We start from the raw sequence: 246,726 nt of genomic DNA, 5'->3' as shown, positions 1-246,726 counted from the left end.
TGGGCACGTTGTATTGAGCCATTTAATGAGTTATAGAATTAGTTGTGGATTTACCACAAAAAAGGGCAAAAGAAAACCAACACTATTATAGTATTGTAAAGCCAAGAAGGAAGGAAAAGCACCCGAAGCTCACCTCTATGCCGCTCCGCCGCAGCTCAGCGGCAAAGAGGCAAAGAGGCAAAGAGGCAAAGAGGCAAAGAGGCAAAGAGGCAAAGAGGCAAAGAGGCAAAGAGGCAAAGAGGCAAAGAGGCAAAGAGGCAAAGAGGCAAAGAGGCACTTCAAGGTACTTCGCCTGGTGCGCACGCGCTGGTGCACGCGCATGCTCACTTTTAACTTCTTCACGCCCTATGTGGGCGGAGCTGCACAATTAGAGCCGTATTACAGCAAAAAAGACTTGTAGGTCGATGAAAGTTTTACTTTGGAGCTGGAATCCACAGGAGAAGTGGGCGAGGCAAAGAGGTACTTCAAGGTACTTCGCCTGGCAGTGATAAAGAAAAGCGAGGATTGAATGAGTAGACTTCAAGAACAAAGCACAATTATCACCATATTGAGGTAAAATCAAAGCTCCAGTTGGAAACCCAAGATCACTGAAACGTCAAAGTTATCAAAGCTTCCAAAGTCATCCACTGCCCACTCTTCCTCTCTACAGCAGCCTGCTGGAAGAAATAGCCTGCAATATGAAGGAAGATTGTCGAAGGCTCTGGACAGGAAAGGCTCAACGTCTCGAATGACTGGATATGTGGTACAGCCGTCCGAACCAGGGAACGTTCTAAAGATGGAAGCTAGTAGAGGAATGTAGCAAAGATGTAGCTATGACTGAAGTCCCTCAAGTCAATGCAACCCAATTAGAAAGCCTTCTCTCTCTCCGGTCAGCCACAGACCCAAGAGCAAGTAATTTATGAAGAATGTATCCAGTCAGCTCGAGCCCTCAGTGCTGTTTTTAAATTTAGTATGAACAACTCTGAGAGTGATAGTTCCTACATCTCTCAGCTCAAGCCATCATGGGTGAGAGACTTAAAAGTACTAATATCAGCAATGATGTGTAGCATTAGTAATCACATAGCAGTGGTAGAGGCCTCATGCACTAGCTTGTCTTCATATAAGGATTTCCAACTATAAGCAATTTGCAACCCAGAGACAATGTGAAAATGCTGAAGGTCAAGTCTATCTTTACAGAGAGGCAGCACCTGGATTTAGTGGCCTGTTTGTGTATCCATCAAATTTGGAATCAAAAGAGAACCCTAAGAATCACAAGGAAAATAGCCAAATTTACTGTGGAAATCTTCGACTTAATTCCAGTAGTATCTGTCATGAAAACGAACAAGGCTGCTGTGGAATGAGCTGAATGTAAACAGCGGTGGATGACCTCAAGGCCCAAACCACACATTAATGATTGTCTAGGAAGGAACTATGGAGTGATAACCTGTATCCCCACGAGCAGCTCTTAATGAAGTATAACTTTGTAGAATGGCGAAACAAGCACAATTGAGGGGGTTCAGCACAATCATTAACCTGATTGAGGGCAAGAGGAATATAGTCTCCTCAACAACCCGTAGTCGAGAGAATTTGAAAACTGTGAGAGTCTGATCAATAAAGGCTGTAAGTGGCTAAGTATTACATTTGGCAAGGGGACAATTTTGAAGACGGATTTAAAAATAGTTAAGAGAATTAGATAAGAGGAGGAGCAACTCAAAGTGATATTAAGAATGGGGTGGAGCTTCAAGTTTGATCCAGTTTATAAGAAAAGGTGAGTCACTAGTAAACTTTTTTTGTTGAATCAGAATAATTTTAAAGAACAACCATAATTACTATATAGGCACCTGGGATGCTAGCAGTCAACATGTGAGCAAGTGGGCTAAGTCCAGGTCTAGAGGCCCTGGCCCCATCAACGTTGTGGCGTCAGGATAGATTTCAAGATTATGAACTCCAAAAAGGTCAAACCACGCAGGGAACAAGTGGTTATTAAAAGGGGGTGCGTTATCCAGAACTGTTTTAATAGTCAACATGAATCCAAATATGTAAAGTCACAGACGTTGATCTAGCTAATCTAGCATTACAACACAGAAATTCAAATCAGCACTTGTTACACCAGAAGAATCAAAACAAGATGTGACAGTGACCTCATATTTAATTATTATGCCGTCTATTAATAACATGTGACTTGTAAGCTCTGAGCCAACAAAAGCCAACAAAAGTCGACAAAGTGCTACCATTTCACATCACTGGCAGAAATTCAAACTAATTTCCTGCAATGTGGCAGCCATCAACTACGAATTGGGTTACCCAGACTTCCTAGCATTCATCCTTAAATATATTATCCTCCAGGAGATCTGGATGTTGGAAGCATGGGAGCTGGGCGGCTACCTAAGCTGCTGACGAAGGGGAAGAAGGGAGGAATTCTGGCGGCCTCCAGATTTCTTGTGGGACAGAAGTGTGTCAGAGTTCAGACATGTCATCTAAAGTCAAAACATGTAATGGCACTAGTCGTGTTTCCAAACAGCAACATGCATAGAATGTTACATGTCTATGCCAACTGTACGTGTTTCAGAGATTTCTCCACATTTATGACACAACTCATGGAGGAGGCCATCCCATCATTGCACACAAAGACATCAACACCACAGAGTCCTAGTTAGTTGGCATAGGGCAAAACACATAACGAATGCCAGCAGAACCAGAATGCAATGCAAGACAAATACACAGACAGGTTGAAGTAATCACGACACACCCAGTGTGGATTTGTCCTTATCAGCACTATTAATAGAATATTGTTGGAAGACTGACAGGGAGATCCTTCAAAACCATGTGCCACTTTTCCCAAATATCACACACGACAACATTGCAAAGAACTGGCCACATGTCTGCAGCAGGCTATATATTACTGATGGCACAACCTACTGCCCATACCATCCATCTGTAATTTTAATGGGTCTACATTGAGCAGCCGAGTTGTAGCAGCTCAATCTATCCACGGTGAAGCCATGACCTGTCTGAACCATCTAGGCCACCTCTACATATGTTGCAGTCTTTGAAAAGCATGAGCACAACTATACATGATGCACTCCTTGAAAAGGCCACATCTATGGCCCATGAGCAGATCCAGTCCCGACCCACTGGGTCAGCTGCTACCGTGGCAGAGGTAATATTCCCTAACTCTCAGGTAGTGCCAGAATTCTGGCATACAAATGAAGATGGGAATTGCAGCAGGAGCTTGTCTTCTGTCTCCATGTATGTGTCGACCGGTTTTGGTGGGCTATCTAACTATTGCCACCTTCTTCAGGACTGTCTTCTTAAAAGGTTGTAAGGAGTATCTACTTGTGAGGAATGGCTGCATTTACACTGCCATTCTAACTACGTATCCAAAGTACAAATGTCAAGATGGAATGGTCTCACCTCAGTTAGGTGTTTAGAGACATTCAGACTTCCCAGATCAAACGTGTGGCAAAGGATTAAGGTAAGGGTTGAAGTGAATATGCAGGTCGTACAAGGAATTTGTACTGTGAACCTTCAATGACGGCAGAACACATATATTCCTTACAACCGCGTCGTAACTCGACATAACCGTAACAGGTCAACACATACGTGGAGACAGCAGCCAACGTCCTGATGCATTTCCCATTAGAAACAAGGGCAGACTTAAAAACCAGAATGTCTATGCCCCTGGTTAAAGTCTTCGCAGCATGTTTTTTAGCTCTTGAATTAGAGCATAAGTTTTAACAAGGGACACATTCACCCTCAGTAGTAGCCAATAAACAATATTTGCCAAAATGCTGTTCAAGAATCATCTGCAGCTGACATTTGTAACTTTCCATAGGAGTGAGGTCTTATTCTGTTCTTCCTGTCTGTATCACAACTACTTATAAATAAACTTAACTTGGGCTAACAGAAAAGGATTCAGAATCATTCAGAATCAAGACAACAGAACAAACAAGTAATTGATCTTTCTTTGCTTACTCTATCCACTATTAGATAGGCGGCACACCAGCGCCAACTAGCGATAGGATTTTAGACAGAACTAGACATAGAACTCTCTCTATCCCTCTTTTCTTTGTCCTAAATTGTCTCTCTGATTTATGGCAATACTTTCTAAGCACTTAGAACTAATCTATGGCACGAGATACAAGACAGATTACAACCAGCTTCTTCTGCTCTTCTCACACTCTGAGACAATTTCAGATAATTCAGGAGTTTTATAGATACTCAGATGAACCATTAAATTGTCAGGGTGATTTGCCCTCTCAACAGATTTAGCCTGCACCCTGGAATATACGGTGATAACTGTTTTACACTTTGTAATGAAACACACGTCATCTGTTACTCTTTGATCCAGTTTTCCTTCCACCAAATATTTGCATCAGTTAGCATTCATTTTCTGCACGTCTCTCTGTCCATTATAGTTCCCAATAAAGATTGTCGCTGTCATGGGCTTAATGGACCTAGGGTTGAACAAAATGCTATTACCAGTGGTCAGGAGAAATAGATGCTCCTGTGGGACTTTGCCAGATAGTGTACAGCGGCTGCACATGGTGTTTTTTTAATCTCATTCCGTGGGCCGTGGATGTTCTCCTCCACACTTGGAAGATACTGTTTTGGTGGTTGTCTGTGAATAGTTTGGCAAAGGTGATCAGTGCCACTTTGAGCATTGGCCGTCCATATTGGTTGATTATGGATAGGTGTGTCTCTGGCCATGTAGTGTAGCATGAGGAAGAATTGAAGTAGATTGCCAATCATGAATGGAGTAACTTGGCTTTGGGATTGGTGCTCCCGGATGAGGTAGTCATTTAGAATGCTAATTGATCTCTTGATGGTACTCATGGTGTGCATGGGCATTGTTGTATGACTTTTTGTCTCCTGCTGTGGGGTTTCCTGTGGCAAAGTAATCTATATCTTCAGCACGCATCTTTGACACATGTGAGGGGAAGATAAAGGTAAGGTTACCTGACCGCACAGGAATTGTCTGCCGTACATACTTTGATAAAGTACCCAGCCTAGTTCTTGGGACAAAGGGTCAGGTGCCACCCCATGGTACAGTACAATGACCCCCCTGAATGGGGGGTATTGGGATCCCCTGTTCACCTTAACTTAGGCCCTTCTGAACATGAAAGACCTCCCTTCTGGACATACTACAGCGTTGGAAATAAAGTAGGCATAGTCAAGAATTTGAAGCTCCTACTAGTCAGGCCCAGAGTCCCAGAGAGAAAGTACATTCACCCATATCAACAGAATTCAGTTTCACAACAAAAAAAACATCATCAAATCCTTGCTAACAGCCCTGTGATAGAGAAAACCCTACTGCAAAAGTTCAGAGAGGTTCCCCCAAGACTTAAGTTCCCATGGTGATACAAAGTTGACAATTTGTTGTTTACCGGCACCATTTCCACTCGAAGGTGAACCAATGTTACCATGTCAGAGTTTCCACTAGCACATTTTTTTACTTTGCAAATTCACTAATGGCCAGCATTCCTTTCACATGCAAATGATTTAGACCATTGGGCCTCATTACAAGTCCGGCGGTAACTCCGGCGGTGCTACCAGCGGGTTGCCGCCAGACTTGCAATATTTACCGGCGACTGGCTTGCCGGAAACACAGGGGGATTACGACCCGGCGTTCCGGGAAGTCAGGCGCTGGTTAATGTTAATTCCCATTCCCATTTGAGTCTCATAGGACTCAGTGGTAATGCAGACGACGGAAGAACCGGCACTGTTAATAATGGTGCCAGTGCTTCTGTGAAACTCTGCCCGCAGGTGCCATTCCGCCTGCCAGGTCTGACTCTGGCGGGCGGGACTATGCCGGTCCAGTAACAGCAGTGCCTGTAGGCTTACCAGCACCGTTGTTACTGGACGGCCATGGTCATAATAAGGCCCCATGTTTAATGATTTGCCTTCATCACTCTCACACACTGAGCAGGCAGGAGAGTTGTGCCCTTCTCAGGTAATCGTCTCCAGCAACAAGGGAGGGACACTGACTTCCAAAGTGATTGATAGAGCAAAAAAAGGCCTGGCCCAGCCCTAAAAGCCACTTCAGGCAATACAATTAGTAGCCCGGATCATCTGTTGTCTATTGTTAGTCAGCTATACACTGATAACAAGGCGGCTCTGCATTGGGGTGCAGGTGGCGAGACAATGGATGAGTTTGAAGTTTTAAGAGGAATGAGGCAGGGATGTGTCCTTGCCCTGCTTCCCTTCAACATTTATATCAATTAAATTATTGGGGAGCTTATTCTAAGTAGTCTTGATCCCCCCAAGTTGGTTAAAGAAAGATGTCCAGGGTTATTTTTCACAGACAATGCCATTTTTCGCTCGCCACTACCCCTATGGGACTGAAGCATCCCTTTACTGCTTGGTGTGATCAACTAGGTCTTGAATTAAACAGAAGCAAGACAAAGGTAATGGATTTCAGACCAAACCACACACAAACTTGCAGGTCGATTATGAATGTAGGTGGTCAAAGACTAAAGCGGGTTAGATACTATGATTATTTGGGGATCCCATTCCAGGAGGATGGCCGTTGGCAAGACAATTGACAAAAGCATGTGTTTCCATGGAAATAAACTTTGGGGGAGTTAGGAAGTTTCCAACTAGACACGGTAATGGTAATGAAACCCTGGCTTTGGAGATTTATAATATCCAAGCTATTTCGTCTGCTTTTTATGGTGCCAACATGTGGGGTTATACAGCTTGCCAATTCATGTCAATAAGTCAGAACACATTTTTGTAAATGTTGCTGAGGTTACCAAATAGCTTCGCAAATAACCTCATCCATATTGGATCTAGCTTTGGTCAGGCCAGTGATGCTCTGGGTAAGGACCTGGGCAACCCCAGAATTATCCAAGTTTAAGGAGGTACTCTTGCATGCCTTGGCCACTGAGCGGGGGCTTTCCCTCTCGTGGGTAACATATGTTAAGAAGTGCCTACTTGCCCTGATTTGGAGGGTCTGTGGAAAAACTTGACATCTATTAATAGGTGAAGCATGCTTTTGGTGTGCAAGGGCGCGAAACAGTTATCCTGGCAAGGGCTGGAGGATGCTGCACCTGATTGAGAACAGGCTCTATGTATTTATTGAATAAACAAATCTGGGGTTTTGAACCATACCTTCATATGATTGCTCTCCCTTTGGCTCGTTCTCTGTTTCTCCAATTTAGCACATATATCCTGGGTGTTGCCAAGTTTGAAAGTAGTTGGTCTCTTTCTAATTCTCCTTGGTGTCCTATGTCTGGTCTAGACGGTTACATAACTAAAAGGGTCAAGTACTTTTTTCTGTTGTTCAAGCTTTTTAATGTTTGCTCAACGTCCAATTTAAATGTTGCCTATTTTACTAGCAAATGTTTACATGGAGCATGGTTGATTCACAATCGATCCATTTTATTCTGATCTTAACATTGATTTTAATTGTTTTATTCCCAGTGATTTGTTGATGTATTATATATTTAATTGTTTTAATTTGATTGGTTGTAGGTCTGATGGTTTTAATTTGTTTTGCACTCTTTGTATTATTATATTAAGGATTAACTTTGAATAAAGCTGGATTGACTGACAGGCAATTAGTAGCAGCCTATCACAATTCCCACCAAGTGGAGGTGTTGGGCTCAAACTCTACCTACTACACAACTAAGGTGGAGGAGAAACAGTGCTCTAAAGGCATACCTCCTTTCATTAGTAATTATATGCTGGCATACCTTCCTCATAGCTGATCCACTGTTTCTTGATAAATACATGCTTTTGCTGTTTGGTTCAACCCAGGCACCATTTTGAACTATGTGAGGGAGTTCAAAATGGTCCCAATAATTACTAATGGGAGGAGTTATTTAGGATTGGTGATTACAAAGAATTACGTACGAGAAGTGTGTGAGTACTATTTTCTAGTGTTTCAGCGATATGTGAATGGGAAACCAAAACATAATCTCAACCTTAGAGTGACAGCTGTATGTGTATCACAGTATTAAGAAAAGTAAAAAGGTAAGGATACATATATTGTTAATACCAGCACCAGTTGGTGATATAATATGGACTCAGATTATAGTTTGTGCAATAACATTTTGTTCGAGATATTTGGAATAATTTAAATGTTCATGCAATGAGAATAGTGAAAGGTGGAAGTAGCAGATTCTAATTTTGAGAAAATACACAGATATTTAACACTACAGGTAGTCTGTTTTACTTCTCCACTAATTGACTCAGAGGTCAACACAAAAGAGTGGGAAATAAAAGGGACCTGGGGTTTAGTATATTTAAATAAATGCAATTCAGGCAAACACATAGGTATGATACTATTTTGTGTTTGTTCCACCTCTTTTTCTTTTGTTATTATTTGTCTCCTAAACCTATTTTTGTTTGATTTAGAAACTTGATGGTGGGACTGGAAGGGGGTGGTCTGGCCCCTGCAAGACTCTGAAAGGGCCAGATCCCAGTCGCAGCAGCAGAAGAGGAGGGAGAGTCAGCAAGGGAGGGGGCACGGGAAGGAAGAGGAGAAAAGAAAGCTTTTGAGAAGTTTGCAGAACTTAAGAAGTTCTGGCGGAAGTCTGAGGCGTGAAAGGATACTGTTCCAGAGGGAGGAACCAGCCGAAGAAAGGGATCTACCTCCCACTCTCTGCTTTGAGAAGCCTTTGACCTGCAGAGAGTTGGAGCCATTGGACCAAAGGACTCTGGCCGGGAGGTGTTTAGGGAGGGAAAGCTGAATTTAATATGCAAATTAGATCCAATTGTTAGGGAAGTGTGAAACTTAAAGGCATGGGGCCTCATTCCGAGTATGGCGCTAAGGGATAGCGGCCACCGCTAACGAGAGCGGTGGCGGTAATCCCTTACCGCCATACTCCGAGTTCCCTTAGCGCCATGGTGCTTTTAACACCTGCTTTTAGCAGGCGTTAAATACCATGGCGCTAAGGGACCTTGATGTTAATTACGCCACCGTAATTTACGGTGGCGTAATTGACGCCTTCCCCACTCCCATTATGCCCTATGGGGCAGGAATGGGAATGGGGAAGGGTAAATGGGGATTGGGGAATTACCGCCCCGCCAACCTTGGAATGGGGCGGTAATTCCGCCAACCACCAAGGCGCTGCCGGTCCGGGTACGGCGTCAACCAAGGCGTTAATAGCGCCATTGGTTAGCGCCGTACTCGGAATGAGGCCCATGGTCTAGTAAAAATGTTTATTGTCCCTACGGGTCGGCCATGTTTTTTTAAGCCTAAGTGGCTCGATTTTAGAAAACTTTCCTAGGGACCTTACCTGAGTTTTCGTCCATTAAACGCACGCGAAAACAAGCACCAGGGAGCCGCCATTTTCTGATAATCCTATCATTTCTCCCATCGCCCTGGCTGACCTGCTTTTGCGGCACTAAATCAAATCCCCCGCCCCTGAGCCTGTCATCAGCAGACTCGTACCGCCCATTTCCCAACGCCAAAGCATGTCTTGTGTCAACATTCGCTGCGCTTCAGCTAATGACGTGTCGCCATGGAAATGGCAGGACGCCTCTTTCCTCAATAAGTATAAACAGACTGTTTCACAAAACACAGCAGCAGATTTTCGATTCCATTCCTCTCTCTGTGTTACTTTGAGTATTCTGTGACTCGTTTCAGTGCTCTGGCCAGCTACCTTCGCCGCTTGTAGCCCGTGTGAACAGATACCAGTACCACCGCTATAAATTATTTTAGTTTGTTTAACACACAATGGCTACAATAATGCCCTACATGTACGAGCCCGAGTATACCGAGGAGGAACTACTGGAAAGGGAAGCACGCGAAAACGATGGGGATTCGGACGGCAGTTGGCAGGACGAATCAACAGATGAAGAGCCTGGGCCTAGTCGCATGGACGGCGTCTCCACCTGGTGCACATGCAATCGGTGCAAGCTAATGCCAACTGAGGACGAGAACTGCTGCTGCCGAGAAAACTCGGGATGCCTGGCCTACATTTCGGAAGGTGAGCCACGACCGCAATGCATCACCGAGCTGCCAGGCTTCAGGGCAGCCTGCCTCACACGGGCCGTGTTGAGAATAATGATGGTGCTTATGCACGAACTTCGCGCAACTGTTCGTCCTCGTAATCCGAGTAACGAGTAAGTATACTCTGCTTGTCATGCCACTCCTATTTCATGTTCTTCTACTATATCCAAAATTACATCTACATATCATTGTAACGCATGTAAGTCGTTCAATAGTGTGCATTGTCTAGATAGCATTTGTCCGTGCAGAATGCCTTTTAGTTACAAGAATTGTCATTGACAACAAACGTTTATTAAACTTATCTTGGTCATTTAAAAACAGTTTGTTTCATTCCTTTTCACAGGTGGTACAGGCTGGTGGCCTATCGTTCCTTTACATGGTGGCTCCAAGGGAGGCTTGGACACCGCGTTCGAATAGTGATACCCGCCTGTGCCGTTCGTGCCATTAGAGAAACGTTCCCGAGTGACAGCGGTCAGTACAAGGGATTTTCTCTCGCTGTGCTGCAACCTGACCTGTATAATCTTTAAAGTCTTGTATTTTTGTGTCATGAAAATAAGATACAAAATAAAACACCACATATATTTTAACAACAGTTGTTTCGATTTTTTAAATGAATCAAGTGTGTCTCCATTCAAGGATGGACGTCAGACATCTGTGCTCCGAATGGGTGAAGGTCTGGTCGCTGTGAAGCAGGGTGGTCACTATCAATCTAAGCTAACATAACATATTCTCGATAATGCATGCACTAAATAACACCTGTTCAAAGTCTTTCAGTAGGTTATGTCTCTATAAAAGTCACACATATATCTATACTAACAATTACCATTGGATTATACAGGCCTTAGGGTCTTGACCACTATAATACACCGGTTGAAGTGTGGGTCTGTGTCACAAGAATCTCGGGTATGTGGCATTTGTTATTGATAAGCAACGATATACTATCATTGATATAAAGGCGATATACTATATATTGATATAAAGGCGGTTCGCGCCAGTGGATGAGTGCTGGCATGGGTGGCTGTCAGGGGCGCGAAAGGCCAAGGTGCCAAAGTACATGTACACTTCAAAAGGTATCCCACGCCAAGGGGCCATCGGTCACATGGCCTCCTCAGACCCCGTGTCTCCAGCCAGGCCTCCCCTTGAAGCAGGCCGCCCCCCTGCAATCCACATAAGTGTGTCTCCATTCAGCAGTCTTCCTGTGCCTTATCTGCACGCCCCAGGCCCATCCATCCCACCCCCCTCTATCAAAGGCGGTTCGCGCCAGTGGATGAGTGCTGGCATGGGTGGCTGTCAGGGGCGCGAAAGGCCAAGGTGCCAAAGTACATGTACACTTCAAAAGGTATCCCACGCCAAGGGGCCATCGGTCACATGGCCTCCTCAGACCCCGTGTCTCCAGCCAGGCCTCCCCTTGAAGCAGGCCGCCCCCCTGCAATCCACATAAGTGTGTCTCCATTCAGCAGTCTTCCTGTGCCTTATCTGCACGCCTCAGGCCCATCCATCCCACCCACTCTCTATCAAAGGCGGTTCGCGCCAGTGGATGCGCGCTGTCAGGGGCGCGAAAGGCCAAGGTGCCAAACTACATGTACACTTCACAAGGTATCCCACGCCAAGGGGCCATCGGTCACATGGCCTCCTCAGACCCTGTGTCTCCAGCCAGCACTCCCCTTGAAGCAGGCCGCCCCCCTAAGACCACGACATACATACGTCATTCATTCACAAACACACCCCTGTTTCTAATACTTTATAAACCACTTGATATGTCTCATGAGAACATCTTTGTGCTTTGCGAGTCAACTCCTGAACGTGTTACCTGGCAACCACTGAGACCTATGCTAATCTGCTCGTCGTCGTGCTATCCGTGAACTTCTGTGACCGCTTAGAGCAAACCCATCAGTGTGCTACCTGTGGCCACCCACCTATTCTCCTGCAACATACTGCTCTGCTTGCTGAATCCAACTGTTTGTTGGTCAAGTTAAGGCCATGTATCCTAGTCATATTTCGCAGATTTTTAAATTTCTATCTATTTGCGAGTTGAGTACACAATAGTGCTATGTTCATTGGTCTCATTGCTATTGACTTGAGTTTCCATTGCTATGCTATCAATAGATCTATTTATTTTCATCTGCGTCTATTGTCATCGAATTGCATCCTTCGGGGTCCAGTCTATAATGTAAGCATGTTTCCTTCTCGTGCAATACAGAACATCCAAGGGATGAGTCACATGTTCAGATTTTAGTCACATCATTTATACATTTCTGCAACTTATGCAAATACTAAGCCGCACATAATGAACTGGTATAGTTCCTGCGACCAAAACAAACCTTGCATTGATCATTGTATGACTCATTTACTTTTGTATCAAATCTTTATTCTTGAAGATTGTTTAATAATGTCGATATATACTTTTCAGATTTATCTACAATGCCTGCCTGTTCGATTAGCGGTTGCCCTTCGAAGACCCATGCAAAATCTGAAGGCACTAAAATGCATGTATTCCCGAAAACTGTTGATCGAATAAGAGAATGGGTCAGACATTGCGGATATCCACTGGATGAGCTGGAAAGTAGAGTCCACCAAGTCTTACAGGACAAGAGGGGTGATCGATACCGCATCTGCAGCTGGCACTTTTCCTTGGACATGTACACAACATCTTGGGTAACAAAGAAGAATAAACGGCAAACGACACGGAAATTGCTCGAAAACGCTATTCCCACTCTATTCGTCCACATTCCGCCACCGGTGAGTCAAGTGTTAGCTTTAGGCCTTGCGGTAGTGTGTAGGTATCCGAACGGATTAATTGATATCGTAGGTGTTCTATCCCTTGTAATAATTTCGATATTGATATGAGTGTATAGTTTTTTGAATAATGACATTCATATTCTTTTTCGATTTCATAACCCACAAACGCAATGTATATATATGGGAACAGGGAACTGTGCTGTATTGAGCATTTTTAAAGTATTCTGTCGCCTTACATGGCTATTTTTAATATTGGCATTTCATTATCAATCATTAATTTACCTTTACAACTTCTTGACTATCCCTTGAATCTGAAGCAAGAACATTCTACGTCCTTGACGTGGTCGCAGTTATCAACCACTTCTAGCGCGTATCAGGTAATCTTACTAGGCTAATCCGCTAAAGACTTGTTTTATGCATGTCAAGTAATAGTTTTATTTTTTTGTGTAATTATTTTACCGAATGTTTGGTTAGTGCTTTCCAATTGATATACACCTTAGTTATCGTCCACGGGTGTTTGTTTTCAGTTATAATTAGTGTTATCCATACTAATGCAAGTGCTGTCTTTCAGGGAGATGCTGAAGCGTCCGCCACATCTACAACATTTCTAGATGTTCTTCACCAGCAGGAGGTATGGATACTGACAGCTCCATCGAGCGTCATCATCAGAGCTGGAATTCTTGTCGTTTGATTGTTCTACACAATGTTTCATTCGTGGTTAGCCGTTGATATGTACCTGTGCTGTCGACCCCAGGTGTGTGTTATGTTTTCACTATTGTAATCCTCACTAATGCAAGTACTATGTTTCAGGCAGTTGATGGAGCGTCAACCCCTGCACTTGATGCAGAGCCTGACATTCAAGTAATTCCAGGGGAAGTGTAAGTGGGACCATGCGTATACGAATCGGCACAACAACTTTCGGAAGTGCGCACCACATTTGCAACATCCATAGATATTCTTCAGCAGCACGGGGTATGGATAATGACAGCTCCATCATGCGTGATCATATAACGTGATTCCATTTGCTATACTTTCTTCCCTATTAACAAAAGTGCTGTGTTTCAGGGAGACGACGAAGCTTCCACTACAATCACAACATCCAATTTAGATGATGCAGATGTAAATAAATCGGAGAAAGAAGTCGATGAAATGTGATCATATTTAGATTGTCCTTGATTCTTTTGGACAATGCATCATTTGCGGTTATCTCTTTATATGTACCTGTGCGTTCGACCCCAAGTGTGTGTTATGTTTCCAATATTGAAAACCATGCTAATCCAAGTACTGTGTTTCAGGGAGACGACGGAGCTTCCACCACAATCACAACATCTCATTTAGATGATGCAGATGTAAAGGAATCAGAGAAATAAGTCGATGAAATGTGATCATATTTAGATTTTCCTTGATTCTTTTAGACAATGCATCATTTGTGGTTATCTCTTTATATGTACGTGTGCCGTCGACCCCAAGTGTGTGTTGTGTTCCCAATATTGAAAAGCATACTAATGCAAGTACTGTGTTTCAGTGAGATGCGGATGCCTCCTCTCCAATACAACCATTCATGGCAGTCCATGCAGAGCCAGAGGTATGGATACTGACAGCTCCATCGAAATAGATCATCACTGGTCGAATACTTGTTGTTTGATTGTTGCACACAATGTTTAAATCGTGTTTGGCCATTGAGATGTACCCGTGTGTTCGTCCTCACGTGTGTTTTATGCTAACAATATTTTGATACATAGTAATGAAAGTACTATGTTTCAGGGAGACGATGGAGCCTCATTCCATGCTGTCTATGCGGATACAGAAAATATAGTCGTTGCAGCGTAAGAGGAAGGGAGGACATGCGGAAACAAATTGGAGCTACAGCATGCAGATGTTGAAGGTCGAGTCAAAAAAGTTGCAAAGAAAAAAAAACAAAAAATGGTTAGTTACAAACAGTTCATAACTTTAAAAAAATGTTTGTGCTGGGGACTATTTTATGTTTTTTTCCAGTCAATTGTACTACACTTGTGTTTAAACTGAACATCCCTTTTCCAATTTCTCCTCCAGTTACCCGTGGGTGTCAGAACTATACACACACAGACAGTGAAGCGAATGAGAGATGTGGCTTGCCAGACCGTGTACACTATGGAGGAACTATTAATTGAGGAGAGGCGTGTTCAGGCTAGAGATGCTCATGTCCAATGGCCAGAACATGAATTAACTGTGTTTGGAGACTACAGCAAAGTTGCATTGGACCATAGCTACAGTACGACTGCACCACCACAAGAAGATGTTATTGAATGTATTGAAGATAGCTCTGAAGTAGTTGCAGATCAATTCACACAATCTACACCCGCCAAAAATTTGCCACCAAAAATCCTGTCGACATTGTTGTGTTCTCCCATCAATGTTGAAGTAATAGATGTCGAAATGACAGAGAATGAACCAGCCACAGCATCCATAGACGAATCAGAACTTGATATCAGCGATATTACTTTCCAATGTGTTGAAATCTTACCAACGTCACAGGCCGAAACAACGTTGACGCAGGATGACAGTCTAATGAAAGAGAGCAAATACATTGTATTCGACAGTTGTTTGATGGAAATTATAAGTATGCTGAAATGTGTGCATTCCATTACAGGGAAAGTATGTGGGAAGCCATTGATTAATGTGACTTGTCAAATAAAAGGCAGTAACGTCAAAATAAATGCCACCTGTAGATTAAATCATAGGTTCTCATGGTCTGCACAAACGATGCTGGGGAAACTGCCAGCAGGCAATCTACTGTGTGCAGCTGCATCACTTTTTAGTGGCTCCAGTTTTAGAAAGTTAGAGGCTTTCTTTCAGTTTGTGGGACTCCATTTCATTTCTAAAGCGCTGTACTACATATACCAACGTGATTATCTGTTTCCGGTCATTAGTGATGCTTGGAAAATTGAACAATTGTCTCTAGCAAGTACATTCGAAGGCAAACGATTCAGGCTAGCCGGCGAAGGACAGTGCGACAGCCCTGGATTTTCTGCACCTACCACTTTCAGGACATGGATAGTAAGAAAATTGTGAGTTCAGTGGTCGTGCAGGTAACACAATGTACATCGTCAGTGGCCATGGAGAAACTAGGATTTATAAAATCAGTGGAATATCTACAATCAAGGGGAATGCACATCGACCTCATAGCCACGGATAGACACGTTTCAATTGCCAAGACAATGAGAGAGCAGTTCCCACATATTAAACATCAATTTGACGTATGGCATCTTGCTAAATCAATCAATAAGAAAATCTCGGCTGCAGGGAAAAAAAAAGGTTTTGAAAGTATTTTGCAGTGTTCCCATTCGATCACCAACCATCTTTGGTGGAGCTCAAAAACTTGTGAAGGGTCAGTGGAAATACTACTTGAAAAATGGCGGTCACTGATGCACCACTGTACCAACGTTCACCGCTGGACAACAAATCAACATTTCCACCAATGTGAACATGGCCCTTTGTCCCCAGAGGAGGCACGGAAGAAGAAGTGGTTGATTCCATCTTCACCGACACACATAGCCATTGAGAAGATTGCTTTCGACAAAACTCTATCAAGAGATTTGAGAGGACTGACAGAATTCTGTCACACAGGAGATTTGGAGGTGTTCCACAATATGTGCCTAAAGTACAGGCCAAAGCGCTTGCATTTTAGCTTTCGCGGCATGAAACATCGCACTCTACTAGCGGTCTTGGCCCATAACAGCAATGTCGGACGTGAACAATCTAGGACTAGGGGTAAAGTAAGGATGCCTCGCTACACTAAGGTGTTTTCAAAACAAAGTCAGCAATGGGTGATCAAACCAGTCTATGATGAAATGCAGTTCGACTTTGTGAAAGGCCTTATTGTTGCTGTGTTAGAGAAGCACAGATATGGAATTTTGGACGTTTCTGTGCAGAGAAGTGATCCATTGCCACCGAACAGTGCGACTGTGCCATGCCCACCCGAAGCACAGCTGATTGTGAAGTACAAATCCCGGTTTAAATAATTGCAATACGATTGTCTTTTTGTAAATAAATGTTATTGTACAGTGTACCTTTAACCCTAACCCCTACCTTCACCATCATGGGTGGCGAACAAGCTGGGTGTCATCTTTGAATTCTCTCTATTCACCTCATATATGTGTATGTATATATTTTTCTCATGTCTCATCTCATGTAAATGTAAATGTAAACGGAGGGGAGGCTTGCGTATTGCAAATAATAAAACAAACAAACAAACAATAAATCTCACTTTTAACTCAACTCCTGTGGTACTTTATACTTTCCCTGACCTTCCGCCAAAAATTAAATGTCTCAATTTGGGCTGCAAAGCTCGCAGACAACGGGGACAAAATTGGGGCACTTAGAACGCGCCAGCCAAGCGGGTTGTGGCATTTGGGAGAGAAGCCAGTTCGCATTTGCACATTGAGGCGCACTACATAGACGGATTCTAAACTTCAAGTTCTCACAGATGCCTATACTACGTGATGTTGCAAATAAAGAATGCGAAGGACAGCGGCTTTGATTTTCAGCTCGCGCCCAGATGAGGCCCACAAGTCGCACTGGAAGTATAAGGATCTATTGTTTTTTGACCTTGAGACAGGACCATGCCAAAAGAACTACATTTGAAGGGGGTGCGCAATAACGTAAGAGACGATAAGGCAGAAAATTCAGAAACTAGACCGAGTTTCATTTTAGTTCAGTATACGAAAAATCGTTGTCAAGAGCACAGTCCGTTTTACAGACTGCATTACGAAGAGACACAATGGAAATTTCAAATATAATATAAGTAAATATTTACACGCTTTTATACCGGAATGAAGATTTAATGAATGTATGCATGAATAAATGAATGAATGAAGAGCTAGGAAAAGCAAGGAAAATGTGTTCGTAGTGGGCACATGGGCATGCAGGTCCACTGGTCTCACCGATCTCGGTCCTTGGCCCAGCCACTTTTCCCTGCACTGCCTACCTGCACTACTGGACTGTCTCTGTATCCTTCAGCCCCTTCTCCCAGCATTTACCTTGCACTGGCCACCAGCTGGCCCTATTATTTAATTTGTATTCAACTAACCATGTACAGCACTTTCTTCCCCCCTCCCCCCTTCCCCATGCGCGATCAGAAAGACACCTGGCCTAGTAGGATCGTTGTCTGTCTGCCCTTGTTCCCCACCTGCCTCGTCGCGCCTAGAAACACTTGAGTATAGGCGCGTTACAAATGCCATATGATATATCATATCATTCCTCACGCATGTAGACTAACTGTCCTTTATCATTGTGTGTTGGCCTCGATTTATTTCGTTACTTTTCGCATTGATTTTAGAGCCGAGCATACTCCATTGAACTATCCTTGCAAGCAAATAGTTTCTGATCGTCTGTAATAAATAAAATAAGTAATATTAATGAAGATCGGCTGGCGAGACTAATTATAATTTTTTTGTTTTCACAACAGGTATTTGCTCCCCTTCTGCTACTGCCATCGGTTTGAGACACCAGCAGATGGCTTTTACAGTAGACACCTGCAGCTTTGTGTAAAGAACTGGAGCACACTGACAATTTTATGGGACGATCGTCAAGGGCCCACATGCCCTTACGCTGTACTAGTGGCTAGAAGCAACATATCAACCTTTACAATGGACTAGTGCCTAGTTGATGGAACAGCCTTGCGGTTCACCGTGCTTCCAAAGTGCTTCTTTTAACGAAAAGCAACACCCTGTGTACCATGGCGGATACAGATAAAAGAAAATAAATGGCTTTCGGAGTTCATATGGCAATTGCTGAATATTCTCTAGACATTTAATGTAAAATAAATGTACTTTACCAAATGTACCGTGTTGCTGTTTGATTTTAAAGTACAGTTTCATATTCCGAATTGTGGCGCGCTGTGTTGTGAGATGGTCTGTGTTGGTTTCCGGGTTCTGTGTGGAGTCGCGTAGAAGACGACTGGGCACGTTTGCCTACGCAGCACAGTAACGTCACGGAGAGAGGCGGGGAATATGAATGTTTTGATAATGTCAGGCTCAGGGGCGGGGGAATTGATTTAGTGCCGCAAAAGCAGGTCAGCCAGGGCGATGGGGGAAATGATAGGATTATCAGAAAATGGCGGCTCCCTGGTGCTTGTTTTCGTGTGCGTTTAATGGACGAAAACTCGGGTAAGGTCCATAGGAAAGTTTTCTAAAATCGAGCCACTTAGGCTTAAAAAAACATGGCCGACCCGTAGGGACAATGAAAAATGTTACTAGACCATGCCTTTAAGTAAGCCTTGAAGCTCACGAGGGGCCACATGAATTGATGTGACACCTTAGCGAAACACGTGTTGGCAGGTACATAGGTACGATATCTGGCAGGGATTTAGACAAGATATATAATGACTGAACAAATGCACTGTACATAAATGCATTTGCTAAGTATTTATTGTTAGCCAGGAACTGAGATATGATATACATTTGCTAAATCAGTGGATGAATTTGTGGTATTGCAAAAGAATATAAGATGAAGTTGTTTAAATAAATTTGACAAATGGAATGGAATTTATGTAGATGATTTATATGTTCCGGCAAAGGTTACACAGGAAATAGGGGGAATTTCAAGAGTATATAATAAGAAACTAATTGAGCGCACTTTGAGATGAGCTGAAGTTGAATTTAAGTTCATAACGATGGTAGTAAGAGGTAGCAACAGTGAAGGAAGTGAGTAGCAGGCAGAGAGGTAAAATCAAAGGGTGGAGGTAGGAAGGCAGAATGTGTGAGGCAAGGGATAACAGAGTGTTGTGAGGAAAACAGCATGGCCTCCAATGTAGAACAGGGCCAGAAGACATTGGGCCTCATTACACGGATGGCGGTAAATCCTTACCACCTTATTACGAGGTCCCTTTGCGGGTTGGGGGATTTAACGCCTGCTTTTTGCAGGCGTTAAAATCCAACCCGCAAAGGGACCTCGGAGCTAATTACGGCACCGCAAAATTGCGGTGCCGTAATTAGCGCCTTCCCCATTCCCATAGATCCCTATGGGGCAGAAATGGGAATGGGGAAGGGCAATGGTGGAAGGGGGATTTACCGCCCCTCCAACCTTGGAATGGGGCGGTAAATCCCCTTTCCACCAAGGCGGTGCCGGTATTTTACCGGCATGAGCCATGGCGCTAATAGCGCCATGGCTCACCGCCTACCGTGTAACGAGGCCCATTGTGCCTATGAGAAAAAAAAGTGTGACGTCGGGCAAAAGCAGGCACCATTCCTAATTCCCTAAGAACACTAAGCGGGGCCAGGAGAGGGAGAGTTACAGAGGGTCTAGGGAGTCCCCCTAAGGAGTTAGATAGCCAAGGCCTTGGGGAAGCCACACTTAGGGCGTCATTACGAGGTGGGCGGTAAGGGATTACCGGCACCGGTAAGGGCACCAGTGCCGGTAATGCCTTACCGCCCTACTACGAGTTCCCTTTGCGGGTCCCTACGTAACGCCTGGTTTTTGCAGGCATTAAGGATGGGACCCGCAAAGGGACTCTAGAGCTAATAACGGTACCGCAATTTGCGGTACCGTTATTAGCGCCTTCCCCATTCCCATTGTGCCCTATGGGGGCTCAAATGGGAATGGAGAATGGCCCTGGCGAATGGGGAATTACCGGTCCCTCCGACCTCGGAATGGACCGGTAATTGCTCCGTTCACCAGGGCGGAGTCGGAAGGGTTTTGGAGGCAGCCATGGAGCTAATAGCTAATAGCTCCATGGCTACCTCCAACCTCGTAATGAGACCCTTTGGCCCTCATTACGAGTTCGGCGGTAGCCATGCCGCTATTGGCTGCATTGGCTGCCGCCGAAATCGCGTCCGGGTCCGGGTCCTCAGAATGAGGAATAACCGGGCCATTCCGAGTTCGGAAGGCCCGGTAATTCCTCCCTCCAAGGACCCGGACCCGGTCCTTCCCTATTCCCATTTCAGCCCCCATAGGGCTGAATGGGAATGGGAGAGGGAGCAAACAACAGGCCATTACGAGTTGGCCCGTTGTTTGCTCCCTCTTCCCCTCGCGGGACCCGGTAAGCATGCCTGGTTTGACCAGGCGTTGCTTCCTGGGTCCCGCGAGGGGACCTCGTAATGAGGCGGTACGGGGTAAACGGCGCCGGCACCTTTTACGGGCCGTTTACCCCATACCGCCAGGGTCGTAATGAGGCCCTTAGTCTTGAAAAGAAGAAAAGACAGTAGGGGGTCACCTGGTACTAGTTACTAACCTCCCGTTACGGATGCCTGGGTTAGGGAGGTGGGAAAGACCAGGGAAGTTAGGAGAGACAGGGCCGGTCCCAGTGCTAAGCCCCACTCCCTGAGAACATGGCAAACCCTAAAGATTCCTTTTTAGGAACATACAGCCATTCCAGCTGCTGTATTAAGTTCAATGAACACCTTTTGACTATCAGACAGCATGAGCATGGTTATTTCTGGTGGACACACCGTCACCAGAAAGAGAGGGTTGAATGGCCAGCAAGAGAAATAGACAAGTATGAGGAACTTCAGTGAAGTATCATTCAAGAGTGGGACGGTGTGAAAGATCAGGAGAGAACACAAGGGGAACATTAGGATATGTTGGGGAGGTATGAAATGGGGGGGCATTAAGACACATCTGGGAGTGGAGGGCAGTTCCTTGCAGTGGATAAAAGAAGGGGACACTCTAAGTGATCAGAGAGTCACTAGGCATTAAGACTCACTGAGTATTAGGCGAGTTGAAGGACTGATCTCCAGGTAAAGGAAGAAAAACATCAGTAGCAGGAAGAAAGTAAGATTCAGAAGAGCAAGAGGGAAGAATATTAAGATGAGGATAGGTGAAGTCTGTGGAAGACACTGATAAGTGCCCAATGGGGTACAGATGGTGAAGAGCTGGAGCAGCTGCAGTAAAGGAACACAAAAGCAGAAGAAGAACTTGGGAGGCAGAAGGAGTAAGGGGGCAGGCCCATAATTAGGAGAGAGGTGTGATAAGCCCAAGAACCTAGGAACCTGGCCTACTGGTGTGGAGGTCACTTGGGGAAGATTAGTCCAGTATAGTTAGCAACCCTCCCAATCTATGGTCCTTTCTGAGCCCACCTCTGAGATGCCAAAGAAAGCAACAGCCTGCAGTATCCGCTTTTACATCATGGAATTGATCTAAGTATGGAGATATACGTAATGTGATTTGCTTTTGAAGACCTTCATGAGCCATCTAAGGATTTGAGGTTACTAGTTGTGGACTAAGCCAGAGACTAAATGGCAAAAGAAGTGTTCATGAATGCATGAAAACCTACACAGCTGAGATTTACATGAGGTGCCAAAAGAGCTCAAAACTGGGGTCAAAACGACAACCCAAGTCTGGGGCAATAAAAAAGCATCCTATAGACAGTATAAGATCAAGGGGACAGACTTCCTTTTATTTATGATAGAATTAAGGTCTGGGAGACTTTAGGAGTAGAGCAGGCTGTGGAGAAAAAGCATCTCCACCGTTTAGTTAATTTGCAGTTGTATCAGAACATTTGTTTGAGATATTCTTTGGTAAAGATCCCAACATTTGTGGTAAAGTTTACATTTTTCCCATTTGTTATTTTGACCAGAAACTGTAAGTTCCCTAATAAATATGTACTTTACTGAAGTCTTGGGTCATGTCTGGTCAACTGATCCCCTCTCAGTTATGTGACAGATTATGTCAGAAGTGGGATCATTGGGTGCTGACATAAGGCAAGGATCTGCCACAACATCATTTCTATTTATTTATTGGGAATTTATAATGCGCCTATACACAAGGTGTTTCAAGGCACAACAAGACAGGAGCGGAGGGATGAGGAAAAACAAAAAAAGTCCTATTAAGCCTTGTGATATTCAGATCGTGCAAGTGCAGTAAAAGAGAAGTGCGGGGTGGCAAGGGGGAAATACCAGTCAAGGCGGAAGGGCCCATAAGTTAAGCAAGTGCAGGGGGGGTGCAGGTGGACAGTGCCAGGGGAATGCAGAGACTATAGGGGAGAGAGGATCCATGTGCTAAGTGTCAGGGGTGGGACTGGAAGGGCTAAAGGGGTGCAGGCCCAGCCAGGCAAGTGCAGGGGGAGAGATCCCATAGGGCAAGTACAGGTTGGGGGGGCAGGCGAGACCAGGTACAGGGGTAGACTGGTCGAGGAGGGTCTGGTGGCCTGTAGGAATCTGGAGGAAACCAGGCATCCAGTCAAGAGGCTGAGGGGGAGAGCGAAGGAGGAAGGAAAAAGGATGGTCTTGAGAAGCTTCCAGAACTTAAGAAGATCCGGCTCAAGTCTGAGAGGGGCAGGGAGTCCATTCCAGAGGGAGGCACCTGCAGAGGAGAGAGATATACCCTGCACGCTCTGCTTGGTAAAGCGTCTGATCTGCAGAAAGTTGGAGCTAGAAGACCAAAGGGCTCTAGAATGGAAGTATTTAGGGAGCAAGAGTTGGATGAAGCGGGGTCCTAGGCCCCAGAAAGCCTTGTGGATGATGAATATGGTCTTGAACTTGATCCTTGCAGCAACCAGGAGCCAGTGGAGAGATTTTAGGGCTGGAGAGATGCGGTCCCTGGGCTTGACACCAAGGATAAGTCTTGCAGTCCTATTCTGGATTAGTTGAAGGGGGCGAAGGGAGGATTTAGGCACATTGAGGAAGAGGCTGTTGCAGTAGTCCAGCATGAAGAGGACCAGAGCCCTGGAGACATTGAGTTTCTGGGGGAAGCTGAGAAAAGGGGGAATGCCTCTGAGGAGGTTCAGTTGAAAGTGGGCCTTCTTGGCAAGGTCTGTGATGTGAGGAGAGAAGGAGAGAGAGGAGTCAAAGGTGACACCAAGGTTTTTTGCCTCACAGGAGGGTGAGGAGAGGGGGCCTATGGAGGGCAGTCAGATTGTAGGAGGGAAGGAGGGACTAGGGTTCCCAATAAGAAGGATCTAATTTGTTAGCAGTGCACCATGCCTGAATAGCAGACAGACAGTTAGGAATGAGAGAGGAAGAGGAGGAGGCAGAGGATTGAAGCTTGAAGGAGAGCTGCGTGTCATCCACATAACACTAGAGGTTAGGAGAGAAAGCAGACATCTAATGGGCTAGAGGGGCAAGGAAGATGTTGAAATGTCAAGGCAAGAGAATAGAGCCCTGAGGGACACCACAGGTGGAGAGTGAGATGGAGGAGAGAAAAGGGCCCAGTTGAAGCTGGGAAGGTCGGTCAGAAAGGAAGGTCACCCAGCCCAAAGTAATAGTACCCTCATGCCCAGCCCTACTGAGAGGTTCTGGCTCCAAATCCAAAGTGGGGACCTAGTAGCTTCCCAGCCGTTGAAGCTGAGTTAGTAACCAACCATAACGACACTGAAAGTCCCAAAAACAGACATGTTAAGTGAGTTTTTCTCTACTGCTGGACTCTTGGTAATGAGAGTGGCAAAACAACATCGTCAGGATAAATAAGGAAAAGGCAATGTTGATTCTGTTGAGAGGCAGATGAAAATGCCATCCATAGCTTCTGCTCCACCCTCAGCCCAATACTGCACATTGGAGAAATGTTATTAAGACAACCGTACCATCCTTATCCCAGGAGGTTAGAGCAGGAGGGCGACATGATATAAGCTAAAGATGGCAAGAGTACCCAAACTAATGTTGTGACAATACAGGTGCATGCATTAGACCCAAAGCAAATGCGCTTGGACTATGAAGAAAACGCACACTAGGTAATATATGCATTTTTTACATAAAGAATATTAACATATAATCCGTAAAACCTGAAGAATACTAACATAAGCAATGTATAAGCTGATTGCAACATGAACGACACGCGAATATAGCTCACTAACATAGAAATGCACCAATAATGGGCAGCCATCTTTTCCAAAATGGAAGTCGCAACTTGCTTCTAATTAAACAAAAGACCTCAAGGCTTCATGAGAACTCAAGATGCTGAAATCACAGAAATACAGATCCGTGTACAACTCAGGCAGTAGCTGGAAACCATAGCCAAGGTTACCATGAAACAAGGGAGGGTCATAACGTTTCAGAGACGGTATGAGATAGCAATTCCCATGACACTGAAGGATACTCCCAGAATAATTAAAGTTGAAACAAGCTCAACCGTCTACTGTTAGCCAGGTGCACACAAACTATAAGCCAACAAAACAGAAAAACCCAATAGTGTTCCCAGTGGTAAAAGAAACCATAACGCTCACATTAACATTAGCTGAAATCCTAATACATGCAGGGTAAAATAATTCCAACCATGGTCCCATCACACGTGATCCATAATTGGCAAACACTGTCTATTCCTTAGAAACCAACACAGATAGGACACCTGCTGTGTTCCCTACACACACTCCCAGACACGAGACATCGCATAAGGCCAAGTACAAAGAAATCACCCTGGCTCATGGCCGAGGAATAAGGGATGGCATTTTTTTTTATTGAATGGAAAGCAGCCCATGCAACTGTCTCCCCCTACTCGTGTCTGGCTCATGTCTTGATGACCTGTTAATCTAAATGTAGCCAATCCCCTTGACCAATCCCTTGTCCAAATAGGTTTTGTACTGAGAGATTATGGTGTGGTGTGAGGAATGATGAGATTTGAGTATTTAATCCATTGTTTGTATTTAATTAATCGAGAGCTCCAAGATTCTGATGCCCTGCTTTATTTCTGATGTCAATAAAGCCAAGTTTTGCCTTGCACGCTGTCTTCTTCGGTTATCTAGTCTGGCTTTGACTGTACACATTTCCTGTGGGTAATCTGGGACTTTCCTGGGCCGTTTTAACAGATGATAGCAGAGGTGATAGTTTACTAGGTGTCGTGGGAGTGTTGAGGGATCCCTGCTGCATCCATGAAGACTGTAGAGGTGACCTGTGGAGAACGGGATAGCGCATAACACAGGGATGTTGACAGCAGCCCCTTTTGGAGAAAGTACTGTCCGGTCACCACAGGCCACCCCGTGGGGCATGAAGGGTTATGAGGCTGACTGGGGAGAAACAACGCCAAAGACCTTCGGCAAATCATGGATGTTAGTATGACATCGGCCTAGCAAAATGGGGGGAGGGGATTGTTTGTATATTGGGGCATTGTGATGAAATTAAAAGATAAATGATAAAGAGATAGCTTCTGACAAGGGTCAGGAAAGATCACGTGGTAAGCCTCATCACAGGTCAATAATAACTAATACCTCACATGGAGTTTGGGAAGATGGCCATAGTGTATTTATTTGTGCAGTAATTGCTTGCGCCAACCTTATGTTGTGAGAAAATTCAGGCTTTGTAGAAGTGGTTTTGTGTATATTGTGGAAGACGCAAAGTAGTAGTGTGGATGAAGGAGTGTGGGTGGGTGTGGGAGCAGCGAGGTGGGTCTGCAGAGAGCATGAGTGATAGTTGTGGCGTCACTCAGAAGGATTGTAAGGCACATTGAGGTGGGGTGTTAGGAGCATGAGTGGTGTTATTGTGGTGCTGCTCTGAAGGATTGTGTAACCAAGGGGAGTGGCCTCAGAGAGAGATGCAGAGGTTTTAATTGGAGAAGTATTATTGGGGAAGGTTGTGAAAGAGAGGTGAAAGAGGGTGAGTGAGAATCGAAATAAAGATTGGTAAGTATGGGTAAGTTACAGTGTGACGTATCACTATGGGGGATACTCCCACCATTCACCTGTGCAAAGCATTACCCCGGTACAAGGCCAAAATCCTTAAATACCATGCACATTGGGTTCGGGACACGGCAGACAAAATGTTTATGCCCTGGTCACAAGAAGGCACTCATTAGAGGGCAGTACTCCAACACATGTCCACCTATTTGCATTCAACGTATAAGGGAAAACAGTTACATAATAGACTAGCCATTCTGGAACTATGGAACATGTATGGGGAGGAGGTAGATAGCCACCTGTGAAGGAATGGATGCTTAATTAGCATCACAGAGGGGGTATAGCACCCACGACTACTCCTCATCCACCCCAGAACAGGGATCCATCTTTAGAAGCAAACACTAAAAGCAGCTGCATGGTATGCTAATCCCACATATACACCCCCACGTACAGTAGTGTAGCTATTATAAGTACAGAAAAAATAAATAAACAACTACCAGTGTCCACGCACATGGAATATGACGGGAGCTGTGACTAACAAGCAAAACTGACAGAAGCTGAGGAGGAGGTTCAGAGAGAGAGAGGCAGGCAGGGTAACAGGGAGGAGACAACGATTGTACCAAATGAATGGGTAGTGGGACAGATAATGCTCAAATTAGATGGAAAGGACATGGATGATTAAAAAAAAAGAAAAAGGGAAGTTAGAGAAAGACAGGAGCAAGAAGGAGAGAAAAGAGCACTGGAGGAGAGATAAAGAGAGCAGAAAAGGAAGGAGGAAGAGACAGAAAGATAGAATGGAGTAGAAAGGGAGAGGGAAAAGAAGCGGGAGGTAGAAAGAGAAAGAGAGAAGAGCCGAGAAAATAATGGAAACATGAAAAATTAAGAAGTGACGAGAGGGAAAGAGAAAGGAAAAAAGGGGAAGAAAGGGAAAGGCAAAAACGAGATGCAGAAAGACGTAGGGAAAGGCGACAAAAAGAAGTTGATGATATTATTAGGGGGCATACACTCCCAGACAGAGAATGAGACAGGAAGCAGAAACAGAGAGAGGAGAGAGTAGATTAAAGAGACGCTGCAACCAAGTTGATGAGATTCTTAAAAAACATATTCTTTGTCATGGAGAGGAGGAAGGGGCTCTATGAAGGAGGATTGGCAATCTGTACTCGAGCATGAAGGATGGCACCAGCAGCATAAAGCAGAGTAGAGGTGGTGCTCCACAAGAGGGAGGAAGGAACATTTTGGAGGATGTGATGAGTGGATCATATAGGACAAGTCCCATTGGAAGACTACAATTCAAAGATAGAGAGGATGACTAAGGTGATGACAGTGAATATATTATGCGAGAAGACGAAGAGAGAGAGGAAGAAAGTGGAGAGGAGGAGACTTCCTGGGCACCTTCTACATGCATTTGGATAGGGAAGGAGATAGCATGGTTAGATTTGGAAGAAGCAGTGAGAAGGCCGGAGCCCGTTGAATATCCCAGATGCCCGAAGGTGCGATAAAATAGTTTAGAGGAAAGAACACTGTACGTGTATAGGCTGAGGAATTTACCTGGTCCAAAGCGAGTTAGTATGACAGATGCAGTGACCAAGTCAAGGGGCTCAACTGCACTCAGACAGGATGCAAAATTAACACCACTGCCCTTATTGGAGAAAGGGAGAGGACTGCTACAGTATATACCCTAGCCACATTTATGACATGGGACATAAATAATTTAATTAGCAAATTGCCATCATTCACATCAGGGGCGGGCAAATGGATCTATGAATTAGAGAGAATGACAGCTGGGATGACCTTAGCAGTAGGCGACATAAAGAACCTGCTTGCTGCAATATTAGGGGAGCTATCAGATGACATTTGGAAATGAGCAGGATATCCCGGGGAGGACAGCACTAAACACTAACCATGACAGAGCACCTTTTAATAATTGCTGAGCTGACATATGGAGAGCACCCAGGGTACAGTATCTAGACTCGTCAAACATGAGCACCATTGTAACCCGCAAAAGGAGAGCAGATGAGGACCCGACTGCTTATATCCAGGACATTCAAGATAAATAGCTGCTAGAAACTAGTGAACCATGGGACAAAAATATAACTATTATTCATCACATTTTATGTCAGGGACCTCGAGAGGAAGTGCAAAGATAATTGAGAAAGATTGTGGGAATGGAAGTAAAGCCATGGGCAGAGATTCTGTTGACTATTGTTTGATTCAAGAGGGGGATGATATACTCCCCACAATATATCACAGAGCCTCCCGGATATTATGCCCAAGATCACACGCAGTATATGGCACAATTGCTATAAATACAACAGATGCAACAAGGGATGCCACCCCAAACACAGAAAACACTGATGCACACAAATGCAGATGCAGGTACCAGCACAACAGAACGTAGTGACATTGTGGAACGCAAACATATTGCTGCAGGCACGTACACCTAGTATAGGGGGTGTGACAGTAGTGGGAGGGAATCATTTCACTGGAATAGGACTGGGCATGTATCCGCAATAGGACAGCCTACAGAAAGACTTGATGTGTTCCATCCTTTCGAACACACCAAACTCATAAGAAGATCTGAGGGTCGGAGTGACCATAGGTGCCAAAACATTTTCCTTCCTAGTGGATACAGGGCAAATTGATCATCTGTCTGAGAAGGGAAGTTCCCAAAGTCAGGCATTGGCATGAATGCAAGGATTTTCTGTGGCGACAAACACGGTTCCTTTTACTGACAAATTAACCATTACCATAGGTGAACACAAGATGTCTATGCCATTATTATATTCCCGTAAGACACCAGTTAACATGGAAGAGACTTGAAGAGTAAATTAAACATGATGATATCATTTACAGACCACAAAATAATATGTTTTACCCCAGGGATCCATTATGTGAATGCACAGGAATTCATAACAGAATTTTATGGCCAGGAAGAACCAAGAGGAGGGCCACAAAACCTGGAAGTATTCATTTAAGGGGTACACATATTACTAGCATGGCTCCCAAGAATACAGGACAGACTATTGCGTTTACCCACAGAATTTTTGTTTCGGCCAGAAGTACCCACGGACGTGGAGGAAGGGCAGATAATTGCAGTTGAGTTAGAAGCAGCAATAGTGAGGAAAGACAGAGTAATTTTGCACGGAGTTGATGGTGAGGGGGTAAACTGGAGAACAGTGATAGCTCTTGATGCAGGACATATGTTGACTGACTTAACCAATGAAAGCTTGTTTACAGATGATGACTCAGATGATGAAATGATGTTTAATACAAGTGTTACATATCAGTTAGAAATTGAGAAAAGGGAGATACCGCAGAGAATGTCACTAGTAAAGAAAGTACAACCTTTTCTCCAGGAAGATTTGGCACACATACCAAGCACATTGTGGACCAGTAGTCCATATGACGTTGGTCTACTGAAAGGGGTGGGGGCAATTAAAATAAAATTGAAGATGGAGTTATTTTACCCCAAATAAGACAATATCCCATGCTAAAGCAATCTGATGAGGGTATCTATGAAACTAATGCTGCCTTGATACGACAAGGGATACCAGTGCCTTCAGAATTCCCATGTAACACAGCTGTGTACCCGATCAAAATGGCAACGGGGGGTTGAAGCGCTTTATGCAGGACTTATGCCCTCTGAATAATATTGTTGAGGGAGTATTCCCATTGGCTACGAAGCCAGCCACAATATTATGTGACATCCTGTCCAAAGCTAAATGTTTTACAGTGATTGATTTAAAGAATGTTCTCTTTTCAATCCCCTTACATGAAGAGTCACATTATTTGACCGTGTGCACTTACCGCAGAAATGTATTTAAACATACTCGGTTACCCCAGGAGTACTGTGAATCGGTTATATGTGATTTTATCATTCCACAAATATCAACAATAAAAAATTGTGGTGAAATAAGAGGTATAATTTTCAGAGCGTCCCTATGCTTGCGTCGGAGTAGGAAATTACATTGTGGAATAAAGAAATACTGTTGCCATCAGCAAGGAAGGAACCTGAGTCATGTTTACCAATTCTAGTATTCTTCATGAAATATAACACATGTATTGGCAAAAGGCATACAAATTAGAAATTAAAAAAAAAATAGCAGAATTAAAAGCTCTGTCAGAAGGGGAATCCTCAAATGGAACTGGATTTAAACTAATATGCATAAAAATGCCATTTCACATTGCAGCATATTGCGTTTATCTTAAAATATTAAAATGTACCTGTTAATAGTTCTCACAAAATTAAGCAAACACAATTGATAAGGAATAAAATAATACAATATCAAACTTACCAAACTTCACGTTGTAAATATCCGTCCATGTGTTGCACCATTTTGAAAATATATGTTTTTTTCTGATTTCCAAGAAGAAATCCACAAATCCAAGACAATATCCTGTAAAATCGATCCAAAATCCTGAATAAATGAGCATCCAGAAATAATCCATCAATCCAAACAAAGTATTCAGTGAAAGCATTACAAAATCCAATGAATCCAATAGAAAACAATCCCGAATGTGATAAAATCCAAGTTACAAAATGTAATCCAACGATTCAAATACAGTGTGCCCGAAAAAACATTTTCAAATCAGAGAATCTGAAGAAAAAACATCCAATAATTTGAAATAATCCAAGTTTCCAAAAGTAATTCAGTGATCAAAACAAAGTATCCAGAGAAAACATTCCAAAATCCCAAAAGATGTAATCCAGCAACCCAAAAACAGTGGGGGTCATTCCGAGTAGGGCGGTAAGGGTTAACGGTCACCGTTAACGAGACCGGTGCCGTTAAACCCTTACAGCCCTATTCCGAGTTCCCTTTGCGGGTTGGTACTTAACGCCTGCTTTTTGCAGGCGTTAAAAAACCAACCCGCAAAGGGACCTAGGAGCTAATTACGGCACCGTAATTTACGGTGCCGTAATTATCGCCTTCCCCATTCCCATTGAGCCCTATAGAGCAAAAATGGGAATGGGGAAGGGCCCTTGGTGAATGGGGAATTATTGACCCCGCCAACCTTGGAATGGGGTGGTAATTCCGCCATTCACCGTGGCGGAGTCGGAAAGATAACGGCGTCAACCAAGGCGCTAATGGCGCCTTGGTTAACGCCAGGGTCGGAATGAGGCCCAGTGTCCTGAAAAAGCATTCCAAAATCCAAAGATCCAAGACGAAAAACATCAAAAAATGTGAAACAATCCAAGTTCCAAAAAGTAATCCTAAAAAATCCAGCGATCCAAACACTGTATCCCTTAAAAAATATTCTTAAAAACCAAAGAATCATGGAAAAGTGTTATCAGTCAGAGGTCGGCTATGCTTCACAAGGTGAAGGCAGGCACACATGCGACTACCTGTCTAAAGAACAAAGTGGCTCGATATCCCTTCTGATGTGGACTATGGCGCTTTGCAGCCCCGTTCCTCAGGCAATGGAGATTGCAATGGAAACAGGCTGTTGCAGCTGTCTCTCATACCAACGTGAACCACAATCCCCATCATGCCTGGGTCACGTGTCAGGAGCAATCAATGGCTGTATAGAGATTCGTTTCATTCAGGTTTAAAGACACATGCGTATTGTGAGACGCTGCTTCCAATTGAATTTCTTTCCGGTATTCTGAAGTTTTGCCTTCGATCCGTTCTTCAATTCCTGGTGTACCGAACTCTGCTTTCGTTTCCAAAGACTGCCCTGTGTTTCGTTCTGACCTGCTGATTATCCGTGTACCGTCCCATTTCCTGTTTCCTCTGACTGCTTTGAGAATTCCCTTCTGCCCTCTTGATTTTCTGTGTACCAACACTTTTCCTGTTACACGGACCGTCATTTGCTCTTGCCTTTGCAACTTGTTGATTTCCCGGGCACCGACTCCCTGCCTGTCCACGGACTGATATTTGCTTACGGACAACTTCATTGCCTGCTTTACGGACTAGGTAAAATCACGTTCTATCGTGTCCTTCCTACGCTGAGACACAGTAATTCGCGGGGAATCTTCCCTTAGCCCTGATTAAAGCACAACACTACACGCCACCCCACGTACTGAACTACTCCACAGATCTTTCTTGGTGGCTATTGGGGATACCTTAAGAAATGCCTTCCTCTTCATCCCAACTCTAGTGTTTCTGCTCTACTGGAGGACCATTGGACTCTTGTGCACATTTGGATGCTCTGCTGTGCGTGCACCATCTCGGCACTAGCGCACTCCTCGTGCCACCCGGTTATAGCTTCCCTACTAACTTCCCTTGTTTATTGTTTTGTCCTTTCGTTGTTGGATTGTACAAACTCTTCAACTCCCCGGACCGATTGGTAAGAATTCTTGTGCTTATTCTTGGTTATTTGATCCATGGTTACTTTGGCTACATTCTTCTTCCTGTTTCTTTTAGAGAACCGAAGGGGCTGTCTTCTCCAATAGAGTAAAGGGATAGATGTCACGGGTATATTACCAATATACCCTTTAGTAATAGCGATCTCACATTTCTGGTCATTAACCTGTTCATCCTTTCTTTACAGCTGGGTTTGTGGCGGTGTGTGCTCCCCGCTCTTTTAGGTGATAGGTACCTTTGTCTATTTGGTGATCAGCAAAGGGGCACATCATAGAGAGGAGGTTCGGGTGTAGGCCTTAACCTGGGCTCTACTACAAGTCAGGACAAGAATCCAATCCGATTCCTGTAACACCCATCTTCTTGCCGGTGAGTGACAAAAAGAAGCCATCCGACTTAGTGTAAGAAATCAGGTTCAATAAGAAAATCAAAGGCCTTGATGAACGGGAACGTGTTCATCTGGAACAGTCTCCGGAAACATTGACGATTGAAAATGGCAGACGCAGGAAACTTGAGAAAAAAAAAGCGTGAAAGCCTCCAGTGGATTTAAAAGGCACTACATTAAATAATACTCGCTCATCAGCCTATAGTGGTTGCAACTGAGAACTACAGTAATAGTAATCACATAATTATAAGAACTTTAAAATATAGGGCATTTAAATACACATTACACGGTAGTGGCCGTGTAGCTATGGTTAAGTTGCTGTTTCCATAGGAAGAGCACTTTTTGGGCGGCGTATAACTCCGCTCCCCCTGAATCCTCACCAAACTTTGCAAAAAAAGTATATGGGCCACTCTGAATTTCTTTGCAAAGTTTGGTGAGGTTTGGTCCAGGGGGGGAACAGTTATAGGGGGGCCCCAAAACATCATTTTTTCCCATAGACATAATGGGAAGAAACTTTGCGCATGCCTACAGCCCAAACCGCTGGACGGATTTTCACCAAATTTGCAGCAGGAGCAGCGGCTCGGTCCCGAAAGCGTGATTTTGTTAATTTGGTGTAAATCCGTCCAGTAGTTTTTTTAAATGACCAAAACATAAAGCAAAAAAATTAGTGATATCTATGTCCGCACCGCAGACATACTTCCCTGTTCGCTCTGCGGACAAGATACCGATTGGCTAAGGGGCTGCCGTCATGACCGCGGACATGCAATGTCTCTGCCGATTGGCTGCAGTGAGACGAGTTCAGCGTCAGATTGTTTGGATGCGCCCGACATCTTGGATATGCCGACAGCGCAGCGGCCACCAGCGGCAACACGCTATTTCAAAAACTATTTTGCTGTGTCAGAGTGCTTGGGGAGGGTCAGACAGTAAGAGATGGGTGAAAAACTGTACTTGTTCAGGCGGTAGGTGTTAATAATATATTCCAAATGCCCGCCTTGTTTGGGATGTTTATAGTACAGAAAATGAGGGGTCTCATAAGGGTAGTATTTCAGTCCATGCTGTGCGCAGGCAACTTGAAACTGTTCTAAGGACACGCATGGTCTTAGCGAACATTGAAATTGAGTACATGCTGTAATTTAATTAGTTTTTCCCTACGAGTGTGCTATTCATTTATACGCCGCCATGGGTGTGACATGCTGCGGTGGTTGTGGCCAGGGCGTAGAGTCATGTGTGACTTGCTGCGGTGGTTGTGGCTAGGGTGTAGAGTCTTGGATGCATGGCCGTAGGCCGTAGGCTGAAGGCCATACTTCCAAGACTGTACGCCCTGGCCGCTACCACCGCAGCATGTCACAGCAATGGATACACCTGTAGTATTGCTTATCGATCAGATGGTTGTGGGGAGTGTGTAGAGTCTTGGGCACTGGAGGTATAAGTCACTGCACACCTATATATTGTAATATCTAGGGACATACAGCTAGGAGTGTAGACTCTGGCCACAACCACTGAAGCATACCACACTTAGATACACCCGTACTACCGCACATCACTCAGGTGGTTTTGGGGAGGGCCTGCAGTCTTGGATGCATGTTGGTTGTGGGCAGGTTTCCTGCCACCAAATTCATATGGTAAAGTGGAAGTTGGTGCTCAATGTACGGCGAGCAATGCCTGCGTCTGTGTTGTAATGTTTTCAGATTAATATTCAAGTCGGACTGGCGTCCTATGTTTTGAAATCTGAGGCGGCCACCTGGAGTCTTTGATGGGGATTTTCATATGTTGTTGCAAAGTGAGAATGTATGTGCCTTCTGAATGAAGGTCAGTTCATTTGCTTTTTTGGTTGCAAGCTCAGTAGGCCCACGCATTCAAGTGAATTCATAAGGGGCTATTGTTTTTTGACCTTGAGCCAAAGTGAAACTTTAAAAGCTACGCAAGGAATCAAAGTTTGAAAAAAAATACTATTTGATAAGGTTATAGTTTAAAAACGCTTGTAAGGAACATGAAATAGTTCACAAATATTCTTTGATGCGAACAGTTTGCTGTGTGACTTTGCCAAAAATAATGGAGGCTGTGAAGATGATGTAAGTTTAATGTTGACGACTGTACACTAATTGTGACAATGTAACTGAAGTATTATATTTTTGCGGAGTTGTAATTTTCCTCCAATAGCAGAGAGTGTACATTGTTCGCGTTTGCAAGCTAAGACTAGAGTCACTGCTGGTGAACGTTATTTCCTTTTCTTTGAAATGTTATGCTTGCCCACGTAGCTTTATGTATCAGTTGGCACGTTCTTTTGGTCTTGTGTAACATTACGACATGTAATTTTTTCTTGCTTGTCCATTCATGCTGCATCCATAACTGAATTACCATGTCACTGTGTAGTTGTCTTTTTTTTTAACCCTTACGGCGAGTGCTGTTTATCTGCGTTTGTAGGGTGTCATTATATGTCCCCATGGTGAACTCTAATACTTCTTTAAAATGTCATGTTTAGCCACTTATATTTGTGTAGTATTTTCCACAATCTTTGTGTCTGTTTTGGAAATTTTTCTAAAGGTTGGGTATTGACACAGATTTTCTCTTACGTTTTCCGCTTAGCCACATTTTTCCGTACTGTGCGTGCCACGGTTTTCAGATGCCGAGTGACGGCTTCTTTCCACGCCAGATGCAATTGCTGGTGACCGGGTGCCTGTCCATTATGATGTTATGGGATGACAGTACAGGGCCGCTCTGTCCCTCTGCTGAACTAGCAACAAGGAGCGACTTATTATCATTTATGGTGGTGTAAAGCAACGCCGTGTTGGAAATACCTGTGCAAAGAAATGGAGTGCTTCAACAGAAACGCATACTTTGCATATGCGAAATTAACTGCATGTGTCTCTCCATGAACATTTTCAATGTTGGCCCTTGGAGTCATTGCTACAAATTATTTGCAAATGCAATTAGTCCGTTCATCTCTGACAGTTGTTTGTTAAATAAAAGTACTTTCCATATTCTAAAATGTTACCGTTTTCTTTTAAAACCATGTGTATCATTTCGAAATGTAATGTACCACGTTATACGTCGCTGTATGTTTATTTACAAGTTCTGCGTCACGGTACATACTGTTTCTTTTTCCTTGCTGTCATGGAAAGTGAAGATGGACTATGTATGGAACAACCACCTTTCCTTTCGATGGTGGCCATCTTGAAAAAGTATTTTGTTTAACAGAAATCCCTTTTTTCCATAGCACACGCTAATGCTTTGCACATCTATACTATTATTGTCAAATCTTATTGCGTCTATGTCCTGTACTATGAAAGGTGGTTCTTAACGCACCATTTACTTTGTTAACGGGTGGCTTTCTTTTTTGGTAGGACAGCTAATAAGGCCATTTGTGAACGGAAATTAGGAAAGACATATCAAACAGTGATATGGGGAGTGGGTGGCCGGTGCCAAAATATTGTGCGTTTGTTATTTCTAAGGTTGGGGCAGTGTTTGTCATGCTCATTCATTACAGTAGTGCTATTGTTTCTTGGGGAGGGTGGATGGCCTTAGCTGATGTAATTTTCAGATAACTAAAACTTTTGCTGAAAGTATGCAATGTGCATTACATTGTTAATGGATAACGACCAATACGTGTTGGCGCTGTGCAAGGCACATGCTGCAGGTGGACGTTCCTATATCAATATGAAATCTGTTTCCACATTGTCCACGACACAAACATCTTACTGTTAAGTGTTTATGGATTCTGGGACACGTTACCTTGCTGTACACCAGCATATTGTCAAGTGGTATTCTCCACAAGGTGTTTAAATAAGTCAGGAACTGCTTTACATTATGGTTACGTGGCACGACTGTAAACCGATCATCTTTAGAAAAAAAACTTTGCAAGAGGGACGGTATGGTTAAGTTGCTCTGCTGAAAACCTGTGAAATTCAGCAAAATAAAACTTTGTTAAAGGGACGTTATAGTTAAGTTGCCCTGCCAAAAACCTGTGCATTTCACTAAAAAAACTTTCCAAACGTGCCATTATGGTTCAAAGTAAAACCGAAAACCCCCTGAAATTCGCCAGTTATGGTAGGCTAAGCGACCATAACTGCCCGCACCACTGTCCTCTGCTAACACTGACAACCAGGACATGAAAGATGGCATCACAAATGTCATTAATGACATCACTGATGACATCACATGTTATGGTAAACTAAGCAACGATAACTCGCGCCACCACCATGCACTGCATAGACTAACACCCAGGAAATCAAAGATGACATCACAAATGTCATTGATGACATCACATGTGCATTTCGTTTTCATGCACAGCCTCCACAAGGGATTGTCATTACAATATTGGCAGAAGCGTATCACAGATCATTGAAGACCATTCATATGCCAAAAAGTTCCTTAAGCGATGCATTGCAAAAAAATTCCATTGCATTACGAGTTCTTTCATTACATGAACGCGCTCATGAAGAAACGTAGGCATTGTCTGCAGCATGTGCTATCGAGGTGCAATATTCAAAATCTTCCCATGTTGGATACTAAATTGTTAAATGCTTCCATTACAGAAGTCTGCATTCTGTGAAACATAAATATCTGCAAATGCTTCCCTTACTGCATAATTGTACTATTACACACAAAACATAGAGACCACAATGCATACAAATAGAAGCATATACAGAGAACGTAAAGTAAGCAAAAAGAAACTGCAGTATTACCAGAAAGTGTTCATAACAGAACTAATTAACTTCATGCACAGAAAAGATTCTTGTGTTTCAGGATTCCTTCTTCTCCCATGCATATGTATCATATGATGTAACTGTACCCTAAGGAAAGTATTGTAAGACCATATGAGAAGGGTAAGGTCTCCAAATATAGTACTTTTTACTTTTTTAATTCCTGACTGACAGTGAAGAAAGCCACCTGGCTTAGATATGTCAGTGAACAAAAAAAGAGGGAGCTAGACATGTGATGTCATCAGTGATGTCATCAATGACATTTGTGATGCCATCTTTCATGTCCTGGGTGTTAGTGTTAGCAGAGGACAATGGTGCGGGCAGTTATGGTTGCTTAGCCTACCACAACTGGTGAATTTCAGGGGGTTTCGGTTTTACTTTGAACCATAATGGCACGTTTGAAAAGTTTTTTTTAGTGAAGTGCACAGGTTTTTGTTCGGGCAACTTAACCATAACGTCCCCTTAACAAAGTTTTTTTTTTAGTGAATATAAATATATATGATTACATACTCAATTACATTATTTTTCGATATTATAGTATTTCGTTGAATATTCACCACTGATTATTACATCTTTATTTTTTCTGGCACTATTATCACTGGTTAACTGTGAATCACCATTGGTATTTAACCAAGTGTTGCAGATGGACTTAGGGATTGTAGAGCATGATAGTGCAGTCCTCCAATATGTGCATGACATTTTGGTTTGTAGCATCATGGAAGAAGAGTGCAGGAGAGACTCTCTAAAACTGATGACAGTATTGGCAGAGAAAGGGTACAAAGTTGATAAGGAGAAAATGCAATCTTGCCAAGAAGAATTCCTATATATAAGCCAGCCAATATCAAAATAAGGGAGGAAGGTGACACCTGAAAGAGAATAAGCAATCATGAGGACATCTTGGCCAGGAACAGTGAAGGAATTGCAGCAATGTATAGACCTTTGCAATTAATGCAGGGTTTTTCACAACAGCACTTATGTCAGGCCCCTTTTAAAAGGACTTAAGGAAGAACATAAAGACAGTGGTGACATAACCTGGGCAAGCAAGGTGATAGATGCCTTTGACAAACTGAAGCTAGAAATCTGCACAGCCCCTATATTAGGAATCCCTGATTATAATGAATAATTCTTTTTATTTTCCCATTCAAATGGAGTAGTGATGACGGCTGTCCTCGCACAGAAAACTACCATCGACACAAACCATTCACATTCTACAGTGGGAAACTAGATCCAGTGATGAGAGGTCACTACCCATGCGAGAAAGCATTGTTGGCAACAGCCTTTGCAATTGAGAAGTCTGCCAGCATAACTATAGGCTGCACAGTTACATTATATGTTGAACATGCCATATTTACCCTCCTAGAAAATCCCAAAAGTGCTTTGACCACACAGAGAGCATCCGGTTATGAAGTGATTATATCAAACTCATTGATTAAAATTGTCAGGCGACGATTGGTAAATCCAGCCAGGCTTGTAGCTGAACCAGTGAACGAGGGAGATTATGTGCATGATTGCACTAAATACACTGAATATTATGACAAAATACCCTAGGTCAAGGTAAATGCCCTTGGAGGGGGGATAATTATTTTCCTTGAAAAGTCATCATCAATAGAACAGAGCACTGGCGAATGGTACAGTGGAACAGTAGTGGTGATGGTAGGAGAGAATGACAGCTTTGAGACACTGACAAGTGTGAGATTGCCGGCGCATTTCTCAGCAGAAGCAGCAGAATTGGTAGCACTGATTTTAGCGCTGGAAGCACATGAAGATGAGGCAGTAACGGTGTATTCCGACTCTGTTTACGTGACATCAACAGTACATGAAGGAATGCAATGGAAAAGGAGGGGCTTCCTGCGTGCTAACGGCACATGAGTGCAGCATGCACAATTATTAGACAGGCTCATAGACACCTTTCAACTCCCACCGGCCATCTCCATGGTGAAGTGTTTGCAGCACACACGAGAGGTGCAGATTTGATTTCTCACTTCAACAAGGCCACTGATTTAAAAGCAAAAAGAGCAGCATATTTTCCAGAATATCTGCACGCAAGATGAGAAAGGAAGGCTTTAATGCGCTACCCATTGTACAAATTACTGGATTACAGGGGAGGGTACCACTCAAAGAGCTGGAGTTATGGAAAGGAAGAGGGTGTTCATTGTCCCCCACAGATTCAATGTGGAGGCAGGACACCACCTTGAAACCTGTATTGTCCCATCCCTAGTGCAGCTTACAGTAGCGCTAGACCAATTACACTATCCAGCACACACATCAAGAGAGTGTCTTGCAGCTCTGATTTCAGAGGACTGGTTTGTTCCCAATTTGGCAGAACACGTTGATAACGTTGATATAAATTGTTTAACATGCCAGAAAATGTACGGCTGGGCATACTCTGCAGAAAGTGAGAGGAGCAATAGCCCGTCCTACTGGACCATTTCAGCACATGCATATTGTCTACGTGGATATGCTCCAAATTTGTAATGGCTACTGATATATGCTAGTTGTTGTATGGCCTTTTTTCTGATGGATCAAAGCCGGTCCATGCACACATCCAGTTGCCACATATGCTGTGAAATTCCTTATATGTGAGGTGTTTCCAATGTGGGGAGTGTGCGAAGTGCTCAGGTCTGACAATGGATCACATTTTACAAATTAGGTATTTGAGCACATCGCTATTCTTTTGGGCATAAGGCATAAATGCTCATCTGTTACCACCTACATGCAAACGGTCTTTGCAAGTACCTCAATGGTTTCCTAAAGCAGCACATTTCCAAACTAAAAGAGACCTTGAAAAAAGGTTGGCTACTTTGCCTTCCTCCTTTAGCCCTTGTTTGCATTATGCAATCAGCCCATCACATGACTCCTCATGAGCTGGTGACGGCACACCAAATGCACACGCGCCTTGCTCCCACTTAAGCTCAAACTGATGCAGAGAATGCTGCTGCTGTGTTAGGGAACAAAACGCATGATTATTTGGCAGCTATGACGGAATATCTTAAATGTATGTCTCAACAGGTACAGACGTGGCAGGAGGGTTCGACGAAGATTGATGAAGCACATGAACAAATTGATCCACACTTTTTGTTGAGACCATTAGCCTTATTTCCAAGGGACAAGATATTGTGCTGGAACTTTACACAGAAGTGGCACAACCCACCCTTCGAGGGACTGTTCGTAGTGGAGGCTGTCGCTCACTCTGCAGTCCAAGGAAGGCACACCTGGATCCATCTTGGCAACATAAAACTCTACAGAGCAGAGACCCCCCCCCTGTACACCAACAATGTGTATAACAATGAAGAAGACATGAGAAGACCCCAAACAAGGTCAATGACGAGGCCAATCAGTAGCAAGGAGAATAAAGGAACATATAAGCATTCCATAAATACAGGAACAGTTAGTCCAACCTCTTTAAAGAGGACATCTCAAAATAACATGTGACACTTTTAAAGTACGGGAGAACATCTAATGTTCCCATAGCCTATGCTAGGTTAAAGATTTAAACTCTGATTGAAAAACATATTTACTTCTTTCACTTGCAGTAGTGCATACCCCTGCAGTGGCATAATCATCACGGACATTGCCCACACGTGGTGGTCCGGCCCGGGGTGTGGCGTGCCCTGTGCTTTGTTAAGGAGCTTAGGGGGGCCCACAGCATGGCTTGCAGGGGAGCTGCCAACATTTTGTGCTACGCCATTGGGCACCACTAGGGGTAGTGGGCAGTGCGCGCCTTGAAGTCTGACAGTAAGTCCCTGGATGAGAAGCAACTTGTGGGTGTTTTCACTTTTAAATAACTGTGCGGTGCTATGAATGTATGTGTGCAGCAATGATATTACATTAAATGCTGTTTTTCCTTAACGGTCCTCTGGCACCCAGTATTAAGCTTAGATAATAAAAACTATTGGGGGTCTTAGGTATATTGAAAGAAACATTCACAGGTATTATACTCCAACAAAATATAACATTATCAGGTGCACTCCCCTCTGTGCATGCAAACCAGTCCAATACGTCTCGTCTATTGTAGTGGTAGCTGAATCATATGTACATTTATAACCAGATAATTTTGTTGATACTAAATCCTGGTGAATGATTTAATTTTCAGGCCTTGTGCAGCATTTTTCTCCCCAGGTCAGTGCTTTTTTGGCTTGTTTAACACAGCAACACCATAGATAACACGTGCTTCTGTGTCCATTGATCTATAGATGTTTCATACACTAGCTGTAGCCTGCATTACAGGTTTCGGTTACCCTGTTAAGAAATACTGTATTATGTATGTTTTACATATAAACCCTACATCGAATCTGGACAATGGAATTCCCCAAATGTGCAATCGTGGACAAATCATGCCTCCCTGTGCATTGGTTCTTATATTCAGCTGAAATGAAAGTACCTGGAAACACGGGTGCTAGATGTAGCTATAACATCTGAAAGTCATTTGCCATCACTTCGTGTGATGCCACTTGGGGCATGGTCAAATTACATCACGTCCTGTGATGTCATCAGGGAGTCAAGGGTCATGTGATGTCACTTCCACTACTACTGGCATTTTGGTGAAATGACGTCCATGATCCTAACCATAGCACTCCAGAGAAAAGAGCAAAAAGAAGTGTGAAAGACGACTCAATGCACCTGACCAAATATATTGATGATTCAGCCGGATTATGGTAGCGCTCTCCTCAATGGACTCTCCAAAAACACCCTTGCCGCCCCCCCAAAAGCCATACACAACACTGCAGTGAGACTGTTCCACCACCTATTCAAATACTCTCACATCACCATAGCTCTCGTCCAGCTGCTGTGACTCACTGTACCTCAGAGAATTGCCATTAAAGGACTCTGCATTGTGTTCAAAGCCATTCACTTAAAGCCCCATCTTACCTGCATGGCAAACTGAAACCCATCACCCACATAAACACCAGAAAAGCAGCCAGAAACTGCTACACATTTCACTCTTCAAACTAGCATGCACACAAAAGCACACATTTACCCAATGGGCAAACCACTTTACATTTGTCCTGCACCCTCCATCACCACTCTCCATTTTCCCACCCCTAATTCAGTCCCTCCATCTCCCCTGCTATCATCTGTCCATTTTAATCTTCCTATGCTATCCTGAAAACATGTTGTAACTTCTGCTTCACTTCCAACCTCTTGCAATGTTCTACCTTGGAAGGCACTTCAGGAACCTCTGGGCAGGGCCAGTGCTGAACACAAATTCAAATACAAAAACATATGTGAACTGCACTATTAGTGGAAAGAGTGTTGTCTGGTTGACACTCGAGAACCACACTCAACTTTGGGAGCCTCTGAGTTTCCCCTGCTGAGGTAAGGTAGAAGATGAGGTGGGTATTGATGGTCAACAGATACCTCCTCCAGTTAAATTACCCCTATAACTGTCACTTCTGAGCATCATGCATTCCAACGGTTTCCTTCTACATCAGTGAATTTATTGGAATGGAATTTACTTTGAAAAATGGGTGTCATTATTTATTATTTATTTTTGTTGGTATTCATTTGAATGTCTCGATACTTAGGGAATTAGAATTTCTGGTTGTGTTGCAAGAGTCCTAAAATTCAAAAAAGGAGCTGCAGAATGACACTCCCTTTTTGCAACAGGGATTGTTTGACTGAGTTATTTTGCAATTATGGTCCTCGCATGCAAACAAAGATGAACAAATGTTGAATGAGGATCTCGTTCAGATTACTCTGAACCCAGACAAACCTCTTCTATGCAACCCACAGTACCCCATTTATAAATAAGTGGAAGAGGGAATAAAACCTGTCATTTAGTAATTGTTTAAGCAAGGAATTGTTGTTCCTACCTGTAGCCTTTGTAATACTCATATTTTATCTGTGAAGAAACCTGGGAAAGGAAAACATAAATTGCAAGACATCTTGGCTGTTAATGCAGCAGTTCTGCCTTCCTTTCCTGTCCTTCCTAATCTTGCAAAAAACAATAGGGATTTGCCCTGTTCACATAGGTGGCTGGGGTAAGCTATAATAATGTATTTACGAAATAATCCCCACTGTGTTCGATTATTCAAGATTGAAGAAAAAGAAACATTATTTCAATATTTGCGTGTGTCTGTGAGGCGATCACGCTGGGTTACACCATAACAAGAAGATACTGAACATTAAATTACTAAAAAGTAAACAAAAAGTAATAATGAATATGAAAACATTTGAAATCAATGTTTGGACACATTTTATATTATATACAATATTAGTCAGTGGTTTATTCTCTCACTGCTGCAGATTTTGGAACAAATACAATATTTAGACATGAAAGTTAGTTTATAAAATTTGTAAAAAAAATATTCAAAGAAGAAGACAACAGAAGTCGAGTTAGTGCATTAAACTAAAATCAAACTGAGAAAACATAAATTCAAGCACACTTTCAAAGGCATAAGTGTCGAAAACTGTGTGCAAATAGACAGTTGTACAGTTGTATTAAACATACATATCAACATGGGTAAAGAATACAATCAATTCTAAATTAAAGAAAAGTTCATATATTAAAAAACAACACTCAATGAGTTACACCTGAGTTATTCAGAATAAATAGAAGTCTATTTCATGTAGCATAAGTAATGTGGCACAGTCCTTCGATGGTATACATCATGTCTTTAGGGACAATTGTGTAGTCAGAGAGTATGTATCATCCCTTTGTAGGTTGGTGTCATAAGTACACTCTGAAGTTCTGTAAGAGAGTATGTGTCATCCCTATGTAGGTTGGTGTCATAGCTCCACTCTGAAGTTTGCCTGTATCCACTCTGGGGTCTGCCAACCTGGAAGAGCTTATCACGACTTGGTTTGAGGAATCCAAAGGTGTTTCAGCGGTATCCTGCCACAGGTTTCGGCAGATGACAAGTCATCAATAAAATGCCTTCCTCAGAACAGATGAAGACACCCTAGGGGGAAGCAGACAACGGAAGACAATTACCTAATGTGGGTGACTACCTGAGCGGTGCACCCTATAGAGTTTCTGCTACCTATTTCATGAACATTCCCAGGACATACTCACCCTTTACTGGGCATGAGGGAAAGATTCCTATATCACATCTCCAAGTGGTGTGGACGGCATCTTCTGATTATAGCCATCCCTTTTAAATGAAATTTCTGAAAGAAAATGAGGGAGAATGTCCTACCAGGCTTTTCTCCTAATGAGCTAAAGTACTATGTGTCTTAAAGTGACCAGACAATCTCCACGTTACATGTATGGAAAAAAAGATATACCATTTTATTGAAAGAGCAGAAATACCTTGTATTTCAATGTGTCTGTTGCAGAGTGATTTTGTGCGTGGCAGTAGCACATCAAGTATTTCATAATTCTGCTAGGTATGGCGGTTTGGTTCCCGCTCTGTGTAGCTTTAAGGAGAGAAACAGAGGTGAGACAGGACAGATGTGTTAATCCATGTCTCTAACGATATTTTATATTGTGTGCTGGCGGGTGAGCGTGTGTAAGCTTACCTGTTTAACAAGCTTGAGCGCAATGCGGATTCGGACGTCGCTGGCTATGTCTCTTAAGGAAAGAACAGGAATGTTGGTGAGGCCGTCGTTATGACAACCTAGTAAGCGTTGTTGATTGTGGGATGTCTTAACCCACATTTGCTCTGCCATGCGGCATCACTGTGTTCTGATGGTGCCAGAAACATCCAAATGGCCGCAAAACCCTTGTATACGCCAGAACCTCTGGAAATCGCGCTTTGCAAAGCACAAAAAGATGGCTGCCCAGTCTGCCATGCATGTTGTCAGTGGTGGAACAGAGATCTCACTTCTGAAATATGTCACTGGGCTCCACAACAATTGAAAATGGAGTACAGAAGGAAAAGGCAGTGCGTTGCTAACTGAAACCCCAAAATCTTGCTGTAAATCACTTTTTCTGTGTTGCTGAAACTGCAGAATGTTGGTACAAAACACCCTCAAACATCCAAAATTCTTGGTACAAGAAACCATTGTGAATTTACAATGTCCTGAAAAGCTGAAAGCATCAAGGGATTTCCACAGCAAAAGTGGCTTTGTGGATCGGTCAAAATCTCAGCGCAGTACCCTCGGCCGCCTGAATGACAGTTGTAACCCATCTTGTAATTGTTTTGATTCCATGGTTTAAAATCTTGAAGAAGTATTTAGCTGTGATTTGATCTCACAAGTTTGTTGTGTGCTAAGGGAAAATTCAACAGAATTAACATTTAAATTTAAGCCTGGCTAAAGCTACCACACTGGAATAACAGCTTTCCTCACAGAGGCAAGGCCTCCCCCTCCAGCTCCCTCCACCAGGAAATCACACCTAAATGATAATTATAGGGTGGGGGAAGAACCTGGTCTGCACTGGGGTAGGAACAATGAACAGCTACAAAGCAGGAAAGGCTAGGTGTGAAGACCGTCATAAAATGGCCTCTGCCAAGAGAACAGGGAGGAGACTTCTCCTGAGCTGAAGGGAGACAAAAAGAGGCAGAGACAAACAGCCATCTGTGGCTGGACATTCACAAAGAACATTTTGTTTAAAAACATATAACTTGCCACTCAAAATGGTCAAAAACACAAAAATAACAGAATTGTAAATCTAATTTTTGGCTGCACATTTCAAGAGGCAGCAAAATCGTGTCACATAATTTGGAGGGAAACGGCAGAAAATGTGATTTTGCACCATATGTATTTCTGCTAGAAGTATGAACCTTTATGCACTTATGCCCATGTTATACACACACACTTGTAGAAATGTGCTGATAAATGGGACATTGTGTTCCTGATGAAAAGGGTGAAATTCTGGGAAAAGCAGACACAAGATCCCACAGCTATGGGGTTTGGAGGAGTAGCTGCTGTACAAAATATTTAATCTATATATGTGGTTGTTATAGAGGTTGCACATGTATAAATATGTATTGTGTCAAAAGTAGATTTTGTGTTTAAGAGGCTAGGGGTGGACTCTAAGCCTCATAAACCCACACCATAAAGGTGACATCCTGTTTTTCTCCTCCTATCAAGGCAGAGAGGAGATTCTGACCATTCCCTGTCAAGGGGGCGAGCTTAGGATAAACCAGCACACACACCCCCTTTGTGATAGGATAAATAGAGACTTCAGAGGGCAGAAAAACACACAGACATATTCACCCACTATCCGAATGCTGGCAGAGCACCCTGCTGCATAACTTTCCATTTTCCTTGCTCCAGACTCCAGAAACTTTGCAAAGCAGAATCCATTGCATAGCTGAACCACTTTCAGCTAGGCCTCAATTTCCAGAACCAGAACCAACCCCACAGACCTAAGGGGAACTAAAATACAGTCGGGCTGCGCTGTACTGCTTGCCTGCTGAAATAATTATCATCAGAACCAAAAAGGGCAGATCCAATCCAGTCCTGTGCCATGCTGTGACCAGAGTGCATTGCAGATCAGATCCCGTCGTGTGCCGTGCAGTGTCCAGAGCGCATTGACGCTGCCCAAATCCGATGTGCCCAGCAGTCTGTCCTGACCAGAATCCCTGACCTGAATCCCTGACCAGAATCCCTGACCAGAATCCTGACGGTTCTGTTTGAAACATATCTAGTGAGTATCTATAGATAGAACTGTGTCACTAGAATATGTACCTTGCTTAGTTCAATCCCTATCTTAAGTCCATGCTATCTTGCCTTCAGAACCTGAATTGTTAGAAATATGTTTGAATTGCCTGAACTCTCTATCCAATCTCTCCTATCTTCCTCCTGTGCTAGTTTTGTTAAAACTATCTCGGCACTGATCTTTTTTCATCTGAAGAAGGCGGGACCACTGCAGGCAGTGGCCCTGATCAAGTGGCTGTGTTCCTGTGTGGTACTCGTTGTCTTCATAGTTATCCTCTAGTGTAAGAAATCCTTTTTGTCATTTTAAAAGCACATTCCAGTTGTTCATTCTTGCGCCTATCTCAAAAAAACAACCTCCACTAAAATGGCCTTAACTTCCTCAGTTATTGTGCTAGAAACTAAATTTCAACTTCTGCTTGTAGCTACCATCCACAGCTATAAATCACATCCCACATCCCAAATCCTTACAGTTATCCTGTTATCACGATTATCGCACAGTGAAAGGTTTGCCGCAAATTTCGTTTTAGGGGGATTCTTACACGTGTAAAACAGCTTATGATTGCTCCCGACCTTAATTTTAAGATTTCAACTTGTTTCTTGGTATCGAATCATTGCTAGTGTTTGTGTGCAATGTGCAACCATCCAAAGTGGCTCCCATAAGAATTATAACCATTTCAGCAATTTAAACTATATTTAGTCTTTTTGCCCAATCCATTTTCAAAATAATTATTGGGGGGTTGAGGGGTGTGCAGGGGGAACTAGTAACCACAGTGCCATTTGATCTGCACACACACACACACACAAAAGTATCATTTCTGTGCTGAATTATTTTGCTCACTATTACTCCTTGTGTATTAAAGAGATTATTCTGTGTTACATCGCCTCATTGGTGATTATTGTATACCCATTAAAACATAGTGTGATACATTGTAAATACATAAATAAATATGTTTACTTTGCAAACCAGCCTGATTCCTGGTTCAGTGTGACCGGGGGGGTTCCAGGAGAGGGGCGTGATATGAGTGGTACATCGTACAGAATAAAGAACTTTTAGACAAAAATAAATAAGGATTTCAGTTGTGCATTACACGCTAGACATTCACTTGGGTGTGTCCGGATGGAAATCACTTACAGCTTGGGGGCTCATCACGAGATCCTGAATTAGACATACCACTTGTGAAAGTCTAACACAGCGTGCTAACTGACGGGGTACATACACCTTGTTGGGCTACCATACTGTGCTACAGTGTAAAAACACCCTTCAATAGAAATAGTCAAAGGAGTTGGGCCTGTTTTGCAAAGTAAAAGTAACCCTGAGATAAGTCAAAATGAAATTAATATTTCCGGAATGGCGACGCCAGTGGAAATGAATATGGCAAAAGAACACCTTCTGCACAAATTGTTTGTCTGTGGTGAATGGGATGAGCAGGATGAGAATGTTTGGCTGCAGGAAATCAAACAACAAGCCACTGCCACAGAATGAGATACATGGCAGGACCAAGGTCCATTACACCAGGCACTTAGTGAACTGTATATGGCCCTAAGGGTAAAAGAAGAGCAATGTAAAATTGCCAAAATAGCGGCGTACCTGTACCTCCACATTGGAGAAATACAGAAAAATATGCCGAAAACCTGGACCTGGCAAAAAGGCAAGTAAAATCCCTAGAGAAGTCCCAAACTGATCTGGACTTTGCAGAGCAAAGGCTACAAAAGAGCCAAGAATCAGAGAGTGAAACCAGACAGTACCTGACAAAAGTAAATTAAGATCTGGATCTCCTGCCGCAAGGGAAGGTAGAGCAAGACACCGAATTACTGACACTGCAAAAAGAGTGTCAAGAAAGGTTGGATTCTCTACTACACAGCCAACAAAAGCTGGAACAGCAATTAAATTATAATAGGGCCTGCGCAGGGCAGATAATCGCCCTGGAAAATCAGATTGATGAAATAAAGGAGGAAAATAATAAATTAATTGTGAACGAGCTCCACACTCAAACAGTTTGATGAGGAGTGCCAGAAATGATGTGCCATTAGAAAACAAAGGGACGACCTGGCTGTACAGGGCGGTACTTTAATTCAGGAAAGGGACGCCTTAGGCCAGGAAGTCAATGAGGCTCTCTGTGAAATAAATGACATGGTCCATACACAGATAGCTATGCAGGAACAACTGATAGAGACCAGTAAGGCCTTAATAGAAGAACAAAAGGGTCAGATTCTTGCATGCCATCTGGGAGTAGGGGCTGAGAGAGAGGAGGTCAGATGGGAGAGTGAAACCCCTGAGCATAACCTCAGGAACCCTGGCACCAGAGACTTTAATCTCTTAAATTCCATGGACTCTGCCACCCCTACGTCCACTGGCTCACATGAACCAAGGGCCACGGGGGTAGTAGACTTCAACCCAATGGGGAATATGGGGATAATGGGTCAGCGCCTCCCAGAAATGGATGTGCGGGCATCTATGTACAGGTTCCCAAGTGCTAGGGCCATCTTCTCTGAACAGGGAGACTCCAGTGAGGGGAGAATCAGAGAAATGGATCCTCAAAAATATAACTCATCAAGAGATCAGGCAGTGAAATTTGGTGGGAAATTCCATGAGAGTAGGTCCACCAAGAGCATAATAAAAACCTCTTCCCAGCTAGGACAGTGGGGGGGGGGGTACTCAACCAATCCGGGGAGCAAGGAAGAGTCAGAAGACTTTTGTGAGCGCCACAGGACCCAAGGAACTAGGTCCCCACATTCTGCCAGCCATTCCCAAGCTCGCAGAATCCAGGAGAGTCTAGACGACCTGACAGCCACCTCCTGTAGCAGGGCCTCTGAGTCAGAGGATGAGTGGACCAGGGTGACAAGAACTAAAAAGGCTTACAAAGGTAAGAGGGCTTTACTCAAGGATCCCCTGAAACAAATAAAAGCTATTAGGAGGGTCATCACGCCCTACCACAAAAATGCCAAATATTTGGTTTGGGAGCACCTTGAATTATTTGAGCAGATGATGGAAACTTTCCATCTGAAGGACAGCCAAAGCTGTATTGAGTATATAAAGTGGACATTTTCTCCTGAGTACTCCAGCTTCTTTGCGGGGCTGGAGGATCAGAATCATTCCAGATGGTCCACCTATAGGGCAGCCATCCTGAAACACTTTTCCATTCATAGGAACCCTCAAGAGGCTTGCAAGGCAGCCTACAACTTACAATGTGGGGAAGACCAGGCCCCACAAGAATTTGTTCAGGAATTGAAAAACACCTTTGAGCAGACCACTAGAAGGGTGCGCACTGACACTAAGGAATTTGTGAACACCTTCTTTCATGCTCTCCCTAAGTATATTATGACCCAGCTAGTGAGGGACTTTCATGGGAAAAGATCACTAGACTGGGTCGTTGAACAAGCCACGCTCATCTATAAAGTACAGAAGCCGCTGGAAAGCAAAAATCTTAACAAGAGCCCCAAACCAACCAACCAACACCCCTGCTGCTGCTAAGGTGGTGGAGGTGAAGGTTGCCCCCATTTTAGATCTGGAGATGGGGGGCTTAAGAACCTTCCAGCGCAGAATCCAACCAACCCCAAACCCAGAAGGCCCTCGGGCCAATCCCAAACGGGGAGCGAGGGAGGTAATCCCACAAATCAGACCCCTAAATCCCCTGATTACATCAGCCCATGCTACAAGGGAAATAGACCCATCCTGGGCTATGTGTGGACTCCTCCAGCCCAAGGGGGGATCCAACCAGACAGCAGGAAACCCAGGAACTTCCCTCCTCGCTGTCATGATCTCTGCTTCCAAAAGATCAGGACTTGCCCGACTCCCTTGGAAGCAGACCCATAACCCCGGTTCCGAGTGCCAGCCAGTCCCAATTGGGACCTTTTGGACCCTGTCCTGGCGCCAGTGGCACCAGGCTCATAAAGATGCCCAGTCCCAGCGCTGGAAGCGCTGGGCTCATAATGCTTGGGTGGACTTACCTGCAGCAGACCATGCTGCTTACTTACCTGCCAGTTGAACCCCTGATCCTCTTCTGTTTGGGACTACTTTTCCTGTTGGGTGGGGCAGGAGCCACTCCCTAGGTTCAGAACACTGGAACTCTTCTGGAAAGCAGGAACTCTTTTCTTACCTAGGCGTGGCTGTGGAAGGAGACACCTAAGCACTACAGGAGGCTATTTAAACCACACCCGATGGATGAATCTTGCTTTGCGTTATTCTGCATTCTCTGCAGCAGAACGCTCATCGTGTCTTCTGCTTCTGATCCTGGGCCTAAGAGAACAAAGGCTTACCATCCTGGAATCCAGTCTTCAGCAGCACCTGTAAAGACAAAGAAAGAACAGGTTAGCACTACGGTCTTCAGTGGCAGCGCATCTCTTACCTGGTCCATCGGCTGTCACCAACGCCTCGCGCTGCATTCCGGCATCTGAAAGACAAAGGCTTACCTATTCTTCGCATGCTCCGGAGGTCTTCGCACTGCATTCCGGCATCTGAAAGACAAAAGCTTACCAGCTCTTCGCACGCTCCGGAGGCCTTCGCCGCTGCATCCCGCATCTGAAAGACAAAAGAAGGTGCGTTTAAAGACATTGGGCAACTTTATTACTCACGTGCCATTACTCCTTCCCACGCCGAATCCAGTGGGTATTCCAGCACCCTTCAGCTTCTCTAAAGCTCCGAACTTGTACCTGCAAGATAAAAAGGGACAGTTAGTGCGCATCGTGAAGCAGGCTACAAGCGCTTACTTACGTGCTTCCAGGCGCTTCTATTCCTCACGCGGGTTCGATCCTCAACTCTCATCAGCCCGCCATCCGCCATCGCCGGAACCCTGAAAAACAAGAGATATCATTACAAAAAACTTTTAAGACATTTGAAGTGCCCAGAACTTACCGTTCGTGCAGTTAACGACGGACAGCAGTCCTCTGAGGTCAAGAGGCCTGCACCCTTATCCAGTGAAGAAACTGGTTACGGCACCCTGCCCCGAGGCAGATGGAGAGCTCGGCGTTCACTTACCTAAGGTGAGGGTGTTAACCTTTGGGGTTCTACAGGAGAAGAGAAAGGGAAGAGGAGAGAGGCACCCAATAACCCCAGTTCATTAATCCCATATTTTCTATCTACAGACATCTTACTCTTCGAGTCAGACATACAGTGCACAGAGGTCCAGCCCAAAGAGCCAACCGTGTGTTACACATCACCTTTGAAGATACAGCATTCACCCAGTCAAGACCGGCGCCTCTGCGGGAATCAGGTGAGCGTTACAGAACGCAAAGCCTATCGCAAAACTCCCACCCAGGCGCTATGGAAACCTCGGATACCGACCAGCTAGCCCAGTTACTTGGGGAACTAAGAGCAGAAGTGCATGCAGCCCGTCAGGAAACGAATGCTCTAAGAAGGGAACTGATTATTTCCAAGGAGCGAACAGACGATCTCGCTAGACAATTGCTACAGTAACAAGCCGGACAAACTCCGTTACCCGCATCAGGGGCAAATCTTCCTTCAACATCCTCTACGAACCCAGTGCAGATCAACCTACCTGGGAATGTACCTCTGGCTCCGCCCGAACGATTTTCTGGTGACCCAAAGAGGTTTGCAGTATTTATTAATCAGTGCGGTTGCACTTCTTATGCCGGCCAGCAGCCTTTCCAACTGATCAAGCTAAGGTAGCTTTTGTGCTTTCGTACCTTAGTGGCAATGCGGCAGACTGGTCGATCCCTCTAGTTAATCAAGATGATCCGGTTCTCCATGATTTTCAAGCTTTTCAGCTCAGTATGGAAAAACTGTTTGCAAGACATTCACAGGGGCAGGCCTTGGACAATGAGCTCCTTTCATTGCGACAGGGTAATCAAGACCTTTTGGCTTATATTGCGTCTTTCAACAGACTGATAGTGGAAACTCGATGGCCTCAGGACAAAAGGATTACGCTGTTTTATAGAGGTCTACGTGGAGAGCTCAAAGATGTGTTAGCCCAAGTAGTGAATCCCCCGCAAGACTGTTCGGACTATATTGACTTAGTCGTTCAAATTGACCACAGACTGCAGAACAGGAAGGCCGATTGTTCCAAGTTTGATGCTCGAGTATTTTCCAAACTACCAACTCCTACCAAAGGAGTAGACTCCGGGGAACCCATGCAAATAGGGGGCCTGAAAGGACCACTAACACAAAAGGAGCGGGAAAGGAGAAAACAGCTGCAATTATGCCTCTATTGCGGAAACTCAGGGCACTTTCTTCGAGACTGTCCGGTGAAACCAGCCAAGAAGGCAGTAAGAGCTGCAGTTACCAGGGTCACAAACTGTGAGCAGGGAAACAACCTCGCCCGACAAGAATAGAGGTCCTCTTGCCGAGCGTTAAAACCAGTTCCGTGACCTCGCATTTCGTGATACCTGTGGTCCTCATTAGCACTGAACATCCGGATCGATTACATGCGATTGAAGCTTACGTCGACAGCGGTGCCATCGGCAATTATGTGGATCATGAAATGGTTTTGAGGATGAATCTGACTCTTTGTCCAAAGGCTGTAAAGGACGTCATTACTACGGTGGATGGTACGGAGATAGCCTCCGGACCAGTAACGCATACCACCCAAGAAGTGACGCTAGTAAGTCAAGATGGACACCATGAGAAGATCGTGTTCGATGTGATCAAGGCCCCTCAGTTCCAGATTATTCTAGGAATTCCTTGGTTAGAGAAGCACAATCCTCAGATCGATTGGCGAGCAAGAACGGTTCAGTTTCCAGAATGTGTCTCTACTTGTCACCCTCGACCTGGTGTTGCACTGGCAGCAATTTCCTCGGAGGCTCCCCAGTTACCTCCTGAATACCTAGAATTCCAAGATGTTTTCCGGAAGGATCAGGCTAACTCTCTACCTCCTCATAGGTCTTATGACTGCCAGATAGACCTGATACCTGGATCTACTCCTCCTTGTAGTAGAATTTATGCCCTCACCGAGCCTGAGAATCTTCACCTCCGACAATACCTGGATCAATACCTAGCGAATGGGTTTATTCGTCCTTCCAAGTCCCCTGCTTCCTCAGCTTTGTTCTTCGTTCCAAAAAAAGAAGGGGACCTTAGAACTTGTATAGATTATCGCGCCCTGAACCAGATCACCGTTAAGAATAGATATCCGTTACCTTTGATCCCTGAACTCCTGGACCAAGTCAGAAAAGCATGCATATATACAAAGCTGGATCTTAGAGGAGCCTACCACTTGGTACGAGTAAAAGAGGGCGATGAATGGAAGACGGCCTTCCGCACCAAGTATGGGCTATTTGAATATCAGGTCATGCCCTTCGGACTTTGCAATGCCCCGGCCGCCTTTCAATATTTTATGAACGATGTCCTCAGAGAGCTCATAGATGTGTGTGTTGTTGTTTACATTGACAACATCCTCGTTTATTCTTCATCGGAAACTGAACATCGGAAACACGTGAAAATGGTCCTCGAGAGATTGCGTCAACACAAACTTTTCGCTAAGTTGGAAAAATGTGTTTTCAACGTGACTGAAGCTGAATTCTTGGGATTCATATTATCACCTAGCGGAGTGCGTATGGATTCAAAGAAGGTCGATGCAATTCTCAAATGGCCATCGCCATCCTCCGTAAAAGGTGTTCAAAGCATGTTAGGCTTCGCTAACTTTTACCGCAGGTTTATCCCCGAATTCTCTCGAATAGTCCAGCCCATCACCGCCTTGTTAAAGAAAAACAAACGTTTTGAATGGTCTACCGAGGCGGAACAAGCTTTCCAGAATTTGAAGACTAGATTTATCTCTGCACCGATCTTAAAACATCCTCGCCCAGAACTCCCCTACATCGTTGAAACTGATGCTTCGAGCCTTGCCATGGGGGCAGTTCTATCACAAAAGGATCCAGTAACCAATCAGTTGCATCCCGTGGCATTTTGGTCCCGCAAATTCTCGCCTCCTGAAATCAATTACACTATTACTGATAAGGAACTTCTAGCTATCAAGTCCGCCTTTAAGGCTTGGCGGCATTATCTTCTGGGGGCCCGACACACCGTTACTGTGATTACAGATCACCGAAACCTACAATATTTGAAAACCGCAAAAGTTCAATCCTCTAGGCAACTCCGTTGGGCACTATTCTTTGCCGAGTTTGACTTCATAATTACCTATCGACCTGGTACAAAAAACGGTAAAGCTGATGCCCTTTCTCGGATGGGAGTGGAAGAACATTTGATCAATCCTAAACCTGTACCTATCATTCCCGAACAAAGAATTCTGGGTGTAATCGCCACACAATCCATAGAGGAAGTTAAGGATAAAGCCAGGCTACTGGTAACTCCAGCAGACATACAGAATTGGCATCTGCAGGGAAAGGACTTTACGGTGAAGGACAACCTATTATATTTCCAAGAACGGTTATACCTGCCCAGCACAGATTTACAGAAAAAGGTAATCTCCTGTTATCACGATTCTTTAATGGAAGGACATCCCGGTATGACCAAGACCTCGGAAAAGATCAAGCGCTACTTCTGGTGGCCGTCTTGGAAAAAATATATCAGAGACTTTATAATGTCCTGTGGAGTATGCGCCCAAAACAAGAGTCAAAAGGAAAAACCAGCCGGCCTCTTACGCCCTATTGACATCCCGCCTCGCCCTTGGCATACGCTTTCTATGGACTTCATCACCGATCTACCTCCATGCTCCGGATACAATACGATCCTAGTAATCGTGGACCTATTCTCCAAGATGGCGCATTTCATTCCACTCAAAGGCTTACCAACAGCGGCAACTCTGGCCCGAGAATTTCTCGAAAACATCGTCCGACTGCACGCCTTGAGTTCTAATTTCGGATCGAGGTAGTCAATTTATTTCTCGAAGTTGCTGTCGGTCGGCTCAAATTGATGTGAGACTTTCGACAAGCCACCACCCTCAAACCGACGGACAAACCGAGAGGACCAATCAAACTCTGGAACAGTATTTGCACTGCATGCTACAACAAACTGAAAAAACTTGGAAAGATATCCTTTGGATAGCCGAATACGCCTACAATAACTCTGTCCACTCGGGAACTGGGAAGACCCCGTTTTTTCTTTTATACGGTAGTCACCCTCGAACCTCGGAGTTGGATCCACTCCAAGATCTTGGAACACCAGCAGTAGACCACCTGCATTCTACAATCACCCAAGCCTTTAAGGAAGCCGTTTCTCACCTTCAAAGGGCTAAAGAACAATACAAGAAAGGAGCAGACCAACATCGGAAGGAAGCCCCCCAATATCAAGTAGGAGATCAAGTCTGGTTATCCACCAAATATCTACCTCTAAAAGGAGCACGCACATTCAACCCAAGATACCTTGGTCCCTATTCCATCACTACCATAGTAAATCCAGTAGCGGTCAAGTTGGACTTGCCCCCTCACATGAAGATACATCCGGTCTTCCACGTCTCTCTATTAAAACCCGTGCAACCTCAAACCCGACTAACTACATCTCCAAAACCTATTCTAGTTGATGGAGAACTCGAGTTTGAAGTCAAAAGCATCCTGGATTCCAAGATCTCCAAATCTAAACTATTTTACCTGATTGACTGGAAAGGCTACGGTCCCCAAGAAAGATCCTGGGAACCTGCAGAATATGTCCACGCGCCTCGTCTAATCAAAAGATTTCATCGAACATTTCCTAACAAGCCCAAACCCCCGGAGAAGCCCGGTTTGGGAGGGGCCTTGAGGGGGGGTGCTGTCATGATCTCTGCTTCCAAAAGATCAGGACTTGCCCGACTCCCTTGGAAGCAGACCCATAACCCCGGTTCCGAGTGCCAGCCAGTCCCAATTGGGACCTTTTGGACCCTGTCCTGGCGCCAGTGGCACCAGGCTCCTAAAGATGCCCAGTCCCAGCGCTGGAAGCGCCGGGCTCATAATGCTTGGGCGGACTTACCTGCAGCAGACCATGCTGCTTACTTACCTGCCAGTTGAACCCCTGATCCTCTTCTGTTTGGGACTACTTTTCCTGTTGGGTGGGGCAGGAGCCACTTCCTAGGTTCAGAACACTGGAACTCTTCTGGAAAGCAGGAACTCTTTTCTTACCTAGGCGTGGCTGTGGAAGGAGACACCTAAGCACTACAGGAGGCTATTTAAACCACACCCGATGGATGAATCTTGCTTTGCGTTATTCTGCATTCTCTGCAGCAGAACGCTCATCGTGTCTTCTGCTTCTGATCCTGGGCCTAAGGGAACAAAGGCTTACCATCCTGGAATCCAGTCTTCAGCAGCACCTGTAAAGACAAAGAAAGAACAGGTTAGCACTACGGTCTTCAGTGGCAGCGCATCTCTTACCTGGTCCATCGGCTGTCACCAACGCATCGCGCTGCATTCCGGCATCTGAAAGACAAAGGCTTACCTACTCTTTGCATGCTCCGGAGGTCTTCGCACTGCATTCCGGCATCTGAAAGACAAAAGCTTACCAGCTCTTCGCACGCTCCGGAGGCCTTCGGCGCTGCATCCCGCATCTGAAAGACAAAAGAAGGTGCGTTTAAAGACATTGGGCAACTTTATTATTCATGTGCCATTACTCCTTCCCACGCCGAATCCAGTGGGTATTCCAGCACCCTTCAGCTTCTCTAAAGCTCCGAACTTGTACCTGCAAGATAAAAGGGACAGTTAGTGCGCATCGTGAAGCAGGCTACAAGCGCTTACTTACGTGCTTCCAGGCGCTTCTATTCCTCACGCGGGTTTGATCCTCAACTCTCATCAGCCCGCCATCTGCCATCGCCGGAACCCTGCAAAACAAGAGATATCATTACAAAAGACTTTTAAGACGTTTGAAGTGCCCAGAACTTACCGTTCGTGCAGTTAACGACAGACAGCAGTCCTCTGAGGTCAAGAGGCCTGCACCCTTATCCAGTGAAGAAACTGGTTACGGCACCCTGCCCCGAGGCAGATGGAGAGCTCGGCGTTCACTTACCTAAGGTGAGGGTCTTAACCTTTGGGGTTCTACAGGAGAAGAGAAAGGGAAGAGGAGAGAGGCACCCAATAACCCCAGTTCATTAATCCCATATTTTCTATCTGCAGACATCTTACTCTTCGAGTCAGACATACAGTGCACAGAGGTCCAGCCCAAAGAGCCAACCGTGTGTTACACATCACCTTTGAAGATACGGCATTCACCCAGTCAAGACCGGTGCCTCTGCGGGAATCAGGTGAGCGTTACACTCACTTTCCCCAGGAGGGCATTAATCCCCCATATGCCGGACCAAACTTCTTTCCCCGGTACCTGCCAAACTTCAAACCCCAAAACAACCCTTCTTTCTTTCCCCACTTTCCTGAGCCCAGACAGCCCAATCCGGTAGAGGGGAGGCCAAGGGTGGAGGGGTACCCAAACTTTCCTAACCAGGGGTATTTTGCAAGAAGGGATATTTACCCTTCCCGGGATCAACCCAGGGTAGACCTGAGTACCCCGTACCAGCCAGAGCGGTGTCCCAACTAGAGCGCCAGGTCCTGAACATGGCACAGGATCTGGGACGCATGCTGAGGGCTCAACAGAACCCTCAGATGAGCATGGCGGCTCAGAATGCCTTGGTTCCAGGGTCTGCTGCTCCAGAACAATGACGGGGAAGAACCCCAACAACCCGGCGGTTCCCAGGGAGGAGGCACAAGGGGAATGGGGGTGTAAAGCCTTGGAGGAAGCTTCCTTCCCCACTTGTGAAAACCCCTGGAAACCCAGGAACCGGAACTAAAATCTCCTGCCCCCGAAAGTCTGCAACCCAAGGAACAGAGGGGGGGTAGGAGAAATAAAGGCCCATTTTGTGGAGCAAGTGCAAATCTTCCAGTTTGAAGGAGAGCGGTCCTCAGATGATTATGGGAAAAGGATCTTCTCCTTCAGGGATGGGGGAACTCCTCCCAAAGAAAAATGGGTCCCAAAGGATCCAAATCCAGACTGGGTAGATGTGGGGACCGAGTTATAACTGCCCATCATCAGTACCCAGAATGACCAGCACGAAGCTCCCCTGTTTCAAACCCATGCTGGTGACTGCCTCCAAAAAGGGGGAGGGGGGCAGCCCAGAATCAGAACCAGGGGAACCCAAAAATTCCCCCATATCTAGCTATCACCTTTTTCTTACAGGTTCCCAAGATCCCAAACAAAACCCAGCCCAAATCACCTCTCTTTAAGTATCCAAAGCATAGAAATGAACCTAGCAGTTGGCCAAAAATGTGCATTATCTTTTCCCCCTTGAGGAAAAGGAGGGAAGATTTTATGCCCCGGTCCAAATACAGGGGCAATGTACAATTTTGGCACTGGTGGACACTGGATCCCAAGCTACCCTTCTGTCAAAAAGGGCCTTTGATCAACTGAATTCAGGAAGGGAGGAGAAATACCAAATCCTCTCTCCCCTCTTCCTGGACAACTTCAGAAGTTTGACGGGAAGGAAATTCCCGTCAAGGGGACTGCGGATTTAGACATTAAAATTGGGCGACACAAGGTCAAGCACCCGGTCATAGTTGTGACTCCAGAGGGCACACCTTGTTTACTAGGGAATGACATCCTGCGTAGGTTGTCTCCCCTCATAGATTGTGTAAACAAGGTCCTCTGGACCCAGACTAGCCGACCAATAACATTGAAACATAGTGTCAACCATGTTAGTTTAAATGTCACATGCCACATGGTTGAACACAAACCTGGCCAAATTGAATTCCACTTCCAGAATAATCGAATCCCAGACGCGACAGTAATTGCAGTAGGACAACAAACTGGTGATGGGGAGTCCTCTCTATTTCTGAAAATCAACCTTCCTTCCAGTCTAAGGTGGCATTCCACACTGGAAGGAAACACTCTGAAATTCTATACAAATTCACAATCAGAAAATCCCATTCCTATAGTCCAAAAAAATGAGAAATCAGCTCAAAGTTTGGCTGATATTCAGAAAATTGGAGAGCAGTTGTTCATCCCTATTCAGTTAAATGAGGGGAAGAACTCTGTTCTCGCCCCGAGTTTGTGTGAACAACGGTAAGAGTTTCATCAGAGAGGCCATGTTCCGCAAATTCCCACATTTAAACGGTTAGACAATTGGGAAAGAGGACCTCAGAGTGTTGATGAAATGTGCAATAATGTTCCGAATCCAAGACGGTTTGTTGGTGAGGAAATCCATATCAGGCCATGACCAGTGGGTGGTCCCTACCTCATTCCAAAGCCTGATGCTAAGTCATGCACATGATGCGGCCACAGATGGTCATCAGGGTTTCATACGACACTAGAAATCTTGCGAGAGGTTGCATAGTGGCCACACATGGGGCAGGACATCGACAATACTTGAAGGGGTGTCTTGTGTGTGCACAATTTCAGCCAACATCACTCACACACCGTGCTCCCCTCCAAAAGAGGGGGTTGACACTGCCTTGGTCAGATTTACAAGTCAATTTCATCGGGCCCATGATTCGCTCCTCTAGGGGGAACAAGTACATGTTGACAGTAACATGCTTTTTTACTAAATGGGTGGAATGTCTCCTGGCCCCAAATTGCAAGGCAGAAACAGCAGCTGCCCTGATGATCAATCACATCTTCTCGCATTTTGCACTACCCCAAAGGATTGAGTCAGACTGAGGTAGCTACTTCACTAGCGAAGTGATGACAAAGATGTGGGAGATACTTGGGGTCAAAAGGAAACTACATATTGCCTACCGGCAGCCTCTAGTGGTGGAATTGAGAGATACAACAAGACTATTGTGAGCATATTAAAAAGGTTTGTGGCAGATTCTGGGACATTCGACTACCCCTTATCCTGATGGCCATCAGATCTACCCCTTCTTCTGCAACAAAAATGTTTCCATTTGAGCTGATGACTGGACGAAGGATGGTGCTACCCCAGCATCTGCTCTACAGAACCCAAGAGAAGACCTTGATAAATGCCTCCATAACTCATGAGTATGTTGAGAATCTGAGAAGACACCTTCAACATGATTTTGCCTATTCTCAGTGGAATCTAGAAAGATCTGCAGATAGTATGAAGACCCACTATAATCTTAAGACAACTAAAAAAAGAATACCAAGTAGGAGACCGGGTCTACTTGTACAATTTCCAAAGGAACCAAGCCAAACAGAGCAAATTCCTCCCTAGTTGGCGGGTCCTTTTTAAATTGTAGACAGAATCTCACCAGTCGCCTACAAAATCCGTATCCCCAAGGGCAGTTTGGCAGAAGGGGAAGACAAGTGGGTCCACATCAACCAGCTGAAGTGTTGCCATCCCAGGCATACTTTGCAGCAAATAGAGGGCCAACCGGAAACCCAGAGGGGGACATTCCGGATCCCTAGAAAAATTCCAACTGCTAAAACCATTCCACCTGTCAAAATAATTAGGAATTACAGGCGGGGAATATTGTAAATTGTATTCAATGTATGCATCTGCCCCACTACATGAATAGTAGTGGGGAACATTTCCATAACCATGATCTGTTCTGTCTCATAGCACTGAAACCAAAGATTCTAAGTACCAAGGAGGACCACTCAGGGACCGGGAGGAAAGACCTAGGGGCCCGGAGTATCGCTCCATACTCCCATCCAGAACCAGGAGGAAAGACCCAAGGGGCCTGGAGTATTGCTCCATTATCCCATCCAGAACCGGCAAGGAGAAGCAGACGACTTTCTCCACCTGGACCAAAGAAAGAAAGAACATCCCAATTTCCTGACTTCCCCTCGACGGGCGGTCAACCTCAAGTCGTGAGGGGGGCTCTGTGGGATGTCTTAACCCACTTTTGCTCTGCCATGAGGCATTACTGTGTTCTGATGGTGCCAGAAACAACCAAATGGACGCAAAACTCTTGTGCGTGCCAAAACCTCTGGAAATCGCGCTTTGCAAAGCACAAAAAGATGGCTGCCTAGTCTGCCATGCATGTTGTCAGTGGTGGAACAGAGATCTCACTTCTGAAATATGTCACTGGGCTCCACAACAATTGAAAATGGAGTACAGAAGGAAAAGGCAGTGCGTTGCTAACTAAAACCCCAAAATCTTGCTGTAAATCACTTTTTCTGTGTTGCTGAAACTGCAGAATGTTGGTAGAAAACACCCTCAAACATCCAAAATTCTTGCTGGGTGCTACAATTCACTTAGTACAAGAAACCATTGTGAATTTACAATGTCTGGAAAAGCTGAAAGCCTCAAGGGATTTCCACAGCAAAAGTGGCTCTGTGGATCGGTCAAACTCTGGGCGCAGTACCCTTGGCCGCCTGAATGACAGTTGTCAGGGGCCTGCAGGATTAAAATTTTAAACATGTATAAACTAAAATCAAATGTTTGCCAGCTAAGAGGCCTGTTATTGAGAGTACCCCATCTTGTAATTGTTTTGATTCCATGGTTTAAAATCTTGAAGAAGTATTTAGCTGTGATTTGATCCCACAAGTTTGTTGTATGCTAAGGGAAAATTCAACAGAATTAACATTTAACTTTAAGCCTGGCTAAAGCAACTAAACTGGAATAACAGCTTTCCTCACAAAGGCAAGCCCCCCACCCCCCTCCAGCTCTCTCCACCAGGAAATCACACCTAAATGATAATTATAGGGTGGGGGAAGAACCTGGTCTACAGTGGGGAAGGAAACAATGAACAGCTATGAAACAGGAAAGGCTAGTTGTGAAGACCATTGTAAAATGGCCTCTGCCAAGAGAACAGGGAGGAGACTTCTCCTGAACTGAAGGGAGACAAAAAGAGGCAGAGACAAACATCCATCTGTGGCTGGACATTCGCAAAGAACATTTTGTTTAAATACATATAACTTGCCACTTAAAATTGTCAAAAACACAAAAATAACAGAATTGTAAATCTAATTTTTGGCTGCATATTTCAAGAGGCAGCAAAATCGTGTGACATAATTTGGAGGGAAACGGCAGAAAATGTGATTTTACACCAAATGTATTTCTGCTAGAAGTATGAAACTTTATGTACTTATGCCCATGTTATACGCGCACACTTGTAGAAATTTGCTGATAAATGGGACATTGTGTTCCTGATGTAAAGGGTGAAAATCTGGGAAAAGCAGACACAAGATCCCACAGCTACGGGGTTTGGAGGAGTAGCTGCTGTACAAAATATGTAATCTATATATGTGGTTGTTATAGAGGTTGCATATGTATAAATATGTATTGTGTCAAAAGTAGATTTTGTGTTTAAGAGGCTAGGAGTGAACTCTAAGCCTCATAAACTCACACCATAAAGGTGACACCCTGTTTTTCTCCTCCTATCAAGGCAGAGAGGAGATTCTGACCAATCCCTGTCAAGGGGGCGAGCTTAGGATAAACCAGCACACACACCCCCTTTGTGATAGGATAAATAGAGACTGCAGAGGGCAGAAAACCACACATACAGATTCACCCACTATCCGAATGCTGGCAGAGCACCCTGCTGCAGAACCTTCCATTTTCCTTGCTCCAGACTCCAGAAACTTGGCAAAGCAGAACCCATTGCATAGCTGAACCAGAACCAACCCCACAGACCTAAGGCGAGTTAAAATACAGCTGGGCTGCGCTGTACTGCTTGCCTGCTGAAATAATTATCATCAGAACCAAAACGGGCAGGTCCAATTCAGTCCCGTGCTGTGCTGTGACCAGAGTGCATTGCAGATCAGATCCCGTCCTGTGCCGTGCGGTTTCCAGAGCGCCTTGACGCTGCCCAAATCCGATGTGCCCAGCAGTCTGTCCTGACCAGAATCCCTGACCAGAATCCTGACGGTTCTGTTTGAAACATATCTAGTGAGTATCTATAGATAGAACTGTGTCACTAGCATATGTACCTTGCTTAGTCCAATCCCCATCTTAAATCCATCCTATCTTGTCTTCAGAACCTGCATTGTTAGAAATATTTTTGAATTGCCTGAACTCTCTATCCAATCCCTCCTATCTTCCTCCTGTGCTAGTTTTGTTGAAACTATATCTGCGCTGATCTTTTCTCATATGAAGAAGGAGGGACCACTGCAGGCAGTCTCCCTGATCAAGTGGCTTTGTTCCTGTGTGGTATTCGTTGTCTTCATAGTTATCCTCTAGTGCAAGAAATCCTTTTTGTCATTTTAAAAGCACATTCCCGTTGTTCATTCTTGCGCCTATCTCGAAAAAACGACCTCCACTAAAATGTTCATAACTTCCTAACTTGCTAGAAACAAAATTTAAACTTTTCTTGTAGCTAACATCCACAGCTTTAAATCACATCTAATACCGCATCCCAAATCCTTCCAGTTATCCTGTTATCGCGATTATCACACAGTGAAATGTTTGCCGCAAATTTCGTTTTAGGGAAATTCTTACACGTGTTAAACAGCTTATGATTGCTCCCAACCTTAATTTTAAGATTTCAACTTGTTTCTTGGTATTGAATCATTGCTAGTGTTTGTGTGCAACCATCCCAAGCGGCTCCCATAAGAATTATAACCATTTCAGCAATTTAAACCATATTTGGTGTTTTTGCCCAATCCATTTTCAAGATAACTTTAAAAGCCATTCAGACAGCTTGACAGTCAATTCTGTTTTCTCTTGTGTTTGCTGGGGGAAGTGGGATTGTTATTTTGTTTGAATTCTGCCATTCCTGAATACCTACTCTCTCCTCCTATCTCTTTACGTTGCCTATTGGGGGGTTGAGGGGTGTGCAGGGGGAACTAGTAACCACAGTGCCATTTGATCTGCATACACACACACACACACACACAAAAGTATAATTTCTGTGCTGAATTATTTTGCTCACTATTACTCCTTGTTTATTAAAGAGATTATCCCGTGTTACATCACCCCATTGGTGATTATTGTATACCCATTAAAACATAGTGTGATTAAATTGTAAATACATAAATAAATATTTTAACTTTTAAAACCAGCCTGATTCCTGGTTCAGTGTGACCGGGGGTACCAGGAGAGGGGCGTGATATGAGTGGTACATCGTTCAGAATAAAGAACTTTTAGACAAAAATAAATAAGGATTTCAGTTGTGCATTACACGGTATGCGTTGACTTGGGTGTGTGCCGGATTGAAATCACTTACATGATAGGACACATACTCTCAGCTAACGTGTTGATGTGAAGTGGTGACGTGGGATCCTGGTATGAGTGTATGCATTGTCATGGAAACCTCTGCAGACGCAAGGTTCAATGAGGAGGAAAGTGAGAAGTTTAATGTGCATATGATCCTCACTGGGTTTGCCAAATCTATGGCTGTATAGGTCGACACCCAAGTGTGAAGGGGTGATAAAAATATCACGTACATTTGTAGAAAGGACGGCATTTGGTATTCCACAAGTGATTCTGCTTACTAGGAGATCGCCATTGAGCATGGCACGGTGCAGGAAGCTAAGTCCTAGAGGAGTTCACGATAATTCAAACAAATATGTGAATGTGAACGATGTACTGTGTGCCATTGGGAGTGATCTAGTGAATATTCTAAGGCTCATCTGATGCACAAAATGTGCGGGCGAGGCCAAAGATGTCACAGCTTCACCAGACATTATATAGTCTCTCTCCTGTTAACAGGGTAAAAGAGATCATGGCAGTGGATCAAATTCTTCGTTAAGGCCATGTAAGTGAGTGTCTAGTCGATGAATCCAATGGGCTTCTTTGACTAGTAGGCTCCTCGTGGGATTTAGTGCTTCTTTGACTGTGTCAAGGACCCTCCACATTATGTCATTGGGAGAGTATTGATACTGTGATGATGGACATGCATGGAGGGACAGGGCCTCTGTATCCTTGTCCCTTATTGCTTTATCATGTATGTTATGTCTTGTTTTCCACGCAGGAGTTCACGTGGGACTCCTGGTGGTGAGGCTCTTCCTCTTTTTGGTTGTGGGGAACTGGTCCTTAGATACCCTTATGGCATCCTGGCATCCATGGGTAGGGGTACAACCCTGTATTCCTAGTGTATGTTTTTGGGCACTTGTGTGTGGCGCACAGAGCAGGGCATGGGCTGGTGGCAGCTCCATGCTGAATTTGACAGGTGCTCTGAGTTTCTTCCATTTTGGGATACCCAGGCCCTGCCATTGGAATCAGTTCATTCCTGGTAGGAGACAAGATGTGCCCTGTGGCCTCTTGCTATCTATCACCTGTTACCTTTTTATTCCCAAAGTCATGGCAAGCCCTGACTCTGTCCCTTCCCCCTGACCGACTGTTGGATGGAAGTTCCATATATGGTATTGTGGCCAGACTGGCTGGAGCCTTCCCAAACAGATGAGCCATATGAAAGGCCTTTTTAGCGCAGACTTCGAGATGGGTGCGAGTTTAAGCAGAGCCAAAACACAAGGGATGATGGATTCCTGGGTGAATGGCGTGTGTGACGAATACACATTTTATGTTATGGGTGTCTAGTATCTGGTGTTTGACACAATGACTGAGACAGCCATGCCCAAAACTGGTATGAATGCAGTGTGGACAGTCTCCTGCCCCACATCTGTCCAATAACAGACCGGCCCAGCTGCCATATTCAAGCAGATGCTCACACCGCCGCTTTGCCTGGGAAACTTTATTATGCTTGGGAAAGGTGTTACAATGCAAGTAATTTCTTTACGGGAGAGTAGAGGAAGAAGGCCCATGGACAAAAAACATTTTTTTTTTAACTTTGCACAGCTAATTTGAGTAGAACGTACTCAAAATGGCTTTGTGTGGTAAAATGCAAAAGTGCATGTGAGGAAAAACAAAACATGGTACGAACATATCCATAGGTGCCATGCCGTCTTGGACACATCATAAAAGTAACAGAAACATGAAAAAGGGTTGCAAAGTACTCCTCCCGCACTAGATGGTGATGTGTGAAGCTTAAAAACATCAGGGTATCCTGCAAAGGCAGCAAGTCCACCCTACACTAGTAGTATTAGTGACTGACCAGTGCTCCCCAAACAGATGAGCCATATGAAAGCCCTTTGTAGCGCAGACTTCGAGATGGGTGCGAGTTTAAGCAGAGCCGAAACACAAGGGATGATGGATTCCTCCATCTTGGTTTTCTGTGGGTTTACCTTTACTTCTTGACTCCAACACTTCTTGCAAAAGAAAAGGTCTTTGGGTATGTTGTCAGAAAGCAAAAGTGACTAGTCGCCTCCATTTTGTGCAGCATTTTAGTGTTTTCTGGTAAATTTGAATTCAGGCGTGCTTTACATGTGTGCATCCTCTTGCCTCCCTTGGCTGTTAGTCCACCTGGTAAGTTTGCCTTTGTATTGTGCAGCCTCTCCAAATGTCCCTCATTTCATCCACCTCAATGGCACTCATTTCCATCTATTCTAACTGTTACTCTATCACCTATCCCTCTCTTACAAAGTCTGGAAGGAAAAAGTAAAAAATTATCTCTTGGCCTCTAATCTTGGCCTACCTATTGCTGACCCCTACGTTAGTGCTACTTCCTGATAGACCTGCACCGATATCGTCTTCTCTGTCCCCTCCAGAATTATGGACCTTCCTCTTCACCCATTAATGGATGGACTAGATGGGAAGTCCTATTGGCGCACTTTTCATCCTCTAGGTACATCATTAATGTCCATCACAATGGCACTGTCATGGCCCAAGGCTCTCAACCCAATCTTTATCTCTTAGATCGGTGCATGCAGGTCCTCATCAACTTCCTACCTTCTCCTGCTACCCCTCCTTCCTTTCTATCTCCACCTCTTTCTCCACCTCTGATGCATGTACCACTTACCTGTACCCCTTCTCAGAAACTCTTTAAAAAAGGTAGTGACCAGCTACACTTAGCCACTCTGAATGCTCGATCTGTTGTCAAACATTTTTGTGATATCCGCCTCCTTCTTGAAGGCTTTGATCTCAACGTCTTCGCTCTCACCGAGACGTGGTTCAATGCAAGCTCAGTCACTGCTTTCGACTCCCTTCTCCCCGACTGCTGCAAGAACCTCTCCAAACCTCGCCCAAAAGACCAGTGGTGGAGTAGCATTGATCTTCCCTGAGTGGGTCCCTACCTCTGTCAAATTCCGCCCTTGAAGTCTGCAAGCTTGGTGTCTCTCTGACTCTCTCTCACCATTGCCACCATCTACAAGCCCCCTGGCCATGTGTCCGTCTTCCTTTCGTAATAGGCGGACTTCACCTCCTCTCTTCTGACCTAGATCTCTAAACTCCTCTGCCTTGCAATTGAACATGCAACTTGACTCCACCGCTCCTGCCTCTTCACTCTTCCATGATCTCTGTACCTCACTCTCTCTCCCTCCCTATTCTCCCCTCCGGCCCTACCCCCTCTGCCGGACACACTCTTGATGCCTTCATCCCCACTGATCTCCCGTTCTCCAACCCTACCACTACCCCTCTGTTAGGGAGAATTCTCAGAAATGTGCCAACTCCTCTCTACCTTAGCGACCCCAAGCAGCTTTGCTGGATTTTAGGACTTTTCATTTGTAACCTGGAGAGAGTGAGACCCTTTTTTCCCCACGCTCATGTATTTTTACTGTGATTTGAACTCCGTTTCTTTTTAAGTATGGAGTCTGACAAACTCTGTAGGCATCAGCTTTACATTGTGTCACACAGCACCGTCAGTGCAGTGGCACAGGGAAGTCTTACAGATTCCCCAAAGGTTTAAATACCTTCTCTTGGATAAACTACTGTTTCCAGGAGCAGTCAAGTGAAATTGACTTTACTTAAAATTGTAACTTTCTAGACCCAGCACACTATCTTCGAGTAGGTGCTGCAGGGGTTACTTAGTGTCCCCTTTGTCTAGTTTCTCATGTAACATTTTTTATGTTGCCTGTTCCTCGATGAATGGCTGGTAGCAGTGGTTTACTTTTAACTACCGTGGTATGCTTTTACCACGGGCTGCATTCGCAGCTGCAATAGAGCACACAAGGGTGCCATTTTTGTTAAAATGGCCCAGTCTTTTTTCACCATTTCTTTGTGGAAAGGTCCTTGATATTTACTCTGCGCCCCAAACCATGTCTGGCCCCTGTGTTCGTTTTGTCTTTGGCGGGATTCACGAGTGAAGCCCGCCTCAGGCTCCAGGGTGCCTGGCAGGGGCAGGAAGCAAGGCATGTGCCCGAAACTCCCTGTGCTTAGTCTTCTAGGAGACGGGAATGGACTATTAGGTGATTGGCCGGCTGGCTGCCCGGCAAGAACAGCCACCCTGCTGGGTGACTGACAGCTAGGCTGGAATGAATGAATGGGAGAAACCTGCATAAAGGGTGAGGCTTTTGGCTTGGAAGGCAGAGTCGACCACTGGACGAAGGAATCCGAAGAAGAACTTGGAAGAGATGCCTGCTGCAACTCCTGAACCGTTGGTTTGCCAGCTGAAGCCCTGCTGCTGTGCTGAAGCTCTGAATTCGCCTCGACTAGAGAAGCCCTGCAAAGATGACTTCTCCCTTTCAGTTGGTGGGACCAATCAACTCCAAAGTAAGCCTGTCTGACCATCCTCTCGAAGCTGGTTGTATTTCCACTGCTGCTGGAACCGAAGAGCCAGGGAGAAACACCAGATTGTGTCCATTGCTTTTAAGTTGGCCAAGAGCTCCAGGAAGATCCTCTGTACTCCCAGGAAGCAGGACTGACCAAGCCTAAGCCACCTCAACAGAGTGCTGGATCCCAGATGCAAGGAAAGCCCATCTCGACAACCAAGAACTGCAGTGGTGCTATCTGCTGAAACCACGAAGTGCCGCCGAATAGAAATTGGTCCTTTTCTGTCGCTGAGTGTCCCATTGCAGTGCAGGAGGAGTCCAGATGTCCTCCCTCTTGTCCCCACAACTGAGGCCCAGGAACACAGGATCTACAGAGCTGCACAGTAACAACTAAGATTGTTTTTGTTCTACCCAAAAGATACTGTACAGTCTAAGAACTTACCTCTTGTGTAGCCTCACTTGTTCTCAGTTGAGACTTGTCTTGGTTGCTTCTGTGAAGTTGCTAACCGCTGCTTTACCTCACAAGCCTAAACAGCTTATGGCCCTACTTGGATTTCTTCTTTTCTACAAAGACTTCTAAAACATTGTGTAAGACTTTTACCTACCACTAAGAAGTGCTTCAGCTCATGTAGACTCTTCTCCAATCGACTTTGGCCTGACCTGGCTCCCTGAATGATTCTTCTTCCCTCTGACTTTGTGTTGGGTCTTTCGGCCAGGAAGGGGTTAACTAACATTGGGGGTTTCAAAAGTGCTTACCTGCTTCAAAATATTTAAGAGTATGTCAAAGAAAGAGGTTTTTTGAATAAAACAATAGATCTCACAAACATGGTTCTAAATGCAACTGTAACATATTTATGTCCACAGTGCCCTGGCTATTCAAGTCACTTGAGGGTGTAGGAAGTATCTGTGTGCCATCCCAAAAGGCTACTTACTGATTTAGGAACATTAAGAGTATTCTGGAGTGTATTTGTGTGTTACCATTATATTGCCCCTTCTGAAGAAGGTTTACTCAAAGTGACTGTTAAATAAATTAATAATTGTTTAATCAAGAAACCTTCTGTGTAAGAGTTTATTTGAATACTTGTCACTGTGAATCTCTGTGTAACTCCACTACTGCTCACATTGATCCCTCCTAAGATAAGCCTGGCTGCTCAATCACGCTACCAAACTGTGTAATACAGACTTATGCCAAAGGTTCCTATTGCCAGGAGGTCAAGGTGTTGTAGTGCACCTAAAGGGTACGGCTCCAAATCTTGCCTAACCCTCTCTCCTGGTCTGACCATTATCTCCAATCTTCTCATCTGGAACCTCTCAGCCTCCTTGACCGAGCCTCCACCAGCACTGCCAACCTCCTTGGCGGTCATCTGACCGATGAAACAAGTGTCCGCTGCTGCGCTTGCCTCCACCTTCATCCCTCCTCCTTCCCCTCCTCTCGACTCACTGTCCTTGCCAATCTTCATCTTGCCATCACCAACACTCTTGACATCCTTGCCCCCATCATGCCTCCAAGCGCAACAGCTGGTATGACTCCAATCTAGCAGCTCTGAAACGCAAGTGCAGAGTTGCTGAACGGAAGTGGCAGACCTCGGGTTCTTCCTCTGATAATCTGGCCTGTCGCCTACTTCAAAGGCAATATCGTCTATATCCATTCCAAGAAGAGGGTCCACATCCAGACGCCCATCTCTGGGGCCTCTAAAAACACAGCTGAACTCTTCAATCTGCGAAGATCTAGCCAATCCATCTGCAACCTCCACCTCGCCTCTTACATCTCAGGCCCTCTCTACTGCACTGGCCACCCATTTCACCTCTAAAACTCATGACATTCTGACCGCTCCCTCTTCTTCCCATTATTTATTTATTTACATTTATAAAGCTCACAAACTGCCCTCGGGCATCGATGCACTGTTATAGTATTTTCACTCGGCAGAAGGTTAACATAGTTACTTTACTTAGGTACAGGTTCAGTAGTTAGGTACATGCGCTGCTTTTGTTCCAAGGTTACAGGGGAGACAACGGAGCAGGTGCGGTTTACTTGAATAGTTTGGTTTTTAGTGTCTTTCTGAAAGCCATGAGGGAAGTTTCTGTTCTGAGTTCAAGTGGGAGCGAGTTCCAGGATTTTGGTGCTAGTACCTCGAAACTGGAGCCACCGGCTTTGGTTCTATTAAAAAGGTAGAAATAGTGAGCTGGTTTGAGTATATGTCGCGTTTAGGTCTGAGTGTTTGGACTTGGTGTATTCGTTCCACTAGATAGGTGGGTGCTGATTGGGATAGGCATCTGTGGGTTATTGTAAGTGTCTTTAACAGTATGCTCTCTCTGATGGGGAGCCAGTGGGCGTCTTTTCTTGCCTGAGAGATGTGCTCTCTCTTGGGAATGCTGACAGCTGCTCCAAGTGCGTTGTTTTGAGCGATTTGTAATCCGTTGATGTTTTTGGCAGATGTGCCGAGTAGGAGAACATTACAATAGTCTAGTTTTGCACCTATAGTTGCTCTGGCAATGTTGAGACCGTTTTTTGGCTGAGAGATAGGGTTTTACAGCATTGATAATTTTGGTTGTGAGTGCTGCTGAGGAGATATAGATGACTTGTCTATCCATAGATAGGGTTGAGTCCAAGAACACTCCAAGGGTTTTTACAGAAGTTGAGACTGACTACGGTGTTCTCTATTTTCAAACTGCTGTAGTTCTTGTTGAGTTTTTTGAGGGTCTCTTTGGGGCCAACCAGTAGGATTTCGGTTTCTTCTCCATTGAGACAGAGGCCATTTGCTGCCATCCATGCTTGGATGATGGCATATATATTTTGTAGAGCCGTGAGGTCATGTGCGTAGTCACCAGTAAGAGGGAGTAGAATCTGTGTATCATCGGCATAATTGGTGAACGTTATGCCAAAAGTTTTCTAGGTCACTGAACAGTTGTAAGGTGAAGAAGTTGTGGGGGTGTGGGGGACGTGGGGGACGTGCATGAGCCTTGTGGCACACCACAGCCAATAGGGGATGGAACGGCTGATGCCTGGTCTGAGAAAACCCTCATGACTCGGCCCTCGAGGAGGGATGTTATCCAGGTGGTGGCCTCATGGGAGAAGTGTGCAGAGTCTGTGAGGTATTTTTTTAGGATCTTGTGGTCAACCAGGTTGAACGCTGCAGATAGGTCAAGGAGCAAGAGGAGCGCTGATTTGCCCTTGTCCATGTTACCTAGTAGCTGATTTTTTAAGTCAAGCAGGGCTGACTCAGTGCCATGCCGGGGGCGAAAGCCAGATTGCCCCTTACCCAGTATGTTGTGCAACTCGAGGTAGGATTGCATCTGTAAATATGCAGCTTTGTCGAAGATTTTCAACAAGATTGGCAGAGTGGTGATGGGCCTGTAATTGTATGGGGTGTCAGGGTCCAGTGTAGACTTTTTTAGCAGTGGCCAGAACCAAGCTTCTTTACGGGACGATGGAACTGTGCCAGATGCGAACAATGCATTAATGAAGGATGTGATGAAGGGGGCTAGTGCTGCAGCACAGTCTTTGATTATGCTTGCTGGACAGATGTCCCCTTTGCATAGTGATGGTTTTATATGCATCATGATTGATGTGACCTCAGGGATGGTTACATTTCTGAAGGTAAAGAGTGGTAGGAGGTAGGGATCAGGGAGGTTAGGAGAATTTGGTTCAGGAGTGGTAGGTGTCGGCAGTGTGGTTTTATTTAGGTTGGATTTGATTTTTTCTTGGAGCATGTTGATTTTTCCGAACATAGCATGCTGGATGTCATTACATCATTTCTCGTCCTTTACTGTTTGATGTGTGGAGGACGGGGGAACGACCAGCTTGTTGAAGATGGCGAACAATACCTTGGATTGGGATTTCGCGTCGTCAATTCTGATGTTATATGCAGCCGCTTTTGCTGCTGCGATGAACATTTTGAATTGCCTGGCAATGGCTAGGTAGGAGTCATGTGTGGAGTCGGATGGGTGGGATTGCCATTTTTTTAAGGCTTGCCTTTTGAGTACTTTTAAGTCGGGGAGTTCTTGATTGAACTAGGAGTTGGCGTGTTTGATATTTTTTGCATTGCATATTGAGGGGGCAAGGGTACCACTGGCTCAAAAAAGGGAGACAAACGATATAGAGGTGCGTTACGGCTCAATTCAATAAGAGCATGGGGAATGGAAATGTTGTATAATGACAAATGTACATGGTATGCTCGGGGTGAGTCTTCTATTATAGACTATATTTTTGTGAGTGATAAACTGATTAAGGACTCAGAAAATGTGTGTGTACAGGTGAGGTCTGAAAGTGATCATGCCATGATATCAATCAACCTGAACCTAGAGAAAAAACAAACAGAAATGCTTTTTGTGTACCAATATCTGTTGATGTGAGAGGAAACGGTTTAAATGGAATAATTGTAAGTCAACCAAATTTAATAATATGATGTGGCATGACTATGAGACAAAATCACTGGAACAAAAAATAGAAACATACTCGATTGCTGCATTTGACGAGTTACTGGTCACTAATCTAGCTCAGTTATAGAAACCAAATTTAGGTCCAGTTAATATTAAAAGGACTTTTAAGCACGCCTTCGACTTAGAGGTTAAGGAACATAGAGCTGCTCTGTATAAGCAATTACGCGATAGTAAGAAACTGAACTTGTCTCCTGTAAAGCGTAAAGAACAAGATAGAGTATGTCGACAAGCCTATAAGAACTGGAGGATCTACCATCGTGTCTCACTAGAACAGAAAGATGCTGAAGCTATGCTAAGCGCTATGAAGGAGAACAATTCCAGATATTACTGGGCAATTATTAATAGCACTGAAGCATCACAAGCACAGTTAATTACGAATCCCATCAGCGAATTAGTACGGTGCAACTGCTTTGAGAAATGATATGCCCCCTTGAACGAAGGTACAGTAGCAATGGAATGGAAGGGAGACAAATGGACATTAGATGTTTCTGTAGAGAAAATAATAGTAATGATTCAAAAACTAAAACCATTGACCACTCCTGGTCCCAATAATCTAACAGGCAACCATACTTAAACAGAATTGCCATCTTTGGGCCAGAATACTGCACTTTATATTTAGTGATGTTATTCAGACCCAAACAAAGCCTGACTCGTGGAAACTTTCGTATGTGATACTTATATTCAAAAAAGGTAATAGACAGTGTCCGAAGAACTACAGACCAATATCTTTAATTAATATAGAGGCAAAGATATTGGCAGCCTTGATACTGGAAAATCTATTGAAATGGATGGGGGAGAAAGAAATCCTAGATGTTAGGCAGTTTGGCTTCAGGAAAGGCCTGGGGACAGACACTGGGGGTTTGTTAGTAGCCCTGTTGCAAAGTCAGGCTAAGAAATGTGAGCATGTTCCACTGTACGCAGCCTTTATGGAGCCAACGGCTGCATTTGACATGGTCGACAGACCGCTATTATGGCAAAGGCTTATTGCACTGGAAATTGAAAGCGGCCTGTTAGCCATGATCATTCATCTTTACTCGAATACAGTTCTAAAGTTCAGGCTAAACAATGAAGGATTGATGTCCAGAGAAATAAGAGACAGAAATGGTTTGAAGCAAGGATGCTCTTTGGCGGCGATTTTATTTAATCTCCATGTATCAGGAGCAAATGACAAATTAGAATCTGTTGGGATGGTACCACCCAGGATTGGGGGGACTGTTGTGAATTGGGTTTCCTATGCTGATGACTTTCTGCTAATGGATCGTACAAAGATAGGACTACAGAGGTTATTAAATGTGTTGTCAAAGATTTCAAATTGAAAATTAATCCTACAAAAACTATTGTAATAATTTTGGGACAATGTAAGAGGGTAAGTTCAAAGCAAGTGTGGTGTGTAGAAGGAACTAAGTTAAGACTACAGAAAGCTGTAAAATATTTAGGATATACTTTTGCAAGTAACATGACGATAGGCCTTGCAAAAAAATGTCTATAATCCAAGGCGAAAGAGGCTGGAAATCAACTGAAAGCCATTGAAAGGAAGTTTGGTAAATTCACAATGAAGGGATGTAGAGATTTCTATATGTTAAAGGTTATACCGAGGTTAACATATGGTCTGGAATGTTATCCAATGAAATTGACTCCCATTTTAAAAACTGGGACGGACGACTGTGTCGACTGCCATTCGCTCACGGCCAAGGCCTTGCGGGAGCGCAAGAAGAAGTTGTCAGTAGGTAGGGTGTCTAAGCCCAGGAAGTCGAGGTCTGCGGGGCTTTCGACGGATGATTCGAGCGGCGACTCTCCGCGTCATCGTCGGAGGGCCGGTTGGTCTCCTTCCAGGAGTCTGTCTCGCCACTCCTCTGCCTCTTCGAGGCATTCCCTGAAGCGCTGGCATCGCTAGCCATCCCCGCCCTCTTCCGAGGACTCCGTACGTCGGCGGGTCGCTTATCCCACCATGCAAGCGGCACTGGAGGAATGGGCTTCCTTCGGGAAGAAGATGTTAGCAATTCTTGAATCGCAGGGCACCGGTCCGTCCGCGCCTCTGAGTGGGGTCGGTCGTGATCGGTCGAGAGACACCGCTCGCACGCCTTCGGGCTCGGGTGGTCGGCACGGTTCGCGGGAGAGGTCCCGCTCGGACAAGGGTAACCATTCTTGCCATGCTCGTTCCAGATCCCGGTCCTCGACGCACTCGAGACCGCGTGATCCTGTGCCGTCTTCGAGGAAGACGTCGACGCCTGTGGCGCCAAGGTCGTCGAAGGACATGTTCGGAGCCGTGTTACGAGGCCTGTTTCGACGCCGCCGGAGCTGCCGGTGCTGGCGGCGCTGCAGCTGACGTCGACACCGATTCGCTGGACGCCAATTCTCTGGAAGCCGGCGCCGACTCGTTCGACGCCTTTCGAGGCGGTGGTGACGGAGGGGCCCCGTGGCACGGGGTTAGCCCCTAGAAAGGCTCTGGCTAAGGTCAGGCATAGCTTTGGTCCCCAGGTGTCTTCCTCTCACCGCCTGGAGTACATTTCAGAGGGTGATGAAGGCTCTGATGAAGGCTTGGTTCCGGTTACGGTGCCAGATGAGCTTCTGTCGGGCCATAGCCAATTTGATGACCTGAGGCAGTCGCTGCATGATGCCAGTGGACTGGACACCTCTCCGGAGGTGGAGTTTTGTAGGCCGGAGCCTGGCACTCATGCCGATTCTTCATATCGGCACCTTATGTCTCGGGTCACCGAGTACTTGGGATGGTCGGCTCCCCCAGGGAGTTTGTTCAGGATGATCTCACGGACATCCTTGATCTTGGTCCCCCCACTGACCCGGTACTGCCGTTTCATATGGCTCTGCAGGGAAGGGTGGCGGCGGCTTGGACTGTTCCGGAGAGTCTCCTGGCAGTGGGCAAGTCTTTGTCGCGAAAATACCATCCAGCCAGTAGCGACCCCTGCTACTTGTCCAGGCACCCCACTCCGGAGAGTTTGGTGGTGCGGCCGGCTGCGGCCCGGCAAAGCAGGCGTTGTATCCTACCATCCCTTTGGATAGGGACGACAAATGTTTTGATGGCTGGGCGAAGAAAGTGTTTTCTTCAGGGGGTATGGCGCTTCAGGCGGCCAACTCCGTATGTGCTTTGTCTCGTTTCACACACACCCTGTGGAACTGTGTTGCATTAGCAGCTGAACATATTCCCGAAGGGGGCGAACGGGATGGTTTCCTTGCTATGGTTCAGGATGGTAAGGATGCCATGTGTGAGGCCGTTCAGTCGGGTTTGGACATGGCAGATTGTGTCAGCCGGTCCATGGCGGCGAGCACCGTAATACGCAGGTTTGTGTGGTTGCGGAAGTCGGGGTTCGCTCCTGATGTGCAGTCCCAGCTCCTCAACATGCCCTTTGACGGTGAACATCTTTTTGGCAGCAAGGCTGACGAGAGCCTTGAGAGGTTGCAGACCTCCAAAGCTGCCGCGAAGTCGTTGGGTGCTGCAGTTCGACAACCTCTGCCTTTTCGTCCTAGGGGACAACAATGGAGGGGAGGTTCCTTTCGCTATTACTCGTCCTTCAGTAAATCGAGAGGAGCTGTCAGTCAGAGGCCACCGTAAGAGTGCCAGAGGTGGAAAAAGGGGTACTCGAGGTGCCAAGGCCGCTCGGGCAGTTGCCTCTTTACCCTCGGGCAACGCCGCAGCCACTACCACTCAGTCATGAGGCCAGGTCCCATGGTTCGCCGGTTGGAGGAAGGCTGGCGCAGCATCTTGTAGAGTGGCGTGCCATTACTTCAGATGTGTGGGTTCTGGAGATCATAACCCACGCTACTGTCTTCCCTTTCGGCAGAAGGTTCACGACAATCCATCTGGGAACCTCTCTTTGAAGAGTCCGGATCCGCTCCTTGCGCAGGAAATTCAAGCCCTGCTGGAGAAAGGCGCCATACAACTGGTGCCTGTAGCGGAGAGGAACAAGGGATGGTATTCCCCTTATTTTTTGATTTCGAAGAAAGACGGGGGATTGAGACCCATCATGGACTTGCGCGGTTTGAACAAACTCCTCAGGAAGGACAAGTTCAAGATGGTTACTCTCTCTCAAGTCTTTCAGGCCCTTCAACTTCAGGACTGGTTGGTGTCTCTCGACCTCAAGGACGCTTACTTCCATGTGCCGATCCATCCCAAGCACAAGAAGTACCTGAGGTTCGCGGTTGGCGACTCTCACTTTCAGTTTCAGGTCCAGCCGTTCGAATTGACCTCCGCCCCAAGGGTTTTCACCAAGCTCATGGTGGTGGTGGCAGCGCACCTCAGGAAAGTGGGGATTCACGTCTACCCCTACCTGAACGATTGGTTGATCAGTGGGAGGTCTCCCGAGCAAGTCCTGGATCATCTGTCCGTCACCTGCCACTCCCTTCACAAGCTGGGCTTCTCCCTCAATTTAAAGAAGTCGCATTTGACGCCAACACAGCGGCTCCAGTACATCGGAGCAGTGCTCGACACATCCCTGGGGCTGTGTTTTCCTCCCCAGGTGAAGGCACTTCACATTCAGCAGATGGTGCACAAGTTTCAACTTGCCCAGACGCTCCCGGCGTTCGAGTTCTTGAGGTTGCTCGGCCTCATGGCATCCTGCATTCTTCTTGTGCCAGAGGCTCGTCTGCGGATGAGATCTTTGCTGTGGGCACTCTAGATGCAGTGGTCGCAATCTTCCGGCAGGATGTCGGACCCTGTTCAGGTGCCGCCCTCGGTCGCCCAGGACCTTCTGTGGTGGGCCGTCGAAGACAATCTGATTAAGGGGGCCCCGTTTTGGCTTCCCTGGCCGGAGGTGACGATCGTGACGGACGCATCCCTTACGGAGCTCATGCCAACGAGCTTACAGTTAGCGGTCGTTGGTCTCCGTCTGAGTCCAGACTCCATATCTATCTGTTGGAGCTGAGGGCCGTCAGGCTAGCCCTGAAGGATTTTCTGCCGACCGTGCAAGGAAAGAGTGTCCTGATCCTAACGGACAACACGGTGGCCATGCACTACCTCAACAAAAAGGGGGGGCAGGGTAACTTCCTCTGTGCAGGGAGGCGATGCAGCTCGAGTTCTGGGCCATCCAGCAGGAAGTTTCGATCTCGGCTGTTCATCTGGCCGGAGACGACAACGAGACGGCGGACGCTCTGAGCAGGCAGAGCACAATCTCTCACGAGTGGGAGCTGGCTCAGGAGATTCTTCTGGAGATCTTCGCCCTTTGGGGGAACCCTCAAGTGGATCTCTTTGCCTCCAGTGTCAACCGGAAGTTCGAAAGGTTCTGCTTGCAGGAATTTCCTCCAAAAGGAGCCTTAGGAGACGCGTACGTGGTGGAGTGGTCATTCCCACTGCTGTACGCGTTTCCTCCAGTCCCCGTCATCCCGCAAGTACTGCAGAGGTTACGGAGGTTCAGTTCCCGGAGGATCCTCATTGCTCAGGTGTGGGCCCGGAGGACGTGGCACCCGGACCTTCTCGACTTGTCCATCTGCCCTCCGCGTCGTCTTCCCTACCGAGACGATCTGCTCTCACGGGAGGGGAGTCAGGTTCTCCATCCAGAGGTCAGATCCCTCAACCTTCACGCTTGGTTTCTGAAAGGTTGAGGTATAAGGATTGGGACCTCCGTGAAGACTCCTTGGAGGTGTTGCTCTCGGCCAGACGTCCGGCAACAAAGTCTCTGCACCATTGCCGTTGGCGTAAGTTCTGTGACTGGTGCAGAGTTCAGAATGTGGATCCTTTTGAGTGTGACATTCCCATGGTTCTTTCTTTTTTGCTTTCCTTGGCCCACAGGGGCTTGCAAGTGGGTTCCATTAAAGGTTACCTGGCGGCGCTGTCCATATTTAAGCGCTCGTCTGAAGAATGTTCCTATTTTAAGATTCCTTTAATTTCTCAGTTTTTGAAAGGGCTCACTAATGTGTTCCCTCCGTCACCTTTTCTGGTGCCCGGCTGGGATTTGAACCTTTTTCTTAAGTTTCTTATGGGTGCTCCGTTTGATCCTTTGCATTCTTGCCCTTTGAGACTGTTAACTCTTAAAACTGTGTTTTTGGTTGCGGTTACTTCCGCTCGCAGAGTGAGTGAGTTACCATTTTCAGTTAAGCCACCCTTCACTGTGTTTCATAAGGACAGGGTTGTCCTTCGAGTTCGTCCTTCCTTTCTTCCGAAGGTGGTTTCGGAATTTCATTTGAGCCAGAAGGTGGTTCTTCCGGCATTCTATCCTCCTCCACATCCTGGTAAGGAAGAGGAGAGGCTCCATAGGCTTGATCCTAGGAGAGCGTTGAGCTTTTATATTTCGCACATGTCCCGGGTCAGAGTGGACAATCAACTTTTCATTGGTTACGCTGGAAAGCGTTTGGGACAAGCTGTGACGAAACAGACTTTGTCTCGTTGGATTATTTTAGCTATCTCCGGGTGTTACCGCTTGGTGGGTAAGGACCCTCCGGCTGGCTTGCGAACCATTCTACCAGGGGTGTGGCTGCGTCTACTGTCCTGCAGAGGGGTGTTTCTATTCGTCACATCTGTGATGCAGCCACCTGGGCTTTGGTACATACTTTTGTACGTCACTACTCCCTCGATTCCATCCGAGGGCAGGATCTGGCCTTTGGCAAGGCAGTCCTTTATTCCGCAATTTGATTGGGCATGCTAAATTTGTGTTCTAAATTCTTTTCCCACCTCCTTGCTTGGTACTGCTTTGGGAGTCTGTCATAGATATGGAATACGTCGGAGGACCCAATCCCCTCGAAGAACAAGTTACTCTCTTACCTGGTAACGTTCTTTCGATGGGATGGTCTGACAACGTATTCCATATCGCTCCCTCCCTACCTTCCCCGCTGCAGAATTTCTTATGTAATTGCAGCTTGCGTTCCGCAAGGCCTTGTGTGTCTGACTGGCAGAAAACTGGTGTCACACATTCTGGGGAAAACATTACAACTGAGGCTACGGGCGTCGTGCGTCCTACTTATCACATCGGTGACGTCAGCCGTCGGAGGAGGTCCTAGGGGATGGCACATCGACGCAGGACGCAGACGCTGAAAATTTTCCGAAGCAGCACAGCTGTGGACATTACCTGTCATAGATATGGAATACGTCGGAGGGCCCAATCCCCTCAAAAATGCATTTTGGCAGGGCATAATTCGTTGTACAAAATAATAAAGGATGGTGCAACGGAGAAATATATGAAGGATTTACAACTTGAGGTGGAAAATATATTGTTGAATCTCGGTGTCTCAATGAAATGTCTCAGAGAAACCTGCAAAGATCAAAACAATGATTAAAGCTTTTGACTGGGTGTCATGTCACGTGGGAGACCGGGGTCTGCCGCTCCCTTTTCCTCCTGGCGAGTCTACCCGCGCATTCGCGTCTGGGGACTCGCCAGGGGAGGAGCGTTTGGTGTTGGGGCCGGCGGTCTACGGCGCATGCGCGGGAGACCTCTGTCTCGGTTCCGCGCATGCGCCGTGGACTGGGCTCGCCTCCTCGGAAGGGCTTGCCTTCCAGGCCTCGTTGTGGGTTCGCCGGTGCCCGGAGACGAAGCGGCTTGCGTTCCAAGCCTCTCGGGCGCCGGCGACCCATAAAAGAGGCCGCAAATCGATGCAAGCCGCGTCTCAACGCGGTTTGCTTCGCTTCGCTTCGTTGTCCTGTTTACCTGCAACTTACCTGGGTCCTGTCCTGGGCCAGCCTGCTACTTATCTGGGTCCAGTCTGGGGCCTGCCTGCTTACCCCTACTTAGATCCTGTCCTGGGCCTGTCTGCTACTTACCTGGCTCCTGTCTTGGGCCTGCCTGCTTACCCCTAATTGGATCCTGTCCTGGGCCTGCCTGCTACTTACCTGGGTCCTGCCCTGGGCCTGCCTGCTTACCCCTACTTGGGTCCTGTCCTGGGTTTACCAGCTACTTACCTGGGTCCTGTCCAGGGCCTATCAGCTTCTTACCTGGGTCCCACCTTGGGCCTGCTTGCATACCCCTACCTGGGTCCACCCTGGGCCTGCCAGCAACTCTCCCGGGTCCACCCTGGGTCCTCCTATTCAGCTCCTTATTGGGCCAGTCTGCAAGTTATATCTGGTCCCCCTCATTCCTGTCTGGCCAACTCCTGAATCTGATCCTGTGGACTGTTGGAACCACCAGCACCTGCCAAGATCTCTTCTTTCTGCGGTGTAGACCTTTCTTGCCACGCCAGACATTTTTGACTACTGCTGCAGTACTTAAGCTCTCGGAGTAATTGTCATCGGACTTCATCTTGCCAGCGATCTTCACCAGGACAATGGCCTCACCTGTCTGTGCTTGCACAGTCCCTTTGTCACGTTAATCAGGAGAGTGCCTTTCGTGACATTGGGAGTCGGTCCATCCTCCACCCAGTTCCGATTTTGGGTGGTGGAGAGGCTGGTTCTTCGTGCCACTAGTTCATCTTTTCACGGGCTCCAGACTGGCGACCTCTGCGAGATCGACCACCAAGACATCAGGTACGCGGCCCTCTCGGGCTTCCCAACTTGACACTGGGTGACTAACAATTAAGTGATTATGAATTCAAAGTTATACAATCAAGTAGTTTCCATGTGGAAATGGTTACCTGAACTTGAACCATATTTGGCAAAGTATCCTTCTAGGAAAATCCGTAATAGTTTGATGAGATTTAGGTTCAACGTGTTAAAGACTAATGAAATCTGCCACATTAGAAAACAAAGCACCGTGAATAAGAAAACATGTAGATTTTGTGAAAAAGTTGATGTTACTGAAACATTATGTCATCTGCTGTTAGTATGCCCAATGCTAGCTAATGAAAGACTTGTTTACTTTTCTGAATTTGTATTTGATACATCATATGTATTTAGGTAGCAATTGTGGTTTGAAATGTTGCATGGGACCAATATTGCATTGAAGTGTAAAGTGATAGACTTTTTAACAATTATCTGCAAGGTGATGTGATTAAAGATCCCGCAAGTATAAATCCCGGTTTCAAAAGGGGCAATGAAGTTTAGAAATGTATGTTGTATAGATTGTCAGAATAGAAAGGTTTTAAGTGGTTTCTAGGCTGTCTACTGCTGATCATGGTTACCAAGGAGAATTTGGTTTTAAATAAAGATATGTGATATATGATTTTAATTTTGTAATCTTAGAATGTATTTGATGAAGATTTGATCAATTAGTTGTAAATTGTTATATTGACTCAAAAGTTTGTTTTTATGATTTCTGTATATTCACTGTTCTGTAAAGGTTTAAATAAACCAAATACAATAATTTAAAAAAAAATATATATTTTTTGGTCTTTTTCTCTGAAGGTGCAATTTTACCTTTAGATCATTCCTATCTCTTTCTACCTGCCTCCCTTGGCCTCTCTTCTGCCCCCACCCACTCTCTCCTCACCTATGAAAAGGGATGCAATCATTAGAGTTGTCCACTCTATGAATGTCTCACCCAAACACGTGTCTCCCGTGTCTGTCCTTCCAGAACCATTAAGGACAGCATCTCCTCCCTTGCTCCGACTCTTGCAGACTTCTGCAACCACTCCTTAAGCATCTGGCTCTTTTCCCCTTCTCTCAAGCACTCCCTTGTGCACCCCCATTCTAAAAAGCCTTCAGCCGACCCCTCGTGTCCGGCCAGCTACCACCCTATCTCTACTAAACCCGTCCTTGGGAAACTCATGACCATCAATCTGGATTCCGAGCATCCAGAGGCACGAAAACCACTCACCTGTGAAGAACTGCTCGCAAATCTTGACTCCAACTCTCCTGCTGTTCTCATTCTCCTTTACCTCTATTCCACCTTGTATACAGCCAACCACTCTATTCTCATAAAGCAGCTCCGACCAGGCACTGGATTGGTTGACCTCCTTCCTTAATAAACTCCCTTCGCAGGTGCTCCTTCTCCTCCTCCACCACCACCACCACTTTCTACATGTGGTGTTACCCAGGGCTCCATCCTCTAGGCTTGGCTTTTCAGCATCTACCTTTCACCTCTTGCTCACCTGACCTCTGCCTCCTCTTTTCATTTCCATTGTTACGCAGACGACAACTCTTCTTCAAGCTCCCCTCCTCCTCCTCCATCATCCCTGACTGCCCGTCTGCTATTCAATCTTGGTGCACCTCCAATGATCTCTGTCTTAATGACAGTAAGACCGAGATCCTTCCTATCAGGACTCCTGCTCCCTGTTGTCCTCCTGCACTCTGGCCGCCCTCTATGGGCTCACTTCCCTCCCCTTAGGCCAGAAAGAAACCTTGCAGTTTTCCTCCTCCTCCTCCTCCTCCTCCCACCCCTCCCCCCCTTAGAGGCATTCTCCCTTTCCTCACCTTCCCACAGAAGCTCAATGTCTTTAGAGCTCTCGAGCTCGAAGTCTAGATTACTGTAACAGACTCTTGCTCAACCGGCCTTTCTTCTCTCCGTCCTATTCAACTAATCCAGAAAAGGGCTGCAAGCCTTATCCTTGGCCTCAAGCCCTGGGACCATCTCTCCAGCTCTAAAATCTCTCCACTGGCTTCCAGTTGCTGCAAGCATCACCCACAAGGCTGTCTGGGCCCACGCTGTCTGCAACTCTTACTAAATACTCTCCTTCCAGATCCCAATGATCTTGTCTCTCCCACTCGCCCATTCTCCCTCCCTCGCTCCCCCTCTCTTCCTCCCTCAAGAGTCCAATAGGGTTCTGGCCTTCTACCCAATTGCCCCCCCCTGCACTGGCCACACTGTCGGATGGTTGCCTCTGCCCTGCACTTCTCTGTTGGGCAGCAAACCTCCCCGTTCGCCTGGGTTGTCTCTGCCCATGCACTTACCTGTTGCCTCCCCAGCGGGCCCGTCCTCCCCAGGGGACCCTAATAGCACTTACCCCCACCCCAATACTTTTCCTTTTTCTTTTCACTGCACTTGCCCGCTTAGAATGTCAAGGCCTAGTAGGCCCACTATTCGTTTCGATTTATTCATTGTCATTTTCATTGTTTATTTGCTCCATTGTTCCCTTCCCATGGTGCCTTGTGGCGCTTTGAAACTGTCTTGTAAATATCCAATAAACACAGATTGGATCCCTTAAAGAAGTCTTGCTTTTGTCCAATCCTGTCCGATGGCCCAGCAGGATTTGTCACACTCCTTTCTTGAGTCATATTCAACCTTCAGGAGCTCAAGAAGTCTGGGAGAGAAGTCCTTTGCAGAGTCCTCCAATTGTGAGGTGAAGGCAGGTAGCCCAAGGCAAAGGCAATCTATGCTTCCCACCCATTCCCAGGGCACATTGGGGGTGAACTGCTGCTGGAGCAAAACCTGCCTCTCTGGCAACTCCACAGCTAAGTGCTGGCTAGCCTCCACAGGGTTTGGAGGTGTAGAAAACAAGGACCCATCTTTTCCCAGAGAACCTGTGTTGGGACTCCAGGTTAGGAAAGATTTTTCTTTTGGCGACTTTCCCTCCATAGTTTAGGGAACCCGCTTTATATGTGAGGACGAAGAAGAACGAGGCAGTGAAGAACCGCCAGGCGACCGTAACCTCTTGCATTGCTCTTTTTCCTTTTATCCTTCTGCACAGGGACCAATCCAGGGTGCCGCTCTCCACACGCAGCGACCATGTGCAGGTCTACTGGACTCTGCCCCCCGTCCACCTTGTGGAGAATGGTGAACAGTTGTTCTCTGTGTTCTCAGAGCACCTTCAGGTGCATCGATTTGCACAATGTGGAGTCCTGCGCATCGTGGCTTTCTCCAAGGCAGTAAAGGCATATGCACGTGTGGGTCCGACACAGACACAGACACTTGGCATCCGCAATCCGTACAGGGTTTGTACCCCGAAGGCCTCGTCGGATTCGGGAGGCAAAGCAAGAATATTTTTGTGCACACAAAATAAATATCTGTGCTCCTAATAGTGAGTTAAGCACACGCAGAAAAATGAAACTGAGGTCAAGGGGTCACAGTATATATATATATATATATATATATATATACTGGCCCAGACATCATGCCCAAGTAGAGGCATTGGGGTGGAAACAACAGAGCCAACTAGCGGTGGAGAACGTTTCTGAAGAGCAGCTAGCGCTGGGAGCTCGATATCGTAGATGAGGAATCAGTGGGAGGAAGGAGTGGGAGTCCATTAGAAAGTCATAATATTAGAGCTTAGACAGACTCTGCATCTAAATGTTACATCAGATACAATCTCCAAACTGGAATATCGAGGATAATTATGTGAAATATGTGAGTAGACAACTATAAATAAGGCACACCAACTAACCCACTGGTACATACCTGGCATTACTTGGATGATAGTGAGTGGCATGAAACTGTTTTAGCTGCTCCCAGGTTAGGTCAGGAATGTTAACTGGATCTCCACCAGATACTACAGAGTAGGTATGACCAGGAAGGAGTCTGTTCTGAAGGTGTTGAGCAAATACTCTCTCATTGTCAGTCTAAAAAAAAGAGTAAATATCAAAAAAGAAGAAAGGATTAAACAAAGGAATTTAAAAAAAATTAAAAAATTATATATAACATCTTCATCTAACCATACTCAAAAAGGAATCACATGTTAACTTGTCAGCAATCGTACACTTTAATGGCAAAACCGGAAGTGTATCCAAGTTCTAACTAGAAGGGAGTAAGCAGCAAGGTACTCCCATTGCTTGGCCAGGAAGGGGCATGGAAAAACAAATGAATGCCTTACCCTCAGATCCTATAGAGAAACTAAAGCTTCATTGTGTCACTAGTTCTCGTCTGAACAACTCATTAACGGCAGAAAACTTTGACCTAGTATTTGTGCCAAAAAAAACTAACTCATGATCTGTGTAGCAATCACAGCCCTGGAAGACTATTCACCATGTATTCCAGATAGCGAAAAACAAACCAGAGTTGGTGGGATGGCAAGAGCTGCACAGTCCTATACAGGGGCACATTTTGGTTAAGACAACTATTGAGCTCTTCCTCCGTTGTCAATTTAAAAAACAAAAATAAAACCAATTATTCTGTTGTATTGCCCCACAGGAGCCTGATCCACTCTTAGTACGTTTCTTTCGAGTATGACACTATGACAGTCTAGCAGATGAAGGGACCATGTATGAATGTATTTAGCGCTTTCACTAAAGCGCTTAACTATGATAAAACAATTGTACAACATTAAGAAATATAACAAAAGGCAAAAGAAAAACAAAAAGATGAAAATGAGAAATGTTAAGAGTAGAGAGTGAGCTTTAGGAGGAGTACGAAATAGATTGTTTTGGCTGCTAGAGAGAAAATTAACTAAAGCAGGAGGCAGCACTAGGGGCTTTAGTATCAGTAAGAGGAAATTGTGAGCGGAGTGTGAAATTAGAGGAGAGAGATAAGAGGGAGCAGACCATGGATACATTTATAGGAAATAGTGAGAAAATATAAGACTTTGAGAATGAAAGGAGGAAGGGAAAAAATAAGTCAAATGGAGTTACTTACTGACCAAAGAAGGTTAAGATGAGAAGCAGGGAGGCCATGAAGAAGAGCAGAGCTGTAGTTGATACTTCTGCTCGCCCCAAAAAGCAAGCGTGAACAAATTCTTTGTAAAAATAACCAGACTACTCATTGTTATGGATCCAATTTATTCAACAATGTTCCAAAACAAAGAACAAAAAGGACATCAATAAGCAACTATACTTCATAACCCCTGACCCCAAAATCAAAACAGCTTTGAATTAATAAACCCCTCTATAAACATATATCCACAACATGAAGAACAAATCTATAGGGAAAAAAGAATGAAAAAAACAAAACCCAACCCAACACCCACCCCATCTCAGACCATCCAGGAAAGAATATATACATCATAGTTTCATATTATACAAATATCAGCAGTAACACAATGCTAACAGTTGCATCACTATAACATTCAGATATGAAATAAAAGAAGATTTTTACTTATTTTAGCAGCCAGCCAATCCCAGAGAAACATGCTCAACCCAGGTCCAAACACAAAAATGTCCCCCAAATCCTTTGAAACAACAAATCCTTCTTCTGCATTGAGACAACCACTCTTTCAATATTGCAAATGTGATACATTTCCTCCCACCAAATGTCACATTTCAGAGCGTTTTCCGATTTTCTGTTTAGCAAAATAAATTTTTTCACCACAGAGGCACATCTTAAAGTCCAAGTAATTTGATGTTGATTCAAATCCTCCAGTAGGGTGGTTTCCCCTAAGACCAGTGTCTCAAAGTCATAGTACAGGGTTTTTGTTTAACACACTGTTCATCACTTCGACAATACCGTGCCAGAAGTCTTTCACCATAAGGCACTCCCGGAACATGTGTTCCATCGTACGACATTCATTACCACATCTCCAACAATTGTCTGAGTCAATTAGGTCTTGCTTGAACAGACAAACTGGTGTCCAAAATACTTGGTTGAGGATCTTTACCCGACAAGCCCTTTCCCCCATTTTCAGGGACATCTTTTTTATGTTACTGCAAACATTTATCCATCTTCCTTCAGTCATTTCATCCTTCAGAATCACTGACCAGGATGCTAAGATCTTCATGTTCACTTAAGAGAACCTATTTAAGAGATTATACATCTTAGAAGCCATATGATCACTGTTGCTTATTTTCTTAAGGTTGAACAATAGGTTGTGTATGGGAGCGAGGGGTCCTCAGGCCCCCTCGCATCGTACGCTCCTCAGTACAAGGCTTGGACCACGTGCCTCCGGTAGTGGGATTGCCCCTTGCCCTTATGTAAAGTTAACCATGGTTGACTGCTACATAGATGGGACTACTGAGCAAGACACGGGGCATCCATCTTTTGTGCCCCCTTTCAACTCCATCTTGGGTAAACAGGACTCACTGCGATAGTACAGCAATGCTCGGCTACCCTTCCACCGCAGCAGCCAAGGACAGAGACACACACACACACAAGGCGCGCAGGCAGCTGGCTGGCCCCCACCCTTGCACTCCCCCTGAGAAGGAAAGCTCTGCGCTTCCATTCTCACGCTGAAGCTGGAGAAAGTTGCAACAATCAATATGCTACAGTTTTCTTCCTCTGAGATCACTGTTCGCCTGAGAATCGGCATGTGATGAGCTAAGCACTTTCTGCTCGATTCGTCCTCATAAACATGCAAGCCACCCATCCCCATTAGAACAATGTATTGCCATCCTGACCCTGCACCCCCTGTAAGGTATTTCTTTCAAGTGCCAGACCCTCGCCTGTGCTGCGAAATCGCCCAATGCCCTCCTTACTAGCCTCAAGAATTTTTACTACTATATATGTTTTTACTTGCACTAATGAGTCTGAAACCTAGAAAAAGATGCGAAACACAGCCTGATTCTTCCTCATGCACAATAAGATCAAGGCCTTCAATTAAAGCCACAAATGACCAAATTGTACTGACATTAATCATTGTGTGTGACTTATGTAGAAATGTCACAAGTAGCATAAAATGTTTTAAATAATTTGTTATTTAGTGTGTAACATATTAGCTTAGGTAGTGACCACAGTGACCGGACCCTGACCTGCATGGAGCACAAGATGTTTGACGTCCGTCAGCTACTCAGCCAACCAGGAGGAAGAGATGCTACCCACACCTACAGCACCACACCGTCTGGCCAATCGGGTCCATTTAGCATTTTTTGTTTGAGTTACTTTAACTAATATAAATACAAGTATGATGTAATGAGATTTGGGAGAGTTTTTTGGGTTGTTTCCTAGCTGGAGAAATAAACCATCCTTTGAACTCTTGCAGCCGGGTCTCAGTGCCTCTTTCCCCGACAAGGGGTTGTGTCTGCTATTTTATTTTTTCTCTCACACGTAGGAAGCCGGGGAAAGGCACCTACATTTTTGGTGACCCCCGCGACGTGATTTAGAGAGGTGCCTTGAGGCCTGCGCTGCCCGGCAGCGAGATCCAGGGCGCCCCCCAGCAGAACCATCGCCTCCGCGGTTGACCAGACTGTGCACACCAAGAAGAAAGGGTCAAGGGTTCCCGGTTGACGAATACCCGATCGAAAAAGCTGCTCGCCAAGGCAGGCCACGGCTTGGTTGGGGGACAGACCTGAGCGAGATCCGGCCGTGAGCGGCGACCCTCGGAGTACCTGACTGAACACGTGGAGTCCCGGTTGCAAGGACCCCAAAGGAAGGTAAGGGGAAATACGGGAAGAAGGGAATTAGCAACAAAGGGAAGGTAGCTAAGAATAGGGTCTGCGTGAGTGACGGTGAGGCTTTTCTGATCTATCCTTTATATGGCCATTAGGTGTTGTAAGAAGTGAGAAGAGGAGAAGTGATATCCTAGCCCGTAGGGGGTAGAAGGCGGCCCCGCGTAGCATTTGTCCCGACCAAGTGCAGAATAGAGATAAAGAGAAAAATAGTAGGGGTCTCGTGTAGGCTCGGAGTAGTTTTTAGAATATTCTTTTTCCGTGGAAGTAAGAAATCTTGAGACATAATAAAGGTGAAAGAGGTGGGGAGTGAATGCGAAATAGTAGGTAGTATAGGGAAGAAGAAATAAACAGGGACAGTAACGGGAATAGGGAAAGAACAAACGCGCGCAGGCAGTGCATGTGTATGTTGCATGATTATGTGTTTGTCGGTCTGCTTTTATGTATATGTCTTGTATTAAAATACTTTAGCGTGTTTAACAAGTAATTTGTGATTGATATAAAGGTAAAGCAGAAGAAATAAACTGAGGGGTGATCAGGTAACACCTCTCAGGAAGCTAATGTGACATATGGTAATTGTGAGCATTGATAAATAACATATTATTTCCATATATTGTAACTGACATACCAAGTTAGAGGTGGGAAGAGATTCAAAAGGTACTAGAATACACAAGAAAGGAAAAGAAACATTGCCATGGGGGGAGTAACACCACTAGCACATATTTGCCAGCACCTTCCACTTTATAGCGACAGGATACAGAAGTATCACGATCAGTGGATCACTGAGATAAAGGGAGATGGGGTCACACCAATTTGGCCAGAAGGAGGATCATTTGACAAAAGAGTGTTGGACCTAGTAGCAACACATTTGCTAGCGCGATACAAAGGGAAACAGTTACAGAACCGGAGAGAAGTGTTAGATTTATGGCGAATGTTTGAGGAAGTTGCCCCCACGGCAGAGGTAGGTACAAGCCGAATGACAGAAAAGCAGAAAAACCCTGAAGAAGTAGGCGGGACACAAAAAGGGGAATGCTCAACAACTACAACCGAAAACGAAGTAACAAAAATCTATCCCTTAATGACTAGGCCAGCGGTAGGGTTTAGTGAACCCCTGTATATACCACCCACCGCCACTGCCCAGGGCGGGGCAAAAGCCCCCGAACCTCCACCATATGACAAAGGAGGCCTGTATGGCCCCACGAGTGCGCCTCCTGTGGATATAGCACGTTTAACAGGTGATTTTAACCGTCAGCTAGCACACGCACAAATGGAAATAACACGGTTAAGAGCTTTATGTGACAAAGGGCAAATGCTGCCAGGGGGAGGGGAGGTACCCCGCTGTCACTGGCAGATCTCACACCTCTGATCGGGGCAGCAAGCAATGCAACCCCAGGAGCCTCGGTATCAGGGCAGTCTATAGTATCGCAAGGGACGTCATCGCAGCAGAGGCAAGAACAAGAGTGGCAGTCAGGACAGTTACTGTTCCAATTGAATAACAAGCCAGTGAGGATTATATGCCCAGATACACCGGAGAGTCAAAGTGGAGATCAGGGTGAAAGACAATGAAGTGAACCAAAGGAAAACTGGGAGGATAATAACGAGCTAGAGTCAGAAATAGAAGAAATATGGGACGATTTAGATGAATACGAAGAGGCAGCTGCCGCAGAGGGTTCCCCACTGCCAAACCGCCGTTACCCAGACACATTATCACCACCATTATGGCAAGGTAGATTAAGACAACGAACAGGGAGGATAGAAAACATACTGGTAAGTAAAACGAAAAAAGGGAAGACGAACAGAACGGGAAAGAAACAGAAACTACAAATGCCACTGATACATAAAGGAGCAGGTAGGCCAAACTATATTTCATGGGCTCAAATGGACAAAACCAACTTGTTAAAACTCCTCCCCCCGCTGACGGGAGGGGCAGGTAAGTGGATACATGTATTTGAGAAGAACACGGCAGGTGTGCCGTTAGCTATAGGTGATGTAAAAAGTCTATTAGTTTCAGCAATCAGGGACCAAGCAGACACAATCTGGGAAAGGGCAGGGTTCCCGGGAGTAACGATGAGCTGTGACCGACACGATGGATCACCATTCAACAATGTTCGAGCACAAGTGTGGGATGCATTACGGCGTGCATTTCCAGATGTTCCAGATTTACATGCAGTGATGCAGTGCATGATGGAGGAGAACGAGGATCCTGCGCAATTCATTTTGCGAGTGCAAGACTTATGGAGAAGCGAAACTGGTACGGCATGGAATCAATCAACAGCTTTATTCTATTTTATCATTAAAAAGGGGTTGCCGAAAGAGGTGCAGAAGGCCTTGGACAAAATAGCTGGGATCGAAGCCAAAGGGTGGCCTGAAATACAGAGCATAATTGTACACCACTGGAGGAGGATCAAAGAGAAGGAAAAGGAGGTCACGCAAAAGAGTCTGGCTGACGAAGCAAAATTAGTACAGACGAATTTAGTGAAGGTCACCGCCATTACTGCCAGTGCAACAGTAGACAGAGGAAACGAAGGAGAGGAAAACGCGGGAGGAAGGCCCGTTGGGATAGCAGCGCAGTGGGTTGGAGAGGACCAAGGACAGTGGAACGGAGAGGAACAGCCATGCCAAGGATCGCAGTGGCAGAACAGGCCGGCCCAAGGAAGAGGTGGGTACCGCGGGCAAAGGGGAGGATACAGAGGAATGGGAAACAGAGGGTATGGTGGGCAAGGACCAAGGGGAGGACAACAGGGGTCATGTTGGAATTGTGGAAGATGGGGACATTATTCACGAGATTGTAGAATGCGACCATCAGGGTATTTCAACAGCAACAACAACAGCCCATGAACAATGAACAGGGGTGGGGCTGCCCACACCCAGGTAGCCCTTGTGGAGCTCCAATGGGGAGGGGGGGACAACAGGATCAATACTGCTATGACCCCCAAATGCAACAGAGACAGCCAGCCCCACAACAGCAGCAGCAGCAGCCACAACAGCAAAACGCACTACAGCCCATGGCGAGACAAAACCCAGTAGGGAACATAAACAATAACTCTTTTGCAGCGGCAGCAAATGCCAGGTCAGCAAAGATACCAAGACTAGGACAGCCCACAGGGAGCACTTGCGTGTCCAGTCCTATCCACCACACAAAGTGCAAATGAGGAACCACTAGTGGCGACAGAGATAGGAAACAAGCAGTTTATCTTTATGGTAGACTCTGGAGCAGAAAAATCATGCCTCACAGAAGGGCGGTTTCAGCTCTCGGGAAGAAATTTGGAGACACAGGGGTTCTCTGGGGCTATTTTAAAAGTTCCTTATACAAAAGATCTTGTAACAGTGATGTAACAGTGGGGGGAAAAACAGTGCGTGCACCCTTATTGTATTACGAAGACGCGCCAATCAATTTGATGGGACGAGACTTGCTCAGTAAGTGAAACATGACCATAGCCTTTACTGAAAGAGGAATAGTGTGCTCGACGCCAGGTGTATGCCCCTTACGGGCACGCTTGATAATAAGCACAATTACAAAGGAAGTTGCAGTAAGAGGGATTCCCATTGACATGGACATGTTTGTCTATGTAATACAGGTATTAGCCCGAGTAGTGCCTGAAATAACACAAAAAGAGTGGAGAATACCATCCGACTTCATATTCCGCCTAATCACACCTACAGATGTAGTGCCAGGCACAATTATGTCTATAGACAGAGGCAGTTCAAGTTTCCAACAAACGCATTGTGGTCATAGGCCTGGACACGCAAGGACGCGAGTGGAGAAGTGTGCTATGTATAGAGCCAAACATAATGCTAAAAGATGTAACTGATGAAGAATTGTTTACTGATTACGAAGGGGATGGAGAAATAATAATGGAAATAAGCATACCATGTGACATTATGATTCAATACAGAGAAATACACAACCCAATTATGGCTAACATAAAGGCCCCACCGACAATATTTGAAGAAGACATGGCCAGGGTAGCACCTGAAATTTGGACTACAGGACCACACGATGTGGGATTGTTGCACGAGGCAACTCCCATAAATATTAAACTGAAACCAGGTGCCCTCCCACCCAGAGTGAAACAATACCCAATATCAAAAGAAGCAGAGGAAGGTATTAGAGAAACAGTGAATGCACTCCTAAGCCAAGGTATTTTAGCGCCATCAACTTCCCCATGCAACACAGCGATTTTTCCGATTAAGAAAGCAAAAGGAGGGGCATGGAGAATGGTCCAGGACCTCCGCCCACTCAATGACGTCATCCAAAAAGAGTTCCCTTTAGTGCCTAACCCGTCATCAATATTGTGCAGTATACCAAAAGAGGCAACTTGCTTCACGGTCATTGATCTGAAAAATGCCTTTTTCTCTGTGCCACTCGCACCAGAATCGCAGTACCTTACAGCTTTTACATTAGGAAACAGCAGATATGAACATCGCAGACTCCCACAGGGGTATTGCCAGAGCCCAAGCATTTTTAACAGAGTACTACAAGAAGACATTGGCAACATAGATGTAGGGAGCACCATTATACAGTACGTAGACGATTTACTCGTCTGCAGCAAAACAGAAGAAGAGTGTAGAGAAGACTCGATAACACTGCTTAACCTATTGGCTGCCAAGGGATACAAGGTGGACAAAGGAAAGTTACAATACTGCGTTGCGGACGTTGTGTATCTTGGCCAGCAGATATCTAAAGATGGAAAAAGAATACTACCAGACAGAGCAACGGCCATTCGACACATTATTTTACCAAAAACGGTGAAGGACACGCAGAAATTTCTTGGCATATGTAACTATTGCCGAGCATGGATCATCGATTACGCAGCATACACACGGCCAATGCTACAAGCACTGAAAGAAGCACAAAAGAACAGAGCCCCAATAAAATGGACACAGGAGACAATTGCCCAACTCTCTCGATTAAAAGACCTTATTTCAGACGCCCCAGTCCTTGCAAATCCAGATTATGAAAGGGAATTTTTCCTGTTTTCACACAGCAATGGAACATTAATGACAGCAGTATTGACACAAAAGACATTGCTAGGCCACAAACCATTAGCGTACTACAGTGTAATATTAGACCCAGTAATGCAGGGACATTTCGCTTGTGAACAGGCCCTCGCTGCACCGGCCTTCGCCATTGAGAAAAGTGCCACAATCGTAATGGGATGTTCAGTGACGCTATATGCGGAACACTCGTTATTTGCTATCTTGGAAAGATCAAAATCTACTCTCACAACACAGAGAGCCTCTGCTTATGAAATAATAATATCAAGTCCAAATGTACATGTGGTCAGATGCAAGACAGTGAACCCAGCCACCTTCATTACAGAGCCATGCACAACTGAGGATTTACAGGAACACGATTGTAGCACATATGAGGGAGAGGGCAATGACATTCCCAAAGCAAGCGAAAACGCCCTTACAGAAGGAGAAATGTATTTTATAGGCGGGTCAGCATCCATAAACTCAGAGACAGGAGAGAAACATGTGGGGATGGCGGTAGTGCGCATGGAAGAAGACACAAACAAAGTGATTGTTCAAAAACGCCTCCCCTCACAGTACTCTGCACAAGCAGCCGAACTGACCGTACTAATCAGCGCGTTACACACAGCCAAAGATTGTGCCGTGACAATATATTCAGACTCAGCTTATGTCACCACCACAGTTCACTCAGGGCTATCACGTTGGCGAAGGAGAGGGTTCAGAAGAGCAGACGGGTCCCCTGTACAACATGCCACATTGCTAAATGAACTAATAGAAGCTTTAGCAGAACCATCGGTAGTAGCAGTGGTTAAATGCCAAGCCCATACCAATAACACAGACGCCGTCTCATTGGGGAACGCGGCAGTCGACGCAGCAGCGAAGGAGGCCTCGTACTTCAATAAGACACCAACATCAGAGTACATTGTAAAAACAACCACAGCAGAACAACCAGCAGAAGCATACAATAACACGCCCATAGCACAGTTGATAGAACTCCAGAGAAGGGCCCCACCAGAAGAGCAGGAGTTGTGGGGCAAACGAAGGTGTAAGCAATCAGCCACAAATCTCATTTGGAGACAGGAAACGACAGGCAAGGTAGTGATGCCTGTATAATTATTAGAAGTAGCATTCCAACAGCTGCATTTTCCAGCTCACGTTGCAAAACACCACATTGCCTCAGATATTCAAGAGGATTGGTTTGTTCCTAATCTACACGAATACTTGTCTAAAATTGTGATTGAATGTACTACATGCCAAACTTACAATTCAGGAATGACCTTACGAACTCTACGTTGCACTTTGCCACGCCCTAGAGGTCCATTTAGAGAACTACATATCGACTACGTCGATATGGGAGAAAGATGTAATGGAGCAAGATACTTGATTGTGGTGGTATGCCCTTTTTCATGGTGGGTAGAAGCGGGCCCCTGTCCCCATCCTGATGCAAAATGTGCTGCCAAGTTCCTTGTGCGAGAAGTATTCTGGCAGTGGGGAATCTGCGACGTGATCCGTTCAGACAACGGCACGCACTTTGTGAATGACCTCTTCAAGGAAGTGACCTCCGTTCTGGGGGTGAAACACAAACTATGTTCGATTTATAATCCAATGGCCAATGGAGTTGTGGAGAGGATAAAAGAATTGGGTATATTGTCTGCCCCTAGCACTGTTCCAACTCAGAAATCAACCATGCAAGGATCATCATTTAAGCCCGCACGAAATCGTGACGGGAAGGAGAATGCACACACCGCTCTCCCCTGTTAGGAGGGCGTCTGATGCGCACAGGGCTGCCACAGTGCTGGGAGAAGAGTTTAAGGAATACCTAGCACAGCTAACCATTTACTGAAGATGTAGCAACAGACACCTCCATGCCGACAGCAGAAAGCCCGGAGGGGCCTTTAATGCCAGGGGAGCAGATTCTTGTCAGAAATTTTGTAAGAAGGTGGAATTCACCAAGATTTCATGGTCCATACACAGTGGTGTACAGCACCCCAACTGCAGTTAAAGTTAAGGGGTTAAAGTACTGAGTGCACCTCTCAGACGTGAGAAGGGCACACAGTGTTGCACCTCCCCAAAATGAAACCGACTGTGTGGATGCCATCACTGGTACAGGTTGACATGATGAACATTGCAACTTAGACAGGGAAAGTATAGGGGAAAAAAGCAAAGGTTTAATATATTTCTCCCTCTCTCTCGTGCTTTCTTTTCTTCTCATATAAATCGTGTTGTTTTTTCTATTTTTTCCTCATTATTTCCATGATGAAATGAAAAAGAATTGTTAAATGCCTAACTGAGTAAAGAAATGAAAAAGAACGAACAGTTGCAAATATGTTTCTTTTCATATGACTTAACAAATTTTTCTCACCCACATAGGTTCAACATGAGCCAATGCGACGAAATGGCTTAGCAAGCTGAAATGTTAGATAGAAATAGGGATGCCACTAGGGCCAGTAGATTAAATAATTTGGAATGTGTTATAAAATATGCTGCCATACTATTTGCAATAATGGTGTTTTATCTTATTCGGTATAATGTTGTTTTATATGTGGCAAATGAAATGAACAAAGGGGGGGAGCGGAACTGATATGACAAAACCAGGGTCTAAACTAATATGGACTGAAGCAACGGCTATCTTGAAGGACACTTTTAAGATTGAATTGAATAGTAAAAATATAACGTTGCCCCTTGAACAATTGCAGGTAAACAAAACTGTTATTCCATTGTTGAATAAAACTGGTGCCAAAGAAATAGAGCTTGGATGGAATGTAAATGATGATTACTATTGGTTAACTAATTCCAGAAATACAAGCATGCGTACACACACTGCACCAGAAACCACTACTGAATACACACGTCACCATGAACAACATAGATGAAGTATGGTCTAGAATATTCCCACTGCAATATCCACGAGTTGGTACCCAATTAAAAAACAGAAGGAGAAAAAGGGGGGTGGGAAAAAACATACAATATTTATCATAACCTGGGGTTAGATGAAATAGAGGACCCCCGACACCCTGACCAATCAAACAAATGGTATTCAGACATGAGCGCCGCAGCAAAGCAAGCAAGTAATGAAAGTTGTTACGTGTGCTCACTTATTCCTCACGCAACTGGAACCCCAAAAATGTTTTTTTATTTTATTTCTTTTATTGATTTTATGCAAACAAAACAATACAAACCAAACAAGCAGCATAATCATAATAGTTCCATTACACATCATTTTATCTTAATCACTGCTCCCACAACCCCTCCCTCCCCCCATGAGCTTATTTGTCAATCTCATTCAATGTCTGGTACATGCGGCCAGGTTTTGTTCTCCTCGGAGTCTGTTGGATCTGATATTACTCCAAACAATTCTGCTATTAGCGATTTCCAAGCCAACAAGGTGCCCGCCTCCCCTTCTCCAGCCAGGCCACTCGCTTCTTGCCATGCCACCGTTTCAGCTTCCACCCATTTCTGCAAGTCCTTCCACCATACATCCACCTTAGGCTTGTGGCATTTCTTCCACCCCATGGCAATCCTACGTTTTGCAAGCACATAAGCTAGATCTCTCAATTTCTCAATATGCTCGAGTTTCCGTGGCCTAGGGAACCCGCCCAGTAAGCAGGCCCAGGCCGTGTCTATAACAAGAGTAACCCCCTTATCAGCCAGTTTCTGCACTACTTCTCCCCAAAAACACCCAATGATCGGGCACGACCAAAACATATGTACCATGTCAGTGTTTTCTAGGTTACATTTAGGACACGCTTGTCTTCCAGTGTTTTGAAACTTAGATATCCTCAAGGGGGTCATGTATGCCCTATGCGTTACATACAGCTGTATTTGTTTTAATCTGGCATTTCTAGACACTTTTTTGTGATAGCCCAGGGCACGCTCCCACACCCCATCCTCCATTGGGGCCCCCACTTCCGCCTCCCAGTCCAGTCTCAGATGTGTCAATTCCTTCCCCACCTTAGCCATCACCATCTCATACAGTCTCGAGATCTCATGCCCTCCTTCGGATATATCATATTGCTCCCAAAACTGCATCTGGTTCTTCTATCAAAACTGTCCCTGGCCAGGTGTTCCTAATCATCCGCACCAACCTAATGTACATGACATATTGGCCCGTATGTAGCCCCGCCTCTTTGTTGAGTAAACTCCTTAATTGACCCCTCTTGCCAAACATCGCCTAGCGTGACCAGCCCCACCGATTCCCAGTAGGTCCTAATAATCACCCTCAACTGATTATCCCCTCCTGTCAAAGCAACCAGCGGTATCTGCGGGAGGCACGGGCATGGGACTTCCATCAAATGACATGCCCTACGCCAGATTTTCCACCCAAACCTCAACATCGCAGGACGCCCCCTCATTTCGGTTTCAGGCAGCCAGATCATTTCTCTCAAATAAAACAGGCGCAGTCCTGTCCAAGCACCCTGTGCTCAGGGGTCACTTCATCAGAGAGCCACTTAGCCACATACTGTAGCTGTCCCGCCAAATAGTAAACCTCAAAATGAGGCAGTCTGATACCTCCGTTTTCATAAAAGTTCTGCAATTTCCAAAACGCCACTCTATTTCGGGTACCATGCCACAGGAAGTCCCTACACATGCTGTTCAATTTACTGAAAAACCTCTTGGGTATCATGTATGGGATATTACTAAAGTAATGCAGGAGCCTGGGTAGAACTACCATCTTGAGCATAGCCCCCCACCCCATCATCGCCAAGGGCAGTTTTGCCCAGAACTGCATGCTGTTCCTAATTTTCTCAACAGCTACTTCTGTATTATGTCTATGTTCTTCCTCCACCGTGTGGTATACATCTAAGCCCAGGTAACGAAAAGAGCTAGTTGCCCATGGTACTTGTAGCACCGGTAGTCTATCTACAGGGGTCCCCTTATAGTTACCTAGCGGGAATATGACAGACTTTTGGGGGTTCATCGCTATGCCCGACAACTCTGCATACCTTTCCATCACTTCAAGTATGTAGGAGATTTTCTTCTGGGTATTGCAAGTACAGTAACAAATCATCTGCGTACAAGGATATCAAGTGTCGTTCCCCTCCTACCTCAATGCCTATCACATCATACTGTGCCCTAAGGTATATTGCCAGAGGCTCCAGGGCTAAAATGTAAAGCATCGGGGACCAGGGGCACCCTTGTCTGGTGCCTCTACCAAGTTGCCATCTCTCGGATATCACCGCTCCAGTTCGGACCCTGGCAAGCGGCTCACTATACAACATCTTCGCCCACCTGATGTAGCCTGGCCCCATTCCATACCCTTCCAAGGCAGCCAATAGCCATGACCACTTGACCGAATCAAAAGCTTTAACTGCATCTAGAGACACTATCACCATTTCACCTTCATTCCTGCTACCCCATACGACCACCCGGTGAAGTCGTCTATGGTTCTGTGTTATATTCCTATTCGGGACATAACCCGTTTGATCAGGATGTATCAGTCTACCAATCACTTTCTGCAATCGATTTGCCAGGACAGCCGTTAGAATCTTGCATCGACAAAGGTCTGTAGGAGCCACATCTATGCTCCGGTTTGTTGGGTTTGGGCAGCGGTATTATGATCGCCTCTCTGAGCGACTCAGGCAACCGTCCAATCTCAAACGCTTCGTTAAGCATGTCCAGCATTGGGGGGAGAACTTCCTCTGTGTATACTTTATAGAATTCGCTGGGGAACCTATCTGCTCCCAGGGTCTTACCGGTAGGCAACTGCTTCACAACCGCCTCTAACTCCTCTAACGTAATTGGCTCATCTAGCTCCTCCCTCTCCTCTTCACTGATCTTGGGCAGCCCTATGTCTTCTAACGTTTCAATTATCTTGCGTTGGTCGCCCGTCTCATCATCCCCGTACAGCACTCTGTAATAATCCGCAAATTCTTTGTTAACCCCCTCTTGTGTGGCCACTTCATCCCCGTCCTCCCTAATAATGGTCCTAATCAGAGGCCTAGGGGTCTCGCTTTTGTATAGCCAGGCCAAAAGGCGGCCTGTCTTATCTCCCCCCGCGTGCTGCCTCTCAACAGATTTCCCTTTAATTGAGATTGCAGAGTCTTTCCCAATGCCCTGCACATTGTTGCTGTAGTTGGAGTACCAGCTCCGTATCCACGTCACCTTTCTTCAATGCTGTTTCTAGCTCAGTTTCCATTCTCTGTAGGTCAGCCAAGACCCCACCCTGTAACCCCTTTGACTTAGCAATGGCCGCCCCCCGCATCACCACCTTAAAAGCTTCCCATAATGTGCCCGCGGAATCAACACTCCCAGTATTCTCCTCAAAGAAGTTAGTAATCTCTTCCCTTATATCTTCCCTAAAGACTGGATCTTTAAGCGCCTCTGCTCGGAGGTGAGATGTAGGGATCCTCGCCCTCTGGGGGCAATATTGCCATCCGAGGATCAGGGGCGAGTGATCTCAGAGGACCCTAGCCTTATATTCGATTTGAGTAATCTCAGACATCACATCTGCTGTAGTAACGACATAATCAAGCCTAGTGTGCAGTTGATGCGGGTCTGAATAGTGCGAGTATTGCTTCTCAGTGGGATCTTTCATCCTCCACACATCTGTAAAGCCAAAATCAACTAGCAGTGTCTGCAACGCTCTCGCCGCCGGGCTAGGTTTACCCACCCCGCCATCAGATCTGTCCACCACAGGATTCAACACACAATTAAAGTCCCCACCCCAGATCACTGTGCTCCCTATACACATACTAAGGTTGGTACACAGAGCTCTGAAATATGCTGCTGTGTTTTGGTTGGGGGCATACGTGTTTACTATACATACCTCCCTGCTCTCCACCAGCCCTCGCAATATAGCCATCCTTCCATCATTTTCAACGACCTCTTGTATCAATTGGAACGGGACATGCGGTGCCACCCAGATTAACACACCCTGAGCGTATGCAGAGTATGGCGAGCCCACCACAGTCCCTCTCCACTTTCTCTTAACCAGGTCCAACTTCTCTCGCGTCAGTTACGTCTCCTGTAGTAGTGCAATATCTATTTTCTGCCTTTTCAGATACATCATGACTTTATTTCTTTTCAAATAACTGTTAAGGCCACTGACATTCCACGTTATTATCCTGAGGTCTCCCATAGGTCGTTGATAAGCACCCCCCCGTTTTTCCGCCGATTCCGCCCACTCATGCAACGCAAGTGCAACACGCTGATTCCTCCAAATAGGCTCGAAACAAAACTTAAACTTCCCATAACCACATACACACTCAACTTCCCATCTCCCCACCCATCCCTTCCCCAACAACACCCTCCCCAACTGTTGCCAGCTCCATTCCTGGATCTCAGGCACCCCCACATCTAGCCCTGCCTAGCACAAGCTTCTACTCGGGGCTCAGTAGGGTAAAGCCGCCCTAATGGCCGCTAAAACTAATAATCCATCGGGGTAGGTCGTCCACGTTCTGTTGCTCCTTTTAAGAAATATTACGCATACAGATGCTAGACAGTTACCAATTGCAGTTACACTCACTATATTCCAGTCCATGTCGAGCACCAGGCTCGGATTTTGCTCAAAGTTGAGCCAGTTAAGGTTATTATGAGGGTGAGTGAGAGGAGGATACTGATTGTACAGCGAAATTGTATTAAAAAATCTTCATTCGGTATGCTCCTGCCGATCACGATCCGCTTCTTGTTCCGGGCAACCCTGCAAGTCCAGCCATGTGACAACATCCTCCGGGGTATCAAAAAATAGCGCTTTGTTCTTATGTAGCACCTTCAATCGTGCCGGATACAGCAGCATATATTTGACTCCCACCGCACTCAGCCTTCTTTTGACGGCGACGTAAATATACCTCTGCCTTTGCACCACAATCGTATAGTCTGGGAATGCTGTGATGTTGGTGGATGCTCTCTCTATCGTACCGCCCTTACGAAAATATTCGAGGATCTTTTCTCTGTCCCTGTAATTCAGGATCCTCGCGATAATCGGTCTTGGCGGGGCCCCCGGCCGGGGTTTCCTCATTAGGGCGCGATGCGCCCGCTCCACCGTGAATCCTTGCGAAAGATTCCCTGCTCCAATCCCTTATAGGATTATGTTTTCCACATAGTTTGTGGGGTCTTGGCCTTCCTCCCCCTCCGGCAGACCGACCACACGTATGTTGTTCCTCCTCGCCCTTCCTTCCGCCTCTTCCACACGATTTTCCAGGTTGGCAACCTGTTTTAAGACATGAATCTCCTTCGCATTGTTCGTGCTAACGTCGGTGTAAACCTTCACCTCACTTTCCAGACCAGTAGTTATTTCTGCAAGTGCCCTGACATCTTGACGTAACAGGGTGAGTTCCGTACCCACAGCATCGATATTGTTCTCTAGAGCTGTGCGTAAGTCCGCCATTGTCAAGTCCCATTTAGCACTCAGTCCCGTTATAGCCTCCAGGATCTGGTGCTTATCCCCTTCAGGGGCGTCTTCCGCGGGAGTCACGACAATGCTCTGCACCGATGTTGAGGGGGTCCGCTGCATTTTCGTAAAGACCTCCATCGTGGGTTGCTTGGACCTGACTCTCAACCCTTTCGCCGACATGGCGCTGCCCTCTACTCCTGTACGGCTCCGTCTTGGTGCAGCTGCTGCACTGTCCTTGGTCCGACAATAGTCTGGCTCCCAGGTCTCCTAACTCGCATTCAAGATGGCACTTCGAATTGTCTTTCGGGTGGGCTATGGCCTCACACTCCTCATTCAACTTCCGTAGGCCTTGTCGCCCAAGTATCCAATGCTATCTTCTGTTGCAGTCAGATCGCCAAGGCTCTTTTAGCGTACGCCGGGCCGGGCACTCTCTCAGAGCTATCTCGAACACTTTTCCATATTGCCCTGTTGTACTCGTCCTCCAGGCAATCGTCCGCAGCCATGTCCCGCAGTTCCGGGGAATCAGTTTCGTTTCTCCTCGGAGGCCTCTCCTTTGTTAGCCGCCATCTTGGCACCGAAGAGGCCACACAGCCGTACCAACAAAAACATATAGATCTCACGATTCCCGGGGTCCATGAACTTCTCCCACAAATTCCACTTAGCGTGCAGCTTACGACGCCTGATCCCCAAAGTTCTAGGCGCTCGTTACAGTTTCAGCAGGTAACTTTAGCAAAAATAAAGTCGGATCATTAGGAGCTCCTCACGAAGCACGTCCTATTCCATGGCCAGATAGCCACGCCCCCGGAACCCCAAAAATGTTAATCCCACAGGAAGTACCCTTGTCTGAGGCCCAATGTTTGATTCATCTGATGCTGTGTAGAATAAAAAAAGACATTCCAAGCACACACAGTCACTATGGAAAAATTGGAAAACGAACAAACTTGCACCAGCAGACGACAAGGAGTAATCTGCCTCCAGGAGCCATTTTTCATTATAAAAGGGACAAGATATGCAGATGACAAGTGGCATGATGAAACGATTGAATGCAAAGCTGAGGGGATCCGAGGGCTGCCAGATGAAACATACGAATGGGCAAAAGAAACGTGCATCCCTATCTGGTCACAGCATATCACCAAGCTGACAGGGTCACACCCCTGGAGAGACCCATAAAGATTCAAAAGGAAATACCGCACGAACTTTGCTTCCATGGAGAAGGGAAGGTGAACATGGGAACCGTGCGGCAGTGCAATAAGACTTTAATAATGCCAGTTATGAAAAAAGGCACTGCTGCATTAATGGACATATACTGGATCTGTGGCAAACAAGCTTACCTGCATCTCCCAGCATCCTGCAGGGGCACTTGTGCCCTAGCCACACTTCACTTAGCACTACTGGTGATACCAGAAAGCCATGTCCAGTTTACAGCAAGGCCTTCGGCTGACACATAGACAGTAGGGCAATCGGCTGAACCATCGACAGCGCCCAATGAGACAATCATGGAGCCCCCAGCATACAAACTATTGTCAGAAGAAACCTTGAAAACCAAGTTGTCACGCAGCAAAAGATCCAATTATATTTTGTCCAAATCGTCAGAACTCCTTGCCGAAATCCCACAACAGTATAAGCTTTTCTCATCTGCAGAAACATTCTTTGCATCGTTCCTAAACCAGGCATTCAAGCAAGGGCAAACGCGAAATGGCTGCAGATAACACTCTGGGAGCTCATCCAGCTGGCCAGAGACACTGAAGAAGGATTCAACATCATAAAAATAGAGCTCCGAGCATTGCGCCTGATGACGATGCAAAACAGATATGTCTTAGATCTTATCACGGCGATGGACGGTGGTGTTTGCAAAAAAATTGGGGGGCGTGTTACACGTTCATACCAACTTCCGATGCTGATAACAGGACACTGTCACATGTGATAACAGAAGTGCATAATTTAGGAGAAAGAATGAGAGCAGAAGGTGGAGTCGACGATCTGTTCAGCTGGATACCATCATGGGTGAACATCGCAGCGAAGATACTCATTCCCATCATAGTCTTTCTTCTCCTAATATTCTGTGTGTGCCAACTGGGACTAAGATGCTGTGAAAATAATATGTCTAATTCAGCAATGATGATGGTAACAGTGGGCCGACAGACAACAGTGGCTACCATGATAGATGCCCAAGTACAAACCGGAGAATACACCACACCACAGTATAGGATGACTGCCATCTATAGACAGTATGGGGACGTGGTCGATAATCTACATTACACTACCATTAGAGAACCAAAAAACTTGCTGTGGTATAACGACGTTTGGATAGATTTAGATGGGGATGGTGGGATATACTTAATGGTCACCCCAGAAGAATACGCAAGAAGGGGTAACAGTTTAAGAAGTGTGTGCAAAGCATGGATGCCAATAAAGGGTACACCTGCTTGGGATGAGGCAGTGGCTGAAGCTGAACGCTACCGAAGGGAGAACGGAAAGAACGAGATAAAGTAGTTTGTTACTTTGGATGTAACGAAAGGGGGGAATGTAGTAGTGGGATTGCCCCTTGCCCTTATTTTAAGTTAACCACGGTTGACTGCTACATAGATGGGACTACTGAGCAGGACACGGGGCATCCATCTTTTGTGCCCCCTTTAGACTCCATCTTGGGTAAACAGGCCTCACTGCGATAGTACAGCAATGCTCAGCTCCCCTTCCACCGCAGCAGCCAAGGACAGAGACACACACACAAGGCGTGCAGGCAGCTGGCTGGCCCCCACCGTTGCACTCCCCCCCTGCGAAGGAAAGCTCTGCGCTTCCATTCTCACGCTGAAGCTGGAGAAAGTTGCAACAATCAATATGCTACAGTTTTCTTCCTCTGAGATCACTGTTCGCCTGAGAATCGGCATGTGATGAGCTAAGCACTTTCTGCTCGATTCGTCCTCATAAACATGCAAGCCACCCACCCCCATTAGAACAATGTATTGCCATCCTGACCCTGCACCCCCTGTAAGGTATTTCTTTCAAGTGCCAGACCCTCGCCTGTGCTGCGAAATCCACCCAATGCACTGCTTACTAACCTTAAGAATTTTTACTACTATATATGTTTTTACTTGCACTAATGAGTCTGAAACCTAGAAAAAGATGCGAAACACAGCCTGATTCTTCCTCATGCACAATAAGATCAAGGCCTTCAATTAAAGCCACAAATGACCAAATTGTACTGACATTAATCATTGTGTGTGACTTATGTAGAAATGTCACAAGTAGCATAAAATGTTTTAAATAATTTGTTATTTAGTGTGTAACATATTACCTTAGGAAGTGACCACAGTGACCGGACCCTGACCTGTATGGAGCACAAGATGTTTGATGTCCGTCAGCTACTCAGCCAACCAGGAGGAAGAGATGCTACCCACACCTACAGCACCACACTGTCTGGCCAATCGGGTCCATTCAGCATTTTTTATTAGAGTTACTTTAACTAATATAAATATAAGTATGATGTAATGAGATTTGGGAGAGTTTTTTGGGTTATTTCCTAACTGGAGAAATAAACAATCCTTTGAACTCTTGCAGCCGGGTCTTAGTGCTATGCTTAATGCTATTTTATTTTTTCTCTCACAGGTAGTAAGCCGGGGAAAGGCACCTACATTTTGATCTGTCTAAAGTAGGCAAGTTCACCGCTTTCTTCACTCTCCTGTAATCGCCATACAAGCCATCAATCAAGTTGTATTCATTCTTCAATTCTTCACCTCGGCCATCAAATAAACACCAATTCTCTTGATACCAGCACTGAACCAACTACACCGGAATAAGACTTTATGGTCTTTCATATCACAGGAGTTAACCAAATTGAAGAAGTGTCGGTCTTTCCAGGATTCAGTTTTGTTGTTACCTCATAAGCCTTCCAGGTGGATCTTAGGAATTCCTTTAAGTCAGAGCTGGCTTCACGAACTGATGGTTGTGGAGAGGATAGCCCAAGTTTCCAAAGACCTTGCCCCATTCGTCTCTGTGGTAGCCCATTCATCCTCTTCTCCTGATATAAAAAGGCATGACATGTCGGTGTGTGAACACCTGGTGGTATCTCTCGAAGTTTGGGATGTTCAAGCCTCCTCTATTAGACTGTAGCTGCAGTTTATACAGTTTCAATATTGGGATCTTTTTATTCCATAGAAATGACTGAAGTATGCTTTCCAACCTCTTCCATGTAGATTTCCTCACTGGGAGGGGGATCATACTTAGAACATAGATAATTTTTGGTGTTAGCAACATCTTTATGGCATTGACTTTGCCACCTATTGACAGGTTGAGTGCATCCCAACGATCTATTTCAGACTTTACTTTTTGTACACTCAGATCCATGTTAAGACTCATCATTTCCCTCATGTTCTTGGTAATCCAAATACCCAGGCATTTCATCTTTGATGGGCACCACCTGAAGCCAAAATTCCCAATTAGTATGTTATTCATAGAATTTGTACACGCCAGAGCCTCCGATTTGGACAAGTTGATCTTATAGTTTGATAGTAGACCAAAATCCTCAAATACCTTCATCAGTTCCCTGAATGAGGTTGCAAGATCCTGTACTACCATTAACAGGTCATCAGCATATAGCCAGAGCTTTTGACAAACCCCATTGTAGTGGACTCCCACAATCTTAGCATCAGATCTTATTGCTTTGGCCAAAGGTTCCAAAGAGATCACGAAGAGTAAAGGGGATAAAGGACACCCCTGACGTGTCCCACGCTGCAACTGAAACTTCTCAGAAATTTGCCCATTAGTATTAATCTCTGCAGTAGGAACACTGTATAATACCCTGTTCCAGCTCAGAAATTCCCATCCAAAATTAATTCTCTCCATCGTGTACAATAAAAAGTCCCACCTCACTCTATCAAATTCTTTCTCAGCATCGAGAGATAAGGCCACTGATTCTAGTTTTAATTTCCAACACTCTTCCAGGGCGAGTAGCAACCTCTGCAGGTTTGTAGCTGAAACTCCACCTTTAATGAATCCAGCCTGATTCTGATGCATCAGTCTCGGAAGGATCTTCTACAGTCTGTTAGGCAAGATCTTAGATAGTACCTTATAGTCTGAATTAAGCTGACAGGCCTATAGCTTCCCGGGTCTAGTTCTGAATGATCCAGTTTATGTAAAAGGGATATTGCTGCATGACGAAGCGAGGGCGGCAAAAAAAACCCATGATTTACTATTTATAAATATGTCTTTCATTAGATTCAAAACATTGTCTGGCATTGCACGATAGAATTCCGATGGTAACCCATCTGGGCCTGGACATTTTCCCAGATTTAGACTCCAGACTGCTTTTTTGACTTCATCCAAAGATATTTCTGAGTCCAGGAATATTTTTTCGGCCTCCGTCATTTGGCAGATCTTTAGTGTTTCAAAGAACCTGTCCATAAGCCCCGTTTCCCTAGATGTAGTTTTTACTGTACAAATTCTTATAATATTGCGTGAAAACTTTATTTACCTCATTCCGATCTCTGGTCACACCACAATCAGTTTTAATCGGATTGTCTTACCCCCAACCTTTGAGCTAGAAGTCTCCCACATATCTCTCCCCCTTCAAAATACCTGCATTTTGATCTGAAGAGCGCAAACTCCGCCTTTTCACTGAGAATCTTGTTTAATATTTTAATTTAATTAGCTTCCTGGACTTCTCCATATTAGGGGACTTCATTATGTCTTTTTGCAAAGCTTTTATTGAGACATTAAGCTGCTTCACCTCCTCATCCTTTTTTTCATCTTATCCCAGACACCTTCAGAGCCACCCCACGCATCACGCTCTTAAACACTTCCCATACAGTTCAATCCCCACCTCTCCATTTAAATTAGTCCTAATGTATTCCTCTGCCTCATCAATAAGGATTTTCTTTAGTCATTTTTAAAATCATGGTATTTAACCTCCAAATTCTTGCCTTGTTCGATGAGTAACTTAGGGAAAGGTCTAATTTAATGGGAGCATGATCAGAGATAATGATACCCTCTATTTCACAGGCCCTGATAGTCTGAGTCACTAGACCGGACGTAAACACATCAATACGGGAATAGATATCCTGGGCAGCCGATTGGAAAGTATATACCCTAGCCGTGGGATGTTCTACTTGCCAAACATCCGATAAACCAAAATCTCTGATCAACAGCTGCCATCCCTAACCATCTGACTGCTTCCATCTAAAAGCAGGTCAAACACAAGGTTAAAGTCACCACCGACCACCAAATTCCTTCCACCGTTATCCAACAAACAACGGGCCAACTCATTAAAAATGTTTTCACTGTTGATATTAGGCACATAGATATTACATATTGTAAATTCAATTTCCTGAATCTGGAGTTTGACTGTCAGCCAGCGACACAACTTATCTGCCTTAAAATCAATCACTCTGATTAGGAAGAATTTCCAGGGCAGAGTGGAAACACCCCTTGAACTTTAAGTATGAGTGGAATGAAGCATCTGTCCCGCCCATCCCCTCTCAAACTTAGCAGCCTCCTCTTCTGTAAAATGTGTATCCTGCAAAAGAATAATATCAGCAGTCATGCGCCTTAAATGTGACATAACCTTTTTCCTTTTTATAATACTCTTCAAGCCATTTACGTTCCAAGATATTATCCGAACTGAATCCACAAGCTAATTGTTAGAACCTACCATACTCAAAGCATGAACTCTGAATGGACCAAGACTGAGTGCTGGATTAGAAAATAAATTGTTTGTAAATAAACAAATTAAAACTATAAGCCAAACAACTAGGAAAATAATCTTGATGAAACCTAACCTAAAAAAAAGACATATCACAAAACGGAGCTGAACCGAGAATAAGAACAAGTTAATAACTGTTCACCCTCTCCCGAACGAGCCTGCGTCGTCCTTTATCAGTAAATTAATAAAACCAAATTCACAAATGAACCTACCCCAAAATTGTAACTGGACTGTTGTGCAACTGTGCGAAAAACTGAAAAGGAGGATAATTCCTATTCCAGAAATAAGCCGAATAGCATAATTTCACATCGCAACAAAAGCCAAGGACTTACCCTGTTCTAAAGTTCCCTTCTAATACTAATTTTAAAAAACGGTATATCACGCTGATGCTAAATTGAAACATGCCATAACAACAACTCACACCTGTCTGTTCATATCCCCAACCATAAACCCTAGAAACCCTATGCAACTACCCCAAAAACCCTTATCTCCCAAGAAAAAGTCCCCAAGACCCTGTTACCAATCCAAGAACAATCCGTAAAAAGTGATACCCTAGTTGGCCCCTCAACAGAACCCTGCCCAATCCCAGAGATTCAAAATCATAATGATTCCCCAACACCATTCGGTAACCATACTAGTCAGAAGTCAATTATAAAACAGTCTCACTCCTCTAAAGCTACTGTGGTGCTAGAACCTAGCACCATCACTCAGCAGAAATCCCCACCATGCTGTAAACAGAATCTTGAGCGATGTTCATAATAAGCAGACAGTAGGTATGCACTGCAAGAATTGCTCATCACGAAGTTCGCTATTACTGTATTGTGGATGTTTGGAAGCCTCAAAATCAGTTACACTTCACAGTACATCTCAACCTTTCCAATGAACCAATATGGTTCAATTTCCAACCCATCCATAACATATCTCAATACTAATAGACCAATAGGGTAATCCTAGGAAAATGAGTACCAACCGGAATCCCATGTGTCTGATTAAGATGAATTACATGGCAGGTATTAAAATAGCACCTAAAATGAAGCAACCTTATGAATTGGAGAGCAACCTATTAATAGTGTGATATAATCCATATCCATGATATGAAGATTTATATCCAGCTATCCCGTTAATTTACCATTAAGAGGTACAACTATAGTAAACCCACTAGCCTGAGGGGATTAAACATAGGAATAATACTCAAAAAACAAGAGTGCACTTCCAAGTTTGCCTCTGGTAGAGGTTTATATCATCTGGTTTCCATAAAACTGCAAGGGCTCTTCAGAAGCCACATGTGAACAGAGTAGCTCGACTTTCACTACAAGCATTTTTGAGTACTGTATGTGACAAAGTGTGCTGACCAATTTACCCCTGAACCAGATTTACATATTTATGTTACTTTGCGTGTAACCCAGGATTTCATTTCAAATTCCAAGCTGCGCGAGCTCCATGAGAATCCAAACACATATATACATACCGCCCAGAGACTCACTAATATACAAATTGGTATACGTGCACCAATCAAAAGACCATATCAGAACCTGCCAACCATTATCAAAGACTGATTAACAAGCCGCAAACACCTGAGCGGAGTTCTTCAAAACATGACAGCTCATTATCTAACTGACAGTAAATGTCAGAAAAGCACAACGCTCACCTGAAACAGAAGTGTCTGAATAGCTTTACGGAACAATGAAGTAGATCGCTTACTCCCACGTATTCTCCTAGACCACATACCCACTCAGACAAACGCACCTCCACTTCACAACAGTGTGCCATTTTCCCAAAAAAATTCCATACCGTTGCTCCCCACCATTTTAGTTACATAGGGCCCCATAATAATCAATGTAAAAGTAAATTAAATGATGCAAGAGAAAAGTGAAAGTGTGTTTATAGTTAAAAACATTGCAGCAGCACTAAATCCCTCCTAAGTCACTGTTAGTGAATTTAAACCCCAGGATCCACCTCCTAGCCTCCTCTGTAGCTTCAGTTGATTTAAGACCGGTTGGGAAATATAATTTTAATATTGCAGGTGCGACAAGTACTGCTTTATCTCCTTTTCCTTTACCAGCCTTTTGACGTCCTAAAAAAGCTTTCTCTTCTCCACCAGGTTCTTAGGATAATCTGGGAATATAGCCAATTTAGATTTGCCATAGACAATCTGACCTTTTTCTCTTGCTGCTTTCAGTATTTTCTCGTTTGCAGTAACTCTATTAAACACCATTAAAATCTGTCTTGGCTTAGTGCTATCCATTTGCCCTACCCTATAGGCATAGTGCAAGTCCCCTTGTGAGAGTGTGTCTTGGCCATACATTTCCGATAACATTTTGATTAAATTGCTCTCTATTTGCCCATCTGCTGTTACCTCTTCTGGGAGGCCCACAATCCTGAGATTCCAATTTCTAGATTTCAAGTCCAATGACAAGTTTTTAACCTTCAGGTCTGTCAATTCCTTTCTTAGAACATTATATGCCCTGTAGCTTCTAGTAATCTCAGAGGAAAATCCAGCGGAATCCTTTTCCAACTGTCCGACCCGATTATCCAGATTAGAAACCTGTAGTATGGGTCGTGCATTGAGTGCACAAATGCAAGCCATGGAATGTAGAAGGGTAGCTTGGAACCTTACTGTACCTTAAGGTTCCAGGAGTGACAGTTACACACAGGATGGGAGATGTAACTGGAAAGGATGTAATACCTTAACTCCTACCTCACTTTCATAACTAGCCCTGTAACCTAATAAAAACTCATCTTATTTATACTTACCTGCGTCCAGCGTGATTCACGTTTACTTGTACCCGCTACCTGAACCCAGATACTACAAAACCTTACCATTTAGGCCAGCAAAGGAAGCCTTCATCTCCCCAACATCCTGGAAAACCTTCAGCAACAACATGTAGATGTCTTGGGCGCTAGGTGTATCTTCCATATCAGCCTTGGTTTTCTTAGAGGCAGGGGTCTCAAGGGAGTCAATCATATTTTTTTAATTTGAGTTCACTAGATCATTACATTATCAATATCAGGGAGACGGGAGCTCCTGTTTCAGCCTGCTGCCTGCTCAGCTAGCATTCCGGGATCCCCCAGACTACTCATTGTTGACAGTGAGGGAACTTGCTTGTGTTTTCTCAACCAAACATACATAGATACCGCTTCTGGGCCTATATCACAGATGTCTCAATTTCTAGTCCGCTTTAAACGCCATTCAATTCAGAGACAGCGCCAGGGCCCTTCATAGGCCAAACTCCAGGAATGTTCATCTGGATGGCAAATGGTTGCAATCAAGGGAACCCAATTTCTATTGGGTGTTGAAGGAGCGCCTCGAACATCAAGAAGTTACATCACAGGTTTCCAAACAAGTCCCATAATAAACATGATGGACTGTTAGCATACAGACTTCAGACGGGGGTAGCAGGGGGTTACCTTGGAACTCAAGAATAAAAAAACGACAAAAGTCGTCAAAAAGGAGTGTACGCCAGGCAAGAAGTAACCGTTTTATTCAGGGGCCCAGACGCAGATGGGACAGCAATATTCAAACAGAACGCAGAACATAACTGCATGAAAAGACAGTCAACGATTTGCCCCTAAATCAAAAGCTTTTATAATCTTCTAAGCTAATTAACATCAGAGTCACGTGCCCACGAATAGCTGATTGGTGATTTATATAACAAACCCCTATGGAAGGGCATACTTTTCTTTCTATGACTGGGTCCTGCAAACCTTACCACACCACTCCTGCCCCCCCCTGCCCATGTGATGTCACAATCCAACCCCTGATTCCCAAATCATATTGCCAATTCATTGAAACATTTGAGATGACTAGCAAACTTTATTCATCTGTCCCGGTCATCTCATCTCCGTTCTCATGAGAAAGCCTTCTAACATGACACCATCAGAAACTTGAACCAAGAATACGTTACTGTGTAAATGTAGCATATTAAGAACTCTTCGACCTTCTTCCCAGGCAGAAATCTAGTGAGGGGCAATTTGAAAACACCATGGGCTTTATGAAACAGTCAGTTGATCAGGCTTCCTAAATTAAATCTGCTAAATTATAAAATGGTAGTGCATTCATTGCCTTTCGGTGAGACCCGTGAGGTTTGGCCTTTGACCTTGATAATAACCAAACGTTGTTTGCTTCCTACCTTGTAATCCTAGATTGTGGGATTTGCAATGTGCTATTAGTTACTGCAGCTTCTAGCAAGTTACTGAAATGAGCGCACATTTATAAAAAAGCATGCTTAGAGGCCTATTTGCTGCGCCTCAGCCTAAATCTTATATACTTAACTGTGATCCATCTTTATTATCTCTGTTTCTTTAACACGAGATACTGTTATTTAGGGCATTCCCCAGCCTAGTTCAAGTAAGTGTGGCTATCAAGGAAGACCCCACCCCGTTTAGAGCGCTACTGCCGCAAATGGTAAGTTTGTGCTTCTTTACCGCAATGAACTTGAATTTTTACCACATTATTACCCCTTTTATTGATCTATCAATAACTAACTTTCTCCCACCCTGTTCCCTGACTGCCACTTTATTTTTCTGAAGCCATATTTTTTCTAATCTCGTCAGGTCACCCCGAGCCTCCCCCACCCATATACATCCCTGCCCATCCTTGAGGCATAAAATTGCTCAGTTTTCTACACCATCAGGCTGTGTTCTGACCCACCCATTAATATCGTCCTCGCCATATTCCCCCCAATTAGTACCCTTCTCTTTTTTATTATCCTTTTCAATATTCAACATACATGTTCCTCTGCGTTTGTTAATATAAAGTCTCAAAAGAGGTTGGCCGATGCAGAAGGGGACGAGAATGAGGACAGTCACTTTAAATACTCCAAAAAGCCAGGTTGGCACCCATGGGAAAATGCTGTCCAGCCAATTACTTGACTGCACTCCATTAGCTTCATTTGGCCTTTTTTCATGGAGTGTCTGTATTTCTCTGATAGCTGCATTCAAAGGTCCTTTGGAAGCTTCTCCATTGGGTAAGATGGTGCAGCAACTGCCCTCAAACTTTGCACAAACTCTACCTTCTATAGCAGTTAGGTGGTCTAATACGACGGATTTTGGCAGTGCCCTCAACTCTTTCTTTATTGCATTTAAGCCTTTTGCTGTTGAATTGGCAAGTTGCAGCAGCTCATAGCGGCTGAGCTGAAGCCAATTCGCATTTGCTGCAGCCTGCACACCCGGAAATAACAGGGATGTAAAAAATATGTCTGCCTTTGAAAATAACCGCAACTTGTCAGGGATAGCGGCCCGATTGTCAGCATTCTTTTCTGAAAAATAATCATTCTCATTCTCCCTTGTTCTTCCGCTTAGCGGTTTTTGCTTTTCACTTTGTTGCATCACTTTTCCCTGCAGCGCAAGTTCCATGGCAGTGCTGTTTTGAGGCACCACCAGGGCAGGGCTGTGCAGAGTGACGATTGCACAGAGCCCACTCCAACCAGGCGGGAACTGGGCCTAGGCCTTTGATCCACAAGCCCACCACAGATCCACCACAGGTACAATCCCCTGCACCAGCACCGCAATCATCACCTTGGCACATCCTGTGATACTCCCCGGATAGATAGACCCACTCCACATGAAACAGAGGAAATTGTGTAAAGCTCTTTATGTCAAATAGTTGAGCTCTTTCATGTAACCAGGTCAATTCATGTACACATTTTCCCCAAATTGCTTCACAACGGTCTTTCTTTAGCTACCTCGCTCCGTTCATATCCCACCAACCATTCAGCACAACATTGCATTGTTTCCCCCCCTGCACTGGTAATTGTCAGTATAGAAATGTTCCCCTTCATCCACCCACTGTACTGTGACATCTGCTCCTTGAAATAAACCCCTTGTTCTGCAGACGGATAGGTGTATTAAGTATCCTGCTTCCTCATAAGACACACAGGGAGGCAGGAAAAGCTTGGGCACCCCTATTACGCGTGGGATGAGTGAACAGACGTAGCAAGTGCCATTCGCCCTTTCTTTTCCAACCCACATATCATTGTACCTAACATTTCCAGATGCAAAACTTGCCTATTTTTCAGTGTCATGCTGAAAACCCTCTTCATCTATTAAACTCCTCTTTCCTCCGTTTACATTGTCATTTAACAGTTTACCACTTTTTTCTTTTAAAACCAAACAAAACTAAAATAATCCTATACTAAGACTTGTTACTATCGCATAATCCGTCTTTTCCTAATGACATGGTCCTTAAACATTCTCTCTTTCCTCTTTTGCTGGATTGCTGAAAAAAATGTCAATGAAACTCCACAAATACTTACCATTATGCTGTGCTCTGCTCCTCTTTGCGCACATCAGTGATTAGGACCCATCCTCACCGGCACTCAATGTTTACGGCTGTTGTGTTGAATAGGTTATGAGGTGGAGCCCAAAAGTGCTATGTGATTTTTGATGTGATATTTAAAGTAGACCTCATCTCCTGGGTAGAGAGGTTTGCTTGCAGAAATTATCCTTTTTGATCACCGATTTGTTCTGTATGAGCTCTTGGCCTTGTCTGCAAGGATATATATTGAGGCGATGTTGTAAGTTCTGTGACATACGCATCCAATTCTCCCCACAAAATGCTAGAAGATGATTGAGCATCAGAAATTGTACCTGATGGATGTATAGGCGCATGTATTCTCCACCCTGTAACAATCTTATGCGGAGTGAGACGGTGATCTCCTCCAGAGAATTGTGCAAAGCGAAAAATGCAAGAGGCAAGCAGTGCACCCAGGATTTTCCAAGCATTTGCGTAAGCTGAGCTAGGTACATTTTTAGCAGGACATTCATCTTTTCTACCGAAACGTTGGGTTGTGGGTGATTAACTGTGCATAATTTATGACTTATCCCCAGGAAGGCCGTTCTTTCTTTAAATTGTTCGCAAAATGCTCACCATTGTCTGAACAAATTTCCTCTGGGATCTTCCACCTCAGGAACACCTCCCTCACCAGGAATTTCACTGCTGAGTGGTCATTATGGACACAGGTACCAGCCTCAAGCCAACGTGAAAATGGACATAGCACTAGAAGTATATACCCTAAGGGAGGCTAAGATGGCTGATACCGTTTTCGCAAAGAAACAGAAGCACCAGCAAGCTCCAGTGTCCCTGTCAGCCCATTGGCTGCACACTGCATCAAGTGCAGAGGAAATCCACAGCCGCGAGGCGCAGCTGGCTGACACCCAAGGCCGCCACATAAGGCTTCTTTGAGCCTCAACCTGTCACGACCTGGATCACCGATCCTGCTCCCCTGGGGCGGTCACACCCAAGTGTACAACTAGGAGAAAACAACCCGATACAGGTAAGACTCATCCCCCTTCCTGCCGCTATGCCTGCAGAGTTGAATAAGCCCATTCCGAAACCATGCACAGTGCCTGCAACAGTCATACATCTCTGCCTCCTCTGTCGTTATCTCCATTCCAGCCCGAACCCCCTTTCTCATGCCTTTTGACATCGCTCCAAGAGTCCACAAACTTATTGTCCAGAAGGTCAGAACAAAGCAACTTCAAGTATCATTGCCTGGCTGCAAGCTGTTACTGGAAACGCTAATGATTCCTCTTCTAACTTGCTCACTACATCCAACAAGCAAAATCTTATTGCAGCTTCCGGGGTTTATACACATCCAGCCGCACAATAGACTGAACTTACTGAATCACACAACCACCTACAGCATGATCACCCCCTCGACACGCACTAGAAATAGGAACTTTCACCTAAGAATGCGCCTTTCACGCCAGACCACTTCAACACCCTTGAAACGGGTTGCGCATAACCCAGTAGACTATGCCTAAGAAACGTACTGATCCAGAGGGTCCTCGTACTAGGCACCAAAAAGGTTCTGCCCCCCAGCCTCCTAAACACTGCTTTAATGTACAAATCAAGGACTTGCTCGATGCCGGTAGTATTAGTCATGGTAAACCTGGCCTGTCTGCTGAAACATATGCCGGTATACAACCTGGGAAAGCAAGCTTATCACCCTCGGGTAATACTGCACCCATCCGCGATGTCACTGCTCTTATTACAGCCACTGCCTACCCACTATCAGGGACAATAATCCCACTGCTCCCCAATGTAGTGCCCATATTTACCGATATTGCTCCCATCTGCAATACCATTGTAATTAATGCTGCAAATGTTAATACCATGTCTGAATTGAACCTACCCATGGCTGTTATTGATGCGTAAGTGTTGCTGCCTCTAGTGCAAACAATGCTCAGCCCCTCCCCAAGGAACCCATCCATCTCTCCCCAAATACACCCAATTGCACGAAAACTCTCCCCATCGCAGAGGCCACGGTGAACCTGTGTTCACCCAATGTCTCTACCGCTGTACCTGTGGACACCCTAGCTGAACCGTACACTGCCAATAGTGTCACCACCCAAGGTATACCGCCTGTCAGTAGCACATCTCTGGTCAACACTGCCACAATTTCCCCAAATGGCAGCAGCAAACACCTTAATCCAACCCTCAACTTTGCACTGGTGTAACGCTTACCTCTGGGGCCCTGCAGGAGTGCCTGGTCCGGTCTGTGGATATCTCCCGATGTTGCCCAAAACACTCCCTCCGCTCTGCCCACTGCAGGTTTAATCACCCAGTGGTCAAGGAGACAGGAGTGGCCCAGAAGAATCGGATCTGGAACGCTTGTGTTGCCCCTCCAAGACATATTGCACAGAATGTCACTTCCAGTCTCTTCACTGGTTTGTTGATGATTCTGCCAGTTTTCTCACTGGGCTTGTACCAGTCCTGCTCAGTTCCTTCACCGAGTTTAAGGCTAATTCCCCAGTTCCTTCACTTAGGTTATAGCGGGTTGCCAGCTTTCTTCACTGCGCCAATGGATGCCCAGGCCTGCTGCAACACCCCCCCCCCCCAGGCCCCGATCCGTCTTGGGATTTGTCCTTACATTGGTTGTAGGCACCCCCCCACGTGATTGTGGGTAGTATGTCCGCGTGCCTACTAATGTGCTGTCTTAACTTTTCTCTGATTCCTTCCCCAGATCTGGTATGCTGATGGAGGTCGGCATGGGTGACAGCGGAAACTGGTGGAGGACAACTGTCCAGGTAAGTAATGTGAGGGTGGTGGGTGGGGTAAGAACAATACGATCGGGCCACCGCTTACCCCATGTGTTTTTTTGTCTTTTCAGATGCGGTGGCGTGCAGAACGCAGTTGCGCGGAAGAATCCAGTGGGCGTTGCAGACATGAAGTCAGAAGAGATCTGAGGTCTGCATGCGTTCAGGTAAGTAACTGGAGTGGCCCTTGACTCGCGTCGTGAAGTCCCTGGCTTCCCGAGACTTGACACATCGTGAAGAGCTGAAGTCACAAAGTCTTGATACGTCGCGCAGAACAGGATACACGAGTCTTGATCCGTAGTGCAGAACGAAGCAGGTCCGTGACAGGCAAGAGCATGCTGGCAACCGCAGAAAACGCTAAGCGCTGGGTGTGGCCCAGGGCGGGGTTTATATAGCCCTGGGCCCACCCAGCACCACTAGATCACCATGTAAACTTGTACAGTGGCCCTCTGGAGGCCATGTTGAATATCACTTACTATTCCAGCCCGGTTTTGGATGGGGCTAAGACACAGGCAGCAACCTGTGCCTGCGCCAGACAGCCAGTTTCTCAGCCCAGGTTCCTCCCTGAGCCTTGGGGATTCTTGAGATCGTGCCAAATGGTCAATGCCCGCTCACTGCCGGCTCAAGCCCTCGACATTCACGATGCACCGAAAGCCAAAAACCTTGATGCCCTCAAGATCACAGAAACAGGTCTGCATGCAGCATCAGGCGCAGCCCTATTGCTCGCTACCCCACCTTGATGCACTATATTTAGGAGTGACAGGTTAACCGCCAGAGGAGGTGGAGTTGACCTCCTAGCCAAATATCCTGTATGCATCAGACAACTGAACACCTCGCTCAATGACAACTGCGCCATCCTCTCACTCAAACTCTCTACCTCCCCTATTAACACTCCATCTTGTTTACCGTCCACCGGGCCCCACTAACATTTGAAGAAGACCTACTTCATACCCTAGTAGCCAACATCAAGTGGTCCTCACAAGTCATTCAATTTGGGGATCTCAATCTAGGCCTCAATTACCACACTGACTTACGGGCCACCTCATTAGCAAACTCCCTAACTGCCTTAAGCTTCAGTCAACGTAGCCACAACTCCACGAACAAAGCATGCTCTCTGGGCTGGCTAGCTGACTTCAACTTCCCTATCGTAGTTACAGCCAACACGCCCCGCCCGTGGTCAGACCGCCACAACATCATCTTTACAATCCCTGTTGGCCTACAAAACCAAACCATCTACCAGACTACTACCCCCATCTCTGGCCCGCAATTGCCAAAACCTTACCAAAGACCGTCTCTCTCCATTCCTTGTTGCCCTTAAACCAAAGCGCCTAGACATTTCCGACCCAAGATCCTAGTGTATCATTACACCAGAATTATGACCAAAGCAATCAACACCATTACCCCCTTAATACCTACAAAATCCAAACCTGTAGCGCATCGGTTCCTGGTCCAGGACCTCACAGCTCACAGAACTGAAAAAGAGACTTGCGGAAACCTGCTGGAAAAGTAACCCCTCTGGTGCCCTCAAACTGAAGTTCACAAGCCTTGCCAAACAATACAAAAAAGCTGTTATCCAAACCAAAGCTACAACCTTCAACACTAGAATTTCTAACTCTGGCACTAGAGAACTATTCAGCATTCTCGGGGCACTGGAAGCCCCAGTCCCCCCATCATCCAACCTGAACAAGAATACAGCCTGGTGTGGCAGCATACAGACGGTCATGTTGCTAAAAATTGACATGCTTCAGAAACAAATACTTGTCAAACAGGAATGCCTTATTCACTCCATCAGGGTGCCAAGGCCACCCATATTGTCACCCCGAACTCCTCTGGGATCCCATTGTTTAGCTTAAAAAAAAAATCACCATTCAAGAAACTCTATACATCTTAAAAAGCTTAAAGCCCTCAAGATGCAAAGGGGATGTGTTCCCAGCCCCCCTCGTCAAAGACTGTGCTGAAGCACTGGCACGGTTTATCATTGCTGCCATCAACTTCTCCTTTTCAACAGGTAGGGATCCCCCCAACCTCAAAGAAGCCTGGGTCCTGCCTCTCCTACTTGACGCAGCCTCACCCAAAAACTACCGACCCATCACGACAGTCCCCCCCCCCTACTAAAAATACTTCACAGAGCAGCTTATGTCAAAATTCAACGACACCTAGAAACCAATCACAACCTTGAGTACACCAATCCGGCTACCACTCAGGGCACCGCACAGAGTCTGCTCTCCGACCTGAAAAACCAGATGGATAAGATTAGGGATGAGGGGAAACCTGCCCTACTGCTCTTCCTAGATTCGTCTGCAGCCATCGACTTAGTTGACCACAACATACTAGGCCACCACCTCCCCTCCACGGCATCCTTCTCCCTGGAAGCAGCACCTTGGATTGCCTCATTCCTAGAAGGTGAGTAATTAAAGTATTCTCTGAGAATGCCTGCGCTACGCCCACCCCCATTAACTGTGGTGTACCCCAAGGGACCTGTGTCGCACCACCTTTGTAGAATATATTTACTAAGCCCCTCATATACTCCCTTGGTATAGCATATACCAACTACGCTGATGATACACAAATTCTCCTCCCCCTTTCTGGCACATACTCTAATGACACCGCCACATTGAGCATTATCTTTGCCACCATCCAAGCCTGGATGGCAACCTAGAGCCTCTGCCTCAATGATGAGAAAACTGAACTTCTCATCGATGGGCCCTACGACGTGCTAAAAAACTTGGACCCCGAGTAGTCAGCCTTCAACATCGATGGCACTGTGATCCCAGTCTCATCAGTGGTAAAAACCCTTGGAGTATACTTGGACGCTAAATAAAGACTAAGTCTCTCGTCAGAGGGACTCCCATGACCCCCATTGTGTTTTGCATATTTAAGTAACCTTGGGTCCCATCCTAAGTTACTAGGGAATCCAGACATGAACCCCTTGCTCACTATTCTTAGAGAGGCACAGCTCCACCCTACTAATGAGGTCCAACCAGACCAAAACACGCGTCTGGGGTTTGCTGTTGGTACTCTTGTTCAGAGGAGGATTGCTTAGCATTTCAGAGCTGGACTCCCTTAGGTAAGGACAAAGACTGATACGTTTTAGATATTTCTCCTCTGTGAAAGATAGTGAGTTAAAAAGGTCTCTCGTAACCGGGACTAATGTCCGGCAGAGGGACTCCAAGGACCCCCCTTGTTTTTTGCGTATACTTGGACGCTACACTCTCCTTAACCTGCCAATTAAACGCTATATCCTCCTGAGCAGCCTACTCAACCGAACTCCTAAATGATGCTAGACGCTTCCCCTCTACAGATAGTTGCTGGACAATTGCCCGAGCAATGGTGGGTGCTAGGCTGGATTACTATAATGTACTTTTCGCCAAGATCTCAAGCCACAATTTACAGAAACCTCAGACTATCCAAAGCAATGCTCTACGTTTTCTTGAAAATCCCCAGATCAGAACATATATCAGCTTTCCGTAGAGCAATACACTGGCTCCCCATCCGAGAAGGAATATCCTTCAAGACACTCACAGATGTATTTCCAATTCTGCCTGTCTCTAACTGGTGCAAAGAATTGCCAAAACCCAATCGACTAGGCCCACCAGAACACTGTACACCCATAGGCTGGTTTAACGAAAGTTTAAACAAGCCAAAGCAAGTGGGAACAGTTTCCCAGTCATTGCTGCCAAGCAATGGAATTCCCTCCTATATGCACTAAGAATGGAGGAATCCTATTGGGCCTTGCGAAAAGCCCTTAAAACCTGGCTGTTTGTCTAACCTGCTCATCACTATCTTACCACTTAAATTACATTTCTGATGTGATGTGCACTACAAGTTGAAAGTAATCACCTCGGTTTACATTAGCTTCTTAAAGTGACATCAGTGATTTATTCGCTGTAATTTAATTAGTGCGTAGTTTTGTGATAATATGCATTTCTTATTCAGGAAAAGAGATAAAACTTGTCCTGCTGGCAGGAATTCAAGTGAATGACTCATTCCTAGTTGGAATATTGCCCCATATAATGCTTTAGCTAGAGAATTTGCATGTAGCTCTGGTTTATGTGAGCAATGGGGAGAATTTGTGGCTAGCGCACAGCCTGATGTGATTGCCGGGCTTACAAAAGGTCCCAGTGATTAAAGGGGGTGAGTCTACTGCTGTGAGCGGCAGAGGTTGGACTGAGCTTGAAGCTTATTATAAGATACATCTAAGATCCATGCATTTGGAAGAGGAAGCAAAGCTCTTAGAAAAAGAATTGGCAACAGAAAGATAGGCTTCTTTAATGCAACAGTTGCAGTTAAACATTTGGAGTGACAAGGCTTCTAAATTTCAACTACTTCCGGTAAATGCCGCAATTAGAGTAACCCAATTCAGATATAGGAAGCGCAGAGGTAAAATAGATAAACGCAAGGTAGAGGCCGTCATTTGAACAGCTGATATAAACTGGGACATGGATTGTTGGGATGCAAATATATGGCATTCCTCTTCAAGTAGTACATCTTTTGACCCTGAAATGAAGACAGAACCTGCAATCAAACAAGATGGGAAGAAAGTTACTGTAAACCCGGTGACCTGGCGCAGAGCCGGCCCTCATCCACATAATCCAACAGGAGGCATAGTTGATTTAACCACACTTGAGGATTCCGCTCAGCAAGAAGTGGGTGAAATATTCAATAGATTGAGACAGAAGTCAGGTGAGCCATTATCGGCTTGGATGCTGAGGTTATATGATGGGGTGGGGCAGGTTTGCTAGTGCACTCTTCTGACCCACCACGCTTCCTACCTTTATCAAATGATACTAATGTTCTGGAACCGTTGGGAGCTGGACCAGGGCTGGATGCCAATGGGCAAGCCTCACAGGTGTCATTATTATACCCTGCAGCTCAGGGGTGTAATAGAAAGTAACAGATTACCACTGATTGGCCCTCTGAGGAGAAGAGATGATATACTTTGAAAGAGGCCATTCAAAAGATTAAGGAACATGCAATGAAGGAGGCAATCCATGTTGATGAGCCGGGACACACAGGTATAGTGCCACTATCGTTATCAACCAGAAATATGGTTATCAGAACTGCTCCTCCAGCATACAAGAGTGTCATCATGACTTTGCTGGTAGGGATGAATAGCAAACCCACTGATGAAGTGGTGGATGCCATACAGCAATTGTCAGATCGGGGGGAATGGGACAAAACTGAAGACAAGCCCCATGAGAGGGAGGGACGCTGTGGGAGGAGAACAGATGGCAGGAGACAAGCTAGCAGAGATGCCAGAGTGTCTAGAAAGAACATGTTTTTGATAATACTGAAAGATGATGTGCCACGGGAAGAAATAGATGGGATTAAAACCAAAGATGTATGAACTCCATGAGAAGAGAGGGCTTGCTTGGAAAGAACGCTATAAGCAAGTCAAGAGACAGGTGATTTCTAAGCAGAAGGGAGACACTTCACCATCAGCACCTCCCGAGGTCTCCTGAGGAGGAGCAGGGAGAAAGGTCTATGGGAACTCCTTCTCAGTACCAGCCAACATATGCTGAGCTGAGAAAAATAGTGAGTGCAATGTTGAAAATGGAGTCTAGGTACATTCACTCAAAGCCTGAATAGTATTACGGCCAAGTCCCATTGGTGTCCGCTCGTATAAAAATTGACAGGCAACTTCATGTTGATGTAAAGATATTTTGGAAGCCTGGAAAAACACAAGGGCTCAGAGCTCTGATTGACACCGAGGTGGAGGCCTCATTGATTCATGGCAATCCTTTAAGATTTAAAAGGTAGACATTTTACCATTACTGTACTGGGTGGAAAAGAGACCCCCGCAGTACAAACAGGAGTGGAAATGAAGATTGACAATTTGAAAAAACACAAATATGAAGTATTGACTGTCCCAGATACCTGAATACATTTATTTAATTTGTTGTTAGCACCTAGACACGGAAGTATCACGGCTCTAGGAAGGTTACAGTAAGGCAGGCAGAGTATTTGTTACAAGGTTACAGGTAGTACAAAACAGATATTAGAAGTTACAGTGCAGATGTCATGCGCCTATAATGACAATTCTGTCGTGGTAACTCAGTATGTTCACGAGTACTTAATAAACAAAATGTTTTACGGAAGAGACGGTATGATGGTTCCACCCGGATGCAGGGAGGTAGAGAATTCCACAGTGGGGCCAATGATGGTGAAGCTAGATCCACTGGCTCACTTTCTGTTGTATCTGAGGGTGATGGAGGAAGAGGTGCACAAGTTACATATTTTGGGCTTTCTTGAAATGCGATGGGTGAGGTACGGTGGGGCAGTGTTGTGGAAGCAACGATGAGTGATGAACAGCATCTTGAATTCGATAAGCGCCTTAATTGGCAGCCAATGGGCTTTGCGTCTCGCTAGTGAGATGTGATCTGATAGTTTTAGGCCCAACACTGCCCTAAGGACTTTATTTTGGGTTAGTTGTAGTTTGTTCAGGTTTTTTTGGGAGGTTCTCATGAGGATGGCATTACAATAATCAAGTCTACTCTCGATGATGGCTCTTGCTAAGGTGAGGCAATTGCTGATGGGGAGTAATTTCCTTGAGAGGTTGATAGGTTTGGTGGAATAGGCCGCCAATGAGGTGACCGCCTTGGCATGTTTCTGCATGTTGAACGTGTTTTGACATGGGTTGAGACAGGCAAGGTGTTCCCATATATGCAGATGGAGGCAAAGGCTGGGACGAGGTGTTTGAGCCTGTGTGGCAAGCCGACAATGAGGAGCTCCATTTTGTCATCGTTCAGACAGAGATGGTGGGTGGCCATCCATGCCTGGATGATGCTGTAAATGAGGTTGATGTTAGATGAATCAAGTTTGTGATTACTTGTGAGCTTCAGGAGGACCTGCGTATCGTCAGGGATCAACATCTCTGTAGAAGTAGTGAAAACAGTTATTTTACAATGTCGGTGTTGCAAAGAGGCAGGTTAGCAGGTCATATCTGGTATTTGATTATATTGGCCCTATGCCCATCAGTAAAGGCTGACAAAATGCATGTACCATTGTAGATACGTTTTCAGGATATCTGATGGTGTTGCCATGCAAGCGGGCCACACAACTGAACACCATTAAATTGCTGGACCAGATTGCATTGCATTATGGCGTGCCCTTGCAAATTCAGAGTGACAATGGCACACATTTCAAAGGCAAATTAATTCAGGCGTATTGTCAAGAGACAAATATTGAATGGCTTTACCATGTCCTTTAACATTCCCAAGGGGCGGGCGGGCGGCCCTCATTGAGAGAATGAATGGACTGCTGGAAGAGCAATTGCGCAAGTCAGGGAATGGGAGCCTAGTAGCCTGGCGTGAGAGAATTTTTGATGCAGTTAAGATTTTGAATAAATCACCCTGTGGTGGAGTGTGAAACTCCTTTAACACGCTATTTGACGCCTGCTGTACAGATGCAACCCCAGTTAGCTACAGAAACACCGATTTACTGGGAACTGGCACCAGGTGCTTTAGCTCCTTATAAAGCAACTCCATAATCTGCACGAGTAGATTTGCATGCTAAGAAAGGGATCAGACTGGAACCCCGAGACAGGATAGTCATTGAGACAGGGATTGGAGTACAAATTCCCTCAGAGGATATGGGATTAATTGGCACTAGATCTGGATGGGCATTGAGAGATATTCAAGTGTTGGAAGGAGTGATGGATGCAGACTAACAAGGGGATAATAAAGTGATTTTGATGAACAGGGGAGATCAGATATTGCCTATCCATGCAGGAGACAGGACAGAACAATTGATCGTTATACCTATCAAACTGTCCATGATCTAAGAGGTTGAGGCCCCCTATAATAACTACTCTGGGGGACTGTGGTTTTGGTTCATCAGACCACATGGTACCGGGGGCAAATGTATGGGTGGAGAAGCCCAGTGCCACACCTGTACATGCAGATGTAATTGCATCTGGCAGAGACCAAATAGTCTTAGTGTTGGAACCTGGACAAAAAAAGTGGAGTTATGTTCCTGCTGATAAATGTTATTTGAGAGAATAATTATCAACATTGATATGTCAGTTTCTGGTTTGCCTTACAGATTCTGTACTGGATGTGCCTGGCTGGTGTAATTGTAAGTAGAAGTGGTCTCCATTTGGAAGAACTAGAGCAAAGAATTAAAAATAAAACTATTCAAAATGCCACCTTTGTGCAGAGGGCCCATAGAACAGTGACGAAACTGGAGCATAATTCACTTGATGACAACGTCAAAATACCAGCCCTAGCAGGCACGAAGAAACGTATACGTATGCATCAATTAAAATGTGTTCAAACCCAAAACATTTGGAAATATTTGGCCAAAGAAATCCTTAATACCTCATACTTTTGTTTATGTGATGCCCATACTGGAAAACATGTCTAGTAGCAGCGCCAATGCCTGCTCCAGTATTAAGACAAATCTTTCAAACACTTCAAAAAGATTCTTCAGTTGCGGACTGCAGCTATTTTCAATCTTGCCAGGAGACATGCAATAAATGGAAGAACATGACCAAACTCTACACTTACAACATTGCCAAGGGAGACATTTGTTTTAACATGACTTGTCAACAAAAGGAGGTTGGCAAGTGCCAACAACATTGAACAAAGTAATGAATCAAATTACTTTGAAAAGAGATTATCTGTGTGTGCCCCTAAAACATGCACTAGCATCAACAATAACATGAAATGTAATCATACATCTCAAGCTTTAGAAAAATTCCTTTTAGAAAAGCAGTGTTACAAAATAGTGCTATATTGATTATTTACTATTAAAGTATAATTTAGCATGCAATTAGTTTGAAGGGATGTGCTGTTTTAATCTAAGTGACCATTACCTGTCCGTCCAAAACCATATCAACAAATTGAAGGAATTGACAAAAGGAGGCTACGGTAATCAATCAGGAAATTGGTGGAATTAGTTTTTGGCATGAATTCCAAAGATTAGCTAGACCCTACGTTATGCCCTTAATTGCATTTTTCTTTATTTTGGTTTTATTGTGTTGTTGTGGACAATGTATTTCTAGCTTAGCTATAATGTTTTATACATTTTTAAAAAACTAAATTTAGTGCCATTAAGCTATGGAAATCAAATAACCAATGGTGGCATGTCATGCATTAAAAAATATATTAGCTTTGCTTCCAATATGGAGTCAAGATGAAGCATTCTAGGAACACCAGTGAACATTAGATTTCAGGCTTAAAGAGAAGCACATTTCTGAGCACAATGTGCGTTTGCTGGAGCCATGGAAAGACAGCTTGTTTATGTGTTTAGACAAAGCTTGTTTTGCATTCTTTTAGCAGCCGAGAGCAAGGTCTGTCAGCTTCGCATGAGAAACTAGACATTAGTTGCACATTCAGTGGAGTCCGGTAGTTGCAATGGTCGCGCAGCTGTGAGGTTCGAATGACGGTAAACAACTCTGGAAAAATACTGGATTACATTTTGAGGAAAAGACATTGTTAGGGAGAATTCTCTCTTTAGGCTGAATTTCCTAACCTAGTGAGTCCCCCAGCGGCTTTGCTGGATTTCTGGAGTTTGTTTTTTCCTCCTGCCAAGAGTGAGACTCTTTTTCTCCCACTCTTGGACATGTTTTTGGTGTTCCTTTGACTGTTAATGTGTTTTATGGGCTATGGGGTCCTTTACTCCATAGGGTCTCATGTGTTTTTCTTATGTGTGTTACCCAGCACCCTCCGTGCAGTAACGCAGGGGTGTCATAGTGACCCCCCACCATAGACTCCATACCCTGGGACTGACTACTATCTCCCAGGGCATGTAAAGTCACCATTGGCTTTACTAGTCCCAAATTATTAACAGAAACCAGTACAAACCATCATATTGTGGACCTACTGGTTGGGGCAATTCGATTGCCCCGGGGTCTGTTAGTCGAGGGGGCACGTCTCCATCCCCCCTGATCGAGTTTTGGCTGGTGGCAGTGGAAACTACTTTTTATATTCGACCGCAAATATTTTCCTATGGGATTTTCCCATTGTTCGAGGCTACCAACTTTAGTTATTTAATTCTCATAGCCTCGAACATGCCGCTGGTTTATTTATTTAATATTAATTCGCCGGTTGGTATTTTTTGCCAGGACTCGATTCTAAAATGGCGTCTGTGTTCTCTTATGTGACTCCAACCCAAGTCGAGCCCTTTGTTCCACTTTTTGGCGGGCTTCTCCACAGAAGCCTCCAAAAGTGGTGCCACTCTGTCTGGGTACCACAGGGGGTGTGGGAGGGGGTTTAGGCACCCTGGACTGAGTTACGTTGGTAACTCAAGTCGCACTCTTGTGTGATTGGCCCAAGTGGTGAGCCGGCCGGCTCACCACTTAGCATGTTTGATTGACAGCTAGGCTGAGTGAATGGGGGTATGCTGCATAAAAGCAGGGCTTTGGGGACTGGAACTTCAGAAGTCGCCACATGACCTGAAAATCCGACGAGGGAGAAGCTGAGCCGACCTACCACGACGACACCACCGGTGGAGCCCTGTGGAAACGACTCACCACTTCCCGACGACAGAGAAGATCTCCCGGCTGGAGAGGCTTCTTCCCCTGACTGGTGGGCACAACCAGTTTTACCTTCCTTCTTCGCACCCCAGACCGGTTTGTGGTCGAACTGCCAGTGCGAAGCACCCCGGCGGCCGGATAGCCACTCACCACTGAACCACGAATCAACGGACCGCTCCTTGTACCTGAGAAACTCCGCGGATGGTTTCTTCCCTGGCAGTGCAACGGACTCCTGTCTTCCTTCACAACGAGATCCTCTCTTCCCCCGGACAAAGCACCGACTTGCATCCGCTGCCAGGGAAAATTGCCCCCGCTGGAGTGTTCTCACCACTTTAAGGTACCGTGTCCGCCAGGCCTCCCTTTCTATAGATTGCTACAAGGTAATAATAACTCCTTAACCTTCTGGACTGGGCTGGCTGCCTTGACCCTCTAACTGGTCCCTTTATTTGGTCCAACTCCTGTTTGAACCATTATAAGACTTTTGTGCACTGCAACCGTGTGACCTTGGACACATTTCGTTTGATCAAAGAAAGTGGATCCGGCCTATTGAACTCGAACTTCACGGTTTTACTTTGCCTTCCTCTCTTGTTATGTTCTTGTAAAAGTGTTGGGATCTGTTTCAACTTCTCTGCTTTTCTCTCCCTTTTAAAAAACGAACTATTAGAGTGCCATCTACGTTAAGCGCTCACCGCTGTCTGAAAATAAGTGGGGCTTTACAAGACTTGTCTAATATTCTTTTAAGGGAGTGTATATCTTTTAGTAACCGTGTTTTAGAATTGCTTACTATTGGTGCCTGTGTGTTTTTCTAGATGTGGTTTTTAAATAAATAATTATATCTCTTTTAGACCAAGCCCTGGTCAGTGTTTACTTGTTCTATTGTGTTCTCTTGACCTATTGTGAATACTCTGTATACTGCCTAACTCTTCTTGAGGGAAGTCTGACTGCTCAGCCACAGCTACCAAGTGAATCTGTGTGGTACAGACTGCTACCAAGTGGGTTTACTGCCAAACACCTGTAGTCTTAAATCTTTTGCAGTGGTCCCAGAGGGAACTGCACAGGTTTCTGCCTAACAGACATCACACAGACAAAGAGCTATTCACTATGATTTTCGGCTGGGCTGATGTAAGCAGACATGCTCCGTCAGCCTGTTCCCGTTGGCGAGTGACTCTCTTCTAACCTGGGGGTGCCAGTGAAGCGATTTGGCAGCGATTATGTGTTTTGAACCCATGCCAATGGTAATGTATTAAAATGTCTGCTTTTCTTTCTTTCTGTATTTTGACAAGAGATAATAAAGAGGGCCGGATAAGTGCCCATTTTACAATTCATTGTTATTGTGCATTTGCATAGCGCTTCATATACCATTGGTATAATCTCAAAGTGCTTGTGGGTTGAACGCCCTTGGGACCGCAGTCCAGATCAGTGGAGAGAGTTGATGTAGTCTATAGTGCTCGGGTGCAGCCAGGGTGGTTGACGCATTGGTGTCCACATTCTAATATAAGGTGCGCTGCAGTTTTTGTGAGCGGTAAGTGGAATGTGAGCAGTAAGGGAGGTGGTCACAGAGTCTGCATTCTGTTGGCCAATGGCCTGTGGTAAAAAAGAGAAGAGTCAACAGATACCCCTTTCTCAACCGTGCAATAGTGGTAGGCTAGAAGGAGGCAAGTAGCTAGTTTTCACAAATACTAGCTGATGCAGGTCACGCATTGATTACGAGATGATTTTATGGTGGTTTAGTTTAATCATAGATTCAGACACATATATAAAAACTGTAGGTTCGTACAGAAAGAAAAACAATAGTTGAACCTTTTTTAAAAACTCATATTTAAGCCCAGATTAGGCTCACAGAAAAAATTGCAAACTGTTTTAACACCACAGTTCCATGAGTGAGGGTTAGTAGTACAAGTTTATGGTGCAAAAATCGATGCTACTTGTGAACTAGTAGAGAAAGGGGTAGCTGTTGACTCTTCTCTTTCTTACCACGTAATTGTGCCTTCTTGAGTCAAGCTCCCCTCTAACAAAAAAGAAGGCTTCACCTTGCCCCCGCCCCCCTTTTTTTCTTGGCCAATGGCCTGTGTAAGAGGTTTATGTGTGTTGCTAGGACATTTTGTCGTGGGGTACAGCTGCGTTCTATCAGGCTGTTGGGTGTTCATGGAGTAGTGTAGGTATGCGTGCAGCTAGGCCGAAATTGATAGAGGGGTATAGCTGCGTTCTAATGTTTGTGGTGTAAAGTGGAGAGTGAGCATATTGATAAGAGTGATGGGTGACAGTGCTTACTGGTACGAGGCCTTCGATTTTGTTCACTCTCGAAGCCTAATGTGCATCCCGTGATTGTCCTGGACGTTTGTGGTAGAAGATCTTGAAGTCAGAGTGTCTGGTTGGAGCAGGTATAGTATTTCTTCTCAGGTGAAGGGTCTTTGGACGTCCGGGCAGCGGTCGGTTTGCCAACCGGTGACAATGCATGATGCCGCCCGAGAGCCATCTGGAAATGGAAGTCTTCGAGAGAGCCTTCCCTTGATTCACAGACCCAAAGTTCACAAACAGTTGCGACGTCTTCCGAAAACTCTTTGTGCGGTCCACGTAAAACTTCAGCGCTCTAGCTAGATCCAGCGAGTGCAAAGTCCTCTCGGACGGCGTCATAGGCGACGGAAAGAAAACTGGTAACACCAAGGGCTCGTTGAGGTGGAAGTCCGACGGCACCTTGGGCATGAAGGAGGGGTGCGTCCTCAGCACCACCCTCGTGTCATGAAAAGTATGGAGGCTTACAAGATAGGAATCTCTCCCACTCGTCGTGCAGAGGTGATAGCCACGAGGAACGCTGTCTTCCATGACAGGAACTTCAAAGGCGCCAAATGCATAGGCTCGAATGGGGCCCCCACCCCATGAGCCTGGTCAGCACCACATTAAGTTCCCACGCCGGGGCAGGGGCCTTCACCGGCAGGAATGATCGGAATAGTCCCTTCATAAATTCCTTTACCAGGCGATGAGACCACAGGGACGCCCGTCCCGTAGTCCTAGCATATCGGGAGATGGCAGCCAGATGTATTTTTATGGAGGCGTGAGACAGTCCAGCTTTGGCCAGCGACAGTAAGTACGGCAGCACTTGAGGGGCCGTAATCCGCAGAGGGTTAATCTTCTGTGCACGGCACCAGACAGAGAACCTCTTCCATTTATGACCGTAACACTTGAGAGTTGAGGACGCCCTGACCTTTGTAAGAACCTCTTTGCAATCAGCTGGGATATCGTACCCTCCAAACTCTAGTGCTGCAGGAGTCAGGCCTGCAAGTTCAGCGACTGTGGGTCATGGTGTAGAATGGCGCCTCCTTCTCTGGAGAGAAGATCCGCATCCGCCTGCAGCCTGACTGGCGGGGACGTTGACAAGTCCAGAAGGTCCGGGAACCAGATCTGGTTCGGCCACACCGGTGCGACGAGGATCATCCTGCACCTGGACTTCTTGAGCTGGTTGATCAGGCGGAACAGCAACGGCAATGGAGGGAACGCGTATAGAAACAGGCCATTCCAAGGGAACGAGAAAGCATCGCCCATGCTCCTCGGCTGGGGGAACCTGCTGGCGAACCTCTGGCACTTGGAGTTCGTCGCCAGCGCGAACAAGTCGATCTGGGGTTTGCCCCATCGTCGGAAGAGTCGATCCACTTGATCCTGGTGCAGTTCCCACTTGTGGCACGAGCGCAGCTCCCTGCTGAGTGAGTCGGCGATGGTGTTTTTTATTCCTGCCATGTGGAAGGGAACCAGAAACATCCCCTGGGCGACGGCCCAGTGCCACAGATCCTGGGCCTCCTTGGATAGGGCTGGGGATCTGGTGCCCCCCTGCTTCCGTATGTAGAACAGTGTGGTGGTGTTGTCGGTGAAGATCCTCACCACTTTGTCCTTGAGGGACGGGAGGAACGACTTGAGCGCCCAGAACACTGCACGGAGCTCCAAGATGTTGATTTGAAGAGACCTCTCCTCCGGGAGCCAAAGGCCTCTTGCATGGAGATCCCCTGTGTGGGCCCCCCAACCCTCCAGAGGTGTCTGTAGTCACAGTCTCCTGAAACGCCAGGGTTTGAAAGTCCGTGCCCGTCGTGAGGTGAGCCCGGGTGCCCCACCATAGGATCGCCCGACGGAACTCCTCGTCGAGGGGGATCCTGTCCTCGAAGCAGCCCCCCGCCTGAAACCAGCGGGCGTCGAGGAACTCCTGCAGCGGACGCATCCGAAGTCTGCAAAGGGGTACAAGGTAGATGCATGAGTACATCATCCCGAGAAGGGACTTGATGGACCTCACCCTGGCCACGTCCGTGGCTAACAGTCGCCGTACCTTGCCCAGGATGGTATTGGTCCTCTCCTCTGAAGGGGAGGCCAATTGCTCCACTGTATCGAGCTTCGCCCCCAAAAACAATGCTACTTGCGACGGAACCAGGTGGGATTTGGGGTAGTTGATGGAGAACCCCAGCTCCATGAGCAACCGGACGGTCCTCGCCGTATGATCGACGGCGAGTTCCCTTGACCTTGCCCGGATTAACCAGTCGTCCAGGTAGGGGTAGACGTGGATCCCCTGCAGGCGCAGCCGCACCGCCACTGGTGCCAGGAACTTGGTGAAAACACTGGGTGCCGACTTTAATCCGAACGGTAGCTCTGAATTGGTAGTGGCGTCCTTGAACCACGAACCTGAGGAACTTCCTGTGCCTTCTTAGAATGGGGATGTGGAAGTAAGCATCCTCCAGGTCCAGCGACGATAGGAAGTCGCCTTCCTCCAGCTGTCCCAGCACGTGCTGGAGGGTGACCATCCTGAATTTCTGTGCCTTGATGTACTTGTTTAAGCGGTGCAGGTGCAGGATGGGGCGCTAACCGCCTGTCTTCTTCCTGATGAGGAAGTACCTTGAGTACACTCCGGAGCCCGGGAGCCTTCTGGGGATGAGCTTGATGGCACCTTTCTTGAGCATCGCCCTTACCTCCAACAGCAGTTGAGGGATGTGATTTTCCTTCCTGGCCACGGGAGGAATGCGAGGGCACTTCTTTTGGAATTCCAGCGAGTGCCCGTTGTCCAGGGTGTCCAACACCCAACGGTCGGTGGAGATGGACTCCCACCCGCCGACGAACTTCGTCAGCCGGCCTCGGTGGGGGCTCGACAACACGGCCGGGTCATTCTTGCTTGGAGGCAGCCTTGCCACCTTGGCCTCCTTGGCAACGAAGGCGGGAACCCCCTTGTTTGCCGCAACCTCTGTAGGCCTCCTCGGAAGAGGAGCGGGCCGCCTGGCGGTAGGTGGAGGAGCCACCGCTGGATCCTTTGGAGGCACCCTGTCTGCCTCCAGAGCTCCAAAAGGCCGTCGCTGCTGAAGCACCCCAAGAGCCCGAGCCATCTCCGAGTAGGTCTTGATGGCCTGTAGAGACTCATCCACTGCCTTACCAAAGAGGTTGTTGCCATCGAACAGCATGTCCAACACTCTGGTCTGGACGTCCTGGTGAAAGATAGTCGCCTTGAGCCATCCTCGTCGTCGGAGGCAAACTCTGTTGCCCAGTTGGCGAAATCCGGTATCGGCAATGTCCGTTGCCACCGTAATGGCGTGATCCGACGCCACCTCGCCCTCCTGCAGAATCTCTAGGGCCTCTGCCCTTTTGTCATCAGGCAGGAAATCTAGCAGGGGAGCTATCTTGAACCAGAGCTCCCTGTCGTAGCGGGCCACATTCGCTAAGGCATTGGCCGCCTTAATCGTCGTTGCCGCCGACGAGATGACTCGTCATCCCATAGAGTCCAACTTCTTACCCTCGCTGTCTGGCGGGGAGGTGGAAGTTGAAGCCGCCGTGCCCCCTGCCTTCTTAGCCGCTGCCGAGACGACCATGTCCGGCGTGGGCTGGGCCCTGAGGCACAAGGGGGCGGCATCGGGGACTCGGTTCTTCTTCTCGTACCTGTCCCTCTTGGCGGGTGTCGTGGCAGGGTTCTTGAGGTCAGCAAGCCCCTCGTCCCAGATGTCGTCGAGTAAAGGCACCGCGAGGACCGTCTTCCTCTTAGCCTCTCGTCGCTGGTACAGAAACCCCTCCTTTTTCTGTTCTTCAGGGCAGAGCTGGAAGAGCTCGGATGCCCTGGTTATCATGGCGTGGAAAGAGCCAACCTCGTCGGCTGGGGACGCCCGCGGGGGAGGCGACGATGGGATGTCCGCTGTGTCATCGCCGCCGTCGTCGTCCGTCCCCGTCGCCGTATCCTCTCCCAGCGAGGGGGATAAGGGGTCCGCCGGTCTCGCAGGCACGAAGGGCAGAGCAGAGTGGACTCTCCTCCGCTTGTTCGGAGGGCTTCCCGACAGGCCTGGTTCTGGCTCCTCCGTCGGGGTGCGTGGTAATCCCGTCCTTATCTCCGTACATAAGGATTGGATTGCCAGCAAAATGGCCGCCGAGCTATCCTGGGGCTCGGGCAATGGCTGCGACGGACGGGATGGCTGCTCCCGTGGGCCCTGTTCGTTGTCCTCGTCGCTATCATCGATCACGTCAGTAGGGACCGTCCCCTGGGATCGAACCTTCTAGAACCTCTCGTTGAGGTTTATGAACCTCTCGTTGAGGCCTATGGACCTTATGTTGAGGTACCTCTCGGTCTCCACCAGTTCCTCCGCAGAGGCTGATTGCGAGTCTGTAATGGCCACCGCCCGCCACCCTTTTTCAGCCGTGGGCTTCACGGGGGTCTTAGCGATGAGCTGAAAAGAGAATTCCATCCGCGGCGGCAGGGATACTCTGGGCCCAGACGCCGTTTCCATTTGCGTGGTCTCAGCCGGCTGCGCCAGGGTCACAGAGACCACTTCGGTAGAGGCCTTAGCTGGGTGGATCAAGGCCCTCACCACCTTAGGTGCGTCCTGGGTCTTCGCCTTGGGGGAAGGGTCAACGCCTCACTCCCCCTTCGAGATCGACCGGGTCCGCTCCAGCGGCCTACCCGGGTTCTCAGACTTCCTCTTCCCCGACCCAGAGCGGTGGCTCGTGGTCAAACGTGCCGGGGAAGTAGCGCCCTGCTTGGCAACCGAAGAGCCCGACCTTTCGGCGCTCCCGGAGCCCGCGGACTCGCGGAGCTTGGCCTTCTGTTGGCCCCCCGTCGCCGGGGCGCCCTCAAAGGACTTAGAAGCCCGCTCAGACTTCTTTGTCTTATCACTTGCTGTGCCCTTCTCCAGCCAGGTGGCGAGGCGGGAACGACGATCTTGTTTGGTCCGTTCCGAAAGGTTCTTGCAGAAAGCACAGTCCTTCTCCACGTGCGTCTTGTCCCCATGGAGGCAGTAGAGACATCACGAATGCTCGTCCTCCTTGAAAATGTTATATAATCCGCATCCAGGGCAGTTCCTGAACAGCTTGGATCCGGGCGTTGAGCTCCCTTTGTCCTGGGCCATGTCTTGAGGTAGGCCGCAAATCTTCCGGAATCCTCCACGAAGTGCAAACTCGATGAAAACTTCACCCTTGAGGGGCGTAGAAGAATTCCGAAACGGGTCCCCGTTATCGGAAGTAGAAACGGTGGAGCTTGAGGCTCGATTAAACTGAAAAAATGAGAAATTCTCCTGAAAAAAACGTAAAAACGCAGTAAAAAAACTCGAGAGCTAAACACGAATACTCCCAACACTTGAGCGTGCGGTAACAATCTGAGGATGGCTGCCAGAGGCGGGGCTTAGGAAGAGGGCAGTCATTGGCTGGGGGCAGTATGACCCAGAGATCAGTGATTGGTTACTACTAAGAAAGACAGATCAGAAACGAAACTGATACTGATTTTTTCTTTACCGAGGATTCCCAGCCTGACGACAGGGAATATTCATGAGCATGTGAATCCATGCCAGATCCCATGCTGGAAAGTGAAATCATATTGCAGGAATGTGGTCTCATCGAGGTGGGAGTGCCAGAGAGCAGATTGGGCAGAAGTGTTACTGTATAGATGGTTTTCGGCATTAGGAGGGTAGTTGGTAGCTTTATTGCTTGCATGACTTGAGCATGTACCGCTTTGTAGATCAGGTGAGGGTGACATGATAAGGCTATGTTTGAGCCATAGTGCTTTAGGTTCTGCAGCATTGGCGCTGTGGGTAGATTCACGGTATGCAATGGTGGTTTGCAGAATGATATCAGCAGGTCCTTTCCCAATTGCTTTAAGTGGGAAGATTGAGCTTGCGGGTGCGGCGGTGTGGATGGAGTCTGTGGGTTAGGCGGATAGATAGATGATTATATCACCTAGAAAGGGGGGTGTGTGGAGTGCTTCCTTATGGGAAGATAGTGGTTAGGCTTAGTTATGGTGCAGCCAAGCTATGGTCCCTGGGATGATATATACAGACCGTCGTCTTTGGTCATAGAGCTTGGGTATGGCAGGTCTGTATGAGATGAGCAAGTGAGGGCAAGATGTAGAATTAGTAGTGGTCTTTTTAGTCAGCAAGTAACAATTGGCAGTAAGTCAGTAGTATCCACAGCACTTGTACAGTAACTTTTGGTTAGCAAAAAGGCAGCGGGTGTCAATGGAGTGTGGGTGGACTGCCAATCCACTACCACGTTAAGTAGATACACAGTAAGAGATGCCAAGACACACTGCGCCAAAAAGATGCAGAGGTTTTTGACAAAATACAGGAGTGTATTTATCGATGTAGAATAGTCAGCCTGACACGTGTTTCGAGCCAATCCCGGCTCTTCATCTGAGGCTGATGAATATTAGATATGTATAGCACATGTTGCAACATAAAATAACAAAAACAGACAAAATATTCATAGTTGCCATGACAAGAGATGCAAGGGGGAACAGGGGGGGCAGTAAGTCAACCAAGGTAATTCAAAATTTCAAATGAACAACAGGTTCAAAATGTAATGGTACAGCCAGCAAATTAAACAACAAAATGAAATCCCATTGATTAAATGGTCCAACAGTAGGGTGTAAATGTATACAATTCCAGAAGGAACGGGGGATTGGAAGGACAAACATGGAGGGAAATAGAGAGAAAAAAATAAAAAAACAACAATCCATTAGTACGCATAAGGATACAGCGTGAGCAGTATCATTTAGTGCAAAGTACCAGAGAATGAGAGTCAATTTACATTTTGAACCTATTGTTCATTTGAAATTTCGAATTACCTTGGTTGACTTGTGCTAGATTTTAGGGTGTGTGTTGGGAGTTAGGGCATACTCTTTTCTTGTAGGTATGTCGGGCCAGTCTTGTGTACTGCTCGGTGGGTGATGCAAAGGGTTTTGAAAGTGGCTCTTCAAACAATGGGTGAGCCAGTGAAGGGTGCAGAGAGCAGGAGAGGTGTGGTCCCTTCGTCCCAGTGCAAGGAGGAGTCTGGCAGCAATCTTTTGCTCTCTTTGGAGTTTAAGTTGGTAGGCCCGAGCACCAAGGTAAATTGAGTTTGCATAGTCTAGTCTAGACATGACTAAGGACATAATAGCAGCTAATATGTTAGGGTATGAGAGGTAAGGGAAGATGTGTCTCAGAAGTCGGAGGGGGTAGTGACAGGATTTGGGTACATTATTGATCTGGCGGGAGACGGTTAGGTCTGCGTCCAATGTGCAGCCAAGGTTTTTGACAATGTTGCAGGTAGGCAGTGGAGTGCTGAGGGAGGTGGGCCATGGGAGTGGTTGCGGGAGTAGAGCTACGTTGACGCACACCACGATCTCCATTTTTCCAGGGTTCAGAAGGAGGTTGTTTCTGGTCATCCCATGGTCTATATCTCTGAGGCAAGCTGCTAGGTTGGGTCATGGGAAGATGCTTGTTTTGGGGATTCTCATGATAATTGGAGTATTGTCAGCGTAGTTATAGGAGGTAAGGTTGTGTGCGCAGATGATCCCTGGGAGGGGGGGGACAGGTAAAGTCTGAAAAGGAGTGCTGAGAGGCAGGCTCCTTGGGGTACACCAGTGCTCACCGAGCGAGGGGTCGAGAGAAAGTGGGACAGGAGTGGGGGAAGGTGATTTGTTTCCTGCTGGTGAGGAAAGAGGTAATCCAATTGAGCGCTGAGTCACAGATTCTTAGGGATTGGAGTTGTTTGAGGAGGATGGAGTGGTTGACGGTGTCAAAGGCCGCTGAGAGATCCAGGAGGACCAGTGCTGCGCATCCCTTAGAATCTGGCGAGACTTTTAGGTCATCCCAGATAAAGATCTGAGTGGTTTCTGTTCCGTGGCACAGTCGGAAGCCAGACTGAGCGTGGTCGAGTAGGTTGTTAGATTCTGCAAAATGGTTGAGTTGAGAGTATGCAGAGCAGTCGATGCGATTTGCTAGGAATGGGGTGTTTTGGTGATGGGCCTGTAGTTCATTGGCTGGAGGGATCGAGAGATGCTTTTTTTTCTCCAGAAGTGGTTTGACATGAGCTACTTTGAGAGGTTCTGGGAAGAATCCAGAGGTGAGGACGTCATCGAGTATGGACCTTGCCTGTTCTCCTGTGCAGGTGGTGGTGAACATTTCTTTGAGGAGAGAGGTGGGACACTGGTCCGGGGGGGGGGGTGCGATCCAGAGGGTCTGGTGTTGGACAGTAGTTTGAGGAATTCCTCACTCGAGATGGGGTTGAAGGAGTAGAAGGATAGCACAACAGAGTTCGGAACAGTGGAGTCTGGAGGAGTGAGATGGGCACGGCGTGAGGGTGGAGAGTTTGGCATTGATGCTGGCCAGTATGTCCAGTAGTGTGTTGTGGAAGTATTGGGAGAGGGAGTCGCAGAGCAACTGCGTGGGTGTGGCCGGGGTAATGGTGCATGCAGGCTTCACAAATTCGGAGATTAGCCTGTGGAGTTCTTTGCTGCTACAGTTTAGAATTATTTTATTCTAGTAGGCTCTTTTGGCCTTTCGGATCTCGGATTTGTAGTTATGGTGGTGGAGGGCGAACATAGACTTTCTGTGTGGGGTTTTGACTGCACGCCTTTTGCGTTCGAGAGAGTGATTCTGGCATTTGAAAGCCTTTTGGAGGTGGGGTGAACCATTTGGGCGATGGTCCTATGTGGTTGGCAGCAGGGTGGGAAGGGGTGAGGGGAAGGAGGGATTCTTTAAACCAGGAGTCAAAGGATTGGATCAGTAAGGGTCTACCTGAGGCTTGGCGTATAGGAAGGGTGCGTAGCAAGGCTTTGGCTAGGTTGTGATGGATATTGACCTTGTTCCAGCATTTGCGGTCATGTTAGGGGGCAGGATAGGCCTTGGGTGGAGGGTGCGGCTTGTGGAGAGAAAATAATGGCAGAGTGGTCTGTCCAGATGAGGGGTATGGGAGTGGATGCAGAGACGAAGTCGTAGGAGCTGATGATTGCATCTAGGGGGTGGCTGCCAGTGTGGGTGGGGCCTGTGGTATGTCTGGAAAGGTTGAGAGCCTCTAGACTGTTAACTAGGGGTTGGGTCATGGGGTTGTTTGGGACATCAAACCAGATGTTAAAGTCACCCAGTAAAGAGTGCTGGGTGGTTGATCAGAGTGGTAGCTAGTTGAGTCGCAGAGAGAATTGGCAAAATGTCTGCTATATCCAGGAGGCATGTAGATGAGTATATATGTATTCTAGTATTAATGTTGTGCAATACTTCTACTTGTTAGTAGTCATTGTTCATAGTGTTGTTTGGCCCCCTGGCTGCAGCAACACACCAATACCTTCACTGAAATTATGCAACAACCTTGCAGACCACTTCAAAAACAAAAATTGGCACCATCCAAAAAAATAAATAAATAAATCATACAAAGCAGACCAAGCAACTACAACATACAACCTACCCAGCCATCCGAGGATCTCCAGAACAAACTCTGAAGCTTCCCCCCCCCAAATATCAGCAGAGACAGTGGTCAAGCTGGTAAGCAACAGCAACAAAGCTGGCTCCCCCATGGAAGCCTGCACCCAGATATACACAAATCAATCCTCACACAAGGAACACTCATGGAAAATTACAGAAACCTTTTCAACCAATCACTTTCAACAGGGAAAGTGCCGAGATCCTTCAAATGGGCAAACATCAAGCCGCTGCGCAAGGATGCAGCAGGAAGAGTGGAGGACAACTACAGACCCATCTCAAACATCCCATACCCAACAAAACTACTCGAAACATATGTCTACAGAATAACAAGAATTCCCAGAACACCTACTGCTGGATCAAGCACAAGTAGGCTTCAGACCATTAAGAGGAACGGAAACGGCACTTCTCTCAATCCGGAACAGTGTAAGACTAATGCAGACTCACGACAAAAAGCACAGCTCCAATACTGAATTGAATCATTTATACCGTGTGCCTGATGAACTAATCGTATCTGGGCGCAGCTGGAACCATAAGGGGACCCACCAGGGATCAGCCATCTTATACCAAAATCCTACCAACTTTCACAGCCACTGATGCCCAGACTAACTGGATATGTTGCCAAGTTTCCCAAGTGTAACCGAATAAATATGTTTTCAGAGCTTTCCAGAAAGCAGTGAGTGTTTTTAATGCTCACATTTTTTAATGGGAGTTTGTTCCACAACTTCGGGCCATAAACCCCAAATCTTCGGTGACCCAAAGACACATTTAGAAGGGGGGGCCTGCGACAGCAACTTATCACAATAACGTAGCTGATGTGATGGTACATACAATTTAATTTTGTCCAAGATAGCTAGGCACTAAATTATTAATAATTTAAAAAAAAATGTCAATACCATGCAAACAATTTTCAAATCAATCCGCAAGAACCAATACTGCAGTATTTGACAGTCATCCATGACATCCTTATCGGGAGATTGGAAGAAATTGGAATCACCAACCGAGTCCTATGATGGATAAAATCTTTCCTAACAAAGAACAGAAACTGTATGGATCAAACCTTTCAAATGAACCCCAAGAGAATCCGCCTGTGGAGTACCACAAGGATCCTCCTTATCTGGATTGTTTTTCAGCATATACCTGGCGCCACTAATCAAGCTCATTAAAAACAAGCCCTCACATACTACACTGATGACACACAGATTCTCTACAAAATACAAGATACACAGGAAGGAAACAACGCTGGAAGACTTCCTACAAGAACTCAATGGCTGGATGAACACCAACAGCCTCAAATTAAACCCGGGACAAACAGAATTAATGATCATATCCAAAAGCGGGGAAAACAATCACTACACCCCATGGCCGACGGAACTTGGAACAGCACGGACTCCAACGATAGTAAAAAAGCTGGAAGTCTTGATGGACAACTCTTGAGCCACAAGTAAACTCCATAATCTAGAAATGTTTCTTTCTCCTAGACGCAGTAAAAAGGAGCCTACCAGTCCTTTCCCTCACCCACAAAACATTCACCATCATCGCACTTCTGTCCAGAGTAGACTACGCCAACAGCCTATGCCTAGGAATGGCAGAACGACTATTAAAGAAACTGCAGCAGATTCAAAACGGCCAGACTCCTGCGGAAACTACCACGGAGAGAACAAATTACCCTAGCGCTGAAAATGCTACACTGGTTAACAATAAAACAGTGAATAAATTCCAAAACAACGTGTATAATGCACAGAACAATCCACGGCCAAGGAGCAGAGTTCCTAAAAGAGAAAATAACCGTCTACCATCCGACAAGGACAAGACCACTCCGATCAAACAATGACATTAGCTTAAAAACAAAACCATACAATACAATTTCTCGCACCTGGCATCAATAACCTGGAATGACCTACCAAAGAAGGAACAAGTTACTTAACTGTAACTATTATTCTCCAGCATGGGTCCGGCATGGATTCACTTGCTCACAAACAATCCCCTTCAGGCCGGGAATCCTTGGTAAAATGTAAACTGAATTCTTGTGTTCCAATAAGCACCTTGCCTTCCTGCATTGGGGAACCCCTTAATTGCAAAAGATATCTAAAGTGCTAGAATTGGGCAGGGCAAAATAGAGGTACATCTCTCTTGCATATCGATGTAGTCTATATGCAAGTCCCGGAAGGGCGCCTCCGGGCACGGTAGCGCTCCCTGAACAACTCTTAAAGTGTGCCCTTGCAGGACTTTCTGGCATATGATGCAATTATTTATATATTTTGAAACATTTTCGTATAAATGTGGCACAAACCAATCTTCATTTATCCGCACAGTCACATGCTTGTTAGATACGTGGGCAGGGTAGTGAATCTGTTCTAGTGCCACGTTCAACACCTTTTTTGCCATTACCACTGTTCCTGTGCTATCATGCAGCCAAATAAAAACTGTCGGGGGCAAAGAACATGCTCTCCTATTCCACAACTCTTCATCATCCGGTGTTTCTCTGTGCAATTCTATTATCTGTACTATTGGGCTTGCGTTGAAATGTCCTGGCAATGCATCTATTCCTTGCTAGTTTTTATTAATGCCATTAGGGGTCTTTTTTCCTTTTCGCCAGGGAACAGCACATGTGTTCCTTCTGGCAGATAGGCTGCTTTGACTGCTTTCTCGTTACCCAATTAAATCTTGCCCTCCTGTGTGGGCTTTGCACTTTATTAAAGCCAATTCTACTGAAAGTGGTAACACTGCGAATAGCTTATTCAATAATGCTTCATGCTGTACTGGTGTGCCATCACTTCTTTTGAACCCTCTCCTTTCCCACCGTGCCAGTCCAGAATGCATTGCGGATGTTATGCATGCAGAGTCCGAAAACATTTTAACTGTCTAACCCTGTGAAATGTTTAGCACCTCTATTAGAGCCACTAATTCTGCCGCCTGTGCCAAGTAGTGTGCTGGCAACCGTGTCTGAATACACCATCAACTCATCTTCCTTGTCTATTCTGTATTTCTGTCCCACTTCTGCTGAACCAGAATGTCTCTGTCCTGTACTTTGGTCAATACTTTAACTTCCACCAATGAAAATCATGTCTCCCCCTTCAATCACTTTCTCTTTTACCAGGGAGTGCCCTTCGTTCCTGGCTATGCATGTGATGCAGTCATGTGCATAATCTCCCTCCTCGATTTTTTCAGCAATTAACTCAGCTGGGTTCATTGTTCTGCACCTCACCACCTCTATTTGAGGGTTTGCCAGTACCGAGTACCCTGAAGATCTCGGAGTGTTCAAAGTGGATGTAGTCATTTCTAGCATTGCAAACAGTGCATGTTCCACTCACAAAATTACTGGGCAGCCTATTGTAATTGTGGAAGCTTTCTCAAGTGCTTGCTCACATGGGAAGTGTCCCTGCATTACTGGATCTAGTGATCCACTGTAATAAGCCAGTAGCTTGCGCCCCAGTCTCTTCTTTTGTGTTAGCACAGCTGTCATTACCTTACCACCTGAATGGGAAAACAAACAAAACTTCCCTTTGTAATTGGGCGTACCCAATACTGGTTCTTGTCTGTACTAACTCGTGTTTGAGTTCATCAATATTTTCACCCATTTCGGCTGTCCACTTCATGCTCGTTTTATTCTTCTGAGCCTCCTTTAGTGCATGCAGTATTGGCCTGGTGTAAGTGGAGTGATCAAAATCCCATGCCCTGCAATAAATGCAGTGTAATTGAAACTGCTGCATTTCTTTCACTGTCTTTGGTCTGGGAGATTTATGTATTGCCTCGACTCATTGTGGTGTTATTTTTCTTCCGTCTGCTGACACAATCTGGCCCAAGTAAACTACTACTTTTTGACAATACTGTAATTTGTCTTTGTCCACTTTGTACCCTTAGTCATCTACTAAAAATAAGGGGTGCCTGGTACTGTGTCTATGGTCCTCCAGGCGGTTATGCAGTAGTAAAACGGAGGGGTGGACCAACTAGACTAAAGATGACAAATTGCTTTATCTTAACTCGTAATAAAGCATCACATTTATTACACAAATAAGGAAAACAGTTTCACAGAAATTAATAAGTTAGGCTCAATGTACAAAACAACATCCCTCCACATTCTATTCATTCATAACTCACACAGACATTCCTCATACTCGCATACGTTTGGACAATAAGTTAACGTATTGTTACCATCTCAGATAATAATTAAACAAATGTCACTTTAACACTGATATTGAACGATGTGACCCTCTGTGCATCTCCAGGGGTAAGTAAGTTAAAAACTATCATCAACATATGTTTCGGTTGGGTTCTCAAACAAAGGTAGGGTCCCCTTGCCCAGTTATTTTGGTCAACCTTCCTCAGGACGGAGTGCGAACACCAGTTTCACATGGTCTCTTTGTAACAAAAAAAAGGGGGGGGGGTGAAACAAGAGAGCCTCAATTCTCCTCTGGGCTATCAGGGGCCGGTGGCTCGCCAAGTGGATAGGTGTCTTTTGTACAATAATGGCACTAAAATATGCTGCGTCCCTATTGTGAAGGCTAAATCTTTAGTAGGAGGAACCTTCAAAATCGTCCCTGAAAAGCATTGTGTCCAGATTTTTTGGGGAGAATGGAAATCCCTCTTTTATGCATGATCTGGTTGCCCCAGTATCTATGAGAATGGAAACTCCCCTCTGTCTTATTTGAAGTGCTACCTCTGGCTCCTCCTCAGGGTCTTCAGTTACTGCTAGGACAGGACAATCTCACACTTCCCGTGATGTGTTCGTGGAAGATGTAAATGGATTGCCACCTACCACTGTCACTCACGTGTATTCGAGTACAGGATTCTGTGCCAGGATTGTTACTCTCTTGTACGGTATATAGTGTTTATATCGAATCCTTTATAAAAAGTTTTTTAAAAAAATGCATTCACTATAAAAGTTTTCAAGATAAAACATTTGAAATATGGGTATTCGTTATAAATTACTTCGATATAAAGACATGTAACCTCTTGTACTCGAGTCTGTGCTGGTGCCTGAAGTATGCTCACTGTACCTTGCATTTCCGCCATTTGCCCACCTTGCACTTATACTTGTCCCTGGGCTGGTGTAGCCTGTGTTTGTGTGGGCAGCAATTGTAGCTGCTGCTGTGGCATCACTTGCATCTGTTGAGGTGTCTGCGTTTGTATATATGCCTACTGTTGCTGCACCCTCTGCTGTCCTATCTGTGCCATTAGTGGGCATGTTCGGGCAAAATTACCAAAGTTACTGCACGCAAAACACTGTCCTCCAAACCGTGCCCCCCGCCCCTGTACCCAACTCTCCTTCTTGGATAATCTTCATGTATAGTAATGTCCTGTGTAATTATTTACCCCGCCCACATATGAAAACCCTGGCTTTTTGCGCGTTTGTAAATTCTGGTTGTTGCATCTGCAACATCCCCCACTGTTGATTGTAAGGTGCTCGCGTGCATCTTCCTTGCTGTGTTACCACTGCTACTGGGAGCCCCCCCCCCCTGTTGGGTGAATGGAACGACTGGTCTTGTGAGCACTGCTCATTCCATGCTTATTTTAGCCCGGTTTTTTCTGCACTTATATTTTCCACTTTTACCGCGTTGTCTGCTCTCTTTATCTTTGTCCTGCTTCCTTTCACAATAGTGCACACTTGTTGCCTCAATCTCAGGCCATCCTTTCGCTTCATCCACACTACTTTTTTGAGGGAAACCTGCACATCTGCAGTGAGCTTCCTCACTAACATGCGATCAAATAAAGGGATTTTGTCATCCCAGGACTGTTAATTTTCCTGTGTCCACATCTCTTATATGGATAGTATATACACTGCGAGGTCCTCGCCTGGCTTTATTTTACGAGCTAATATTGGCCTCAAATCCAATGCATCTAGATATAGCTCTCAGAGCTTTCCGAACGTGTGTTCGATAATTGTTAAAGGGTGCTCCATCATGCAAGTATAAGTGATTTCAATCCAGCACTCCAACTAAGTCTATGCCTAGTATGGGATGCCCCATGGAAACCCTTATTTATATAATTTTATGTAAAAGGTTTGTTTAATTCTGGATGATGTACCCTTATATAAACGCCCCTCTCTTTGAATCCCCCCGGTCTCACTGAACCAAGAAGAAGGTTGTTTTGCAAAGTTAAAAGATTTATTTGAAGAATTGAACAATATATAGATTACTTTTATGAATAATATCTGAATATCACACTTATGAATATGAACAATGATCAGCAATGGTTAGTATTACAATAATCAACGATCTCTTTAATCTCTTTAATCAATTAGGAGTAGGAATAGGAAGAATAATGTAGCAGAGAATAACTTTGTATGGGTTCAAGAAATGAAATAATAGGAAAGAATGCAACACAGAAATAAAACTTGATATGAACTCAATCGGAGACAATGTGATCACTCTTTCCCCCTGATATTCCTCAACCCCCCCCCCCTTATTATGCAATATGAAGAGATGGAATGAGGGCACACAGGTTTCAGGAATAACAATCAACAATGCAGTTCAATCCCAATTCCCCCAGCAAGCTTAGAGAGAACAGGTATGATTTTAAAACAGGTCAATTGCTTTTAAATGTGGTTTGAAATGAATGGGAAAAATGCTAAAATGTACTTTAATTTGCTAAATAGGATTCAGAACAAGTGAGAGTTGCTTTGGATTGGTTCAAGTCAACACTAGCAATGATTGTAGAATGATTAGCAGATGGAAAAAGAAATTCAGAAGTTGAAAGCAAGAAATAGCTATTTTTACATGGAGTGAAATTGAGCCAAATGCAAATTTGTGGCAACTTTTCCGCGTGCGAGAAACACGATTAAGGAAGAACTATAAGGAATTGAATTTGGGTTAGTTTGAAAGCTGAGGATGTTAGCTTCAAAATGACATTTAAATTTCGTTTCTAGGACGTACGGTTCATAAGTTAGAGGTTTTTGTGAAGGTAGATTTTTCTTAAGAGTCAAAATTTCAAAAAGAAAGATGCACTTTAAAGAGTAGGAACAAAGATTTCTTAACACTAGGGAGTCTATGGAGCCGCAAACTACACTGACAGCACAGCCACCTATCCAGCGGCGCCTCCGGATGGTTTCTATCTGCCTGAGACGATTGCCTTTCTCCAGAAAATATATATTAGCGCCAAGATGATTATCGCTACAGTTATCACAGAATTATGTGGATGAGAGAAGAATTCAAGATAGACAAAAAGAGATTCAATAATGCAGTTATGGAAGTTTTGGAATGGTTTGGATGGGATTACTTAAGCTAAGAGAGGACTATGGACAGTTCTATACTAAATACTCACTACTATGGCTCTGGAATGGAATGGGCCCATCAAAGATCTGGTCAAGGGTTTGGCTGGGATTCGCTCGCCGCCGGACAGGTCTCAGGCGCTTGGTTCTGTTCTCAGCAAGGCACCCTGGTCTGCACGGCCTCTTGGACTGGATCTGACGTGTTCTGGGTTACAGCACTGCTCTACCGGTTTGGATCTCCGATTCTAGCACGGGTTCTTGGCCAGAAGCAGCAAACAGCTCAGCCAGGATGTTGAATGGTTTAGGCTCCGTGGAAGTTTAGGGGTTAAAATCAGGTTGCTAGATTTTAAAGGCCTGCTGAAAAGGGTTCAGCTTTTTGGGTTAGGCCTCTGCTTTAGGGTTCTGGAGTCTGGTTCTGGAGTCTGGTTCTTCCTGCATGGTGCTTCACCAGTGGATCAGTGATGAGTGAATGTGCGTGTCTGTGGGTCCTCAACAGTCCCTATTTATCCATTTTCCAAAGTGGGTGGGGAGACTGATTGTCTATGCCCAACCCTCTAAGGATCTGATAGGTCAAAGAATTCCCCCTCTCCTGATTTGAGAAAGGAACAATGTGTCATGATTTGTCATGTTTATGGCTTAGGGAGAAAACCTCCCCTTTGTCTCTGTACAGTAAATCTTATTTTTCATAAAAAACTTATTTCCAATATCACAAACTTGTTGATAATACAAATCACAGATTGCCTAAGGTACGTTTCTATCCAAATCTTATCTTCCTACGAGTTTTGGTTCATAAATGACAGTTTTTCGCGCTTTTGGTTGGTTACACATTTTCGGATCTGTACAATTTTTTTTTTTTACACATACATGCACATACCCTCTGGGCATATTCCTGTAATTTTTCATGTTCCTAGCATAATCACAATAGCTACAATATTAAAGATTTCGTGGTTCCGTCTCAGAACATCGCACAGATTCCAGATTAGTTTTAAACTGAGCAAATTTTGCATATTTTTGTCAGTTCGGCACAATATTATTTTCCCAAAACATAGTTACTTTAGTTTCAAATCCACATGTTCAGTCTGGCCCGCCTTCAAGGCTCGGCTGAGTCAGAGAGTCACATGGTCTTCTTCCTGCCAGGGCAGTTGATGTCAGTCACACCCAAATTAGCATTTTCATTCAGCTCAAGGGAGTCTTTGTCTACACTCAGAGCAACATGCCAGAGTGCCCCTCCCAGTTCCTTTCATACCAGCCTGCCAGTTTCTTAGTAGAGAGCAGGGGGAAGATTCCCGTGTTTGGGAGAAGGTGTGGAATGTCTTTGAAGCTCAGTGTTGCTAACTTTAACTTTTAAAACACAATATCTGAAATTGTCTTGTCCTAAAACATAAATCACATTTTTAACAAATACATCAACCAATTTCTTAATTCAAGCCTTTTTAAAATATAGTTTTGAATTGTATCCACCTCTTAGGTTTCTGATAGCAAGTCTTTCTTTGGCATATTTAGCTTTTGAGACACAAGTTTCACCTGTCAGATTTAGAGGTCGCCAGCGTCTGACTGAGGCGAGTAACGGTATTGCACCCATTTTCAACATAATTTTCCAAGCAAGCAACCTTCAATGTGGATTTTCTTCTGATAAGTGTACTTCTGTGGACATTGTATTTATGTGGATTCTTGAAGTAGAATGATGTTTAACACCCAACAAGGAGGTTGGATCTTTTGGGTGGTTTGTGAGCCATGATTTTTGCAAATTTGATAACCAAGAAAAACGGATTTTCACACAGATATGTGTTTCTTTTGCAATCAGCCTTGCTCTGTGGGCAGCCAAATGATGGGTTTTGGCAGTGGTCTCCTGTGTTACAAAAGTGGATGGCGGCCTATTTTTCAGATTTTTACTGCACACTTTTGGGTGATTTTTAGCGAGCAGAATGCTTTCCGGCGGCCATTCTGATGTTCCTGATGCAAGCAATGCACAGTAATGTTGCAGGTCCTGGACTAGTGGGTTGAAACATGCCACACAAGTTAGAGCTTAATTTTACCCCTGCATATCCTGCTCGTTGCCAAATTTTGTCACTTCGCTCCTCCACCAATACTGCCAATAAAATCTTAATGTCCCCCATTGTTAGGGAGAATTCTCTGTTTAGGCTGAATTTCCTAACCTAGTGAGTCCCCCAGCAGTTTTGCTGGATTTCTGGGGTTTATTTTTTTCTCCTGCCAAGAGTGAGACTCTTTTACCCTCACTCTCGGACATGATTTGAGTGTGTTTCTTTGAATCTAGATGTGTTTAATGGGCTATGGGGTCTTTTACTCCATAGGGCTTCATGTGTTTTTGTGATGTGTGTTACACAGCACCCTCAGTGCAGTGACACAGGGGTGTCATAGTGACCCCCCAGTATAGACTTCATACCCTGGGACTGACTACTGTCTCCCAGGGCATGTAAAGTCACCATTGACTTTACTAGTCTTAAATTCTGAACAGAACCAGTACAAACCATCATATTGTGGACGTACTGGCTGGGGCAATTCGATTGCCCCAGGGTCTGTTAGTCGAGGGGGCCCGTCTCCGTCCCCCCGATCGAGTTTTGGCTGGTGGCAGTGGATACTACTTTTTATATTCAACCGCGAATATTTTCCTATGGGATTTCCCATTGTTTTAGGCTACTATCTTTATTTAATTTTTTACGATAGCCTCGAACATACCGCCGGTTTATTTATTTATTTAATATTAATTCTCTGGTTGGTATTTTTTGCCAAAACTTGATTCTAAAATGGTGTTCTCTTCTGTGACACCAACCCAAGTCGAGCCCTTTGTTCCACTTTTTGGCGGGCTTCTCCACAGAAGCCCTCCAAAGTGGTGCCACTCTGTCTGGGGTAATTAGGAGGGGTGGAGGGGAATTTAGGCATCCTGGACTGAGTTGCCTTGGCAACTCAAGTCACACTCCATCCTGATTGGCCCAAGTGGTGAGCCGGCCGGCTCACCACTTAGCATGTTTGAGTGACAGCTAGGCTGAGTGAATGGGGGTTTTCTGCATAAAAGCAGGGCTTTGGGGACTGGAACTTCAGAAGTCGCCACAGGACCTAAGAATCCGATGAGGGAGAAGCTGAGCCGACCTGCTACGACGACACCACCGGTGGAGCCCTGCTGAACCGTCTCACCACTTTTCCCAACGACAGAGGAGATCTCCAGCCCGGAGAGTCTTCTTCCTTCGACTGGTGGGGATAACCAGTCTGCTTCCTTTTTTCGCTTCCTGGAGCATCTTGTGGCCGCCTTGCCTGGCAACCGGGATACCACGTTTTAACACTACCGCGAATCAAAGGGTAGTACCTTTAACCGGAAAACTCTGCGGCTGGTTTCTTCCCTGGCAGTGCAACGACCTTCATCTTTCCTCCACATCGAGATCTTCTCTTCCTCTGGACGACGCCGCGACTTGCACCCGCTGCCAGGAACAACTGCCCCTGCTGGAGGATCCTTCCCACATAAGGTACCGTGTTCTGCCTGGCTTCCCTTGCTACTGACTATACGGGGTAGATTTAGCCCCCGGCTTTCTAACCTTGGTTAGCCTGGGACACCCTGGCTAAACTTTCCTAAGCCTCTCTAAAGTCTTTTTGAACCCTCTGCAAGACTTTTTAAGCCTAGTGTAACTGTGTGATCTTGGGCGCATTTGTGCTCTGCTCTCTCTAAGAGTGGGCCCAGCCTTTGGACTTAGGCTCACCAGTGACTTTTTGCTCTTCTGCCTTGTTAACAGTGTTCCTGAATTTTGGAGTGACTTATCTGATAAGGAAAAAGGGGTGTATATATTACAACAGTAACTGTGTTTAGAACATTTTACAATAAGAGTGCTGGAGTGTTTCAAACAGTGTGTTTTTAAATAAATAATTATATACTTTGATACCAAAGCTCTTGTCAGTGTTTGCTTGTATTGTTGTATCTGAGTGCCTATTGTGTATACTTGCATACTGCCTAACTCTTCTTGAGGGAAGTCTGACTGCTCAGCCACAGCTACCAGGTAAATCTGGGTGGTACAGACTACTACCAAGTGGGTTTACTGCCAACACCTGTAGTCCTAAATCTTTTGCAGTGTTCCCTAAGGGAACTGCACAGGTGTCTGCCTAACACCCGTGACCAGCGGAATGCCTGCTGTCTCTTTCTCAAAAACATAAATCAAGTGAATGGAGGTAAACTGTAGAGCAAATTATCCCCATCAATTATCTGCCAAGGTACGTAATGCACCTCACACCTCTGCTTTCTGCAAAAGGGGCATCTGTGTTTGCGTCCTGGGTTTATTCTCTCACTGTGGTGTTTTAGCTACTTCTATTCTAGTTTTCTTACTCCAAAGCCTGTTTCTCCAGTGATTCCTCCCTTTCCTCTTCTTACCCCTCGTCTCTTCTCCTTACCCTGCTTTCATTGGTTAGATTGTATGTGTCGAATTTGTCATCCCTATGATCGCTATTGCTGCTGTCCTCCCAGTCTGATACAATAGGATCACCCTCTGTTGTGCCTACTTCGCTGTCATCCATGTACTCTCCCCAATTATTAATTTTAATTTGTATTCACCCTGCTGTCCATCCCTGCTCGTCTTGTGTCTTTCCTGGTACCTCCCCTTTTTTCTCTATCTCCCTTTGCATTGTTTTTTCTGCTTTCCTGAATACTCTGCTGGGTGCTCTTTTTAATGTCCACCAAATATTTATTTTTCCTTTTCTCATCCTTATTTCCAGACATATGTTTGCATTAATTTTTCTTTTTGTTTGTTCCCGCCTTATCTTGAGATACCCACCTAGGATTTGTATATCCTTCCGCTGGTTTCAACAGTGGGTATATTGCATAGGGAGGAGGTGGCGCACTCCCATTTTCCTCCTCCAGTCTCCCTTCTCCATCTCTTTTTCCTTTTCTTTGTACAACTTCCAGAGCCCTAGAATATCCTGCCTCTTTTTGAGCTTGGCTCCTTTATAGATGGGTGATAGGCAAAAGTACATATTGTCGATCATGCTTTTATCGAATGTTTCCTTTCCAGGTCATTCTTGATAACACTTCCCCACTGTGTCATTTGCCCACTGAAAGAGGTACTTCAGTATTGTATCGCAATACTGGGGCAATTTTCTGCACATGTGATCAAGGGGTGCGTTCATCCAGAAGGACATTATCGCACCCTCTTCCTAATTGTTAGAGTACACACGTGCTCTTCTTCCGCTTGTTTATTTAAACCTTAAACTCTTATCCTTATTCACTCACTTCCACTCTCTTAATCTTATACTTACTGCTTAACTCGTTCACCTATTTCATTCATGTGGGCACTCACCACAGGCCCCACCCTCTCACACCTTTCGTTCCACTCTTACACACAATGGCCTTCTCCACAGGCCTGTCTTGTTTTTCTCTTATTAGTACACAAATGGCCCTCACCACAAGCCCACCACCTTAACAACAATGCCCTATTTTAGTACACCGAGTGTGTGGTTCCTCCTCCATATGAGAGCACCCCGTGTATGTGCTACGCAGCTCTTATTATGTACACGCTAGTTTAGCTCGGACCCTTCAGTAATCTCTACAGCCACACTTCCCCCTTTTCTTCTTTTGTTCTAACTTTTTAACCCAAAAGAATAGAAACAATGATGCAACTATACCAATTGCCTGCACCATGCGCAACTCATCTAACAAGGTCCGCCACTTATTACGCAACACTCTCCTCTGATGTAGATGTGCCACTGCCCAACTGCTCTCTATCAGACCTAAAATCTAAGACTACTAAGGCCAATCACCCTCCACCTTTTGAGAGTGCATTCTATACAACATAAAAATGATTCCTCCCGCTCCTTGCGTGTTCATGCACAGATACACTCGCGTATCCTTTCAGGAGATTCCCCACTCTTCTCAGAGTCTCCCTTTAAAGGCCAGTTATCCTGTTGGAGCGACGGCAGCGCTCTGACCAGGTGGATGCTTGGTAAATCTGCATCCACGGCCCTCCTAGATATTGGAGCTCTTCGAACTGGTCGCCACGCGTTATCACGCACTCCTGCAGGAGCACGGCTGGAAACACCACCCTTGATCGGGAAAGCTGATGTATCTCGCTGGGGCCTTCAAAAATGTTCAGGGGGTGGGGTCGCCTTGGAACTCGCCTGTAAAGAATTTACCAAAGTAGTCAAAAAGCATTGTATGCCAGGCAGGAAGTAATGCAGTTTTATTCCCAAGCTGGGACAACAATATTCAAACAAAACAGAACTGCATGAAAAGCCGCCATCAAATTAAAGCCCCTAAATCAAAGGTTTTTATAATCATCTAAGCTAATAACCAGTGACTTTGCAACATAAAAAAAGAGAAAGCCTTCTACCATGACACTATCTTAAACCAAGAACAGGTTACCGTGCAACTGTAGCATATTTAGAATTCTTTGACCTTCCTCCCAGGCAGAGATGTAGTCAGGAGCAATTTGAAACGGTCATGGGCTTTCTGAAGCAGTCAGATCAGGGTTCGTAAATTAAATATGCTAAATTATAAAATGGTAGTGCATTCATTGCCTTTTGGTGGGACCCGTGAACTGTGGTTTCTGACCTCGAAAATAACAAAACCTTTGTTTTCTACCGTGCAATCCTATATTGTGGGATTTGCAATGTGCTAATAGCTACTGCGGCTACTAGCAAGTTACTGAAATGAGCACACGTTTCTGAAAACGCATGCTTGGAGGACTATTTTCCGCGCCTCAGCCTAATGCTAAATTTTATATATTTATCTGTGATCCATCGTTATGATCCAGGTTTCTTTAACTTGAGATTCTGTTATTTAGGGGATTCTCCAGCCTAGTTCAAGTTAGTGTGGCTATCAAGGATTCCACTCATCAGAATGATCCTCTTCCCTTTTAACAGCCGAAAAGTGTGTTCTTTTTACTGCGTTGGACTTGCATCTTTATTACACTGTCATGCCTACTTACTAGTGGGATTACTACCTAAAATGAATGCATCTTTGTCTGCCCTACCGGAACTTCTCATGATTCTGTGGTAAAGCGCAAATTTACCAGCTGCGGGAGTAGCACTGTAAAAGGAGAGGGAGCGCATCCTGATGTTTGCAAAATAAAACACATACTAAAACTAATCTGTGAATACTGTGGGACAGGTAAGTATAATCAAAACTTAGTAGTGGTAGGACGAAACCCAGTAAATAGGCCTTAATAGCTTGCTTTCATAGAAAACATGTGTTAGCATTTTATGTGCCGGAAAAGCAACTGTGGCTGGTGACTTAGTCCCTGCAATCCCAGGCTAATGTTGACAGAAGTGTACAATGATTGTTATTTTTTCTAGGTCATTGATTAGAGCTTGCAGGTTACACCAACACGCTACGAATGTATTAGCATTTTATAATTCAAAATCACTTGTAAAATGCGATTTTCTAACAGAGCCGAAAAAGAACCACAGCGGTCTCAAACTGCCATGTAGTACATTTTTGCCTGGGAAAAGGGTTAGTGTCCCCAACACGCAACATTTGTGTAACAGTGCGTCCGTGATTCAAGGCTCTCGCGTTGACATGGTAGGCAGCTCTTCCCACGAGAATCAGGCTGAGGTGACCAGTGCAGTTGATTAAAGTTCCGATGGTCGTCTCAAATGTTTCAATTTATGAACTTTGTGTTGAGGGAATTGGGGGTGGATTGTGACGTCACAACTAAATTGTAATTAAGGACGGTGTGGGAAGGATCGTGGATCCAATTACTAACTGTTATGTATGCTTTTCTATAAGGGTTCAAAGTGTGAAAGCCAATCAGCTTTGTGTGGGGAGATTTTTTCATGTCGCCCGATCACGAATACTAATTACTTTGCATTGTAGAACAGTTCTAACTTTAGGGGTGTTTATTTGACAGCACCTTTTCATGCAGTTCTGTTCCACGATCTGTTTGAGTTTGCTGTCTGAGCTCCATCTGGGGCCCTGAATAAAATGGCATTACTTCTTACACCGGCGTACATTCTTTACTTTTGTAATTTCTTGGTGAGTCGAGGCGACCTCGGACCTAACAAGAAGAGCTGCACGTGCTCCAGGCTCACCATCCTAGCCTCGACATTCTCTGGTAAGGCCTTGTTGGACCTAATCACAGGTGCTGCTTGATTTCCTAGTCGCAGCAAGGCATCCACATCTGAGCATATACACTGTCACTTGGAGAGACAAACGGTCACCAACATGTGCTGGCCAGGCCACAGTTTTGGATTTTGAGTAGGCATGGGATAAGCATTTGCCAGGCACTACCAAAAGGGTACCCCCTGGCCATAAGATTTCAACAGCTGTAAAATGGTGTGAGCACCTGGGCATACGATATCATTGCTTGAAAAATGCCTGCAACACTTGTACACAAGCCAAAACTGCTGGCTTTGCAGATGCTTGCTTTAGAGACGATTTCAGAGCAAGAACAAATGAGGACATATATTTCTATAAATCAAGCAGCTGAACAAAACAGATATTTTCACTTCACCATGTGCTCATTTACAGTGGAACCTTAGGAAAAAATCTTAGTAACAACCCTTGCAAGCCCTACACAGCACAAAGTGTGTTGCTCCTTTGTGGTTGAGCTAGCTCAAGAATTCCCAAGAGGGCATGTTCTTGGCAGGAAGTGGGAAGTAGACGGTGGGAATGGCCATAGGGTTTAACATGACGTTAGGCAGGCAATGGGTGGGTAAATAACCAAACAAGTGTATATGCTGTGTGTCCATCCTCACATCGCATCTTCCTCCTATCATTATTCTAAAGCATTAGTTAAGGCTTACACCAAAGAATTCAAACTAAAAAAGGATGGATGTAAGGGTTTGAAGGAATTATAACCACTGGCATTGTTCAGGTCACCCTTCCATATTACTCTTTGAAAATCAGCTTTGATCCTGCCAACAATGAGGGGAGCCCCGCCCAAACTGCTAGACCCAGGACGTAAACCTGCCTTTGGTGGCTTGGGTGCCAGTGCAGAGGGGAACTGCAAGCAGTTCAGATTGAACGGCACTGTTTGGCGGCAGAACCAAGACTATTTGCTGATGGCTAGTCCCCATCTTTAAAGGTACAGACATATAGAAGACTTTTGACATGGAAGGCTGCACAAAACAATGATAATTAAAGCAAGGTCTTGCATGCATCACTTGATTTTAAGCCATTCTCCCCTCCAGAATTAAATTATTCTTGACCAACCTTATGTTTCACTTCTACGCCATCGTAAAACCTATACACTATAAACTTTAAAAAAAAAAGGATAAGGTGCCTCAGTCCATTAATGCACCCGTTACAGATGATTGCAAGCTGCAATTCACTAGTTGGTACCCCTGATGAGCCACCTTCGGAGACTGATAATGAGTAATATTGAGATGAATGATGCCCTTCTGTCTTAAGCTGGTAGCAGCTAGCAGTTGGCTCAATAGCCGAGGACACATTTCCTAGTATTCAGCAAGCAGAGGTGGGAGCAGCGAGTCACCACATGCCCTCAATGGTGGAAGAGACGAGGAAAATGCCTGGCAGTTGGCAAGCGGCATCCATGACAAGCGAAAACCACCACCTGGGATGGGTAGAAGGCATAACCTCCAAGGCCAAGGGAGGGGTGAGCAACAGTAACCATGCTAGTGGGATCTTTACACAGTCGGGATTCATGCACCAGAAAAGACCCTCACTTAAGAAGCCTTTAACTACATCACTTAGTTCCCCAATGATATTTTGCTCTACTGTGATTGGCTCCTAGCAGTCTAGCTATTGCATGTTTCCAAAGAATTTCTGCAATTGTTTAGCAGCGAAGGAGTTAGGTGCTGCCTGCAGTGATATTTGCACCCACTAAAAAGGGAGCTGCACGGCTCACCCCACCACAAGAACTCTGAAAAGCACCACTACTAGTAGGTCTGCATGGCTACACCAGATAATGCAAATGCTTGAGGCCTCCACTTCCTTCTTCCGACCGCATATTATGCAGAGTGACCAAGCCACCCACACACAGCAAACACTCAAAATGTCACAACTGCACCTCTACCACCAAGATGTATTGCACAATTCAAACTAATGCACCCTTGTTCTGAAGCAAGTAAGGCTCCTCCTTGGATACGGATATCGAAAGTGCTTATGACAAACCTCAGAAACAGACCTGCATGCATAAACTTGGTACTTTTGACTTGCAGAAGCCAATGCACGAGCCAGCTTGCACTTTCCCTCTGTTACTAATAATCAAACTCTGCCACCTTCTTTTTCAACTCCCAGTGCCTTAGGACTATGCACATGGAATGAAAGCTGTAAAAAAGTCAATAACAGAATTGATTTCACTTTCCTGCTAGTGAAGAACCATGGCTCATAGATTGCTCATTATGTGATCTCCCAAGGGGCAATTCCACCTATGCCATCCATTATTAGAAATGCAGTCAGCACTGTAGTGCAATAAACCATGAGTGAGGCGTGCCGTGCTGTGCACACCCATCAGAATCACTTCATGATTATACCAAGGTCAGTTGGCAAAGAAAATAATAGCCAGTTAGGTAGAGTGATTTGCCTAAGAACACAGATTGGTCAAGTGTGGAGGTCTAGCTTTGAACTCAGGCTTTCTGACTTTTGTGACATGATGGACTTCAGGTTACTAATTTTCCCATTACATCTTTATTTTTGCACCAACATGCAGTGTGGTTTGCATAATAGTCTAGACAGAAACATGCAAGTAGAGTGTATGGGAGTCAATGTGTAGATTTTGTTAGGTGGGGTATCAATCGAAAAGCACAACCTCTTAACTGAGCTGGAAGGGTTATCACAAAGCCATGGGCCAGCAACTCGTAGCTCTCCAAATGTTTAGAGTTACAACTCCCATGATCCCTCACAATGGACTATGCTGGCTTGGGTCGATGGGAGTTTAGTCAAACATTTGGAGAGCCAAAGGCTGCAAACCCCTGAAAGGGAAGGTGCAAAGGCAGCAGGGATAATTTGCGTCTAGATTTCTAATGAGTCCCTTTTTGAAACTTGGTATGAGTGTTCTCCATCCTGTCTTCCTTAATGGTCAACAATCTGTGAGAATGCAAATGGAGGATCAACCCACTGAAAGTGCTGCATAATTACAATAGTGTTATGAAAAATATGCAGAAACATAGCTCTCACGTTGTCCTGGGTAAGGGCTGGGATGTTTTGCAACCAGTTTTAATTAGCCCACATCAGTCTGTACCTTTGCACATAAGAAAACCAGAATGCAATGTGACAGGAGCTTGAAAGCACGACTGGCATGGGCCAATGGGTCATACATCAGCATTAACATCTGTGGTCATTAACTGTTTGATTAAGCATGAAGTAAATTAATTTCTATTCGAACAAAAAAGAAACTAATTAAATTTCAGAATTCAACTTGTAATTTCAGGATTCAGAAAATAGCTTTACATTCTAACAGAGGTTTTAAAAGCCAGCAAGATGAGAACGGGCCTTTTAAAAAAAATATACCAAAGGTTGACTTTGCAGCACAGTTTTAGCAGAGCCTGCTTGAGCCAAAGTGTACCAGCTTAAAGATGTAAATGCCCCTCCATCTCCCTGCTAATTTGCTTTCACGGCTAAACAGCATAAATCACAGCCCAGGCAAAGCAAACAACCCCTGGCTTGGGATCCTGTATTGCAGCCTCTAGGATGTGAATAGTCCTGAAGTAACCACTAGCACTCAGGAAAGAAATTCCCCAAACCCTCATCGCCACTGTAGGGGAGGATAGGTCATTAGGACCCCCCTCACATACATCTCCGACCCAGGTGGAGACTCATGACTTGTCGGCGGCCCCCTCGCCCCAAGGGCCCAGGAGGCGGGGGGCTGCGGATCGTCACGTGAGGCTGCATGAGTACAGGATAAGACATAACATAGACCCCATTTTGTATTAAGACAACTCCATTTTGTGTAAAAAGGTGCTAAAATCCAGTCCATGCAAAGTTGCTCGCACACTCGCACACACAGAAAGATGCAGCCTGACCCCTGCTTGACTGCACTCACAGGAGCATACACTCACTCCCCCCCCCAGCCTCCACCTCATGGTAGATCCGCTGAAGGCCTGTTCTCACGAGCAACCAGACGTGAACAAACAACAAAATAAACACTGTATCACTTGGCCTTCCGCAGTACATCATTTGCCCCAGCCTTGACCAGGCTTGTTAGAAGGTAACTGAAACCAGCCCAATCCTGCATGCCCTGACCCTGTACCAAGCCCTCTTGGACTGTGTGGCGCCCCTCACCCCCACCAACCCCCGAGGCACCTTGCATAACAAATAAGCATTTGTATAATATATGTCGTGTTGACTAACGTTTGCTGCTACTCTGGAGACGTGCTATTTAAGAGTAATATGTGATCACTCCTGTACATGATGTAACAAAGCGCATTTGTAATGCACGATGATCAGCCGAGGCAGTAGAACCAGGTTGTACTGTGATGTAATATGCAGTGCTCTTTCTTACACACAACCCAACCTAATGCTACCTCATGTTCGTATGTCAACTACTGATGTGAAATACTGTGTTAAATGACAAAACCCTCTCCAGCCTGCGTTCCCATATTAATTTAAACATATGTGTATAATACCAGAAGCTCCAAGTGTTGTCACCCTCCCTTGCCAATAGTGCGGGAAGCTGCCCTGTGCAGGGAAACAGGCCCAGAGCTGCAAGGTTGTCTCCTCCCTCCTCCCCCTCCCAGGCCCGACAGGGATAGCAGGTGTTCGAGCAGCACAGCCTCACCTCACCTCCCAATCTTGCTGGACCCGCTTCAAGCATTCACCTCCCCCATGTCAAAAGGCTGCCATAGCCTGACTCTTATGAATTACGAGCTACCTGGTCCTAAATCCCACCATCTCCTGGGCACCGGTTACATGCCCCCCACGGCCCATTGGTATCCCCGTTCACCCCAAGTTAATGGCCCTCGAAGGGGGGCACCCACCGTTGTACTAACAGATCGTAATACCGTCCATTATAACCACCAGGACAGGGCAATCGAATAACCCCCTTCTGTACCCCTGACCCTGCACATGGACTCGTGAGACTACCATACCTGAACCCAAATGTCACTACAACAGATGGATAGGGATACCCCCTATCACATATCCATGTCCCTCTCTCCTCCTTGAGCTAAGGTCAATGTGTCACAAGATTTATCAGACACCCGACATTGCAGAATGTGACAAATGATTGCGAATGTGTGGCCACAAGGGCAAGTGTTGGAGCAGCCACCAATCATCAATACAAGTTATGTCCGGCCCACAGCTCCACCCTGAAGAGCCCAGCTGACCCGTCTACCCCTCATGGCACTGCACGGACGTCCGCCAATCCTGGAACAGCAACAGTATACATTGTATACCACCTAGCCTTCACCACCCAATCCCTAAGACTATGTGCCCCCTATAGCTTGTGTCATGCGTGACGTTAGTTCTGTAATAAGTAGGACTATCTTTGCTATTGTCGGACAGAGTTTGCAGAGTCCTTTGCATGCCCTATATTGATTTATATAAAACCCTTTTGATCTCACCCGCACTTGGTCCTGGTCTCATTCCCCTCCTGGGGTGTGTCCTTTATTGCCTCTCACTAAGGGGGGTGCATTTTTGGGGGACGTTCACATTCACCACCTTCCGATCTCTGCTTTGTACCCTTGGTATTGACACCACTAGAAAGGCCTCAGAGTGTCGGGGAGGGTTGGGGGTATGGGGGGGAGTAGGAGAGGGACGAGCCTTGGATGGACATGCACATGTTTGCCAAGAAAGCATCAGTCTTCACAGCCTAGAGGCGTTTGGACTTTCAAATGTCTACTTGCTGGCCAAAGAAAAACCTCTGCAAAAGGAGTTGCGTATCACACACATTTTATTGCGTGTTCAGCTCTTCAGTGTTGGGGCTCATGCTATGCACCCTCAATGATACAACCGGGGAGATCACCCATTGGAGTTTGCATTTGGGAACATCTCCATTATAATCTATGCACCACTCAGCTGCCTCAGACGAGATTTCCCAGCTGTTGGCAAGGGTGGGGGAGGGGAGGGCCAAACATTTTGGAACGCATCTTTAGATGGTCAGATTGAAATGCTTTCTTAATCAGATAAGAAACTTCCAAAACTCAAAACTATTTTTGTAAAGAGATGTTCCCCATAGTCCTGCTCCACATGCTCTCAGGCGCAGTAACTGCTGTGCAGCTGCTGCACAGACCGGGCTCTGGTGTAAGTGACAATTTATATCACGTTTGACTCTTGGGAGGGGCATGGCTGCTTGGTCGCGCTGCCAACTTGTGTAGTGCAGGGCTGAACCAGGGGGTGGGTTGCCTATTGCCGGGAGGACAGGTGTTGTGTAGTCTCCCACTTGGTTACTACATCAGTTCTTGCCTAATGAGGGCCAGCCTTGTGTCATGCTGAAACAAGATCACTGTAAGGAAGACATTCATTTAAACCTTGAAAGACATACAAAAAGGAGTGTGCATCTCTTCAGACAACGCTAATACCCAACCCTACTAACACCTCAACCCTCTGCATACACCAAACTAACTAAACGGAACCATACCTCTGAAACCACAGCAAACCGCACACACTTCACCACAACAACAAACAGCAACAAAAAAACCACACATAGCCTTGCACAACAGCACACACCGGATACCATACCAAAAAGCTCAGCGAACGGTGTTAACTAAACTGAAGCTGCCAACAGCACATCACAGCTCCCTTTCTCCAAACTGTGTCCCCCAACCGACCCCCTTTTTCCAGATACGTCAGGGCATCAATCCGGTGGTGATAGTGCGTGGTATAAATATCCTTTAACATAAACATGCACATCTTTCCTGCAGGCCTCCCACTGTTGTGGTCTGTCCCACGTCACCTGTACATCACTAAGGCAGGCCTTCCTGCTGTATCCCAGGGCAAGACACTTGCCATCAAGGATAATCACTGGTTATGGACAGGCAAACTCCCAAAATACGAACCCAACGGAAATTGTGGAAAACAATGCAAGCTAGCAGAAGTCATTTTAACAATATGTGGGCAATGTTCCACATTTCCCTTCCAGAAACACTCCTGCCATGCCCTAACTGGCCAATTAAAACTATATAACATACTAGATCCAGTGGAAGGAGGCTCTGGTTTCAATCAACCATTCCTATTATTACACATGCCTTTACTTCCTTCATCTCTCTGCTGTTCGAATAGCCTGCTCCATCTCTGTTAAATTAATGGCAAAGCACAAGTTCTGTTGCTATGGGACATACATGGCAAGCCAATTTGTACAAGATCAAAACAGTAGATATTTTGTTCTGTGTTAAATAAGTAAATAGTAAACTGTTAAATATCTTTTTGTAGGAAGTTAAGTCAACATACCATTGATTTGAACTCAATAAGATGGTGCCATCAGATACCTTTAATACACTTAATGGCAGTTGAACATCCACCGCGATTCACTCGTACTATGTCAGTGAATTATCCAATGCCCCATTGGTGCACACATCTATCAAAGATGATGGACACTAGTCTGTGAGCACACTTTCTGGTAAGAGGCCTTCCATATCCATTAGTGTGGGACACCTTCAGCATTGGCACTAGTAAGTCAACCCAGATGCTCTGTGCCTTTGCCACCATTAGGGAGAGAATTTGCTTGAGCCCATTCTTAAACCTATGCAGAATGTTTTTTTTGGAGAATTGTGGGTTCTAAACAAATGCGAGCCACCACTATCCTCACAGTGGTCTGGGACCCCATTAACTAATACTAGAAAGATTGCACTTCTCTTCACATCGATTAAACTGGTGAACCCATAGGAAAAGCAGCTTTCCCTTTCTTTGCCAGTTCCTTCTCATATCTGGATCATCCATCTCCACACTTCCTCCTCACCCCAAACATGATTCGATCTTTAAGAAGTTGGCTAGTCCGATCCCAGTTTATCCTTTTATTTTCTTAAAGAGAGAACTATATCAATGTTGATATAATTGACTTGGCGCTGCACCATAATAGAATATCCCAGTCACATTCACTGCCTATTACATGTTGCTGCAGTTCCCTTAACCTCTCCAAATTCCTTGTTCCTTCCAATATGCAGTAACAATTCGCTCTATGCTCTTTTCTTTGTATTATCTGGGTGATTATTGGGTGCTGATCCAGATAACCGGGATCTTCCAGAGAAGCTTAGCTTGGTCTGCTGTAGCCGCTGGTATCCCTTCAATACCACCATTTCAGTTATGCCCACCTTGATACAAAGCCATTGTTCATTGATGAGTAGACCGATGTAACAAGAATGAGCAGGACCCAAGAAGAGTCGAATCCATGAAGATGAACAAGGTTCAGTGCATTATATTCCCTTCTAAAAGTAGTTAGATACCTAGGTTCTTTTTTTTAACTTCTCTCGTAATGGGTGGACTCATTGGATTTAGGTTGGCTGAGTAAATTTATACAGATATTGGCTAGGGATCAGAAGAACAATGCTTTCAATATAATAATCCTTGGTCTCGGGAGGGTAGCTCAGGGGCAACATGCTCGCCTTGGAAGCAAGACGACACAGAGCAGCAAGACGACACAGAGCACCACAGGTTCGATCCCCGGGACCGCGGTTAGAAACCTCTGGGTATTAAGCGCATTATAAATATATCAAAAGGCCCCTACTTTTGCCTGAGATTATCATACAGTTCTCCGAAAGGTACTTCAGGAATTAAGCCGTTTAATTAAAGGAGGGAATGGTGAACTGTGTTGTTCCACAAGAAGAGTTTTTGAAAAAATCAAATACATTGTTTTGGACCAAGTAAAGACATTGAAGGACCTACAAAGCCTGATTTGAATAATCAATATTTTACAGACAATCCATTTTGTAGTTTCCTAGATTTAGCATTGCTGCAAAATAATACGTTTGGATTGTTGCATCTTTCTCAGTTGTTTCAAATCCCATAATGATGTCACTGCTTCTGAAGGGGAAGCCCCTTCCCATGAGGCCAGGGTGGTGAGGCCGCTACCCAACAGTCCATCTGGGGGTGGTACTCAGTGGGTGGATCTCATGAGAGGGGAAACCCACTTGGGACCAGCGACGACCACAATGGGAAAACGCAGTAGTACCACCTAATACATGACACTGGAACACCTTTCCTTGCTCTCCTCGTTCCTGTTCGCACCTACCCTATGTACTTTGCTAAGGCAATTCAAATAGAGGGTACTGAGACGAGGAGTATGAGAGAGCTGCAAATTCAACACTCACTTAATACCAAGACGAGGACGGAAGGCAGAGCAATACCAAGTAAGCAGTGGAACCATGTTTAGCAGTCTAGTAGTTCACAAACAGTGATTGGCCAAGCAAAATAAAAACCAATTAAGGACTTGAAAGAAAGTCAAGCCCTCCCTGGAGGAACCGCAAGAACAAGGACGAGCCTGACGTGCAAGTGGGTGCTGATCAGGATGCCGAAAGGAAAGAAAGAGTCCGGGGCTGGTCCAGGACGAAAGGACCACATGGCCTGCGAGCAGACCAAGACTCCAGGCATCACAGAGATCAGAAGACCGACAAGAAGAAGCCAGCAGAGCAGCCGCAGGAAGAAGGATGCTTCAGAAAGTTACCAGAGTACTGCAACAGGCCAAGATGCCTCAAGGAAGTCAGCACTCGTGTAAGCCATAACATGTGGCAAGCGGGCCACAAGGGCTCTGAGATCTCAAGGAGGTGGTCGCAAAGTCATGAAAGGAGGGTCTAGGACCCCAACAGTGGGAGATAAGCCTGAATTGCAAGTCTGGGACTCACCTCCAAATCATACATATACTTGTACCAAGGCTTGGCAGGAGAGTGAACCAAGTCCCTAGCAGGGAAGAATAAAGTCGCAATTGCGGGTCTGGGATTTGACCCCAAATCAGGAGAACTGGAAGGTAGTGGGAGGTCCACACAGTTCTTGGCAGGCTAGTGAACCAGTGTATGGCCCATTACAACCTGGAGAGTCCATACAGGCATTGCTTCTTAATCGCAGTACTTGTTGAGAGGGAACCAGGTCTGTATCCAAGTGTCGAGGACCCATTACAGCTTGGGAAGTATACAGTCTGTTCTTCTGCAATGCAGCAGCTGCCAAGAAGAAGCCAGAGCTGCCCACCAGGGTCTGGGACCCCAAAAACACTGACATATAAGCCTGAGGAAGGCTGGGGAAAGCAGGACACATCAACAGCCAACCGGCTGTAATCCTAAGACGACAACCATATCAAGACAAGAACTGGCTTTTGTCCAGGGGAAGGAATTCATTCCTCTGGACCAAGAAGACCTCTTTTCGGGTTTAGTTAGCTTAGTGTGTGAGGAGCAGAGTTAGGATTTAGACACTGAACATTGGGACTTTTACTTTGGACATTGACACTAGCTATTTCCGTTGAGGCAGGGAACCCCTCAGAGTTGGGGTGAGTTCTCCCCCCACCCCCCTTTTCACCTTCAAATAAAAATAGTTCATAGCCAATACCATGGCCCCTTCGTTGTCAGAGTCTTACTTCTGCACCCTTACACAGTCCACAAAGTACTAGAATGGTGAATCATTTAGGTCATGAACTTTAAAAGCAGAACCTAACGTACACAAACGCATGAAAACATTACTTACAAAAGCCCCTTTCATTTCATTGAAGACCACTCCTTTGAAGACCAATGGTGAATTAGGATCCTTTGGGTTATCATGCTCCAATCTCCATCCTTCTTGCCTAGAACAAGTACTTGGATCATTATAATAGAACAACAATATCACGTTTTTAATGTAGTGCTTAATGACAGATTCCCCGCTTCAAAGCACTGCAACAATAGGCAATGGATACCATCAAAAAAGTGTTGCAAATAGAGGAAAAACCCTTACCAGAAATCTAGCTCTCGCAAGCAGGGGAAGAACACAGCATCCAGATAAACAGACAGAAGATTATGGAAATCCTTTGGATTTTGAGTTGAGAATGGGTAGAGCGTAAAGTCTGATGCTGTGTTAAGAATAACAGAATCCATTAATTTTCAAATAACGTTCAGTGCTCACAACTTAACTATGTGATGCGAAGATCTAAAATAAGTTACTTCGATATCAAGAAGATACAAAACTGTACTTTGACAATTGAATTAAATTCCCCCAAAACATCTAACAAAATAATTTATTTTAAAAAAAAATGGAAAAACCTGATTATATTTCAGGCGTCCAGATGCAGAGAAAACTAAACTAGTGTGATCAATGTTCCAGTGTCTTGCATCCAGAACAAGATCGCATAAAAGGACACCACCAACCAAAACCACATCTTAACAGTGATCTAATTCTCACCTGTAAAAGCATTCATAAATGTTGACAGCGATCGGTTCAGCATCTTAAAGAAAGGATCTCTGCAGGGATACTTTTCGGAACCACAGAGAACTGTGTGCTCAAGAATATGTGGGACCCCAGTGTTGTCCAATGGCGTTGTGCGAAACTGTACACTGCAAGAAGACAAGGTTTTGATGAAACAAGCGAGCAAGAGAATACTGGAGATGTCTTGCAGGAGGAATATAGGCTTTGATTCACCTACATTACATTGAGCAAACAAAATAAGGCGGGTTTAGACATTCTACAGCTAAAGTACTTCACTACCCCAGAGGTATTAGTAAGGCTTTGAGTGGGCAAGGCTAGCCAGTGCAGAGCCTCAGCAGTCTCCAAAACCTGCATGCTGGGTTGGGCGGTGCAGGAGGGTGCAAAAGGTGCCGATAAGGCTCCCTCTGTCACCCATATGCAGCCCGTGTGATTTCTCCAGTGCACGGTTTTTCAAACAACTTGTGGTAAGCGAGGGGGTATTTAGTGAAATGAGACAATGTCCTCAAGTCAAGCAGAACAGCCAAAGCCTTGCATGCATATCTGAACGCTTCTTAAATGAGTATGTGGGATTTGTGGTTTGCAGACATTTTATTGTTAGTGTGAGTGTTGTGTCAAATGAACTTAGCAGAGTTCCTGCTGTACATTACATGCTCAGAAGGGCGTCATGATTGAATCACTATCGTGGACAGCTTTGATATACATGTTATGTTCCCAAAATGCCCTTTGATTTGATAGAAATCATCAGGAAACATTTTTGCCATGCCTCACAACCCTTTCTCATCGGTTATCTACAGAATGCGGGTGATTTACTCATCTATGTGGTTGTTGAAATATCGAATAAGAGTGACTCATTTACAAACCCCAGAGAAATTAATTTACAATATGCAGACAAGATTCAAACAATACCATCCAGCAATACCAACCGAGACCATGCAGAGTGACCCAAAGTACATACCTGGCTCTACATGCTCAGAATACCAATGACCACCTTAAAGATGTGCCTGAATCCCCCAGCACACAATGAGACTATTCTTCCTGGTGTTCAAAACCTCTGATCCTACCCGCAGGATAGGATATGATATGATGGAACGGACAGAGGACGTGGATGGGTTGGATGAGACGGATGGGGTGGACAGATGGCTGGAGTATACGGAATGACGCAGTGGATAGTGTGGATGAAACGGGTAGAGTGGATGGAACGGGCAGAGCGGACGTGAAATGGGTAGAATGGACACAGAACCGATAGAGTAGATAAAACGGATGAAGAGGATGAAACGGACGGAGTGGATGTACCACACGTATCGCTGTACACCTGTTCTCATGTGTTGTCATGTATGTGTATCCCCCCATATATCTGTTCCCCCCTATATACCCCTGTATCAACCTCTGTCACTATACCCCCATAAATACCTGTGTCCCCATATAAACCTATATCGAGACGTGTTGCTATATATCCATATGCCGCTATGCATGTCCCCACCGCCCTGTTCACGTGCCTGATCCAAAGTCTGAGGCGCTTCTACAGATAACCACCTATCACACCACTATGCTTACTCTCCACTATACACCATCATTCAACTAGAACACAGCTATACCCCTGATAATTCGGCTTAGTTTTTCAATTACGAATATGACCCCATGAACACCTCAACATCCTAATAAAACGCAGCTAGCTGAGCACATTCCGGCCTAGCTGCTCACATAGGCGTTCCATAGGCCTAACGCAGCCAAGAACCCAGTCTGTGTGTCCACCCACCTGACTGCACACATCCAACTGATACCTTCAGCACCACACCTATCGCTAGAAAGCAGCTATCATCCAACAACTACACCAGCTGCACACATACCCGGTGCACCCACGCACCATTCAACACTATAACTCTACACCAACTTGAACTACGGTTCCCAAGGGCGTTAAACGAATTAGAGCGCTGATTAGCAGAAGCATTTCTGGAGCCTCCCCGCACGTGAACCTGTTGTGATAAGAACCTAAATATATTCTGATGGCTTGAAGAAATAATATACTGCACCCCGTATTCATATTTATGAACACAGAACATAACTGCAGCGCCTAGTCAGGACAGAACAATGCAGTCTGGAGCAACACAAATTTACAATGCTAAGCACTAATCCTCCACTGACATTGCCCGCAAACAATCAGTAGGCTGCAAATAACAATGGCAGCCAATGGAAAATATTGATACATATAGTGAAGCATTAGATGATGTGAACTACTAACTACAAAGTAATAACTATGAGCCAACTGATGAAAAAGTACTCCCTGAGATTTAAATGGAACTGCAGATATCAAAAACATAATGACAATGTGCTGGATACCCAGAGGGTACGGCTGTTCTACAGCATTCCTTCCGCTCATTTGTTTAGTTTGTTTTAAGTTGATTTATTTCTATCCAATGTTTTTCCTTTCAGGGCTACGGGCTCCTCCGTGCCCAAGGAGGCTGACTGTCTCCATTTTGTTATGCTTACTTGCATTCATATATGCCAATCATAGTTTATCTTTCATTTTTAGTTTTACTTATTTTAATTATTCCCATTTCACTTCCTTGTGGACGTTATCCGGCCTGGAGGTTGCCTGGCCTCTCTGTCTGAAGCCCCTGCGTCTCGTACCATGGCTATTTTTATTTCTTACATGCACTTTCCTCACTGTGGTCTTTCTTCCCTGCCTACTTGCCGGCAGCCCTCCGATTGGCCTGGTTCCCGGCAATACCAGGTGTGTATTTGGGCAGCTTTGCCATAGGAAGGTCAGCAGACAAGCGCAGCAAATACAGTCCTTGAGCGCCGAAGTTGTGCCAAAGTTGGGCCAGTCTGTCTCGGACGGGTGCCTTCTGTGGATCCATCACATGAGTTTTCACAAAATAATTTTTTCTGCAGTAAGCTGCTGCAGCTCACACCCGCCAATACTATTCTACCTATGAGCTTTAAGGCTATGCTGCTGTTAAGTGCAGGTTCGGTTGCCCGGTCGATTGATTGTCTAAATTGTTTTCTGTTCAACGCACCTTCCCTGATTTATTTTATGCCACCGACTGTCACGATCTTCTGTCTCGGCATGCACCAGAACTAGTGTGGAACTCTGAAACATTGTTTCAGGACACGTCTGGTCCTTCAGTGTTGAACGCATTACTGGTCAATTAAAATATTATTTGGCAGGATACATTCTCTATCCACCCTGGAGGACGTTTTGCTGCTTTATTTAGCTCCTCCCTCATTTGTTAAACCATACCTTTGGATTACTCCCGTGATGGTGGAAATACATTGGAGGGACAGGGCCTCCATGTCCTTGTCTTGTACTCCTTTTATCATGTGTGTTGTTTTCTGCACAGGAGTCCATGTGGGACTCCAGGCAGTGCAGCTCTTCCTTTTTTGGTTGTGGTGAACAGACCCTTGGGATACCCTTATGACACCCATGGGTGGGGGGGTACAACCCTGTACTCCTAGTTTATGTTTTTGGGCACCTGTGTGTGGTCCGCAGAGCAGAGTATGGGCTGTTGGCAGCTCCATGCTGAATTTGACATGCTCTGTGTATCCTCCATTTTGGCATACCCAGACCCTGCCATAGGAATCAGTTGATTCCTGATGGGAGACAAGATGGCCCCTGTGGCCTCTTGGTTTCTATCACCGATTCCCTCGTTTTCGCAAAGTCCTGGGAAGCCCCGACTCGGCCTCTCCCCACCCCCCCACCCCCCAACTGGCTCCCTGACTGGCTTTTGGGTGGAAGTTCCATACATGGTATTGTGGGGAAGGCCAGGCCGGAATGGATGGAGCCTTCCCAGTGACTGTATGTTGCGGGTATACCCTTGGGGTGGGACATGGTGAAAGGAGTGTGTGACCAACATGCACTTCAAGGTATGGGTGTCTGGTATCTGTGTGTGACACAAAGAATGAGACAGCCCTACCCGAAACTAACATAAATGCAGTGTGGTGTGCTGAAAGGCTGGGTGCTTGTCCCAATCCAAATTCCTTGTTCAGGGTGGAAGAGAATGGCCTAAATGCACCGTGAGCCTGATTGACTGCCTGCCTGCATGAATGCCCTTCTGAATGATTGGCTGCCTGAGCTTGGCTTAGCAGTGTGAATGAGAGACAGAACACTATCTGGGGACCTCTCACTTACCAGAATTGTTCAGAAGCTGAAGTTGAAACTTGAAGCTGCTTATCCTTCAAGGCCGCTGGAAAAAGAATTGCTGCTACTTTCCTTTGCCCATCTGAAAGCTGCTATGTCTGTCCAGGACTTATCAAGAGAGGACCAGTTTAGGAGACCTCTCCTCAAGCTACAAGTGAACATCGTGCAGAAGCTGATCGTCATCAAGGTGCCCTGGAAGTCAATCCCAAACAGCGGTCGACCAGAGACTGGGTCCGCTGAGAAACACTGAAGTAAAGCACCAGGACGTCGAGGCATTCAACAACCATCACCGTCGACCAAGGTTCGGAGGACCGCTGTGACCTAGTCAACTGAAGCCGCAACGCTCAATTGCCAAAGAACATTTGAAAGAAGGACTCCCTTGCCATCACCATCGACTGCTTTGTCATGCTGGAGATAGTCAAGGTCGTTGAAGACTGAGGAGTATCCGCCAGTGGGTTTCCCACCAGCCGATGTCCACAAAGACGCTGAAAAAGATCCAAAAGCCAGCCATGGTTTAGTGCCGATTGTCGACGCTGATGACCCGACGCTCTTGCTGGACCTATGTTCTTCATTGATCTGCTGTGCGGCAACAAACTGTTGTCATCGAGGTGCACCGCACACCTCATCTTCAAAGGACGTCCACGACCAATTGTCGACTAGCACCGCAAAGGTTGAAGCTGCTCCCCACCCCCCAACAACAGTGTTCTCATTTCTTCGTAGGAATCTCGACGACACGTGGCTCCTGCTTTAAAAGGGAGTTCACCCACGAAAGACCTGTCGATGAACCATCGAAAGAAATCTGCTAAACTCTGATACATAGGGGTAGTAGAACATCAGAAGCTGAAGTTGAAACTTGAAGCTGCTTATCCTTCAAGGCCGCTGGAAAAAGAATTGCTGCTACTTTCCTTTGCCCATCTGAAAGCTGCTATGTCTGTCCAGGACTTATCAAGAGAGGACCTGTTTAGGAGACCTCTCCTCAAGCTACAAGGGAACATCGTGCAGAAGCTGATCGTCATCAAGGCACCCTGGAAGTCAATCCCAAACAGCGGTCGACCAGAGACTGGGTCCGCTGAGAAAACACTGAAGTAAAGCACCAGGACGTCGAGGCATTCAACAACCATCACCGTCGACCAAGGTTCGGAGGACCGCTGTGACCTAGTCAACTGAAGCCGCAACGCTCAATTGCCAAAGAACATTTGAAAGAAGGACTCCCTTGCCATCACCATCGATTGCTTTGTCATGCTGGAGAAAGTCAAGGTCGTTGAAGACTGAGGAGTATTCGCCAGTGGGTTTCCCACCAGCCGATGTCCACAAAGACGCTGAAAAAGATCCAAAAGCCAGCCATGGTTTAGTGCCGATTGTCGACGCTGATGACCCGACGCTCTTGCTGGACCTATGTTCTTCATTGATCTGCTGTGCGGCAACAAACTGTTGTCATCGAGGTGCACCGCACACCTCATCTTCAAAGGACGTCCACGACCAATTGTCGACTAGCACCGCAAAGGTTGAAGCTGCTCCCCACCCCCCAACAACAGTGTTCTCATTTCTTCGTAGGAATCTTGACGACACGTGGCTCCTGCTTTAAAAGGGAGTTCACCCACGAAAGACCCGTCGATGAACCACCGAAAGAAATCTGCTAAACTCTGATACATAGGGGTAGTAGAACATTTTAGCAGGAAACAAAATGATCTTAAATATTAATGGACTGGGCTTGCAAATACTCTATTTACAGGGTGCATAGATGGGGGAAGGGGGTCCTCACACGGAACTGTGTCTTAGTAGCAAGAGAAGCATTCTGCCATTGTTTAACCTAACTTGTCTTCCTTCCCATGTCTGATGCTGAAACACATTACTGTTTGATTTGTATGCCATTTAAACTGTCAGCAGTTTATGCATTTTAAAGGAATGCTGGTGGATAAGCAAACCTCGTTTATAGTGGCGCTGGAAATTGTTAACGAGCTTGGTTGCTGTTGCTAGTAGAAGGATGTCAAGGACACCATAGTTGTGTTCAACATCTTGAATTTTATTTGTGGTTGAAGGTAACCATTGTCCTGGCACAGAGTGTGCTAGTTGCATGTGAGAAAGCCAACACGTGTTTCGAACAGAGTTTTTGTCAAGGAAGGGAAGGAGTGGTTGGTGATCGCTCTTTAAGGATATTGTGTGGCGATTCTGCGGCCCAAAGGCACTGGTCCGGACCGCAGAATCACTGCACAACATTTCATCAGTGGCAACTCAGCCAATCCTATTCAGGAACGGGTACTGCTACAGCCCCCGGACTGCAGACATCCTTAAAGAGGGATAACCAACCAGTCCTTCCCTGCCTCGACAAAGACTCAGGTAGAAACACATGTTGAAGTCCCAATACCCAGAAAACCATGGACAGTAAGGTATCCATTAAGAAAACCCTACCAGCAAATGAGATGAAATGAAGATTGCCTCAGCACTGTCCCGGAAGAAACTAATAAGGCCTTAATGGAAGACGAATGGCGACGTTGCGAGGCCCCGGACAGACTCACAGATAGAAGAAATGACGACCCCAGAATGACACACAGAGACGAAACCTCATGAGTAAGGATATAGAGAACCTAAGAGAAAAGATGTCCAAATGTAAGAGAAATAAGTTGTAAACAGGATGAAGATATTCAACCAGCTAACACCTGTAAATATGCTTGGAACCGCAAGAAAGCTATGAAAACAGTGAGGCTTGCTAAGTAGCGGAATAGTGCGGCAAGCACCATACATAATCTACCTCAAAACAAAGCACAAGTGTAATTCCACTTTGCAAACAAAGCAGAATCAACTCGGGTTACTAGAGGCCAAACAAGACAAGATTCATATTCCAGCAAAACAAGAAGAGACGGCTGAATCGAAACTCGGCAGATGGAACTCGTGCCAGGAGAGCCAAGGTCATACCAATAAAAGGAATGAACAGTAGCTAAAACATAATTTAAACTTAAGAACAGAATATCCTGTCTCCGAAAGGTCAAGATAAGGAGGCGTAGGCAGGTGGCAAGCTGAATAAGAATCAAATACAGAAATTGAGAGAAACTAGACCAATTCACGGTGCAGGCAGCACGTGACAAGCCGATCAAGGAGAAACACAGGTACACACCTACGCTTGGCATCCGCCCAGGCAGTTTCGAGGCCAACCAAAGTGAAATAATTGACACATAGTTGCTGAAGCGATGATTGATTGTAACCTTAATTGGAGGAAGGCTGGGTAACTTCACCCCGCACCTGGCTGACCATTCTGCGTGCTGATAAGCAAAGTGGAAATGTATGCATGGGGTTGGTGCCAACCCAATCAAAATGGACCAAATAATCTAGGGTCCTATAGTTAGTAGAACCAATGGGACGTCGTACTTTTAGTGACGTCTGCAGTAATTATTATGAAGGAAGGGCTTAGATGCCCACCTGACAGTGTTTTACCCAATCCCCTCACTCAGTTACCATATACAGATAGAGCACCTATATTAAAAAGTTACCTTTTCCTAACCAATAGAATTGTATGTTAACTTGAGTGTTACACGTCAATTATGAGGAGTTTTGAGTATAAATGTTAGAACTTGTATGAAGTTTGTTGGCGTTGAAGCGAGAAGGACGATTGCATCACTGCTGATGTCCATGACTCCCCGTTTTTTGTGCTCGTCATTAAACGGACTCCCTTTGCCAAACCATTGAGTTGTCCTTATTGATTGGTGTTGGAGTGATAAATCTGCACCCCCATCCATCTCAAGGGCGCAGCTATATCGTTTTAAAGTACTGCATAGCAAACCTCTGCTCTAATAGGCCAGCCGGGGGTCTCCGGAGTACACTTGGTAGCAGAGGATGGTTAGCGATTACCGATTATTGATTAGAATAAGACACCCATTGACCGTCAACAAAGTAACTCTAGGTCTTCAGCAATATCACGAGTCCTTTGCCATTCGGCCGAGTAGACTGAAGCTCCCCGTAGACAGTGGTAGTGTAACAAAATACTGCAGACTAGGGTCTGAAGGGACCAGTGTTCTCCACACATCCCTTCCCATTCCTACAGCCAGCTGAGCGGGTGAAAAGCCAAACAAGGCGGTAACGAAGGCAGTGATCCCGAGAAGAAATATGAGAACAGTGAGTAAAAAAGATTGAATGTTTTGGCAAAAGTGCATGCCTTAGAACAAGTAAAGGAAAAAGGTAACGGAGGGAGGTGGGAAAACAAAATATAGTTAGAAGTAAAGAAGATACATCTATCTATATATATATATATATATATATCTATATCTATCTATCTATCTATCTATCTATCTATCTATCTATCTATCTATCTATATATCTTCACTTCTAACTATATTCTAACTCGTTCCGCCCGTGTATGCCCCACGTCTCCCTGCCGTTCCCCCCACCCCGGTTAATGCCCCGTGTCTCCCTACTGTTCCCCCCACTCATCCCCCATGTGTCTCTCCCCTTTCCTCCAACCCCGCTCATGCCCCGTGTCTCCCTACTGTTCCCCCCACCGCCGCTCATGCCCCGTGTCCCCCTCCTTCCCCCCACCCCCTGCTCATGCCCGTGTCTCCCTTGTGTTACCCCCCACCCCTCCGCTCATGCCCCGTGTCTCCCCTGTTCCCCCCACCCCCGCTCATGCCCCGTGTCTCTCCCCTGTCCCTCCCACCCCCCGCTCATGCCCCGTGTCTCCCCTGTTCCCCCCCACCACCCGCTCATGCCCCGTGTTTCCCTCATGTACCCCCACCCCCTGCTCATGCCCCGTGTCTCCTGTTGCCCCCCCATCCCCCGGTCATGCCCTGTGTCTCCCTTGTGTTACCCCAACCCCCGCTCATGCCCCGTGTTTCCCTCTTGTTACCCCCCACCCCCTCCCACTCATGCCCTGTGTCTCTCTCCTTTCCCCCCACACACGCGTGTGTGTGTGCCCTGTTCCCCCACCACCGCTCATGCCCCGTGTCTCCCTCGTGTTCCCCCCACCCCGCGCTCGTGCCCCGTGTCTCTCTCATGTTCCCCCCACCCCCCGCTCATGCCCCGTTTCTCCCTTGTGTACCCCCTCAACCCCCGCTTCTCCCTTGTCCCCCGTCACCCCCGCTCATGCCCCGTGTGTCTCCTGTTGCCCCCACCCCCCGCTCCTGCCCCGTGTGTCTCCTTCGTGTTCCCCCCACACCCTACTCATGCCCCGTGTGTCTCCTGTTGCCCCCACCCCCCGCTCATGCCCCTTGTCTCTCTCCTTTCCCCCCCACCCCCGCTCATGCCCCGTGTGCCCTATTCCCCCACCCCCTGCTCATGCCCCGTGTGCTCTGTTCCCCCCACCCCCCCGCTCATGCCCCGTGTGTGCCCTGTTCCCCCCACCCCCCGCTCATGCCCCGAGTGTGCCCCGTTTCCCCCACCCCCAGCTCATGCCCCATGTCTCCCTCGTGTTCTTCCCCACCCCCCGCTCATGCCCCGTGTCTCCCTCGTGTTCCCCCCACCCCCGCTCATGCCCCGTGTTTCCTTCCTTTCCCCCCACCCCCTGCCCCGTTTGTGCCCTGTTCCCTCTCACCCCCCGCTCATGCCCATTTGTCTCCCCTGTTCCCCCCCACCCCCCGCTCATGCCCTGTTGTGTTCTCTTTATACACCCCGCCTTCCCTTTCCAGGGTGGCCATCTTGGTAAAAGATTTTACTTCCTACACGGCGTCCCGGTGTAGGAAGGAAAATCTTTTTTTTTTTTTTTTACCACCCGGGGTTCCCACTTTGAGGACCTAAGATGCTAGTGGTCTTCATCTATTGTAAAGGATGTTATGGTGACGTTGCACTAATAAAAACCTATAAAATTCAGTAAATAAAATAAAAGTGTTACAGGGACGTTATGGTTAAGTTGCACTAATAAAAACCTATGAAATTCAATGAAAAAACTTTGTTAAAGGGACGTTATGTTTCCAAGTAAAACCGAAAAACCCTTGAAATTCGCCAGTTATGTTAAGCTAAGCAACCATAGCTCGCGTCACCACCGTGCACTGCTAAGACTAACACCCAGGACATCAAAGATGACATCACAAGTGTTGACAAGTGTTATATAAGAGGAAAGGGAACAGATTTGAGCATGAAGGACATAACACCATTGACACTTATGCAAGCAGTTGCCAAAACACGCACCCAAGCTAAAGAAACACAGTACAGAGTGGGTTAAGGGGACCGGCCACAAGATGTTTATGCCATGGCCACAAGGTGGGTCCTTATCTAAAGCTGTCTTGCAACATATGATGACATATTGCATGCCACATATACGGGCTAAGAGTTAGACAAACGCCTAGCTATTTTAGAACTTTGGAAGATGTATGAACAAGAGAAGGGAGAGGTGCCGCCAATAGATTGGATACTTAACATATGCACAGAGGGGGGTGAGACACCTACTGCACCGCCCGCCCCTTCCGAAACAAAAGTTGCAGAAAGTAAAGACGACGGATTATACCCACTGAGAGAACTTAAAGCAGCCACGGGGTATAGCAACCCCGCACATGAGTCACCTACGCAAAGTAGTGACGAAAATCAAGGGAAAGACAAGGATATTACCTCCATAATCCCACGGGACAAGGGGAGACGCGATGACGAAAGAAAGGATCAGGCACAGACAAGTGCATCTCTCGACAAAGAGAGAGAAGGAAAAAGATGGAAAGTAAACGAAGACAGAACTGATGCGATAGCATTCGCAAATAACCAATGGATGGGAGGGCACATTTAACTGAAAATTGTTGGTAAAGGGATTGATGACGTGAAACAAAAGGAGAGGTTAGATGATGTACAGAGAAAGGGGAAAGAGGAGTTAAGAGAGACGAAAGAATAAGAAAAAGACAGACAAAGGCGAGAAAAGCTATATCGTGAAGAGCAAGAAAGACAGCTCAATCGCAAACCAAGAGTAGCCAATGATCAAGACAGACAGGAGCAGCAAAGGTCAGAGGAAGAGCAAAGGATACGTGAGAAAAGAAAGACGAAGAGATGAGGAAATTCGAAGGGCAGATGAACGTAGAAATGAAAAGAAAAAGGAAGATAGAGTCAGAAGAGGCGAGGAAACGCAAAGAATTTGATGACGATGTAGAATGTAAGCGAAGACAGAGCATGCGACCTTGAATATCTGGGGAGAGCGGTTGAAAAAAACAGATCCAGTAGTAGACTGGGAAGACATCGAAGAATTCTTTCCTGCGTACGATTCAGTAACAGGCACGTCTAGGGCAAATATGGAAGATGACTTTGATACCAGAAGCATCGGAGAAACGATTGATAGACTATATGATGAAGGGGAGGAGGAAGAGGAACGCCTGGAGAGCACTTAGCTGTACGACACTGTGACGTCTCCCGAAGTAGTTGGAATAGAGACCTATCCCTGGATAGACTAGAAATAAGTAGGAACAAAGAAGACACGAGAAGTGGCACTAGTTGGGCACAGACAATGTCCGACTCAAAGGGAGGAGCGCAAGGAAAACGAGGAAGAGAGACGGAGCTAAAGACTCCCCCGCCCCCCAATCCACCAAGGGAAAAAGGATTAAGATGGTCAGACACTAGCTAATCTAAACCGAGGGCATCAGTCAGCCACGCAGTCTGACCGACATGAAGAAGTATCTCACGGCCAGAGGGGGGTGTCTTCACCGCCCTATATAGACAGGCTCAGGACATTGCCAGGCAGGCGGTGATGCAGGAATATTACCCCCGCAATAGACAGGAGAACAATGAGAGAAGAGTGAGACGGCTAAGACCACAATATATTCCATGGCCACACATGGAGAGAAAAAAACTTGAAAAATAAGCTTCCAATGTTGACACCGGGAGCCGGAAAGTGGATAGAGAGTTAGAAAAAATGACAGGTGGAAACACGTTAGCCATAGGGGACAACAAAAGGTCTCCTAATCGCCATACTTGGTGAGAGAGAGCAGACGATGTGTAGGCACAGGCAGAGCCGCAGTATGGAAAGCGCTACGAGTACTGTATCCAGACACTTCTGATATGGGAGCTATAATGACACGAAAAAAGAAAGTCAGAGGATGCGATAATTTATATACAGAATTTTCAAGATGCATAGGTGCTCGAGACTCATGAATCTTGGACGAAATCTATACCTGTGTTCTACCATATATTGTGCAAGGGCTGCCAGAGCCGGTACAGAAACAGCTCAAGAAATTGGTAGGAATTGAGGCCAAACCTTGGGCAGAAGTACAGCTGACCATTGCACACTATTGCAGATTACTGCAAGAAAAGAATCTCAAAAAGGAAGCTGCTCGAAAGGGTGAGGAAGCGAATTGGTGCAGAAGAAATTGTCAAAGTATGCTCTTGAAGGAGCCATGATAACTAGCGCAGGTGAATCAAGCATGCAGCAGGTAGCTAATCCACAGCAGAATAATCAGGGCAATACAGGGTTTTACCCATGGGGAAGAGGATTTAGAGTAAGAGGATGGCAGAGTAAACAGGGAGGCTTTCAGAATTACCAAGGAGGTTTCCAGAATATGCAAAATGGCAATCAAGATATGTCAAATGGGCAAAAGATCTGACCACCGCCAGTATGTTGGTTGTGTGGAATGGCAGGGCACTTAGCGTGCACATGCAGAAACCAAGGCATGATATAGAACGGCAAAGGGACAGGAGCAGGCGTGGCAAATCCACCTGCAGTTTTACAGCAGGGTGTTGCACAAAATCACACAGTGCAACAAGCGCCAGGAGCACAACAAGGCGTGCAACCTCAGAATATGGGGAATTTTCCACAAGGACAATCCAAACAGGCACCAATCCAACTGTCACAGACAATGGGCACAGGGCAGACCACAAACCCTAGAGTGGGAAATAACAATGGGAATGGGGGAAATCCACCAGCACACAGTGGGCCAGATTTGTATATGGCCTAGGACAGCTCACTGGGAACCCTGATGTGTTCTATCCTATCATCGACACCAGACCCTCACAAGGAACCTAGGGTGGATGTCATTATAGGGGATAAAGAATATTCCTTCCTAGTTGTAGGGGTGCAACACGCTCGTGCATACATGAAGGCAAGTTTTCCTTGTCCGGCGAGGCCATAAATACTCAGTTTTACAGGAGCTACGAGTCAATTTCCCTTCACAAATGCACTTCCAGTCTCTATAGGAGAATGTGAAATGAATGTGCCTTTACTATATTCACGTCAGACACCAGTAAACCTTTTGGGTAGAGATTTAATGACAAAGTTAAACATGACAATCTCGTTCTCATAGGAGGGCATATTATGTTCAACTCCAGACATGCACTATTCAAATGTATGCGAGATAATTAGAGCATACGGAGGGCACACAGCCATGAGGGCTATTCCATTAGAGCCAGAAATATTTGCATATGGTATGCGTGTGCTTATGGCAGGATTGCCAGGCCTTGCAGACAGAATCATGAGAACTCCTGATGAATTCTTATTCAGGCCAAGAATACCGATGCATGAGGAAAGCGTACAAGTATTTCCCTTGATGATACACACAGCTGCAATACAAGGGAGGGTGGCCTTGATTGACGGTTATGACGACGAAGGCCAGCAATGATGCGCAGTAATTGCCATTGAAGAAGATATCAATTGACTGATGTCACCGATGACGATCTGTTTGAAGAGCAAGCAGATATGGGAGAGACAACGGTGGAAGTGAGTCTCACCTTCTGGGTAAAAATGATCAAAAGAGAAGTACCTCAGAGAATGATGTTGGCACAAATCTGTCCTGAATATTTTGATGACGACATGGCCCAGGTGCCTGTCTCAGTGTGGACTACAGGACCCTATGACGTAGGCCTCTTGAAAGGGGTTGGGGAAGTAAGAATCAAGCTAAAACCAGGAGCAATTTTACCCAAAGCACAATATCCCATGTCCAGAGAGGAAGATGAAGGGATTTTTGAAGACAATTTCAGCTATGATGGAGCAAGGCATATTTACGCCCAATAAATGATATTGTTGAGGCCGAGTTCCCTTTAGTCCCTGACCCGGCTACAATTCTATGTAATCTACCCGTTGAGGCAAAATATTTCACAGTGATTGACTTGAAAAATGCATTTTTCTCAATCCCGTTGCATCGTGACTCACAAGATCTGAAGACATTCACCTTCAGACAAATGAGTCTGAAAAGCACAAGGGGGGGCGCTGTTGAGCAGCCGTCAAGATGGCTGCCTAGCTGTTTAGCTCCGTGCAAAGCCGCTCTTCATCCGAGGACATCTGCGGGCTGAAGTATCTTTGTGCCTATCTGGTCGATCCCCTGTACTCCCCATAACTGGGGCTACGTGTCGCCGCGATCCTGGCTCGGATCGGACCCTGGGAGGCGGAGATCTCCGTGAGCAGGATCCTCGAGGCTGCCGTGGCGCTCGGCGGCCCAACGTGACATTTTTCTCGGCTCGCGCCGCCCCACTACTGCCTCCCCTGTCGCATCCCTCCACTGGTCTGCCTACTGTGGCGCGTATCGCGGGTGCCCTGCGGTCCGCGCTGGGAGCGCCGTGGGCTGGGCTGCACCCTTCGCTGAACCGGCATCCGCAACTTGGGCCGCGCCCTGCACCGGCCCGACCTGGACTGTTTCCCCGTGCTGCTGCCGGGGTCCTCTGGCCTTGATGTGACCGGTCTTGCCGGCCGGAGAGCCCGATATCGGGGGGGGCCCTGGTCCGCCCCTCGCCCGCGCTGCTCGGCACCCGGGCGGTGCGTCCCTCCTGGAGGAGCTGCGCCTGTCGCTTGGCTTGGCTCCCGCTGGCCTGGCATTTGCAGCCTGGGCTGCGGCCTGCATCTTCCCACTCCGGCTCGTCCCCCTGCACTGCTGCCGAGACCGGACCTGCCTCTAGCAGCGCCCGAAAACCGGAGGAGCTGCGCCCATTCCCTGACTGGATCCTCGTGGGCTGTATCTAAGGTGAGGGGCTGCTGGGGCTGCTGCGCGCCGGAGCTGCATTGACCCCATTTCTACTGCAGGCCATCCCCGGCCTGGGCCTCTCCCCCGCGCTGCGCAGCCCCGGCTGGCTCCCGTGCCGCATTGACTGGTCTCTGGGCCCATACCCTGCGGCGCTGTGGCTGTCCCGCATCCCGGCGGACCCGGATTGCCCCGCTGCCGCCTTGCTCCAGGCTTAATGGACCCTAGATTGATGCCGTGGCCCACACCTGCACAATATCCAGTGTGCCCGCCCTGAGCGGGGGGGGCCCTGCTGCGACGCTCACCACCTGCCAGCCCAACACTACTACTATGGCACAGCTTTTCGTCTTTACTGGTCATCGCCTTCACTGCCCCATGCAATATTCGCCTGTGCACTAATGCCCACAATCCTGCTGTTCGTTCTTCCTGTGGTGCTTACTCGGGGTCTGTTCTGGACACCCTCCTCATCCTCTAGGGCGGTTGGGTCGCAATATCCCTGCAGCTACTTTATACTTCCCTGACGCTACAGCTCCTGCCGCCTCTGCCAGGATTTGTCCGGGCGATTCGGATCGGCGGGCTGGCCCACCGACCTTTGACTGCGGGACTTGCAGAGGGGCCTCTCCTGCACCTCCACACCCTGTGGCCTCCTGCCTCAACGCCCTTACTCAGGTCTCCACTCTGGCCACTCAGGGCCCCCACTACATTATTTACGATGTCTAACAGATCAAGGAATACCAATAAAACCGGGGCCATGGACAAATTCGCTAAAGCCACCCCGAGGTCTGACTCGGCCCACACATCAAGCGATCCAGCTGAAGACCCGCCTTGCGCCGAGGCACCTGCCACTGACCTCACAGCGATAATGGAATCCATGGCTAGAAACTTTGCAGCCTTCCACGAAAAGCTTGATGACATTAATGCCAATTTAGCATCGCTCAGAGCCAAACTGGATCAGCAGGGGGTTCGAATCACGGAGGCTGAAAACAGGATTGGAACCAATGAAGATAATATATCTACACTCCAGAGCACTGTGTCCACTCTGGTCTCAGATATGAAGGCGGTCAAGGCCAAATGCGATGACCTCGAATCTAGGTCGCGTAGAAACATACGCATCGTTGGTGTCCCTGAAAATGCGCTGAAGGGTCGACTGGAATTGGCGGTCGAGGATCTCTTGAAGGACCTATTGGGCAATCCAGACATGTCTCCCTTCTTCACCATTGAGAGGGACCATAGGGCACTGTCACCGCCGCCTAAACCTGGTGACTTTCCGAGGCCCATCATTGCCAAGGTTTTGAGCTTCAGAGACCGCAACCAAATTCTCCGCCTCGCACGGGAAAGAGGCGAGTTACGAATGGACTCGCAGGTGATCAGGATTTTCCCCGACTTTTCCACCGGAGTTCAGCAGGAACGTCGCCAATTCCTTGGAGTGAAGAAACACCTTAGGGAGAGGAACATCCCCTACGCCATACTCTTCCCCGCACGCTTGAAGTTCACGTTCAACAACAAACTATACTTTTTCACAGTGCCATCTGAGGCGGTTAAATTCATCGAGGCACATGTTCCTCTCCACCCTCCTGCTGATGACTCTATGAATAATGAGTGAATTCTATGCTTGCTCTGCGCTGCCTTGATACTATGCTTATATGTAGATCGAGTCCTACCACTCTTTGTTCACATCCATGAGCGACCACGCCTCTGCATTCACCTGGATACAATGCTCTCCTAAGCAGGTTTAATTTCCGCTCTGTATACCCGCTCGCCGGGGAGCAACTGTCATCCCGTCCAGTTTATTCTCCCACACTTACTTCTGTTGTTCTCTGACATGCAGATCTCCCTTCTTCTGGCTGCAACCCTCTGCCCCCTATTCACGAACACTGGGACATGTTTTCTCTCATTGTTTTGCTTGGGTTGGGTTGCTGGATCCCTGTGGTACGAGTGTTGCTCCCTGCGCCCCATTGGGCAGGACTGGGGTATTCATGATATGTCCGCTAACAATGTTCGTTTTGTAACGGAACCAGCTGGTTCCTAGCGTGCTTCTGCACGGCAACGGCGCACCCCACTGCAATTGCACTGTTCTTGGATATGCCCTTGTTGTGGGTCAGCCCCTGTTGGGCTTTTGTGCAGTCTGGGCCACGTTGGGGCCGGCCCTGCTCTGCACAGTTGAGGGTGGGTGATGTTCACACTGCTGAGTTTGGGTTAGTGGTGAGGGTGGCGGGTGGGAATGGGGTGTTTGGGAAAAATGGCATGCAAGGTCTCACGGCGTGCACGTTGGCAAAACGTGAGCGCACTCCCGACTTCAACCCCGGGAATGCGCACTACTGCTGGATCTGGGATGTTCATTGATGCGAGTATACCGAGATTAGGTATTTGCCACTGATATGTCTACCGTCATAATGTCCTGGAACATCCGCGGATTAAGCAATCACACTAAGGCCCGTAAGATCATGGCCTTTGCTAATAGGCATGGCTGCAAGGTACTACTCCTACAGGAGACACACTCCAATGCCCACATTCCAGGCACCATGGCCCCGTCGTGGGGTCCCGCTAGATTCTTTACTTCCTACTCCTCCCAATCCAGGGGAGTCCTCACAATGATCCACAAATCGATTAAATTCATTCTGCACAAAAGCTATATATGTCCTGAGGGTCGTTATGTTATACTGCACTGCACGATGGTGAATAAAGAATACCTACCTGTTAACACGTACTGCCCCAACGTTGACTCTCCTGAGTTCTTCGATGCAGTAATTGCTATACTGTTGGGATATGTAGGAATCCAGATTATATGGGGGGGGGACCTGAACCTCATTCTTGACACTGTCCTGGACAGGACCGGCACATCCTCTCGAGCCCTAACCAGCGGCGCACACAGACTACGTGGCCATATGCAGACGCTCAATGTTTGCGACGTCTGGTGGACACTACACCCCTTGTGCCGGGAGTATACTTATTACTCGTCTGTGCACGACAGCTCGTCTCGTATAGACCTATTCTTCGTGTCAAATGAAACCATGGGCGGGGTGGAGGGGTCCTGGATCCTCCCCCGCACTCTGTCCGTCCACGCTCCAATTACACTATCTGTGAAGCTGGGTATACCCATCCCGACACTCAGCACCTGGCGATTCAAATCTGAGGCCCTCAGGGATATTGTTTTTAGGGCCGATATCCTTGCAGACATTGTATCCTTATTTGACCACAACTCTCTTCAAGACACATCAGCTGCGGTCAGATGGGAGGCCTTTAAGGTATATATCAGGGGGATGTCCATCTCACGAGAGGCTGGGGTACTGAAAGCTATCCGAGCTGGCCTTGGTCGTTCTGAAGCCAAATTGAAGCAGTTGGAGCAGCAATGCTCCACTGGCGCCGATCCCGCCATACTTGTCAAAATTAGCGAGTAACTGCAGGCGTACAATGCGCTCGCTACCAACGAAGTCCAGTACTTCAGCCGCCCACAGGCCGCCAGGAAATATGGCGAGGGTGACAGACCGGGGAAGACATTGGCAAACGTGGTGAGAGGGGAATTTGGCCAAGCTCAGATCACCTCCATCAAAGATGTATCTGGCAACGTACAATGGGCTGACCAACAGATCTTGGAGGTATTTACTGAGTTCTACAGGTCCCTCTACTCCCAACCTGCCGAACACTCCGAACGACACATGCGCGAGCTGCTTGCTCAGATCCCTACCTCCGAAATATCCCCTGCTGCCCGCGACCAGCTGGACTCCCCGGTAACACTGGATGAGATAGTGACGGCCATCTCGAACCTGCCCAAAGGCAAGGCGCCGGGGCCTGATGGCCTTACGGCTGAGTTTTATCAAGAACACGTGGCCATACTGGCTCCCAAATTACTCGAGGTCTGGGATGAAGCACTCCGCTTGTCCATCCTCCCCCCGTCCATGCGTGAAGCTGTCATCACGGTACTGCTCAAACCTGGCATGCCGGACGACGAGTGTGGGTCATATAGGCCTCTTTCCCTCATGAATCTAGACACGAAAATCATTGCTAAGATCACAGCTAACCGCTTTCTCCCCATTATGCCATATCTGGTCCATGAGGATCAAGCGGGCTTCGTCCCCGGCAGGTCCACCTCCCATAATATAAGGAGATTGTTCAATGTTATGTCCCGTATAGATCAAGACGCCCAGGCCGTGGCGGTCACTCTGAACGCTCAGAAGGCCTTTGACATGGTCTCTTGGAACTACATGTGGCTGGTGCTGGAGACGATGGGCGTTGGCCCAAACATGATCGGGTTCATTAAACTACTATACGCCTCCCCTGTGGCTCGGGTCAGGGCTAATTCATTGACATCTGACCATTTCACACTCTTCAGGGGTACCCGGCAGGGCTGCCCCTTCTCCCCGATCCTCTTCGCCCTCGCAATTGAGCCGATGGCGGATTATGTCCGTGCTCGTCATGCCCGCAAGGGAATACGGTTGAAGGATGACCCCGAAATCATATCTTTATATGCAGATGATGTGCTATTATACATTAGAGAGCCCACGACCCACATAGACCCCATACTGAGGGACATCACCCGCATCGGCACCTACTCTGGCTTCACGATCAATTATTCAAAGTCAGATATCTTCCCGCTCACTAAATCTACCCAACAACCCACCACTGAGTACCCCCTTCGTTGGTCCCCGAACGGTGTCAGATACCTGGGTGTGCAGATATCCTTAATTAAATCCACTTTGCTAGCCGACAATTATTCTACCGTGGCACAAACGGTTGAGGCCAAGATGTCAAGATGGCGCTCGCTCCCATTATCCATGGCTGGTCGGCTCTCTCTCATTAAAATGATCCTGCTCCCCAAGCTTCTTTACACTTTCAGCAACGTTCCCGTATGGCCTGGGAAGGGTTACTTCGTTAAACTGCATACACTATGCGCACAGTTCCTATGGCACTCCGGTGCAGTGCGTAAGAAGTGGACCGACATGGCGCTCCCTTATAAACAAGGGGGGCTCACTGCCCCGGATCTGCTACTCTACTGGACTGCGGCCCAGGCTCAACATGCCACTCACTGGTACCCGGGCTCCCCAACGCGTCCGCATGTCAAGTTAGAGCGACTTGCGGCCGCTGGCACCAACATGATGTCCCTTATACTACATCGTCATTATACACCAGACTCACCTATAGACCCCGTCGGTCCGACCATTTATGCTTGGAAACGCTTGCTGTATCCGACGGCCGAATCCCTCCCTTACTATAAATGGCTCCCGGTGTGGCGCCTGCCTGGCCTGGAACCCACACACGATAATGCCTTAGCCCAACACTGGGGAACTCTGGGGTATCAAGCACTGTCCGACTTCTACCCAGAAGGTAGGTTCATTGACCCCCAAACATGAAAACAAGGGCACACCAGATCCGCCTTGGAGACCCTCCAATACTATAGACTACGGGCAGCGTTCCGTACTACATGGCCCTCATTTCCTGATGAGCCCCCGGATAACCCGGCGATCGCATACATTGTCAACTCAGGCGGCACCCGCGGTGTCGTCTCTTCACTATATAAGATTATTCAGGAGTCCATCACAGTCCCAGTGCTTAGGGCGCGCGACGATTGGGCGAACTAATTGGGCCTGGAGTTGTCTGATGGCGCCTGGGGCGCAATGTGCCTACACACAAAAAAAGTCTCCCTTAATTTCCGTCACCGCGCCATGCAGTACAAACTTCTCAATAGGCTCTACTATACTCCACACAGGACCTCGACATTCACCCGCACCGCGGCGGCCCTGTGTCCTCGCTGTGGAGCTGAGGAAGCTGATCACCTGCATATGTTTTTGACCTGCAGGGAGCTATCTGGGTTTTGGGAATGTATCTTGAAAACACTCTCTGACATAACTGAAACTGTGGTTGATCCTGACCCCCTGTCGGTTCTGTTCGGGGTCTGGAAAACCGATGAAACCAGACGCCTAGCTAAATTCCTAAATATAAGCTGTATGATTGCCAAAAAGTGTACACTCCAGAGCTGGAAAAGCCCCGCTCCCCCGGTCTTTCAGAAATGGTTGCGCTTACTCACCTGGTCACGAAATTGCGAGGAAGAAAACTTGTCTATGCTCCCCGCCCAGTCTCGCCCCAGGAGCATTTGGGCTGAATTTAACGCTTACCTTAGCATCCAAAGCGAGGGCACTCCCGAATCTGGTCTGTCCCCTGCCCCGCCGGGCTCTGATCCCACTGCGTGAGGCCCTAATTTTTTTTCTTTTTGTGCTCCTTTTCAGGTACCGTTCAGTTGTCAATGCTGTGATTGCTGTATCCTTTTTGGTGTGCTGCTCTATGATGTAACTGCTTTTTATTTGTTGCCTTATGTGTGCCTTGTGTACCTCTGCCGTCCAAAAATAAAAGTTTAAAAATGAAAAGCACAAGGCTGCTCCAGGGGTACTGTGAGTCTCCTATTTTCAACAGAGTCCTGCAGATGGAGTTGAGCAATATTGCACTGAAAAGTGTTGTTCAGCAATACGTGGATGACCTCTTAATTTGCAGCACAACAGAGGAGCAACGCAGGCACGATTCTGTCCAGCTACTGACTATACTGGCTGAGAAAGGATATAAGGTTGATAAGGAGAAGTTACAATATTGTCAACAAGAAGTGCTGTACATAGGCCAGTTGATCTCACATGAAGAAATAAGTGTGACCCCAGAAAGGGCTGAAGCCATACTGAACACTGCTAAGCCACACACGATAAAACAGATGCAGAGCTTTCTAGGCCTATGCAACTACATTAGGGCATGAGTCCTCGACTATAGCACTTACACTAAGCCTTTACTTCAGGCCCTAAAGAAGGCCCAAGTAACGAAAGAAAAGATAGAATGGTCTGAGAACATGGAGAAAGGATTTGCTTAACTCAGAGCTATTTGCACAGCACCAGTTCTAGGGATCCCCAATTATGCAGAGGAATTTTAACTGTTTTCACACATGAATGGCAGTGCCATGACGGCAGTGCTCACTCAGAACCACATCGGGGTACAAGCCCCTGGCATACTATAGTGAAAATTTGGACCCAGTAATGAGAGGCCATTTCCTGTGCGAACAAAGTTTAGCTGCCACAGCGTTCGCCATAGAGAAAGCTACAACCATTGTGATGGGATGCTGCTCCATGATGTTGTACGTCGAGCACTCGCTATTTGCCATTCTAGAGAAACCAAAGGACACATTGACATCTCAGAGAGCTTCTGCTTATGAAGTGATCATATCAAATCCATCGATTAAGGTAGTCACATGTAAGATAGTGAACCCAGCTATGTTTATAGCAGAGCCAGTCACTGAGGGAAAGCAAACACATGACTGTGCAAATCATGAAGAATTCTATGATGAAATTCCCAGGGTAAAAGAAAATGCCTTGGCAGGAGGAGAGATTGTCTTCATTGACAGGTCTTCGAAGATCGATCAAAGTGAAGGACAAAGATATACTGGCGTTGCTGTGGTGAAGCACAGAGCAAATGGAGAATTTTGAGTACATTAGTGCACGAATACCATCTCATTATTCAGCACAGGCTGCAGAATTATTAGCGTTGATATTCGCCATTGAGAATCACGTAGACCAGGAAGTAACGGTGTACAGTGACTCCGCCTATGTGACGTCAACAGTGCATGCAGGCCTAGCATGCTCGAAAAGGAAGTGATACCTCCGAGCGGACGGCACGCCAGTACAGCACGCAGCCTTATTAGACAGGCTGATCAAGGCACGACAGCTCCCAGTGGGCATAGTGGTCGTGAAATGCGCCACCCACACGAAAGGGACAGATTTTATCTCATGCGGAAATCAAGCAGCAGACACGGCCAAGCGTATGGCATCCAAAAGTGAGACGGTCATGGAAGTGGAAGTTATCCATGCCAACGAGCGAATGATCGTTACATGAACCGCACCAGAATGTTACAGTAATTTGGGGCAAACGCAGCTAATGGAACTCCAGGGGGAGGCACCTCAGGAAGAAAAGAATATTTGGAAACATCGAGGGTGTTCTTTTAACCCCTCTGACAGCTTGTGGCGACAAGACCGCACTTGTAAACCAGTAATGCCTGTAGCCCTATTGAAAATAGCGCTAGAGCAGTTGCATTACCCAGCACATATGACTAAAGAGAATCTTGCAGCAACGCTCGCTGAAAACTGGTTCATACCGAATTTAGCTGAGCATGTTACATTCTTTATAGTGAACTGTATAATCTGTGAACAATTCACAGCCGGGCACACATTAAAAGTAATGAGGAGTGTTAGGCAGAAACCTGTGCAGTTCCCTTAGGGACCACTGCAAAAGGCTTAGGACTACAGGTGTTGGCAGTAAACCCAATTGGTAGCAGTCTGTACCACCCAGATTTACCTGGTAGCTGTGGCTGAGCAGCCAGACTTCTCTCAAGAAGAGTTAGACAGTATATAGAGTATACAAGATAGGTACAAAAATACAGTAGCACAAACAAACACTGACCAGAGCTTGGGTATAAAAGTATATAATTATTTATTTAAAAACACACTTTGTAATATACACCAACACTAATATGGCAAGCAAGTTCAAACAGTCACTATTAATATATATACATCCCTGATTACTTATTGAACAAGTCTTAGTTAAACACCACTTATTTACAGACAGAGGTGAGCTCTTAACCTAAGATGGCACTCCAATAAGTTAGTTAAAAAGGGAGGGAAAAGGGCAGAATTAGGAAAATACACAATACCAACACTTTAAGAGAACCAGAGCATGTCAGAAAAGGCAGAGTCTACTGAGGAGCAAGAAAGTCATAGGCCAGGCCCACTCTTGGAGAGAGCAAGGCGGAATGTGTCCAAGATCACACAGTTGAATAGTACTTTAAAGAGTATTTGCAGATAGTTCAAAAAGGGTTGGATCAAGTCAGGAAAAGTTAGTTAGCAGGTCTCAAGTCACCCCACGATAGACAGTCAAGGATTTACGGGACACCTTGAACAGTCTGTTGCAAGGGAGACCAGGCGGGACACAGTACCCGAAATGGTGAGAAAGCTCCAGTGGGGGCAGTTGTTCCTGGCAGCGGGTGCAAGTCAGTGTTTCGTCCAGGGGAAGAGGAGATCTCGACGTGGAGGAAAGCTGGAGGTCATTGCACTGCCAGAGAAGAAACCAGCCGCGGAGTTTCCCGGTTAAAAGGTACTACCCTTTTATTCGCGGTAGTGGTGAAGCGTGGCTATCTGGCTGCCGGGGTGCTTGGCACGGGCGATTCGACCATGAGACGATCCAGGAAGGCGAAAAAGAGGGTGAACTGGTTATCCCCACCAGTTCAGAGGAAGAAGACTCTCTGGGATGAAGATCTTCTCTGTCGTTGGGAAGTGGTGAGACGGTTCAGCAGGGCTCCACCGGCGGTGTTGTCCTTGCAGGTCGGCTCAGCTTCTCCCTCTTCGGATTCTTTGGTCCTGTGGCGACTTCTGAAGTTCCAGTCCCCAAAGCCCTGCTTTTATGCAGAAAAACCCCCATTCATCAGTCCTAGCTTTCACTCAAACATGCTAAGTGGTGAGCCGGGCGGCTCACCACTGGGCCAATCACACAAGAGTGCGACTTGAGTTGCCAAGGCAACTCAGTCCAGGGTGCCTAAACCCCCCTCCCACACATCCTGTAGACCCAGACAGAGTTGCACCACTTTTGGAGGCTTCTGTGTAGAAGCCTGCCAAAAAGTGGAACAAAGGGCTCGACTTGGGTTGGAGTTCCAGAGGCGAACACAAACGCCATTTTAAAACCGAGTCCTGGCAAAAAGACCCAACCGGGGAATAAATATTAAATAAATAACCCAGCGGTATCTTTAACATTGCACCAAAAAAGTGATGTGTTTAAAATGAATGGGAAAATCCCATAGGAAATATTCCGGTGGAATATTTCGCGTGGTAACCACTGCCACCAGCCAGAAACTCGACGAGGGGGGGACTGCACAGTGCCCCCTCGAAAAACAGACCCAGGGGCAATCTAATGACCCCTACCAGTACTTCCACAATATGATGGTTTGTACTGGTTCTGTTCACAATTTAAGACTAGTAAAGTCTATGGTGACTTTACATGCCCTGGGAGACAGTAGTCAGTCGCAGGGTATGGAGTCTATGTTTGGGGGTCACTATGTCACCCCTGTGTTACTGCACTGAGGGTGCTGTGTAACACTTACCAAAACCACATGAAACCCTATGGAGTAAAAGACCCCATAGCCCATAAAACACATTTCAAAGTCAAAGGATATCTCAAATCATGTCTAAGAGTGGGAGAAAAAGAGTCTCACTCTTAGCAGGAGAAAAAAATAAACCCCAAAAATCCAGCAAAGCTGCTGGGGGACTCAATAGGTTTGGGAAATTAGCCTTAACAGAGAATTCTCCCTAACAAGGAGTCATCCCCAGACCAAATGGACCTTTTCAGCACTTGCATGTTGATTACATCGACATGATTCAAGTATGTAACGGGTACAGGAACTTAATTGTTGTGGTGTGTCCATTCTCTAGGTGGATTGAGGCAGGTCCGTGTACACACCCAGACTCTACCTGTGCGGCCACATTTTTAGTGAGGGAAGTGTTCCCCAGGTGGGGGGTATGAGAAGTCATGAGATCAGATAATGGCCTTCACTTTGTTAATGCAATATTCGAACAGATTAGCTTGCTGCTTGGTATAAAGCACAAGTTCTTGTCGGCATATCATCTGCAAGATAACGGATTATGTGAGACGCTCAACAGCTTATTAAAGGAAAGGATAGCCAAGTTGAAGCTTACTCTAAAGAAGGGATGGTTGCACTGCCTTCCTTTAGCACTGTATGCACTTCGGAACCAACCCGGTTCTGACGATCATCTTACGCCACACGAGATAGCCACAGGAAGAAGAATGAGAACTCCTTTGACACCCTGAGATAGAGCTAGATGTGATGCCCAGTCCACAGGAGAAATTTTAGGGTCTGAAATGCAAAACTATCTGAACTGCATGACATCTTGCCTTACTGTAATTTCAGACCAGCTGCAGCGACGACGAAGGGGGTGCAGGGAAGCACGGAATACAGAAGGAGATACTACTACAGACACAGCTCAAGGACTTTGCTTAACATCCGTGTTCCCTGGAGACACCGTCCTCATGAGGAACCATACAAGGAAAAAGTGGGATGAGCCAGGATTTAATGGTCCTTTCACAGTGGAGGACTGCACTCCATTCACAGTAAAACTACAAGGCAGAAGAGCTTTGATTTTTCTCGGCGATATCAAACCCTACATCGGAGAAGGCCCCCTGCCTGCACCCCAACGAGAGGAGTAGACGAGCGAAGGGGAAGTACCACAGCACGTACAGACGAGATCCATGGCAAGGAAGAAGGACGCATGACCAGCCAGACAAAGAACTTTTGCAAAGTGTGGCTTAAATTGGACACTTCCTCTAAGCAAAAAAGGGGAAAAGGACATAAAAAAAAACGAACACTGTGCATCCTAGTTGCAGTGTGAAGAATTGCACGCATAAGCCACAACATAGCCTGTGAACCTTGAACTTTGGACTGAGGCACACTTAAAGCCTTGACGAGAAATAAATATGCCAAATTTTGACCAAGGACACTTATATTGGAAGCAAATACAGTACCCCAACTCATTCCATACCGAGACCCTATTCGGAATCACTTATGGTGTCCCGCAGTAGCGACATCGCCAAGGACGTGGTCACCTATTTTGATCAAGTGCTAAGATCATACCCGTCATTGGTAGGGAGACTCACCAATGTCACTGACTTTCTTCAAGATCCTGAAAACGAAAAGACAATAAGAAGACTACTTGCTGTCATTGCCGAACAATTTCTCCTACTTCCTGAGTACATTGAGAAATAACCAAATGTCTCAAACACAGGCGGAAATAAATGAGCTTATCAACACACTGTTCTTTCGTATAATCTAAGACTGTCCAACTCTTGTCGGAAGAATAGACAGCCTCACATTTCTTCGAGATACAGCAAATACAGAACACCTAAGCCATCTCCTAAGCAAAATCGTAATTCTAGTTGCACCGTACGCAAACGGACAGTGCAGACATGGTTTACATTGGAGAGTATACAATCCTGAACCTCAGCAAGACAGGATGGATGTCCCCGTGACTAGAAGACAGCAGGTTGGCCCACAATGTCCTTCTTCGTCTAATCACTGACTTTCCAGAGCTAGTGGGGAGACCAATTGATGTTGACGTCCTCACATTCATCAGAGATCCAGCTAATGTTGCACAGATGGGCATGCTCTTGCATGGAATCGGGTTACAAATAGAGCTCTTGAACCATCAACAGAACTATCTGAGGAGATTCTAAAAAGCTTTCCGCTGAGGAACAGATCGAGAACACAGTGTCAAAAACTTCACGTATTGCATTTGTTATTTTTCTGTCCTTACTCTTCATATTGACCAGTATACAATATGTCCTCAGGACTGAAGCAAATCCAAGGAGTGGACTGGTAGCTTACTTACTTTGAACATGCACAGTAAAAAGACTTACTGAGGTGTTAGTCGATTTGATTTTTTTCCCCATAGTCTAGCAAAGGAACTGTATCCTGAGAGAAGAGACAACTCATCATCCACAAGAGGGGGGGAAACTTGTGGAGCACCTGACACTCAAACACAGAACTCGAAAGACGATATTGGTTAAGGGAATACAATGAAAGTGACATCTGGCGAATGATCGAGATGGGGGTCCAGAGCAGCAATCTGGTCCTCCCGCAAGAGGAGAGACGACCACGTTTCTCTGGATGTAAATTCTGCCGCCTGACATACAGGGGCATAATGTATCTATGTATCATATTCATCATTGTTTTACTGTCATTAACCATTAGAACTGCATTTTTTATTGGTACAGCCAGCTAATGATGCACACATGAAACCCACAAAAGCACCCAGAACTTACATAGTCATTCAAGTCCCGAGAATATCTGATGGTGGGGTGAATGAACCTGAAATGGATGTGATTAGTAATCACACACACACACACACACACACACACACACACACACACACACACACACACACACACACACACACACACACACACACACACACACACACACACACACACACACACACACACACACACACACACACACACACACACACACACACACACACACACACACACACACACACACACACACACACACACACACACACACACACACACACACACACACACACACACACACACACACACACACACACACACACACACACACACACACACACACACACAGTAACAAAAAAAGATTTTTGACAGCCACACGTGCACACACAACAGGCTTAGTGCCAATAACTGCAGAACCACAAGCCAAACCAGTAGAGAAAGAGAGACTGCCTGCCATAAGAAACTCCACAGCAAATGCTGTAGAAAGACAAGGAGAGTTGAGAAGAAAACCAACAGCAGCAGCAGCCATGTCCGAAACCCTTAAGAAAACAAGAGCTAACTCAGGAGCTCTCTGCACGAACACAACTGATAGTAGACTCATTATGGCCGTTCATAGCCAAAGTAAGAATAATACAAGAGGAACTGAAGAATAAAACTGCAGAGACTGTACTGCCAAGCATATATATTCCACCACAAGGGCCAAGTACCAGTTCCACAGTACAACCATATACTAGACCAATGCCAGAATGGAAACGAACATTCCAAGCCAGAAAGAAGGAACTACATGACGAACAAGAGAGCTGCCAGAATTCGGTCAACTCAAATGGCGCAGATGAGGAGGACTGCACCATGGACCGGGATACCTGAGAATCCTCATGCAAGAAAGAGTCATACAGATGCATTTAGGGATGTAGTTATAGCCAATTATAGGAAAACACTAAGAATCAAGAGAAGCATGCATGGAGATAAGAATTAACTGACTACCTGGACAGCACATCTGGGAAACAACATTTGGTACCAGCACATAATGGAGGTTGGAAGACGAAGTTCAGAAGGGGAATGCTCTGTTTGTGCACTCCTACCATACAGCATGAGAAATCCAAGATCTTCGTAGCTGTACAAATTGATGTCCAAACAGCACACTGTCTTTCACATGTAGCCATGTGCAAAACTAGAGGCCAGTTTATGGGAAGTGACACTTCCCTAATATGGGCAACTGAAACAGCCTATCCCGATGAAGATGATTATGTTTAAGACAAGAAACAGAGCTCATACTAGGAATCATGTGATCAGATACGAGAAGCCTGGAGTGAAAGGAGCAGAAATAAGATGGCAAGTGAACCCGAGGCTAAATGTCCAAGAGGAAACGCTAGAGGAAGCTCGAAAGTGGAAGAACAGAGCCCAAATGCAGATTTGGGGAACAGTGCTTTCACCAGATGGATGGGAGAAAGGAGTGTTGATTTGCAGGGCCTGGGTAATCACTGGACTCTACAAGGAAACGGTTGACATCGTGCAGAATGGCTGCAAGCCATTATGGCCAAGACTGGCAAAAGAACTGACATGGGTCGAAGACAGAGGAGGACCTCTGCAGATGGTACCGCGGGAGAGCTCGAAATTGTGCTTCAGGAATAATGGCATAAGAAAGATGGGAGAGAATCATAACTGTGGACGAATTTTTGATGCTCCAGGAATGGTGCACGGGACTGCACTAATTATGGACCATTATTGGGCATGTGGATCCAAAGCATACATCAGACTGCCGAAGAACTGTGGAGGTATATGCACAATAGTGAACGTCCATGTTCCAGCATTAGTGATCCCGAAAAGTGACCTGAATATTGATAGTTTCCCGAAAGCAGATGCTCACCTGAGGAAGAGGAGATCTGTGGAACTGATAGCTCGAATGAAGAGAGAGAATTATTTCTCTGCTAAAATCAGAAGAAGCCTTTCATGCAATCCCATATGAACACAGACTGTTCAGCATCACCTCAGTGTTCACGATGCTCTTCGTGCCAAGAATCCAAGTTGGAGTAAATATTAAATGGTTGCAGATAACCAGGTGGGAGTTGTAGAAGACCATCAACACGACCATAAAAGGATTCAATGTGATTAAGGAAGAGTTAAGAGCCATCCGACTGATGACTCTCCAGAACAGATATGTCCTTGACATGATCACAGCCATGGATGGAGGAGTTTGTGCAAAAATTGGAGACTCATGTTGCACATTCATACCTTCTCACGATGAGGAGAATGGAACCTTAACTGAAGCCATCGGCATGCTAACAAACCTGCAGAACCAGATGATCAATGAAACTGACCAATTTGATGAGGACAGCTGGTTTGGATCACTGTTTTCATGGGTCCCACAATGGATGGCAGATGCATTCAAGTTCTTGGGAGCCCTGTTAGTGATGGTACTGCTAGGATTTTGTGTTATCAAGTTAATATTTTCGCAATGCCAGAAAACTGCGAAAAAAGACATAGGGATGAAGATCATGATTGATGTCAAGCCAGGATGGAAGCCCAAAAACCTGACTGGTGTAGAAATAAGAGACTTTGTGAAGGCCAGCGTTCACGCACCAGAAGGAACAAAGTTTCTCTATCCCAGGAAATGCAGAAATTATGTGGGAAGATGGGTTTACTGCAGCCCAAATGGACAATGTCAACCAATGACATGGAATAAAGACGAACAAGTAAGAACAGCAGGAAGCTTGAAAAGAGTAATAAAAATATGGACTCCGAAAAGACACTTCTTCAGACCATGATGTATAGACACAGAAGAGGAAGAAGGAATGAAGCCAGGCGATGGAGTGAAGATAAATACAGAAGAATCGAGTACGTTGAATCCAAAAACGGAGGTGAAAGTGGTCGATGAATCGCCCAGAGGGAGGTGTGGTGATTGTAGAGGAGGTCTCAAATTAAGCCTGCACTCCAGCCACCCATTTTAAAGTACCAGGAATGTTCACACCGAGATATATGACGTATGATGAGCAAATGACCCAGCAGAGAGACGCAATAGGGCTCTGCCCAGTACCTATCAGAAGAGCAACACCTATTGAAGTCCCAATACCCAGAAAACCATGGACAGTAAAGTATCCATTAAGAAAAGTCTACCAGCAAATGAGACGAAATGAAGATTGCGTCAGAACGGTCCAGGAAGAAACCAATAAGGCCTCAATGGAAGACGAATGGTGATGTCATGAGGACCCGGACAGACTCACAGATAGAAGAAATGACCCGAGAATGACACACCCAAAACGCCATGATTAAGGATATCGAGAACCTAAGATAAAAGATGATATCCAAATGTAAGAGAATGAAGTTGTAAACAGGATGAAGATATTCAACCAGCTAACACCTGTAAATATGCTTGGAACCGCAAGAAAGCTAAGAAAACAGTGCAGCTTGCTATGCTAAGTAGAAGAATAATGCGGCAAGCGCGATTATACATAAGCTACCTCAAAGCGAAGCACAGTGTTGCAAGTATAAGGTTTGAAAGACTAATTTGTGTTATGTTACTTATCTGAATGTACATATGTACCATCAAAGACTTATCACTATTGTACATTTTTAATTATGTAACATTGTAATTTGCTGTAACACTGTCATTTCTATGCAACATTGTAAGTTTCGTATATTCTGTTCACTGCGCCCGGTTACCCTTGGGCCTGGCGCGCAATACAAATAAATAAACAAACAAACAACCAAACTTTGCAAACGAAGCAGAATCAACTCAGGTTACTAGAGGCCAAACAAGGCAAGATTCATGTTCCAGCAAAACGAGAAGAGACGGCTGAATCAAAACTCAGCAGATGTAACACGTGCCAGGAGAGACAAGGTCATACCAACAGAAGAAATGAACAGTAGCTACACAATTGAAACTTAAGAACAGAATATCCTGTCTGTGAAAGGTCAAGATAAGGAGGCATAGGCAGGTGGCAAGCTGAATAAGAATCAAATACAGAAATTGAGAGAAACTAGACAAATTCACGGTGCAGGCAGCACGTGACCAGCCGAGCGAGGAGAAGCACGGGTTCACACCTACGCTTGGCATTTGCCCAGGCAGAGATCACAGAACTTTTCCAGACAGAAGATACAGTTTCGAGGCCAACCACAGTAAAATAATTGACACATAGTTGCTGAAGCGATGATTGATTGTAACCTTAATTGGAGGAAGGCCAGTTAACTGAGGGGCACCCTGCACCTGGTTGACCATTCTGCGTGCTGCTAAGCAAAGTGGAAATGTATGCATAGGGTTGGTGCCACCCCAATTACAACGGACCAAATAATCTAGGGTCCTATAGTTAGTAGAACCAATGGGATGTCATACTTTTAGTGACGTCTGCAGTAGTCATTATGAAGGAAGGGCTTAGATGCCCACCTGACAGTGGGTTACCCAATCCCCTCACTCAGTTACCATATACAGATATAGCACCTATGTTAAAATTACCTTTTCCTACCAATAGAATTGCATGTTAACTTTTGAGTGTTACACGTCAATTATAACAAGTTTTGAGTATAAATGTTACAACTTGTATGAAGTTCGTTGGAGTTGAAGCAAGAAGGACAATCGCATCACTGCCGATTTCCAGGACTCCCTGTTTTTTGTAATTGTCATTAAACAGACTCACTTTGCCAAACCATTGAGTTGTCCTTATTGATTGGTGTCGGAGTGATAAATCTGCACCCCCATCCATCTTAAGGGTGCAGCTATCTCGTCTTAAAATACTTTGGAGCAAACCTCGGCTCTATGGGCCAGCCGGGTGGTCTCCGGAGTACACCATCGTCATCTTCGTATTGATCCCACATTAAAGGTCACTTTCCTGGAACTGGCAGCTGATCTACACATCTGTTTTACCAACTAGATAATAGCTGGCGATTTAAATTTTAATATTAACGACCATCTAGACCTTCAGGCTGCCCGCTTTATGTCAACTATGAGCAGTCAAAAATTCCAACAAATTGTCACTGGCCCTCCTCACCAGTAAGGCAATACACTTGATTTAATGTTGTCTTTCTTGCCTACAGTAAAAACCTACCCTGCCTTTAGAGTGCTTTGACCTGACCATTTTATTATTCCTTTTGCCATTAAGTTGGGCGGGTTGCAAAACCACCCATCGCTCAAGGGCCTTTAACCACCTATTGCTCAGTGGAAGCTTCCAGGATCTCCACCGTGATCAGTGAATGCTGTGCAGCGGTATGGCCTCTTGATATGACCACTGTCTCACAAACTTTGAAGACCACAGCAGATCGTCCTGCCCCACTTCACCTTCGAAGAAGTGTGCTCGCCCTTCAGAGCGTTGGTTTAATTCTCACATTGGCGAGCTTCGCCTTTGTCAAAGACAACTGGAACGCAAATGTCAGGTGGCTTATTGCCCAGTTGCCAGGGTTTCCTTTCAGCAGGCTACTACTATTTACCACAAACCTATTTTCAAGGTAAACATGCCTTTTACACCCACCAGGTTCAGTCCGCTCTTAATCAACCTAAAGAGCTATTTAACCTGGTGTGGTCACTCAGACACTAGACCCACTACAAGTGCAGTGTCCCCCTTCTCGCCATCTACCTTTATCACAAACAAGATTTCTACCATCTGTGAACAAATTGCATTGTCGGGTCTACGGACAGCAGATCCTGCAATAGGTTCAGAGACCATGTTTGGTCTACTTTTCCTCGTTTCACTCCTACCAAGATCATTGCTGCCACAAGATCCACTCCAGCTTGGTATAGCGAAATCAGTGATGCCCTTTATTTCACCACTGGTCACCCAGGTAGTAAACTAATCTTTTGTGGATGGGTCTATTCCTTTTTGAAACATGCTCTGGTAATCCCACTACTGAAAAACCTCACTTTGAACCCTGCAGTTCCGGCTAGTTTGCAGCCTGTCTCGCTGCTTCGGTTTCTCATTAAACTACTGGCTACTCCCCTGTTAGGGAGAATTCTCTGTTTAGGCTGAATTTCCTAACCTAGTGAGTCCCCCAGCAGCTTTGCTGGATTTTTGGAGTTTGTTTTTTAATCCTGCCAAGAGTGAGTCTCTTTTCTTCACACTCTTGGACATGATTTGAGGGGTTCCTTTGACTGTTAATGTGTTTTATGGGCTATGGGGTCTTTTACTCCATAGGGTCTCATGTGTTTTTACTATGTGTGTTACACAGCACCCTCAGTGCAGTGACACAGGGGTGTCATAGTGACATCCCACCATAAACTCCATACCCTGGGACTGACTACTGTCTCCCAGGGCATGTAAAGTCACCATTGGCTTTACTAGTCCCAAATTATGAACAGAAGCCAGTACAAACCATCATATTGTGGACATACTGGTCGGGGCAATTAGATTGCCCCGGGGTCTATTTTTCAAGGGGACACGTCTCCATCCCCCCTGATCGAGTTTTGGCTGGTGGCAGTAGATACTACTTTTTATATTCGACCGCAAATATATCTCTATGGGAATTTCCCATTGTTTGAGGCGACCAACTTTAATTATTTAATTCCTATAGCCTCGAACATACCGCCGGGTTATTTATTTAATATTAATTCACCGGTTGGTATTTTTCACCAGAACTCGATTCTAAAATGGCGTTTGTGTTCTCTTCTGTGACTCCAACCCAAGTCGAGCCCTTTGTTCCACTTTTTAGCGGGCTTCTCCACAGAAGCCTCCAAAAGTGGTGCCACTCTGTCTGGGAACCACAGGGGGTGTGGGAGGGGGTTTACGCACCCTGGACTGAGTTGCCTTGGCAACTCAAGTCGCACTCTTGTGTGATTGGCCCAAGTGGTGAGCCGGCCGGCTCACCACTTGGCATGTTTGATTGACAGCTAGGCTGAATGAATGGGGGTTTCTTGCATAAAAGGAGGGCTTTTGGGACTGGAACGTCAGAAGTCGCCACAGGACCTGAGAATCCGAAGAGGGAGAAGCTGAGCCGACCTGCAACGACGACACCACCGGTGGAGCCCTGCTGAACCGTCTCACCACTTCCCGACGACAGAGGGGATCTTCTTGCCGGAGAGTCTCTTCCCCTTGAGCTGGTGGGGACAACCAGTTTGCTTTCCTTTTCGCCTACCAGGACGTCTAGTGGTCGAATTGCCCGTGCCAAGCACCCCGGCAACCGGATAGCCACTTACCACTGAACCGCGCATAAAAGGACCACTCCTCTGAATCGAGAAACTCCGCGGCTGGTTTCTTCCCTGGCAGTACAACAACCCCCTGCTTTCCTCTCCGACGAGATCTTCTCTTCTGCCAGACGAAGCACCAACTCGCAATCGCTGCCAGGAACAACTGCCCCCGCTGGAGTGTTCTCACCATTTCAAGGTACTGTGTCCGCCTGGCCTCCCTTTCTATAGATTGCTACAAGGTGACAGTAAATCCTTAACCTTCTAAACTGGGATGGCCTCTTGACCATCTAACTGGTCCAACTTCTTTCTGAACCTTTGAGACTTTTGTGCACTTTTCAACCGTGTGACCTTGGACACATTTCGCTCTGATCCTCTTAAAGTGGATCCGGCTTTCTGAACTCTAACTTCATGGTTTGATTCTGCCTTCCTCCCTTGCTGTGTTCTTTTGAAAGTGTTGGGATCTGTTTCAATTTATGCTCCGTCTTTCTCTCCCTTTTAAACCGAATTATTAGAGTGCCATCTGCGTTAAGCGCTCACCGCTGCCTGAAAATAAGTGGGGCTTTACTTAAGACTTGTCTAATATTCTTTTAAGGGAGTCTATATACTTTAGTAACTGTGTTTTTGAACTTGCTTGAGATAAGTGCCAGTGTGTTTTCTTAGATGTGTTTTTAAATAAATAATTATATATCTTTTACACCAAAGCTCTGGTCAGTGTTTGCTTGTTCTACTGTGTGTACCTGCCCTATTATGTATGCTCTGTATACTGCCTAACTCTTCTTGAGAGTAGTCTGGCTGCTCAGCCACAGCTACCAGGTAAATCTGGGTGGTGCAGACTGCTACCAATTGGGTTTACTACCAGCTCCTGTAGTCTTAAACTTTTGCAGAGGTCCCCAAGGGAACTGCACAGGTTTCTGCCTAACAGTCCCTGCTTAGCACCTTTGAGAATTTTTCTTTGACTCGTTTCAATCAATGTTGCGTCCTGGTTGCGGCACAGAAACAGTGCTAGTGTCAGAGGTTGATCTTACTCACCTTTGTGATCAGGGTGGTGTCAGGGCGCAGATTTTACTCGATCTGTCAGCTGCCTTTGACACCATTGAGCACACCATCCTGCTCGATCGTCTAGCTAATACTGGCATCACAGGTCCGGTGTTATCCTGGCTTTCTTGCACACTGGGCCGAATCACTCTTAGGCCTCATCAGTCAACTGCAACCCCATTAACCTGCAGGGTCCCTCAGGGCTGTGCCTTTTCTCTCATTTTGTTTAACGTATACATCGAGCTTCTCACAAAACTCATCGAGTCCCACTGGATGTTATGTTACTGCTATGCTGATGATACTCCGATGGTTTACCTTGATCTCACCCAGCCTGATGCTGCACCCCGGCTTAGGCAATGGCTTCAAGCTGTAGAGAACTGGATTAGTAATAGCTGGTTGAAGCTAAATGGGGCCAAGACTGAGGGAGCTCAGTCACCTCTTTCTGGCCTCTGCTTCACAGGCCTTTCCCTATCCCCATCTCTATGGTCAGATATCTCGGTTACAAGATCTCAGCCTCTATTAGTAGATTCACAAATTGGTTGTGTTTGCCAATCTGGCCATTTTAAATTAAGAGTTCTTCAGAAGGTTCTTACATACCTGCCTGCTTCTATGCGGCCTCCTGTAATTGCATCACCAGGTTTTTGGAACCATCGACTACTGTAACTCTCTCTACTTCACACAGCATACTTAATACAAAGCCTCCAAGTTACGTAAAACTAGACACTTAGAGTAGCATCACAATCGCCCTATCTGGCCCATAACTCCCCTATTTTATGCATGATGCACTGGCTTCCGGTGCAGGGGCTGATTCAGTTCAAATCTGTATACTTTGTGCATCGGGCATTTTATGGTTATGGGAGCAGAGTATCTTCAGTCCAAATTACAGCCTTATTCCCCCATCTGGCATCTTTCGATCACAAGATAGAAACTAAGCACCTGCACGAGAAGGCTATCATTCACGGTTACGGGACAACTTTTAATTTTGTTGCTCCCTAAAAACAGACCCATTTTAGATATGAAGTTATGTTCTAGATACATCTGTTGCGTTTTTAGCATCAAGTTGCCTTTTTCGTGTTAGTTGCGCTTTATGAGAACCCTAACATAACAAAATGATTCCCTGCAACTATCTGATAAAACGCAAGAGTAGTAATAAAGTAGTGAAAATTGTGCAGTGTGCTTACCGCATGTATTCAGTTTTCTATGTAAGGAATTTGTGTTGCTTGGCAGCAGATACCTAACCTGGACTGATATTCACTAGTCAATCAAACCGTAAAGTGACAATGTGTATGGGTAGGTAAACGTTCTGCGCCTATGCTCAGTTTCTAAACAAAATCAACCAATAATCATAGTTCAAATTTGATTGTCCATATTATCATAAAATCATGTTACTATTAGGAGCTCATTATAACAGATACTTAAGGAACCTAATGTTATTTAGATTACTTCAAAAATTAAATATTAAAAGACTCAAACCATATTTTACATTAATAGGAATGAGAATTGATCTGACGAATTACATGAATAAAGTAGAAATATAACCACTGAAGATACCATCGCAATCGTCAAGGTACCTAGATAATGCTGACCATATGTCAAACACCTTGAGTAACAAACCACTTTGAATAAAACTGACAAAATTATAGCATTAATCTAATGTCATGAACAAACACCTAATTTCTTTCAGATAAACTGATGCAATAGACCGTATAGAAGGGACTCATTGGAAGTCCTGAATCCTTAGACTGAAAGGATTAACTAGCACTAGACAATAAATATAGGTAAGAGGATCTGAGAACTAAATGTACCGACCTAATGAAGTTACAATCCATAAACCTCCCTAACTTGTATTTTTTTCTCCCCCTTCTCCACTCTCCCCATAGAGTAACCAATCAATAGACAACTATACATATTCAATATGTTAGAAGTTAAGATTGAATTGACAACACTTATTTTGAAGTAATAGTAACAGGATGTTATGATAATAGGGACTGAACTGAGGAGCGCCACCATCATGAAAGTGACACATACCTTTTGCGTCATTACGTCATAATAACAATGGCTGTGTAATGCCATTCTTGAAGTTTGGTGTAACTCTCACCTGATTCTCGCAGAGGCGCCGGTCTTGACTGGGCGACTACCGTATCTTCAAAGGTGATGTGTAGCACCCGGTTGGCTCTTTGGGCTGGACCTCTGTGCACTGTATGCCTGACGTGTAGAGTAAGATGTCTTAGGTAAGTGAATGCCGAGCTCTCCATCTGCCTTGGGGCAGGGTGCTGTAACCAGTTTCTTCACTGGATAGGTAGCGCAGGCCTCTTGACTTCAGAGGACTGCTGTCCGTCGTTTACTGCACGAACGGTAAGTTTCGAGTCATTCAAATGTCTTTAAAGTCTTTAGTAATGATGTCTCTTGTTTTTCAGGGTTCCGGCGATGGCGGATGACGGGCTGAAGTGAGTTGAAGATGGAGCCCGTGTGATGAATAGAAGCGCCTGGAAGCACGTAAGTAAGCGCTTGTTGCCTGCTTCACGATGCGCTCTAACTGTCTTTTTATTTTGCAGGTACGAGTTCGGAGCGGCTGCAGGGTGCCGGAATACCCACTGGATTAGATGTGGAAAGGAGTAATGGCACGTGAGTATTAAAGTTCCCCAATATATTTAAACGCACCTTGTTTTGTCTTTCAGATGCGGGATGCAGCGCCGAAGGCCTCCGGAGCGTGCGAAGAGTTGGTAAGCTTTTGTCTTTCAGATGCCGGAATGCAGAGTGAAGACCTCCGGAGCGCACGAAGAGTAGGTAAGCTTTTGCCTTTCAGATGCCGGAATGCTAACCTGTTCTTTCTTGTCTTTATAGGTGTTGCTGAAGACTGGATTCAGGATGGTAAGCCTTTGCCTTTCAGATGCCGGAATGCTAACCTGTTCTTTCTTGTCTTTATAGGTGTTGCTGAAGACTGGATTCAGGATGGTAAGCCTTTTTCCTAGGCCCAGGACCGGATGCAGAAGACACGATGAGCGTTCTGCTGCAGAGGTTGCAGAATAACGCAAAGCAAGATTCATCCACCGGGTGTGGTTTAAATAGCCTCCTGTAGTGCTTAGGTGTCTCCTTCCACAGCCACGCCTAAGTAAGAAAAGAGTTCCTGGTAAGAAAAGAGTTCCTGCCTTCCAGAAGAGTTCCAGTGTTCTGAATCTAGGGAGTGGCTCCAGCCCCACCCAACAGGAAAAGTAGTTCCAAACAGAAGAGGATCAGAGGCTCAACTGGCAGGCAAGTAAGCAGCATGGTCTGCTGAAGGTAAGTCCTCCCAAGCATTATGAGCCCGGCGCTTCCAGCGCTGGGACTGGGCATATTTATGAGCCTGGTGCCACTGGCGCCAGGACTGGGTCCAAAAGGTCCCAATTGGGACTGGTTGGCACTCGGAACCTGGGTTATGGATCTGCTTCCAAGGGAGTTGGGAAAACCCTGACCTTTTGGAAGCAGAGATCATGACATTTGGATTGTCCATTTTTGTGTTTATGCTTTTATCTACTGCGAGTTATAAATCACAATTTCCAATTCCACAATAATTTTTGTTTTTGCTTTGGTTATATCCTGGTCTGTTTTGAAGTAGGTGTTCCCAATAACATCCACAACACTCATCAATTGTTTAGTGTTCATATATGAGATACATTACTCAAGTAATCATATTTCTGATGCTTGCATCTGCTTAGATTCACATGGTATGCATAGGCCGAAATCTAGTAGTAGTCACAGAGTATTACATTATTTGTTTTTGAAACTCGAAAAAGTCAGTCGACAGGGCATGTCAGTAATACTATCCTAGTGCGACATCCACTGCACCCATGATCTTTCATGGATTGAGGTCTCTATGGAAAGCTCAGGAACCATAACTCGCGCCTCCACTGTGCCCTGCTAAGACTAACACCCAGAACGTCAAAGATGACATCTCAAATGTCACTGATGAAATAAGATTTGATGAAAAGTCCCTACAAGGGGATGCGTTTATAATTTTGGCAACAAGATGTTAAGGAGAATTCTCATTTCTGTGCCAATTCCCTTCAACCTTCGAGACCCCCATCTCTTCTAATGGACTTTAGGTCTTTTCATATACATTCTGGAGTGAGTGAGACCTTTTTCTCACTCTCACATGTAATTTTGATCTTAATTGTGTCTTTGTTTTTGTAGTGTGTCACAGAGAAGTCCTTTGGATATCTCATAAGGTTTAAATAGCTTTTCTTGGGTGAACTATTGTTCCCAAGAATAGTAAAGTGAAACTGACTTTACTTACCTTTTTCTTATGTAGGTCCAGCCCACCCCATCTTATGTGTAAGTGCTGGGGGTGGGGGGTTACTTAATAGCCCCTTTTCCTACTTAGTCATGTAAAAAAATATATGTTACCCTCACTACTTTAAATGGCTGGTGGCAGTGGTTTAATATTTCTACCATTGTGCTTTTTACTGCAGGCTGAATACCCAGCTGCAGTATAGCACCCACGGCTGACCATTGTGTCAAAATGGCCCTGGTCTTTTTGCACCATTTCTTGTTTGTGAGGTCTTTCTTGGGTTTTATACTCTGCACGCCAAACCAGGTTTAACCCTTTTGTTAGTTTTGAATTTGGCGGGCTTCAGTTCTGAAACCCGCCTCTGGCTCCACTGTGTCTGGCAGGGCAGAAAACGAGGCAGGTGCCGGTAACACCCTGTCCTTAGTCTCCTTGGTTACCGGAATGCACCCAATGCCGATTGGCTAGTTGGCTGTCGTTACAGGACAGCCACCCTGCTGTGTGAGTGACAGCTAGGCTGTGCATAAATGGGAGACCTCTGCATAAAAGGAGAGGCTTCTTGAACTGAAGGCAGAGTCCACCACTGGACGAAACATCTGACCAGGAAATCGTGAAGAGAAGCTTGCTTCATCCTCCTGGACCGTTGAACTGCCCGGTGAAGCCCTGCTGCTGTACTGAAGCTCCAATTCCAATTCGACTTGAGAAGCCCAGAACAGACTTCTTCCTTTGGGTTGGTGGGACCAGCTAGCCCCAAGACTAATTTTGCTGGAGGACCTTCCCCAACTGGCTGTACCTCTTTGCTGCTGCTGGAACTGAGTGCCAGGGGTCGAGAAACCTGTAGTCGAGTGAGACTTCTTTAAGCCGGACCGAAGCTCCAGGAAGATCCTGTTATGACCAGCTCTTGGTCATAGGGTTCACTCCAAAGGACACTCGGGATACTCAGGCCAGGTACTCTTTGTGGTTACTTTATTAGCTTCTTAGTTACAGGATCAGATGTCATCAGATAATTGAGAGATCAAGAGGATCAGGGATAATGAGCCCACTGGCTCCCACCACCCAGGCTCACATATTGTAACTGCCTGGGTTAGAACCAATTCAACTCTAAACATTCTAACCTCACACTCACAGCCTACATTCTGATGATGACATCAATCCTAGCACAACATACATTCAAGCACAGGAGCCAACCCTAACACCTCCTTTCCTACAACAAACACACCTCAAACACACCAGAAGCCAACCCTAACACCTCCTTTCCTACAACAAACAAACACACCTCAAGCACACCAGAAGCCAACCCTAACACATCCTTTCCTACAACAAACAAACTAGTCAAACTCACTAGAAAGAAGCTAACCCTAATGTCCTCCTGTTGCAGAAAGGAAAATCTGCTACGACACACTGAACATGACTTCCTCGCTCCACGAACCATGTTCCACTTACCACCGGGAGATTGAGCCAGCAGGCTTAACTAACATCCCACGACAGACCCAGCCACCACAACTAACACTCCCAACCAATCAAAGTAACACAATTCACCTTCTGTTCCCACCTGCCACGAGGAACCTCGAACTGCCACTTTCGAGCACTAACCGCCCACCTTGGCAACTACAACAAACAATACCAAACCCAACCAAACACAAAACTCCTTCCGTTCCTCCCTGCCACAAAGAAACCTCGAGCTGCCACTTCCAAGCACTAACTCCCAAAACCGGGAAAGACCAGGTACTGTCGTAACACGAGACACTTACCAACAACCCAACAATCTACCCGGGTCAACAGAGAACTTCACTTACAACTCATACCGCTGTTAGACCCATTCAGAAATTCAAGTAAACACAGCCACACCAAATCGTCACTCACTCACCCAATCACACCATAATTAAAGGCAACTAGCTGTCACTAAAACAAACACATCAAGACCCAGCTGCAAATGTTGGCCTGACACGTGAGCCCTTCTGAACAATTCAAAACACCCCATAGTGAACACAGCCGAAGATGAAGCGTTGCCAAGGTTCTGAGATTGACAAGAGTAACTCAATAGCAATCCCAGAAACCACCTAAAAATTCATAAAGAAAAACACCAGCTACAATATCACCTGCATCTTCAGAATTTCAAGCGAAATCCCTGGACCCTAACAACTCCATAAGGTCACCAAAACAACATATAAGCTTCACATAGCTTCAGGCACTAATCCCCTGCTAGGTGCCTCTGGGCTCCACAGAACCACACCCAAAACACATTAAAGCTACACTAAGCTTCAAATGAACTCCGCAGAGCCACAATTTACCAAAACATCAAAGCTCCGCAAAGCTTCTGGTACTAGTCTCCTACTAGATACCTCTGAACTCCGCAGAGTCACTAACCAATTCACCCATCAGAACTCCAACAAGTTCCTTGACCACTTCTTGGTCATGCATTACAACTAAAGTCTCTTACAAACCCCGCAGGGTTCCTTGACCAACTACAGGTCATGTACCACACTCCCACTCAAGTCAAAACATACACCACGACATCAAATACAGTCAAACCTGTACCTAGAATGTAAAACTGCTAGTCAGCGCTGCAGTCGCTCTAGCAGAAATCTTGGGTTGAAGATCAATAACACAACACACATAACAATATATTCCACTGCAATGCCTCAAAATTGTTATACTACGCATTGCATTGACAAATACTTTCACATTGTAAATTGCAGGTCGCATTGGAGATAACATTTCCTAAAAGTCCATGTTGCCAAATCACAGGCAACTCTAAAGCTGAAATGCCTCAAAACGTTATGCTAAAGCCAAAATGAATGTCATCACTCTGATCATGCACCCAGAACACATACATGTTCATGCAAACCACTAACCACAACAGATCCCGACATGCCAATGTGGCTATCAACTTTAGCTCAAACCTAAAAGTCCATGTTGCCTATATGTTAACTTATTGCTGAAATGCCTCCAAATTTGTTATGCTGAGCATGAACTGGATATCATCATTCTGATTATGTACTACATCCCTCAGACAAGTCATTCAAGCAAAATCCAATAAGTTACAACTAAACATACGACAGTATGGATGATATTCCCTTTAAATATGCTACCAGCTAAAAGTATTCATCATTGTCACCAAACCAAAAGATGTACATTCTTACATTTCAAACCCTCCATGTTATATACAAATAACATCAGCATGTAGTACCAACACCTTGTTGAAACTCCTGCAACTACATGTTCCAATTTGCAATGATTAGGCATAACATGTGACATGCTCGCTACCAATACTAACCGTGGCATTCTAAATTGCCCCCATGCGCCGCGCTCTGCTCTTACTTAATGGGTAGACCGACTGCCTCACCCAAGCACTGCACTCAATTACTCTTCACTTGGCAGCCTTGCTCCATCAGCCCCCATGAAACAACTGAAAGCGCCTCTGGTCCACCAGGTCGTTCCATTTGAAAACGTTGAACTCGCTGAGCAGACTTCCTCCCCATGTCGTCACGTTGCTTTTTCCAAGGCAGATTAACATGCGGAGTACTTCCTCGATCCAAATGCGAACCTCACTTCCTGGTCACGCTGCACGTTCTGATAGGTGCTTTACTCAGAGATCGGATAATGTCCAGATCGACTTCGTTCTCGTTTCTGCGCGTCCCGAACATCAGCAGCTCCAACAGCTGACTCAGCTGCATTCGAAACTATCACCATCACCCACTGACACTCGAGTGACGTCATCAGTCGCCCTCGATCCAGGGAGCCCATCGGAGCTCCGCAACACCAACGGCCAGACGGTACCATACCGTCTGCCAAACGGAGCATACAGGAATCCACCTCCTCTCACTCCAGCCCAATCCGCCAGACGATCGCCGCCCGAGACTGATGACCAGACACAAACCCGCAGGTACATGCAACTGATACAGCATCCCGGTAGGAACAGTTCTTTTAACGGAAAGTGTCCGTCTTCCCTCCAATGACGGATACACGCTCACTTTGCTGCTTAGTTGACAGCAACACAGCCTGTTTTAATCAACTTTTGGGAACCCTGCCTGGGCGCTCATGCCCCCTCATGTGCCAGGGTGACTTTCCTGTCAGCCGCTCCTGATCCCTTCTGGCACTGGCAGGAAACTCACGTCCCAGCGAACCTTTGGGACAAGCTGCCTTATTCAGCCCTGGGTGGCTGCCTCAAACAGCCCTGGGTACTTCCATTCTCCTGTATATTGGGCAGCCTCTAATGACTCCTGGGCTCCAGCAGGTCACTCTCCCCTCTCCCCAGGGGTCTCCTCGGACAGGCTGTCCCTTCCAGCCCTGGGTTGTGGGCACTAAACAGTCCATGGGGGCAGTGGGCTCTCCCTCTCTCCTTGCATTCACTTGTCCTCTTGCCTGCACCCCCCGCAGCAGGGTCTCTTCTCCTCTCTCACATGACAACACACAGGTACCTGCTTCTCTTTTGCTTCCCACCCCATGGGCGTACCCACAACATACAGTCATTGGGAAGCAATCTTGAAGATTTGGTCTACTTGTGCAGCTATCTTCAGGAACATCCTGCTGTGGGGTAGACGTCTTTGGATGTTTGTTAATTTTTGGTACACTCACAACTCGTATCTGATACTGGCTGTGTTTCTATAGACGTTTTGCACCATGTTGATCGATTTTGGAGCGTTGGTCCACTTGGGCACCCATTTTCAAGGACTTCCTGCTGCGGGGTGGCAATTTTGGGTGTTGCTGTCCTCCTGGTGTTTTCCTCTGACCTCAGACTGTGTTCCCATCCTTGCCCAACTCTGCTGGAGATCTGCATGAATGCCTGTGTTGGTTCACTGACCTCATCTGGGGTCAATCTTTCTGGCGCCATCGACCTGGGACTTCCTGTTGAAGGGTACACACGCCTTGCACTGGACCTGTGCGGACAACTACGGTGCTGGTGCTGACTTGCGGCCTCTGTCAACGTGAGTGGTGCCTCTGTGCGGTCTGCAACCATGGGCGACAACGATGATGGTCAAGCGGTGGTGGCACCACCTGCTCCTGGGGCGCTGCCCCCTGTCAGACCTGTGCCTCGACAACCATGCCAGAATTTGACATGTCTGGGTCTCCATCGAAGCTGGGCCCCAAGTGGCTGCTGTGGGTTAAGAAGCTCGAGATGTACTTTAGGGCCACCGGTGAGAAGGAGGATGATGCGAAGGTAGCTACCCTACTGTATGCTGCTGGTTCCGAGGTCCTTTCGGATATACGAATCATCAAACCCTCCGGCGGCCACGTACTAAGCTGCCAAGGATGCCCTCAAAGAAGACTTTCTTCCCATAGCCAACCAGGACTTTGACCGCTTTGTGATGTGTGGGTAGAAGCAGCAGGAGGGTGAGTAATGGGACAGAGTCTGCGGGAGGCTGAGGCACCTGGCAAGCACGTGCCAGTGGGAGAATGAGGAAGGCATGGTGAGAAATCAGCTCATTCAGGGTTGCAGTTCAGGCAAACTGCGTCTCAAGTGCTCCACTAGCCAGGGCTCACTCTGACACAGATTCTGGACATGGGGAGAGCATATGAGCTGGCAGACAGTCATGGCTCGAGAATGGACGCAGCGGTTAAAAAGGTAGGAGTTAGGAGGCGTACGCCGTCGGGCGCATTGCAAACTCTGTGCCGCAGCGGCCAAGATGGGCTCAAAGGAAATTCGAGCCACTGCAGAAGGGCAAGGTTCCCCAACAATGTCAGAAGTGTGGGTATGACCTCCCTCACTCCGGCGAATGACCCGCGAAGACAAGGGGGTGTGGAAGGTGTAGCACAGCCGGCTATTTTGCCAGAATGTGCTGGGCGGGCAACCCCGTGGCTGTCTCGGGGGGCCAGAGCAGAGCGAACAGCGGGGGCCCGCGCAAGCAGAAGAGCGTGGCTGCTGTTGAGCAAGACCTCAAAGAGCTGCACATTGTGGAGGAAGAAGAAGAAGAAGTATTCTTCATCTCGAACATTGATGCCGTCGCGAAGAAGCGCCGACAGCCCATGTGTGAGGTCGACATTTGTGAGACTCTGACCCCAGTCATGCACGATGGCCTTGCGAGACTACGAGGCACTGCCAGAATCACCAGCGTTGGCTGAGTCCAAAGCCAAGATATACTAATTTGGGGGAAATCATCCACTCCCTCTGCGAGGGGATTTCACCACGTCAGTGAGGCAGTGAGGCATGCCAACTGATTCATCAAGGCCAAGTTTGTGGTGACCGATGGAAGCCTGCACTCGCTGCTGAGCTGCGCTGTGTCTGAAGCTCTGAATATAGTGCACTTTGGGCCATCCGTGTACCAGTCAGACATCCATGGCCTCAGCGAACGGTTTGCGGGACTTTTTGAGGGTGTGGGCAAGCTCAAAGGAGAACTGATACGCCTGCACATCGATGAATCCATGAAGCCGACCGTGCTCAAACACTGTCGAATTCCCTTTCATCTAAGCGCAGGTGGAACAAGAGCTTCAGAATCTCATTGACCTGGACATCATTGGGAGGGTGGAGGGCCCTACCATGTGGGTGTCTCCCATTGCTGTGGCAGTGAAGCCCAAACAGCCTGGGGCCGTGTGCGTCTGCGTGGACATGAGGTTACCCAGCATGGCTATCAAAAGGGAGTGACACCTGACACCAACATTAGACGATGTGGTGGGGGAGTTGCAGGATGCCAAGGTGTTCTCAAAGCTAGAACTGCGTTCCGTTTACCTCCAGCTTGAACTACATCCAGATTCCTAGTATATTACCACCTTCACCACTCACACACAACTGTCTGTATCAATACAAGAGGCTGAGTTTTGGAATATCCTCAGCCGGAGAAGTATTTCAAAATGTCATCAGGGGTGCTTTGGCCGGGCTGGCCGGGGTGATCAATCTGAGTGATGACATTTTGGTATATGCCTCCACGGAAAGAGAACATTTGGCCATGCTGGAGAAGGTGCTGGACAGGATTTGTGACCTAGGCCTACACTTGCATTGTGAGAAATGCAAATTCTTGAAAAATAGTATTGAATTCTTTGGGTTCACTTTTGACGCTGAAGGAATCTCACCAGACCCCCAAAAGGTTAAGGACATTCAAGAGGCCAGAGCACCTGACAATCCATCCAAGGTGCACAGTTTTCTGGGGATTCTTAACTACTGTGGGAGGTTCATCAAGAACCTTGTCTCCCTCTCGGAACCACTCCGGGCCCTCACCAAAATGGACGCTGCCTGTACATGGTCAGCGGTTGAGCAGAAGGCGTTCGACACCACCAAGGCAGCGCTCACTGCGGAAGCAACAATGCCATTCTTTGACCCCAAGAAGGAATCAGAACTGGTCATGGATGCCAGCCCGGTGGGACTGGGGGCGGTATATCTTCAGCCGGACCCTCAAGGGCAGATGCGGCCCATAGCTTATGCCAGCAAGGCTCTCACCGATACTGAGCAACGGTATTCCCAGATAGAGAGGAAAGCACTGGCCATTGTGTGGGGCTGCAAACACTTTTGGCTATACATACTGGGACAGCCTGTGTCGGTTGTCATGGACCACAAGCCCCTGATTCCCATCATGACAGGGGCATCATCCAAGCCGCCCCCGAGGATTGAGTGGTGGATGCTGACCCTCATGGAATATGGGGTGAAGTTGCAGTACAGGTCTGGTATGAACAACCCAGCAGACTATCTGTCCCGCCATCCTAGGGCCCGTGATGTACAGACAGGTCAGTCAGGAGCGGACTGTGCCGAGGCGGTTCGGCAGGTGGTCGAGGCAGCCATGCCCATCGCACTGACACTGGAAGAAGTGGCGGGAGCCTCACAAGCAGATGAGTGTTTCCAGCTGGTTCAGTCCGCCATGGGCCGGGGGGACTGGAAGAGGTTTCTCGCGGACCTGTCCCGAAGAGGGTTGGAGGTGCAGCGTGACTTGCCGGTGCTGTGGTGAGTGCGTCAAGAACTATTGGCATCCGAAGAAGGGCTACTACTGAGGGGAAGGCAGATCGTGGTCCCGGCGGTGTTGGTGGATCGTTTAGCAGAGCTCGCTCATAGTGGCTACCAGGGTATGGCCAAAACCAAAGCACGCCTAAAAGCCAAAGTCTGGTTCCCAGACCTAGAAAGAAGGGTGGATGGACACGTGCAACAGTGTGTCTGGTGTCAAGCAGCTGCGCCAGTGTCTTGGGAGCCCTGCATCGAGTCGATGGACAGGAGCGACCAGCCGGGGGGATGGTGCATGCAGACTTTGGGTCCACCGGGCGGGGTATGCACTTCCTGGTCGTCATGGATCAGTGGACCCGCTACCCTGGAAGTGGAACTGGTCGAGTCCACATCCGGCGATCACACCATCTTCACCACCCACGGGTTTCTACAAGAACTGTGTTCGGACATTGGTCCCCCATTCCAGGGCCACCGGTTTGCAGCGTTCATGGAGGAATGCGGTGTCACCCACCGGAAAGTCACCCCTGGGTGGTCACGAGCTAGCGGTGAGGTGGAACACTTTATGCAAACCCTCAACAAGGTATTTCGGATAATCCATGGTCAAAAGGGGGAACTGTGGAGAAATCTATACCAGTTCCTCCCAGTATATTGAGCCACACCCGACCAATCCACCGGGGTGGCTCCAGCCGAAGCCTTGTTCAGTCGGTGCCCATGGGGCCTACTGCCAGAGCTAGGAGGTCAGAACCCTGCAGTCATCAATAACCAGGAGACCCTGGAGGCCAGGGGGCAGCGCAATGAAGGTGAGAATGTCCGGAGGAATCTTAGGCCGGTCAACATTGAAGAAGGGGACACTGTCCTCGTTCGCACCCGGCATCCCGAGGGGAAGCTGTCCCTCAACTATGAGCCCAAGCCCATGGCGGTGACTCACGTCAAAGGCTCCATGGTGACGGCGGCTGACCGAAGTGGAACTGTCACAAGGAACTGCTTCTTCAAGAAAGTGGACCTCAGAGACAGCCCTGACGAACGTCCCAGCGGTGGGGAGTCCACTCATGCCGCCTAAGCCTCCTCGGGAAGCACGCAGAGAGGAGGGCCGATATCCCCGCCGGGAAGGACAACGATGCCTGGCCTGTTTCAAGGACTATATTCTGGACCCTGCAACCTAAGGGGCCAGAAGGGACGGTAAGGGCCCAAGCCGGGCCTCCACCAAGTTGTGTGAAATGATTATTACTGTGGGTCCCGTTGACACTTCTTTGGTTATCTTACTGTTTGAGTTTGTTTGTTATGAAAAAGGAGGTATGTTACGATGTAATGTGTGCATGCGCGGGTCGGAACGAGGCCTGCATGCGCTGTAGAATAAAGGAAGCCTGTGCTGTCAGTTGCGCCAGGGACTCTGTAGCATTCAGACCTGTCTCTGTGTGTTCTTACGAGGTACGGGGTGGGGGCCTAGCTACGGAGGAGACCCGTGGGCATCATAACTTTTATCACTTATCAACAACACAACGAAGCCCACTGAACCATCCTACCTTGCTAAAAAACTCACCATGTGCGGAGGTTAATGGAGGAATCCAAGTCACAACATCACCGGGCTGGAAATCAGGAAATACAAAAATAGAAAACTGGAAAACAAAGCTTACCCTGCAATGTACCTGGATTGTCGAATAACTCACCAAAGGACATCGATTGTGTAACCTCTCTCCCACCGTCCTGTCCCGTCGATGTCTTTAAGATACAGCTCTTCTATCAACTCCTTGTCCCAATCTAATTGTCTAAGTAGTCCTGGTCTCTCGTCCCTTCTGCAGCCGCTCGCGTGACTTCTTGCTTGCCCTCTCCCACCAAACTAATGGACCCATTCACTGTACCCTATCCCCGCGCACCTTTTGCTGCATTGCAGATATGTTCTTGCAATGGACATCCCTATACCCAAATGCGTACAGTGAACACCAGTGTGTGGGGATATCACACGATCGCGGGAGCGTGTTCTCGCGAGATTGCACGTAACGTGATCTCACGAACCCACGCTCCGCGGGAAAACGTTTCCCGCTTCAGAGCTGGCAGCCCGCCAGATGAAGCGGTCGCACTACAGCGCTGCTCCTGATGAGGAGCCAAGAAAGTGAGAACTTCCAGCAGCCGTACATCACAGCTTCTAGGGTGTAACACCACAGCCACAGGAGGCTACCTGGGGGCCCTAGAAGCTTACAGCGTGCCATCCCAGTGCACCCATTTCCCTCAGTGATCCAACTGGGGAAGTCCTGAACTTAACTGAACTGTAAGTACGTGCTTGATGAGAACTTGGACATATACCAGTCCACACCAGTTGTTATGTAATAAAGTAGAGTAGACTCACTACAGCGTCCTGTCGTCCTTCAAGGCCACAACATAATTGGCGACGAGGATTCTAAAGACCCCACGGCCCCACCATGCAAGGCGCCACACCGCCCCCTGCCTTTCTCCCGTCACCAGGGACACCAGCAATTCCATGGATGCAGTGGGAGTCCCTGTTCTCCACCTATCTAGAAGCGATAGGCGGCACGCGGTATGCCCCCGTGAGGAAGAAGGCGATGCTGTTAAATGCGTTGGGGGTTGAAGGACAGCGCATTTTTGCTGGGTTGAAGGAGATACCTGCGGCCGATGATGACGACAATGTCTACAAGGAAGCGACCCGTCGCATTGTGAAGAGGTTCACCAACAAGGAGAACGTTGTACTGCACAGGCTCAGGTTCTACACCCGCAAACAAGAAGGGAGCGAACCCGTGGATGACTACATCACCAGGATGAGGGAGCTGGCCTCTCTTTGCGCCTTTGGCGAATACGCAGAACAGGTCATCTGCGACATGCTCGTCGTTCACACCAACTCTAGGAAAGTGCAGGACAAGCTCATACAAGAAAAAGAGGTCACCCTTGACAAGGCCATCCAAATTGCCAGGGCGGAAGAGGAAACCTCCAGCAGACGCAAAGAGGCGGGAAGTCACCTGCCCGCGCCCGAACTTGCGGCGCTACAATGGAGAGGGCGCAGAGACAAGCAGTCCCGCGACTTGGTGAATGATCGCGTCTGCCCCACCAGGAATAAAGAGTGCTCTCAGTGCGGACGCATCGGCCACGTGGCTCCGGCATGCACGTGGCGGGAGAAGACGGTTTCCCGTGTCGATGGTGACTGCGCTTCAAGCGATGATGACGACCAGCAGGACAGACCCATGGTTGTCATGGTCAACGCCCGCCAGGCCAGGAGGGAAAAGCCCCACTGCACCATTAAAGTTGACGGAATGGAAACGCGCGTCATGGCAGACTCGGGATCCGACCTCACAATCCTCCCCATTAACACGTATAAGGAGATGATGGGACGAGCACAAGTAGAGATCAGAACGACCAGGCAAAAGCCAACGGTGTTCCGTGGTGCAACTGTCGACCTCTTAGGCTACATCAAAGCCCGGATCGAATTCAAAGGGAGGTCCACCACCAACAAAGTGTATTTCTCACCCAAAGGCCCAGCTGTACTGGGATGGGACGATCAACACAAACTCAGCATGAAACTGGATCCCAGCACTCCGGAACAGGTCCTCATGGTCTCCTCAGGAGCAGCGCTGAACTTCAAGGGGATGTTCCCGGACCTGTTCTCCGAGAACCCAGGGAAGGTGAGAAACTATGTCCACAAGATTCGCCTGAAACCCAACGCCATACCGGTGAAACACAAAGTCAGGGAAGTACCTGCCACAGCGAGACCCGCATTGGATGCCCACCTTCGGAAGATGGTCGAAGAAGGAACCATCGAGACCGTGGAATCCTCAGAGTGGTTGAGTCCAGTAGTTTTGATCAAAAAGAAATCCAGCAACGACCTTAGGATCTGCATCGACCTAAGAAGCCTCAATCTAGAGGTAATCACAGATAGCTTCCCACTCCCCAGTATCAATGAAATCGTCCTCATGATGAAAGAGGCGGCAATCTTCTCTAAACTGGACATGCGTGATGCCTATCATCAGATTCCCCTGCACAAAGCCTCTCGCCCCCTTACAGCGTTCATTACGCCCTTCGGAACCTTTCAATATTCCCGCATGCCATTCGGGTTGTCGTCGGCGGCATCCGCATTTCAGAGAATGATGAACTCCTTACTCAAAGGACTCACAAATGTTTCCTTCTTTCAAGATGATATCCTTGTGTATGCCAAAGACAACGAGACCCATGACAAGACACTCAAGGCAGTTTTGAGCAGGCTTCAAGAGGAGGGCATTCACCTACGCCATGAAAAATGCGTCTTCGGAGTGAACAAGGTAGAATACCTTGGGTACTGCATCTCAAGTGACGGCGTCAGTCCCAAGAAGGACCTCATGCAGGCCATAACAGAAGCCCCGGCTCTGTTGTCCAAAGAGGAGCTACGCTCATTCCTGGGCCTAGCGGAGTACTATGCCAAATTCGTCCCCAGATTCTCCGAGACCACGTCGCCCATGAGGGAGCTTCTGAAGAAGGGGGCAGCCTACTCGTGGGGTCCGGAACAGAACGAGGCGTTCTGTGAAATCAAAAAGAGAATCCTACACGCGCCGTGCCTGAAACCATACAACCCTGAATGGGACACCTGCATTACCACAGACGCCAGCGCGTATGGCCTGGGGGCCACCCTGACCCAGAAGAAGGGAGACGCTGAGAATATTGTGGCATTTGCATCCAAAGCGCTATCCGCGTCGGAGAAGAATTACTCCACGGTCGAGAAGGAAATGTTGGCATGTGCATGGGCCGTCGACTACTTCAGATCGTACGTATGGGGGACGAGATTCAAGCTGATTACCGACCACAAACCCCTCATCCACATGTTGAGCCCGGGCGGCACCAAGACGGCCCCCCCGAGGCTGGCCAGGATCGCCGCAAAGCTTCAAGAATACACATACGAAATAGCACACATTGCGGGGTGGAAAAACGCACAAGCGGACTGCATGTCCAGACTCCTGAGCCAAAGAGCCCCCGATACCACATTCTTGGAGGATGAGTGTGTCGTAGCCTCCATCAGTGACTTAAGTAACGGCGAATACATGGACCTGAGTGAGCGCCACTGGCAGGAGGAGTTCGAACAGGACGAGGCCCTACGGCACGTCAGCACCTGGGTTCGCGAGGGATGGCCCAACGAGAGAGCGATCCCCGAAGGCCTCCGTCCCTACTGGAAAGTGAACGAGGAAATCTCCACCATGAACGGTCTCATCTTCAGAGGCGATCAAATCATCCCGCCCAGCGGCATCCGCAAAGTGATAATGTGCAGGGCACACTCGGGCCACCTGGGATGCAACATGACCAGACGCAGGATACGCGACGCCTACTGGTGGCCAGGCATGGACCAGGACATAAGACAAATGGTCGAAAGGTGCCACGAGTGCACCAACAGTGACAAGCGACTAACCGTGAGGCAAGCCCCCATGCTGCCCACCGAAGTACCCAGAGGGGTGTGGCGAAAGCTAGGTTTGGATTTCATTGGGCCCCTGGACAACATGCCCCCAGAGCACAGATATGGGATAGTCATGGTTGACTACTTCTCCAAATGGGTGGAAGCTGACTTCACTTCAGACATCACCACTAGCACAGTCATTGAAACACTCACCGCCGTATTCCAGCGGGAAGGTCTACCAGAAGAACTTGTCACAGACAACGGAGTCCAGCTAGTCTCCCGAGAAATGGAGAAGTTTCTCAAGCTCAACAACATTCGACAACAGAGAGCAAGCCTATACCACCCACAGGCCAATGGCCTGGTTGAGCGAGCAAACTGCTTCATCAAAGGGGCACTACAACTGGCTCATGCCTCGGGCTCAGACCCGTACAAGACGGTCAAGGAAGCAGTAGCGGCACATCGCCTCACCCCCAACGCCGTCACTGGCTTCTCCCCATTCCATCTGCTGAGGGGGAGAAGGGCTGCATCCTCACTGGTACCTCCGTGGCTCCATCAAGTGAGAGCCGACGAAGACGTGAACATGGACGAGGTAGCGTTTCGCATGCGGCGCAACAAAGAATCCATGAAGGCCCAAGGGGACTTGCGTCGAGCCGTTCGACACACAGCAGTTAACAGAGGTGACCTGGTGAAGATACGCCTCCCCCACAAAGACAATTCGACCGGCTCCAAGTACAGCAGTCCCATAGAAGTCATGGAGAGAGGGTCAAACCACATCTGCACCAGCGACGGAAGGAAATGGAATCTGGAGAGAGTGGCCATGTACCGCAGGAAGGAAGACATGGAACAACCACACTGGGACACCGGAGAAGATCAAGACCGCCAAGGGACATCCGAAAACCCTCGCCGCTCAGAAAGAGATGTCTTGGAGCCACACCACGGCAACGAGTTCTCAAGCCCCAACTCTCCAACTACACCCAGGGAGTCACAGCGAAGAGCAAGGGAAGGAGACTTGAATCACCCACATCTTCTCAAGGGTACTCCAGCAATCCTGCCCCATATACAGATCTAAGCAGACCTCAGAGAGAGAGAAGAAAACCCAGCAAGTTTGCAGACTTCATCATGGAATGACCACCCATCCTTTTTCCCAGCAAAGGAGGTGTGTGGGGATATCACACAATCGCGGGAGCGTGTTCTCGCGAGATCGCATGTAACGTGATCTCGCGAGCCCACGCTCCGCGGGAAAACGTTTCCCGCTTCAGAGCTGGCAGCCCGCCAGATGAAGCGGTCGCACCACAGCGCTGCTCCTGATGAGCAGCCAAGAAAGTGAGAACTTCCAGCAGCCGTACATCACAGCTTCTAGGGTGTAACACCACAGCCACAGGAGGCTACCTGGGGGCCCTAGAAGCTTACAGCGTGCCATCCCAGTGCACCCATTTCCCTCAGTGATCCAACTGGGGAAGTCCTGAACTTAACTGAACTGTAAGTACGTGTTTGATGAGAACTTGGACATATACCAGTCCACACCAGTTGTTATGTAATAAAGTAGAGTAGACTCACTACAGCGTCCTGTCGTCCTTCAAGGCCACAACACAGTGCTTTGTAGATGAACGCAAAGGTCCGCATCCCTACCGGGCACTAGCTTTACAATTGTAAAGCGGCACACACCTCAACATAGAATTCGTCCTCTCTTAATCCGTTCATCTGTGTGCATTCATCTCAATACATGAAGTAGCAATATAGAGAACGAGTTTTGTTTTAGCAAAGCGTAAGGGTCACTCTAGCATGAGCCTTCCCCTCTCAAGCTCTGCACAGCTCATCTTTTGCAATCAGTCATTGTAACATTTAACTTTCAGTCTGCAGCTGCAAAATAATCAGGAGTCTATGCATTGAACCCTTGGAGGTGTTGTCAACCAACGAAGACGCTCAGGGCACAGGCTGCATTCACCAATCCAAGCCCGTGTTCCCAACAGATTCTCAGATACGCAGGCTCACCCATCAACCACCATGAGTCCCCTCCCCCTATGCATCGCTGATACCCACATATGGGTTCAAAAGGCTCTTTCTTATTTTAAAATGAAATATACAATCTCACCGGTGCCATCTTTGAAGCCATGCTGTCAGGGATGTCATTTCACCAAAATGCCAAGGTAGGAAGAGAAATCACATGACCCTTGACCGCTGATGGCATCACAGGAAGTGATGTCATTTGACCCCCCACCCTGATGTGAAATCACGACAAGCAATGGAATACGACCTTTTACCCCTTGACAAAACAGGAACAATGCTATGTGATACCACTTCCAAAGTACATTATGAAAAATATGGTTACAATATTACTGTAACGTGATAAACATTTCATACAAGAATGGATCACCATATGTATCGGCAGAAAAAAACATGCTATAACTGCAACTTGTGAAAAGCAAAATACATAGTCCAAAATGGATGCTTACTTTAGTATACATGCTTTTTGGAGTATTTTATCTGCTTTGTGAATTTGAGGTGTTTAAGAACAGACTAAATCAGTGACTCACCCCCTGAAGTGTACCTGAAATAAACCTTTAATGAGTCTAGCAATGATTGTATAGAATTGCAGAAAGACAAATAATGTGTTATTCCTATTCTTTCTTATTTGGGGTCACTGCTCGTGTTACACATGTGGAAAGCCGTGTTTGTTTTAAGAAGCCTGAACAAAACATTTGTAAAAAAAAAAAAGAAAAAAAAAGTTTTGGGGGGTTGCAAGGGAGACCACAGGGGTAGCAAGGGAGACCTCAGAGGTCGCAAGGGCGACCCCTAAATGACGTCGCTGCATGCTCTACTGCTGAAAGCTCCTTTCCCTGTTGATGATGCGTTATTGTCATCAACGCGGAAAATGGACAGTAGTCGAATGCCTGCAGCCTCATAGGTGACATTTCTCTTTCATTCTTTAAATTCGTAAATATTCTTTACCTGCGCTGGCGGGTCAACCCTGCCTTTAACTTGGCCATCTAGCTCCCACTGAGGGGCACTCTCTTCACCTGGGCCCTTAACAAGAACAGGCAGTCGGTTACTGGCGGTGCGAGTCTGACAGGGCGGGTAATATTACCGCATACATGTTGGTATGAAGAATGCAGTACAAGGTTACAAGGTTTTCTGGGCCAGGTTGGCACCCTGTGCTCCTATATAATGACGTGCACACTCTGATTGGCTGTAATCTCTCTCTCACTGGTTCCAAAACATGGAGGATGCGTAGTAAAAGTGGAATCAGATATTTTTCCAACTCAAGACAAACAGTCTCAATATATTTCTATGACAAATTAACGTTCAATGTACACACACCAAAGAACTGTAGTTCATTTTTACTGTCTATGGTTACACCAATTTCAGCAACGTCATGGTTTATAGACAGGCATCTAAAAATGATCCTTTTCTTCATAGATATTCAATAATTAATTTTAGAATCCACAACCCTTTTCAAATATTAGCATCCTGGTTGGAGGCCAATGGGCCTCCTAACCAACCAGGACACTCAGAACAGGGGCTTTACTTCATGGTAAAGCACGCGTTCCAAGCCTCCTCCGAAGTGGGAGGTTGCCATCTCCCTACTAGGGCTGCAGGTAAGTGCTCTCCATACCGTTTTGCACCCACCCCAGGCTCAATTTCCACCACACTTGCCCTCACCCCACACTTACCTGCAACTTCCTCATACCTCGCCACCACCAAGAACACTTATTGTTGCCTGAAGTTCCTTGATGCTGGCTATGGCCACTACGAAAGGGAGAAGGAACTACATGTATTGCCTTCTCTCTCGTCTATTGTGGCCATCATGTTTGTAGGTTTTTTTATTTGTGAAATGGAAAACTTTTGTGTTACTGACGTTTCCCCGCCAAGGACAATAGCCGTCACAGAAAGGGAGAAGGGACTATATGTAGTCATCTTCTCCCTTGCTGAAGGTGGCCATCTTGTTTTATAGATTCTTTAAATTTGCGAAATGGCAACCACGCTGTTTCTCAGCTTCACTCAGGTCTGTAACTCAGCCCTGTGGTATTACCTGATCTGGTAATGCCCCTGCCAGTGAGCTTTATTGTTTAAATTAAAACAATGGAGTACATGATTGTTGTGTTAGGGAGGGGCTCCACCAGAGAGTCCATTATACATTTTGTACACATGGAACTCAACCTTCCAATGTTGTAGTAACTTGTAGCCACTGTGTTCTGACATCTCATTGCCTTCAGTTAGCGGAGCAAGATGTCACAGCGAGTGTCAGAAGCATCCCCATGAGGACAATAGCAGAACAGTACCAACTGCCAATGAACAGCTTATTTGCATGAACCCAGGCTGCAAGCAAGCTGAAGCTTCAAGGAAGGAAACAGTTAATCACCTGGAAATGGTGACAGGTGGATAGGACTCGATTGATTTAAAAGTGGTGTTTTTAAATTGTTCCCCCCACCCCTCCACACACACACACACCTGGAAGGTATCTCGCCTAGCCTGGCACCAAGAATTGAAGAGCATTGAATGAGGATAGTGATAGTCACTACACATTACGATGCAGGTTATTGTTTTTTAAGAAAAAGTTAAAAACATTGCAGGATCTCGCAGAGATGAAGCTTTATTAGGCTAAGTGCATGTTTGTGCCTGCGACCTTTCAGGTCTGGACAGCAGGGGTCTCTCTCCCAGACAGTAATAGTACAATTCAAACAAAACCTTCATTCAAAGGGATGGATTGTTTCACTAAAATTGAGCACTGGAAAGAAGGAAACAAATTTACATTTTATGAGGAAATGAAGATGTGGTTAAAAAGAAATGCTGTTTGTTTTGCTTTTGTCCCATTCCCTTTCAATAGCATTTTACAATGTGTGCGAAGAAGCTGCTGGTTAAACACAGGGATGGTTACTGCAGCTGCCCTGCAAACATAATTGCTGGCAACAAGTTAGTGATGTCTAAATAATGTACATTAGGAAGAGCAGGCGGATTCCAATTCAACACAGCAAAGGGAGAGCCATGTTTCCATTCATGGCATGTACAATGGAACTGGGAATTTGGTGAAAAGGGGGGAATACTGTTTGCTGCATTTCCCTTTGTATATGTTTATAGCAAAAGCATTTTCATTGTGTGGGAGGAAGATGCAGTTTTAGTATACCTCTAGACCGCGGTGTGAAAAGTTGTTGTCTTCTAGCCAAACCACTGTCAACCAAGGGCCAGTGAGATCTGAAACATGCTCTATTGGAAACATGCATTATAAGGAATGTAGTATCCCCTACTGTACATAGAATTATATCACACAGTACCAAGGCCCTATAAAAAGCCCTGCCACTCGCAGTGTTCTCAGGACGTTTAGCAGGGTGCGCTTTATCCCAAGTACTAAAGAATTCCTAATGTTATTTTAATCCCTATTGACTACATATAACCAATAGACGTATGCAATTTATTGATATGTGTATGTAGAATTAGATATGTTCCAGTGTTCTTACAATCAGGACAACCGAAGACAACAACCTACCTCTCTAGGTACATTTTCTTATTTTTTGCCCAATTGATAAATGCCTACTCTGTTCAGTAGCTTGAATGGAAGACAGTAAGTAAACTGCAGCTGCATCTCACAGGGCATACACATCTTGTTATCCTGCAACGATGAGCACCATTGAGTTGGGTCATAATAATACCTGTACATTTAACACTCAGGTGCATTTCAAGTCGGGATGTGTGCTATACAGGCGTTATACATATGGTGAACATGAGAACTTAGTGTAAGCCCATGTTAAACTCAGGGATGACTCATTTGCACGCAAGTAGGCCATGGCAACATCGTGGAACGCCCCTTCATTGTTCTTTGTTGGTGAAAGCATGCGTGAGCAAGTGTCATGGCAGTGACATGGACAGAGGGGGAGCTGTGTGTGCGCTACTGGTTCTTTCCAGTTGTTTACAAACACAGCACTTTATAGTTGTATGCAAACATGAACTTGTATATATTTACCTGTATGGTTAGTTAAATGTCTATTAGTTCAAGGCGGCTACCTTATTTCAGGAAATGTGTTGGTCACATTTGCTTATGTGGACATGGCTCCACACCCCCTCTGGCATACAAGGCGTGTGTCCTTGGAGATTCTCCTGCTTAGTAGAGACGACCATTGAAAGACAGCTGATAGAGTGTCTGCCTGCCCCAAGGGTGGTGACTGGCACTGTTCACTCTTATCCCACTCACTGGTTCTGCCCCCTGTGGCCATCGCCATCTGCAATGGGAGGAGACCTTCCCTAGTCGGTGTGGAGAGGATGGCAGAGGTGGGAGTCTGGACCCTGCAAGGGCTCTCTTTACCGGCTTTCACTATTTCGCTGCCTCACGTGAATGGCGCTGCACGTCATGAACACGCGCAAGATGTATGACGTAGGCCCGCATTTTGTTTATTTGTTTAGTTAGTGCACACTTTACTTTGTATTTTCACCTGGAAGGTTGCATACTAACCGGGACTGTAGGACCATTCACAATTTCTGGCCTAAGATACTATTATAACTAAGTAAGACGTTTTGTGCATATAGTGCTACAAACGTGCATTTTGGAACATGTAGTCCTGAACATGTAGGCCGGAACATATTTAAGAAAGCTAGTGCATTATGGAATTTGGCATTAATAACTTGGACGGCTAATGTTTATGCCTCTGCAAAAGGTCCTCTGTTACAAACCAAGAGCTCTGTGTGCACATATCAGTACCTTGCCTTTTACCACCATAGTCTGCAGTTTGGACCAATAAACGATGCTAAAGATAAGCACACCTGGGACCAGATCACACTCCCTTTGCACCGGTGCAAGTGCAAAGTTGCACGGTATTAGCACTAGGGAAAAGTTTGCCCTATTTCTAAAAGCACTGGGACATATTAGAAATCCACTTCACCGTGACATGTGTAGTTTGGCATGTTACAAGCACCAGGGCAAAAATTGCCTTAGCGCAAAAAAGATACATTGTCCCTGCATTTTTGTCCTAGTGCTAATCCCGCGCAATGTTGCACTTGCCCTGGTGCAAAGTTTCTGTAATCTGGCCCCTGATCCTTCATGTGTAGTGTGTTGCATGGTTGGTATTCGAATGATCATTTCTTTGTCTATGAGATTTGGGTCTGACTCCTTGCTGTCTTTGATTGCCCCCATCGTTCCCCCTTCTCCTAATGGCATCAAACCCTGCAGATGAGTGGCGGGTTCTGGGTGAGACAGGCACAAGGCATAGCAAAGTGCTCCCTGTGTAATGCATACGTATCCTTACTGGATAGAGAGTCATTTCTGTATGGTGTCATCACAGCGTCCGCTTACCTGCCCACGCCTGTCTCCAGCCACCCATGTGTGCCCTTGCTTGGCAGGCCAATCACCCGCCACATTAGTGCTTACAAAGTTACTCAAATATTTTTCCTCATGGTGCATTCCGTATTCTCACCTTTCCCGTGGACACAATACGAGAGCCCATCCACCAGGAGGGAATAACCCACTTACATGAATTAAAGGTATCCCCACTCCTTCAACCCCCACTAAATCAACAGATACGGAACCACAGAGACCATGAGGAGGTCGTGTCAAATGCAGGCATCACGGTAGGACTGAAGTTCTTCGGACTCTGGCACGTGGAGTGGCAGTTGGCAGTAATGAAGAGTTGGAGGCAGAGCAACAAAGATGGCCAAGGTTGAAATGAAAATCAGATCGCCGGATTTGATAATGCCAGATTTATTTTTCGCTTTACAATGTTTATAAAGTGCAGTATTCGAACTGAACGTTGAAAGAATAACAATACAAAATGTGGCAGCATTAGAATATTTTATAATTATATGGCTTCATCAATGAAACACATCTGGTTTCAGTGACTGATATTGAATGATCCAGGGAGTGGGGTTGGATATAGGTACCCGCCCGTTGTAAGTAGGGGTCATCTTCTGGAACGAGTCTCTGATTTTCAGGGTCAACAATCAAAGGACTTGGGAGCAGCTCACCCACTAAAGGGCCCCAATCCACCAACAGCCGCAGGAGGGTGCCATGGCTATCACACTCAATGGGAGCTAAATTGCTTGCAGCGAAAGGCCAGAGGGAGGGCGAGCTGGATTAAAATGAGTTCAGAGGAGCTAAACAAGGGCTCTCACTAGAAAATGTGTAAGTGGAATGTCCCATCATGCTGGGTTCCCTTATGTAGAGCAGCACTCAGTGGCCTTCTCGTCAGTGGCATCCAGAGAGTTAAATTACCGCTCCACACCACCAGGCCCATCATGTGTGACACTTAACCTGTTTACATTCGGTGCAGGCCACTCAAAGCATTACTATAACTTAGATCTTTAGCACTTACACGTAGGGACTCAGTAGTCCCTCCCCCTCCCACAGAAGAAATAATATAGTGTAGGACCATCTACTCTTTGTAACTTCTTACCCAGTGCATTTGGGGGACAGTACTTAATCCATGATGCCCTTGCTTTCAGTAAGGTATTGAACGTGAATCTTTGCAGATCCTTCATGGAAGGTATTATAGTTGATGACCACCTTAACTAACCACCTTAACTACTCTAACACTAGACGCCCTCCTTGGTCTCGCTAGTGATCTCTTGTCCCCGTCTGAACTCCCTTGTAAAGTAACATAAATCTACTTGTGGCCATGAATGGGGTGCTCTCTCCTCCGTGGTCCCATGACCACAGACACCATACAATGGCAAGCAGCTGGAGGTAGCAGACACACTTCCAAAAAACTTACCATACTGAAATTGACCACTATTTTCCAAGGTGAGGAACTTGCCAGGTGCTTTAATGTCACTTGCCAAAGTTCATCACTGATATTTTTAAATAGAGTTTTTAGGGACCATTTTTTGTGTGCTGTTTTTCACTCCTGTAATTTATATTTGATTATTTTGTATGCAAGCACATTGTAGAATGTGTACATTTCTTTGATATGCTTTCCGTTAACTGTTCATGTCTGTTCATTGCGAAGGCTGCTTGTGTGTGCCTTTTCAATGTTAAACATGGAAAAGGTGCAAGTGGGGTCACATTCTGCCTTTTAAGATCAGGGGAAGGCAGGCAATTCAGTTTGAAGAGAAAGGAAAAACTGTAGGCCTTTATGGAAGTTTATGAAGTCACCCTCAAGTTGGAAGAGGAGATAGTCCTGTGTGGTTGAACTCGTTGACCGAGGACACTGACAAAAAATAGTTTACATCTCACTGATATGACGCAAGTCTTTTTAGGCAGGCTGGCCTTCAAATTCTACTGCATTGGTAAGGGCGCATAGTGTTTGCAGCTCTATAGTTCTTTATACAGACAGGAATTAAGCAACTGCTATCCTGCGGTCTAAGTCAATTGGTATTTCAAATAAACATTAATACATATTTCATAGGTAGACAATATTATGCTATGAATGCAACTACATGTCAGTAAAGGCAAGTGTTGTAGCATTATATGCAGCAATTTACGAAACATTTCAGAAGTTATATTTTAATTGACAGTTATTAGAACAAAAAGAAATATGTTTATATTGCAATTTATCAACACTTTGCAGAATTAACGGAATTGTATTAGAAGTAAACAAATTAACTACACAGCACAGTATAATTAAGAACAGTTTACACAGCCTATGTGTTTGAAAGTTGTGCTTTCTCAAGTTTGTGTTTAAACCACAAAACATTTCTTTTAAAGGGTGAGATAAACGAAGAGAAATAAAATAGAAGAAATCATGTTTTTAGTATATTGTTATTAGGGTTGGTTATTACATTATACAGTTTCAAGTTACCCCTTGTAATCTTTACATGTATTACTTGGATATGCATTCATAGCTTATTAACTCCTTGATTCTTAATGCAGTCTCATTATTAGGAATCCATACATTGCATTCAATATCATTGTTTGAAGAAAATCATTTACATGCTTTCTAAATTATTAATTTGTATTATTTCATTCACAAAATTGTTTATTTTTGCTATTAATGTATTTAGAGAAAGATGAGTGTAGGCAGGTGATCAATTTCTTGAAATTTGGAGGGAAATTACTTATTATTTGTCGCTGGTTAAATTCAGGAAGGAAGAATCTTAGAATCGGAAGCAGGTTGTGGTCTCCACTGTCATTTGCTGTTTTTTACCCTCAAGATGTATTTGCATATGAATGTTCATTGTTGCTGAGTGGAATAAACACAATGGTGGCAATCCTTGTAATACGTTATGCGCGTATCTGTAGGATTATCATTAAAGTATTTACCTGTGAATATACTTGTGAAATAACAATAACTTCTTCAATATTGCCTCATTCATGATAGCTATCCATTGTTATTTTTATCATTAAAAACATATGTTGGTGTGTCAGCAACAGTGTCTTCCCAGCATGTTCTGTCCACTCTGTCACATTCCTCAATCATCTCTCCTAGAGTATGAGGACTTAAGGAATTAAGAGGACAAAACATCTCACCCACAGCAAGGGCATAACACAACATAAACACAACACATACCGAAAGGCACAGTGAACTAATATCATGTTGCTGCAACTAGTCAGGGAGCATTGATGATTGTGTGCAGCATGCATTGTTAAGCCGCCATCTTGCAATGCTCTTGAGACTGTCATAATCATTTATCAATGCATGTGCCTTTTTAGGTGGTGATATGTTCTCCTGTAGCCAGTTGCTTGTAACACTGTTGAGTAGGACTCTACCATTTATGAGAACGTTGGTGCGCAGTGCATCAGTCGTCATCTAAATAAAGTTCACATTATGGCTCCATAATGGTTATGAGAATAAGGCATCTTTGAAGAGGTATGCGTTAGGGTTCTTCTTGAAGGCAATGGATCTGGATTCGGCCGGGATCCAGATAATTCCAAAGGTAGAGAACCCTAGACATGATGACTTCAATTTTTGTTGCAGACCATTTTTCAATAGGATGGTGCCTCTGGGAGGGCAATAAAGCTGGGGCAAAGTCTGACAAGGCCTGACAGGTCACTGGCTCTGCCCTACCATCGTCCCAGAAGCATTGCTCTGCTGAAAACTATTTAGGTACTTCGATACTCCTACTGCTACAATGGCTACAATTCCTCCAGTAAAAGCCATTTTATTCACCTGCAGCCCAGGTTTAACAGAGAGGATGGAAGACAAGAAATATAACATCACTGTAGGTGCTTGTCTGCTTTCAGGACTCCTCTAGGATGGTTAAACCATCTCTCAATACTGAGGTTACGGCAACTGGACTTAAGTTGGCATGTGTGCCCTCTGCCACATTCTCAGATGTGTCAGACAACGATGTCGGCTGAGACATGCCTTCCACATTCTCTACAGCTGTTCTAGCATGAACCACATTGTGGTGCATAAAACTGAGGCCTAAGCCAAATGGGTCCTCTGGCTCATCCAGCACAAGCAGCTGTGCATTACTAGGCTCCATTGATTCTTTACTATGGAAAATATCGATACCATCAATATCACACAGTGTGCCCGAGCCAGATGCTAAATCTAATAATGGAGGAACGTCATTGACCTGCCGTGGACTTCCACTGTCGAATCGGATTGAGTCCAGACTGTCTTGATCCCCTAAGTGCATACTGCACACATTTGCATTGGGGTGGGGTTGAATCCTCACCTGATCTATGCCAGAATCATGTAAATCATTCATGAGAACATTTCTAACTAACGTGGATGGGAAAAATGGCCCTTCAACTTCTAAAAGATCTCTAATTTCGGTGTGTAGCATTACCTTTCGGTGGTCATCATTTCTCAACTGATTCAGTGAGGCATCATTAAGGACTAAAGTTTCTGTACTCTGAACGGATAATTGATGCATCCCTTCAATCAGAAGCTCTGGTGTATTTTGACTTTCATGAGGGATGTTTTTTGTTTCATCCATTATTACAACTAGTTCATGAATCATTGGCTCTGAAGACAGACTACCTGAAGCAGGATTATTTTGGTATTTCTTTATCTCTGATGATTCTGAACACGGCGGAGACTGATGGATGATTGGCCAACTGTTGAGGAATTCATCCCGGCCGTGAATGTGTTTGGTATCATACCCCTTTCCAGTGTTCCCAGTGCAATTCGAATTGGTTGATATTGTATTACACTCAACTCCATTTGGTTCTAAAGAAAAGAGGTCTTTGAAACTAAGAGATGTATCTGTCTGACTTTCAATATTAAAAAATGGCTCATCTAATTGGATCTCTTGACAATCTGTTTTGATATTTTCATTTTGGTCCTGCCTTCCACTTTTCGGAGAGATCATAGTCTCCCTCTCTTTGGGCGTCCTTACAGTATGCATAATATCATCCACACCTATATCGGTATGAGATGTTCCATCACCAATCCCAAAACTTCCTTGTGGTGGCATTTGTGGTGCCTCATTGACCTCTGCTTTGGGCTCTTCTTCTTTTATAACATTACCTGTGGATAGTCCAAATATTTTACCCAGCGCAGACTGGGATTTTGGCACATCTAATTTCTTTTTTGAAGCTGTTTCTTTTTTTAGTTTTCCGGCTTTGGCATCTGCGGGAAAGAGTCTGAAAAAAGGATTCTTGCCTAAACCAGTAGATCTAATGGAATGTTCTTTCCCGGCATGCCCTCCTTTGCTCCCTGTGACTTGTGGAGTGAAACTAGTGATGTCACATTTGTCTTCAGATTCCCGATGATGGGCTCGTGTGGCCTTCGTGCTGGGATTGTCAATGACACCTGATGTTTTTATTGCATTGCCATTTATTTTGATATCCTCTTGAGATGGAGGCCTTTGAATGTTGGTAGCGTCCATCAATTCCGTTGACTGGCGTGTCTGAAAAGCTCTAGCACTGAGGGAAAAGATAGGCTTGCCTATGGCTGCTGAATCCTCTGCCAGGGTTGATAGGTTTTTAGTTGCAGCTGACTCTTTGTTTATCTCAGGGATGATATTGTAATCTGTCAGCAACTGACTCTGAAGGAGGGCTTCATTGCTTGATGTTTGACCAGAATATGTTGAATGTATGTCTACAAAATAAGGCTCCTTCTCACCACTGGGTTGGCAATTCTGGTCATTTAAACTGGCAGCAAGCTTTCTCTCCTTTGTGGCTTCTTGAAAAACGTGGTCCGCACAGTTCTTGCCAATCTCCAGTCCATTTGAATGTTTTTCACTATGTGTTCCACCACTTTCTTCTGCAATCAATGGTTGATCCCTAGATATGACGTTCGCTTCAGACTGAGTGGGGTATTTGTTGCCTACATCGGTGTCATCTACGATTGGGCCTTCAAGCCATGTATCAACAGTCTCCTTCATTGTGCTAAGACTCAGGATGTCAGGCACGTCCGCAGGATTGCATGGTGGTGCCATATGACCAGTTTGCTCCCTGCAACCTCTGTTTTGATCCGAAAACATTTCAGCCTCTTCCTCTACAACTAACGCCTCATCTGTGGAACTGCTTCTCTCTCCACTTGTCTCTTTCAAATCTTGTGGGCCTAAAAGAGAGCTAGGCAGAGAAGCTCCCGTATTTGGTTTAGAATCCCATTCCTGAATGCCAGACGCTTTCACATGCTTGGTTAATGGGATGACAGTATTAGCACTAGATGGAGACCGAACCTCCTGACGCTCAACATAAGAGTTGTTTCCAATAGCGGATAGACTTAACCCTTTCAAGACGTCTGTCACAGGTTTGGGATTAGTTATTTTTGTCACTTTCAGTACCTTTAAATGACTGGGAATCGAAGCTGTTGGTGCCTTGGGTTCTGTAGACAGAATAGTGTTGGTATGTGGGAATGTTGAGGTCTTTTCAACAATCTTTCTACCATAGCGCCCTTCTTTTTGCTTTGGTACGTTCCCATTATGCGACTTTAACTTCTGGGTAAGCTCTTGAAGCTTTCTCTTTCCTTCTCCATTTCTATGCAAGGCTGAAGTATTGCCATCTTGATTTGAAATGGAAACACTTGTCACAGATATCCTCTGCTTTTCCCTTGACTTCCAGGCAATTGATGTGCCATTTGGTGTTTTTTTCTTTGTCACGTTTTGTTTGATGGGCGTCTCTTTGTAAGTCTGTAGGGTTGACCCACTTTTAAGAGGAGGCCAACGAATTGTCACAATGCTATTGTGGTCCGATGGTATGTTTTTATTTGGATTTTGCAATGGGGGCCAGTGAATTCTAAGCTTCCTTCCTACGTCTGGATGACTAGCGATCTCGCTCTGTAATCTCCTAATTTGACTGGGAACCCTAATGTCACAGGCCGCATCTATGTTGCGGCCACTCTCTGCCTTTTCCTCCTTGTGACCTTTGTTCTTCTCTGGATGTTGTTGACTCCTCAGGTTCGGTTCTAGAGTTGAGAGAGTAGGTTTGTTCAGGCGATGGTGTTTGAGTTGTTTCCATTTTAAGACGTCATCACAGCTTTCTTCGGCTTTCGTGACAAGTGCATGATGATCTTTGCAGTAGATTCCCCCGTTGTATACAGCGTAGTTATGTAAGCTAAAAAAGAGAAATGATAATTAGACATTTTGAAAGAAAATGTTCCTTCCGTCAATAAATTACATATGATTTTCTGAGCTTGTGTTTTGGTAGCAATCAAATTGTAGGCAAGTTTAACTCTTTAACACATTAAAAAAAGTTAGAATCTGTTCGAAATTGTAGGTTTAAAACAGTATGTCATGTTATGTTACTTGATATTCGTATATCGCCCGCTTGCCTCGAAACACTGTGGTGAAGTCCTAAAAAAAAGTGGGGGACTCAATAACATACGAATTGAATGTGGCATCACAAGAAATTAGCATATAAAAGTGCCTCTGAAAAAAGTGGGAGGACACCACTGAAAAGAGTGGGGACTACGTCCAACTGCGTGTACCCTCGACTTTAGCCCTGTCTTTGCTTTGTATATTATTTTTAGTGCAGCAGACCATGCTGTTGGCTGCTGTGCATTTGCATATTTTTATGGAGGTTTTCTCCTGTTCACAGTTGGGCAGGTAACCATAAGTATTAGCTGATGATTGAATTTTACAAGTTAAAACACACTGAAACACAACAACATAACACAATATTAACTTACAGCAAAGAGCACCGATCTGTTGATCTGTATAAAAGTACATGGCATCACACACATGAATCAAATATTCTATTGAATCTGCGCTAATATTACCAAAGTGGAAACCTAATTAATGTGATTAAATGAGAACATCATTAATGTAACATTGGTAAGAATTCTGCAATTGCCCACCTCGCATTTCATCTCAAAAGCACCCTTGGTGTGTGCATATCTGTAGGATGTTGACTGAGTATTTGTCTGGGTATGGTAACTCAGGCCTGTGAGGAGTTCCACTCTAAATTCTTTGTTTATTATTTAGGGCTGCTGCATTCTTTTGTTAGAAAAATGAATACTGCAATTTAAATTGATTAAAAAGTTTATTTAAAAATGTCGCCAGTGGACATTTTGGGTTGGGTTTGATTTATGAAAGTATAGTAGAACATGGAAAAAACTGGAAAAAAGACTTACTACGAAAAAAGTGTAGTGGATACTACATCCTGTAAGTTCACTCGAAGCACATATGCAGAGATTCTGCATTTTCTTAAAAATTATTAGAAACTTTGTCCTGGAAAGTTTTTTCACAGAGTTCATGGTACAACTGTGGAGTCAAAAGTTCATGCTGAGTCTTCCCATATTGGTAAGTGGAACCGCTGAGTTCAATTATTTTCCTTAGCCATTTGAAAGGATGAAGAAGTTTAATGGGATGTGGATCCTCTTATTCAACTGCTTTACGTGCTGGTTCTTTTTATTGATCATGATCACCATTTTGTTGTTGTCTGAATAGTGTGAGACATTATACAGTGTGACATTCATGTCTGCTGGACATAAATTGGTTTATAGGAAACATGCATTGTTGCACTCTTCATTCATGCCCCCTGGATGTAGGGAATTACGTTTTTCAATCCAGTACGTCTTTTTTTGGTTTAAAAGTTTGGTGATGTTGATATTAGTATCACTTTTTTGTCTATGGTCTCCAATATCTGAAATTTCATTTGCGAGATGTGTTATTGTGCCTCTTTGAAATGTCGTGCGACTTGAGATTTCGAGTTCCCTGGGTGGATATTGTAGTGATGTTCGTTCCAACGTATTTTGGCTTATCTGATGGTCTGACCAACGTAGTATTTGCCACAAGGGCATTTGACACTGTATATTACATTGGGGTATCACATGTTGCATATTTCTTCTGGTATATTTTCGTGCCTTTATTTGGATGAAATCCTACATCTCCCTTTTGTACCATATTGGAATTGGTGCAATTTAGGCATTAGTATGTTCCACGTTTCCTAGGTTTCTCAGGGAGTTTCCTTGTGTCACTTCCAACATGCCCTTCATGTTTTTACTGCATGCATAAGCAAACACTGGTGGTGTGGTGTAGAGGTTTACCAAGTTCTATCTTCCGATAGGAAGTGCAAATGTTTTTATACTATCTTTTTAATCATATTGCTGTGTGTCGAATATTTATTTTACATGTATCAGAGGTGGTTGTAAAGTACTTTTTTCTTTCTCTAATATGGTCTTTCAGCTGATGTTGTCAGTCTTAAGTAGTGAACTCCTGATTCCTTCATCTTGGTACCCCTCTGTTTGAATCTCTTTGCCATTTCATTAAGTAATCTTGTGCATTCCATTTCATCCTTTACAATTCACGAAACCCAGAGAAACTGACTATATTGTAGACGTTTGAAGGTATTTGATGGATGGAAACTGTCTGTGCAGTAGATTATTGCTTGGTTTCCGGTACCATGCCCAGACAAATACTCAGTCAATTTTACACATCATTCCATTGTCCAAATGGAGCGTCATCTGGTGACAGGACCAAATAACCGATAATACAGTACAAGAGAAACTTAAATATTATTTTTTATTTTAACCTTTCCTGGTATTCCATATCTGTAGGATGTGGCAATAAACATTCATGCTACTTATTTTTAACAGTTTGTAAAGATTGTGATGGTACTGCTTGGAGGCCCTATGTGGGAGCTCTTCAATAGTAGACACAGACATTTTTGGTCCTGATTGCCTGTGACAGCAATGATCAGTCTGCATTGGCAAATACTGCCTGTTTTACCATCCGTCACTTTACAGGGTTGGAGGTATCTACTGCTGGTGGTAAATTCTGCCTTATTGCAAGGCGGAACATCACTGTGTTAGCCCTCCATTTTCTATCTCCACCCAGCTGGTCCAGGTTAAACACTTTATCAGTAAGCTCTTATTTCCATTATGCCTCTCTGATTCCCTGTATGACATCATGACCATTGCATGATGGGGGTGAGGTATAGATGCTTTGCTAACCATGAATGGTCAATTTATGTGGTTTGTACATTTTGTGTGTCAACCATAACATGCTGTGAACTAATGATTTCAAAGTGAATTTCAAATGTTTGCATTACAGAAGGTATTACTGAATTTAACATGTTTTCATGAACATACCCACAGTGCCCACTGTGCATGATCTGCAGCCATGTCCTGTTAACAATGAGCCTAAAGCCCTGGGAAGAGCATAAATACCCACTTAGCCCACTAGGCATGATAGGGCACTTTTCCTGGGGAACAGCCGTTGGCCATGCCCAGCTGACACTATCCAGAGAGCCCAGGCACAGTGAACCTACCCAAAGGGGCCATTGCGCATGAATGGGGAATTCTGTCTGAAGACAGCAGCTTCTGGTCATTGAATGAGGCTCCTGCTGAGCACTACAACCCCCTCAGGGAGTAATACAGTAGACTACTAGAGATATCTGCAGAGAGATAGTGTAGAATTGTCACAGCCCCCACAGCCCCTACCGAGGCACCAAATGTCACAAATAGACTGATGGACCTTCAGAAGGAAGCTGTTATTTCAAGTTAAGTCTTAAGGGCTACTCTTACATCCAAGCAGGCCGTGGCCTCATCTCTTCTCCTCTTCTCAAGACAGACACTCAGGAAGGTTGATCATTTGCAGAGACAGGTGGAACATATATACCACTTTTGGTGTAAATGAGGGGTCACGCCTAAGTGATGAGCACACGGGGAAAGTAAGAGGAGTCTCAAAGCTGAGCTCTAATTCTCCAATCTCTCTGGCTGAAACAATAGCTTTTAGAAAAGTACAAGAGGGCACTGTTGACATGACATTAAAACAAGTAAAATAAAACACTTATTTAATAACCGTCGGTGTAACCTTTTGTATTAAAACACATTTGAAATTTAAAAAGCTACTTGGTGAAATGTTGTTGTGGTTGCAACGAAACACTTAAAATCCACAGGCACTCCGAATGTATGGTTAGGAAAGCAACCGTAATTCATCCTACTTCCCCCGCTATCCACTGCTCATGAGGTCACACATGATATTTTGGCTGACATACAGGTACAATCATTTCTCACAGGGCGTATGACAAAAAAACAGCTGAGGAAAAATATTACTGCCCCAGAATGATTATGCTGAGCTTCATATTTGTTTTGAAAGCCAACTCAACAAATTGCCCAAGTGGACCGTGAACACTATTTTTTATGAGCCTTTTTTTCATATGAGCTAGGTCAACGTGCGTAACCACTAAGCACACCACTTTCCCTGTAACCAGCAAGTCTCTCTGTAACAGCGCCACGATGCCTAAGGGCTACTGGGCACTTTTATAAATGTTAATAAATAAATAAATAATGTGTGACAATATGTCGAGTACATGGTGCGGGGCACGCAATAGTTGCTTTGTTAACAATATCCCTAACCACACAGCTACTCTCATGTTTTTCGTACTTTCACTTGGTATTAACTGGACATCCACCGATCTATCCAGCCTGTGCCTGGAGCAATAAGGAGACATTATCTGTAGGCAGCAATTTATAGCTAATGGTTGATGGTCACTGTGTCATATGGGAAGCCTCGCAAAGTTGAAGGAAATCTTATGAAACTCAAAATTGATCTTGGGCAACCCTTCAAATATAGCTCTATGATCCCATATACCCTTGAAGTCAGGAATAGCCAATATACTTCCAACCTTGCTTGATGAGGGGCAGATATGTTAGGTTAGTTCAGTGACTAGTCATACAACGCCATGGAAACCAAACATTGTGTAGCTCCATATTCCTCAAGATGGAGCCAGGGTGCCTTTAATGAATACCTCCTCAGGCCACACATGCTATGGAACTCGTACCTAATAGTGAGTCGTCAAGAAGCAGAACTTTGCACAACACAAAGTGCTAGGAAGTCGCACTCCAGGCCTATGTGCAGAATGGGAGCCCTAAGTCATTTGACATTGCTTGGCCTGCCCATCAAGGTTTTCACATTCATTTTCTTACCTCAGCTTCTTGTGGCAGTGCTTGCATAGGAAGCATGTTTGATGTAAAACGGCTCTATCTAGGACAAGGCGCTCCATGGAATATATTGGTTTGAGGCATGCAGGACAGATCTCCCTTGTCATCGACTGATGCTAAAATAATGAACGAAAATGCAATCAATTCACCAAAAGTGTTCAAAGAGTGACAACAAGACAGGCATTAGCTCATCCCTCCTAAGAGGGCAATGGAGATAAACGTCCGCATTTTTATAAAAATACATACATCATAGCAATACACAACACTATATAATCTGCAAATAAAATCCTTTGTGGGTCAATGGATGGAGGTAACACATGTACTCCTTTTCTTTCACTTGTGCTGATGGGGAGACAATAAAACACAGAAGAAAAGAGCTGGGCTTAGTTTAACAATTTGATGAGACTTTGGCCCCCATTGTAGGGTTGGTGGTGACAGTAAACACAGGGTGGTATCTCAAACACTAGCTGTTTTTACCACCCTTCCAATTAAGGAATCCTGAAGTATTAACCATATCCCAGAGTACCACATGCAGTAAATGTTCCCTGATTAAGGGGGCAAAATCAACCAACAAATGCTGATAATGTTTACCTCATGGCAACAGCTAGGAGTAAATCATTTAAGCCAGGAAGTGTTGTGGTGGTCAGTGAAGGTCCCCGTGATTACGAGGCATTCATGTTGCACCCACCATATTGCTAACTGGGGGTGGCGACGAGCTGGGCACCATGTTGCAATTTCATAGGTATTAAATTGTTGTTAATTATGGATGAGATATGTTACTTTAGTGTTCCTGTTGGTCTAGAAATTCATGCATATTAGCTTGCACACGTGCTGAAAGATAAATAAACCCACCAAATGTAAAAAGCATACATGTACAATAAAACAAATACATGGGGAATTCATGAATATCACAGATGAATCTGAAACGCGGTAGTCGAGGGCTGTTTCGCAAACAAAACTTTGAAACTGGTTTTTTGATGTTTTAGGAGGCAGAGAATAGGTGAATAAGTAACTTCATAACCTTCACGGCCAGTACAGCTGTAGAAAATAGCCATGAGATTTTATGGTCTGATAAGTATCGCAGATAGTAGCCTGATGCATGCAATCGTGACAGAAGGAGTTTCGTTATTTATTTTGGTCAGTAGTAAAACACAGAGTAAGCTAGTGCGTTAGGCTATTCAGGAGTTTCAATTATGTGCTGAAGTTGAGTTTTGCAGATTGGAAAATTTCAATGGAACAGTGCCCTGGGGAATGAGATAGCGTCACTAACTCAAAGAGAAATCATTAATCCAGCCTTCCTCATATCAAGGGGAATATTCATGCGAGCCATGTGCAAATCAAGAGTTAGGGTTTAAACGGCTTAGGCCGGTTACTGCTATTAATGAATTATGTTTCAATACCAATGTTTAACCATATGCTGATGTCATGACTGACTACGGATGACTTGGTTCGGTTGGCTTCCAATGGCTCCACAATTCTGGGTAGACCAGGGTATCTTTTCTCAAACATGATCCACTGGTTCTTGTGAGTCTCCAAGTGAGATTCAGTCCAAATCTTCTCAAATCTCTTATAAGAGCCACATAACTTCAGGACATCTGGCAGATGCTCCGGCAGGTTCAGATTGACGAAGGGCGGGAAAGGTTGGGGTGGTGAAGAGGTGGGGTTAATGATGTATAGGGGGTAGCTAGAGTAAACTAAACTCTGCCGTAAGATTTTTCAGTAGGCAAATGCACCTTACCTTCTGCAAATATATATATGAATCCTGCAGTTCCCAGGTCTGAAGTTAGGCATTAACAGCTCAGCCTTTCATCATTCTGAAGATGATAAAATTAGTAAAGCCAGTCACATGTCAGAGAAGCCTGGGTCTGCTTTTCATTGGTCGCAGGTCAAGTCATTGAGTATTGCTGAGGTTTATAATGTGACAATACAGGTAATTCATAACAGACATGGACCTCTGAAAAGACTATATGGCTGAAGTACGTCATGCATTAGATGGGAATGAAGTTTCCTCATGCCGAGTTTGCATCCATGTAGACCACTGAGGACAATTATTTTATAATAGGGCGAGCCCATGGCTGCAAGTCAATAATCTTGATAAAGCCATGATGAGGGATGAGCCAGAATCATATGTCAAACATTCATAATGCAGGTGCTCACCTCTCTGACGTTGCTTGAATAAATACAATTTAGTTGGATAGTATTGGCCTGTTATAAGCTCTTTACCTGGGGAAAACATGTAACATAGGAGTATTATTAAAGAAACAGCCACACATGCAAGTTAGTCATTAGTCAATTTAACACTTTGTTTTTTTGGATATCCCTGGCAGAAAAGGTTCTTATCCTTTCCATTAAGTCTAAATGTTATATGCCTTGAATATGTGCTGGCAGGAACATATCTGACCGCTCCTGCCCACTGTTTACAGCAACATTTCATCAGCATGAGCTTATCCTCCACCCGAATCTCTTAAAAATGTGGAGAACTCTGTGAATTCTGAATACAGTGAAAATGTGTGTGATTCAGAGTTTGGACTAATTTATTCACCCAGAGGTAGTTCTGGGCCTTTAACTCTAAAGCGTGTAGCCCATTTTTAGTTTTGGATATAAGCCAAAACCAATGCATTGGAGTACAACTTGGGAGAGATGGCATATGAGGAGGATCAGAATGCTTGTAGGTGTTTCTTGGATATTTACCCACTCATTGACTGCCATGGTCATGCTAATCCCTATGGCAATTCCCACCCACTTCTTGCCTCTCCCCAACCAAAACGCACTCTCCTGGGATCTCTTTGAGCTAACTTTATCAAGACTTAAAATCAAAAGTTGAACTCGAAGTGCCTGCCAGGGTTTTTTCAAAGCAGTCTTCTGAGAGTTAATGGTTTAATTGGTGCTATACATGAGTTACTGGTGTAATACAAATGTATTTAACCAAGTCTGCCTTTAGTCACCTGATTCATAAGCTGCATGCGTGTTCTTCACTGAAGTCTTGTTAAAAACAATCATTAGCAAAGCCAACTGTTGCCATTGCCAATGCTTGTTTGGGTTGTTATGTGTCCCTGACACTTTTCACTTGGCACCTGCTTCAGAGAAATTGGGTCATTAAGGTGTAGAGGAACGCCTCTCATAGAGTCCCCCTTGCCCATTTACACCTGTACACGAGGTCATGGAACTGGGGCTTGGGCGGTTAGGGGAATCCCCAAAGGTGCACCCAGGTAATGGATATGGCAACATCAACTTCCCTGGTTGGGTTACTATCCTTTTCTTCCTGACACTGGGTCTGTTTGCCAAAACCACAACCTCTTACTCCTCCTCAAAAATCTTCAATGATCATGTTCCTAAGTGGCACTTCTTGTGTCTCCCTCAGCTTCCCTTTCCTATTGTAGCTACTTCTCTTGAGATTCTCTCGGTTTGAGTCACTTCAGAAAGAGTCACCTTACCATGTCATGATATTCCGTGGGTCATGCTTCCTGCAGTGGTGCCATAGAAACGTACCTGCCTCTGCCTCCTCTTGCTGCGGTGCTCTCCCTCCCGCTCGACTTACTGATGTGCCCCTGGTTTCCCTACTGTCACTGCCGCTCTTTATGGTAAGCCCATTTCTTCTCTGCTTTGGAGGCTTGACTTCTGTGCCTGCATGCTCTAGCTGGTGGTTTTGTGGGCTGGGGCTAAGACCACTCTTGGTTGCTACTGAATGGGCGACATCTCCTCACCCCAATTATTATATATTTTTTTAATGGCCTGTGGCAACCTTTATCTCAGTTTCTTGACTGCGTTAAGGCTTTTTATAGGTCTCTCATTAAATTGAGGCTATGTATTGAATTCAGCATTCTTTTATCACATTTGTCTGTTTCTGCAATTCTTTCGAAGTTACGGAAAAAGACCCCGGGTTTGTCACTGTGCACAAACATCTGCACCAGTGCCGCAGGTGCGAGAGGGGCTTAAGGAGGTTGTGATGATGTTTCATTTTGCTGCACTTATGTGGCCAACTGGCCCATGACCAATATGTCAAGGCTGTATTATTAACACACAACACACATTAATCTTAATGCGAAACCCAAGCGCTCTCTATTAGGGTGTTAGCCTTTTCTTTATTTTTGTATTAAACCACTTTTTTTTTTGTAAATAAATAATTCCAAACCACACTCTATATATATATATATTTACTTTTTTTAAAAGCTTTTTTTTGACTAAATCTATTTTTCAAAGGAAAAATCCTTAATTCAATTGATTATAGCTCTACATGCACATGATTTTTTCACAACGTGCATGCTCAAATCCATATGATTTTCTTTTGTAGACAATCGATCTTCTTATTTCTTATGCACTCTTTACGCCGATGCATTAGTACATTACATTGACAGTCTTGTTTATGGGAATCAAAGAAATCTTCCTTTCCATTTTTCCAACACTTTTTGGTTCTAACATATCCTTCTTCAGGGGTCAAACATACTGGGCCTCATTACGACCTTCGCGGAACGGGTTAACGGGCTCCGCTAATGGAGGCGGACCCGTTAAACCCGTTCCGCGAAATTACGAGGTCCCCTCGCGGGGCCCGGTAAGGACGCCTGGTAAAACCAGGCGTCCTTACCGGGTCCCGCGAGGGGAAGAGGGAGCTAACAAAGGGAGGTCGTAATCGGCCCATTGTTAGCTCCCTCTCCCATTCCCATTGAGCCCTATGGGGGCTCAGATGGGAATGGGGAAGGTCCGGGCCGGGGTTCCCAGAGGGAGGAATTACCGGGCCCTCCGAACTCCGAATGGCCCGGTAATTCCCCATTCTGGGAACCCGGTAAAGGAGCCCGGTTTGGCAGCCATGGAGCTAATAGCTCCATGGCTGCCGCCAAACTCGTAATGAGGCCCACTGTCTTCCTAGAAAAACAATTCACAAACAAGAAATGAACACTACTACTAAACCAGCTCACTAATCGCACATAGTCAATACTATGACTTATACTAAAGAAGTAACTAACTTTTTTGTTGAGCGGGGCCCAAAGTCCCAGGTATGCCAGAGGTACTGAAATTACTCCAAGCCAAACTCAATGGTGGAGTAGAGAAGGTGCACATCAAAGCTCAACTTTATTGTCATCCAAATACAGCAGGGACAGCATGTAAACATTCAAATCTGGAGACTGTCACCAAATTCAAACAAAACAACATTTTAAATACCTCTGACGTGTCATTCATTGCGTCATACCTCGTCACAATTTTACAAAACCTACATGGAATGGGGATTGGTTAAGGGATATGCTTACATATGGATAATATAAGGGTTACACAGTTCATTGGGTAAATATCTGATGGCTCCTCATGAGAACATCACTTGTAAGGCACCTAATTGGCTGGCATACTACATGGTGGGTGGCATGACACTAAGGGATTCGATTGTTTGGCTTCTTGCTAACCAACCATGGACATTTGATAGGTCATCAATATATACGCCAGACAGGTAGTAGGGGAGATACACCCATGAACGGTCTTCTATTTATTTAAGAAATTACCATCCCTTATTCCTTAGATAATGAGCTCAGCAATCTCTATGTTCTTGACCTTATGTCTGTGTGTCCTTTTAGGGAGTACCACAGGTGTCCTATCTTCTGCTGGCACCTAATGAATAGCCAGTGTCTTCAATTACGAGCCACATGCTAGAGGATCATGTATGAAGTGGAATTACCTCCTATTTATTGGGAATTTAGCTATGATTAAGTGTGTGCCATGTTTTCTGCTGCCTTTGGGGACTCTGTTGAGTTATGCTTCATGGAGTCTGTTTTGCTCGCTTTGCCGTGGCCTCTGACTAACAAGGGTTGGTTGTGCTCTTGTAGGCTTCAGTCAATTGGGGAGTATCCTACCTATGTCCTGGGAATGACTTTCTTGTGTCTTTGATCCGCTGTTTCCATCCAACCTATCTCCTTCTGGCCTTGGCACTAACTGCTAACTGCTTCACGAGATCAGCTAAACTCTGTATTTCTGTGGATTTAGCCTTGTGAATTCTGTGAAGGTCTCGAGGCTTTTGTCTATTTAAAAGCATGCTGCAGCATCCATTTTAAAGAAGATGGCTGTCCTAGTGGACTCTAGTTTCTATGGTAGTGATCCATACTCGCGTGTCGTTTGTGTTTCATTCAGTTTTTACATTGGTTCTGTTATCTTCTTCATGTCTTGTGGTTGCTATGTTAATATTTTTCATGACTAAATGCACATTGGACCTAGTGTACGTGTTTTTCAGGTGGAGTGCATATTTACCCTGTGTCTATGGTGTGCGCCTTTTCATGTTACAATGTCAGGTAGACCACTTTTGCCATATTCAGCTCAGATTGTCTCTATGGGCCTCATTACGGGTTTGGCAGTGGCTAAACTCGTGAAAATACCGGCACCCGGCAATGGGCAATTACTGGAGTATTCCAACCCTGCCAGACCCAGTAATTACCCATTGCCAGGTGCCAGTAATTCTTAGTCCCCATTCCCATTTGAGCCCCATTAGGGGCTCATATGGGAATGGGGAGCACAGTAGCACAGGCACCGTTAATAACGGTGCTGGTGCTACCGTCAGGTTCTGCTCGCATTTGCTGGTATGCCCGCCAGGTCCGACCTTGGGTGCGGGGCAGAACCTATGGATTATGTATACTTCTGCCTCCAAACATTTACAACAGCTGACTCAGCGTTTTACATCT

The 246,726-nt window shown here is 45.9% G+C and overlaps 1 protein-coding gene across 1 annotated transcript; it reads right to left on the bottom strand.

Moving 5' to 3' along the window:
* Positions 1-21,348: 21,348 nt before the first annotated feature.
* LOC138568785 (presequence protease, mitochondrial-like) lies at positions 21,349-182,570 on the bottom strand. Its single transcript, XM_069646561.1, has 7 exons — positions 182,545-182,570; positions 167,399-167,550; positions 166,955-167,069; positions 166,709-166,805; positions 85,958-86,118; positions 45,047-45,098; positions 21,349-21,537 (listed from the first exon to the last, which is right to left on the bottom strand). Exons 1-7 carry the CDS (start codon positions 182,568-182,570, stop codon positions 21,349-21,351), a joined length of 792 nt encoding a protein of 263 aa, XP_069502662.1.
* Positions 182,571-246,726: the final 64,156 nt, after the last annotated feature.

The sequence above is a fragment of the Ambystoma mexicanum genome, chromosome 2q, assembly GCF_040938575.1.
Source record: "Ambystoma mexicanum isolate Mex_15411 chromosome 2q, UKY_AmexF1_1, whole genome shotgun sequence".
NCBI classification, from domain to species: domain Eukaryota; kingdom Metazoa; phylum Chordata; class Amphibia; order Caudata; family Ambystomatidae; genus Ambystoma; species Ambystoma mexicanum.
Note: the sequence above shows the minus strand (reverse complement) of the source record. Positions and strands in the feature narration are given on the sequence as shown.

What these genes read in the sequence shown, in the direction of transcription:
- LOC138568785 (XM_069646561.1), bottom strand. Translation starts at nt 182,570, where the DNA reads ATGCGGGACAGCCACAGCGCCGCAGG. An exon ending in ATTTATGAATGCTTTTACAG is followed by an intron (nt 167,070 to 167,398) that starts GTGAGAATTAGA and finishes TTCTTAACACAG; the next exon opens with CATCAGACTTTACGCTCTAC. An exon ending in TATCATCCAAGTAATGCCAG is followed by an intron (nt 45,099 to 85,957) that starts GTATGTACCAGT and finishes TCTTTCCTTAAG; the next exon opens with AGACATAGCCAGCGACGTCC.